General features: G+C 46.6%; 1 protein-coding gene across 1 annotated transcript; it reads left to right on the top strand.

Moving 5' to 3' along the window:
• Positions 1–84,542: 84,542 nt before the first annotated feature.
• Positions 84,543–283,560, top strand: SEZ6L (seizure related 6 homolog like; the record flags this gene model as incomplete). The annotated part of the gene is made up of 17 exons (XM_082853340.1): positions 84,543–84,636; positions 207,463–208,233; positions 209,057–209,190; positions 211,188–211,380; positions 213,287–213,472; positions 217,056–217,221; positions 220,959–221,125; positions 221,525–221,719; positions 223,483–223,621; positions 247,188–247,384; positions 253,529–253,723; positions 256,431–256,622; positions 274,356–274,550; positions 277,676–277,708; positions 279,485–279,599; positions 280,951–281,053; positions 283,531–283,560. The coding sequence occupies 17 exons, from the start codon at positions 84,543–84,545 to the stop codon at positions 283,558–283,560; spliced, it is 3,105 nt and encodes a 1,034-aa protein (XP_082709466.1).
• Between the last annotated feature and the right edge of the window lie 4,798 nt (positions 283,561–288,358).

The raw sequence follows: 288,358 nt of genomic DNA, 5'->3' as shown, positions 1-288,358 counted from the left end.
CCTTCAAAACCCAACTCAAATGTCCACTCCTTTGTGAAGCCTTTACTGATCATCACCCTCTTCTCCCAAGGATTAACTCCTTGCCCCAACTCTGCATCCCCACCACTCTGCTCTCCCTGTTCATCTCATGTATTAATGAGGCTCTCAGTTGAAAACACTCAAACTGGACAATATGAGGTGGCTTTAATAAAGGGATTATTTACAGTGGAATATACATTACAGTGGACATGGTTTCCAGAAACCAACTAGATATAGGGCATCACCTGGGCTAAAAACACCGGGGAACCGTTACCCAAGATCTGAAGCTGCAAAGGGAGGATCAGTTACAAAACTCACAGAGGATAGAACAGTAGGACTCCCTGACAGCCTCACCTCCTAGTGATGCATCAGGGAGGGAGCCAGGAGGATAAACCCCCAACCTCACTTTCCTCCTGCTGTCCCGTATCTTGTTGGTGCCTTTCATTGGCAGAACACAGCTGGCAGCAAAAGACAAGGGGGTCTGCTGAGGCAGTCCATATGGGCTGGCCTCTGGAGGCCAGAGCAGGGTGAAGTGTAGAGGGCAGACAAAAGATGCCCAGCACCCGCCATCCTCTGTACGGATGTCCATTATGGCACTGTGTTTAGCTCTGGTCCCCCAGAGGCTGGAAACTGCTAGAGGACAATCATAGCTGCAGCCCCCAACACTGGCACATTGTAGGTGATCAAAAATTGGCTCTAGAAATTACCATGTGCATCACATAGCACCTGGTGAAATACAGATAACGATTAAGGATTACCTTTAGAATCTGCATAGGTGTCAGGCAATTATGAACGTCTTCCTCTCAGCTAGATTTTGTTTGCACCTGCTGTGTAAGGTATTATCTCTGACCTCCAGGAGCTCTTAATCTTAAACTTAGAGCATGGAAATTAGACAGCATCCATTCCAAAATTTCCCTATGTGGGTGCCACAGGACACTAGTTTGCTATGATGCTCAGAGATACTATATCAGAAAAGTCCATTATCAAGTATAAGGGCCTATGGTTTAAGCAAACGTCCTTCCGGCAGGACTTGTCCGAGCCTTTAATGTACCAGTGTGTGATGTGAGTCTCCTGAAGAGGGTCATAACAGGCAGCTTTCCCCAGAATTATTTGGTCAGAGGATCTTTTTCCCAAGGAGCACCTCATATATCCATTTTGTTGGAATATACTTTGGAAAACATGGACCTTCTTTAACCAGTTCACTTTACAGATGGGGAAACTGAGGCTCCAAATCAGCTGTCACCCACCAGTCTAGCAGGGCGCACAGCTTGCATAAGGAAGCAAATGTTGAACTTGCGTCCATTGTTGCCTTCTGGTCTTTCTCCACAGTATCATCAGTTCTTTCTCGGTGGGAGTCTCCCCCAAACTGGGACTGGGAATTGGATGGCAAGTAGCAGGTGGTCCTTTGTGCTAAACACCAACGGGCCTCTGGCCGTGGCTGTCCTGGAACACTGGGCTCCTAACCGATGGGTCTGACCCGTTGGGAGATGTCACAGTGATGAAATAAAAGCTCGTGGGGTCACGGCATGGAGGAAAATGACAGTGCGTGAGGGCTGCAGAGGCTGGTTGAGCACCACTCTCCTGGGGGGGCGACAGCTCACTGTCTCTCGTGGCCAAGTCCCCTGGCCATCAGCACCAGCCAGGGAAGCCCCATTCTCAGCAGGACAGCCAGAATGGGTTTTCAAAATAGCAGGCCTGACAGTAGCTCTCTGATGCCAGACACTCTTTAGCGGCTTCTTTGTGCCTCAAGGCAGTCTATTTCTTTCTTTCTTTCTTTTTTTTTAAAGGAATTTTGCCATTTTTTTAAAAAGTTTTATTTATTTATTTATGGCTGTGTTGGGTCTTCGTTTCTGTGCGAGGGCTTTCTCTAGTTGCAGCAAGTGCGGGCCACGCCTCATTGCGGTGCGCGGGCCGCTCATTATTGCGGCCTCTCTTGTTGCGGAGCACAGGCTCCAGACGTGCAGGCTCAGTAGTTGTGGCGCACGGGCCTAGTTGCTCCACGGCATTTGGGATCCTCCCAGACCAGGGCTCGAACCTGTGTCCCCTGCACTGGCAGGCAGATTCTCAACCACTGCGCCACCAGGGAAACCCCGAGGCAGTCTATTGCTTATCATAAACTTTACCTTTCTCTTTGGCCTCGTCAGGTGCCACCAGGTTCCTCCTTGACCCTCCCCACCACATACACTGCATTCTGGCCAGTGTCCACAGATTTCACTTCCCCAGACTCACTGCTCTAGCACCCATGTACTTTTGCTCGTACTGTTTTGTTTTGTTGCGGTACGCGAGCCTCTCACCGCCGCGGCCTCTCCCGTTGCGGAGCACAGGCTCCAGACGCGGAGGCTCAGCGGCCATGGCTCACGGGCCCAGCCGCTCCGCGGCATGTGGGATCGTCCCGGACCGGGGCACGAACCCGTGTCCCCTGCATCGGCAGGCGGACTCCCAACCACTGCGCCACCAGGGAAGCGCCACCAGGGAAGCCCCACTCGTACTGTTTTACCTTGAGCTCTCTCTCACCATCTCATTGCTTGGCCAGCTTCAGCTTCGAGAGGTGGAGTAGTGGCTGGTGAATGCATGGGGACCAAACCCAGCTTTGTCACTTCTTAGCTGTGCAGCTGTGGGAGAGTGACTTAATCTCTCTGAGCCTCCGTTTCCTTGTCCCTAAGATGAGGATAATAATACTACCTGCCTCAAAAAATATTTTAAGAATTCAATGGAATAACTCTTTACCTGTCATATAGTAAGTACTCAAAAAGTCGTGGTTATGATTGTTCTCCCTTCAAATTTCGATTTAGATGCCCATTGTCTGGGAAAGCTTCTCTGACTCCCTCCCCCCCACACACAGTCCTTATATCTCCCCAAGGTACCTGTACTTTCTCCAGCTCTGCATTTATCTCGTGGTAAAGCAATTATCTACTTACTTTGCCATCCCTCTGCTTCCTTCAATCATCAGCTCCAGACAGGCGGGAACTAGACCTTGTTGCATTCCCCAGCACCTAGGACAGTGCTGGACTCAGAGTCAATACCTCTGACCCATCCTAGACAACTTCTATGACTTACTTTTGTGTTAGGGGAAAACGAGCCAGAGCAGGCACGGAGTACCAGCCTCAGGGAAGAGGGAGTATTTGCCTGAAGTCACCTAGCTTGTCAATGGCAAAGGCATGACTGACTCAACGCCTGAGTCTTGTCCGGGACATTTTCAGTTACTGTTGAGGCCGTCCAAAGGGATCCCAGCCCCCAGGACTGCTGAAAACTCAAGGTTGGCGCGCTCTCTCTGATTTTTGAAGGGGGCAGGGAAAAGTTTACTCTGAGTTTTGGTTTGGTTTTGTTTGTTTGCCCAATTCCCTGAGCAGGCACCCCATTTCCATAAAGACAATGGGTCCACGTCCTTTTCAGTAGAGCAGCAGTGGTCTCTTTGCTGAATCACAGTCACTGATGACTTCTTTTAAAAAGAGTGATCAGCTCAGGGAAATGTGTTGCCGAGTCAAGTGACTCCTTGGGGAAATGGGGGTGGGATCCAGGAGAGCCCTGAGGCTCAGATTTCCCCCAAATGAAATGTGGAGCCGCTGTCTCTGGTTTCTGCTGTGAATTGTGTCTTTCAGGCAGCCCAGCCCTGGGCTGGGTCATCAACACTGATGCCCAAGGGATCTCCTTGGCTCTGTCCAAAGCAAGAATCCCTTGTTCTATTATGTTCCACTCCTCCCTGGGAACAGCTGCAGGGGTTTCTGAAAGGATGACCTTTTTTTTAGCACAGAGATTATTCATGGCACTTAGAACAGCAGGGTGGGCTTAGAAACCAATCCTGGCCACTTCTTTACCTGTAGGAAAACTAAGGCCAGGAGATAGAGAGCAATTGGCATGGAGTCACTCAGCAGGTGAGTGGCAGATCTGAGATCTGTCCACCTTCCTATGGCACCTGCACACTCTTGCTATTTCTGGATATCCTCTGGCTGATGAAACAGTCAGATTGAAATGGATTTGGAATAGCCACACAAAAAATGGCAGAGTTCCCACTTGGCGATTGTAGGTTCCCTTGCGAAACCCTTTAATGGCCCACAATGCAAAAATTAGAACATGGAAGACAAATACGTTAGCTAAGGTTTGTTGCCTAGACACCAGAAACTTTCCCAAATGCTTTATATTCGTGGCCTCATTTACCATTCCCAACGACCCAGAGAGGAGTCATCACCCTTTTACAGATGTTCAGACTGAGGATGAGAGAGGTTAAGAGACTTGCCCAAGGTCACACTGCTGAGATGCAGCGGAGCCAGCACATGACCCTGACTTTCTGACAACACAGCTCAAGCATTTAACTATGAGGCTTTCCTGACTCTTGTTCTGCAAACATTTAGTGAGGACCACTCTGTGCAGGGCCCTGCGCTGGGTGCTAAGGAGGCAAGGGTGAATGAGACAGAGTTCCTGTTCTCAAGGAGCTTCCCTTCATGTAGGAAAGAAGGGCAGAAACAGATACTTACTAAGTTAGTTGTGATCAGTGCTAAACATGGGGGCTAACCTCCCTTATGTTGAGTTACTTTTTCAAAGTGCTTACGTCATTCTATCTATGCTTGTACTTGGACCCGTCAAAAAACACAACATAGATATCATCTGCCTGTGACGGATGTGGATGCTGAAGCCAAGAAAGGAGAAAGGACTGGTTCAGGTAACAGACCAGGTTGGTGTCATGCCCAAGTCTACAGCATCCAGCTCAGGTTCTTTCTCCACTAGACGACAGTGAACATCCAAACAGGCTCCTGGTGGCCAGAATTAGTCCAAATGCTGAGGATTAGTAAAAGCGGCAGTGGAGAGAAGTCACTCCATTTATCCTGTTCCTTCGTGAATCCTCCTTAGTTTCAGAGAAGGACATCTAAGATGAAATCTCTGGGTTCGGTAGAGGTGTGGTTAAGTCACCAGTAGACCTTACTATGGTCCTCTGACTTGTCACCCTTTAGGCTTGTTCTCAGTCCTCATTTCTTGGCCCAGACATAAAATTTTTGGAGTTGTAATCCTAATGGCCTAACCCGTGAGTTTACCAGCGTGCTCTGTAATTTTCACTTTTTCTCTCTGTCTCTTACCTTCTCCCCAGCCCCTCTCACACGCAGACCTGTTTCCTGAATAATGAAGGATATAGAACAGTCTGCAGCCTCAATCTCACTGCTGTTTCTTGTGGAAATGAGTTTTGACCTTAATTAACTGTTCAGGAACTGGGCACATGCTTCTCACTGTGATCAGAGCAAAGATAGCCCTGAAGATAAACAATAAGAGTGTAGGGTGGGGGGAGTGACTTATGGAATTATAAAGTGAGTAAGGAAGCATCCAGACTCCCCCTGAAGATGCTGCTTAATGCATTGCAAGACTGATGGTGGTCATGCTAGAATGAAGTTGGTGCAATGTCACTCTGCCACTGAAGTGCTCAGTTCTTTTAAGAATTTCTGGCACTGTCCACGGTACCGACCGAGCTATTGTAGAGTCCAAATAGTTGACCATTTCCAAGGACTTCCATGTTCTAGGTAGGGCATGGGGCAACGTCCTGATCTGAGAGTTAGTGTAAGAGGTCATGGCTATAAACCCATAAGAAGACATGAATTGAGATTGCAAGCCCCCCTTTTTTCTGTTTGCCGTACGCGGGCCTCTCACTGCTGTGGCCTCTCCCGCTGCGGAGCACAGGCTCTGGACGCGCAGGCTCAGCGGCCATGGCTCACAGGCCCAGCCGCTCCGCAGCATGTGGGAGCTTCCCGGACTGGGGCACGAACCCGTGTCCCCTGCATCGGCAGGCGGACTCTCAACCACTGCGCCACCAGGGAAGCCCTGCAAGCCCATTATTGATGCTGGTGACACTGGGCAATTCTCTCAGTCTCTCATCTATGGAGGAAAATGCTTGTGCTACCCACTCCACAGAGATATTCAAAAGATTTAGTATCATTCAGTGTATTTCAAAGTCTGGTTTTGTGCCCTGAAAATGTGATGATGATGATAGTGATAATTGTATTAAACTTGCAATAAAATTGAAAATTATGCACCTGACATTGTTCTAACTAATATACATGTATGAATTCCTTTAATTGTCATAAGATTACCTCATATTATTAGATTGTATTAGCTCATTTTATAGATGAGGAACCGACAACACAGAAGGTTTAAGTCATTCTCCCCAGCTCGTACAGCTAAATGGAGTAGGAGCTAAACACATGGAGAATACATTTATTACTGTGCAGGAAAGGACGAGCTATGAATCTGGATTGTCAGTTCCCTTCGAGATCCGCAGCATTTCCCAGCATGGAGTCTGGACTTCCATACTCTCAAAAGGGAAGCTTCATGGCTATCCCCCAAGACCGGCTTCCACACTGGCCCCAAGGAGATTGTTCTGAAACAGTGGTCCCATTGTGTCACTTTTGTGCCTTGAAACCTCATTGACACCATTTCTGTTGCCCATAGGACCATGTCCAGGCACCTTAGCTTGGCATCCAAGACCATTTACCATCAAGCTTTCCTGCCCCAGGGTTCCCTTTTCTCCCACAACTGACACTCAGACCACCCCAAACTTTGCCCTATTTTCTGAAAAAGTCTTGACCTGTGCTGTTCCCCCGTCAGGGGGCAGTGCCCTCCCTCATCTAACAGGATAACTTCTATTCAGTCTTCAAGACCCTACTTGAATATTTCCTCTTCAAGAAGCCTTCCCTGATTTCACTTTCTCCTTTGTGCTTCTAGATCACTTGTAACTTCCTTCTGCTATAAGTAGATCTAAGGTACATTTTAACTGTTGTTAGGAATGTGTGTCTCCTCTCCCTGCAGTTGGAGCGATTCCAAGGCCAGGTGTGCCTCATTCGTCTCTCTAGCCACAAAACTTAACTCAGGGCTTGCCATTTACATTGTGGGTATGAAAAGATGAATGTGGCTTCTCCCAGAAGGAAGAGAATGGAGACTTCAGAGCTAATTCCCTAGAGGGAAAAAAAGGCTAAAAATAGCACCACAGATTCAAAGTTAAAAGTCTGTGCTCAGCAGTTAAAGTCTAAGCATGGAACAGCAAGAAGAGATAAAGCTTGAAAGTCAGATGGTTTCAGGTTTGAGGGCTTTCTCTACATTTGCCTGCTCTGACCTGGAAAAGCCTCTTCTCTAGCCTCAGTTTCCTCATCCAGAAAACCAAAAGGATTATGTTCTACATGGTGGGATCTCTATAGAGACTAAATAAGCTGGAAACAACCCAAGTTTCCATCAACAGAATGAATGTAATGGAATGTTATGCAGTTGTGAAAATGAATAAACTGTAGCTACACTAATTAATGTCGATGAAACTCAGAAAGTTAATATTGAGCTAAAGAAATAAATCCCACGTAAAAAACCACAGCATGAGACCACGTATATAAAGTTCAATAACCAGCAAAACTAAATGCTCTGTTGAGAGACAGAATAGCATGCTCATTGTGGACTTTGGGGCCAACAACAGGTTCATGAGCAGGTGTCCCTTCTCCCAGCTGTGTGACCCTAGTGCGTTAACTCGCCTCTCTGTTCCTGTTTCTTCTTCTGCAGAATGTTAAAGATGGCAATGGTCCCTACCTCAAAGAGTTCTTGTGAAGATGAAAAGAATTAATATGTATAAAGCACTTAGAAGAGTGCCTGGCACAGAGCAAACACTCTGTAAATGTAGCTCCTATTATTTTTTTTAATTTCTGAATTTTATTTATTTTTTTATACAGCAGGTTCTTATTAGTCATCAATTTTATACACATCAGTGTATACATGTCAATCCCAATCGCCCAATTCATCACAACACCATCCCCACCCCCCCACGGCTTTCCCCCCTTGGTGTCCATACGTTTGTTCTCTACATCTTGTGTCTCAACTTCTGCCCTGCAAACCAGTTCATCTGTAACATTTTTCTAGGTTCCACATACATGCGTTAATATACGATATTTGTTTTTCTCTTTCTGACTTACTTCACTCTGTATGACAGTCCCTAGACCCATCCACGTCTCAACAAATGACTCAATTTCGTTCCTTTTTATGGCTGAGTAATATTCCATTGTATATATATACCACAACTTCTTTATCCATTCGTCTGTCGATGGGCATTTAGGTTGCTTCCATGACCTGGCTATTGTAAATAGTGCTGCAATGAACATTGGGGTGCATGCGTCCTTTTGAATTATGGTTTTCTCTGGGTATATGCCCAGTAGTGGGACTGCTGGATCACATGGTAATTCTATTTTTAGTTTTTTAAGGAACCTCCATACTGTTCTCCATAGTGGCTGTATCAATTTACATTCCCACCAACAGTGCAAGAGGGTTCCCTTTTCTCCACACCCTCTCCAGCATTTGTTGTTTGTAGATTTTCTGATGATGCCCATTCTAAGTGGTGTGAGGTGATACCTCATTGTAGTTTTTTTTTTGCTTTTTGTTTTTGCGGTATGCGGGCCTCTCACTGTTGTGGCCTCTCCCGTTGCGGAGGACAGGCTCCGGACGCGCAGGCTCAGCGGCCATGGCTCACGGGCCCAGCCGCTCCACGGCATGTGGGATCTTCCCGAACCGGGGCACGAACCTGTGTCCCCTGCATCGGCAGGCGGACTCTCAACCACTGCGCCACCAGGGAAGCCCCCTCGTTGTAGTTTTGATTTGCATTTCTCTAATAATTAGTGATGTTGAGCAGCTTTTCATGTGCTTCTTGGCCATCTGTATGTCTTCTTTGGAGAAATGTCTATTTTGGTCTTCTGCCCATTTTTGGATTGGGTTGTTTGTTTCTTTAATACTGAGCTGCATGAGCTGTTTATATATTTTGGAGATTAATCCTTTGTCCGTTGATTTGTTTGCAAATATTTTCTCCCATTCTGAGGGTTGGCTTTTCGTCTTGTTTATGGTTTCCTTTGCTGTGAAGCTTGTAAGTTTTATTACGTTCCATTTGTTTATTTTTGTTTTTATTTCCATTACTCTAGGAGGTGGATCAAAAAAGATCTTGCTGTGATTTATGTCAAAGAGTGTTCTTCCTATGTTTTCCTCTAAGAGTTTTATACTGTCCGGTCTTACATTTAGGTCTCTAATCCATTTTGAGTTTATTTTTGTGTATGGTGTTAGGGAGTGTTCTAATTTCATTCTTTTACATGTAGCTGTCCAGTATTGCCAGCACCACTTATTGAAGAGACTGTCTTTTCTCCTTTGTATATCCTTGCCTCCCTTGTCATAGATTAGTTGACCATAGGTGCGTGGGTTTATCTCTGGGCTTTCTATCTTGTTTCATTGATCTATGTTTCTGTTTTTGTGCCAGTACCATATTGTCTTGATTACTGTAGCTTTGTAGTATAGTCTGAAGTCAGGGAGTCTGATTCTTCCAGCTCCGTTTTTTTCCCTCAAGACTGCTTTGGCTATCTGGGGTCTTTTATGTCTCCATACAAATTTTAAGATTTTTTGTTCTAGTTCTGTAAAAACTGCCATTGGTAATTTTTTTTTTTTTTTTTTTTTTTTTTTTTGTGGTACACGGGCCTCTCACTGCTGTAGCCGCTCCCATTGCAGAACACAGGCTCCGGAGGTGCAGGCTCAGCGGCCATGGCTCACGGGCCCAGCTGCTCCGCGGCATGCGGGATCCTCCCGGACCGGGACACGAACCCGCGTCCCCTGCATCGGCAGGCAGACTCTCAACCACTGTGCCACCAGGGAAGCCCTGCCGTTGGTAATTTGATAGGGATTGCATTAAATCTGTAGATTGCTTTGGGTAGTATAGTCATTTTCACAGTATTGATTGTTCCAGTCCAAGAACATGGTATATCTCTCCATCTGTTGGTATCGTCTTTAATTTCTTTCATCAGTGTCTTATAGTTTTCTGCATGCAGGTCTTTTGTCTCCCTATGTAGGTTTATTCCTAGGTATTTTACTCTTTTTGTTGCAGTGGTAAATAGGAGTGTTTGCTTAATTTCTCTTTCAGATTTTTCATCATTAGTGTATAGGAATGCAAGAGATTTCTGTGCATTAATTTTGTATCCTGCAACTTTACCGAATTCATTGATTAGCTCTAGTAGTTTTCTGGTGGCATTTTTAGGATTCTCTGTGTATAGTATCATGTCATCTGCAAACAGTGACAGTTTTACTTCTTCTTTTCCAAATTGTATTCCTTTTATTTCTTTTTCTTCTCTGATTGCTGTGGCTAGGACTTCCAAAACTATGTTGAATAATAGTGGTGAGAGTGGACATCCTTGTCTTGTTCCTGATCTTAGAGGAAATGCTTTCAGTTTTTCACCATTGAGAATGATGTTTGCTGTGGGTTTGTCATATATGGCCTTTATTATGTTGAGGTAGGTTCCCTCTCTGCCCACTTTCTGCAGAGTTTTTGTATAAATCGGTGTTGAATTTTGTCAAAAGCTTTTTCTGCATCTATTGAGATGATCATGTGGTTATCATTCTTCAATTTGTTAATGTGGTGTATCACATTGATTTGCGTATATTGAAGAATCTTTGCATCCCTGGGATAAATCCCACTTGATCATGGTGCATGATCCTTTTAATGTGTTGTTGGATTCTGTTTGCTAGTATTTTGTTGAGGATTTTTGCATCTATATTCATCAGCGATATTGGTCTGTAATTTTCTTTTTTTGTAGTATCTTTGTCTGCTTTTGGTATCAGGGTGATGGTGGCCTCATAGAATGAGTTTGGGAGTGTTCCTCCCTCTGCAATTTTTTGGAAGAGTTTGAGAAGGATGGGTGTTAGCTCTTCTCTAAATGTTTGATAGAATTCGCCTGTGAAGCCATCTGGTCCTGGACTTTTGTTTGTTGGAACATTTTTAATCACAGTTTCAATTTCATTACTTGTGATTGGTCTGTTCATATTTTCTGTTTCTTCCTGGTTCAGTCTTGGAAGGTTATACCTTTCTAAGAATTTGTCCATTTCTTCCAGGTTGTCCATTTTGTTGGCATAGAGTTGTTTGTAGTAGTCTCTTAGGATGCTTTGCATTTCTGTGGTGTCTATTGTAACTTCTCCTTTTTCACTTCTAATTTTACTGATTTGAGTCCTCACCCTCTTTTTCTTGATGAGTCTGGCTGATGGTTTATCAATTTTGTTTATCTTCTCAAAGAACCAGCTTTTAGTTTTATTGATCTTTGCTATTGTTTTCTTTGTTTCTATTTCATTTATTTCTGCTCTGATCTTTATGATTTCTTTCCTTCTGCTAACTTTGGGTTTTGTTTATTCTTCTTTCTCTAGCTCCTTTAAGTGTAAGGTTAGATTGTTTATTTGAGATTTTTCTTGTTTCTTGAGGTAGACTTGTATTGCTATAAACTTCCCTCTTAGAACTGCTTTTGCTGCATCCCATAGGTTTTGGATCCTCGTGTTTTCATTGTCATTTGTCTCTAGGTATTTTTTGATTTCGTCTTTGATTTCTTCAGTGATCTCTTGGTTATTTAGTAACATATTGTTTACCCTCCATGTGTTTGTGTTTTTTACGTTTTTTTCCCTGTAATTCATTTCTAATCTCATAGCGTTGTGGTCAGAAAAGACACTTGATATAATTTCAGTTTTCTTAAATTTACTGAGGCTTGATTTGTGACCCAAGATGTGATCTGTCCTGGAGAATGTTCCATGTGCACTTGAGAAGAAAGTGTAATCTGCTGTTTTTGGATGGAATGTCCTGTAAATGTCAATTAAATCTATGTGGTCTATTGTGTCATTTAAAGCTTCTGTTTCCTTATTTATTTTCATTTTGGATGATCTGTCCATTGGTGTAAGTGAGGTGTTAAAGTCCCCCACTATTATTGTGTTACTGTCGATTTCCTCTTTTATAGCTGTTAACAGTTGTCTTACGTATTGAGGTGCTCCTATGTTGGGTGCATATATATTTATAATTGTTATATCTTCTTCTTGGATTGATCCCTTGATCATTATGTAGTGTCCTTCCTTGTCTCTTGTAACATTCTTTATTTTAAAGTCTATTTTATCTGATATGAGTATTGCTATTCCACCTTTCTTTTGATTTCCATTTGCATGGAATATCGTTTTCCATCCCCTCACTTTCAGTCTGTATGTGTCCCTAGGTCTGAAGTGGGTCTCTTGTAGACAGTGTATATATGGGTCTTGTTTTTGTATACATTCAGCAAGCCTGTGCCTTTTGGTTGGAGCATTTAATCCATTCACGTTTAAGGTAATTATCGATATGTATGTTCCTATGACCATTTTCTTAATTGTTTTGGGTTTGTTTTTGTAGGTCCTTTTATTCTCTTGTGTTTCCCACTTAGAGATGTTCCTTTAGCATTTGTTGTAGAGCTGGTTTGGTGCTGCTGAATTCTCTTAGCTTTTCCTTGTCTGTAAAGCTTTTGATTTCTCCATCGAATCTGAATGGGATCCTTGCTCGGTAGAGTAATCTTGGTTGTAGGTTCTTCCCTTTCATCACTTTAAGTATATCATGCCCCTCCCTTCTGGCTTGTAGAGTTTCTGCTGAGAAACAGGGGAGTTCCCTCGTATGTTATTTGTCATTTTCCCCTTGCTGCTTTCAACAATTATTCTTTGTCCTTAATTTTTGCCAATTTGATTACTGTGTGTTTCAGCATGTTTCTCCTTGGGTTTATCCTGTATGGGACTTGCTGCGCTTCCTGGACTTGGGTGGCTATTTCCTTTCCCATGTTAGGGAAGTTTTCGACTATAATCTCTTCAAATATTTTCTCTGGTCCTTTCTCTCTCTCTTGTCCTTCTGGGACCCCTATAATGCGAATGTTTTTGCGTTTAATGTTGTCCCAGAGGTCTCTTAGGCTGTCTTCATTTCTTTTCATTCTTTTTTCTTTATTCTGTTCCGCAGCAGTGAATTCTACCATTCTGTCTTCCAGGTCACTTATCCGTTCTTCTGCCTCAGTTATTGTGCTATTGATTCCTTCTAGTGTAGTTTTCATTTCACTTATTGTATTGTTCATCTCTGTTTGTTTGTTCTTTAATTCTTCTAGGTCTTTGTTAAACATTTCTTGCATCTTCTTGATCTTTGCCTCCATTGTTTTTCTGAGGTCCTGGATCATCTTCACTATCATTATTCTGAATTCTTTTTCTGGAAGGTTACTTATCTCTACTTCATTTAGTTGTTTTTCTGGGGTTTTATCTTGTTCCTTCATCTGGTACATAGCCCTCTGCCTTTTCATCTTGTCTATCTTTCTGTGAATGTGGTTTTTGTTCCACAGGCTGTAGGATTGTAGTTCTTCTTGCTTCTCCTATTATTATTTTTATCTTTGTTATTACCACTGCATTATTATCATTATTTAGGAATATGCACCTGATGGCAAAACTATAAAGCAAGGAAATGATTAAAACAAAATTCAGAGTAGTGGTGTCTTTTAGAAGCTGCTCAATTATTAATCGTGTTCTGTTTCAGGAGCCAAATGGTGAGGACACAGATATTCATGCGATTATTATTCTTTAACTGCATATATAGATTTTCACTGTTTTGTAGGTGCGATCTGTTTAACGGTATAAATTTTAAAGATTAAATGGAATTAATTATTGAAGAGGATCAGAACCTTTCTCTTCCCGCTCCCAGCTGAAGTCTGGCCTTCCCTGCAGGCCTCTTGGTGATGTATTTGCCTTCACAAAGGGAGCCTCAGCCTTCTGGAAAGGAACTGATCTGTTCAGCAGCTTTCCCCATTCATCATCCCCCAAGCAGTGTGTTTTACATTCATCTGCAGATGAAGATAAAAGAGTGGTGTGTTGCCCTCTTTAAGATTGCTGGTGGGATAAGCGTGAAAAGGAAGGCTTTCACATTTTACCCTAGGCTTCGCAGCACTTGCCTTCCTCAGAATTGAAGAATCTTAGCTTGCTTGTAAGTGCTATTTGAGAAGCAAAATGCCCAAGGAGGAACAGGAGATTCTAAGCCCCAGAAAAGCAACATCTCCAGGTTAAGATTTTCTCACCGATGCCATCACATCATGTGAGCAGTCTGATGTTCCAGGGATTTACCCAGCAGGCTTGGTGGCTGTTAGTCCTCCATCACTTTTGAGCTCAAAAGCTTTATAAAAATAATAATGGTAATAATTGATTAAGCACTTGCTATGCACCAGGCTCTGGGCCCAGCATTCTGTATGCATGATATCCTGTAACCCTCACAACAGCTTTATGAGGAGCTCACATCTATCCCCATTTTGTAATTATACAGAGAGCCAGAGAGGTGAAGACACTTGCCCAGGGTCACACAGAGCCAGGATTTGAATAAAAATTCGTCTCCTTTACACTCATAATCTCCTTTGATTGCTCCATAATTCTGAGAGAGGAGAGGCTTTCCCATGCCTCTTTGACAGGTGAGTAAGCTGAGTCTCAGAAAGGTGAAATACCAAGCCTAAGGTGATGCAGCTAGGAAGTAGCAGGACTCAGTCCGAGCCCCATCTGACTCCTGAATGGAAAGGCTTGGCCACTCTCCACCCTGCCTTCCATTCCCGTGAATAACAAAGGTGAATTTCCTGTGAGCACAAATGCCAGTCTACACTACACTCCAAGAGTCGATGGGGGAAAATAACTGCCTTCCATGTAGGGTTTGGGCAGAATTGCCTCGAAAACACTGGACCAGAAAAAGGATGGAATCAGAGCACAGGGGGCAGGAAAAACATTAGAGGCTGTGAAACTGAGTCTGAAAGGGCAGTGAGCAGGCAGTTTGCAGCTGCAGAAGTGAGGAAGGTCACAGGCATCTCTGAGGAAAATGTATGTGGTAAGGACATGACAAAGAGGTAGAGGTAACAGAATACATGAAGCGAGAACATGTCATGAGAGGCTGTATACAAGAAATCTCGTGACAGGTATGGTGCCTTAGCATCCAAATGTTGGGTGTTGTAAGGTTGTCATGGGTCCCAGTTGGTCCCCCATCTTTCCTCTCCATCCATCCACCCATCCACCCATCCATCCATCCATCCATCCATCCATCCATCCATCCATCCATCCATTCATCCATTCATCCACCCATCATTCCAGCTATCATTTCATCCATCCATCCATCCATCCACCCACCGCAACCCTAACTCCAGCCTCTAGAGTTAGAGTCTGTCTATTCATCTATCTTTTTATTCATCCATCCATCCATCTACCTATCCATCCACTGAGAAAGTGAGGTCCTTATGAGTAGGAACTTCACCCGTATTGCTCACCACCATATCCCCAGCATCTGGAAGAGTGCCTGGCACAGGGTAGGCATTTAATAACTGCTTGTCGGATGAATGAATAAACCCTTCCACTGGGCAAACATTTGCTGAGTGCCCATCAGCCACCCTGAGGAGAGCATTCTTTACTTCTTGGAGCGTATGTTCTAGTGGGATGAAATAGACAATAAAGAAAAGAAATAGATAAATATATATCATGTCACATAAATGCATCTGGCCAAATAGTGCATTTTAGTGTGGTTCCCCCTAAAAGAAGACTGAGTAGGGGATTCAAGTAGAGGTCATTTATTTAGGAGGTGGTCCTAGAAAGTACCATCAACAAATGGGAAATTGAAACAAGGAAGGGAAGAAAGCCAATAAATAACATGTTAATGAGTAGGTTTTGCTGTGGGCAACTGGGGTTCCATCCTGCGAAGAACACACTTCATATTTGCCCACCAAGAGGCAGGGTAGCTGAGATATTTTCCGCCGACTCCTGCCTCTCGCGGCAGGGTATGGATGCGTGTGCGTGGATGAGGGTGGTATTTTATATAATATAGTCAGGAAAGGTCCCTCTGATAAGACAAGGTTTGAGAAGCGACTAGAGGAAGTGAAAGAGTGAGCCGTGCCCGTGTCTGGGGGAAGAACACCCCAGGAAGTGGGAAGTCATGTGCAAAGGCCATGTGGTGGGTGGAGTGGGCAAGGAGGGGAGGGGCGGAGGAAGCCAGATCACAGAGGAGCTTTTTTAGTCACTGGTAAGAATTTCCACTTTGACTCCAAGTGAGATAGGAAATCACTGGAGAATTTTGAGTGCAGAAGTGTCATGATTAGATTTTGTTTTAAAAGGATGCTTCTGGCTGCTGTGTGAAGAGTGGACTGTAGTGGCCGGGACAGAAGCAAGGAGGACCACGGTGGGGGCTACTACAGTAATCCAGGGTGTATTCGAAAGTTGCCAAGATATTAAAGTTGTCATCACAAGGAAAGAATATTTAACTCTGTGAGGTGATGGATAGTAACTAATCTTATCAGAGTAATCATTTCACTATATATATGAAATCATTATGCTGTACACCTTAAACTTATACAATGTTATGTCAATTATATCTCAATAAAAATGAGGACAAAATAATCCAGGTTATATATCATGATGACTTGGGCCAAAATAATAAAAACAGTGGGGGTTTTTAAGAAGTCATCAGACTCTGGATTATTTGGAAGGTCGATATTTCCTGACAGATGATACATGGAGAGTGAGAAAAAGGAAGCGACGAAATTCAGTCTGAGCAGCTGGAAGGCCAGAGGTGCCACTGATGAGATGTGGGGGAAGGTGGACACCTTAGGTTGGATGCCTATTAGTCATCCAGGATGTCCTAAGCAGGACGGTCTGGGTTTGGAGAGACAGAGGCTGGGGATGTGTACTTGACGTGGGAGTTGTCAGAGCACAGCTTGTATGTGAAGCTCAGACGTTGGATGAGACTCAGTGGAAGTGAGTGTAGAGGGGAAGGGTCCTGAGTCCCAGGGTGTCCCAGTGTGTAGAGGGCAGGCAATGAGGAGGAGCTCAGAAAGAGATGGGAAGCAGAAGCCAGGGAGGGAGGTAGAAAACCAGGAGCACGTGTGTCCTGGAAGCCAAGTCAGGAACGCGTTTCAAGATGAAGGGAACAACCAGTTGTAGCAAATGCTGCTGACCTCCAAGAAGATGAATGTTGAGGGTGGCCCATTGGATATGGCAAAATGGAGTTCATCAGTGACCTTGCTACAGCTAGTTTCAGGGCAGCCCGACTGGACTGGACTCGAGGGAGAATGAGAGAAGAAGTAAAGGAATCCGGACAACTCTTTTGAGTCTTTTTTTTTTTTTTTTTTCTAAAGGGAACAGATGGTGGCTGGAGTGGCATGTGGAGTCAAGGGAAGTTTCTTTTTTGTTATTTTTGTTTGTTTTGTCTTAAGAAGGGAGCTGTTGGACCAACTTTGCTCACTGATGGGAATGACCCCATAGAAAGAGAAAAATAGGTGATGCCAGAGAGAAAGGGATCAGCTGCTGGGGTGAGGAGTTTACGTAGGTGCAAGTGGAGGAGCCCAGGGTCCCAGGGTGGGGTCTGCAGCTCAGATGGGCCTCGCTGGGCACGGGAAGGAGGCAGGAGCACAAGTTCACCCCGGGAAGCTTGACAGGTGTGGACGTGGCAGGAGCACAGCACGGGGGAATAGCTTCCTGTTTTCTCAGGGGAGAGCACTCGAGGTTATTAACTGAGACCAAGGAGGAAGAGTTGGAGGGTTGGAGAGAGAGTCAGGAAAGTCGTCCAGCAGCTGGGATCAAGGAAGTGCCACAGGGTTGTCAGGTCAGCGAGCAGGAATTTAAAGTGAAAAGCAGCAGCAGTGATGTGGATCTGTGGAGCCACAGGTGGGGAAAGGCCGGGACTCGGATTTAAGCTGGGTCGAGGCTTTGCCAGGTGAGTGGGAAGGAGGTAGAAGGTTGAGAATATGAAGGTTGAATGCGAAGGAGTGATTACACCAATGGGCCATCTCTCTCTGTCTCTGACACACACACACACACACACACACACACACACATTTACACACCTAGATACCTTGAGGGGATGTGGAGTAGGTGTTAGTAACTTTCAGAAACACAATAGAGCTGTCAGCTGTGTGTAACTGTGAAGTGAGCTACATACATTGTGATCATAAAGTGACTGCCGCATCTGTTCTGCAGCAGTGTATCATATTTTTTCCCCATCAAACCAGAGAAGAACAACTGTGAGCATCAGGGAAGGAGGAAGTGGGAACAACCATGACAAAACTAGAAGCAAGTGTCTGAGATTGTTTTCCACTCCTCCAACCCAGTGTGTCTTTAAAACAAAGCACCCAGGACTCAAATGGGTCCTGAATGATCCTCTCTCTCCGCCCGCCCTGGAAGGGCATAAATCTCAAGGGGACCCATTTGGGACAAGCAGGCTCTCACTGGCATCTAATTCAAGTCCAAGAAAATTGCTTGGGACTGGCAGCGGGCAGGGAGCTAAATTCAGTGGGGAGGTGGGAGGAGTATGGACAGTGGCGATCAGTACAGGTGGGAGCTTCAGTCTTATTGGGAAGGACTCCTAATTATGTGATTCAACACCTAGATAAAGGATTGTTTTGAAGCACAAATAGCTCTTTCTGTAATAGCTGTTTCTTTTCTCAGGCGTCCCTGGGCAGAGAGCCAGAGGACAAAGGAAGATGTCCTAGTGACCCAACCAGTGCTGAGCCCTGTGTAGTCAGTAAGGCATAGCAGCCCAGGTTCCTGGGCTCACGACTGCCCAGGGCAGGACACTGGGGCTGGTGGGGGAGGGTGGGATAAGAGCAAAGAGTTGCTGCTCCTGGACCCAACACCAATCTCTCATAAATGGCTGCCCATTTACAATAGCCCTGCACAAGGAAAGATGCTGAGGCTCAGTGGGGAAGACTGTGGGGATTGATTAGCAATGTCTGCCATGAGCTCAGAAATGGAGAGTGGTGGTCTATATGCCATGTATCAGCCACTTGTGACCCAGGGTACTTCTGTGGAAAGCCCATCAGTCCAGCTAGATGGGAGTGTGGCAGTAGGGCAGAGTGTCAGGTCAGTAGACCCTTGCCAGAAGATAAATCTATTGATAAAACCCGCTTCCACCATTCTGTTGGGTTGGCCAAAACGTTAGTTCAGGGTTTTCCAACATCTTACGGAAAAACCCGAACGAACCTTTTGGCCAACCCAATGTTACTCATGTGATCGGGGGCAAATGACTACATCTCTTAGAGTTTCTTTTTTTTTTTTTTTTTGTCTGCACAATGGGGGGAATAATCACTACCTCATTGGTGGTTATGAGGATAAAACGACTATTAAAACCCTTTGTGAATTTCTGTACAGGCACAAGGTATTGTTAAGATGGTTACATTGATTTCTATTGTTTCTACTATTCGTTTTTTGTGCATTGTCAACTATGGGACAAGGACCCTGCTTGGTGCTTTTCTGTATATTATTTCTCTCTCGTAATGGCTTTGCAAGTTAGGTACTCATCATGGTCTCCATTGTACAGAGGGGGAGGCTGAGTTTCATAAAGGGGAGATGACCCACTCATTGTCACACAGGCAGTGGAGATAGATCCAGGATATGAACCAGGCTGGAGAGATCCCTCAGCCATTGATTTTCATCTCCATCCTGTGAACCTCTTACCACCAACCAGCCTAGGAACCCAGCTTCCTGGGTCCCAGTCCCAGTTCCTTTGAAGACTCCCTGTGTGTCCTAAGGATGCTACATCCCCACCTGGAATTCAGTCTTTACCTCCTGGAAAGAGACAGTTAGACTAGACCCATGGCTTTCAGACTGTGTTCCTTAGAGTCCCAGAGGTCTGCAGAGTTTCCCCCAAGGGAAAGTGAAGGGAATCTAAGCCTGGCAATGAGGGAGATTGGCTTTATTTCTCATGTCAGGGTTCCAGGTATGATTTAATTTGAAAAGGAATACTGCTGCTTAAAAGAAGTTTGGGAACCATCCCCTTAAATGAGGGTGGCTGTCATTTACTCAGCACCCATTATATGCCAAGCCTTTCACATATACTATTCCCAACCGTCAGTAACAAAACTATAAGGTAGGCATTATTATCCCATTTTTAAGAAAAAGAAACCGAGGTTCAGAGAGGCTCAGTCTCTGGCTCAGTATCACCTAGGTAGTTGTGCCAAATCAGGGATTCCAACTGAGCTCTGTCATTTCGAAGCCGGTGGTTAAACCCTCAGGCTGCTGGACCATATCTCTCATTGCAGGCAGTTTGTAATTAGTCTTAGTGCGTCGTTATTGTCAGAAAAGACATTTCCAGGGAGTAACAGTCCAAATGATGGCCGTGAGGTCAGCTGAGGGAGTGTTGGGATTCCTCACCAGTAGAACTGGCTGACAAGGGCGGGAACCTGTTTTAACAAGCAATCTTCTCGTTCTTTGAGACCTTTCCAAACAGAGTGAGCGTTCGTAGCAATGCAGAACTGAGAACGAGATTTCACCAGCCGAGACTGCATCAGAAAACTTTTTTAGTCTTTTGGGAACATCGCTGGCAAACATAATTTGAAAATCTTTCTCCTTAACACGCTGCCTCCTGTCAAAGACTAGGATTCTCACGCATATTTCATTCCATTTCTTTTTTTTTTTTTTTTTTTTCGGTACACGGGCTTCTCACTGTTGTGGCCTCTCCCATTGCGGAGCACAGGCTCCGGATGCGCAGGCTCAGCGGCCATGGCTCATGGGCCCAGCCGCTCCGCAGCATGTGGGATCTTCCCGGACCAGGGCACGTACCTGTGTCCCCTGCATCGGCAGGCGGACTCTCAACCACTGTGCCACCAGGGAAGACCCATCCCATTTCTTTTTAATTAAAAGCTATTGTATATTTATTTTTCAGCTGCTGTAGAGGGAGGGAATGTAAGCATTCATTCAATAACCATTTATTATGTCCTTTTACGAGCCAGCCCCATGAAGTGCGCTGGAACATGCAAAGATGATTAAGCCACAGTCCCTCCCCTCAAGGGGGTTACAACCCAGCTGTGGGGAAAGAGAATAGATGTGTAAGTAAATAAGTATATGAAGGGGTGCCAAGTGCTGTGGTGGAAGCGTATTCATTGGAGGCTGGTTCTAACCAGTGCCCTCTGAGTCAAATTCAGCCCATCAGCATATGTGGAGGCCCCCATAAAAATTGAACTTGTGGGGCTTCCCTGGTGGCACAGTGGTTGAGAGTCCGCCTGCCGATGCAGGGGACACGGGTTCGTGCCCCGGTCTGGGAAGATCCCACATGCCACGGAGCAGCCGGGCCCGTGAGCCATGGCCGCTGAGCCTGCGCGTCCGGAGCCTGTGCTCCGCAACGGGAGAGGCCATAACAGTGAGAGGCCCGCGTACCGCAAAAAAAAAAAAAAAAAAAAAAAATTGAACTTGTGGCCAAGAATCATCTAGAGTTTTCACATAAAAATCTAGATTTAAAGCTCCCCAGGAAGTCAAGAAATCTGCCAATACCAGGCCTGGATTTCCACATAGTAACATCAGCTGGAGCTGAGTGGTGGCCACCCTCTCCTGGAAGGACTGCGTTCTCTACTTTGCCTCAGTCACCACCACTCCCTATTGCCCTACACTTGGCCTACTAGGCTCATTGATGCTGCCACTCCCCGGCCTCTGGAGGGTTTGAGTTTGTGACTCTTTATCGGGAGGTAAGATAGCAAGGCCTGTGGCCTTGACTGGCTGCTGCTTTGATTTTCCCCTGGGTTACACCTCCTGGTCTTTAACTCCAGCTCTTGATGACCTGGGGCAGATCACTTCTTCTCTGTAGACTTCAATTTCCTCATGTTTTGTAATTGTTGAATTCTTGTCCAGGGAGGCATTCCAAAAAATGTTGAGGGAAGGAAAGAAAGGAGGGAAGGAAGGGAGGGAGGCAGGGAGGGAGGGAGGAAGGAAAGAAAGAGGAAGAGAGGGAGGGAGAGGCCGTTGCATCACCTTCACAGACTTTTTGTGAGAATCAAGCAGGATGTTATGAACATGCTTGTAAAATTTAAAGTGATGTGCACATGTAAGCTACTTCTAATGACAGTTGTGTTTCTGCACTTTGCAAAAAGCCTCCTGTGGAATCCTACAATAGTGAGATTCTACTTTAAAAACAGGTATTTCAGAGAAGTTTTGGAAGTGGAGTTAGATTCAGTTATTATTGGGTTTTTTTACTGCAGAATTGTCAGAGCCTTCATTATACCTTAAAATGTAATATGTATTCTCAGTAGAGGAAGATCCCGTGTGGGTATCTCATACCTAGTTGGCCAGGAAACCCTTCTTTCACAGAAGTTCATGAAGGACAAGTGTTCTGTGGTACATCCTCTGAGAAATGCTGACTTGATTTCATGCAGGAGACCACCCAGGTCACTAGGGAAACCGACATGTTCATTATTATGGAAAAAAAAGTGGCAGAAAGTATAGATGTTGATCCTGAATTTCAGTCCAGTGTTTTTTGTGTGATAGTATCTTTCTCCAGGGATCCTTCCCTGACTACGATCATTTCTCCCCATGCTTTAGGCTGATTTGGGGTCTCCCCTTGGTTCCCCAGCTTCCCCCTCCTCCATGCTTGCTGCAACCCAGTATATAGCAGCTGGGTTATAATCCCCTAGATGATAAATTCCATGAGTTCTATGAGCTCTTATCATGTGTGTCTTGTACATCACTGAATCCCCAGAGCCTGGCACAGTGCCTGATACATAGATTCTCTCTCTCATTCTCTGATACATATTAGATTCCCTTATATTATATATACAGATGAGATTCTATACATAGATAATAGGTGGGCAGAAAGAAAAAAGATAGGATCACATGTTTAATATATGTACAGATAGGTACAGATAGATAGCTAGAAAGAAAAAGAAAGAAAGGATCTAATGTATATCTAATATACATTCAGATAGATATCTATATAGCAAGATGGATAGAGATAGAATAAACCTCTGTTTACAATTGTGTTTCTATATAAAATTTGAGGACGGAAGATTTTTCTTGAAGCACTCAAATAATTCAAGAGGTGAGGGAAAAGCAACATTTTTATGCTAATTATCCGACAGACAGATTGCTGCGTGCTCATCCGACTTCCCTTCTGGGTCTGCCTTTTCAGCCTGGAGACATGAACAGACGCAGCCTCGCTCTGCTCCAAGTAAATTACCTTCCATAGAGTGGATCACGCTGTTGGAAGCACGATGGAATGTTCTTTCGCTTCACAAAGTGTGTCCTCAAAGTTTGCCTTTGATTTGCCTTCCCAAGGCTTCACAGCCTCCCGGCTTCTCCAGAGTTGCTCCTTTGATAAAAGCGTTCAGTCTCTCTGGTTTCCATTTTGCTGGGAACATTGGGAGCCTGTGGGGAGGCAGGTCCTGCTGGGAAATGAGCAGAGCATTTCAGCCCATGTGACCTGAATTTCACAGCATCTCCGGCCTCCTGGCTCTGTAGCTGGCAGCTAAGGGGCTGTGCAGAAACCCAGGACCCCAGATGGGAAGGGACAGTGGAGGACATCTCCCCAGATGTACTCCGGATCAGGAAACTGAGGACCAGCGAGGGGAGAAGCCTTCCCCAGTGTTCTGAGACTGCTCCCCTGAGACAACATGAACTTTGTATCTTTTCAACATCTCTCTTTAGATGTTTTTATGGGCCATGATGTTTGTTTATTCAGTTGTTCTTTGTTGTTTTGTGTGTAGCCACAATTTCCTCAGCCAGAGCCTAGAAAGAGACAGTAGTAGATAGTATAATGATTAAAAGCATGGCCTCTGCAGTCAGACTACTGGAGTGCAAATCCTGGCTCCACCGATTTTCCTGCATTGTGACCTAGGGCAAGTTACTTGACCTCTCTGTGATTCAGTCTCTGTATCTGTAAAGTGAGGGTAATGATAGACTGTTGTGAGGATTAAATAGGTCAATTTGTGTAAAGTGCCTAGAATCTAGTAAGCACTGTAAATGTGCTTGCTACTTTCATTACCCACCAATGCCATTATTTTTCCTAATATATCCTTTTTTAAAAAAAAGCCTTCCCTTCATGAATATCTTTTATTTATTTATTTATTTAAAACTTTTTTTTAAATTTTGTTTTTGGCTGCGTTGGGTCTTCATTGCTGCACGTGGGCTTTCTCTAGTCGCGGAGAGCGGGGGCTACTCTTCATTGTGGTGCACGGGCTTCTCATTGCGGTGGCTTCTCTTTTTGCGGAGCATGGGCTCTAGGCGCGCGGGCTTTGGTAGTTGCCGTGTGTGGGCTCAGTAGTTGTGGCTCGTGTGCTCTAGAGCGCAGGCTCAGTAGTTGTGGTGCACGGGCTTAGTTGCTCCGTGGCATGTGGGATCTTCCCGGACCAGGGCTCGAACCCGTGTTCCCTGAATTGGCAGGTGGATTCTTAACCACTGTGCCACCAGGGAAGTCCCCAATACATCTTCTTTTAAGACTTATATTACATATACATATATAATTTTTTTTTTTTCTGGCCGCACCACGCAGCTTGCAGGATCTCAGTTCCTCGACCAGGGATTGAGTCCAGGTCACAGCAGTGAAAGCCTGGAATCCTAACCACTAGGCCACCAGGGAGCTCCCTGAGTCACACTATTGTCCTTCTTTATTGAGTTCTTACTATGTGGAAGACGCTGTGCTGGCCACCTGGGCTGTGTTTCCTGGTTTCATCTTTACATTCTCCCCATTTTTGTTTTTTGGCCATGCCTCATGGCTTGTGGGGTCTTAGTTCCCTGACAAGGGATCGAACCTGGGCCCTTTGCAGTGAAAGAGCTGACCCCAAACCACTAGAGTGGAATTCCCATATTCTCCCCATTTTTGAAAAGGGAAAACAGAGGCTCCTCAAAACCTGTGAATTGCACAAATCAACTCTCTGAAAACATCATGTGCCCTCTTTGTACCTACATCACCAAGCCAGAACCAAGGGAAACTTCGGAGGATCTCTCATTTTCCTCCTGCATCACGTGCATTTTCACATTTACCTCTGCAACAGAATGGAATAAGCAGGCATGCGTTTGCAAAGGTCGCAGAATTCAAATAACGGGCATCGTGCTTCCTTCTCCAAGAAAGCACAGGAAAATAGCAGGAGTTGGCATTGCTTTGCATTCGTTACTGGGTCGGTTCCTGGGGAGCGGTGGGTGGCAGGAAACTGATGAGCTGGTCCCCTAAGATGGAGCCATGCAGCCTGAGAAGCCTCTCTTGCCTGAAAACAAAAAGGAAGTGATGGGCATCGACACTTCCTGTGAGCAGTGAGGATGCTCCTTCCTCCTTGGAAATGCAGAGATGAACCCTTAGGACACCTGCCAAGGGGCGTCTCTACTCTCAAATGTTTCCTAACGCACTGTCACAGTGCATAGATTTCTAGCATGACTGTTACCTTTCTAAGAATAACACAAAGGCTCAGTCAGTCAGTAACACAATAGTGTGAATTAGTTAGATCTCAGAGTGAAGCAAGTACTGGACTGGGAGTAGAGAAACGTGGCTTTTTTTTTTTTTTTTTTTACATCTTTATTGGAGTAAAATTGCTTTGCAATGGTGTGTTAGTTTCTGCTTTATAACAAAGTGAATCAGTTATACATATACATATGTTCCCATATCTCTTCCCTCTTGCGTCTCCCTCCCTCCCACTCTCCCTATCCCACCCCTTTAGGTGGTCACAAAGCACCGAGCTGATCTCCCTGTGCTACGCGGCTGCTTCCCACTAGCTATCTATTTTACGTTTGGTAGTGTATATATGTCCATGCCACTCTCTGGCATTGTCACAGCTTACCCTTCCCCCTCCCCATATCCTCAAGTCCATTCTCTAGTAGGTCTGTGTCTTTATTCCTGTCTTGCCCCTAGGTTCTTCATGACATTTTTTTTTCTTAAATTCCGTATATATGTGTTAGCATATGGTATTTGAGAAACGTGGCTTTGAAACCACTGTGGCTTCAGCCACCTTGTCAGCAATGTGGCCTGGGCAAATTGCATTTCCTCTGCAGAGCATAGAAGCTGAATTAGAGAGAAAGTTACAAGTGGTCTGTGAGCCACATGGGGCCCCCTGGCCTATTTTTATCTCTGTTAAATATTTTTAAATGTTTAAGTGGGATAATTACTTTTAAATGACCAATTCATTTAATAATTTATTTCAATATATTTAATGCTTGATATTTCAATGTAATGATTTATTTAAATCATAAATTTTCAAATGATTTTTGATTTAGGATAATTAATTTTTTGGGTTTTTTTGTTTGTTTGTTTTGCGGTACACGGGCCTCTTACTGCTGCGGCCTCTCCCGTTGCGGAGCACAGGCTCCGGACGCGCAGGCTGAGCGGCCATGGCCCATGGGCCCAGCTGCTCCGCGGCATGTGGGATCCTCCCGGACTGGGGCACGAACCTGCGTCCCCTGCATCAGCAGGCGGACTCTCAACCACTGCGCCACCAGGGAAGCCCAATTTTTTTTATTTTGAATTGAGATAATTAATGTACACAATTAGGATTTGCCCCAGACCCCAGTGTTCCCCGATGCCTCACATATGACTGCCTCTCACATTCACTACATCTGCTCTGGCCTCTGTACTTATTTGATTTTGATTCTGGATTGGAAACATCTCTCTGGATTTTGATGTATGACAGTAGGCTGAAGGCTGAGCTCTAAAAGGATGGGTCCCCAGTCAAGTAAGTTTTAATGAAGGGGAAGACAGAACGTCTGTCTTTACAAACGAAGTGTTTTCTCGGGAAGGTGAGGTATAGTGAGAAGCCAGGAGGTACCAAGGACACAGGCAGTGTCACTTCTCCAAAAAAATGTTAGTGACCTTGCTGTGATGTAGGATACATACCTAGTTGAGGGACTTCCTTGGTAGCGCAGTGGTTAAGAATCTGTCTGCCAATGCAGGGGATACAGGTTCGAGCCCTGGTCCGGGAAGATCCTCACATGCCACGGAGCAACTAAGCCCGTGTGCCACAACTCCTGAGCCCGTGTGCCTAGAGCCCGTGCTCTGCAACAAAGAGAAGCCACTGCAATGAGAAGACTGCACACTGCAACAAAGACCCAGCACAGCCAAAAATAAATAAATTAAAAAAACAAAACAAAACATACCTAGTTGAAAGAAGAACCCTGGAGTCCAGTCTAAACACCAGGCTTCAAACCCAATTCCAACCCTCTTTCCCTTGGGCCAGTTACTAAACCTCTCCGAGGCCCTTAACACACAAGTCAATGGTAGTTACCTTTTCCATGTTTTTATTTTTTTCAACTTCCTGTCTATACAAGGCAGGACATTTCTATGTATACTTCCTCTCTTCTCCACAAAATAAGGAAGAAATTTCTTTCCCCACTTTATAAATGAAGTGTCTTCATAGACCCAGGAGTGTAGGAGGTCACACAGCGGGCCCCAGGCAGGTGTCATCCAGCCCCATCTCACATTACTGCCACCATGATGCTTCTGGGCTCCACCTGTCAAGCTGGGGTGTTGATGAAACACGCCTGCCAGGTCAGATGTAAGGATGGAGTGTGAGTGACCACCTGACTGCAACTCAACTATGTCATCCAGGAGATTCTCGTTCATGCAGCAAATGAGGAAGGAAACGGCCAGAGGAATCCACCTCCTGCCAGACCCCTTGATTTAGCGGGCAGTTGTGGAGCTGCTGCCCACGGGCTGCCCGCAGGCCTGAGAGGGAGAAGGACGGGTTCCTCCCTGAAGAATGGCTGGTGGTGGTGTTCCTTCCAAGGGACCAGTTCCTCACACTTGCTTCTGGACAGCCTGGAGAGGGATGCTTTACCCTGAAATCAAGATGAGGAGGGGCCTGATGAGCCGTTTCCTTTCAGAATGCATCTCAAGACGAAGAGGAAGGAGTAGCGCAGGGCATGATGGAAAGGGAAGGCCATATCCATAAACTGCTCCCAAAAGGAATTACCTAGCAGCCCATGGCCCATCCAGAAGCTGGTGATGGAGATGAAGCCAGGAAGTCTGCGGGGGAGAAAAAAATCACCCAGCACTTCCCTAATATGTTATCATAGTTGATTCGAGTCGCTGTGTTTTTCCTTTTCTTAAATTATTACCATTTCCACCTTCTCCCTGTTGAGTTTCATGGCCTGTTACAAGGGTTTTCCTCTGGAACAGAGCACGATGTAAATTCCCTGAACACTTTCCTCCTGAAGCCTGAAAAGGAAGCCTGAAAAGTGATCCCTTTTCTGCCCAGACCGGCTCCTCACAGTTAAGAGGAAAATTGGAGAGTTATCTAGGGAATGCAGCAAAGTGGGCCTTGCCCCCACCAAAAAGAAATTAAGGATTTCATATATATTTTTTTCTTTTTAGACGCCTACTCAGAACCATGATCATATCTAAAGTCTCACACCAGCCCTGCGAGGTAGGAAGGAGAGGAATGATCCTCAGGTGGGAAAACAGGCCCAGAGTGGGTAGGTAAGTTTGCACAAGATCACACAGCAAGCCCCAGCAGAGCCAGGTCTTGGGATCAGACCTTCTGACCAGACCTGTTCACCATACCCTCTCTAGAGCGGTCGAGGGGAATCTGTTCACTTCCCAGGCAGAAGTCCAGCCCATAGTTTACAGACTGGACACCCAGGGTGTCCCAAATCAGGAGGTGGGGGTTATGGGTCTCCACACTGATGGTGGTCACTGGGCTCTGAGTTTTTCCCCTCTTCCCCAAGTGATATATATCAAGGAGATAAAGGCAGCTCTTTCTCTCCAAATAGGTAGAAGCCCTTCATCTGGAAGGTGTTCAATTTTCCACTACCTTGTTCGTTTTCCAGGTAAGTTTCATGTCTCTCTTTCCTCCATTTGATACCATAATTGGGGCATTTTCCTGGTGCCTTAATTCAGCGGCTCCATTTTGAAAATGTTCATTCACTGTCTCTCCAGGTCTCCTTTTCCACACTCCTCCCTCCCTCCTTCCTTCCCCACCTGGTTTCTATAATAGCATCCCTTCATTCAGTGCAAATCAAAATAGTTTTTAAAAAAAAAAAAAAAAAAAAAAACCTTGTCCTTACAATTGATATCCTTCAGAAACAAAAATTTAATGACTTGAAATATTTCTGGATCATTTTAAAGCTCCAGCAGGACTGCTGCTCTAGTCAAAAAGATGTCTGCAAACCCCCTCCTCGTCTTTCAGGGACAGAGAAATAGACATGGAAACAAAATGATTACACAAATCCTGTGTTTCGTGTTGGGTTTCCTATCAAATATTAGCAACTCACCTCAAGGTGGAGGAAAGGGAAAATGAGATCTCAGTTGGAAACAGCAGGAATCACCAAGCAGACGATGCTCTTAGCTCCTGGCTTCAGCTCACCCCACCCCAGCCAGAGCCATGCACTGGACTCTCTGCTTAGGAACTGGCTTCCAATCCCAGCTCTGCCACTTAATGGCTGTGTGACCTTGGACACTAATTTCATCTCTCGGAGCCTTGGGTTCCTCTTCCTTTACTTGTGGAGTTGTTGGGAATGTTTATTAACATAGTAGTGATAGTCTGAATCAGTGATAGAGTCAGGCAGTCATTAGTGATGCTTACTCTTCACCCACAGCGGGGATTTTTACTCCATCCCTGCTGCAGTTTTACAAGGGTCAGTGTGATGATTATATCCATCGTACCGCTGCAGACACCGAGGACCAGAGAGGTGCTGCAACTTGCCCAAGGTCACACAGCTAATATGCAGCATGTCAGAACTGATTCTGACGCCTGTGTTCTTAACCATGCTTGAAAACACCAGGACACCGTGCCCTGCACGAAGTACATACTTGGAAAAATTTTGTTCCTGCTCTTCTTCCAAAAATGACCCTGTTAGGACAAGGGCTCACCCTGTCTGTCTACAGCATAATAATTCTATGTGCGCCCTCTCCAGAGACCTCTAGAATAAAGGCCCCTTTAATTAGTAGAATGGTGCTCTTTGGGGCCAAAGTAAACAGACAGTAAAGCAACTCCCGGAGTGGACAAGCACGTGCACCCAAGCCATGCACTTCGTCCTGACACAGAGGAGATTAATGGCCCATAAAGAGGTGTAGCAGGGCTTCCCTAGCGGCGCAGTGGTTAAGAATCCGCTTGCCAATGCAGGAGACTCGGGTTTGAGCCCTGGTCTGGGAAGATCCCACATGCTGCGGAGTGGCTGGGCCCGTGCGCCACAACTACTGAGCCTGTGCTCTAGAGCCTGCGAGCCACAACTACTGAGCCCACGTGCCACAGCTACTGAAGCCCACGTGCCTAGAGCCTGTGCTCCACAACAAGAGAAGCCACTGTAACGAGAAGCCTGCGCACTGCAATGAAGAGGAGCCCCCGCTCGCCACAACTAGAGAAAAGCCCACGCACAGCGGGCTTTATTTATTAATTATTTAATAAATAATTTAATAAAGTTTAGAAAAGGGGAACAACTGTGAAAATGATTTATATAAAAAAAAGAGGTGTAGCAACCGTGAAGTTCAAGCTGCGGCTTCTGGAGGGCAGTCAGCCCACAGTGGTTTTGGAGTCACTGATGGCCGGGGAGTGGTCAGACCTGCTTCCCCAACACCTGGCCCACTCAGCTGCGGTCATGGAAGCCTCATCTGGCCAGGGTTGGCAGCCCTCACTATGGAGTGGGTCCAGAAACCCCAGGGCAGTCTAATCCCAGGTACCCAAGAGGGATGCCAAATGCTTCCCTGCCTGTTAATTGTAACTGCCCAGTCTCTCTTGTTTCTCAAACTTGTTGGTCTTGAGACTGTGGACACTCTTAAAAATGCTGGAAGATCCCCAAAGAGCTTGTGTATATATGTGTTTCATATCAATAAAAATCATCATATTACAAATTAACACCGACACATTTTTAAAACATTTATTCATTTACAAATCACAATAATAAGCCATTACAAGTTAACATACCTAACATGTTCTACTGAGAAATAACGATATTTTCGCACAGTAGAAATCCGGAGAAGAGTGACACTGATGATGGTGATGACAACGATTTATAATACATCCCGGACGCTGACTACCATCATGGGGATCTTTACAAGAGCCCCATACGTTAATTCCAAGATTCTTTTCATTTTATCATTGAGGACACACAGAGATTAACTTGCCCAAGGGCAGAGCCGGGATTCAAACCCATGCAGACAGGCTCCGGGTACTGTATTCTTGGCCATGACAATGTGTATACAGTCTCCATTACAGATAACAGTCTCAGGCAGAGAATTGTGTCAGCCAAGGTGGTAAATCTCCGGCGTTGCACTTGGCAACTAAAAATACCAAGAGCATGCTAACTAGGCAAGGCTGGGTTTATCCAGTGTTATGTTTGTTAAATATTTGATCTGGGACAATTAAATGGCAGCTTCTCTCTAGAGAACCAAAGCTGATGGGCCCAGAAATAAAGTTGATGAAAACAGCCCTAATTGAAATCATACTGGAATGTGAACAGTTTACAAAACCGTCCCATATGTGTTAGTTTATTTAATCCTCTGTTTAAATGACGCTCACCCGTCTTCCCGCAAATCTGCACTCTGTGCTTCGTTCCCACAGCTGCATCCTTGAACCAGGCATTAACCTTGCTGCTCTGGACTTCTGCCGCAGCCCCTTTAATCCCCATCCTCTGTCTCCCGACGGGCTCATGCCACTTGAATGCTACCTCCAGTGGTTTCCTTCAATAATAATAATGGCAGTGAATATTAACTGATCACTTGCCGTGTGCCAGACACCCCGCTGAAAGCTAGGCATGGATTATATCCTCTGCGTCTCTCGGTAACTCTGAGTTATGTATTTTTAATCACCACCTTCCCCATTTCGCAGCCGAGGACAGCAAAGCTTAGACCCGGCACATGATTTACCCAAGGATACCAGCTAGGAGCCCCAGCCCTGGGGTTTGTGGCAGCGGTCGGACTCCCCAGCTGGTCCTGAGCCTCTGAGCAGCCGTACCTCCCATCAGCAACGCACCCTGATCCACCGCTGCCCTCCCTGGTCTCCTCTGGGTCCTCAGTGCCCGCGAATGCTTCATTGTGGCATCCAGGTCCTTTAAAGTTGGGTTCCTGACTCCTCTCCCGGACTCTCCCTCCCGCCTCACCTTATTGCCCTGCACCCCACCCTCCAGCCACACCGAGCTCCCCCGTTCACCTTGTCACAGGGCCGCCACACCTTCGCACATGCCGTTTTGTCCCCGAAAGCCACGCCCTCCTCACCAAACTCCTACGCAGCCTTGACGACCGAGCCCCGCAGTCCTGTCCGTTCTGGAGTCATGGGTGACTTTTCACTCCCTTCTGAAGGCACCGTCCGGGTCCTCCATCCCCACGCAGATTTAACCTTATCACCTTGTGTTGTTTAGGGCACTGGAGGAGGGCAGAGACGGTGGATTCAGAACCGTCGGGGATCCACTGGGTTGTTGCCAAACGGGTAAGCACTACTTTGCTGTTTCTCAGAAGAATCTGCTACTTCCCTGTCAGAGCTGCAGCACCCACACTATCAGAGCGGGCATGCAGGGTCTCCTCCCTCCCCCGGGGTTTAGGATTGCAGCCTGAAGCTCCTGAGTAGCTTACCTTGAAATGTCTTTGCTGGCTCTTGGTCTCAAAAAGGAGTGTAAATTTTATGTTCTATTCAATAGTATCTGCATTAGTTTTAATATAAAAATGTTTTGCATTACCTGCTTTTTCTGCCAAAAAAATCTTCAAGTAAAGATGATCTAGGAAAATGAAAAACAAACAAAAACAAAAAAACGTCGGGTCCATGTCCAGCCTCCACTACTTACTAAATGTGTGTAGCCCTGCTCAAGTGATTTTGCACCTTTGAGCCTCAGTGGCCCCATCTGTGAAATGGGTCTGATAACTGGGTGACATGCCCTCACAGGGGTATTATAAGGATGCAAGGGGGGACTTCCCTGGTGGTCCAGTGGTTAAGGCTCCGAGCTTTCACTGCAGGGGGTACGGGTTCAATCCCTGGTCAGGGAAGTTCTGCATGCCGTGCAGTGCAGCCAAAAAAAAAAAAAAAATGTAAGGGGACAAACTTTCTGGAACACTAAAGAGGAGGGTAGAGAGGTTTGCCCAGGGTCACCTGGCCACTGCCTTCTCCTCCCAGGTGTGGCCATGGATCTAAGGATGGGGCTGCATTTGCCTGAGAGCTAGAAGAGGCCCAGGTGTCTGAGATTTTCCTAAGACGGGCATAGACTGTGAAGGTTCAATTGAAAGGAGATAAAAACCTCAAGTAAACGGGCTTGTGGGGCCACGAGAAACAGGCGTTTCTGGGATCTGTCAGGACACAGGTCTAACCTCACGGAGCGTGTGTTGGAGTTGGGATGAGTGGGCAACATCTTCTCCAGTCAATCCCTGGCCATCTACCCGGGAGCCCGCAGAAGGCCAAGTCACTTCCACAGCACCCAGGACAAAGTGAATGCATTATAAATGTTACCTGTTTTTAATTACAAGAACAGTACAGACCTGTTCTCTATTTGCTGCTTGAGGCATCTCGCCCTGATCCGGTTGTGTTGAGAGCTGGGGTCATCCCCCTTGGTGTAAAAAGATCAGTTTGCTGAGCAAAGGGTCCTTCTGGGCATTTGAAATGACTGATGAGAATGTGTGTGTGTGTGTGTCTCTGTGTGTATGTCTCTGTGTGTATGTGTGTGCCTCTGTGTGTGTCTGTGTGTGTGTGTGTGTGTGTGTGTGTACACGCCGTCTAGTAACCGCTCCCCGGCTGCTCAGTCACCATGCACGGTGCTCACCCCACTCTGCCCTGACCAGCCTCCACTCAGCCAGTTTCCTCTTCAGCCTCCTTACAGCTGCATCTACTCCAGCCTTTCTGTTTCCCCTCTCTGTTCCATCTCTTGCCAACCATCTCAAGAGAATCTCGCGTCCTTTCCAAACCGACTGCCACATTGCTAGCTGACAGTTTCCTCCCCATCCTTTTCTGAGCCCCCTCCCACCACCAGCCCAGTGCTGGGGACTTTCCAAAGCTCTCAGCCCTCTATCATTGAAGGGAGATGCTGCAGCCCCCTGTAGGCAGGAGAGAGCTGCCACCTGTCAGCATCGCCACCTCCACCAGCCAGGATTCTCTCAGCAGGAGTGAGATCAAAACTTCACTGTGTCCCCTGCCGGGAGCTGAAGGCTGTGCCCTGGTGCACCGTCTCTCTCATCTGAGTTTCTGGACCTTGTACACGCAAGGTCCTCTACCTAGAATTCTCATTTCCCCACCTCGTCTTCAGTTATCTAACTCCTCCACTAACTTCAAAACTCTTCCTAGACATCACCACCTCCAGGAAGCCTTCTTTGATCCCCAGACTGAGTCAGAGGCCTCCTCTGGATGCCCACAGCTACCTCAGTTTCCCCCATTAGAGCGTTCAGGATACTGAATCATCATTGCCTGACTGTGAGGTCGTGAAGCCAGGCTTGTTCACCACACTATTTCCATGACCTGGCACGTAGGACACCCTCAGCCAATTGCCGACGTTGTTTAAATGAATGATAAAAATGCGATCTGCCCCCAGGGAAACAAACACGACTGTGTGTTTCTGGATGATTTTCCAGGAAGTTTCCCCAATATAGCCTCTGTTCCAGAGACAGCTAGAGTTTTCTGGCTCATGATGTATAAGTTCCCACAACAGTGGTGGAGGGTGTGGCTGAGAATCCAGAGATGCTCTTCTCTGTCCAGCCTGGTGCCAAGGCTGCGCTCCTAACCTCAGCCCCTGCAGGGTTAGCCGGAGCGCACATGGCTCAGAGCTGTCCACTGACTCCACGGGTGAAACCTCAGTGGGTTTAGGCAGGGACGGGTGAGGGGTCCAGTGGGGACCCAGACTATTCTCTCTGCTAGGGCCACCGGGAGGCTGTCATATTATCGTTTGTCTCTTATAACTCCTTTGGGGAACCTGCCATCATAGAGCATGGGGGTTTTTGTCCTAGGAGGGTATTATTCTCTTGTACAACTGTACGATGGTTTCTGTCCATTGCTATCCGAACGTTGCCTTTTCTAGGGACCTTTAATGATATATTTTTACCTAAGAGCCATGAAAGAGCTTGGCAAGTTGTATTTTCCAAGGATGGAGATAGATACATTCCCATAAACTCTTCCTATAATGGGACTGACACTCCTTCTGCTTAGAAGGGGGTCTGTGTCTCCTCCCTGGAATCTCTTCAGGGACTAGCGACTGTTTCAATCAATAGGGTGTAATGGAAATAAAGCTATGGGGTATCTAAGACAAGATCATAAGAAAGGATACGGTTCTTTCCTGGAGTTCCCCCTCCCCCTCCCCTCCCATCTTCAGACCGCAGCCATCTTGCTAGGAGGGAGCCCAAACCAGCCCATGCTGAGAGACCACCTAGTGGGGCCATGTTGGGAAGAACTGAGCCTACATCCAATAGTCGGCTTCAACCGCTTGTCACAGGAATAAATGAGACCCGAGATGGTTCCAGCCGCAGGCTTCAAGTCTTCCAGCTGAGACCCCAGGCATCATAGAACAGAGATGAACCATCCCTGCTGTGCCCTGGTCTGAATTCCCAGCCCCCAGAACCCATGAGCATATAAATGGTGGTTTTGCTGAGTTCGGGGGTAATTTTTTATGCAGCCATAGTAACTGGAATGAGACTGGAACACAAAAATAGAGGGCAACTCAAAGAAATTGTAGATGCAGAGAACTGAGTCACGGAGGCCACCAACCTCCCATTTCTGTATGAGCAAGGGCTTAAAATCAGAACCCACCAGCTAAAGGGGAATACCACAAGGGACCACCTCAAAGGATTAAGATGATTAATAAGCCCATCTTATAGATGAGGAAACTGAGGCTCGGAGAGAGTGGCCATGAAATGATCAAGCAGAGACCCACCCACATCCAGGCACATGATATATATAATGTAAGCGTCTCTCCTGGTGAGAATTGCAATAACAATGAGGATTTACTGAGTGCCCATCACACGTCAGGTGCTTCACCCAAGTTGCTATATGTAGTCTTCACCATACTTCTTCAATGTAGTCATTGTTCCCTTTCCACAGATGGTAAAATTAAGGCTCAAGGATGGGGAAGTGACTTGTCCCTGGTCAGATAGCCGGAGGGTGATGGCCCTGCGTTCTGAACCCAGATCTGCTCCACCCAGCCCAGGTGGCTTCCCACAATTTGTGCTACTTGTTCCCTTACTGACACTGCTGGCTTCCCCCCATTCCAAGAGCACAGATGATGTCTTCAGTGTTAAGTTAGTAGAGGGTGTGGCTACTGCCTTCCAAGTCAGAGGCTCATGGTTCAGATCTTTCATCTGCTGCTTACAGCCTGTGTAACCTTGGGGTAAGATGTCACTTAACCTCTCTGAGCCTCACCTTTTTTGTGAGTAAAATGGGATTAAAATGCCTTCTTGCTGTAACTATCAAAGGAAACATGATATATAAGGGACCGAGAATGGCTCCCAGTAAGCATTAAGGATCTGATCCAAGTTGGTTTTCCTCTCTTAATCCCCATTCAAAGCACCCCCTTCCAAAAGGGTTTCAATAATCAAACTGACAGCTTACAGCAATTGAGAGCTTTGTCGTGTAGTTTGGCATGGTTTAACATGCTTGACATAAATTGCATTTAATCCTCACAGCAACACCATGAGGTCTAGATACTATCGTTATCTTTACAGATGAGAAAACAGAGGCACAGAGATGTAAAGTTGTTGTATTAATGTCCTAGAGCTGCCATAACCAAGTACCACAGACTGGGTGGTACTAGTTTAAGAGCGTAACAGAAATCTTGTCTCATGGTTCTGGAGGCTAGGAGTCCAAGAGAAGGTGTCAGCAGGCTTGGTTCCTTCCGGGGGCTGTGAGGGAGAGTCTGGTCCCTGCCTGTCCCCTAGCTTTGGGTGGGCTGCTGGCAGTCTCTGGCCTTCCTTTGCTGCAGAAGCATCACTGCGATCTCCGCCTTCATCTTCACACAGCTTCTCCCTGTGGGTGTCTGTGTCCAAGCTTGCCCTTTTGATAAGGACACCAGTCACGGTGAATTAGGAGCCCACCCTACCCCAGCGTGAGCTCATCTTAATTATATCTGCAGTGACCCTGTTGCCAAGTAAAGTCATGTTCTGAGGCACTGAGGGTTAGGAATTCAGCATATAAATCGGCAGGGGTGGGGAGCACAGTTCAGCACATAACCGTTGACTTATCCAAGTTCACACGGTTAGTAAACAGTGGAGATCAACTTCAAGACCAGTTAGGCTGCCTCCAGCACCTGGTGCTCGTGACCACACCGCTGATAATGATCCGAATGCCCCATAGGTGGATGAGGCAGAGGGTTTCCTGGGAAGAAGACATCGCTTGCAATCCCAGTTGTGCTGCCTTAGAAGCTCCCTGGCTTCCCAAGACCAGCCCCCATTCTGGTGGTGACTCAGAGGCAGCCTGGGAACACTGGGGGTGGCTTCACCAACAATTTTACCAGAGCACAAGAACAGTTCGTTTGCTAAAGCAATTAAAAACATAATCTGTGCTATTAAATGCCTCCTCTATTTTTCTGCTGTATGCATCCCCCAGCATGCTGAGTTATATGCCTTCCCTAATCATAGCTGGCATGTCATCTCCCTTTTCAGCTGCCATCCTTAGAGATGATGGGGATTCAAGACAGTTTGTTTTAATGTCAGGATCTATGTCTCTGATAATTATATACACACACCCCATTTTCGGGGAGTTCACTGCTTGAATAAGAGGCTAGGTTGACAGCTCTGACACTCCAGCCCTCACGTCAGCTGCAGATAGGGTGCATGCCAAGGGCACAGGTACCAGTCTCATCACTGTGGGAGTTCACTCGGAGCTGGCTTTCAGTAGCGTCAGATGACAGTCGCTACAGAGTCTGAACCAGAGATGTCAGTCCTTGACAGCCCAGACCATGCAAGGAAAAATCACCCAACCCACCACACTGCCTTTTCCACAACACATACCATTTGGATATGTGAGAATGAAAAATGAGATGTACGCATAGAGAGGATACTCTGGTCCTCTTTTAATTGGAAGCATTTATTGTTGAGGCTATCATGGGGGTATGAATGGAAAATATCACTAATTAAGTACCTACTATGTGTCAGGCACTGCTAGACCATTAACGTTGTCTAAATTTTCACAATGACCCTAAGAAGGCATATTTTATTGCCATTTCTGGATGATTAAACTAAAGCACACAGAAGAGAAGGATCTAAGTAAGTTAGCTCAGCTGAATTGGATTTCAAAGCTATGATTTGACCTCTGTATGCCACTTTACACTTTTGATAATACCTTTTCATATAACTCCTTTTCCATGATCCTCTGAAGCAATTCTTGGCTTCATTCATACCTCGCTGGACCTTTCTTCATATTTCTCTTTCTGTCAAGGTTCTTCTCTGTTGTTCTATCGTTGAATAACAATGCTCTCTAGGGATTTTCTATGCTCATTATCCCCACTACCCAAAACCCTCCCTAGAAGATCCCACCGAAACCAAATGGCTTCAACCTTTAGCCACAAGAAATAATGATGTTATTTCTTGAATGAATACATTTTAAAAATTAATCAACAAACAAATGAATAAATGAATGGAGGGGTGGATGGATGGATGGATGGAGAAATGGGAAGATAGATGGGTGAGTTGGAATTGCTAGGCAATATTCTTAAGAAACTAATGACCTGGTATAGGAGCAGAAATGTACAGAACTAATGATACCCAGCTTAATATTATACTGAGTTCTGAGGTATAAGGATTTCATGCTGTAACAAACATGGAAAGTACACATCAGGTGAGCAGAGGAGAAAGGGAATTAGAATAGGCTTCCTGAATAAAGTGGAACCCAGGATGGATCCGGAAGATGGAAAGAAATTGACAGATGCACATGGAAGGAAAGAGTATTCCAGGAAGAGAAACCATTGAGATCCCTATACATCTATTCTCTCTATTTTACAGTGGAGGAAACTGGGACTCGGGCCAGATGAAGTGAGAGTCAGAATTCACTTTCCCAAAGCGACACAAAAAGTAACCAAAGTGACATGGGATTTAGACTCAAGTTTGGCAGTCCTGACAGCAGATGATTATGATTTGCAGCTGACTGGAGAATGAGGCAATAGCTAAGTATAAATCCCTCCTCAAGTTTGGATAAGAGGGTACTCATCTCTTACTGAGGGTCATGGTTTTTGGTTGAGTGTCCAGCCTCAAATGAGAGGCAAGCTGAGACTGGAACATTCAGGGGGAGGTGGGAGCAGGGGCTGAGGCAGAGGCTCGTGAGAGGGGGCATCCCATTAGCCCTGACACACTGTCCGACAGGGACAGGCAAATCTGGTCCCTACTGGGCAAGTCCATTAGGTAAGTCAGATTCGGGATCAGGGGCTCGTGTGGAATAGAGAGATGGCCCTAACTGCTCTTGATCACCTACTATGTTCCAGTTCTACATAAAACTCCCACTTATTGACCCTTCATTACATACCTGGTGCTTTATTAAGCGCTTTATGAGGAAGCATCTATTATAAACATCTCCATTGTACAGATGAGGAAACTGAGGGTCAAGGGAAATTACTGGCCCAAAGTCACATAGCTTATTAGTGGTGAGGTGTACAACTGGAATAGGTATGTCTGATTCCAGGGCCTAAAGACTGTTTGCCTACATCAGAATAGTTAATCTCCTTAACCGCCCAATGGCATTCATCTCACCACCCCACCCCACCTTTATAGAGGAGGAAACTGAGGTTCAGAGAGATACAGCAAGCTACAAACCGTTACACAGCAGTGGGAAGACAAATTTGAACTCAGGTCTCAACTTCAAACTTTCCCCTTTACATTAATGCAGCTTCTGTTTATATGCAATAAACCCAGTGGGTTGGAAGGAAGTGGTGAAGGTGTGGGACCAGGGTGACTCTTTCTATCCTGGATGGAAGCAGGTGATGTATCTAGATCAGTGGTTCTCAACCAGGGAGAGTTTTGCTCCCCTAGGGGACATTTGGCAGTATCTGGAAACAATTTTCATTGTCACAACTGGGATGGGGGAGGAAAGGCTACTAGCATCTGTGGGTAGAGGCCAAGGATGCTGCTAAACAGCCCACAATGCACGGGATGGTCCATCACAGCAAAGAATCATCCAGCCCAAGTGTCAGTAGTGCCAAGGTTGAGAAAACCCAATCTAGACCCTTGGTGAGTGATGTGGGGTTTAGCATTTAGCCATGTTCTTGGGGTTCCAACCATAGTGAGAAGGAGGTATGCGTTGGAGATAAAGGCAAAGGCAAGGCTTTGGGCCAGAAAGAGGAGAGAGATGCTCGACGTCTCACCGGCTGTGTGACCTTGGGCACGTGACCTCACCTCTCTGCATCTCAGTTTCCTTGCCTATGAAACGGAGAAGATAATACCTACTTCTTGGCTGGTTGTGAGGTGGAAATGAGTTCACAGTGGTTCTCAAACTTGAGCATGCTTCAACATCCCTGGAAGGCTGGTGACAGCACAGATTGCTAGGCCCCAGAGTTTCTGATTCAGTAGATCCGGTGTTGGGACTCAAGAATTTGCATCTCTGATACATTCCCAGGTGATGGTGCTGTTGGACCAGGGACTGCTTTCTGAGCCCCAATAAGTTAATTCCTATGAAGAAGTTAACAGGGCTTCCCTGGTGGCGCCGTGGTTGGGAATCCGCCTGCCAATGCAGGGGACACGGATTCGAGCCCTGGTCTGGGAAGATCCCACATGCCACGGAGCAACTGAGCCCGTGCACCACAACTACTGAGCCTGCACTCTAGGGCCCGCAAGCCACAACTACTGAGCCCGCGAGCCACAACTACCGAGCCTGCATGCCACAACTACTGAAGCCCGCACACCTAGAGCCCGTGCTCCACAACAAGAGAAGCCACCGCAATGTGAAGCCCGTGCACCATAACGAAGAGTAGCTCCCGCTCGCCACAACTAGAGAAAGCCTGCGCGCAGCAACAAAGACCCAGTGCAGCCAAAAAAAAAAAACGTTAACGCATCGCCCAGCATATAATAAGTACTCAATAAATTACTGGCTATCACTGCCAGCTTCATCAGCACTATCATCATCATCATCACCATTGCATGATCCTGCAGGCTCAGAACTTTCTGGAAAGGGATCTGGATCTTGCTAGCAGCAAAGGTGACAGGAATCAGGACAGGCATGGTGGGAGTGTGTGACTTTATGTCCCCTGCTATGTTCCCTGTAGGGAAGGGAAGAGGAAAGAGGGTATTAAAAATCCTGTTCATGGGGCTTCCCTGGTGGCGCAGTGGTTGAGAGTCCAACTGCCGATGCAGGGGACGCGGGTTCGTGCCCCAGTCCGGGAAGATCCTACATGCCGCGGAGCGGCTGGGCCCGTGAGCCATGGCCACTGAGCCTGTGCGTCCGGAGCCTGTGCTCCGCAACGGGAGAGGCCACAACAGTGAGAGGCCCATGTACCGCAAAAAAAAAAAAAAAAAAAAAATCCTGTTCAGAGTGACACCTCCTGAGCCAATGAGGGTGAGCATAGGGGGCTGGGAATGCAGAGGGTGCAGAGGGTGTGAGTCAGAGGATCCAGCTGTAGTAAAGCAGGGTCATAGCAGTCTACAGCACTGGGGCTCCCTGCAGGGCTCTGACATCTGGCAGAGCTGAATTTGAATTCTGGTCTTGCTTCTCCCCGGCTTTGTGACCCTGGATAAGCCACTTATCCTCTCTGTTCCTCAGTTTCCTTGGCAAAATGGGAATGATACTAATGGTTTCTACCTTCCAGAGTTACTTTTGCAAATTAAATAAGATATTTATGGAACGTGTTTAGCATGTAGCACTCAAGATCTGAACTCTGTTGTTCGTCTCCCACCCTCCCGGTGCCCTGAGAATAGAAAATGTTAAGATCCTTGACTTCCTGGCCTCAGAATCCGAGACTCATTCTGGAAGCCAGAGCTCTGTGTCTGCAGATCATTTTTAATTTCTTTGCATTTTCCTCAGGGCACCTGCCTCTTTGGATGAAGATTTGAATTGTTACCTCCTAGAGCCCATAATATACCTCACCTCTCTACAGACAAAAGTAAATATAATTAAAAAGTGATTATAATCTGGGACTACTTTCATAAGCTTTGCTAGACCTAATTATACAGTGAGCGCAAGTCTCTGGGCGTCAGATCCTTCCTAGGAGGAGCTTACTGACACTGTCAGCTGTGTGCTGGTTGAGCAGGGGTGAGATTTGTGCTGTTGGCATCAGGGTCTGAGCTGCAGGAGGGGCACTGACCCAGGGCGAGCCATGTCTGGGCTTCATTGATGCTCTTGGTCCTGTGTTTGTTCATCCAAGGAGCATTTATGAAGCATCATCCATGGGTCAGATCCTGCTCTCAAGTCTTATTAAGGGAGAGGAGCTTGTCAGTAAAAGCAGAGTGATAAATTCGTAAAAGGGCACTGATTCACTAACGAGGATATAGAGATGGCAAATAAGCACATGAAAAGATGCTCCACACCATTAGCCATTAGAGAAAAGCAAATTAAAACCACAGTGAGATATCACTGCACACCTATCAGAATGGCTGAAATTAAAAAAAAATAGTGACAACACCCAGTGCTGGCAAAGATGTGGAGAAATTGGATCACTCGTACATTGCTGGTGGGCGTGTAAAATGGGACAGACAGACACTCTGGAAAGCAATCTTGCAGCTCCTTACAAAATATGCACATAGCATAAGACCTGGCGATCACACTGGGCATTTGTCCCAGAGAAATGAAAATTTATGTCCACACAAAAACCTGCACATGAATGTTTATAGCAGTTTTATTCATAATAGCCAAAAACTAGAAACAACAAGATGTCCTTCAGTGAGTGAACGGTTAAACTAACTGTGGTACGTCCACACATGAAACACCACTCAGTAACAAAAAGGAAAGAACTGTTGATACCTGGAACAACCTGGATGCATCTATAGGGAACTATGCCTGGGGGTGGGGGGTAGCCAACTGCAAATGTTACTGTATAATTTCATTTATATAATGTTCTTGAACTCCAAAATTATAGAAATGGAGAACAGATGAGTGGTTACCAGGGGCTAAGGAGGAGGTGGGTGTGGGAGGGAAGTGGGTGTGACCATAAATGGGTGACAGGAGGGGCCCTTGTGGTGATGCAACAATTCTGTATCTTGATTGCATCGACGTTAACATCCAGGCTGTGACATTGTACTCTAGTTTTGCAAGATGTTACCGCTGGGGGAAACTGGGTGAAGGGTGAGTGGGATCTCTGTATTGTTTCTTACCACTGCACGTGAATCTACAGCTCTCTCAAAATTAAAATTTTAATTTTTTTCAAAGAGCATTGTCTCCCTAACTAAAACCATCCAAAGTGTCCTACTGACTTTGTAATAAAATCCAAACTCTCATCTTGACCTACAGACCCCACTGACCTCCCAAATCATCCCACAATGCCACATTCTCCAGAAGACTCTAGCCACCCCAGGAAGCTTTCATTTTTGTCTCTCATATGATTTCAAACCTCCCTCTATGGTGTTTCCTCTCTGTGGAATATTTTCCCCCCCTTCTTTTCTCTTCAGCTCCTTCACATCATTTGGATTTCAGCTTAAATGTCACCTCCTCATGAAAGCCCTCCTTGATTTCCTCCAAAGCAGACTCCTCCACAAGTTTTCTTTCCCTGTTCCTTTTGCTTTGCTTTTTTTCATAGCACTTCGAGTAATTTATAATTATTAGTGTGTTTCCCAGTTTACTTAATTTATTTAGTCTTTTCTGTTAGACTCTAACCTCCTTGAGGGCAGGGACCACATCAGCCGTGCTTATTAGTGCCTCCCCAGAGTCAACTGAGTAGCCGGTACATAGAGGAGACTCCATAAGTATTTGCAAGCAGGAGAGAACAGCAGGGAAGGAAGGAGGGAGGGAGGAAGGATGGAAAGAAATGAGAGAGGAAGAGAGGGAGAAAAAAGGGGGATTGGAAGGAGGGCAGGGTGGGTTTGGGAGATGGCAGGGAGACGGCATCAGTGGGACTTTGGCTGTGGGTGAAGGTAGGGAGGAAAAGTCTGTGATGACACCTGGTTTTGGCTTAAGTATCCTGGCAGATGTAGGGACCATTCATCCTTCCAGAGGAAGGCAAGTGTTTATGACGGGAGAAAGGGGAGAAGTTTGAGTTCATTTCCAATGTGTTGATTTCCTTCATGCCCCTGTCTCCTCATATCCTTCTTTACTTCTTTCTTTATTTTTTTAGTATTTGTTTAGCTACGCTGGGTCTTAGTGGCGGCATGCAGGATCTTTGTTGCTGCGTGCAGGTTATTCGTCGCAGCATGAGAACTCTTAGTTGTGGCATGTGGGATCTAGTTCCCTGACCAGGGATTGAACCCAGGCCGCCTGCATTGGGAACGCAGAGCCTTAGCCAGTGGACCACCAGGGAAGTCCCTCCCCATATCCTTCTGCAACTGGTTATCTTGTGTATACAGCGGAGCCATGTAGGGCCAGTAATTCAGTGAATTTGATTCAGTGAATCAAAAGGAACATGGTTAAAACTGAGAATGAAAATGATAAATTCCTTAACACTTGTTTTTTTTTTTAAATTCAAAGACATGGGCATAGATTCACTAACCTTATGACAGAAGGGAAGGCTTTTTTCCTGAGTATGTTTTTGCTATTAGGGCTTCCTATAATTTCTCTTGCAAAGCCACCACTGGGTGCTATGCATTGACTCTGAACTTTCAGTCACCTCCCACACCTAACTTGATAGCAGGATTTTTTTTTTTGCAGTACGCAGGCCTCTCACTGTTGTGGCCTCTCCCGTTGCGGAGCACAGGCTCCGGACGCGCAGGCTCAGCGGCCATGGCTCACGGGCCCAGCCGCTCTGCGGCGTGTGGGATCTTCCCGGACCGGGGCACGAACCCGTGTCCCCTGCATCGGCAGGCGGACTCTCAACCACTGCGCCATCAGGGAAGCCCGATAGCAGGATTTTTTTTTTCCCCCAGGAACTCTCCTTTTCACTGAGTTTTTGTAGAGCATTGAGTTTCCTATTCATAGCAACATTTTCTTTTCTTTTCACAGTACATTTAGTGTAATTGGTTTACTTAATTAAATTGTATAATTATAAAAACAGGTACAACTGGCATAAACAGGTTTGGGAATAGACACAACTGACTTGGAGGAAGCGTACAACTTGGCAGGGGGGTTGCCAAGTGTCCCATCGAATGAGAATCGTGTCTGTAGCCATCACAGGGTGGTGGGCATCCCTTGTCATGTTTAGTGGAGAGAATGAGTATCTGTAAACATGGCAAGTTGGTTAAGAGGAAGTTGGCTAAGATTCCATTAGGTATTTACTTAAACGCATAGTTAATATAAACCTGGCACCTGGTTTCTGCCCAAAGCTGGAGCTAGAGCAGATCTTTCCAGAACCTTCACGCTGTGAGGTCCGCATGTCGACAACTTTTTACAAAAGCAGCCAGGATCCCCTTTGCTACTATCCCTGATGTTTGTATATATAAAATAGAAGTCTGATTTCCGGTATCCCCAAAACTCAAAGGAGAGTCAAGTTCCTCCCTCCTGAGAAGCCCGAGGCAGCCCATTAAAGGGCAATGACTCAGACGCTGAGATCAGGCAGATGGGATTTGAATCCCGACTCAACTGTTTATTGGCTGTGTCTTCCTGATCAAGTGACTTAAACTTCCAGAGCCTCAGTTTCCTCGTGTGTAAAACAGGAGTTAACATGAATGTATGTGGAATGCCACATTTAAGTGCAGCGCATAGTAGGTGCCTCATAAATAGTAGTTGCTATTATGATTATCATTGAAATCTGGGAGAGGGGCTTCCCTGGTGGTGCAGTGGTTACGAATCCACCTGCCAATGCAGGGGACGCAGGTTCGAGCCCTGGTCCAGGAAGATCCCACATGCCGCGGAGCAAATGAGCCCGTGTGCCACAACTGCTGAGCCTGTGCTCTAGAGCCCGTGAGCCACAACTACTGAGCCCATGTGCCACAACTACTGAAGCACACGTGCCTAGAGCCTGTGCTCCACAACAACGGAAGCCACGGCAATGAGAAACCCGCACACTGCAACAAAGAGTAGCCCCTGCTCACCACAACTAGAGAAAGCCCACACGCAGCAGGAAAGACCCAATGCAGCCAAAAATAAACAATAAATGAATGAATGAATGAATGAATGAAATCTGGAGGAGGTAGGCAGCCCACCCAACAGCCTCTGGTCATGCAACAAATAAATGTTGCTTTTATGTCCTAGAGAGGGAAAAAGCAATTTCCATTTCCTCTCCCACTTGAGTTGATTGCCGTTTCCTTCTGATTAATATTTATGAGACTGGCTTTGTGCCTTTGCAGGGAAAGGGCCCTGTTTGTTGAGCAGAGGTCCATAAGTCTGTGTGGTAATTCTCCTCCCCCCTGCTCCACTGCCCCTAGAAGCAAAGATAGCTGAAACAAGGCACCCATGAGTTTAATGGGCAAGAGACACTGCCCATAGAGAAAGCTGGTATGAAAAACCTCTGCAGGAGATGTGCTGGGGGAAACCAGGGCCTCAGACTCCTGGGATATCAGGGTTAGAGGCTCCTCAGAGGTTGTCAGGTCTGATTTGCCAGCCCAGCATTGATTCTACCTGCTCTGGTCACACCACTCTGATTTTCACTGGGAAGCCATCATTCCCCACCTGCAGGGGGAGTCCAAGATCTAGGTCTGGTCAATCAGCATAGTCTAGCCTCCTTCTCCACAGTGATTGGCTTATAATGGGCCCATGACTCAAGCTGGCCCAATCAGAATGAATCTTGGGCCTCTCTTACAAAAGAGGTGCTGCTAAGCTGGGAGAATGTCAGTTTGGGAGTTCCAGAGGTGATTTCCTGGAGGGTGCCTTCCCAAGAAGATAACCAAAACAGAACCTTGGGAAGACAGAAACAGCCACTTCTTGATGATGTTGTTTGCATCCTGGATGCAGCTGTGCCTGAAGTCCTCCTCCCGAAACTTCACAGTTATGTGAACCAATAAATGATTATTATTGCATTAAGTCAATTGGATTTGGCTTCTGTCACTTACAATCAAGAGAATCCTGTGACTTTTTACCCCTTTGTTTGATAGATAAGAATATTGAAGCCCAGAGAAATGATGTGACCTGCCCAAGGTCACAGAGCAAGTCCAGTATGGGTTGATTTTTGTATTTTAAAAACACACTTTAGGCAAACCTTTTTTTTAAAAAAATGCTAATAGCCAATGTTGGCATGGTATGAGAAAACTGCACACCCATGCAATAATTAGAAAGCATGAATATTGGTAAATCTGGGGGGCATTTCGGAAGCAGAATAGTTAGAAATCATGTTGATATTTAATCTGCAAATAGATCATATTATACAGGAATCATGGCTGCCTAAAATATATCTGTCTTTTCTCCCAGCAATTCCCCTTGAAGAATTTGTCCTACAAATATTTCTAAAGAACCTACAAAGATTTAGCCACAAAGATGTTCATCACTGTACTGTTTACAATAGTATAATTTGGAGTGAGGAGAAACCTTAATGGGAAAATGGTTAAAGAAGTAGGGTATATCCATAAAATAGAATACCATGAAAGATTAAAAATCACGTTTATGAAGAATATTTTATTACACAGGAAAATAATCTATTAAGTGAAAAAGGCAGGTTACAATCTGATTTATACCATGTGATACCATATGACCCAACTTAAGGGAGGAAGCACCAGTATTTACATACGTATGCATATGTGAACGTGGCACAGAATACACAGAGCAGAAAAATAAGCCAAAGTGTTAGCAGTGTTTATCTCTGGGTGATATTTATTTGCTTCTTTGTGCTTTTCTGTGGTTTCCAAATATACTACAATGAACATGTGTTACTTATATAATCAGAGAAAATGGAAGTGTAATATAAAAAAAATTAAATGATGCAGGTTGGTAAGAAATAACTGGGCCAGCCAGCGATGGGGACGTGGTACAGCCTCTGTCAGCTACTTTGTGGGCTCCACAGAGGCTCCAAAATAATTGCCTCAACAATAGAACCGAATCCATAACCTGAATTATTATAGTAGCAAACCTGTATTAAACCTGCACTCAGTCAGGTTTAATACAATCTTAATTCTCACATCGACTTCTAAGAAAAGGCATTATCAGTCCCATTTTACAGGTGAAATAGCTGAGGCTCAAAGAGGGTGAGCATGTTGCTTGAGGTCACACAGCTGAGCGAGGGCCAAGGTTGGAATTCAGACCCCATTTATCTGAATCAAACTTTAGCTCGTGAGGACTACCATTCTCTTCTGTCCTGGAGGAGGCCTGGAGCAGTGGCCCATTTTACAGGGAAGGTAACTGAGGTTCCGTGGGGTGAAGCTGTTTGCCCAAGATCACGCAGCTGGGAGATGGCCCATAGGTCCTCAAAGTCTGTCTGGGTGCTATCTGCTGCGCTGACTGCCTCTGGACCAGCCCGACTCAGGCTGCGGTGGGAGGCACAGCCTCTCACGGGTCTGGGCTTGGGAGAACTGCCATGTTAATTGCCAGAATCAATTGGTGCTGGTCCCACACAACTCCGAGCCTGCTGAGACCTGTTTCTATGGCCTGAAAACCTCAAATTGACCACAAGTAATGGAAGTCATTTCTAAAGAGGTGTTTATTGTTACCAGACTCAGCTGTGTTCTGAGCTAGCATCTATTCCTCAAACAAGTGAAATTAAAAGAGCCTTTGAGAAGGAAAGTGGAGGAGGAAATTCACCAATTCCACCTGACCATTCTAGAAACGGTGCTCCTGGCCCACCTTTGGCAAGGAAGCTGCCCAGAGGCCTCTTTAAATTTAAGATCTGAGAGTGGAGCTGGGTTTATGCTGACTCATCCCCACTCTCTGGCCCAAAGCTGTCCTCCTTTGGGGCTCATGTATCCGTCATTCCTCCAACACGTACGGAGCAGGTGCTGTATACCTGGCATGGCGCTAGGCGCTGAGGTTACAGAGATGAAGGAAACACAGTTGCCCGCGTGGTGAGCTCACGGGCGGGAGGGGGAGGCGGAGAGGGAGACAGAGCAATCATTCACTCAGGGGATTCGCTCATCCATCTATTCTCTCAGGAAATATTTAGTGAGTAGCTACTCAGTGTCTCCAAACCACCCTGGGACTGAAGATGTGGCAGGACGGGTTCTTGGGGAAGGAGAGCCTGAGAAAGGGTTCACAGGCAGTAAAGAGAAGCCCTCGAGAGGATCACCTGTAGAAGGGTGGAGAAGAATGCAGGATGGGGCAGAGAGAGGAGAAACCACATACAGACCAACACCAGCCTTGACCAACCCCATGAGGGCCCTGGAGCTGGGATAGCCTCCCAGCATTGGTCCAGATTGGACCATACCACTCACTCACTGGGTGTGACCACCCCGAGAAGCCCGTGACCTTGGACGAGGCAGCTTTCTGCAGCTAAGTCTTCCCTGAATGGGACTGAGAGCAGGCAGCGCTGAGAGAGGTACCTGGGTGGTGCATCCCCAAGTCCATGATAGGAGAAAGACTAATGAACAAGACAAACACAATCTCAGCCCTGCCAGAGCTTTCCTTCTGTCCGAGAAAACCTATTCCATGGAATACCTAAAATTGAGCAACCGAGACTGATCTATTCATTATTTTTTTATTTTTATTTATTTATTTTGCAGTACGTGGGCCTCTCACTGTTGTGGCCTCTCCTGTTGCGGAGCCCAGGCTCTGGGCACGCAGGCTCAGCAGCCATGGCTCACGGGCTCAGCCGCTCCGCGTCATGTGGGATATTCCCGGACCGGGGCATGAACCCGTGTCCCCTGCATCGACAGGCGGACCCTCAACCACTGCGCCACCAGGGAAGCCCATGATCTATTCATTATTGATTAAACAACTACTGTGTTCCAGAGACTGCTAAGGATAACAGCCATGACAAGAGAGATGCAATCCCTGCCTTCACAGAGGCATTAGATAGACAGTTCCGTAATGAATTGTTTTAGTATAGTTATGACAAGAGCTACAACGGAGAAGCAAAGCATGGGTTATCGTAGAAGTACATTTATCTCGAACGGTGTACAAGGTACAGAGGCGTTATCTGTGATTCATTCTAGGTGATTCATTCTAGGGTAGTGCATTCAAGGAAGGCTTCCCAGAGGAGGTGACATTTGAGCCAAGTCTTGAAGGAAGAGTAGGAGTTCACAGTAGGTGGAAGCAGAGGGACGCACATTCAGAGAGAAGGAGACAGCTTGTGCGGAGCTACAGAAGTGCAAGATTGTGACCCCCAGATGGAGGAAAAGAGTTTTTCACAGTCAGGGAAATGCTAAGGTGACCTCAGTCAGGCGTTTCTCCACGACATGACAGTGACCATGAGTCCATCTGATGCAGACTCTTTCGTAGATGCCCTCGGCAGCTCCCAGGAAGGTGGGGGGCCCTTAGCCCGGTTGCTGCCTCAGCCATTACCTCCCTTCACAAAGTCCACGGAGTGTCGATGGCAACATTGCTTTCCTTTCAGAGCAAAAATGCCTACACAGCCTGCTTCTCTTGGACCAATGACATCTGGACTCTTTGGCTGTCAACTGTTTCTATAGACATCCCTTCAAGGCTGTCCCTTGGCAATAACAATATTAATAATAGCTGATGTTTTTGGAGGGCAGTCTATGTGCCAGGCGTATGGTTAAGTGGTTCCTCATATCATTTCACATAATCCTCACAAGCCCTATGGAGGGGGTACTGTTATCTCCATGTGGCAGATGAGAAAGAAATCTTCACAGAGGTGGAGTCATTTACACAAGGTCACATAGTCAGCAAGGTGCCTCACCAGACTCGAGCCCTGTCTACCACCAAGCCCAAGGCCAAGTTCATAAGCACCATGAAACATACCTCCCTGCACTGCTGTCACCTCCTCCATCACCTTGAACCCTGCGTCCATGCTTGAAGACCTGGCTTCTTAAAGAGCTCAGGTCGTTTCCCAGTAGGAAGCTAACTGGAAAAGGTTTTTCTTACAAAAAAATAACTTTCCCCATTACCACATACACACACACTGTAGAAATATTGTTGCATAAATGAAAGCAGAACAAAGAACAGTATCATCAATTCCAACCCTGCAACACAAGGGTGGTTAGTATTTTGATACATTTCCTTCAGGTTTTGTTTAGAACATTATTTTTGTTGTCGTGGATTTGTCTTTCTGTGGTTGAGATCAGTTACCCAGGCATTCCTGTGTATTATAAGCATTGCCCAGGTTAGCATACATACTTTGTAATCATCAATTTGAGTGGCTACATAATATTCCATTATGAGCAGAATGGGGCAGGATTTATTGGCCCTTATTTTGCACAGTTAGGCTGTTTTCAATTTTTTACTTGCTACAAGTACCACTGCAGCGACCATGCTTGTGTCTGTAAAGCTTGTATTTCGTATTGAGGATCATTTCACGAAGAAAGAATCTCAGAAGTACAGTTACTGCAACCAAAGTCATAAACAATTTAAAGAATCTTGATATGTGCCTGCCCCTGTTGCTTTTTGCATCAATACAAGTGGCCTCTGGCAATGAAGGAAACCAACAGTGTATTTCTCTCTTTATTTCCTTTTTTCACACAAGTAAAACGCGTTCGTTATAGAACAGCACTGCAAGTTTTTAATAACCCTAGATTGAGATTTCTTCCCCAAGGTCGGGGGAACCATCTTTCTCTCAGATACTGCCAATTTTGTCTCCTCCATTCTTAAAGTATCTCATTTCCAGCACCTGGAAGGGTTACCATAGCAGCACAGAAAACTTCAGGTGGTCATTAGCTCTCAGGAGCTCAACATTATAAGAATAGGACAATTACAGCAGCCATGTAAACAGAACCGGTCGTTAGAATTTTTCCACGATAGCCTCATTTGGGCTGATCCCACCAGGATGTTCTCCTGCCTTGCAGAATTGGCTGCTGCAGCTGCAGTAAACACACAGAGGTGTTCCAGCCCTCCTGGATATCAGGACTGCCTCGGTACCATGAAGTCCATGCAAGCAGACCTCCGGCATGGGGGGCAGGGGGCCGTGGATGTGCTGACTGGCCCCCTGGCCCCACCCCCTGTTCCCTTCCTTGCTTCCAGTTCTGACCTTGTGACTTGTTTCTGGTTGACCTTCTTCCCCACCTCAGATCACAGGGGCTCCATCAGAGACCTGGCTTCCAATTCCTTGTTCATGAGAGATGCCTATCACCAGCTACTGACCTCTCTCCCCTCAAACCTACCTCTTGAATCTGCCCCCTCCTCTCCACCTCCATGGCCACCCCTGCATGCCCCCACCCCCCCACCCCATCATCTCTGGTCTGGGCCAATTGGTCTCCCTCCCTCTGCTCTTGTCCCTACAGTCCGTTCTGCAGAAGCCTTTTTCTTCGTAAATTAAAGTGTAGTTGATTTACAATGTGTTAGTTTCCCGTGATTCAGTTACACATATATATACATCTTCTTTTTCATATTCTTTTCCATTATAATTTATTACAAGATATTGAATATAGTTCCCTGTGCTATATAGTAGGTCCTTGTTTATCTATTTTGTACATAGTAGTGTGTATCTATTAATACCAAACTCCTAATTTATCCCTCCCCCTACTTTCCCCTTTGGTAAGCATAAGTTTCTTTTCTATGTGTGTGAGTCTGTTTCTGTTTTGTAAATAAGGTCATTTATTTTTAGATTCCACGTATAAGTGACACCATCCGATATTCGTCTTTCTCTGTCTGACTTACTTCACTTACTATGATAATCTCTAGGTCCATCCATGTTGCTGCAAATAGCACTATTTCAATTCTTTTTTATGGCTGAGTAATATTCCATTGTACATATAGACCACATCTTCTTTATCCATTCATCTGTTGATGGACACTTAGATTGCTTCCATGTCTTGGCTGTGATAAATAGTACTGCAATGAACATTGGTGTGCATATATCTTTTCAAGTTAGAATTTTCATCTTTTCCAGATATTTGCCCAGGAGTGGGATTCCTGGATCACTTGATAAGGAGAGTTCTCTCTTTTTTTTTTTCTTCTGTGGTACGCAGGCCTTTCACTGTTGTGGCCTCTCCCGTTGCAGAGCACAGGCTCCGGACGCGCAGGCTCAGCGGCCATGGCTCACGGGCCCAGCCGCTCCACGGCATGTGGGATCCTCCTGGACCGGGGCATGAACCCGTTTCCCCTGCATTGGCAGGCAGACTCTCAACCACTGCGCCACCAGGGAAGCCCGAGAGATCTCTTTTTAATGAAGTTGGAGTCAGCACTTGAAAGCAGGAATCTAGTCATGATGAATCTGGTTATAACCTTCCAGTTATTTCCCATTAGACTTTGAAGTCACCTCGCCTCCTGCTGTAATATCTCATCTTTTTTTAACCTGCCTTTGCCATGCTGTTCCCTCTGCCAGCAGTGCCCTTCCTCCCTCTTTGATTTCTGGACTCCTCCTCACCATCCAGGTCTCAGCTTAAATGTCACCTCTTCAGGGATGCCTTCCCTGACCAGTCACAAAACAGGATCTGAACCCCCTCCCTGGCAGACCTTGTCAAAGCTCCCTGGGCTTTTCCTACATAGCACTTGTTATAGTTTAAAACCATGCCTTTGGGTAATTTTTGTGTCTGTGTGTGGTACGCGGGCCTCTCACTGCTGTGGCCTCTCCCGTTGCGGAGCACGGGCTCCGGACGCGCAGGCTCAGCGGCCATGGCTCACGGGCCCAGCCTCCCCGCAGCATGTGGGATCTTCCCGGACCGGGGCATGAACCCGTGTCCCCTGCATCGGCAGGCGGACTTTCAACCACTGCGCCACCAGGGAAGCCCTATGCAGTATTTTTTATGACTGGCTTATTTCACTTACTTTACATTCCCACCAGCAGTGCACAGGGCTCCAGTTTCTCACCAACCCAACACTTGTTTTCTGGTTTTTTGACAGTGGCCATACTAATGGATACGAGGTGGTGTCTCATTGTGGTTTTGATTTGCATTTCCCCAATGATTAGTGATGTTGAGCATCTTTTCGCTTTCTTATTGACCATCTGTGTATCATCTCTGGAGAAATATCTATGTAAGTCCTATTTTTGAATCAGGTTGTTTGTTGTTGTTGAGTTGTAGGAGTTGTTTATGTATTCTGGATATTAACCCCTATCAGATAGACAATTTTCAAAGACTCCTTCCATTCTGTACATTGCTGGGTAATTTTTTATAGTGTGTCTCTACCCCACGACTGTAAGATTCAAAGGGCAGGGAGCAAGTCTGTTCTCTTTATCAGTGTATTGCAAGCACCTAACACGGTGCCTGAATGTAAAAGATGCTCAATAAATATCGAATGAATGAATGAATCAATCAGTCAATCAGGTACTGTTTGGAGACCCCTTTACTGGGCCCTCCTGACAAGCCTCCTAACGGCTGGACCCCAAGTAGACTCCAGTAGGGAAGCGGGAGGCATGTTGCCACAAAAGTTCAAAGTTTTTTGTTTTTTCTTTTACTTCCATTCCTCACTACAGCTTTTTCCTGATGACTAAAAACCTATTTTATGTGAAGCTGCAGTCTTTGCTCGTTTTCTTTCCCCTTGCACTGAATCACATTTTGGTTCACGGCAAAGCCAGAGCATCTCCAGTAACTGAGCCAGGAACAAAACCTTGAGAGAATAAAAGAGGAAAAAAAAAATCAGCTTGCTCAGGCAAAAATAAATGCTGGAATCCCTGGGAAGTTGCCTGCCGCCAGAGTTCTTGCAGGAGAGCCAGAGCCGGAAGCTGCTGGCCTGCGGGGGGAGTTAGCGTGGGGTTTGATCTGCCTGCTCGGAATGGCGGCTCCGTGAGTCTCGACTGCAGTGTCAAGTGTTGTTATTAGATGTGTTGTCCCCGCGGCCAGGCTTGGAGGGCCGACTCCACGAGGCCAAGAGGAGAGGAATGAGCTGGATATTCGCTGTGACAGTGCTCTTGAAGCGGAAATATCCACGCGGTAGACTGAAGGCAGACCACTTGGAGGGAGCAAAGGGTTGCACCTGAGGCGGAGAGAGGGCGCAACAGGGAGTGGAAGGAGGGTGCAGCCCCGTCCCTGGTGCGCAGTGGTCTCCCTGGATACTCACATAGGAGGAATACAGTTGAGACAGGCTCTGGGTGGCTGGAAGATGCGGTCCCACCCTCGTCCCCACCATCAGCTCCTGAGGTGACCCCTGACCCCTGGAATGGTCTCTCTCCTTTGGACCCCTAATCCCCTAAAGCCCCAACAGGGATGACTCTGCAAGATGCTTTGAGGGCAGGGACCTTGTCTGTCTGTTCACCACTGAATCCCCGGCACTTGGTACTGGCCTGACAGGGAACAGACTTCCAGTAAATATTTGCTGAGTGAACGAATGAGTCATTCTGTTCCACACATAGTAGATGCTCAGTGAGCATTTGTCGATGAATGGGCATATCCCTGCACGATTCATTGTGGCAGCCTGGGTGTCTAGCCCAGAGCCAAGGGTAGGTGTCATAAATTTGATGAGTGAATACATGAATGTGTGAATGAATAGATGAGTTACTCTGGGGGCACACAGTTGAGTGGTCAATGCGTATTTGTTGAATGAATGGATGTGAATTCCTGTGGTAGCTCAGTGTCTAGTACAGAAGTGTTGTCATACCCAAGTTCGTGTGCCTGACGCACAGTGAGGCCAAATAAACCGAAACATCAGCGTTTGGAGCAGAGAAACGTTTATTGCAAGGGCCATGCAAGGAGAATGGGCGGCTTGTGCTCAAAAGACCTGAACTCCCTGATGGGTTTCAGGGAAGAAGTTTTTATGGGCAAAATTTGTGGGGAGGGCTGCAGGGCATGTAATCCTCCTCTGATTGGTTGGCGGTGAGGTAAGAGGGTGGTGCTCCAGGAATCTTGTGCTCAGCCTGAAGTTACCGTCCTCCATCTGGGTGGGGGCCTGAGTTCCTGTAGAAGAACTCAGAGGTCTGTATCAAATTGTTACACACATCCCCTGAGAAGGAACCAGGACCCTGTCCTATGGCTGCACTACTGTTTCTTTCTGTATTCCTCACTCTCCTAGTTAGCAACTGCTTGAGTCTATCCTTTGGAACTCAGGGAAGGTCTGGGAGGCTGAAAGTCTTTTTTCTACAAACAAGAAATGGGGGACACGGAAAGGCTTTTTTGCCTAGGAGGGCCTCACAGGGTCCTGCTCAGTTTCAGAACCACAGAAAGGCAGTCGGAAACTTGATGAGTAAATGATTGAATGAATGACTCTTTCATATTCACTACTGTATCTCCAGTACTTAACCCCAGGGCCTGACAATGAATAGGTGCTCAGTAAATGTTTGTCGGTGAGTAAATTATCCTAAGAGTACAGCAGCGTGTGCAAGGTGCCTGCCGGAAGTGCAGTCCTCGCCACCACCAGTGTTTGTTTCTTACTTTAACTGCCTAACTTGGGTATGAAAAGGCCATAATTACCAATGCTAAATATTGGAGTTAAGAGATTAAAAACTTTTAACAATTTTTTCACTCTACACTGGCCCTTGTATCCTTGAGATCAATCACATGCACCTCAGGAAGGGGTAACTAGGAGGCCTGAATCTCTCCCCACCTGCTCTCTGTCTGTTTCTGTCATTTGTATATACACACACATCTCTCCACAGCTGTGTATATGGGGATGTGTATGGGCTCTCATGCTCCTGGACATAAACATTCAACAGTGCGTGTGCACTAACCTTGTTCTTGGGTTTAACGGGCTTCTTGCTGAGGTTTGAGCTTGTGAAAAGAACGGCATTTTGGCCAGGGAGAGCAGGAGACTGCGGGGTCTGGAGTTCCTTCCCTCCCCTTTCTCCCTGAACATCTGACTGTCTCCATCCGTGGCCACGCCTGGAAGCCTTCTCCGAGGAAGTCACTGCTCCCTCTGCATGCACACATGCACGTGCACAGACACGCTTCCACACAGCCACTCATTCCCACACGCTCACCCACACACTCACACTCACACCCACATCCTTACACACGCTCACCACCTCTCACACACACTCATGAGCTGACACTTCCTTGCGCACGTGTACAGCCGTCTGCTCACTCACAAGCCCTTGATACTCCTGTGCACCATCTCACACTCACAGACTCACGCTGACTCAAATGCACACTCACACACGCTCTCACACTCACAGACTCTCATCTATTCACACTAGCTGCACCTTTGACCTTGAGCAAGTCCTTAACCTCACCGTATCCATTTTTCCTTCCATGAATTGGTGGATAATTCCCAGGCTAAAGACATATTGGTGGAGCACCTTCTAAAGGCATGTCCTCTGCTAGTTCCTGGGGATTCGCAAGTGTAAGGTACAGCCTGTCTCATGGACCTTGAGTCTTATCAACTGAAAAAAATGCACAACCTAAAAGTTGAGAATTATGTCTTATTTGGTAGACATACTGAGGACTTAAGCCCAGGAGACAGCCTCTCAGAAAGCTCTGATGGACTGTTCTGAAGAGGTAAGGGAGGAGCCAGGATATATAATAGTTTTTGCAGCAAAAACCAGGTAGTTAGAACATCAAAAGATTACTGTTAATTAAAGAAAAAAACAGACATCTCAAGTTATTGAATTTAGCTCTTTTCTATGTATGGGAAGATGCAAGAGTCTGGGCTCATTGAAATCATTCCTTTGACATGCACCTTAGCTGTCCAGGGCCAGTATCCTGTTTTTTTCCATCCTGAATCCCCTCAGGCTGCACAGTCAGGGGCAGCTGCAGTGGCTGAGGGCTTGATGGCCACAGCATCCTTTGTTTACTGATGCGGCAGGTGACTTTCTTCATCCACATTCTGAGATGAGAACCGTGAGCCCACGTATAACTGTTATGGGTTGAATTGTGTCCCCCGAAATTTATATGCTGAAGTCTTAACCCCCAACACCTCAGAATGTGACATTATTTGAAAATAGGATCGTTGCAGATGTTGTTACTTAAGATGAGATCATTAGGGGGGGCTCTAATCCGATATGACTAGTGTCCTTATAAAAACGGAGAATTTGGACACAGACACATAGACAGGGAGAATGCCACACGAAGATGGAGGCGGAGGTCGAGACTGTGCTTCTAGAAGCCAAGGAACAGCAAAGATCCCCAGAAAATCACCAGAAACGAGATCAGAGGCATGGAGCAGATTCTTCTTCACAGCCTCAGAGAGACAACCCTTGTTGACACCTTGATCTTGGACTTGTAGCTTCCAGAACTTGAGACACCAAATTTCTATTGTTTAAGCCACTAGTCTGTGCTCTTTTGTCATGGCAGCTCTAGTAAAATAACACAGTAACCAAGGGATATCCAAGAAGAATCTGCTCATTCACTCACCAAGCATTTCCCAAGGCTGCTTTGTGCTTACCTGTGAGCTCTGTGAGGGCAGAGGCTGTCTCTGGTGTGTCACGAGGTCCCTAACTCAGAGCGCAGGCACAAGAAATCCTGCAGATGAAAAGATGAATCAATGAGAGAATGAGTGAACAATTGGTACTGAGACTCTAGACATATAGTCCGGGGGAGTCTTTTCACAGTGTGGTGATGATGGATGGATGGATGGTACCTCTGGAAAGCAGGATCCTAGCCACAGATATGAGAGCCTCCCTGGAAGGAAGTCAGATGAGATACACAGCTTATGTTTACATGATCTTTTTTTGTATGGGAGGTAAAGTCCTCTCAGTTTGTGGACTTCATAACGTATTCTGAATGTATCCATAGCAGCGTAATATATTGATATTAAAAACTGTATTTATATTCAAGTCCTTGTGCCCCTTTTGCCTACCTTTCCAACAGCAGAGAGGAATCCTATCAGATTGCCCTCAGGGAACGGAGGCAAAAGAAATTGAGCATCAAAGTATTGGCTTAGAGTTCTTAGGCAGACTTTTGTGAATCTACAACAGACACCGTGGTGTTGAAAACCATGGATTTCACCTGAAAATGTCAAATGTTTGAGCAAAAAAAAAACCCGCCTTCAAAAAAAAAAAGTCTGGATGCTGGCTTCAAATATCAAGAACCTGGGACATAAATCAGAGTGCAGAAGACAGTGTGAAGGCATAATATCCGTTCTTCCATGTCAGTGGGCTGGAAAGAAGAATCTGCAGGGTCCTGAGAAGGACCCCAGGGTCCTGATCTTTAGGCAGAAGAAGAGACAGAGGGGCCACTAAAACTTCCCCAAGTTGAGATGCATCCCAGGGCTCCTGGCTTCCCAGATAAGCCTGAAATCAACATGGCTCCTGACCATAGAGTAGCAATAACCCAGGGAGTTGTCTAGACTTGAGGTGTTAGACCTGCGCGGTCTCCTAGGAGTTTCGACTCGCCCAGGAAACAACAAGAGTCGGAAGTCGATGCAAAACGCAAGAGGTTTATTGAAGGCGGGTGCACCGGGGTTCCTTGGTCCTCACGTGGGAGGTCGAAGAAGGAACCCTTCTGGGCGCGAATATGTCAGTTTTATAGGTTCCCACTTCCCCGTATGTAAATTATAGATTTGGTTGTGTTCTCCTGCTGATTGGTCCCGGCTTAGGCTCGGACCAGAGAGGGAACTTGTCCCCAGCTGCCTGATTGGTCTTTGACAGACACCTTTTTTACATTTTGTTATCTCCCTCCTTCTCCCCAGCTGCCTGATTGGTCTTTGACAGACACCTTTTTTACATTTTGTTATCTCCCTCCTTCTCGGAAGGGGGCCGGACATCCTGGAAATTCACCCATTGTCTAAGAAGCCCCTATTGTCTGGAGAGTTCTTAATCATTAGCTGGAACAATGTCCCTCGAGTCCCACAGAGGCAACCTCTCAGAGCTCCCGGGGGAAAGTAAAACCAGAGACCCCCAGCTGGAAACAAGAAGAATGGCATGTGGGCCTTACAGCTGCAGGCCTTGGTGCCCTTTGGGCATCAGCCCGGTGAAGGCTGACCCCTGAGACCTGGCACCAGGTCAGCAGAGGCCAGCCAGGACAGAAGCCTTCTCTGGACTCAGATGGCACCCAGGGATAAGCAAAGGGGATGAGGGAGAAGAAGCCTGAATTGTCCCAGTAACTGCCCAAAAAGAAACTGAGTTTAAATACTCGCCTCCGGAAGTATCTCTAACCCTAACCCTAACGACACCCACCCCAGAGTAACTCAGTTGCCTTGACTTAGCAAAGTTAATACAGTTGGCCCTCTGTATTTCTGGGTTCCATGTCCAAAGATTCAACCACATTCAGGGGACTTCCCTGGAGGTCCAGTGGTTAAGGCTCCGCACTTCTACAGCAGGGGGCACGGGTTCAATCCCTGGTCTCCTGTATGCCACGCATCCAGAAAAAAAAAAGGAAACAAAGATTCAACCATATTCAGAAATATTTGAAAAATAAATTGCTTTCAGAAAGCTCCAAAAAGCAAAACTTGAATTTGCTCTCCAGTGGCAACTGTTTATATAGCATTTACTTTGTATTTAGAACTCGTTATACAGCATTTACATTGTATTAGGTAGTATGAGTCATCTAGAGATGACTTAAAGTGTATGGGAGGATGTGCATACGTTATATGCAAATCCTATACCACTTTATATAAGGGACTTGAGCTTCCATGATTTTGGTATCCACAGGAGTAGGGGAGTAGGGTCCTGAAACCAACCCCCTGCAGATACTTAGGGACGGCTCTACCTCTGTTCACAAAGAGGGTCATGAGCTAAGCTGAGTGAATAATGAAGAGTAAAGTGCACAGAAGTCCGTGGCCAACTGTGACTGTATATCAACTGTGGTTAACTTTGAGATTAATCTGAGCTGCTGGAGAGAGACTTTTGGAGTCTCTTGAATTTGTAGCTCTTGTAGGATAGACAGATTTAGCAACTAAAAATTCAGGACTTCCAGATTTTATCTGGCAACCCTAAGGTCTTGGCCCCCCTTGCCTAGTGCTCAAGTGCAAACAACCAGCTCTTTGACACAGGAGGTTGGGGTTCTTTTTAGGGACCTTAGAGAGCCCCTGGTTTGGGATCTGCAAAAGCACAGTGTAGGAGCAGCCCCGGAACACACCAGCCTCCACCTCTGTAGCGACAGATATTACAAATAGATTGCTGAACCTCAAGATTCTTTTCAATACAACACTCTAGACAGCAGCTAGCAGTGGATAGGAGTTGGCATACAAGTCGGAATTAACTGCCCTCCTTGATTGAATTTGAGTTCAGACTCAAAGAGGAAAAGAGTAACCACTGAGTAACGGTGCCAAGAACAGAGCCAGGTGTCCTTGCTCCCCAGCTGGACACTTTCCACTGGAGGTGCAAAGTTCTGTTGTGCTGTATTTATAGCTCCTTTGTGAGCAGCATCACGCCCCATGTGTGGAGGAGAGAGGATACCAAAGATTCACTCCGGTCTGTGCAGCACACCCTCTGGGCCAGCCCCAGGAGGGACAGGTTGCTGCCATGTGTACTGACATTCAGGGAAATTTGTTCTGAAGCCACAGTCCTGAGTTCACATCTTCACCCTTGTACTTCCTGACCGTGCAATCCTGAGCTTTTCTTTTCTGAGCCTCAGTTTCTGCATCTGTGAATTGGGAACTGTTGGCCTTTTCCCTGCTAGGTTGTTGTGAGGATTAACATGAGATGATTTATGGAAAGCCCAACCCCTGGCTTTCCTAAGTGCTCACAAAATGGTAGTTGGTACCATTCAAGATCCTGCAAGACAATCCTGGTGCCTCTAAAATCCTCCCCTCCAGCTGCTGTGTTTCTTTCTTTGCACGAGGCTCTCCAAGGAGAGTGCTGTATTTTGAGCTTGGTTCATGAGTCATTTGCACCTAAGAGCAAACAAGAAAAAAAAAATGGCATAAAAGGAAGGACAGTCAGCATCGGAAGAAGTCTGGACTTAAGCCCCTCGAGGATGTTCTGCAGGCAACCTTGCCTATCCAAGCCTCCGTTTTCTCATTTGTGCAATGCGCATCGAGCTGTGTGTCCCTGGGGGCGCTTTGATGGCAGGGGAGAGCGTGGGTGTGTGCGTGCCTGCTCGCCTGGACACTGCAGGTGGTGAATTCACGCAGCATAAGCTCATTGGCCAGGAGCACACTGGCCTGGCATCTGGCCTGTGGCGGGCTAGGCTCCCTGGGCCAGAGGAAATGAAGTTTGACTCAAGCTCTCCTTAACGCTCCACTGCGGCTGGCCAGGCCTCCCTCCGCTGGGGTTAGCGCTGAAGACGGGGCTGAGCTTGGCTGGGGGCGTGAGGCTGGAGGGAAGCTGCTCTGCCAGGCGGAGGGTGGGCAGGAGACTCTAAGTCACACATCACTGCAGTCAGCGGTGGATCCCATCCAGGAGGAGAAAAACAGAGAAGCGGAATTCAGACACTCCTTCCCAGTCGCTCATTTCTGGACCTCTCCCCCAACAGAGGATGAATATTATACAAAGTGAAAACTGTCCTCGGCTGCCCTCCAGCCTTCAGCCACTGAGGTGCCCGGGTGTGAGCAAACTGCCCAGGGGCTTCCCGGCCAAGAAAGCGGGGAGCCTGGACTCACGTCCAGGTCTGTTAGACCCCCAAACCCAAGTCGTTAACTAATTAACATGCCCTTTATGAGAAATTTAGAGGGTTTGTCTGGAGGAAAAGGAGGGGGGAAGGAATTAACATTAATTTTGTGTGTGTGTGTGTGTGTGTGTGTGTATAAAACTAATTGGTAAGTGGTCAGGCAATATATTGGCTCCAGACAGGTGTGTTTTTTTCCCCTCCTGACACCAGCCGACTCTCTGATTCTCTGAAACCACCTGGGGGTTTTACAGTTCAGTTCAGTTCTGACATTGATGACCCAGAGTCAATGCAGACTCCCCAGGTTAAGGGCTCGGTCCCACAAGACCGCCTCACTTGGGGTACTGGTCACAAGTCGGGGGTCCCCAGGTTATGAATACTTCGACCCAACTTGGCTACACATTCCGGAGGTCCAGCACCCCCCACCTCCAAGGTTGAATAATTCACTAGAATGGTTCAGAGAACTCAGGAAAGTGTTTTACTTATTATTACTGATTTATTGTGAAAGATACATCTCAGGAACAGCCAGATGAAGAGATGCACAGGATGAGGTGGGGGGAGGGGTGCAGGGCTTCTGTGCCTTCTCTGGAGTGGGCGTGCCACCCTTCCAGCACCTTGACTTGTTCAGCAACCTGGAAACCCATCACTTCAGGGTTTTATGGCAGTTTCAGTAGTAGGTGTGATTGATTACATCATTAGCCACTGATGATTCTCCAGCCCCTCTCTGCTTCTGGGAGGGGTGGGGCTGAAAGTTACAAGTTTCTAATCAAGGTCTTTCTGTGGACCAGCCCCCATCCTGAAGCTATCTAGGTACTTGTTAAAACAGAAGATGCTTATCACTCAGGAAATTCCAAGGATTTTAGGAGCTCTGTTCCAGGAACCTGACCCAAAGGCAAATAGCTGTCTTGTCATGTTAATTGACTCACTACTATCCTGGTAGCTTTAACTCTGTTTACCTTACTTGGGTATCATAAAGACCAAATGAGTTTATGAACATAAGGTAGTTAAAAAGGTGCTTGGCACATAAAAAGACATCCAAGAATGTCTATTTCTGCCATTATTTTTGTTTCTGTTATTATTATTACCCAAGATCAAATTGCTACAGAGTGGTGAAGCCACATTGAAAGCCAGGTCTGTATAATTTTTCCCCCATCCCTGGGTCACCCAGGCAGTAGTTCCCAGACATTTGGACATCACTGATCAGTCAAAAAAGTAAGCAAATAAAAATTAAAATAAATACATGCGGAGTGACATAGTGTTTCCATTTTCTTATAAAAATGACTCCCATCTCTTACCACCATCGTCTCATAAAGCAAAGGCATTTTAGCACCTAAAAGGTCGGGAAAAAACATAATCGCAGGGTAGAGGAGAGCCCTTGAAATTACATGAATGTGGCTTTCTGAGTACTCTCAACATTCTTCGTCTCATTTCCCCACAGACCGGTGGAAACCTCATCAGCGGCCAGCCCAGGTTTCCGCCCAGGTTTCCAAGGCTTTGGTGGGGAGGTGGTGCCGCTGCGCAGAGGTCTGGGTGTCAGAGCATGTTTCTAAATTAATGTGTTTTCAGAAAAGTGTCAGCTGATAAGCAGCTGGAGAAAATATACATATATATACTTTTTATACTTGTATATTATATATAATTTGTTCTTCCCCAGGTAATAGCACAAATTTAACAAACCTGAAAGAAGATTTCTTATAACAGTAATGTAGAAACAGACTGGGATGAGCTTCTCTCCCAATTTATAGGGGATGCATTAAGCAGAAGCTGAGAAGCTCCTGGTATGAATACCAATCTGGGAATAAGCCCACGGGACTCAGACACACCTAAGCAAGCACTGATTTCCTTCTGCATCAGTCGTGCAGGGGCGGCAAGCGTGGAGCAGGTCTTTCTCTGTAGCCAAGTCGAGGCAGCAAACCTACAGGCCGAGTCAGCCTCCAGAGGGACTGAGAGAACAGATGAAAGGGGTTCTGAGATGGGAGCCTGGGCCCCTGGTGACTGGAAAGGAAAGCCAGGGCTGAGCTGCCGATGAGAAAGGGTGGCAGCCACAGGCAGCTCATAAAGCTTGGGTCTACATGATAGACGAATGTGAAGTGGAATCAGATTTCTGCCACTTCCTACCTCTGAATCTCAGCTTCCACATCTGTATAATGGGCTGGTAGTATTGATCTCAGGTGGCCTCGTCCTGCAGTGGCTTGAAGCAGGATGTTTGTTCCCCAGCCAGAGATTGAAGTCAGGCCGTGGCAGTGAGAGTGCTGAATCCCAGCCACTAGACCACCAGGGCCAGTGGCCAGTGACAAGGCCTTGGCCCATTGGCTTTGTAGAAATGAACTTCCATAAAGAGACAGAAAGTAGTGAAACAAGTAAAGTGTTTATTAGGAAGAAAAAGAGTATGTGTGAATAGATACACACGGGCGAGCTCAGAGAGAGAGTCGCGCCCTCGTGGTAGTTTGAAACACTTTTATGGGGCATTTCTTCCAAGTTCCTCTGGCCAGTTGTCTTGCTTTGGCTCCGAGTCCATATCTTTTATCTGGGCAGGGCTCAGCTCCTCCTCCCTCCTGCTATTATCTTTATCTTGGAGTATCTGTCCACAGGGGACAAACTCCAGCTGCTCAGCCTGGGACCCATCCATCTCCTACCTCACTAATAAGTTGAATCATGTGAAATGCCTTTTGTTTTGTTTTGTTTTTGAGGTACGTGGGCGGAGCACAGGCTCTGGACGCGTAGGCTCAGCGGCCATGGCTCACGGGCCCAGCCGCTCCGCGGCATGTGGGATCTTCCCGGACCGGGGCACGAACCCGTGTCCCCTGCATCAGCAGGTGGACTCTCAACCACTGCGCCACCAGGGAAGCCCCAAAATGCCATTTTTAATAGGTAAAAAAACAGTTCATAATAAAAAAAGACAGACTTTAGCAAGCACTGGTGAGTGTGTCAAGAAACTGGAACTACGTTGCTGGTGGGGATGGAACATGGGACAGCTACTTTGGAAAACAGTTGGCAGTTACTCACAAATTTAAACGTAGCCTTACCATACGACCTAACAATTCAACTCCTAGGAATTTATCCAGGAGAAGTGAATACACGAAGACTTGTACACGAATCTTCAGAGCAACATTATTTGTAATTGCCAAAAAGTGAAAACAATCCCAATGTCCATCAATGGCAAGTAGATAAACAAAATGTCATCTGTCCATACAATGGAATAAAGAGCAATAAAAAAAGTGCTCATCCATGCTGCAACGTGGATGAACCTGAAAAACATTATGCTAAGTGGAAGAATGCAAGAGGTCACATATCATATGATTCCTTTTTATGTAAAATGTCTAGGAAAGGCCAATCTAGAGAGAGACAGAAAGCAGATTAGGGCTGCCTAGAGCTAAAGGTAGGAATGGAGGATTGACTGCAAACAGGCAGGAGGGGTCTTTTGGGGGTGCTAGACATGTTCTAAAACTGGATTGTGGTGACGGTTGCGCAAGTTTATAAGTTTACTAAAAATCATTGAATTGTACGCTTTAACTGGATGATTTTTATGGTCTGTATATTATACCTCAACAAAGCTATTTCAAAAAGTCAAATGTTAGCTGCAAAATATATGAACGAAAAACTGATAGAAGTAAAAGAAAAAAAATGATAAATCCACAGTTATAGTTGGCAATTTCAACATCCCTATTTCAATAACTGATGAAACAGTAGACATAAAATCAAAAAGGGTGTAGATAACTGAAGAACGCGATCAACCAACTTGATCTAACTGGCGTTTATAGAACACTCTGCCTAACTACAGCAGGATACAAATTCTTTGTACATTAATATGGAGCACTTCTACCAATATAAACTGTATTGTAGACCATAAAACAAGTCAATACCTATAAAATGATTCAAATTATACAAAGCGTATTTTCTAAGCACAGTGGAATTAAATTAGAAATCCCTAACAGATATCTGGAACATTTCTAAATATTTGGAAACTAAAAACACACTTCTGGGGCTTCCCTGGTGGCGCAGTGGTTGAGGGTCCGCCTGCCAATGCAGGGGACACGGGTTCGTGCCCCGGTTCGAGAAGATCCCACATGCCGCGGAGCAGCTGGGTCGGTGAGCCTTGGCCGCTGAGCATGCGCGTCCAGAGCCTGTGCTCCGCAACGGGAGAGGCCACAGCAGTGAGAGGCCCGCGTACCGCAAAAAAACAAAAAAAAACACAAAAAACACACCACACTTCTAAATAACTAATGGAGCAAAGAATTTTAAAAAAAGGGAAATAAAAAGACATTTGAACTGAATTTTTAAAGAGGGCGACATATCAAAACTTGGATGCCACTGAAGCAGTACTGAGCGAGAAATTTAGATGTTAAACACTTATGTTAGAAAAGGAGAAATCAATGACCTCAGTTTATACCTTCAAAAACTAAAAAAAGAAAGTCAAGTTAAATCCAAAGTAAGCAGAAGAAAGGAAATAATAAAGATCAGAAATCAATAAAATAGAAAAAAAAAATAGAATTAATGAAAGTAAAGCTTGTTCTTTGTGAAAGTTTAACAAAAGTAGTAAACCTCTAGATAGAATAATCAGGAAAAAGAAGACACAAACTACTAATATAAGAAATAAGAAAGGCAGCATTGCTACAGATACTATAGATATTAAAAAAGCAAATTAGGGAATATTATGAATAATTCTATGCCAATAAATTCAACAACTTAGGTAAAATGGACAAATACCTCAGAAAGTGCCAACTACCAAAGCTCACTCAAGAAAAAAGAGATTGCCTGAATACGCTGCGTTTATTAAAGGACTTGTGTTTGTAGCTAGAAATCTTCCTACAAAGAATGCTCCAGGCCCAGAGGACTTCACTGGTGAATTCTGCCAAACGTGTGAGGACAAAAATAATACAATTAAATACAAATATTTTCAGAAAATAGGAGAAAAAAGAACTTCCCAATTCATTCAATGAGGGCAGCATTACTCTGATACCAAAATCAGACAAAGGCATTACAATCAGATCGATATCAGTCATAAACATAGACACACAAATGGTTAACAAAGTGCTAGCACATCACATCCAACAATGTATAAAAAAGAATAATACATCATGACTAAGTGCAGTGTATGCCAGAAACTCAGGATTGTTTCATGATTTGAAAGTCAATAGATGGAATTCATCATATTAGGGAATTTAAAAAAGGAAAATTAAATGAGCTTCTCAGTAGATGCAGAAAAGCATCTGACAAAATTCAGTATCCATTCCTGATAAAAATCCTCATCAAATCAGGAATAGAAAGAAATTTCTTTAACCTGATAAAGGGTATCTACAAAAAAAAAAAAAGAAAAGAAGAAAAAAACCCTACAGCTAACAGCATCCTTAATGGTGACAGACTGAATGCTTTCCCTCTTAGATCAGGAATGAAGCAAGGGTGTCCACACTCATCATGTCCATTCAACATTTTGCTTGAAGTTCTACTCAGGGCAATGAAGTGGGAAAAAAAAATATTAAATGCATATCGATTGGAAAAGAGGAAGTAAAGCTAACATTATTTGCAGAAGGCATGATTGTCTCTATAGAAAATCCTAGCAATTTTACAAAGGAATCCTTAGGAATCCACAAAGAAGCTACTAAAAGTAATAAATGAGTTTAGCAAGGTCATTATACAAAAAATGAATTGTATCTTTATAAACTAGTTAACAACCCTTTGGAAGTTGAAAGTTAAATAATACCACTGCTATAGCATGAAAAATGTGAAATAATGATAAATTTGACAAAAGGTATTTAAGAGCTCTACTCTGAGAACTATAAAATATTGTTGAGAGGAATTAAAGAAGGCATGAATAAATGGGAGGATAAACACATTTATGGGTCAGAACATTTAATAGTGTTAAAATGTCAGCACTGCCCACACTGATCTACAGATTCAGTGCAATCCCAATTAAAACCTCAGCAGGACTTTTTGCAGAAATTTACAAGAAGATTATATAATTCATATGGAAAAACAAAGAACCTAGAAGAGCAAAAATCATTCTGAAAAAGAACGAAGTTGAAGACCTACACTGCTTGATTTTAATATGTATTATAAGGTTACAGTAATCAAGACAGTATCGGTTTGGTATTGACATGAAGACAGACATATAGATCAATGGAATAGAATAGAGAGTTGAGAAATAGACCCACACATGTATGATCAATTGATTTGCAGTGGTGTTGCCAAGGCAGTTCAATGGGGAAGGGACAATCTTTTCATTAAATAGCGCTAAAACAGTTGGATGGCTATATGCAAAATAAATAAATGAAAGAACCTTGACTCTTACCTCAGATCGGATACAAACATTGCTCAAAATAGATAATAGATTTAAATGTAAGAGCTGAAATTATAAAACGTCCAGGAGAGAACATAAGAGAAAATCTCTGTGGACTTGGATTTGGCAAAAGTTTGAAAAATACGACACAAAAAAATCACAAACTGTAAAAGATCATTTAGTTGGATAAGATCGAAATTTAAATATTCTGTTCTTTAAGATACACTTACGAAAATGAAAAAGCAAATCACAGACTGAGAGAAAACATTTAGAGAACATGTATCCAACAAAGGTTTTGTCTCTAGGATATATGAAGAACTCTTACAACACAATCATTAAAAAATACAAAAATCATTTAAAAAAAAAAGTTTTCGGCCGTTCCGTGAGGACTGCAGGATCCTAGTTTCCTGACCAGGGATCAAACCCGTGCCCCCTGAAGTGGAAGCACAGAGTTCCAACCACTGGACAGCAGGGAACTCCCCTAAAACAAATTTTAAATGGGCAAAAGAATTGAACATAACACTTCACCAAAGAAGATATATGGATGGCAAATAAACAGATGAAAAGATGTTCATCATCATTAGTTATTAAGGAAATGAAACTTAAAACCACTACACACCCACTGTATGGCTTAAATTAGAAAATTGAGTTATACCAAGGGTTGGCATGGGTGTTCAGTGACTGGGACTCTTACAAGCTCCCAGCGGAAATGTAAAATGATGCAACCACTTTGGAAGGCCATCTTGTTGTTCCTTAATTAGTTAAACATACACCTACTGTATGATGTAGTCATTTCACTCCTAGGGGTTTACCTAAGAGAAACGAAAACGCATGCCTCACCAAGACTTGTAAACAAATTCTTGTAGCACCTTTATTTGTAATAGCTAAAAAGTAAACAGCCTGAATGCCCATCATACAGGTGAGTTGATGAAGACAAATTGCGATCTATCCATGCAGTGCAACACCACCGGTATCTTGATACTTCTGATTCATCTAGTATATTTCACCACTTTCCTTTACAGCATCAGATTACGGGGAAAGTCTGCCTGATATCAGAGAGCTTAAAATAAAACACTCCTAGGGTATATCCTAATTTCTTTACAGACCCACCCCAGACCTTTGTACCCTCCATGCCTAGAGCCCATATCTTTATCCTGATTGAGAGATCCAGTCCCATTTCCATATAGTCACATAGTTTTATTCATCTCAATATATCCTATTCCTTAAGAAGATTAAGTAAGCATGGTCACATCTTCAGACCTTTGTTAAATGGAAAGAAGAAGTTTTCTTTGTCTAACCACACACAGGAATTTTGCCTTGGGAAGTATGGTTATCAGACTCGGTTTGGATTCCTACTTTACCTTTTCTTGCTGTGTCTTTTCCCTCATTTTGGATTCCCAGAGTCATAATGTCATCTCTTCCTTTTGTCTCTACTGGGGAGAGGTAACATATTAATATAGTATAAGATAATGTGGGTTCAAAACCTGGCTCTTCCACTTAACTAGCTGGGTGACCTTGCGTGGATTACTTAACCTCTCTGTGCTTCAGTTTTCTCTTTTGGAAAATGGTGATAATCAGAGTAGTACCTCCTGGAACGTTGAAAGCTCTTAGCGTTGGGCACATAAGCAGTCGATAAATACTTGCTTTTCTTAGCACATGAACCTAGTATCAGGAAAAGTTCTAAAGGTCTGATTCACCTTATCACACTGCCTTATAAAGATCAATTTTAATAGCTGATCCCCCCAGAGGGAGATTACATTTCAACATAGACTTGTTATAGGAAATAGATTCTACCTGGGATTTCAGGCCTGATCAAATCATGCTGGGTGGAAGAGGGGCTAAGGGCAGGCTTTACTGCCTGGGACCAAATTGTGTCCTAATCACAATGTACATCAGAACTACATGAGAAACTCCTTAAAATCAACATCTCTGAGGGATGAGCCTGGGAATCTGCATTTTAACAAACCCTCCAGATAATTCTCATTTCCAAGAAAGTTGTAGAATCCCTGCCTATGGGATGCCTACCAGAAGAGAAACTCTCTTTTTCACTCTCTCTTGCTATTACATTCTTATGTTCTTTTCTCCCCAATTTCTTTTGTTGGGGGGAGGGGGATGGAGAGTGATGCTTAAAAAAAAACACCCCAAATTTAATTACCTGGAAATCTTTTTTCTTCTTATTTTGTTCTTTTCAGGACTTGTATAGTTTCATTTTTTAATTTTTATACCTATGCGGTAATGTACGTGTAGAATTTTGTATCCTGCATCCAATTAACATTATACCATCTGTATTATTTCATCCTGCTACATTTTTTTCTCACACCTTCTCTTCCTCACCCCTTGCTTCTCTGTCCAGGTGACCATCTAAGGTGGCTAGATGGGTATGTGCCCGTGTCCACATTCATCTTAATGCAAGTCTGTAGTTACGTACATTGAATTTGGGGAACTTGATAGAGCTTTGGTTTCTCATACTGTGTGTATTTTATAAGCATTCTGAAATATTTTTTTTCCTGCAAGCTAAATGAATAAATAAAGGATGCGGTTAGTCTGCCTGTGCTTAAAATTCATATAAGATCTCTATCGTGAAGCTTGCTTTACATTAATGAGGATTATATTTACTCTTTTCGCCTCATTTGCAATTACTGGGTGAACTCAGGTCGCCTTAGTTCGTTACCACCATTAGTGCCTGTCAATAACAGAGGATGTGCCTCAAATGCACAAGTACCTGGGAGCTCATGACGTCTTCCCTCTTCTAGCGGAGGGCAGCTCTGGCCCGCGAGGTGGAGGGCTGGGTTCTGATCATACACGTTACTGCAAATTAAATCTCTCCCTGAGCCTCAGTTGTCCCATCTGTAAAGGATGGTTATTAGGCCCAAGTGGTGCTTCTCTCAGAGAGCCCTGTGGACCACCTGCTTCAGAATCACCATCATACCACTTAAAATGCAGATCCCAAGGCCCCACCCTCGGCTCATTGAACCACAACCTGGGGTTGGCCCAGGAGCCTGCATGGTCAACAAGTCTCACAGTTGGATCCCATGGACTCTTAAAGGTTGGGAACTACAGATCCCTGTGGTTGAATATCCTGGCAGTTAATCTCCAAACGCTTCTTTGTTCTTTCTCAGGCAGGAAGGAGTTAATCCTGGCTAGTCAGTGTGGTCCTCACCTGCTCCTGCAAGAGCTGCAGCATCTAATGGAGTCAAGAGCTAGAAGTCTACAACCTGGTACATAGTCAGTGGTACTTTTCATATGGATGGGAGGGAAAGAAAGTAGAGAGGAAAGAAAAAAAAAAAATAGGTAGCCTCCTTTCAACTCGAGGTCTCTACAAATGCTGCTTTCTCAGCCAGGAATGATGTCCTATGAATGATCTCCTATCTACTTAACTCCTGAGACTCTTAATGTCTTAGCTAAGAACTTGCTTCCTCCGGGAAGCGTTTCAGACCTCTCCATCACGTTGCGTGTGTAGGTAATGCTAACCACTCTCCTATCACCTGGTATTTCCCCCAATGTAATTAATTGTTAAATGGCTAACTCACCCCAGTGGACAAGAAAATTTCACCCATGTTCCCAGAGTGCATCAAAAGACCTGGCACATAGTAAGTGCTCAATGAATAAATATTTGATAAATGACGTGGACATGGTACCTGGCTCAGCTTTAACATTAGAGCCAAGGCTTTCCTGGGCAGAGCTAGCGCTCCAAGAACTATCTCTTTCTCTCTCTCTCACGCACACACATACACCCACACATACACACACACACACACACACACACGCACGCACACGCTGTTCCCACCCCCATAGCACCCCAAACCAGCCAAATGGCAAATTGCACCCAAAATCTGGGAAAAGCCTTCGACAAGTTATCTTAGAATAGTAACAGCTTCTGTCCCAGCCAGTGCTGTCACAGGCAGCTTAATTATGGTAATTAGCCACATTAAAACACGATTATAACATAAAATTGGAATTAGTCATATAACACATTCAAATTTTTTGGTATGCTTATTGATTTTCTTTCTCTGTTAATCAGAGGGCTACAGTAAATTCAGATAGATCTGGTACAATTAAAACTGAGCCTGTAAATGCTAGTGAAAATTTTAATTAGCCTCTGTCTTTTGTTAAGGACAGTGAGGTGAGGATGTATCTTTTTACAGGGAACATAATCAAGGCATTTGTCTTTGTTTTCTGGATCCTAGGTGGGGCAGACCATACCGTTCTCATTCCTTTTTAAGAAGTGTTTTGAAAGAAGATGCAAGTTGTGAAGACATCTAAGAAATGCCTAAACAAGAAGTGGTCGGTTTAAAGAAAAACAGTCGCACTTGGTGATTGGAGGTATGTAGACAAAACAACCAATTGAATTGAATCATTCTCTTTTCTGTAGGATGCAGTGGCTTTGAAGTTGGGCAACCACGAGTTTACATCTTAACTCTGCTGTTTACTAGCTGTGTGATCTTGAACAGGCTTTGTTTTGCCTCTCTGAGCCTCAGTTTCCTCATCTGCGAAATGGGGATAATGGTAGACCCTATCTCACAGGATGATTGAGAGAATGAATGGGATTACACATTTTCAACGTGAAGTAACACCTTAATAATTAGGAGTTGTTATCATCGTCATTATCATCATCATCACCACCATCATCTTTATCACCACTAGTATCATCATTATCATTTTCATCCAATAAAGAGAAGACTCTTGTAACACCTGCCATGACTCTTGAGCTTCATGGTGTAGGGGAAAGGCCATGAGTTTGGATTCAGGTAGCTCTCTAATCTGTGCCACTTATAATGTATGCAACCTCAGGCAAGTCATTATATTTCTTTCCTTATTTGTAAGGAATTTTCAAGGGGATGTTGGGAATGTGACAAGGGATGCGGGTCATGCCTGGCATGGAGCTAGCCATGTGAGCCATGTTGATTCTCCATCTCGAATATCCAGTCCCATCCGCTCAACAGATTGCTTTGGTGGTGGTGTAGCTCAGGCATGTATAGAATATAAAAGCAAGAATCTCCAGGTTTCAAATCACAGCCTTCACTCAGAGGCTTTTCTGTGCTGCCTCCTGCGAGGCCCGTGTCCCACTGTCATGACCTTAGTTGCCGGGAAGTGTTTCTGCCATCTGTGTATACAGAAGAGATAGTAGAGCTCATCAAATATTCCATGTGGTCCCCTGAATTTCCCAGCCTCCCTCGCAGTTGGAGTGAGGCTGTGTGACTCCTTCTGACCAGTAGACTGTGAGCAGAAATATGTCACTTCCGTTTGGAGGCAATTAAAGAGCGGTGGCTGGGAAACCACATGCAGAGATAACAAAACTGCAAGATGGAAGTTACCAAATCATCAAGTCACTGCAGGGAGGACAGCTGTCCTGGAGAGCAGTGGAATCCCTGTTGGACTTGTGTGAGTGGAAAGTAAACCATTGTTGCATTAAGCTACTGGAAGTTTGAGGCTTCTTTGTTACAGCAACATAACCTAGCTTATGCTGATTAATACAGTGATTGGTCTCTTCCATGAAATCCACTTTTTTGTTTGTGCCTCTTGCTCTGAATGCACTAATGGCTTGTTGGCTATTGGCCATTCCCAGACTGACTGATGCGCCTTTTTTCCAGAACTGATTCTAGGTAGACTGGAGGGGAACTGGGGCTTCTAAGTTCAGAGATTTGCCATAACGCTCATGCCCATCGATGCAGCCTGCAGCTGGCCCCTCACTGTTCGGACAGCACAGGTGACTGGGAGAAACAAACATGGAAAACTCAAACTAACAGGGTCCTTGCATGGGTCATTCACAGCCGCATAGACTCCTGCCCACTGGGTGCCCAGTGGGATTGATATGTCAGATATCATGGGCATCTAGTGTTTCCCCTGACCAGAATTCACGCCCATCTTTATTTTGGTATCAACACTTAGTTTTTTTTTTGAGACCCACTCATCAGATTCAGGCTTGGTGGGCTTGTCAATCCAGAGGCTTTACCCTCTTCTGTCCAAGAAGTGGGCACATGACCCAACCTCGGTAGTGATTCGTACCAAGTGCAGCCTCTTTAAAGGACTCAGGAGGGTCCCAGCTTCCTAGGTCCTTAGAACTGCTGTGATGCTGTCCTCAGACCTGCTTTCCCAACTCTTCTTTGGTCTGTGACAAAGCTCTCCCACCTTTTTCTGGATGAATTTAGCCAGAATCAGCTCCTTTTCATCAAAGAGTGTTAAGTAATACATAATAATGAATTCCATCCAATATTGACAGAGCCCCTGTCATGTGCTGGGTACCATGCTGGACTCTGTTGCCCTATTACTCTAAGTTTGGAATGACGTTTATGATTGATGGCCTAAGATAACAAAACTCCGAGGTTAAGTAAAACACAGACTTTTAAAAACTAATTAATTAATTTATTTTTGGCTGCATTGGGTCTTTGTTGCTGCGTGTGGGCTTTCTCTAGTTGCAGAGAGCCGGGGCTAGTCTTCATTGCAGTGTGCAGGCTTCTCATTGCGGTGGCTTCTCTTGTTGCGGAGCACGGGCTATAAGCGTGTGGGCTTCAGTAGCTGTGGCACATGGGCTCAGTAGTTGTGGCTTGCGGGCTCTAGAGCACAGGCTCAGTAGTTGTGGCACATGGGCCTAGCTGTTCCATGGCATGTGGGATCTTCCCGGACCAGGGCTCGAACCCATGTACCCTGCACTGGCAGGTGGATTCTTAACCACTGCGCCACCAGGGAAGTCCCAGTAAAATGCAAACTTATTTATTCATTCAACAAACATACTGTGAGTGCCAATTATGGGCAAATGAACATCTAGGTGCTGGGGATACAGGACTGAAAAAAACAGATGAAAATTTTGTTTTGTTTTGAGAACCACTCATCAGATGCAGGCTTGGTGGGCTTGTCAATCAAAAGGCTTTACCCTCTTGGGGCTTCCCTGGAGGGGAAGCAGCAAGGAGGACTCAACGCAGGCAAAAAAAAAAAAAAAAAAAATAGGCTTTACCCTCTTCTGTCCAAGAGGTGGTCACATGACCCAACCCGGGTAGTGATTCATATCAAGTGCAGCCTCTTTAAAGGACTTGGGAGGGTCCCAGCTTCCTAGATCCCCAGAACTGCTGTGATGCTGTCCTCAGACCTGCTTTCCCAGCTCTCCTTTGTGAGACTGATATTCTGTTTGGAGGAGGCAGGTGTAAATAACACAGACAATAAAAATATAGAGTAATCAGACGCTCAGAAGTAGTATATGGAGAAATAAAGCAGTACAGGAGGATGGGTAGCATGTGGTGTCAGGGGTGGGATAAAGAGGGCTTTCAATTTAAAACTCTTTGGTCAGGGAAGACTTCACTGAGATTTGAGCAAAACCTGGAAAATGGAAACGTGCGTTCTCTTGTTCTTGTATTCCAAAGTCCATTTTGCAGGTGACTTGGTTTATAGGGCTGTTGTGGAGACAGGACTTGACACTTAAAATGCACACAATAAACATCAGCTGGAAAACAAGTACAAAGAAGCCATTTGGATGCCAAGTCAGCACTGTGTGTGGGGAGCACCAGCACTCATCCTCCAATCCTAAACCATCACCCTAGGGATGCTGCATCCCAGCCCTGAAAACTGCTGAGGCTGTGGCCTCACAGGGTGGTTTGTAATCACCAGTCCCCTTCCCCCATCCCAGTTCCCATGCTGCTCTAATTAGGGACCTCGGGCAGCCCCAGCTGCCGCTGTTTCTGCTGCTCCCAGCCACTGCTCCAGAAGAACTGGGGGTGGGGGAAGAAGGGAGAGAGACAGAGGCGGGGAGGCGGGGAAGGAGAGAGATACAGACAGAGACACACACAGAGAGAAAGAGAGAGAGGGAGGGAGGGAGGGCGGGACGGCGGGAGAAGAAGAAGAGAAAACAAGGAACAGAGAGGGAGGGAAATGCATTACCCAAGCCTGAGAGAGGCAGATGGAACTCCTCTGCAGTGAGCTTGTCCTGGGTGGCCAGGGTACTTCTAACATCTGCAGTTCCTCCCAGCTGCCCCACCCTGCCTACATTCAAGAAATACTCAAGGGCATAGGCTCTGGACACTGGGTTCAGATGGACCTGGGTTCAAGTCCTGTCTCTGCCATTGCGTGGACATGGGAACACAGGCAGTCTCACAAGTATCTGAGTCTCAGTTTCATAATGGCAACTTCATAGGTTAGAGAGAGGATTCTGATGTGAAGCGTGGAAAGCACCTAGCCACCTGCCATGCACACAGTGCAGGGATCTTGGCTCAGTCCTGGCTCTGGGTCCTTGGACTCCGCCCGCAGGAGACCCTGGTCCCACACATTCACACAGAACCGTGATTGGGACTCTGAGAACCCTGAGCCCAGTGGCTCTTCTCCCGGCTGCACACTGGGATCACCTGGGGAGCTTTAAAGAACACAGATGCCCGAGTTCTCTCCCAGAGAGAGTCTGATGTAACTCACTTGGGATGCAGCCTGGGCATCAGAATCTGTGAAAGCTCCCAGGTGGTCCCAAGGTGTAGCCAAGGTTGAAAGGCACTGCTTTGTCTCAGGGTGTTGATTTAAACCCCCCCCCCATTTATTCCCAAAGAATGAGAGACACTCAGACAACCTCTCAGACACTTTAGACAGTCTCTCAGACCAGCTGCTTTTTCCTTTTCTAATTTGGTTTGACAAGCATTTATTGAGCATCTATCTGTGCTCCTGGCACACTGTTAAAATCAAGCACTGTTCCTGTCCTCCAACAGCGTGGTGTCTGGGTGACCATATCCTGCTACGCTTGAGGGGACCATGGGAAAAATTGGGAGGAGAATATCTCACTCAGGTTGCGGGATGGGTGGGGAAGGAGGGAGGTTACAGGATCAGACCTAAACTGTGACTTGAAAAACTGAGTAGCAGCTGGCCCAGCAGAGATGTGGAAAGAAGAAGGGTAACCCAGGTGGCTGGAACAGTATGATGTGTGAACCAACAAGGGGAGAGGGACAAAATGAGGAGGGAATTACCTCCAGGCAGGTCTATGAGACAGGAGGACAAAGGGCAGGAGTGGAAGACAGTAGAAACTTTACAGCCATGCCAAGACCCCTGGCCTTCACATTATTGGCACTAGGGAGCCATGGCAGGCTCTAGGTTATGAGGCAGTTTTGATCCCGTGCACAAGTATTGAGAGTGCGGCTGCCTCTGAGTGCTGGGGGGTGGTGCCTCCAGAAGAGGAAATAGCCTTTGTTTGGCAATTTTTCCACAAGCAATTTTATTCCATTCCCTTCCGTCCTGTAGAAACATGAAGTTATCCAGAGAACATCACTGCCATGGTAACGGTAAGAGAAACAATGCACCCATTTGTGTAAAACTGTCCATAAAGCCTGTTTATTTTTCATACCATTATTTTAATAGATGGGGATGGCAGTGATGGGATGGGGAACAGCAGGCTTTAGTGGTGCCGCTAACGTCGCCTTTTCTTGAAACAACTTGAAATGCTCACAGGCATTCAGACATTGGCACTCAGATCATGTCTCCGGCTAGGAACTCCCGCTGCTTTAGAATCTTACGGCTAGGAAGCATCCCCTGTTCCCGGAACTGAAAGGCAGTGTGGTCAAGTGGTTATAGACTCCCTCCTGGGGTTTGAGTTCCCATTCTGTCACTGGTTGGTGACTGTTGGCAAATTTCATTACCCCTCTGAGCCTCTGTTTATTCATCTGCATCATTCATCCCCCTTAGAATCTAGGGGGAGAACACAGATAGTACACCTGGAAACACAAAAAGAAATAAGAAAGATGATTTTAGAGAGTGATACGTGCTTAAAAGGATTTAAAACTGAGGAAGTTCTCTCCAAGGAGGTGCCGTTCTGGCTGACCACAGGATGAGAATGAGCCACGTGTGTACCTATCGGGAGGAAAGACCTCCCAGGCAGGGGATCAGAAATCACAAAGAATAAGAGACAGACCTGAGTTTGGAATGTTTGCAGCTGGACCTTCGTAAAGGGAAGCACAAGAAGAGGTCAGAGAGGGCAAAGGGGCCAGATCTGGAGGACCCTGTAGGCTAGGGTAGGAGTTTGGGTTACAATGATACAAACTCCTAGGGTGGTTGCAAGGATTAAATGAGATATTGAACAGTAAACTCCAAAGCAGCTGCTTGAAAACGTCAGCTTATCTTCTCACCAGGGTATCTGCAGCCCATCATCTCTTGGGTGTGGAAGCTATTACCACAGAATGATCGAACTGCAGACCTGGGAGGGCTTTCAGAGATCACTTTTCCTAATTATTTTCCTTTTTCATATGGGTGAATTAAGGATCAGAGAGGGCAAGAGACTTACAGACATCGCACAGGAGTCAGTGGGACAGCCTCTGGGCTCTCCGACTTCTGCCCACTCTCCCTTGGGCTCCTGGACTCAAGTCCACCCATGATCTCTAAAGAGAAATCCCTTGGTCTCTGTTCCTGCTGGTGCCAGGTGGTTTTCCTCCTGGGGAACAGTGTGGGGTAATGGAAAAACACAGAGCCTCAGAGGGTCATCAGACATTAGTCCCCTTCTCCCGCCCTCCTGTCCTCCTGGGAACAAAGGCTGGGCTTTGGCTGGGGAGCTGGAAGAAAGGTCAGGTAATGGGTCAGCAGGGACCTGACAGAGCCTGGTATTTCCATATTCCATTATGAAGAGAATGGTGAGATAGGAGAGGAAGGCGAAGGGCTAGAGGATGTTTCTGCAACTGAACAGAGCAGTACCGCCTTGCTTAATTTCAAGTGAGGCGAGTCACATGGAAAATGAGTTAGATTGGCTAAGTCCCTGATGGGCTTGGGTGTTTTACTGATTCTAAACCCTTAACCCCAGCTGGACTTTCCTCTGGTTCTAGGCATACAGAAATACACTTAACAAATCCTGTTAGAGAAGAGCTTTTTATGGCATTTGGGCCATGTCTTTTCACTTACAATCTGTATAATACATGATAATTCCTCCCGCTTACTGAGCACCTACTACAGCGTGGGTACGTGGTTCAGCACTGAACATGCATCCTGTCTCTTACTATTACAAAAGCCTCGGAAGTAGTTACTAATATCCCTTGCTTCGTATAGACAAGGAAACTGAAGTTCAGAGGTGACACACACAGGACGGAGTTCTGACTCCCTCAAACTCAGACATGTCTGACTCCAGGTAAACCTGCTGATTCCAAAGGACTCAGGTGCTCATAGGGTCACCAAATATGAAAGTCTTAGAATAGCCCACAGGTGTGTACTTCTATGCAGCTATAGGCTGTTCTTCATGGTCTGAAAAATGTGTGTCACCGTTTATAGTGCCAGCAGAGTATATAAATATACACAGTACCTTTTATTGATTTTTTTTTTCTCACCTTTGAAACTCAAAAACCTAAACCCAGGAAAATCTCCCGGCTGGGTTTGCAGGAACTTGACCGTGGGGGTCCCATCAGATCCTATATGTTTGTCCCTCTCCTTCAGCCTCCTTCCTGTTTCTAACAGTGTCCTGGTTTTCCTTCTTGTCTGGCCAGACAGGCCTCTGGAGAATGCAGATCCATCTTGCAGGCTCACTTTGTATTCTGTAAACTTTCAGTTTGAAAATAAAGGCAAATCTCTGCTGTGCAATGGGCATTTCTCAAGAGCCAGGACAGGTGATAGAGACAGATCTAGCATTTTCAGGAAAATCAAACAGGCATAATTGCTTCTTTCCAGGTAATGTAGATGCACTGGATGGGGGCGGCTGTGTCACAGTTGATCATTCCCTTGTTAGCGTCTGACCAGAGTGATGTGATAGCCACGGGCTTCCTGCCTGGGGGCTGCACAGGCTCAGCTTATGAAGATCGGGTTGAAAACACATGATGAGAAGATGCTGGTTTGATGCTTTGCCTGCTTTTCAAAGACCCAGGGTGGATTTGTCTCCTGGACTTTACTCTTGCTGGGTTTTTTTTTTTTTTCCTTTTTACTAGCTCCCTCTCTTTCAGTATGTCTCCTTTATATTCCATTTTTACTCTAAGACAGAAGATTTTTTCTCTTTTTTATTTTCCCCCAGTGATAAAGACGTTTCCAATTCCGGATGTTCCTAGGGGGAGAAATTGATGCTGGGTTTGGGCGGGGCAGGACTGTGAATAAAAATTGACACTTCCTATATTGTATGTTGATGGGGAGAGTCATTACTGAGTATAGACTACCTGGCACACTCACAGTCAAGCCCCTGGTTAATTATGATCTGCGTAGACAGAAAAATGGCATCAGAGAAATACGACGACAATGGCTAGCATTTATCGCAACAGCCCTTTTTCAATCTCAGAGCCTTGCACTTGCTGTGTCCTCTACTTAGAACATACTCTTCCCCAGATCTTCATCGGGTTACCTTTTTTGCACCATTCACTCCTCTGCTTAGATGTCTCCTAGCCTGGGAGGCCATCCCTGATCACTCAAAAGGAATGTGCCTCGTTTACTCTCAACTCATCTTGTTTTATCTTCCTCATAGAGCTTTCTGAAATTCTTATCGAGGTTTTACTGTCTATCCCTCACCTGACATGGTAAGCTCCAGAGAGCAGGGACTTTGTTTTATTCATTTATGTATCCCCAGTGCCGAAAACGGTATCTGGCGCATAGAAGCTGCTCAAAAAATATTTGTTGAAAGGATGGATAGATGGATGGATAGAAGGATAGATGGATGGATGGGTGGACAGATGAATGGAGAGTTTACTACATGCTACGTGCATTATCCTAAGGGCTTTATAATGATTGTCTCATTTAATCTTAAATGACAACCTTTCATTGAAGCAGCTTCAGAGAGGTTAAGACAGTTGTTAAAGGTCACACAGCTGTGTGTAGGAGAGAAATAATTCAAATTCAGTTCTGTCAGGTTTCAAAGCCCACTTTTAACCACTCCGCTTCCCCTGGCATAGAACATTAATCTTGAAAAGGATCTGGGCACTCAGGTTACCAGACTTCACTAGACTATCAGCTCTAGAGAGCAAGAGATGGAGTCTGCTGTATCCACAGCACCTTGCATAGAGTTTGGCACCTAGTAGTCACTCAATAAATAGTAGATGCTCAAACAATATTTGCAGATAGATGGGATAGATAGATGGACTAGATGGATGAGTGGGTGGATGAGTGGGTGGGTGAGTGGGTGGCTGGCTGGCTGGCTGGCTGGATGGACAGATAGGTGGATGGGTGGATAAGGAGACAGAGTCCCAGAGAAGCTGGCGACTCACCTAAGATCACACAGCATATCAGCAGGAAAGAGATCGGAACTCAGGACTCCTATCCCAGTACTGTCTGGCTCACAACACCAAACATTTGAGGATGAAATTGAGTGTTTTCCTGGTTTGCACTGGGCTAAATGCTCTAGTTTATTGGTTCAAGGGATGCTCTCTGTAACCCTATAAACTAAGTGCTATTGTATCTCCTCATGTCACAGTGATATTATCCACTTGTGTCAGTCACCTCACATGGTAGGTGTTATTTTTATCCCTACTCCTCAGAAGAGGAATATAAGGCTCAGAGAGGTTAAATAACTTGCCCTTCTTACCCAGCAGGAAGAGGTGAGGCTAGAATCGAACTCTTTGTCTCCACTGGACCAATATTAGCTGCGTAAGAGCTGATTTATCAAGTGGCAACATATAAAGTAGACAGAGTTGTGAGCACACGTCATCTGCTCTGCAGGGAATCTGGGATTCTCTGCCTAGGCAGCAGTGGGTAGCAGGAAGTCCACCCTGACGCCAGAATCGAGGCCAGAAGTGCCCTATGGTAATAGAGCATAAGCCTGAACAAAAAGTAGACCAAGTACATGATATTGAGGGGGTCATTTTGCCTTCCTGAACCTCAGTTTCCTCATCTGTGATATGGGTATTGAAATTGTGCTCGGGGAAGATTTTCATCTGCAAGCTGCTCTGGTTCCTTGTAGAATTCTATCCCTATCATGGTATTTCTTCTTGGGAAGAAAAAAATATGTCAATATTGCTCTTAGAGAATCCCCTTATATTCTCACCATCCAATTTCAGATTACTGGGTCTGTGTCCCATTCTCTCAGGACTTTGTGCCATGTTTCAGCTGGCAAATGGAATGAATAAATCCCTGCCTATGTGTTCAATGAGTTAAGGGTTTGCAATGTCATTTCTGCCACATAAGACACCGGCATGCAAGCAACTGATCTTCTAGAGGCCCCGTGACTTTACCAAAAGGAGTGTCTCTGATGGTAGACTTTTATTCACTCTGGTCTCCTGGTAACAAGGAGGTGTGGAAGCACCAGGGAACATCCATGGAATCATAGCATAGAGGTAGCCATCAAATACCTGGGAAATAGCATATTGAGATGCAGTGGGTTCTAACTCTGGACTCAGGCCTAGCATTGAATCCTGTCCAAGTGACCTAAGCTGGGTTGTGCCGCTCTCTAGGGCTCAGGTACTCGTCTGTCAGATGGAGACAGTCGCACCTCACTAGCAGGATCATTGTGAAATTATATCATTATAGCACCTGGCAAACAGTAGCTGCTTATAAACATTAGTTTCCTTGCTTCCACGTGTGGAGCTGGCCTATCTCTGTTTTCCTCTCCCTTGCTTTCTCCCTTTTCCTTTTCCTCCGTCTTTCTTGCTTGTTTATGTTTCCATTCAGCAAGTATTATTGTGAGCCTGCTGGATGCTAGCACTGTGTCAGCACTGGCGGATGGTGATGAGCAAGACAGGCAAGGCCACACCTTACAGAGCCCCCCACCCAACCCAGCAAAGCAACAGGGATGCTTCATCTTCCCCAAAGGAGAAATCAGCTCTTGGGCACCGTGTGCCTCAGCCTCCCCCTTTTTTTCTTTTTCTTTTTTGAGGTACGCGGGCCTCACGCTGTTGTGGCCTCTCCCGTTGCGGAGCACAGGCTCCAGACGCGCAGGCCCAATGGCCATGGCTCACGGGCCCAGCCGCTCCGTGGCATGTGGGATCCTCCTGGACCGGGGCACGAACCCGCGTCCCCTGCGTTGGCAGGCGGACTCTCAACCACTGCGCCACCAGGGAAGCCCTCAGCCTCCCTCTTTATCAAAACTGATTGGCTTTACTGCCAGGAATGGAAACTTCTTGCAGCCACTGATGGGGTTTTATTGGGGGCTCTCTACCCCCCAGAACCTGCTGCAGATCTGGACCTGTAGTGAGGACCCTGTAAAAGAACACTGAATGCGTGAGTGAGTGGGGAGGCTTTGGGTGTGGAGGGTCTTTTGGAAACCTGGACCAGACTCCTCCCTCCCCCCTCCTTCCTCCTCCACCCAGTCAGCAACTCCCCCACCCATTCTTTATAGGGACTCCCAGCTCCTCCACTCTGCTGAAGGCATATTCCTCCCCGCTGCTGCCTGCAACCTTCTCTCCATCTGCTCCTCTGCCTGCTCAGGCTGCAACGTGGGGATAGTGTGGCAAGGTGGAGTGGAGGGAGGGAGAAGGAGGGCTTTCTAAATTGGGGTGACAGGCCTGGGAAGCTGGCTGGGTCTGCAAAAGTAGTCCACACAGTGAGTCTCCAGGAGTGGGTGCAAGCTTGTCCCCGTTCCAGCCACTGCCTGTGCCCAAGCATCTGCCTGTGCCCCCCCATCACCCCTATTTGTGGAGAAGAGACAAGTTGCTGAGGATCAGGGCTGGGCAAGAGCAAAGCGGATGAGAGTAGGCCTTGAACTCCAGCTCAGATGGGGGAAGGGAGTACAGCAGGGCTAAAGGACTGAGCTGAGAGGAAGCCTTGGTGAGCTCTGGTGCCCCGTTAACAATGGAAATGTGAGAAACGGTGCTCAGATTAGAACATGGATAAATTTTCAGGTTGGGCTTCAGGGGTGTACAAAGCCCCCGGGTATTGGATGCACAATTTTGTGGCCATTTGTATCCTTCTAGGGAGATTGACAGCTCCCATCAGATCCACAGAGTTTGAGACTTTCTAGGTTATGGGGACTCACTTTGGAAATGCGGAGGGCTGTCAGGGAAGAGGCTGGCTGGGGCCGAGAGAGCGGAAGTTGGGATCTCTCCGAAAGGCTGAGCAATGGAAAGCTCTAGGCTGCGCACAGGCTGAGGGCTGCGCTCGCTTTTGAGGCCTCCATCTCACCTTCCGGAAAATGGTCAGGACGCTCTCCAGCCTCGCCTCGCCGGCGCAGGGCTGCAGTGAGCATCCGCCAAGAGGAAACGCTCGGCCCACAGGACGCGAGGGGAATCGGCGTTAAACTTTGCAGGGCCGACGGGCCAGCGGCCAGAGGAGGAGGCTGGCACCCCGGGCGCGGCCGGCCCCTCGCGCTCGCTGCCCGCCCGCCCCCTCCCTTCCTCCCCGCACTGGCTCGGCACAGACTCGGCCCCAGCCCCCTCCCTCCTCCCGCTCGCGCCTCGCTCGTTCGCTCGCTCGCCGGCTCCTCCTCACTCGCCCGCCCGCGCCCGGCGCAGCTTGGCCAGAGCGTTCGCGGGGCTGAACGCGCGTCCGCCCGGGGGGCTCCGGCGGCTGACCCCGGCCCGCGGCCGCCTCCCCGGCTCCCGCCTTCCCTTCCTCGCTCGCTGCCTCTCTTCTTCCCCGGCTCCCGCGCCGTCCGCCCGCCCCGCAGCCCGCGGCTCCGCGCCCCCCGCAGCCAAGATGCCCGCGGCCCGGCCGCCCGCCGCGGGACTCGGCCGGATCACGCTGCTCCTCGCTCTGCTCCTGGGAAGCCCCGCGGCCGCCCCGGCAGAAGGTAAGCGCCCAGAGGGGCGGGGCGGGGGAGGGGGCAAAGTTGCCGCGAGTGCGGGGCGGCTGGGGGTCCTAGCCGACCCAGACGACTCGCTCCACGTCTGCCGGGATGTGGAGCGGGGGCGGCTGCCCAAATTCGGGACTAGGAACCGCGTCCCCTTGGCCCGGGCTGCTGGGAGTGTGGAGGTGGGGATGTGTCTGAAGGACTCGGGCGCTTTCCTGCCTCGGCCGCGGGCTCCCTTTCTGCCTTCCCGGCTGTGCGGCTGACTGCCCTGTGCAGCCCCAGAGAATCTCCTTGGAGCGGGGTCGCCTCCAGACCCCAGATTCCCGGAGCTCTCTGCAGCCGCACCCGGGGCCGGGTGCCAGGTAATTCTCACCCTTTCGGGGAGAGGACGAGAAGCGGGGGCAGCTGACCCGCCGTGCAAGTGAGGACTAGACTCGAACAGTGCGTCTGGGGGCCGTCGCAGTGCCGCGTCCTCCCACGCTAGGACCCCTTGCTTCCTTTTGGTTCAGGCTGCCCCGAGGGACCGGGTCCCTGGACCGATCCCAACCAAGTGTCTGGAAGCCGAACTTGGGTGTGGCTTTCGCCTGGAGGCCAGTGGAGGGGGCTCCGTGTTCTCAGAACTTAGCGGGGGAGGGAGAGGAGATCTTAGGTCACAGGCGGGAACCTGAGCGGACTCCCCCCTTTCTTCTCTCTTCAACAGCCGGGTGTCTCTTAACACTACTCTGAATTGGGGGCGGGGCGGGGTGTTGCTAGTTTCACCCGGCACGTGCTAGCCTGTTGGGAAGAAGGCGGGGTGGGGGGTGGGGTGTCCAAGTTTAGCGGAGGATGGCGGCTCCTTCTTCCCAGACCTGGAGCCGCACCCTCTCCTCCACCCCGCTGAGGTTCCCCAGGGAAAATTGTGGAGGGTGGTCAGATGTGTGGGGCTGTGAGATGGAAAGGGGAGTATGGCGCCGAACTCATCCAAAACTGACCCGGAGAGCTTCGAGGGTTTGATCAGGCCACAAGGAGACCCCAGAGTGGTGGGAAGCGTTCGTAGACCTCGCCTTTTGAAAGGTCCAACTCCTGTTCCCAGTAACTCGCCCCTCACGTGGGAAAAAGCAGGCAGTGCAGGGTCTCCCCAGGCTGAAGACAACCCGGAGGGCACACACTCTGTCCATCTGGAGCCCCGTGTTTGGCTTCGACCGTCTTGACCCCGAGCTAGGGGACCGGCGGTGTCCCTTCTCCCTGGGGAATTCTGGACCCCTGGCGCGCGCACCTGCTTTCAGCACCGAAGGCCGCGGACAGCTCTCTGCTCGCGGGCACTGGCCCTGGGTCTCCTTCTCTTCAACTCTTCCCCACGGCCTGGAGTGCCCTCCTCAGCATAAATCAGGCATTTTATCCCCCACCCCTTTCTCTTTAAATGTGGAGCCCAGAGTACAGAGCAAAGGAAATAACTCATCACCTTTTGTTTAACAAAGCATATCGTTAAAGAACCCCCCTTTTATGAGGCAGTAATATTCACAATTTACACCAGGTCTGGACAGTTTTTCTGGGAAAGATGGGAGAAGAGAATCGGCTTAAATAAGTCGTTTCCACCACAGCATGCCCTTTCTTAATTAGCTGTCTTTTCCAACAATGGCTTGGTGGCCTTGAACAGAGTCCAGATCTCCCTCCCTCACCCCCCTTTTGAATCTGAAAGCTACCCAGTGGCTTGCTGGCTTCTCTAAAGTGATTCTACCTCTGAGGACGGCACTCTCCGATATACCACCCTCCAGGAAAAATGTCTTAACGGCACATATTGAATTGTCATCCAAGACAAGGATTTCATATCCTGCTTCCTCCCCTGGCTTCAAACACAAAATGTGTGTGTGTGTGTTTTAATTTTTAAGACATTTTACATTATTTTTTCCAACTGCTCGACTCTGTAGCTAGCCAGCATATATTTTTAATTAACTTCAGGTCATTGCCAAATTAAAGTCAACCGGTGTACTACTTCAGAAGGTTCATTAATAACGGTGTGGTTCTCACTCCAAGACTGTGAGTCATAAGGAGGGAGTAAGGGTAGCCTATGAGCATTTGGAAACAATTGACCTTCCACAGTATATTCTGTTTTTAACGTGGAGCCCAACTTCCACTAATGTCAGATGGAGACCCATTCGTCTCATTCCGTGTTGCAAGCCGGTCCTTCTGTTTGTGGTGCAGTGAGGAGATTTGTAAATACAGTACTTGAAAGAGACTTGTTGCTAAATTCTTACGTAGGTCACGTGATTCTCTGGGCCATTTAGCCGTAAGGCATGAATAAGTATAAAGTATAACTTGTTTTTGAAGAGGCTTCTTATTGTCTAAGATATGCACATGGGGTATAGCTGTAACTACATGCCAAGACTGCAGAGCCTGAGTGTAATTTCTTTTCTTTTTCCTTGAATTAATAAAGTAAATTCAGTATTGCTTAATAAGACTCAAATTTGCGGCTTCCTCCAGTCTCTAATGTACCCCGTCGTTAGATTCACTTAAGGACTATTTTCATGGTGGATCGGCTTTTTTTTTTGGATCAGTGGAGTTTTAGCCGCCCCTGCTGGGGCCACCTTATCAAAGCCTGAGGGCTTCTTGGGTTCGCAGGTCTCAGCTGGACATTAGGAAAATAATGTTATATTCCTTTCCTTCCTCTTCCCAGGCAAAAGGATGTTTCCTGATCAGAACGGTTTGTTTTCTAGTTTTGCTTACAAGTTCATTCCTGCTATTCAAAAAGCGATTCGAAAGGGCTCAATTTACAGGTCCTCATATTCGGTCCACATTCTGCAACATGCCATTGGCACAGACCTCCACTAGGGGCGCTCAAAGCTACGGTTGGTGATTGAGGGCAGAAGAGGTGAATTCTGACCTTTGGAACCACCAGGTGTGTGCAATGCCAAAGGTCAGTGAAATGGAGCTCTCCTATTTCTAAGAGAAAAATTACTTGATGGTGCTTGATATACGCAGTGAAAAAGAGGAAGGAAAGGTGAAAAGAGGGAGGGGGGATGCCCCAAGGAAGGCATCACTAGAATACAGAGTCCAACTGCCCTTTTTTTTAATACCAGTTTGTGGTTTCTTTCATGGAGCCAAATTGCAAAACACCAAAGAGGCCATGGCAAGGCTGTTCTGAGGAGTTTGACTCAGCTGGCCACTGGGATTAGATTTATAGCGTTCCAGAAAAGAAGTATGTGGTTTTGGAATCGGAGCGACCTGGGTCAGGCCCAGCTGCGTTGTTTATGAATGTGTGACCTTTGTCAGGTCGATCTTCTCTGGGCCACCATTTCACTACCTGTGGGATGGGGATGGAGGTGGCGTGGGGATCAACGGTCCCAGCCTGGAAGGATGGTTGCAGTGATTACATAGCACTTATACCTGTAAAGCACCTGGCATGTAATAGATGCTCAAGTAACGTTTTCTCCCTTTTCTTCCCTACTTTCCAAAGAGCAAATTGCCCCTCCTAGGAGTCACCTGGAAAGCAGATCCTTGAAGTTGGTGTTGGAAATGTTGGAATAAATATCTGGATAATTTAGGCCCAAGTCGAAGGGTTGGAGGTAGGGTAACGAGTACCCCAGGCGAGAAATTTTCATGACCTGATGCAGACTCCCTTTCTTTTCAAACTCTCATACTGTATCTCTTTGAACCTCAATATTACCACCAGAAAGCAGAGTTCACTGTACCAGAGATATAGGATAGCAGGATAGTGGTTGGAAGGAAGACCTAAGAAGAGAGTCTTCTGGAAAAAACAGTTATCCATTCATTCATTTAACATTTACTAAGCACTTCCTATGCATGCAGCGGGCCCTGTATTGGGTGCTGGAGACACAGAATAATATGATGAGGTCCTTATCCCGGTAATGGCAGCCTAGCAAGAAAGACCTGCTGGTAAATCACCAGTGTCTACACCATGGGATACGTGTTGGGAGGGGGTGATTGTAATCAGAGTGCAGGGATCTCACAGGTGGGTGTGTTTAATTCTGGCCAGAGGTAGTCAGTGAAGGCTTCCCTGAGTTGATAGCATCTGAGCTGGCCCTAAAGGGATGTGACAGGTACCAGCAGCCACGGGAGATTTCTTCTCTGGGGCAGTGATGATCCTGAAGAAGGCTTCACTTTCGGAACACATCACACACCTGTGGAATTGGGGAAACAGGAGCGAGTGGGCAGGGAAGGGAGGCAGTCACGCACGCGCACACGTGAGAAGGATAGAAGGATCCTGGGATCTGCCCACCCTTTTGGCATTCCCCTGGATTGCATGGGCCGCTGAGGAGGTGAGAGCTGGAGCAAAGGCCTGTGAGCCGCGGTGTTCACTGTTATCCACTAGAGGTTGTGATGACACCGATGGAATCCTCTCCGAAGACAGCCGAGCCCAGATGCTGAGTATAGACAGCAGTGCACAGCCCTGGGTGAACATTGCTTTACAGGATTTGCATATTTGCATAATCCTCTGGTTACTGTAGTTCCTCTGAAACCCTTTGGTGGTGGCGGAGGGTGGGGATTGGGCAGAGAACAGGGCTGCTTTCAGGGGAGGTTAAAAGGGTGATGCATTGGGCTGAGGTCAGTGGACCCATGTGACGTAATTTACTAGACCATGGCTGGGACTGTGTCAGCGATGAAAACAGCATTTATTGAGTGTTGATTTCATTCCAAGCCTCGTGATGAGTGGTTTATATAGATTTGTTCAGAGCATCCTCACAACAGCCCCATGAGGTAGATGCTGTTATTTCCCTAATTTTATGGTCGGGGAAATCGAGGCACAGAGAGGTTAAGCAATGCGTTGAAAGTCACAAAGCCAAGAAGTGGTTTCAGTCTGGCATCAAACCCAGGCCTGAGCCAGAATCCTTTAGAACCATGCCCCACTACTGCCTCTTACTTGCAGCATTTCCCAAGCTCATGTGCAGATTCTGCAGACACTTGGGTGGGTGGGTGGGGGGCAATAAATACTTGTCAGGTGTGTGTTGGATGTGTCTCCTGTGCCTACACAGTTCCTGGCACATTGTAAGCACTCAAGTGAAACTGGTCAAATTGAAGTGAGTCATAACGTGAAGTAGGCTACAATTAAAGTGTAGGCAATTAACTCATAATCATTATATCTAACGAGTACTTAATACATATTCAGCCCTTACGTGGGATATTTTAATCTCCACCATTTCTCTGCATTGTGTGGATGAGGGGCTGTGGTCCGTTCAGGAAGCTCACAGTTGTTAGCCAGGAGGTTGCAGAGGTAGGATTTGAATCCAGGTAGCCTAGCTGCTGCGTTTGTGAACTTGACTGCTGGGCACAGCGCCTTCCAAGCTGGGTCCTGCTGTGTTTCCAAGTGAAATGTGTACAAAGCATGCTTTCACCGTTAGTGTGCAGCCCGGCGGGGTGGGTCCAAACCCCAGCTCACCCAACTCCAAAGACTGACAGGACAGAAACCAAAATCAACTAGGATTTTCCCAAGCTCTTAATAGCTCTCAAAAAAAAAAAGAAAAAGCATAGGGGTTATTCTTCCCAGGCAGGGAAAGGAGACTTCATGAAAGAAGGTGGGAGATACAGCTAGTTCATTGGTTGATTTTGAAGCTGTGGCTGTTTGTAATTTCTCATGTTCCCAGGCCACTCAGCCATTCATGGAGAACTCACAGTGTAGCTTGGTTTCTGTAAGCCCCTGAGTTCAGGACCTAAGCTCAGCCATCTCCTAGCCATGAGCCTCAATTTTCCCATCTGTAAAATGGATCACAGTAACCACTACCCCGTACACAAAGCTGTCCTCACAGGGCTGGGATGAGACACAGGAGTCAGGATGCTTTATGCACGCCAGGAGTTCAGGCTTCAGGGAGATGGGTGCTGGCACGGAAAGCTGAAGACCCCAGACACCCACCATGTGTTTCTTCCTGGGCTTGTTATGAGAGAATTACAAACTATAACATGCTATTTGCCATCGAGCGTGCGCTACTCTGTGCCACAGGACCGTCCACGTGCTTACTCTGTATTCACTCATCTGATCCTCACCCAGCCCTATCAGATGATGTCACTAACTACATGTTACTGATGAGGAAGCTGAGTCTTAGAAACATACAGGTGTCATGGCAATGAATGATGGAGTTGCTTAAGGTGTCACGGGCAAGCAATGATGGAGTCAGAATTCAAACCCGAGACTGGTTGACTCCAAAGCCCAGGTTTGTTCTAGATGCTAGAGTATGAGCATATAGGTGTCACATAGCAATGGCTAAATGAAGAGCTGATGCAAATCCAGAAATCAAGGCGGTTTGACTGGCCTCCAGGAGGGGAGATGTCTCACCCAGTGGCAGATGCCGGGTATCTCACGGCAGATCACAAAGAGGAGAAAGAGTTCGTACCCACCCTGATGGCTTCTGGGTGAAGCACCCTTCTTGTCTTCTCATGCTGTTCCTTCATCCTGGACTGTCATCCTAGGAGGCTGAAGGAGTTCAGAGAGGACCAGATTAAATTCCCAGATAGCTGATTTAGCATCATGATTTTGAGCTATTCGCCTTAGCATTCTGAACCTATTCTGGCCTGGTATATAAAATGGGAGGGTCGTGTGTCTCCCTTGAAAGACTGTCAAGAATGTATGTAGCTATGTGTAGCCCATAGCAAGCACTCAGTAAAAAGTTGCCTTTATTGCTAGTATTGTTCACTTGGTGAACTTCTATTCATCCTTCAAAACCTAGTCCCTAATTGTCTCTTTCTATAAGACCTTCCCTTGCCTCTCTCCTCCTTATACCAGTTATGAATGATCTTCTGTCTCCCCGCTCAACGTGTTCTATTCCCCTATTATGCGTAACTCACACACTGATGTGTTACCCGTTTACATGCCTCCCTCCCACTAGACAATGAACTTTCCAAAAACCTCAGCTGAATCATACTCATCCATAGCTCTCTTAGCCTGTATCTAACCCAGTGTAAGTGGTCACGTTTACTCTGTTAAATGGCCTTTCATCTTAATCTTAGCGGTAAGGTGGTAGAGTCCTGAGATCTGCATTTCATTCCCGACTCCTTCGCCTACATCTGTGTGGTCTTAGGCAGCGGGTATGAGCCTTGGTTCCTCATCTGAAAAATGAGACTAAAAATAGAGTCCTACCTCATAGGATTGCCATGAGGAGAATCAATGAGAAAATAGATGTGAACTCACTGAAGAATTCTACAAATAGGAAAAGGAGAAAGGAAAATTAGAAGATGAGGGAGGAGAGAAATTTTGTAAAGAGAAAAAAACCCACCTTTGTGCAGACACATGGCCACAAGGTGGACCATTCATTGAATGCTTGCTGAGGGCATCTTTCTTTCCAAGGGGAATATTGGTTGCCATTATTTACCCTGTGGCTTAGCTCATTTAATATTAGGAACTTTCTGGACACCACACTGGTTGTTGTAGACTCTGCTTTCTCTTGGCTCCCTGGCAGCTGCAGAAACAGCAAATGCCCAGCTGAAAACTGGGAAAGAATAGCAAAGTGAATGAAAACCCAGGCTCTAGAGTCAGAACAATCTGAGTGTAACTCTGTTGCTTTTCATTAGATGTGTGACCTTGGACAAGCTGCTTTGTCACTCTGAGCCAGCACTGGGCCTCATTTGGGGGTAATGGTCTATTCTCTGCCCACTTCCCAGGGATCATGGGATGGAGGGGGGCTTGGTATAGAGATGCTCTGCCAGAAAAATAAACAAGCCGCCCTTCCTGGGATCTGTAATATTCATCAGACAGTAGCAGTTCTTCAGGCTCCCCACCTGCCTCAACCCTCCCCCTGATACTTTCATTTTATTGAGGAAAGAGACCCAAAGATGAGAAGGGACTGACTTACTCAAAATCCCACCGCAAGTGAGTGGCAGAGCCAGGACTGGAACCTCTGACTTGTGTCTTCTCACTCCCATTCTTAAGTGACTGCCTCCTCTTTAAGAACCATAGAATCCCAGCTGTCCTCAAGCGTATGTTCTGAGACCCAAGGAGATGTGGCAATGAAAGCCTTAAGGGCATCTGTCTCCATTAAACCAGTGGCATCCCTTACCCACATTGGATATTTACATTATGTGGCCATGGCGGAGTGGCTGCATTAAAGGAGCTTCAGCAGAAGCTGAAATCAAGCTCTACCTCCCTCCTGTGCTGACTTGGCACCTGAATCTTCGAGGCATCAGTGGACCAGCTTGCACCTGGGAATGGAGCCATCCGAGCAGATGGCTCGAGTCAAGCAAGCAAGAGTAAAGCCAGGGAGGCTCAGAGAGGTGCAGGTCCCAGGCCAGGTGCACCTCCCGGGCTTCCTTGCCCTCACCGTGGGTTGTAGAGAGTGGCTGATTGAGAAACCCAGCGTGGGGCGTGGGGTGTAGAGAGCCAGGGAGGGGTCGCAGGAGGCATCGATGGTGTGGTCAGGACCAGCTTTGGGCAGAAAGGACACCAGGGATGATCCAGGGGCTGGAGGTGAGGGCAAGGTGAGTGGATACAGTCTAATACATGGGATCTGGAGCTTGGGATAAGTCGTAGAAGGAAGAAGGGTGGGTTTGATCCATTGGGTGACAGCTTCCTTGTCTCACCCGTTCCCAGCTTGGGGGTAGGCACGTGCCAAAGCTTAGCTCATAAATCAGTGAGTTCAGGATGCTGAAACGAAGCATTGCCCCAAGATCAGGAGTGCCCCTGGGCAAGGCAGTGTAGTATATTAAAGAGCACAGACTCCAGAATCAGAGATGTCCATTGCAGCCTGTGTGATCTTAGTCAAGTCACTTCACTCTGAGATGGTGGCGTAAATCAGTGAGTTCAGGATGCTGAAACGAAGCATTGCCCCAAGATCAGGAGTGCCCCTGGGCAAGGCAGTGTAGTATATTAAAGAGCACAGACTCCACAATCAGAGATGTCCATTGCAGCCTGTGTGATCTTAGTCAAGTCACTTCACTCTGAGATGGTGGCGTAAATCAGTGAGTTCAGGATGCTGAAACGAAGCATTGCCCCAAGATCAGGAGTGCCCCTGGGCAAGGCAGTGTAGTATATTAAAGAGCACAGACTCCACAATCAGAGATGTCCATTGCAGCCTGTGTGATCTTAGTCAAGTCACTTCACTCTGAGATGGTGGTGACGATTCGTCGCTGCTGCTGTGGTTGCTCCGAGCTGATTCTCAAATTGCCAAATCCGTGCTGGCTCCCAAGGGAGGCACCATGATTTCCTTGGGCTGTACCGAACAAAGGCTTGCTCAGGCTAGCTCGAGAATAAGAAGGCTCGCTCAAAGGATACCTCAAATATTGGACCAAGGCTGTTCCGGGGCCTGGCTCCTCTCTGCCTTTCTCTTTCATGGCGTCTGCTTCTCTCTGTGCATCTGTTGCCTCTGACTCCCTCTCCACTGCCTGTGCCCCCTTCTGCTCACTCACTGCATCTCCCTCATCACCTCCACTGACATGTGGGCCGTTGTGGCTTCACAGTGGAGCCATCCGAGCAGATGGCTCGAGTCAAGCAAGAGTAAAGCCAGGGAGGCTCAGAGAGGTGCAGGTCCCAGGCCAGGTGCACCTCCCGGGCTTCCTTGCCCTCACCGTGGGTTGTAGAGAGTGGCTGATTGAGAAACCCAGCGTGGGGCGTGGGGTGTAGAGAGCCAGGGAGGGGTCGCAGGAGGCATCGATGATGTGGTCAGGGCCAGCTTTGGGCAGAAAGGACACCAGGGATGATCCAGGGGCTGGAGGTGAGGGCAAGATGGGTGGATACAGGGGCTCGTACCCACCCTTCTTCCAGCTCAGACTCTACAGGTGTGCCACCTTCTGTGGAAAGCACTAGTCACGTGTGGCTATTTAATTGTAGATTTGAATCCATTAAATCAAATTAGAATTTGAGTGCCTCAGTCCCACTAGCCACATTTCAAGTACTCAGTAGCCCTGTGTGGCCAGCGGCTGCCATATTGGACAGCATGGAGAAAGAAGGTTTCCATCTGGACAGAAAGCTCTATTGGATGGTACTGCTCTGGACCACGGCAGTCCAGGCAGACCTCCCGATACTCAGCCTCTTCATGTTTCCTGGTTCAGGTTCCTAAGAGGAATATGGCTCGTCCTGCTCAGGCAGGAGGTTGGCCGTTTGTGTTTGATCCAATCATGTGCGCCTGGGGTGGTAAGCACGCATGGGGCATAACGTGGGGCCGTTCAGGTCTATACTTTGGGGTGAGTAATCGCCGCTAATGACATTTCACACACTTGCTCCGCTGCCCTCGACAGTTGCTTCCTCAACCCTTCTCACGGCGAGGATGTGGCTCTGGAACTCGTTTTCCAGTACATCCATATTCATCAAGCTGTGACCTCACTGATAAACACATCCGAGGGAGCTGGAAGGAATCACAGTGTGTTGTAAGTGTCTGTTGATTGGGTTGACTCTTAGTATCTCTCTGTGCTCAGCTGTTTTGTTGAGTGGATGAGTGAGAGGAGGGAAGGAAGGAAAGGAGGAAGGGAGGGAGAAAGGAAGGAAGAGAGAAAGGGAGAAAGAGAGAGAGGAGAGAAAGAAAGGCATTCTTTGGCCATGAATGGCTCAGATTTGGGGGGCATAGGAAAAAGCATATGTAGGAACTATACAATCTTTACATCATTTGGGTAAACTTAGGAAAAAACAATTTAGGGCGGGAGTTGATGAGAGGGGTCCTCTTAAACTGGTGTATTTAGGCATTTCAAGGTGATCCATCATCTCTGAAAATCAAGCTAGGGTAGAAGTGAAGAGAAACTTCAAGATAGGGTCCCAGGAGCCCTCCCCATCCTTGTGAAAGGTTCTTCCGGAATGACAACAATGTCTTTAGAAGCAGTGATGGAGGCCAGTGGGAAAGCAGGGTGGGCTTTTTCAAACATGTTGTTCTATGGGTGGTTTTAGTAACACGGCTATTATATAAGGTTGTGATTTCTCCAAAGCTTTAACATTATGGAAACGGGGAGGAGATGTTTAAAAGAACGTACTCAGAGTGAACTTTCTGAGTGGTGAACTCAGCCCTGGGTTAGGACTGAGACAGGCGTGAATGTGGATCCCAGCTCCGGCATTTATGTGCTGTGTGATGCTGGAGGAAGTCCTCTCATCAGCTCAGCTCCCTGGTTTCCACCTGCAAAACGAGAATAGAGTACTTCCTCAGCCTCCCTCCACAGGGTAGCTTGTGAGAATGCAATGCGTATGGTCACTTCCATGCACAGCTGCAGGAGGCGCTATTCATACTGTAGTGTCTGTGAAAGGCTCCCCTGAAGTTAAGCAGTGCACAGCGTATGCAACTGTACGTGGCAGCCCTGAATGTGGAAGGGCACCACTAAACTATAAAGCGATTTGCACAGGGAGAGGGCCAGTGCTTCTCCCACTTCTCATTCCCTAAAGCCTGCTGATCAGGCCTGCACCTCTGTGCCCCTCTTTAGAGCAGGTTTACTGAGTTGTAAAGCTAACTGGGGGCCAACTACCTTGGAAATGCATGCAAAATATGTGGAATCAGGCCTTATTTTCCAGGGCTTTGGAAGGGAAATTTGCCTAATTTATGACATAAATAAGAAATGATGTGCTGGGGCTAATTTGCATACTGTTACTTGCATTGGCATTAGAAACAACATTTTCTTGTGGTTGTTTTTAAAGAAAGCCTCAGACCTCTCTTGTTAATTCAACTGTGTAAGTTTAGGCAAGTTATTTAACCTCTCTAGGTTTCAGTTTCCTCAACTGTGAAGTGAGCATGACAGATGGACCCATATCATAGGATAGTAGCAAGGAGCCGTGAGTTAATCCTATAAAACTTGTAAAACAGTGGTTGGTACCCATAGTAGGAGCTCAATAAGCATAGGAACATATACAATATAACATATATCATCGTCACCCTCCTTATTAATTAAACGTGTATCTAGACCTACGGTTGATGTCACAGGAAAGTCAGAAGGATGCGCTATCAGTGTGTACCCACATGGAGTGATTTCGAGTTCAGGACCTAGACTTGCGCTAGGACGTAGCAGGTGTCTGGTTACGGGATGCACGATCAACGGATTATCATCACCATTAATCACTTCCCACAGATGCAGGCATTGGAAAGCCTTTCTCCCCTTCAGGACAATGGGGTCCTCCAAGGCAAGGAATAGATCGCATTTCTTTCTCAGTCCCCACCTCGCAACAGTCCATCTCCAGAAAACAGAAGCTCAATAAATGCACAGTTGTTGGTTGAATGACTGCTGAAGTGTCATCGTTCTTAATTAGTGCTCAGGAAATGCTTAATATCAGCATGCCTGCTAAGGCGTGATGTCTTCTTCCCAGACTAAGAACTCCTCAAGCCTGTGTCACCAACATCTGGCTCAGAGCATGGCACGTCGTGCAGTCAGCAGGTGCTCGTTGGGTGTAGGGCAGTGGCCGAGAGCTTGGAGTTTAGGGCCACAGAGACCAGAGTCTGAAAGCCAGCTTCATCACTTACTAGCTGCATAACCTTGGCAGGTTGTTTGTGCCTTGTGGAAAAAGCATGGGCAGGGAAAATAACTGTACCCTTTTCATCTATTTGAAATAAAGAATGAATTGTTCATCAAGAGCTAGCACGGTGCCTGACACAAATTAGGTACTCGATATAGATACAGCTATGAATAAATGAATGAATGACCTTTCCCAAGAGTCTCGACAGAGGAAGAGGGACTTGGTGTATAATTTACCTTACCAGTGGGGACAGAATTCACAATTGCATGAACCCCACAGATAAAACCGTCTGTCGGAATTCGCAGAGGTGTATTGACTTTACAGCACCCACTTCTAAACTATGCTTCCTGATTTAAGGTATTTTATTATCTTATTTAATAAAATTGAGGTTCTAAGCAGAATGCAGGGATCTGGGTGGATGAAGCCGTCACTCCCTGGCCAGTTTTTTATGAGCAAGGTTCATCTCACATCAGCCACAAAAGCCCAAACAAGGAACAGCTTGGGTGTGGCCTGGTCCTCTGTGAGGCCTCTTGCTGTCAGGAGCTTCCAGAGGGCAAAGTCTGGGTCTTACCTGTCTGTCTCTCTGCTGTGCCCCTGCCCTGTTTCCAAAGCAAGTAGACCTCTGGAAAGGCTGAGAAGGAAACAAGCTCCTATAATGCCCTAGAATCCCTGCTTTGGCTTCATTTGTAGGATTTTGCTTAATTATTAGCAGAACTTGAAAGGTGACTGTTACAGCCATTTAGTTATAGGTTAGGAAGCTGACTGAGGCTCAGATGGCTAAATGGTGGTGGATTAGGATTCATTCATTCATTCATTCAAGACCACTTTCTCATCCTTCAAGACCTTCTACTCTGTATCAGGTACTTGGCACGGGCTAGAGCTAGATGAATAAAACGTATCCTTGTCCTGAAAGAACTTAACAGCTAACCATTCTTTTCTGTTTTGTTTTGAATTAATTTATTTTATTTTATTGTTTATTTTTGACTGCACTGGGTCTTTGTTGCTGTGTGCAGGCTTTCTCTTGTTGCAGAGCATGGGCTCTAGGTGCCCGGGCTTCCGGAGTTGTGGCTCGCGGGCTCTGGAGCACAGGCTCAGTAGTTGTGGCGCACAGGCTTAGTTGCTCCGCGGCATGTGGGATCTTCCTGGACCAGGGCTCGAACCCGTGTCCCCTGCATTGGCAGGCGGATTCTTAACCACTGTGCCACCAGGGAAGTCCCAACAGCTAATCATTCTTCAAGCTCAAGTGTGAGTCAAAAATGCAAGTTTTTTCTTCTCTCCTCCATCCTCTCTCGTGTTACCCTGATGATTTCCAGGCAAGCGGGCAGCTCTGTCCAAGGGATCAGGGCTGGGAGCCGCCAATTCCCAGAGTACTACCTGCGGTCCTGGCTAATATCTACACAAAGCAAACTGGCTTGGTCTCACCCACCCTCATTTCTAGAAGAAGAAAAAAAATTAGTAGGTGCTCTTTCATGGGCCACATAAGTGTGCCACTTGAAGAAAACCTTCAAGAACCATTCCAGACTTCATAGACACAGACAAGAGAGCTCCGTCAGGGCCTGCTGAGAGCAATGTCACTGATTTCACTTATGGCAACTATGTTGGTGCTGCATTCTCTTAGGCATGTGGGAAAATACACCCTGAATTGCAGAGAATTATATAGATGTACCTGGGTGTGTGTATATATGTAAATTATGTACCCACTATGTCCATAAAGCATAAACTTGGACAATCAGTTGATGAGGTTTGGCCACAAGCAAATGACCTCTTTCAGGTCCTGGAGTAGTTTTATTCTAAGTAGTAATAAAAATAGTCATTTACTTGTGTGCATGTGGCAGAGGGTACCCGTTATTGTATTAGATGGTCACGAACAACTTTGAGAGGCTAGCGATACTGAAAATGAGTCCTGGGCTTCCCTGGTGGCACAGTGGTCAAGAAGTCCCAGCATATACACTTTGAATTCTTACAGCCTGGTACCATGCTCTCCATATTGGTCCGTAACTTGCTTTTCTATTTCTTGGGCCTCTTTTCTGTGACTGGAACAAGGCCCAGAATTAACCCAAGTCAGGCTGTCTTCACTGGTTCCCTCCCCAGTCTCCAATACCGTGTACCCACTTCCGGGGTCCCTTCCCTAATGCGTCCCCTCACCCTCCCTCTCCCTGTGCTGGCCCCAAGGCCCCAGGCTGGCACCCCTGCTGTAATAATAAGCCTGTACTAGTCTCAGTTTTTATTTAAGCATCTGTCTTTCCCAGGAGGGTGCTGGAAATTCACTGATTCCACCACAAACAGCAAATATTTAATGAGTGTCTACTGTGTAGGCTCTGCTCCAGGCCCTGGAACAAAAACCAGTGCCAGCCCTCAAGGAACTTACTCTCGGTGATTTTTCATTTATTCACTGATTCAGCACATTCATTCATTCATTCATTGATCCATCAAATATCCATCCATGTGCTGGATGGGCTGCATCCCCCGCAGCCATCGCTCGTTATTTGCATAGTGGGGTAAAAGCGATGGCCCAGCCCTGCAACAGGAGAGAAAGGGTTCAGCTTGTCAGTGTGTGATAATAAACAAGATAAAGGGTTTCCGAAGAACTTCAGATATTCTCCCGGGGCACTGTGTACATGAAGAGGTTAAAAAGGGAGCTGGGGACCCTGAGAGTATTTATAACCTCTGAAGAGTATGAGCTGAGTACGTGAGCGCAGCCCTCACACTACCCACGGGGGCTTAGCCAGAGCCAGGCACCTTGGTTTAGCCTAACTCCTTGGCATGGACTAGCAGAAAGACCACCCAACCAGGGGTCAGACATCTGCATTCTGGAGCTGTGTGTGTGTGGAGATGCGCTGTGTGACCTTGGGGCCATCGCTGCCCCTCTCTGGGCCTCAGTTTCTCCATCTCTAAATTTAGCGGCCTGGGCTGAATCAGTAGTTTTCAAAATGGACTTAAAAGGGAGTTAAAATTCCTTGGGGAGCCTTTAAAGACACAAATACTTGGGCTACACCCCTGCCTACTGCCTCGGAAGCTCTACCCACTGTACCTGGAGATTTCTGATGCATCGATAAAGTGTGCCTGGATTATTTGACCCCTAAACCATGACCTTTTATGATTCCTTTGTTCATGATAATTATGCTTACCGTTTATATGCCAGACACACGCTAGGCCCTTTACTCCCATTTAAGCCCCAATCATGTCCAGCGGGTTAGAGACTATTATGCTCATTTGACAGCAGTCACCACTGGGGCTTGGAGAGGGTCAGGGATTTGCTCAAGGTCGCACAGCTCTGGAAAGACTCTGAGCTGGGATTTCTATTTGAGTCTGAGGGACTTTAAAAGAATCCACTGCCTCTCTGTGGTATATGGGTGCGGTGGGAGTCTACTCTGTGTTCCCTCCCCAGGGGCAGTCCCTGTCTCCCAGCTCTTCTCTTCCTGGAAATCTAGTTAACTCCCTTAATGAGCCAAATAAATGTGCCCCGTGAAGCATGGGATCGATCACACCCAGCCTCCTGCCCACCAGCCCAGGTTTGCCGTGCACAGGGCCGGCCTCCCTGACTTGAATTATCCCTGCCATCAGCCCTCTCCCCCACTTTTGCTCTTGCAGGGGCCAGGCTGAGCCAGGGATGTGTTAGCCGCCAGGATCTAGCTCTGGCCTTGGCCAGGGTAAGTCGCCAGAGTTTGGGGCATTCAGAGAACTAACGGAAAGCCATTGTGGTCAGAGTGTTGAGAACTGAGAAGAAAGTGGGCATGATGACATTAAGAGGTGGTGGAGCCAGATCCCGTAGGGCAGGGAGGGCTGCCAGGAGACACTGGGAGTTTGTTCTCTTGTGCTTAGAAGCCATGTGAGCTGGAGAGTGGCCTGATCTGTTTTGGAAAGCTGTTGATGAAGTGGAGGAGGGTTATTTAGGAAGCCCTTGCTGGTAGGACTTGAAGGAATTTATCCCACCCCCTCACGCCCCTACCATGAGACAGGCCCACCTGTCTCCTGCCTCTCTGGAAGGTCTGGAACCATTTGAATTCCATTCAGCCCAGCCCACCCCTCCTGGCACAATCTCTCCAAGCACAATGGAAGTGAGGCTGATGCTCTGAGTCTGCTCAGAAGTCCATGGATTCCCAGCCCTTGACCCTTCAGCAGTGTTTCAAACCTCCAACCAATCCACACACTTGCCTCCTCAAACCTGGTCAGGTGCTTTGAAAGGCTTTCTTTGTCCTCCCTGCAGTGGCTAGAACACAGAAAAAGCAGAGAGCAGAGGAAAAGAATATAAATTTGGACAAATGATGATTAAATGCCCCCCCTCCCCTCCTCTCAGTCCCTGATCAAACTGTCCAATAAAGATCTTATATGTATTATCACTGGCTCTTGGTTTCATGGAGGCCTGACATTGCAGGGTAAATTAAATGACATAATATAGCTTAACTATAAAAAATGTGCTTGGGGCAGAAATTAGACATACCAGGACTTTTCCAGCAAAAGACATTTTTATAAATGCGTGAGCACCTGAACAAATTTGGAGGCTCTGTCATTTTAATTTAAAGCCGGGGAAGTGGGGCTGATCCCTAAAGAGGAGAAACAATTATTCAGGTGAGAAAAGATTTAAAAATCCTGGTTCTTGTCACTTATCCGCCTTGGACTCAAAAGCATCATGTAGAGAAGAGGGTTGACTCGTGTGAGAGCCAGGGCCCTTTCATGCCGGCATCACCCATAAATCCTGTATGCCTTCACATGCTGTCTCTTCTGGGAAGCCATCCCCACCCCTTGAAGCTGGGTTAGGAACATCTCACTGGAGCACTGACATCCACTTTGTTTCAGTTAGCTATTGCTGCATAACAAACCACCCCCCAATCTTAGTGGCTGAAAATAGCAACCATCTATTATCTCAAACGATTCAGTGGTTTAACAGGGCTCAGCTTGGAGATTCTTCTGGTCCATGTACTGTTGGACAGAGCCATGGTCATCAGGCAGCTTGACTGGTCTGGAAGGTCTAAGGGTCTCATCCGTATTTTGGGCAACTTGAGCTTCTTATCACCAGAGCACCTTAGTTTTTCCCTCACGTGGCCTCTCCATGTGGCTTGGGCTTCCCCCAGCATGGCAGCTGGATTCTAAGCAGGAGTGTTCCAAGAGCAAAGGCAAAAACTAAAGATCTTGCAAGGGCTGGCTTTAGCAGTCGCACATTGCTTTCTGTTGGTCAAAACAAGTCACAAGTCTAGCTCAGATTCAAGGGGAGGGGAAACAAACCTCATTCTTGATGGCAGAGTCTTGGCCGCCTTCTTTAATCTACCTCTCGTACTCATTCACGATATAGAATTTATTGTGCAATTGCCATGAGCTTGGGAACTGCTATGCTAGGTACTCACCTCTCTATACTCAGTTTATGTCTATATCTCCTCATGCCAGGCGACCCTTGTTAAATTCATGTCAGGTACAAAGGAGGTGTTATTGGTTCAGGTTCGATAGAGAGGCCACAATTCTGGGTGTTCATTTCAAGTGTGGTCACTCTTAAATTTTTTTTTTTTTTTTGCGGTACGTGGGCCTCTCACTGTTGTGGCCTCTCCCGTTGCGGAGTACAGGCTCCAGATGCGCAGGCTCAGCGGCCATGGGTCATGGGCCCAGCCACTCTGCGGCATGTGGGATCCTCCCGGACCGGGGCACGAACCTGTGTCCCCTGCATCGCCGGGCAGACCCTCAACCACTGCACCACCAGGGAAGCCCAAGTGTGGTCACTCTTAATCCAGGAGGTTATCGTGAAATATTGCAGGAACCTAAGGACTAATATTATATTCTTTTATATAGTAGCAGCAGCAATAATAATAACAGTAGTCATAATGATGATTAATTGTACCAAGTATTAACAATAGTATAATTCCTACTGCCCTAGAAGTAATAACTGTACCTTACACTTAAGTAGCATTTGGCCACTTAAAAGGCATTTTTATTTCTGTTATCTTACTACTCTATCCAGCAACCTTGAGAAATACCCCAGGAGGACTCCTGTTATAATCCATAGTTTATATGTGAGGAAACTGAGCCCGAGAAGGGATGGAAAACTTATCATTGGCCAATCATAATGGATATAATTTATCAACGACCTACTATATGCTGGACACTTTATACCAACCATTTAATTTCCTTCTCGTAGCAATGGTGTGCGGTAGATACTATTATTGCCATCATTTTACAGATGAGGAAACTGAGGCTCAGAGAGGCAGACTCCTTTACCTGTCAGTTTCATGGCTGGAATTTGCTTCTAGATCAGTCTAACTCATGAGTCAGTGACTCCACAATGCTACACTTGAGTGCCTCCCAGATTGCCATTTTCTAAATTACTTTAAGCTGAGAAGATAGATGACGTTCATGTAAAAATAGTGTGCAAAATCAGAGCGAGGGATTCTTCCATGGATAACTTCCGCCAGCTTTAGCGCCCACCCTTTGCCATGTCTTTTACTGTAAGCTTTCATTTTTCACTCGTTCTTAGTTCTTAGCAGCTTCCACTTAGCTGAGGCTACCAGGAAGTAAAGTTCCAGAAAAGTGAGTTGTCATATGTATGAAATGACTTGAGGTCATTCAGTCCAATTCACCGAGGATTAAGTCACTTTGAAGCTGTAAACTAAGCACTTAATGGGAGCAAACATATAGCTTTTTCAGCATCTATGATAAAACCCATCAACTGGTATTTTCGGAAGACAGAGTATACACCAAATATTAAAGGCAGGATATTGCAGGATTAGGCATGCTGTCTTGAAATCAGGCCACCTGCGTTCAAGTTGCATCTCTGACATTTATCAGCTCTACAATCTCAGGCAAGTTATTGAATCTCTCCATGCCTCAGTTTCCTCATCTTTACAAGAGATTTATAAGGGTACCTATTTCACAGGGTGGTAGAGAGGATTAAGTAGGCTAATATCTGTGTATACCATATAGTCAGACTTGGTTTATGTGCTCATCTTTGAACCAATGACTGGAGCTGGAGTGATGTAGGACTTGATTGGCCAGGGCTGAGCTCCCCCAACACATGGATTAAGAGGGAGGAATGGAGGCCTCCCAAAGGAAAATCAAAATGCTGTCACCAAGAGAAAAGTCACAGACAAGTCCAGTATGTTAGGAGACCAAGAGCTTCTTTTTTTTCCTACCATGTTTCAACTGATACCTGAAGGACTCGGGAAGGGACAGAGTATGTGCTAAGAATAAGATGGCACGAGCATGAATCAAGCAGAGGTGTTTCTCCTGAGCAGAGTCTACAAAGTAGTTTGGACCCAGACACAACACTGCCACTCACCATTCTGCCTTTTTCAGGAGACAGCAGGGAAAGTGTGCAGGAAGGATTGTGGGGCTTGGCAAGACAGAGACCTGTCAGTTTAGCAGCAAGTTGCCATCAGTTGTGAAACACTATCCTATAAATACGTAGGGTGCCTGAGAAATAGGCGTGTGCCAGGTCTCTCCAAGTGGCAAACATTTAAATAACAACCTCCTGCTTGATTAGAATAAAGGAAATGTGCCATCAGCTGAGTCTCTTCCTTTCTCTGACCCTCAGTTTCTTCATCTGTAGAATGAGCAGGTTGTACTAGGTGATCTCTCGGGACCCTTCCAGTCCTTGTGCTTGAGGAACTGTGACTAAATTTAAATGGCTTTAATAACAGCTTGAAAGTGAGGAATCAGGGCACATTCACTAATTCACTGAGAGATATTGGGCAGGTAACTTCATCCATCCATCTGTCCGTCCATCCACCTGTCCTACCAACCATCCACCCGTCCATCCACCTATCCATCCATCCTTGTCCACCCATTCATCAACCCGTCGATTTATCTGTCCATCTATCCACCTGTCTGTTCATCTGTCCTTATATACAGCTGTCCCTTCATCCAACCATCTTTTCATCCATTCACCTGTTGATGAATCCATCCATTCATCTGTCTTTCCATCCATGCATCCGTTCATTTGTCTCTTCATCTATCAACTTGTCCATTCATCAGCTCATCCTATGGAAGGCCATTTTAAGACCTTGGTTTGCCCGAAGAAGTCTTATTTTGGAGCCCCAAACTCACATCGCATTATACAAATTAAATGCATTTTTTATTATTTATTTTAATTAATTAATTAATTTTTGGCTGTGTTGGGTCTTCATTGCTGCGCATGGGCCCTCTCTAGCTGCGGCGAGTGGGGACCACTCCTCATTGCGGTGCGTGGGCCTCTCACTGTAGTGGCCTCTCTCATTGCAGAGCACAGACTCTAGGCACGTGGGCTTCAGCAGTTGTGGCTCACGGGCTCAGCAGTTGTGGCTCACGGGCTCTAGAGCGCAGGCTCAGCAGCTGTGGCGCACGGGCCTAGCTGCTCTGTGGCATATGGGATCTTCCCTGACCAGGGCTCGAACCTGTGTCCCTGTATTGGCAGGTGGATTCTTAACCACTGCGCTGCCAGGGAAGCCCTTAAATGCATTTTTATTATAACATTTTAAAGGAAATATTAAAGTTATACTTTTGGAATTATTTTGTTACCACAGTAACTCTCTCAATTTACGTTTGTCTGTAATTTCTTGAAAAAATCATCACACATACTCACATTTCTTATGAAACGAGACTTGAACCCATCAGCTCTTTTCAAATTTAATGAAACTTTGTGACACGAAATTTAAAAAATACTAAGATTGACATAATGGTATGGTTATGGAGCCGTTTCAGTTGAGCCTTTATTAATTTTGCTTGTGCAATTTTATTACTTTGGAGCCAATATATTGTTTTTAGCTCCCAGATGTTTTCATGGGCTCTTAAAAAGCTTGTAGGCCTCAGGCCTTAATGGGTAAAATAGGCCTATTTCCCAAGTCCTCTATTATGCCTCCTATATTTTTTAGTTCCCAGTTGAAAGAAAGGAAGGGGTGGTCATACAAATGAGCTATCTGGTCAACCCAAGATAATGTGATTCGTGAAAGAAACACAAAATGAAGCATAAACATCACACCAAAGAGATTTCTTCACGTTCACCCTCCACCCCTTTAGGCATTCCTGTCCTAAATAGAAATAATAATTCTGGACAGATGAAAGAGGACAATAAAAGCAGTTTAAAGCCCTCGCCATAAATTATAATCAGTACCTACTCTAGTAGGGAGCATTTTGATTACTTTCTGAAATGTGAAATAGCAGATTTATCTCCTGTGATCACATCAGGAACAGTTTTTTTCCATATAAAAAGTGGTTTCAAGAATTGCTGAAAACTTTAGGATAATGAAGGCAAATTGCTCTTACAACAGCAGGGAATTGTGAGCAGTTTTGTGTGTCTTTGAACACGGAAAAATGAGACAATTCCCCGGGGAAAAAAAAACCCTTTCATTTGTCACCAGAAAATGCATGTGAAAAAAACATGGCTCGATGCCTGAGGAATGTATGTGAATCGGAGCTCTTGGTGAATACCCTGGTCCGTCTCCCTTACTTAAAGATGAAGCATGTAGGACTCAGAGAGGGCAGATAACTTACGCAAGGTCACAAAGCGAGTTTGTGTCAAGGCCAAGAGCTCACCCTGGCTTGATGTTTTTCTTCAATCCTGTTGTTTTACATTGTCCTAAAATAGTGGGAAATGCATGAACAAAAAAGGTACTATTTTTACAGTTGTTTTTTTTCTTCATTTGACATTTTTGAACATTGAGGAGATGTGTAGAGAAAATTGGTTATCCCATTCCCACCCCACCATGGCATTAGACTGACTTGCCGTGGCATTCATTTTGCTCAGTTCCCTGTGGCTGTTTGGGTCAAATTCTCCCAGGAATAATAACCGTGCTGGAGGTTATGGTGCTGTGTGTACAGTGCACCCGTGCTGGGTGTTTCTTGAGTGTCAGGAACCGTGCTGGCTGTTGAAGGAAAGAAGTTGTCTAGGACAGAATCCTTGCCCTCAAGAGTCTCAGAGGCTGATGGGGAGGTTGGATGTATAAGCAGACAATTTTGACACATAGCAATGTGTCCCAGGATAGAAATAAGCCCCAGAGCTCCAGGGATGCACGTGACCCAGACTGGGGTTTTAAGGCAGGCAGGCCTCCCAGAGGAGGCAAGCCCTGAGCTGAGTCCTGGAGGATGAGTAAAACTTAGCAGAGATAGGAGAGGGAAGGGCATTGCAGACTCAGAGAAGAGCAAACTCAAAGGTTGGAGGTGAGAACTTTGGGACTAAAAGCAATCTTAGATGCAACTAGACCCTATTCCTGAAATTCCTATTTCACAGATGGGAAAAGCAAGGCATTTTTGAGGTTAGGGGGCTTTTATACAGGCTAGCTCATTCTGTTGACCTTCTTGGCCTTTAGAAGACAGTGGTATTGTCAAAGATGATTATCTTTGATATAACTGGATCTTTGTTATAACTAGTGCATCTTGAAGCAAAGGAGATGTGGATTAAATGTGTATGTGACTGTCTCTCCCCACCCCTGAATTCAGAGAGCCTTACCTTACACTCACTGGTTGACGAGCTTGGACTGCACATCCATTGTCTGTGATCCACAGTACCTGTTTCATCTTGGCCATTTCATGGTATTTGGGAATCTGCATATGAATCTACCATTGGGCAATGCAATAGGTCTTTAGAAAAGGGTTGGGGGCTCATGGGATGGGGGTATTCCTGATGGTATAGAAAAGAGAATTCTGGATCTTTACCTACCTCAGTGGGAACCCCAGATCCACCACTTACAGGCTGTGCAACTTGGAGCAGACCCCTGTCTCTCTCCATCTTCTCACCTGTAAAATGGGGATAGGAAGAGTTCCCACCTGAAAGGACTTTGGGTGGATACAAATCCATGTAAGGATCTTGACTGAGGGCTCAGAACATCCGAACAAAGAGCTGTTTGCATTATCTTATTTTAATCCAAACCAAGTTCCCTCCGCCTGCAGAACTGTTTAGGGCCAGCTACTTCCACCGACATATTCTTTTTCATCAAGGTTTGTGCTGGGCATAAAGCAACAGGGAGATGCTCCGTTCTGTAGAGCATCTCAAATGTCCTGCAAAGCCTCCCACGCACAATCGGGGGTGACTTGGTGAGGGGAGTTATTTTCGTTCGCCCTTTGTCTGCTCTGCTCTGCTCTGGTTGTTCAGATAACTGCACTTTGCCTGACTTCACAAGACTGGCCAGACTGAGCTCAGCTGAAACGCCATCTCAGACTCTCAAGCTACCTTTGCTAGGCCTGCTGCCTATGGGTGAAATATTCCTCACACAGCAAAGTAGGGAAGGGTGAAAAAAGCATCATAAAACTCCTCAAGGTATTAGGAATTCTATAGGGATTGAAAAGTCCAGCTTTGGGAGTCAGAGTAAGCTGAGTTCTACTTTCAGCCTAGCCACTGACTGCCTGGCTGTGTGACCTTGGTCCTATCAGCTCTTCTCTCTGAACCTCAGTTTACCATCTCTAAAATGGGGATAGTAACACCCATCTCATTGGGTTATCATTGAAGTTTAAATGAGATTCTATGTTAAGTGCTTGGCATCGTGCTTGGGAAGTTGTAAGCACTCAGCAAATTCTAGCTATTTTATTATGTTATATTCATCCATTTAGAAAATAGAAATATCTAAACACTGTCTATATATGCCATGCTTCAGGACAGATGCTGGTGACCTTGTTGGAACCAAATAGATGTGGTCTCCGCCCTCATGAAGCTCAGTCTATAAGAGGAGAAAAACAACAAGCAAGTTAAGTGTATATATTTACACACACACTGTTACCGAATCGGGTCCAGCTGCACGCTGCTCAAAAATCAGTACTCGAGAGAGAGACAGATGTTCGTAGAAAGGAAAGTTCCTTTTATTTATTTATTTATTTTTGCGGTACGCGGGCCTCTCACTGTTGGGGCCTCTCCCGTTGCGGAGCACAGGCTCTGGACGCGCAGGCTCAGCGGCCATGGCTCACGGGCCCAGCCGCTCCGCGGCATGTGGGATCTTCCCAGACCGGGGCACAAACCCGTGTCCCCTGCATCGGCAGGCGGACCCTCAACCACTGCGCCACCAGGGAAGCCCGGAAAGTTCCTTTTAATAAGAATGCCGGCAATCTGGGGAGATGGTGGACTCAGTGTCCCCCCCAAACCTGCTCCAAAGATTATGCTCAGGCATGAAAGTTTTTAAAGAGAAAACAGGACATAGTCTAAGTTAATCATTCAGATAGGGGGTCAGAATCATTGCTGTACCCCACTGTGTGCAGGCTTGTCGACTTCTTGTGATTCTTTTTTTTAAAATATATTTATTTATTTATTTTTGGCTGCGTTGGGTTTTCGTTGCCGCGCGCAGGCTTTCTCTAGTTGCAGCGAGCGGGGGCTACTCTTCGTTGCGGTGCACGGGCTTCTCATTGCAGTGGCTTCTCTTGTTGCGGAGCATGGGCTCTAGGTGCACGGGCTTCAGTAGTTGTGGCACACGGGCTCAGTAGTTGTGGCTGATGGGCTCAATAGTTGTGGCGCACAGGCTTAGTTGCTCTGCAGCATGTGGGATCTTCCTGGACCAGGGCTCAAACCCGTGTCCCCTGAATTGGCAGGCAGATTCTTAACCACTGCGCCACCAGGGAAGTCCCCTGTTTTTAAATCAAAGTCAATAGATTTGTTGGATAAATGTGGGAAAAGGGGAGAAAACAGAATCAAAGTGTCCCCCAGGTTACTGCTTGAGTGACTGGCTGGATCGGATGATACCATTTACAGGGATAGGAAAGATTTCTGAGATTGAACAAGAGCAGCTCTAGAGCTCTTGTCATGCTGTCACTGAATGGAAGATATCTGTCAGCCTCAACCCGGTGTGTCCAGAATGTGGACACATCTCATAGATGGATAAATTTAGGTGGGTGCATACAGATAGCTGTAGATATAGATACACCCCCTCCTACATGTACACTAGGCTCTTTCTATTACGTCCCCTTATTTTATTTCCTTCAAAGCACTTATGAGAAACAGAAGCAGCTTGTTTATTTCTTTCTTTCCATAGGTACCATCTCTCTCCCCAACTAGAATGTAGGTTCATCGGGGTGGGGCATTTGATGATTCTGTTTACTGCCGATCCCTGGTACCTAGCACTGGGTCTGGCACCCAGTAGGTGCTCTGTGAATTCCTGTTAAAAATGTAAGTGTGTACGCTGATGTGGCAATGTGCATTTAACTTCTTTCGCTTGCCAGGTGTTCAATTTCATGTAGCTAAAGTGACCAAATGGATTCTCAATAGATTCTGTCCATGGGCTGGGGAAAGCCTGAGGCTGGCCTTACTAGGTAAGCTGCACACTGTCACCTATGCAGTTCTGGTGGAAAGAGAGCCAGGAGGGGTCCTGGTGTAAGGACAGACGAATGTCATGAGCTTTCTGTTATGGAAAATAGGGTGGCTGATGGCCTTCCAGGAAGACTCAACAATGTCAATTGACTGCAGGAAGAGTTAATAAGTCCTCCTAGCCCAGCCAACTTGGCTCAGTTGCTAAGCAACCGCCTCCCTGGAGTTATATAATGTGTAAGAGAAACTTTTTTTTTGGCAAATGGAACGCAGGCTTTCTAGATGACAGGGGCTTTTCACCGTAATGTTTCTGATCTGCAGTTGGCTTGGGCAAGTTAGACAGGAGAGTGGCCTTGCAGTGGCTTTCAAGCTCCTCTGACTAAAGAGAATGCCTTCATCTGATAAGGGATAGATTTGGAGAGAAGGGTAAAAGGGCCATCTTTCCTCACATGGAATTCCTGGGGAATTCTGGCATGGTCCAGCCTCCCTCTGTGGATACTCCAGAGGGCTTTGGTGACTTCGGATTTCCCCCCGAAGCTTGCACCAAACTCACAGCTGGATTTGGGCAAATAGGGAGAAGCTCCTGGTCCACCCAGGGTTTCATTAGCTCATGGAATTATCCATCTCTTTGGTCTTTGAGACTACAAACGTGTATTGAATAAATGAAGAGATGACTCATCTCAGTAATCACAATGCAGTATTAGAGAAGCAGAGGGGTTCAGGAGTGAATCACAAGCTTTGAAATCAGACCAAACTTAGTTCAAATCTGGGCTCCCACTGGGGAAATGATTTAACCACTCTGAGCCTCAGTTTTCTCACCTGTAAAATGGAGGTGATGATGATGGTAAAACCAGTCCTAAGTGCTTTGCAGTGCTGTGGCCAAGATCTAGTGGGATGATATATATGAAAATGCTCCAGAAAGCCCATAAAACTAAGCCATAAGACGTTACGGAAAAAAAACCAAACGAACTTTTTGGCCAACCCAATATGTAGGTATTAGTTATCACTGGAATCAGGCTGAGACTGTAACTTAGACTCAGGGGTTCCTCCGGAAGCTCAAGCTGTGAACAGTGATAGCCGGAACAAGCATGCATACAGAGATGATGGGAGAAAAAACAAAAGAGAAACAGAAAGGGATTGCAAGGTAAGGACAACTCATCCTAAAGGTGTGGCTGTATTAGCACGATAGGCAAATCAGGAATTGATTTATAGAAAGCTCTCCCCCTAGATTCCTTTAATTCAGTGGTTCTCAACTACTCAAGGAACTGGGAAAGTTTTATTTTACTTTATTTTTTTGGCCATGCCACGCGACTTGCGGGATCCTAGTTCCCTGACCAGGGATCAACCCATGCACTACCCACCTCCCCATGTCCCCCCTCTCCCCCGCAGTGGAACGCAGAGTTCCAACCACTGGGCCACCAGGGAGTTCCCTTGGAAAGCTTTAAAATGCATAGATACCAAGACCCCACTCGAGACCAGTGGAGCCAGAATCTGTACTGGTGGATTCTGGGACATTTGTTTTTTCACTTCCCAGATAATTCCATGGAATATTTATGGAGTGCTTTACTACAGTGCTAGGTACCAAGCTAAGGACTTTGCATTCAGGTCTCAATTAATCTTCACAAGAATCTTGTGAGATGAATGCAAACACCTCCACTTTGTAAATGAAGAATATGGAGGTATAGAGATGCTAAGTAACTTGCCCAAGGCCACACAGATAGCAATAGAGCTGAACTTCACTTCTAACTCCCAAATCCTACTCTTGACTACCCCAACATACTGCTTCTCTGGGCACTTTGAAAATGTGATTGAAGGCACAATAATTCCATTTACTCACACATTTCCACAATCTTATTATTGGGTAAAGCAAGACTCACCTCTACAGGCTGTATAAGTTGTTAATAATATCGGGTCAACTGCTATGTCAGAGAGATCAAAATATACCTGTGGCTTAATTAAGACAGTACTCTCTTTCTCTATCAGTGTGGATGGTCCAGAGATAACAAGACAGATCTGGAATCTCCAGGGACCCCAGGCTCCTTCCAACTCAGAGGGTGCTCTGGCATCCTCAGCTTGGACCTTCCTTCACATCTTCAAAGACAGCTGTTCCAGCTCCTGTCCTTATACCACCTTCCAGCCAATGGGAAGGGGTAAAAATAGGGAGTGGTGGACACTTCTTTCTGAGGGCTTTCAGCGGGAGTCATACCTATCACTTCCCATTGGCCAGAACATAGCCCCATGGCCATGCCCAGCTGCAAGTGAGGCTGAGAATTGTAGTATTCAATATAGCCTAGATGGCCTGTCTGCAGCTAAAATGTGGAGATTTTATAATTAAAGAAGAAGGAGGAAAAAATCTACTGAGGGAAACGAGTTTCAGCTTCCCAAGTCCTAGGGGAGTTATGCTCAAGAACCTGGAAGGACACTGGAGTGATCAGAGAGTCATTGGAAATTTCATAGCAAGTCTAGACTATTGAAGACAAGTTAGAGATTATCAGCTCTGGACGGGTCCTTAAAATCAGAGTTGTCTGACCACTGGGAAATGAGAAAACGGATTCCCAGAGAATGGAAAACACTGGCCCAAAGCACTTGCAAATTAGTGATGGAGAAAACCAACCCATTGCCTATCTCCAGCCAACCTTTTGTACCAATCACTGTATTAGAGCCCGTGATTTAAAAAAAAAATGTAGATGGAGAACCACACCCAGGTCTCAAGTTGCTTGGGGTCTGATGCTGAGCAGGGGCTGTGGTAGCTACCACCATCCCGCTAGTGTTCACCCTCTGGGCTAAGCTCAAACCTGCTGTCTCCAGAATAGACAGCCTGGGAGGGAGGGGATGTCTGGGAACTGATTTAATTTGTGTCTATTCATCCGAGAGGAAACCCGCAGTGTGATGACATTGGGAGCTACTTTGCACAAAATGATAACTTAAAAGAGAGGCAAAACCATTCTCTTTAATTACCTTGGTTTGATTCGTCTACCTGATGCTTTTGGGGAAAGGTTAATTTAATTGATTCTCTTATGTGCAGTCCCATTACCTCTGAATATTTCCAAAACATATTTATGCGGCAAAACTTAAGCGAAGAGTGGTACATCCAGGGCCCGAGGCAAGGATTAATTTCAAACTGTCAGTGCGGCTTTTTAGCAGTTTGGTGAATCCTCTTCTGCTAATTTGTACTTAGCCATTGGGTAGAGTCCTCCTACAGCATGGCAAGAATGGAAGTTGTGTAGCTTCAGCCCCCATGGGTCTTTAGACTTAACTAAACACGTGAAGATAAGGAAGGAGAGCTGGCAGCTACAGGGAACCGCTCGCACACCTGTGAGCCTGACACTTCTTGTATGTTACCACTTTTATTTGTTTTGTTTTGTTATTTTTGCGGTATGTGGGCCTCTCACTGCCGTGGCCTCTCCCGTTGTGGAGCACAGGCTCCGGACGCGCAGGCTCAGCGGCCATAGCTCACGGACCTAGCCGTTCCGTGGCATGTGGGATCTTCCCGGACCGGGGCACGAACCCGTGTCCCCTGCATCGGCAGGCGGACTCCCAACCACTGCGCCACCAGGGAAGCCCTGTTACCACTTTTAATCTGTGCTTATCATGAGCTCGGTCCTGGGCCAAGCACCTCATCTGGATGGATTCCTTGAAATTTCACGACAGTCCTCTGAACGTGGTACTGTTATTGTTATTTCCGTTTCATGGATGAGGAACTAAGACCCAGTGGTTAAGTTCCTTAGCCAAGATCTCATTGATAGGAAGTGGTGGCGTGAGATGGAAATGTAGCTGGTTCCCAAGACTTCCTGAATCCTTCTCCTTCCTTCTCCCTTCTCCTTCTAACATATATTTTCTTTTAACTCCTTTCCTTTCTCTAATATTAGAACTTTGGATATATATGTGTTTGTTTGCATATATGTTTACATGTGTATGTGTGTATGTCTGTGCATGTGTATATGTCTCTGCATGTATATGTGTGTGAGGTTATGTGCATGGGATCCATCTTTTCAATAATTTTTGAGCTCTTTGCCAGGCTTGGTTGTTGATGCTGGACACACAGCCTCTGCCTTCATGGGACTCACAGGCTAATGGGGGAGGGAGGGGTCTTCCCTCTTTCTCTCATCCCATCACAGGTCAGTGGTCAGGGCTTGTGGAGTCCCCACTGGCCACTGCCTCCCCAGCGTTACCTTCCTTGGCCAGGATCTCACTGTGTCAGGAGCAATGCGGTATTCTTCTATTGAGAAGGGGTCGAAGGAGGTGAGGAAGGCGGTATGGTTCCACATATAAGCAATATCATACATTTATCATTCTCTGTGTAGCTTACTTCACTCAGTGCGACAATCTCTGGGTCTATCCGTGTTGCTGCAGATGGCATCATTTCACTCTTTTTTATGGCTAAGTAATGTTCCATGGTATATATGTACCACATCTTCTTTATCCATTCATCTGTCGATGGACATATAGGTTGCTTCCATGTCCTGGCTATTGTAAATAGTGCTGCTGTGAACATTGGGCTGCATGTTTCATTTTGAATTTTGCTTTTCTCCAGATATATGCCCAGGAGTGGGATTACAGGATCATACAGCTACCATATATGATAGCTACCATATATGATGTGATTTTTAGTTTTCTAAGAAACCTCCATACTGTTTTCCATAGTGGCTGCACCAATTTACATTCCCACCAACAGTGTAGGAGGGTTCCTTTGTCTCCACACCTGAGGGGTCCATTTTCTATCTTCCCTCATACCTGTGTTTGTATCCCCATGGATCCCTTTAAACAAATGGTTAAATTTCTGATTCATGTAAAAGCAGGATCTGTTGCTCGATGATCCCAGTAAGCAAATGGAAAGGTCCTTCCCCCAACCTCCCTAGCCACAGTATGGTACAGCTGAGCAGGCACAAATGTCCTCATGGTTTTCCGTAAATTCGCGCTGGCATGTTCTCTAATAGACACTGAAGGAGGCAGGGGCTGTCTCAGGAATGTTCCTAACCTTTGAGAGTGATGGATGAGAAGGCCACCCATCTCCTCCCCAGAATGCTCCCTTGAGGCCATTGTCAGACACAGAATCCTGAGCTAGAGGGACAGGGAGGTAACAGGGGTTAACTCTGATATTCTTCTCCCAGTAAACAATTCATCAGTTTTATGTCTTACTTTTTTCTGAGGAGGTTAGTGGCAGAGGAGAGGGAGAGTTTAATGATGATGTGGTTGGAAGGGAAGATCTGTTCTTCAATCACAATCACACAGAAATAGAGGGGACCTTCGGAAGAACCGTCAGTCCCTGGGTGATTTAGAATATTCTCCGCTCACCGTATTATAGAGTTTGCATGCAGGGAATCATTAATCATCATGAACTAATGTTTAATAGAAATAATTTAAAAATTAACACGGAGCTGCAATAATTTTCCTTAATTGTAATACTTATACAACAGTATTTAATTTTTAAATTTAAATTTTTAGGTTTCTTTATATACTACTTTTGTTTTTCTAGTCAAACAGCTAAGGACAGATTATGACCGCAGCTCCCCCTGGTGGAGCAATTCCTAGAGTTGCCCTGGTGAGAAGCAGCTTGGCTGTAAATCTGTGCCTGCAACTCAGAGCCTCTGCCCTTGTGATTGATTTATGAATCAAGGTGTCAGTGTCTAGATCATCTTTCTAGGACCTAGAACATTGTGGGTACAGGAATATGTCCCACAGACATTTGTTGAGGAATAAATCAAGCTGACACTCAACTTGCTTTCTCTCATCTCCATGCCATACACCTTTGCCTGGAATGCCCTTTCCCATCTCTCACCTTCACCTGGGTGGCCTGTCCTTACATCTCTGTGAAGCCTTTCCTGGAACCCTCCAGATTCACTTAGGTGAGACCTTTATGCTCCTTTAGTCCCAGGTATCTCCCTTCTTGATAGCAGCCATGATGCATGTTGTGACTATTAGCTTATATCTCTGTTTCTCCCACTAGTCTCTGAGCCCCTCAAGGTGAAGGCTGTATCTTGTTCATGTCTTTGACAAGCAGTAGGCAATAGAAGGGTTGGTACAAGCCTCTTGAATGGATGCATCAAATCACTCATTTTTGTCCTTTGTCACAACCCTTCCTTTCCTGGGATTAGTTTCTCTGTGTAAAATAAGGATGTAATAACCACAGGAACACTTACTAACCACATACTGCATGCCAGGCAGCATTTTATCATCTTAACTCGTCAACAACTCTGGGATATGGACACTTTATCACCTCCGTGCTATGATGTGGAAACAAAGGTCCAAAGAGGACTTGACCAGGGTCCCGCAGCTAGCCGGGATTGGAAGCCAGGTGTGTTTCACTAAAGACCTGAACCATCGCAGCCTCCTGCCTGCCCGGCCTCCAGGTGAGGGCCAGGCTGGGCTGTCTGCATGACGTAGATCCCAGGAGCTGAGGGGGAACAGAACTGGAGAGAGGGAGAGCATAAAATGATGTTGCAACCTCTCTTTCTGATTTTTGACAAGGAGGGCATTGTGATTATGAGGCAAGAAGGGTTTTACTGCCAGGATTTGAGTGGAGAATTTAAAAATTTCCAAAATGCCTCCCCAAAGGTTCCAAATTTTAAGGCACCTTAATTCTAGAACCCACTCTGCAATCCTAGTACCCACTCCCTCTGTGGCCTTGGGAAAGTACTTTCCATCCCTATATGTCATTGCTTTCTCATCTGCAGTATGAAGATTTGGTTAGATACACTCATCCAATACATATTTTTTAGTATCTAGTATGTGCAGGGATTGGAATCACAGCGGGACACAATGCAGACGTGGTCCCTCTTGGGGTCTTTAATCTACGTGGGGGTCAGCCATGGCACAGTTGCTCACACACATAATGATTACTACCATTGTGACAAGAACACAATGCTTGGGGAAAAAGTAGTCCAGAGGGCTCTAACATAGCTGTGTCACCAATGTAGCATTTGCTATGTGCTAGTCATTGTTCTAAGCACTTTACATGCCCTAACTCAACTAATAATCACATTAAATTATGAAGCATATGCTATTAATATTATCCCCATTGTATAGATGAGGAAACTGAGGCTCTGAGAGGTTAAGGCATTTTCCCAAGGTCACACAGCAGCTAAGTGGCATAACCTAAATCTAGGCAGTTTGGCTCCAGAGCCTATGTTCTTAACCACCTGGGTTTATTGCTTGGAGGGCATCTAAAATGGGCATCTAATCCAGGCTGGGAGTTGGGAAAGGCTTCCTTGAGGAAGTATCTTTCTACTGAGAGTAGAAGGATGTGAAGCAGTTTACTAGGTGGAGGGTGGAAGAGTGTTCTGCCAGAGGGAACAGTATATGAGAAGGCTTCAGGCAGGTTGGAGCTCATCAAGTTTGCCAGAGACTGAAGCAGAGATGCTCTAATGAGCTGTAGTTCCACGATCTTACCTTCTGGATCCATTTTCTGGACCTTCTAATAGCTTTCTTAAGAAGCTTCACAGAAATCCATGTGGTTCTGTGTCCTGCCCCTTCCCAGCTCTCTCTCTCTCTCTCTCTCTCTCTCTCTCTCTGGTAAAAGGTCCCACTTTAAACCAGCGTGACTCGTGAGCTTCCAAGCGAACAGACTCGTATCATGTAACCAAGAGATCTCTGAACCACCAGACCTGACTCCCTCTTGCCTTTGTTTGCCCCCCCATTATTCCTTTCCATCGGTGTAATTGGCAGAGCTAACTCAGTGTCAGATCTAAAGAGAGCTGGAACTCCATTTATTTGGTGGATTTCACAGCCTCTCCTTGTTCAAGAATATATGGCTGTCGTTGGCACCTCCTGTCCGCTACCACCACTGCTTGCCTAGCATTCAAGCTTCTTTCAAGTCTGGTTTCTTTTTGCCCTTCAAGGTTATCCTCAATGAGTTAACATCTGCCAGGATGGTCTTCTCGTTGCTGGTAAATTCCTCACCTGAATGTGTTCCCCACTCCTCCTCTCCCCCTTTAATAGTCAACTCACAAGTGACTTTCTTCCTGAAGTGTTCCCTGATTGCCTAACCCACAAAGCCCTTGCTTCAATTTAGTCTTGTATGGCTTTCTAACTGCACCCTGACTGTCACTCTGCTTTCCCTAAATCCGTTTTTCTCAAAGTGGGAGGTCTGGGTCCCCTCCCTCAGATTCACCTGGGGCACCTACTAAAAATGTGGTTAATGGTTTCCCATCGTAGCCTTCTGGCACCAGAATCTTTGAGGGAGGGGACCTGGAATTTGTATTTTAACAACTCCTCCAAACCAATCACACTGACCTTTAAGAACCATGGCTCGAACCAAATTGCTTTCTTCTTGAATTAATTTTAATTCTCCTGAGAGTCCTTTCAGAAATCAATTTAGCAGAATCTCTTCCTCTTCAGGAGAACGAAGCAAGCCTTCTTTCTCTTCAGGTATTTTTCGGCGACTAGTTAGTCGTCTCTGGAGTGATTTTAAAGTCCATCCTTTCTCCTTCCCCCTCCACGGCCACTATCCTGTTCAGGTCACCATCCTCGCTCTTGGGAACCATCATGCCAGACCTTTCAGACTTCTTTAGACCTCCTCGTCATACCTCTGGAATGCATCCTCCACCCTCTTGCCGGAGTGCTTTCCCCCAGAGAGCCTGCAGTGTGTCCCTGTCGGCCTTCGGCATCTTGGCAGCCTCTCCTGTAGAATGGGTGCTAAATCCTTCGCTGCACAACTAGGCCCGCTCACAGCCTCATCATAACATAAGTTTCCAGTTTTCTTCCCAGCATTCCAGACAGTGTTCTACCACAGAAGCCTTTGAAAATGTTCTTACTGCTCTGGAATCATCTTTCCACTCAACCCACTTAGAAAACTACCATTCACCCTTTAGAACTCAACCCAAGCTGTCCCTCCTCTGAGAAAATGTACAGGACCATCTCCTTTTCTCTCAATTCCTACCCCAGGCCAGAGATAGTAGCTCTTTCCTCTACCTATGGTGCAACAGTTCTGCATAGCGTACAATTGTTTTAAACTCTTAATGAAGTGTGTCCTATATGCCAGCCACTTTATGTCTTTTACATCCATTATCTCCCCTAAGCTTCCCAAAGTCCTATGCAGTCGGTGCTGTTATTGTTGTCTGCACTTTGAAAATGAGAAAACAAAAACCCAGAAAGGTAAAATGACTTGGCCAAAGTTACACAGCTAATGAGATGGAGAGTCAAGATTCACAACTACAGCCACCTGACTAGCACTAAGCAGCCACCAATAACATGCAGAAACTCAACAACCCAGAGAGAACAGGCTGAACACTGTCTGTGTCAAGACAGTGAGATGGTCCAGCATCCACACTGTATTGTCTTTATGGTAAATGAGGGTGATCGGAATATTCTAGGAAATAGGAAGCAGTACGCATTTGAGGTGCTGTCACATAACCTAGAGAAACTTGTTTTAAGCTAAACTACCAGAGAAAGGTAGAAGAACCCAGAGAAACTGAGCCATCTCTTTGTGAACAGAAAATTGAAAATGGCACTGAAGCATTGGATTTAGAGCTAATCTCCTATGCCTGATGAAGCCACAATAATTTATTTTGAAAACTCCAGGGACAATTTATTCCTAATAGGTATCTATGGAATGAATCCAGTGTTTTTTGAACCGTGACAACCCTTATTTCCTTCTTAATGCATCTAAAATTTTGTTTAAAGCAAAAAGCATAAACTTTAATATTAGCTCTACGAGGGGGTGTTATACGAGATCACTCACTGAAGGTAGATGTTGGGACAGGTATTTTCTCTTATGCTGCTCTTTTCCTGTTGTTTTTTCAAGTCACTTATACCCACTGTAATTGTCATGAGGTAGTAGGAAGGGAGAGGCAATGCAGCACTCCGTTTTTCTTGCTCTGACACCACAGTACTGATAACCACCCTAGAGGAAGAATGCTATAGAACTATCAGAAGCTTTGCAGTTAGACCTAACATCTTGGTTCTATTAACATCACACTTTGGGCAAGACATTTAATCTCCCTGACCCTTGATTCCTTCATCACCATGAAATTGACTGTTTCTCCCACAAAGTTGTTATTAGGACCAGATTAAATAATGCAGATAAGTCACCCGGCACATAGTAGGTCCACGGTAAATGGCACCTGTCGTCATATTAACATTTAAGGTATGTGTTGACGTGGGTGAATTTGAATCTTCTGTTTTAGTAGCTTTATTTGTTTGTTTGTTTTCTCTTTGTTTTTCCTTCCTCTGTTCCTCCTTAGATTATAAGTTTTTCTTGGAGTTTTGGCTTTCCCAAGTAGCACTGACTTCACCCTGCTCTAAAGCTAAAAGCCACAAAAGCAAACAATTGAACCCTTGTTTATTTTACTTCCTTCAAGTTTTGACTCTCTTACAAGTCTGTGTATTTTTGTTTACCTTCCAGTGGCTCTGGAGTTTATAGGTGTTACCTGAGGGAGGGTCAGTTATCCAACATCATCACCATATTATTACATTTTTTAAAGTTTTCTAGTCTTCGATCTTTGAAGGATCATTCTTGGGCTCTGACTTAAAGAAGGGTACTGTGTATGAGCCACAGTAGCGCGCGCACGCGTGTGTGTGTGTGTGTGTGTGTGTTTAACCCACAATCTTTGAAACTGGTATTTTTATCTCTATTTAAAGATGAGTAATGAAGCCACATGGGCTGGAAATCGGGGTGAATTGAGTTCCAGCCTGACGCCAGGACAGGACTGAGTGGATTTCTGAAAGAATGCCTGGGCATTCTTTGCTATAATCACTTTGTCAATGAAGGCTAGGTAAACATCTGCTTGTGCAGAAATGGCCCAGGTAACTCAAATTGTTATGAGTCATGCGTGTTGGGAAGATGGGAGTTGAGGTGTTTACTTCTTCAGCTGACCAAATCATTGCCTCAGTTTGAATTGCCTTGTCTCTGAACAGGTAATGCTCCACATAGAAAAGTCACACCTTATATCCATGGTCGAGGCTCTAAGGTCGGCTTATAAGGTTAAAAAACATTACATAGCATGGAGCCACACTGGAGAACCTCACATCTCCTCCCTATCCGTCCAGTATGGCTGGATTTTAATCCAGTTTTGCCACAGATGATCAGTTCTTCGTTTGGTGAAAGAGCTGATATACTAGTTAGGGTAAGTAATGCAAGATGCTATAACGAACCCCAAAATTGTGTACTTAGAGCCTTAAAAGTTTATCTTGCTTATAAAATGTCTATTGAAGACATTCCAAGTCAACAAGTAACCTTCCTCATGGACATTCAGGCATGTAAATTCCTTCTCTCTTGGGGCTCTACCGAGAACCTTGGGTCTTGAGTTCCTTGATGGGACCTCAGCATGGAAGATAAGTGAGTACTACGGAGGATGACACAGGGGCTCTTAATGCGTTGGGTCTGGAAGTGACGCAACCACAGGCAGGACTCACTCAGTACCTAACTGTAAGGGAGGCTGGGATGTGGAGTCTAGCTTTATGCCCAGGAGGAACAGGAAATGAGTTTTAGTGAAAACCCACAGCCCTCCACCACACTTTTCTAACACTGCGATCTAAAATCACTCCCTCTTTGCAAGAGGCTCACACTCGGAGAGGCGCAAGAGGATGGAGACTAAGAGAGTGGCAGATATTCGTGACCTATTGCTTAGTCAGTAGTCATCTTGTAGAACGTTAAGCCAAGTTGCCCAAATTATTTAACTTTCTTTCTGTATCTGAGCTCATGTAGATGGATTCATGTCACTTAACTGTGTAGCTGATGTGATTGAATTAGGTGTATCTTATCCCTTCTGCCCAGCACAGTGCCAGAGAGGGAGAGAATGCTCAGTAAATGTTTACTGAATGAAGGAGTGGATGGAGAAAGAGGAAGGGGAAGGAAAGGGAAGGGAAGGGAAGGAAAGGGAAGGGAAGGAAAGGAAAGAGGGAGGGAGGGAAGGAGGGAAGAAGGTCAGTCAGTGGAAAAATACATCCTGTGAAGCTGCAGATACCATGCACCTATTTAGCAAAAAATATCATTCATTTGTGAACCAAGGTGGGAGCGTAACACAGTCCCACCACCTGGAAAGCCTCTCAGTAAATATAAACCATTACCCTACCCCCACCCTCCGCCCCAATGCACACACCACATATTTCCATTGGTTCTCCTCTGAGATCTATCAGGTCAATTTCTGTTGGAGGAAAGACAAAGCAATAATAAAACAAACAAACAAACAAAACTTCTCCGATAACTAATCAATAGCCTTAGTCAATTCTCCCTGTTTCCTTCTGTCCCCCAGAGAGGAGGAGGGAGGGCTCCCATTCAGAGCACTCATTTTCCTCAGTGGATTCTGATCAAGGACAGAACATTAGGTTTCTTTCCTTTAAGAGAACATAGCACTCCTTTTAAATTCGTTGAGACATTTTGGAACACAAACAACAACCGTGGAAGGCACTCCAGTGGTGATAATTTAATGTCATTCCCATGTCAGTGACACACCGTGATGGCCTAGTCAGCTTCCCTGGAAGCAGTTTCTTTTGTGTCTTGCCTGGGAGAGTGGGTGTCCATACACTCATACGCCAGCCCAGCGCCCTCACCCACATTTCCTCTTTTCCCATCCCCTTTCTCAATTCAAAGGACTCCTGGGGAGGCAAAGGAAGTTGGACTTTTTTCCAAGCTTCTAATCAGAAGAGGGAGTCTACAAGCCAAAACTAACCCACATGCATTTTTAGCTTTGGCCAGGAAATATTTTACATTTTCAATGAATTATTCCAGCATTTAACATGGAAGACGTTTGCATGAAAAATCGCAAGTTCAGGCATCCCTAGAAAAATCAGAAGAGTTCACAACCCAGGACCCACATTCCTGTACTGTGAATAGGCGAGCATGCCCCTTAATTTGGCATGGGTTTATTCCCTGATATGCCATACTGTCCACTTCACTCATATGCATTTTCTCTCAGTTTTTATAGGCATCTAACCTTATGAACACTGCCCATAAGCTTCGTTATCCCCCAAGCTCTGGTCTCCCCTATAGATTTGCCCGGGTTTTTTCATTTCTTGGAGAAGAGAACCACAGAAGCTAACCGGAGCTGTACTGTTGTAATGGAAATTTCCACCCCATGAAAGGAAAGACTAGTTCAAGATTTTTTATTTTTTCATTCAAGAGGTTTTGCTACAGTCAACTTTCAGTCCTGCCAAGGCATTTAGTTGATGGAGTCGGTTGGAATGAGATTGGGCTGTTAGTGGTGTTGGCCCAAGTCTTTGCCATTTCACTGAAGAGCAGTGTCATCGGAAACAAGGCTATGGACAAGAATGTAACCCAACCCCCCTCCTGCCCTAGATCCTGAGCTGGGCCCAGAGATAAAGTCTAAAGGAAGGAAGACCCACTCTGCCTACCTGCCCATCCTATTTCATTGTATATGCACTAGGACTGCAAGCAGAGCTCTCGAAAGCTTCAGACTCAAAGAATACAAGTGATTCAGCCCAGGGGGTTTTCCATCAGGATCCAGTGGAAATTGGAGAAGTCAGTGGTCGGCCCAGGGGGCTTCTGAGCTTCCCATCACATTCAGGCATTCCTAAAAGACTCATCAAAGCCATGTTGTGACGGGTAGACAGTGGTGAGCAAAAGTAGACAGAACCCATGCCCTCAGAAAGACAGTCAGACATAAAAGAGGGGGTAAGAGCACTGGGGCCGTGCATTCGCACGTCACAGAATCCAGCCTGAGTTTGGTGGCTGGGCTTGGTGGCCTCCTGGTTAAGTGATAAAATCCAAAGGACAAATGGAAACTAACGAGGTGAAGGGGAGCAGGTAGGGAGCGCTTCAGAGAAAGAGGATGGCGGTTTCAAGAGCCTGGGGTGGAGGGAACCTGAGTCGTGTAAGGAATTAGAAGCAGGTCAGTGACTGAGATAAAACAGGGAAATGGGAAGGTTTCAGGCCATGCAGGGCTTTTCAGATCATGATATGGGCCCTGGGCTTTATCCTAAGAAAAATTTAAAGGTTTCATAGCCCCCGTGGAGTCAGCCAGAAAATCCCATTTTTATCATCTTTCTATGCTACGATTCATGATCTCACTGAAATAGTGGATTCTGTAGTTTAAAGCAGTTGGAAAAACCATTGCTCCAGCCACCGCTTTATTTTTTTTAATAAAAAAATAAATATATATTTTTTATTTTTAAAAAACATTCTTTCTTTATTATTTTTTGGCTGCATTGGGTTTTTGTTGCCGGGCGCAGGCTTTCTCTAGTTGCGGCGAGCGGGGGCTACTCTTCGTTGAGGTGCGCGGGCTTCTGATTGCGGTGGCTTCTCTTGTCGCGGAGCAAGGGCTCTAGGCGCGCGGGCTTCAGTAGTTGTGGCACGTGGGCTCAGTAGTTGTGGCTTGCAGGCTCTAGAGCGCAGGCTCAGTAGTTGTGGCGCACCGGCTTAGTTCATCCGCGGCATGTGGGATCTTCCCGGACCGGGGATTGAACCCGTGTCCCCTGCACTGGCAGGCGGATTCCTAACCACTGCACCACCAGGGAAGTCTCCAGCCACCGCTTTTAGAAGTGAGGAACCAGGCTCAGAATGGGACATAACCAGGCACAGCCCGAGAAGATAGGGGGCTTTGAAGCAGATGGTCCCCCTGGAGAGAGAGAGAGGTGGCAGGTGGGGTGCAGCTGGAGATGAGAGGAAAGGCAAAATACAATGCCTGGAGAGGAAGATTGCAGATGGTGGCCAGGTATCAGGGTGAGATTAGAGCAGGAAGCTGGACCCCAGCCGTGGGTTCAGCACTCTGGTCCTTGAGACAGGGATTGGCAAGACTAAGCAGAATTGATAAGACATGGGCTGAGCCTGGGTCAGAGGCAGAAGCCCTGTTGCCAGAACCAAAGCCCAATGCAGTATCAGTCATCTGAGAACCCAGGAGGACTGGGTCCTAAATCCCAGAGTGGGGGTGGGCTGAGGGGCCTTAAGCCCCTCCCAGCAGCGGTCAGAAGTACTTGCAATGAATTGTGTGACTGCGATGAGGCTTAATTTGTCCACATAACCCTCTCCTTGACCCCCAGTTTGTTTTTAAAGCAAAATAGCTGTTTCGTCATGGGGAAATTGTCTTTCACTTATCCCTGGCTGATTGCAATTCCAAAAGAGAACAGCAGAAACCTAATACGAGGAAGTAAGGAAATGGATTCAGTTCCTGGCGGTCGGCACAGGCTGGATGGCCCTGGACGTTTCTCTTTACCCTGCTGGGCATCAACTTTCCCGTCTGCAGGGTGGAAGCAATGGTGCATTCCACTTTATCTTGAACTTCATGGGAACTGTCATAACACATGTGATTTGTATCTGTTTAGAGGACCATAACCAACTGAAAGGGATGGACACCATCACCCCAAAATGCACACACCCTACACCACTGGGCATATAATTTAGTTGGTTCACAGACCACATCCCCCCAAAGCCTATCCCTGCAGCCCAGGTTAAGAACTCCTATTTACCTTTTCTTTGTTTTCTTCCGTGAGAGCAGAGCTTCAAGTTTCCTTTCTCTTCCCAGCACCCAGCACACAGCTGGACTCAGTCTAAGTTCCTGAATTAGGGGGGGATTGAATAACTCAGGCAATAGCATGGATTGGGCCCATGTGACGTGTCCAATGTTGTGCAAGGCCCAGAGGCAATGCAGGGGCTACACGATGCCATTTTCTGCCCACACTTTGCTTGGAATTTATTTAGTTGTACCCACAGCAATATTGTGAGGACCAAAAAAGAAACTACAAGAGAAATGGATGACTTTTGGGGGTCAGCGACCTCCTAAAGCATTGAAGGAGGGGGAAGTTGTAAAGTCTGGTGGTTAAGAAAGAGGCTTTGGAGTAAACTTTATTTGAAACCTAGCTGTGTGTCCTTGGGCAGGTCCCTTCACCTCTCTGAGGCCATCTGAAAAATGGAAACAGTGATAGAGCCTGCCGCACAGAGCCATTCTGAGGATGAAATGTGCTGATGTACATGAAGCACTTAAGATAGGGCCTGGCACATGGAAAGAGGCAATAAATGTTAGCTATTCACATCGAGACCTGTTTGCCCAGATATGCTGCAGGACCCAGGATTCAAGGTTATAGATTCTGTGATGAAAAAGAAGAGGGAGCTAAAACCTGGAACTATACAAAGCAGGAATATCATTTGGAGGATGACGTATGAGGATTTGCTGGCTGGAGCTCAGAGGGAATTTCAGGGAGGAAGCAGCTTGCCCAGAGGAAAGGTGTGAACAGACAGTAACACCTTGTTTTTAACAAACCTCAACAAAAGGAATTTGGAGCCAGTTGGCTCAGATTTGGAAGGGAGGGAAAGAAGAGTGGGCAGCTTACACTGAGAAAGAGAGAAAGGAGAGATAAAAGTAGAACATAGAATCGTGGTTTGGGGGACAGACAGGGGCCGGTTGGAAATTGAACTCTTAACATTGATGAACAAAATCATATGCCTGGAGGTCATGTGTCTGGATCCTGGTCCCACTTTTCTCTCAATATTTTGCTGCTAGCCCTTTGGCCGGTCATTTGGAAGAGGCAGGGTTTAAAGTAGGTGACCTACAAGGTTATTTTGCTAGATTTCCACAAATCTAACCATCCAGACAGGACGAGCTCTAACAATGTAGGCAAGATCTGTTGACCTCAGGGCCCCAGGGGTGGACACAGAGTTGGGGTGACTGAGGGCCTGGGGCTGTGCAGGAAGAGGATGTGAGCTTGAATCCTGGCTCTGTCACATGCTGGCTATGTGGCTTCACTGTCTGAGCCTCGGTTTCCTCCACTGTAAAATATTTCATCAACTCTAAGATGGCATTGGTTATAAGATACCTAATATTTTATGGGTCACTAAGGAATTTAAAAATGTAGCCAATGGGACAAAGACATACTGTGTGTCCAGATTTCAGAGATGTGTCTCATCTCAGATGTTAAATTGTCAATCAATGTGGACCTGAGAATCGGTGAAATACAGTAACACCTACTTCATGGGGTTGCATGGGTGATAAATGAGATGACGCGTTTAGAGTGCCTGGCATATAAGTGCTGAAAGTGAATGACTAGGTATAAATTAGGCAGGCCCTCAGTATGTGTTTATTGAACTAAAGAAGTGGTTTCCTCAAAGGAGGAGAGCAAAAATGGTTCAAGAGAAACATTTCCCAGAACCGAACTTCTATCAGTTTTTACATGGGTGGTATTTGGTTAGAACTGCATTATATATATGTAAATACCTATTGTAATTTTTTTTAATTTAAAAAATTAGAATGTTAAATGAGATCATTGTATGGTTCAATTTTGGCCTTAGATACAGTTTTGCATATCCAGGTAAGGCCCTGATTTTCTTTTCCTCTGCCCGGAGACCTTTCTTGATGGACTACTCCTGCCATCTTGGATTGGCAAACCAACACGGCAAAGGCAATTCCTCTTGTTCTCAAAAGAAAATTGGCCCCTAATGGAGACACAGGAAGAGATAAGAGAAAGGAAGAGAAGGAGACACTCCATTCAAAAGGGAATTGGAGAGCAAAGCTGTGAGAGGTAGGGAGAAACCCCATAAAGAAGTGAGTGAGCCTAAAGATGCTACCAGAAAACTACTAGAGCTAATGAATGAATTCGGTAAAGTAGCAGGATACAAAATTAATGCACAGAAACCTCTGGCATTCTTATACACTAATGATGAAAAATCTGAAATAGAAATTAAGAAAACACTCCCATTTACCACTGCAACAAAAAGAATAAAATATCTAGGAATAAACCTACCTGAGGAGACAAAAGACCTGTATGCAGAAAATTATAAGACACTGATGAAGGAAATTAAAGAGATACAAATAGATGGAGAGATATACCATGTTCTTGGATTGGAAGAATCAGCGCTGTGAAAATGACTCTACTACCCAAAGCAATCTACAGATTCAATGCAATCCCTATCAAACTACCACTGGCATTTTTCACAGAACTAGAACAAAAAATTTCACAATTTTTATGGAAACACAAAAGACCCCGAATAGACAAAGCAATCTTGAGAACGAAAAATGGAGCTGGAGGAATTAGGCTCCCTGACTTCAGACTCTACTACAAAGCTACAGTGATCAAGACAGTATGGTACTGGCACAAAAACAGAAATATAGATCAATGGAACAGGATAGAAAGCTCAGAGATAAACCCCCACACATATGGTCACCTTATCTTTGATAAAGGAGGCAGGAGTATGCAGTGGAGAAAAGACAGCCTCTTCAATAAGTGGTGCTGGGAAAACTGAACAGCTACATGTGAAAGAATGAAATTAGAACACTCCCTAACACCATACACAAAAATAAACTCAAAATGGATTAAAGACCTAAATGTAAGGCCAGACACTATGAAACTCTTAGAGGAAAACAGGCAGAACACTCTATGACATAAATCACAGCAAGATCCTTTTTGACCTACCTCCTAGAGAAATGGAAATAAAAACAAAAATAAACAAATGGGACCTAATGAAACTTAAAAGCTTTTGCACAGCGAGGGAAACCATAAACAAGACAAAAAGCCAACCCTCAGAATGGGAGAAAATATTTGCAAATGAAGCAACTGACAAAGGATTAATCTCCAAAATACACAAGCAGCTCATGCAGCTCAATAACAAACAACCCAATCCAAAAATGGGCAGAAAACCTAGATAGACATTTCTCCAAAGAAGACATACAGACTGCCAACAAACACATGAAAGAATGCTCAACATCATTAATCATTAGAGAAATGCAAATCAAAACTACAATGAGATATCATCTCACACCAGTCAGAATGGCCATCATCAAAAAATCTAGAAACAATAAATGCTGGGTAGGGTGTGGAGAAAAGGGAACCCTCTTGCACTGTTGGTGGGAATGTAAATTGATACAGCCACTATGGAGAACAGTATGGAGGTTCCTTAAAAAACTAAAAATAGAACTGCCATACGACCCAGCAATCCCACTACTGGGCATATACCCTGAGAAAACCGAAATTCAAAAAGATTCATGTACCACAGTGTTCATTGCAGCTCTATTTACGGTAGCCAGGACATGGAAGCAACCTAAGTGTCCATCAACAGGTGAATAGATAAAGAAGATGTGGCACATCTGTACAATGGAATATTACTCAGCCATAAAAAGAAACGAAATTGAGTTGTTTGTAGTGAGGTGGATGGACCTAGAGTCTGTCATACAGAGTGACATAAGTCAGAAAGAGAGAGTCGAATACTGTATGCTAACACATATATATGGAATCTAAAAAAAAAAAATGTCACGAAGAACCTAGGGGTAAGACAGGAATAAAGACACAGACCTACTAGAGAATGGACTTGAGGAAGTGGGGAGGGGGAAGGGTAAGCTGGGACAAAGTGAGAGAGTGGCATGGACTTATATACACTACCAAACGTAAAATAGCTAGCTAGTGGGAAGCAGCCGCATAGCGCAGGGAGATCAGCTCGGTGCTTTGTGACCACCTAGAGGGGTGGAATAGGGAGGGTGGGAGGGAGGGAGATGCAAGAGGGAAGAGATACGGAAACATATGTATAGCTGATTCACTTTGTTATACGGCAGAAACTAACACACCATTGTAAAGCAATTATACTCCAATAAAGACGTTAAAAAAAAAAAAAAGTAAATGGATAAAAGGAATTCCTTAGGCCTTCATTTCACAGCCTGAAGTTTAGGCCCCTGCAGCCTGTATTGGGCTTAGGATCAAGTTTTCATTTCCAGTGCCTTGTCAGGGATCATTTCAAATATGTTCACCTCTAAAGAAGGGCCATTCATTCGGCTGCTGGCGGTGAGCAAGGATCTGAGGAGAGATGGGGGGCAGCTTGTCTGATTAGCTGGGCCTTATCTGCAGAGCCAGATACCATGAGCGAGCTTTGCAAGGTGCTAAACCATCCCGACTTCTCTCTGACACCAGCAAAGCTGAGGTCCCAGCTTCTCCTTATCAAGTGACAGGAGCACTTGGTGAAGCCACAGAAAGCGGATTTGAGTGATTCCCATCCTCCTGTCTCCCTGCCCCCAACCTAGAGCATTCTGATCAGCCAGCTAGTTAAAGGGACAGTTCCTTTTGGGAGCAGTGCCCAGAGAGGAAGAAACAGAGAACCCTGGAAAGCCGGGGCCTTGCCAAGGCCACACGATCATTTGGTGGAGGGGCTGGGAAAGGAATCCAGTTCTTCTGGCTACATCAGTCTTTCCCTTGTCTTAGAATTTTTCCCAAGAAATCACTCAACACCTGACGGTACAGCATCCCCAAGGTTCTGGATGTTGCATTTATTGTTCTAAAAAATGATCTAGGAGGTAGAGGCATTGCCCTTAATGCAAATAGAACTTGACCACAATAATAATAATAATAATAATAGTGGCCATAACTTATCAGACATTAAGCTGCTAATTTTCATTAAATTCATACAGCTACCCCATGAAGTTCCCATTATTGTACCCAGTTTGCAAATGGGAAAACTGAGGCTTGGAGAGGAAAGGTCACTTGCTGAAGGCCATGCAACTAGGAGGTCAGTGGCAGGGTTTGGCCTGGATCCCAGGTTTCTGGTGTCAAAGCCAGAGCTCTTAATCAATGGGCTCTTCTGCCTGCCCAGAGGGGTACATGAGCAGAATCAGGATTTGAACCCAGGACTCCTGACTCTTAGCTCTTTTGACTAGTGATGACTCTAGTAACTTGTTAATTACTATCTCATTTACTCTACTCAGCGACCTCAAGAACCGGTGTGATGACCTGCAGTCACCCAGGGTCACACCACTAGTCAGCAGGGCTGGGACTCAAAAACTCCCCATACTCCCCTCCCCCAAGCACCACAGGGATATTTTGAAACCCCCAACCTGATTGTGTCAGCCTTCTGCTCACAACCCTCCTTGAAACCAAACCCAAACTCCTCCTCGGGACTTCAAAACATGCATGATCCAACCCCTGTTTCTGTCTCCAGCTGCATTGCTAACATCCTCTCTTCACTCTGTTTGCTTTGACCATGCTGACTCCTCCCACCGCAGGGCCTTTGCACCTGCTGTTCTCTGCTTCCTAAACGTTCCCTTCATATGCTCCTCCCTGCCTTTTGGCCTTGTTAACGTCTCCTTCAGATCTCAACCTGTCACTTCCACAGAGAGCTCTCTCTCTTACGCTGGGGTATCCATCCTTTTGTGATTCCACATTAATGATGGGATTATTTAATTGTGTAATTAGTTAAGTTCCCACCCAACCAGTTCCTATTTGTGCAGCCATGAGCCTGTCCTTTCCCCTTTCTGGCCCTCACTCTCTTAATCTGTAAAACAGATGACAGGCCTCCAAGGGCTGGTCCGAGATGGGCTCCTGGGGCCCTGAGTGGGCCTGGCAAACGTGCTTCCATGGGAAATCTCCTCCCCAAGGGATTTCCACTTAGACTTGCCATAGAACAGCTTCTAAAATCCCTTTGTCACCTGTTGCGATAGAAGGCGAGGAGCCTGGCTTTTTCTCTAAGAGGTGAATTGAATCCTGAACGTGGGAGGCATTCTGAGGCAAGTGCTGACAAGAAATGAACACAGACGTTCATTTCACTGCTCCTTCTGCAAACAGTTCCTGGAGATCAGTCAGTCTCCTGGATGCTGGGGCACAGAGGTAAATTAGACATGCTCCCTGCCTTTTATAAGCACGCAGTTGAGTAGGGAAACAGATGCACGGGTGCAAATAACCATCAAGTAGGGGAGGAAACTGAGGTCTCCCCTTTGTTGAGGGCATGTATGTTTCAGGCAGTGCTAAGTGCTTTGTAAATACCATTTCATTGTCCCTTTTCAACTCCAACCAAAGTCCTCTGAAGTACTAGTAATATCCCCATTTCACAGATGCAGCAACCGAGGCTCAAAGAGGTGAAGTAAGTATCCAGGCCCTGCGAAGAGCAGTGGGCTTTGTTCTGTTTCTTTGCCAAAGATGACCCCCTGGCCACAGCCAGGATTCTCACATGTTTTGATGGGGGCAGCATGCTATAATATTGGAAAAGTCCTGGATTCAAGTCCTGGTTCTGGCACCAACAAGCACATAACTTTTCTAAGCTGACAGAGTAGGGATCCCATCACCTTTCTCGCAGGGTGGGTTTTTTTGTTTTGTTCTGTTTTCTTTAAACTCTTTTTCTTTTAATTTATTTTTTAAATTCTGATAAAATATACACAACATAAAAGTTGCCATTTTAACCATTTTTTAAAGCATCTTTGTTGGAGTATAATTGCTTTACAATGTTGTGTTAATTTCTGCTGTATAACAAAGTGAATCAGCTATATGTATACATATATCCCCATATCTCCTCTCTCTCTTGCGTCTCCCTCCCACCCTCCCTATCCCACCCCTCTAGGTGGTCACAAAGCACGGGGCTGATCTCCCTGTGCGATGCGGCTGCTTCCCACTAGCTAGCTATTTTACATCTGGTAGTATATATAAGTCCATGCCACTCTCTCACTTTGTCCCAGCTTACCCTTCCCCCTCCCCGTGTCCCCAAGTCCATTCTCTACATCCGTGTGTTTATTCCTGTCCTGCCCCTAGGCTCTTCAGAACCTTTTTTTTTTTTTTTTTTTTTAGATTCCATATATATGTGTTAGCATACAGTATTTGTTTTCCTCTTTCTGACTTACTTCACTCTGTATTGACAGACTCTAGGTCCATCCGCCTCACTACAGATAGTTCAGTTTCGTTCCTTTTTATGGCTGAGTAATATTCCATTGTATATATGTGCCACATCTTCTTCATCCATTCATCTGTCAGTGGACACTTAGGTTCACAGGGTGGTTTTAATGTTTAAGTGAAGCAAATCTTGTGAACGTTTCCAGTTTCTCTTCATAGAAGATGTTGGGGAAAGAAATGTAAGTTTTCCTCACTCCTGGCAAACGTCAGTGGGAAAGCAGGTAGGATGTGGATAGCATCACAGTGGAAACATAAACAAGATAGAGTCCTGTGTGCCTTTTTTACAGAATCTGTTCTATATAAGGCCAATTTGAAAGAATTAAGCAATTAGAACTTGTCATTGAGCAAATGACTTGCTGCTTTGTTTTCCATATGAACTCTCGTCTCTGATGTCAACAACCTTTCCCTTGTGAATCTGTCTTCTGAGCCCAGGGAACCTACATAAGCCGGGAAATCCGCCACTTTCTAAAAGCATTTTTTCTTAATCCCATGCCATGAGAAAAACCAATAAGAAGAATTAGGCAGAAGCCCAAGGGGTACTCATTAAAGCTTCTGGCTGTGGGAACAGGGCAAATTTGTCCTTGGCAATGAAGAGGGACATGCAATGCCCAGTGACAGCAATGACAATGATTAGAACAATGTCCGTCCACCAGGGCACCATGTAGGTGCCGAGGAGGCTGGGCGAGTGATACCATTGAGTTTTGGTGGTAGAATTAAGCCTCACAGCAAGTGGAAAGCGCATGAATGCTGGCGTCTAATGGCTCTAGTGAGAACCCTGGGTCCACCACCTCCTTGCTGTGGGACTGTGGACGCGTGCCTCCATTCTTTCTGGCCACAGATGCCATATCTGCCAGATGGAAATCATCATACACTCATTCGTTCATTCAACAAATATTTACCGAGCCCTGCTATGTACCAGGCACTGTTCTAGGTACTAGGGCCGCAGTGCTGAACAAGACTGGCAAACCACCACCAGTGGAGCTGACATTTGCATAGAATCTTAAGTCAGAGATAGTAATAATAACGAACCTTCACTGACCCTGTCCTCTTCAATCCCCTCCACATCTCTCTGAGGCAGACAGAGCAGCTGTTGTGTCTCCACTGAACAGATGAGGAAACCCCCAGCGTTAGGGTGTGTCCTCCCAGCTCTTTCCACTCTACCAGTTGTCTTGGGGGGAACCAGATCTTATTGCCAGGTGAGATCACGGGACAGACACTATGCAGGCTTCTTCTTCAACCTGAAATTCACCCCTGGGATGTCACCCTATGTAGCATGTGCAGAATCTGTGATGGGAATTGGCATGTAGTCCCACAATCCCCTGCCTCTCTCTCCCCCATCAGATTGTGAGGTCTTCCAGGGCAGGGACCATTGTATCCCCAGGGCTTAGCATGAAATCTGGCACCCAGTAAATGCTCAGGGAATACATGTTGAAATAGAAGAAGGGATGAAGGAGGAAGAAAGGAAGAGAGGGAAGGGAAGAAGGAAAAGAAGAGGAATTTCTGGCTTATATCACACAATAAATATTAGACTGATGGATTGATGACTGGATGGATGGATAGATAGAAGGAAGGCAGGATGGATGGGTGGATACATGGATGGATAGAGGATGGATGGATGGATGGATAGAGGGTGGATGGATAGGTGGATGAATAGATAAATGGATGGAAGGAAGGAAGGAGGGAAGGGAGGCAGCATGGATGGATAGATGGATGGATGTATAGACAGGTGGAAGGATAGATGGATGGAAGGAAACGTGGGTGGGTGGGTGGGTGGATGGATGGATGGATGGATGGATGGATGGATGGATGGATGGATAGATAGGTGGATGGATAGATAGATAGATCCATGGGTGGAAGGAAGGGAGGGAGGCTGCCTGGCTAGCTGGATGATAGCAGAAAGAGAGGAAAGAAAAGAAGGGAGGGACTTCCCTGGTGGTCCAGCGGTTAAGACTCCACACTCCCAGTGCATGGGGCCCGGGTTTGATCCCTCGTCCGGGAACTAGATCCCACATGCTGCAGCTAAAAGATCCTGCGTGCCATAACTAAGACCTGGCACAGCCAAATAAATAAATAAATATTTTTAAAAAAAGAATTAGAAGGGGAAAATGAAAGGAGTAGGAATGGAGAGAGTGAGGAATAGGTGAGCTTCCTTTGGAAGAGTCCGTGAATGTTGAACAAATAAAGAATGAAATGCAACTCAAATTCCTTCTGTCACTCCCACAGCTGACCCCCTGCCCTTGCCCATCTGATTCTCCCCACAGCCTTCAAGGCCCCATTAAATCTTCCCTCTGCTGTCTGTTCCAGCCCACAGAGACTGGTCTTTTTTCTAACACGGTGTGTTCCCATTGTCTAACCGCCGGCGAGCATCTTGGTTACCCAGTGTCACTTGCCCTGATTGAAACCAGCCATAGTGCTTGTTAGCATTGGGCAGTGGTTAATCATGGGGCTGTAGGAAGAATTCTGGCTCTGCCACTTCCTAACAAAATGACAGAAAGTTATTCCAACTCCTGAAGCCTCCGCTGTCCTGTATGTGAAATAGAGACACTGTCACTGCCCCGTAGAGGTGTCAGGAAGACTGCCCATGAGAAAGTGTGCAGCGAGCTTCCTGAGAGACTCAGGGCATAGCGAGCCCTCGCTCAGGTTAATGGCCACCGGTATTATTGTTGTGATCTGTGAACATCTCTTCAACCCAACAACATTGTGAGGTTTTAAAAGACAACTACCATCTCTCCTCCGCAGGACACACACACACACACCCCTAGCACAGGGCTAAGAATCCACAATGCTCGTTGGTTGATGTCTGCTTGGACCCAAGTCCAGGAAGTTTCGTTTCTAAAGATCTATGTTAGGTGAGATGCGATTTGCCAAGAATTTTATCCAGGCCAACTTTTCAGAAACGAGTGTATTGCAGAAAAGAATGAAAAATCAGTGCACGTTCTCAACAAGCTTGTGGAGCCTCTGCTGCTCTTGGGTTATCAGTAGGTGATGGTAGGATTTCCCAGAGCCTGGGCCCAGAACCCCTTCCATCAGAACTCCCTAAATCAGAAACACTTAAGCTCTGGGCCTGGGAACCTGCATTTTAATCCGTTGCTTAGGTGATTCTAGTGCATGCTTACTTAGGGAACTACTGCCATGCACAGCTTTGTAGAAACCTACGGTTCAGAGCTTGGGGCCCTTTGAGAGTTTCTAGTCTAACTTCTTCACTTTACAGATTGGGGAAAGTGAGACCCAGAGAGGGTAAGGTCACACAGCAAGACTGTGACAGGGCCAGGACACACACCAAGAGCTCCAGTTTCACTGCCCCACTAGCTTTCCTTCATTGCACCACTTACCTCTTCCTCTGGAAGGAGTCCTTGCTGGCTCAAGGGGAAGAAGGAAATTAGCATTTATTGAACCTTTACTGTATACCAGGCACTTGACATAGGACTTTCTAGCAGTCCTTAGGGCTAGGTATTATGCCTGTCATTCTAGAGAAGGAAGCTGTGAACTGGAGAGAGAAACCATCATATTTGCTGAGAAACAAAACCTGCTGGTGTATAAGAACAATTCCAATATTACAGGGGAAATTGAGGGGAGCCTTCTCATCATACATGTGGTGAAAATGATTTTAAAATGGCTTAATAGGAAAAAAATATTTTTTCATTCATGGAAACAGAATATACTACATATTGAAACCCAGTAGGAATCCCTAATAACACTAGCACATGACATGCTGTTGCCATTATAATTTTCTTCGTAGCAGTGGTTCTCAGCTGGGGGCAATTTTGCCCCCCGGAAACATGCAGCAATGTCTAGAGACATTTTTGGTTGTCACAACTGGGCAGCGACCACTGGCATCTAGTGGGTAGAGGCCAGGGATGCTGCTAAACTTCCTGTGGTGCCTAGGATTGTCTCCCAAACCAAGAACTGCCAGTCCAAAATGCCAGTAGTGCCAAGGCTGAGAAACCCTGATCTGTAAGATGTGAAGCTCTTCCTTTGGTTGTGATGGCGTTTGTAGTTGTCTCTACCATTAGGAGGCAGTACAGCCTCTGGTCCTGGCGGCTCACCCCAGACGTGATAGGCTTTCAACTCCTCCCTTGGATGTTTCATCTTCTATCCACAAAATGAGTCTGTTAGGGTGGTGTGAGATGAGGTGTGTGGAAAAAGAGAGAAAATAGGTTATATGTGAATGAAGTCTCCTGGCAGAGATTATGCAACTGCTGAGAAGTTAGATGTCAACCCCAGGTCTGTCTAAATCCAAAGGTAATGATATTTCAAGTACTGTCTTTTGCCTTATAGATGAAATTCTCACAAAGCGAGATGTTGCCACATAAGCCACAGTAATTCCTTTGTATCAAACACAATCTATTTTTTTCATAATATATATATATTTTTTACATCTTTATTGGAGTATAATTGCTTTACAATGGTGTGTTAGTTTCTGCTTTATAACAAAGTGAATCGGTTATACATATGTTCCCATATCTCTTCCCTCTTGCATCTCCCTCCATCCCACCCTCCCTATCCGCCCCCCTAGGTGGTCACAAAGCACAGAGCTGATCTCCCTGTGCTATGCGGCTGCTTCCCACTAGCTATCTATTTTACGTTTGGTAGTGTATATATGTCCATGCTACTCTCTCACTTTGTCCCAGCTTACCCTTCCCCCTCCCCATATCCTCAAGTCCATTCTGTAGTAGGTCTGTGTCTTTATTCCTGTCTTACCCCTAGGTTCTTCATGACATTTTTTTTCTTAAATTCCGTATTTATGTGTTAGCATGTGGTATTTGTCTTTCTCTTTCTGACTTACTTCACTCTGTATTTTTAATTACATTGTAGAGTAACTTGAGTTTCTCAAGTTGAATTTCAAGCATAATTTATGACACAGAATATCTGCTTCCCAGCCTCTCCTTCAGTGGGAGGAAGTGTTGCTTAGGGACGGAGAATGCAGATTTTATGCTCAGCCCGAGTCTGAATCGTGGCCCTGATGATTCTTAGCTCTGTGACCTTGGGACAATCCCTTCATTTCTCTGGGGCTAATAATAGAATCCACATGAAAAGATTATTGTGAGTTTTAATTCAGATAATTCAGGTAAAGTGCTTAGTATAGTGTTTGGTACATGGAAAATAATCAATGTTGACAGTAATAATTATTATCGTTGTCCTCATTGTTGCCATAATTAAGTCCCCAGGATAGAGAGAAGGTGGGAAATTGGGAGTCTGGGGCATAGCCGGCATTTGTAAAGCAAAGCTGGTACTGTCTGGGTCTGATAATTCATAGCTCATTAAATCTGACCTGTCATCTCTGCTTTTAATGAAAATATATTCAATATCAGAATTAATTACTATTCAAGTAGCCTTGTTATTAAGCACTGAGGGATCAGTGGCAAACCCAGTGGGTTATCATCATTGAGAAAAACATCTCAAGGAAAAAGAAAAAAAAAAAAAGCTGACTTAATGCACCATCCTGAATCCAACTGGAAAATCCCTGACAACACAGGCTGCTGCTGGCAATTAATCTAAGGAGGCCGTAAATCGTGAGAGAGCTTTTGGAGGCAGAAACTGAGGTGGGAGGGAAATGAGGAAGAAGCCGACTTACCCTCACTGTCTTGGATGTCTCTAAATTGGCAATTCTGCAACCAAGGAGGAGTTAGGGAGGTTTGAGGGCACTTGTTACCCTGATGAGCAGTTACTCTCTGGAGCAGAAGGAGAACTGGACTGGGAGTCGGGATGGCGGGCCCTGCCCCATCTCTGTTCTCTGTCACTAGGGGTGACAGAGAAAGAGAAACAGGCAGTATTGGAGAGGCAGGCAGGGACAGATCACCTCGTGCCTTCAAAGCCATGGCAAAGAGATTGAGTTTTTTTCTAAGTGCAGTGGGAAGTCTCTGTTGGGTTTAGAGCAGCGGGTGATTTAATATGATTGTTTAAAACTCACTTTGGCCACTGGCTGGAGAATAGACTGAAGAAGGGTAAAGTGGGAGAAGTAGGAAGTTATCACTATCATCTGGATAAGAGTTTAGAGATGTTTGACATAGGATTAAGGTGGTGGCAGTGGTGATGGAGAAAGCACACAGATGCAAGGTATGTTTGCCTCCCCTAGATCAGGGATTAAGTAGCTAGATGGATATCAATTCATGTATCAGTCAGCTATTGCCTTGATAATGCTGCATAACAAATCACCCCCCCCCAACTCAGGTGGGTCTGCAGTCATTGAAAATCAGCTAGGCTCTAAGAAATCTGTTTTAGGGGACTTCCCTGGTGGCACAGTGGTTAAGAATCCACCTGCCAATGCAGGGGACACAGGTTCAAGCCCTGATCCAGGAAGATCCCACATGCTGTGGAGTAATTAAGCCCATGCACCACGACGACTGAGCCCACGTGCCACAACTACTGAAGCATGTGCACCTAGAGCCCGTGCTCTGCAACAAGAGAAGCCACCACAATGAGAAGCCCGTGCACCGCACCATAGAGTAGCCCCTGCTCACAACTAGAGAAAGCCCACGCTCAGCAACGAAGACCCAACACAGCCAAAAAATAAATAAATTAATAAATAAATTTCAAAAAAATCTGTTTTAGATATGCCATTAGCTATTACTGTAAAAGTTCTACAATGAACACGTTTCACTTTGAGATCTGAAAAGAACTTACTAAAACAAATACGCTACTGTAAACAAAGGGGACAAATCAATGCTTTGAAGAGTTTGTGGTGGAATGACTCTAAAGCTGCTTGAAAAGATTTGTCCCAGCCATCCTACAATTCAGGGCATCAGAGGATGCTCCGATTTATCCCAGACTCAAGCAATTTCAGTTTTCTGATTAGCAGGAACTTTGCATGGCTAGCAGTAACTTTGTGGGATAGATAGCTTTTCACGCCAGACACAGGACGAGCCTGTCACTGGTCAGGAAGCTGACTCAGTCAGAGAGATTAGCTTGCTTCCCCTAATCAATGCCATCCACATAACAATAAGAATCACAACCACTGCCAAGCCAGTGCGTGCTCCTACATTACTGGTTTCGAACAGTGGGATCACTCAGGCTGTCAGAAGCCATTAGACTCCGGGGTTGGCTGATTTTGAGAAGGAGGGTGAGGGGTCTTTTCAAGGACAAGCTGAACATATAAAAGGAGAAATAGACAGTGACCCTGGTCCAGCATCCACGGCTAAGGTATTAAGTGACTCCAGGAAGGAAGAGAACCAACAAAGTGATGCTTTTAGCCATGTTGGGGTAATGCATCAGGAGAAAGAGGGATTAGGGATGCCCTTGAGGAAAATTGTTGCCATCCTAAGTGGCAATTTGCAATCTGGACAGAAAGTAAGTAAATGGGACTCAACAAGAACCCTGAAGCAGCTGCCTTTAGGAACAAACGGGGCTAAGTGTGGCTGCCTGAAAGGTGAAAGATTTGCAAAGAAAGGATGGCTTCTAATTCTAACGCAGTACCAACCCTTCACTCGGCCCACACTCCTCAAGCCACCGTTCCCCCCCACCCCCCTCCATGCCACAGACCTGGTCCTCTCTCTCTAGTGTTTGCTGGCTTAGCGAATGGTGCTGCCATATGTGCGCTTGAGCGAGACAAAAACTTGGAAGTCATCTATTACTCCTTGCTCTCCCTCATTCCCCTTATCCAATCCATTTCCAAGTCCTGTCCTTTTTGCCTCCTAAATATTTCTCCAAGCTGCTCACTTTTTCTCCATCCCTGCTGCCATCCTCTGAGTTGTAGCCACCATCAGCTCTCACACAGCCAATGGCAACAGTCCCCTTGCTGGTCTTCTGGTTTCCAACTTTCAATCCATTCTCCACACTGCTGCCACAGCCATCTTTGCAAAACACAGATCTGCCAACGCCACCTGCCTGTTTTAAAACCCTTCTGTGGCTCCCCATTGCTTTCAGAATAAAGACTAAAATTATGAATATAATCTACTCTTCCCAGTAGGGTCTGGGTCCCTGCCCACCTCTCACTGCTGCAAAAGCTGTCCCGTCAGCCTGGAACATACTTCCCTCCTACCTTCACCAAGTTCACCCAGTCGTCCTTCAAATTCCAGCTCAAGCATCAATTCTGCAAAGCAACTGTGTGCCCTTTGCCTTTGAAATCAGAAACTTAAATATACTCAGAGCATCATATTTCATTCTTTCAGAGCCCTTATCTCAGCTAGTAAATGCGCCATCATTTTTTTCTGTGATTATTCCGTTAAAATCAGCCTGAACTCTGTGGCTGAAACTATCGACGGATTTACCCAACACCGAGCCCACTCCTGTCCTCTCTAGCCGTTCTCTGCTATGGTTGAATTCCCAGAATTCCTTGCAGGTAGAAATGGCCATGTGACACTGTCTGGCCAATGAGATGCAAGCAGAAGGTGCTGTTGAGACTTCCAGAAAAGATTCTCCAAAGAGGACAGATTCAACTTGGATGCCATTTGCCCTTTTGCCTCTTCCTGTTGTCCCTGGCTAGAGTACAAACCCAGTGAGGACTGCTGCAGCAGTCATCTTTCAGCCGTGAAGGGTGGAGTCACACAAAGACGGGAGAGCAGAAGGAGAAGGAGCTGGGGTTCCTTGTTGCCACTGTGAGGTGGCTGGATCAGCCCTGGTCCACTTACCACTGACCTCTTATTGCCATGGGCTGTGGCTTCGTGCGACTAGCGGTAGCTGAGTTAATTCCATAGGACTTGCACCTTATTCCCTAAGATTCTGACTGATACAAGCCCCATAAAGACATGACCTGTGAATATTTTTGCTCTGCACACATCCCTAGCATGGAGCCTGGCACATACACTCAGCAATGTGTACTGAATGTGGATGGAGAGAGCACTATCCTTGGAGTCCAGTAGATCCAGGCTCTGATTGCTGCTCCATTGTTGATGGCTGTGTGGCCACTTAACCTCTCTGAGCCCCAGTTTCCTCAAGTGGAAAACCAGGGAAATAACATCATCCTCATCTGTGGGTCTAATGAGGTGATGTGTAGAAAGTACCAGAAGTTCAATAAATGGGAGTTGATGGTATTATGATTATGAGTGATTGCCTCTGTCACATCCACCTGCCACTCTGAGTGCTGACTATATACAAGACTGTGATAGGCACTCGGGCCAAGGTCTGCAGGGTGGCTTCTGCCCTCCAGGATTTGACAGCTCGGTTGGTGAGAAAAGATTCAAACGAACATGTGGTGAAGTTGAAGTGCCAATGACCAGGGGAGGGGCAGAGACCTCAGACTTACTGGGAGCGGAGAACAGGGAACAATCAGATGCATTGGTAAAGTCGTTCCTGGGTACAGCATGGGGGCGGGGAGCCGGCTTCCTCTCTGCTCACTTGGTTAACAAGCTCGTATTGGTGCTCCCACCGTGGGGCTAAGAGCTAGGATAACACAGGCACGCTCCCGCAGAGGTGCAGACGTGATTACATGCAGATGCTTGCCTGCCTGAACAATGGACTAAGCGAGCAAAAGCACAAACAAATGAACTTCTGAAGAGAAACGAATGAGCTAGAAAATAGATGTAGGTGTTCCCGAGGAAGTAACCATGTTCCGAAAAAAATAAGTCTGGGGAGATGGAGGGCCAGGCTTGCAGGCTTGTGACCCAAACCAGAGATGGGGAATGTGGTCAGGAGAGAAGGTGAATGAAGGTGTGGGCGGAGTCAGGGAGGAAAGATAAAGCTTTACAGCACCCCACCCCCACCTCAGTGTCTCGTAAGTGCTGGGCAGCATGCCATTTGTCGCTTCACCCATTTTTATTGAAAGCCAAGTACACGCCAGCATGGTACCGGGCCCTGGGCACCCAATGGAGAAGACAAGACCACTCAGCCGTTTGCACCCCTCACCCTTCCCAAGTATCTCTCTCCTTTCCAGTTCTGCCCCCTCCTCTCAGCCCGCCATGAGAGTGGAGGTGATGGTGGGTCTAATATTAATGGCGGTGCTGATGGGGGGCTTACTTTCAGCAAGGTGCTCTCCAAACATCTCCTTCAATGCTCCCAATAACATTGTGCATTGGGGACCATCACAATGAAGAAATTGAGCCTCAGAGGGGAGGCAAGTGCCCTGGAGTCCCACAGCTGGTACATGGCAGCACCAGAACAGGAACCCAACTCTCTCAGAAGCCAAACTCTGCCCTCTTAATTACTGTGCTCACCTGCTTGAGTTTTTCTTCTGAACCAGTAAAATTCAAAGTTTAATGCGCATACGCAGAGACCTCTGGGGAAAACGTATAGGTCCACTATCTTGACTGCAGTGATGGTCTCACAGATGTAGGTGTATCAAAACATATCAAACTGTACTCTTTAAATATGTAGTTTATTGTATGTCAGTTACACCACAATAAAACTGTTTTAAAAAAGCAATCAAAACAATGAATGTGCATAACCATCACCCTGCTTATTAGAAGATGTAGACTCTTGGACCCCACCCGCTACCCACAGAGATTTGGATTCAGCAGGTCTGGGGTGATGCACAGTAATCTGTGATTTAACAAGCATCGTCCAGGTGATCCTGACTCAGCTGCCTCAGTGTAGGTACCCAGTGGTCCTAAACTGCACCTATGCCTCAGCATCACCTGGGGAGCTCTTACCAAACATTACGGTCTGGTTCCCACCCCAGATCAGTTGAGACAGACTCTCTGGCAATGGGGAATGAGGGATGGCGAGGTTCTGCAGGTCATTCAAATGTGCTGCCAGGACAGAGAAGGTAAGGAGCCCTTTCATCGCCACCAGACTGGGGCTGTACAAAGCCAGGTCCAGGTGCTTATCAATGCCCACTGCTCCACCAGGAGAGGCAAGTCAGGCCTGCAGATGCTCCAGAAGATGACAGAAGCCCCAACAAACCTCACTAAATTAAGCCCTCCTTCTCTGCCCTGGACTTGTTCTTCTTTATTTTTTTATAAATTTATTTCTTTTATTTATTTTTGGCTGCATTGGGCCTTCGTTGCTACGCGCGGGCTTTCTCTGGTTGCAGCAAGCGGGGGCTACTCTTCGTTGCGGTGATTGCGGTGGCTTCTCTTGTTGCGGAGCACGGGCTCTAGGCGCCTGGGCTTCATGGGTTGTGGCACACGGGCTCAATAGTTGTGACTCGCGGGCTCTAGAGCGCAGGCTCAGTAGTTGTGGCACACAGGCTTAGTTGCTCCACAGCATGTGGGATCTTCCTGGACTAGCGCTCAAACCCGAACCCGTGTCCCCTGCATTGGCAGGCAGATTCTTAACCGCCGCACCACCAGGGAAGCCCTGCACTTGTTCTTAATGCACACAGTATCGCTTTTGGCCATAAGCTGCCAGGCGCAGTCCCTGACAAGCCATGTACAAAGCCCTCGGCTGCCGTGAAGATGTGTGCCACATAGGAGCCAGGCTTAGCGGTGGCCCTGGCATTGGCATCCCCAGAGCAGGCAGTCCTCCACTTCAGCCCACAGGCTACAGCGCCAAGGATGACTAAGGCAAGAACCTGCTCTTTCAAAGATTCCAGAATCAGAGCTGGTGGCCCATGAGAATAGTGTCACCAAGCCCCTGCTTGCGACTGGGGAAACTGAGTGAGGAGGAAGGTAACCACTTGAGGGTTTTCCTTGATCATAAAGGTAGAAGAGACAGAAAAGGGTTTCTTCCCCATGCAGCTGGCCCTGATTATACCATCTCTCATGTGCTGTGGGAGCTTGGGTAGGTCATGCATTCATTCAACAGATATTTATCGAACACCACTCTGTGCCAGGCCTGGGGCTGGGGGCTGGGATGACAGGGGTGAGGAAGATGGGCAAGATATCGGTCTTTGTGGCCCTTCTGTTCTAATGGCATAAGTCAGATAAGAAACATGAAACATACAGCTAGAGGAACAGAAAATGCAACTGGAATGAGGACTTTGAAGAAAATCCTTCAGTAAAAGTGAAATGGAAACTGATCGGAGTGACCAGTGACCAGAGTGGCCAGGAGAGGCTCCAGAGAGACATTAAAGCAGAGGCCTGAGTAAAGAGAGGGAGGCAGCCCCGGGAAGAACTGGGGAGGATATTCTAGGGAAGGGAGCCGTGAAAACAAAGGTCTTAAGAAAGGGACAAGTTTGGGGTGTTCGAGGAACCTGGGGGGACCAGTCACCCCCAGGCCAGGCTAGGAGTTAGTATTGATTGATTGGAGTATAGCTGATTTACAATGTTATGTTAGTTTCAGGTGTACAGCAAAGTGATTCACTTATACATATACATATTATTTTTCAGATTCTTCTCCTTATAGGTTATTACAAAATATTGAGTATAGTTTCCTGTGCTATACAGTGGGTCCTCGCTTATTATGTTTTATATATCGGAGTATGTATATTTTAATCCCAAATTCCTAATTTATCCCTTTCCCCTTTGGTAACCATGTTTGTTTTCTATGTCTGTGGGTCTATTTCTGTTTTGTAAATAAGTTCATTTGTGTCTTTTTTTTTAGATTCCACAGGAGTTAGTTCTATCTCCAGTGCGCTGGGAAAGCTATGCAGGGTTTTCTGTTTTAAAGGGCCCTTCTGTCTGACCAGCAGTCATTGTCTAGCGTGAGTTTGCACTACGGGTGCAGTTTCTACTCCACTAAAGAATGGCCCTAGAGGTCGATTCGTTGCCCAAATTGGTTCTCTTCACCCCTCAGTGTTGCCTTAAAGCTAATGGCTTCAGAGCAGGTCATCCATCACCCCCACCCCCTGCCTCCCATCTCTGCATCTTGGTGGAGACAGAAACCATTCTAGGCTCCCCTGCTCTCATGGGGCAGAAGCTCCAGCCCCTGTGGCTAAGCAAGTGGCCGCCAGTCAAGGTCAATTCCAAGCCCAGCTTTGGCCCTTAGTCCTCACCTGAGCAGGTGTGGGGGAGATGGAAGACCCTGGGAGCCAGCTTGGTGTCCTGTGCCCTGGGGGGCACATGTATGGGGAGGAGGGCTGCCTGCCAGAAGGTCCCCAGACAGCACTCCACGAAGCACTCGGACAGACCTGGGGTTGCATCCCAGCTCTGCCACCTCCTTACTCTGTCACCTTAAGCAATGACTTAGCCTCTCTGAGCCTCAGTTTCCTCAGCTGTCAAATGGGCTCATGGTGCCTTCCTCCTAATGGCATGGATGAGGAGATCAATGGGAAGCCTTAGCAAGGTGCCTGGCACCTAGTAGGCACTCGTTCAATCAGAATTCCTGAAATCCTTCTAGCATCAATTGGGCAAGTTCCCAGGAAAATTCCTTCCCTCAGTCAAGCCTCAGTTTCCCCACCTATGAAAGGAAGTGGCCCTGTCAGCTGACCTCTGAGATCCCTCCTGCCCTAAAAGACATTAAGTCACATGCATGTGCCCACACACACACACACACACACACACACACACACATCTGTGCATATGCCAGGAGCTCAGACTCTAGAAAGAGAGAGACGTGAGTTCACATCTCAGCCTGCTCTGCCCTGAATGTATCACCTTGCCCAAACTACTGCATCCTGTGAGCTTTAGTCTCCCCATCTGTAAAATGGGGATGTGGCCATGTCAGGTAGTGGTCTGGCACTTCAGAGGGATACAGCAGGTTCGTTCTCAGCACAGGGGTTTTAGAAACGGTGTCTAAATACCAGCCATTAGGCTCTGTCCTCCCCCACGCACCCGCCTCATGGACTCACTGGCGCTCTGCCACGGGTTAATCTAAGATGGGAACAGAAACACAAATTTTCCATTCCAAACCCACAGACCATTTTTGTTCTGTAATAGATTTAAACAAGGTTTTCTCTCACAGCAATCTTCCCTAATCTCCGATTGTTCCCTTTTTAGAGATGCAGTGTCCTTTTCTGTCAAGTGGAGAATACAAATCAGAGATTGTCTGAAATCTCCCCTTGTCTCTCACGGGGTTTCTTCATCAGGGCCGTTTCGCTCACTCTCTTCAGATGCAGACTCTTCTGGGAGCTGCCTCATCTTGTCGTGTGGAACGATTCTCCCCAGAACATCCTTGCAGATGGAAGGTGGATGCTTGTCTAGGATTGGGAGCTCAGAGTGTCCTGTAGTAACTTCCCAGGTCCATCTACCAACCGCTCACAACCAAAGAAGAAATACTACTACTAATAAAGGGGGCTATCATGTATTAATAGCACTCCTTATGCTCAGCCCCATGCCTTCCAACACCATGGGGAAGGGAAGTTTATTATGCCCATTTTATAGATGAGCAACCTGAGGCTCAGAGAAGTTAAGTACTTGGACCAATGTCACACAGCTTTTCTCCAAGATTGGGGTGAATGTGCCAGATCAGACGCCCCTTCCTCATTGCACCTGTATTTCCTGAGTGCTTAGTACATACAAGTCTCTGATCTAAACACAGGATGCAGATGACAAACGAGTAAAGCCACAGATAAGTGGGGTGATTTCAGACTGTGACCACTACAAAACAAGTGGGTTGTAATCATGAGCGTCGGGGGCATGTATGTGTGATATCTAACAAAGGTGGTCTGGAGCCCCTCTTAGAAGGTGCTCTTTGAGCTGAGACCTGGGCAACGAGGGGCAGCCGGCTGCACAGGGATCTGGGAGAAGAGGGTTCCAGGAAGGAGGACCAGGCTTGGGAATGAGGATAGGAATGCAGGAGGCAGGGCTGAGAAGCTGGGAGGAGCCATCCACATGGGGCTCTGAGGCCAGTGAAGGAGTTTGATCTTATTCTCAGTGCAACCAGAGGCCACGAGGGGGGCACAGGGCCACCATTTGACATTTTAAGGACCCCCTCCAACCACCTTGGGGAGCCTGGGTGTCAGGACCCAGGAGCAGGGAAGCCTCCCCAGCCTGGGAGGCACCAAGCAAAGACAGGCTGGCTAGCGGGGGAGGGGAGGTGGAAAGAAAGGAGGCAGGACGGGAAGGGAGCCCAGTCATCCAGGGGCAAGCACCCCAGTACGCTCGGTGCCCTGGGAAGAAGCTCGGGGGTGGGGGGACGGGCTTCGACGCTCGTCAGTCCAGACTCTGGGGAGTACAGCCCCCAGTTACTAATCAGACAGGAGAGGGGTGGTGGTACCTCGCGCAGGAGGGAAGTGTGGGATGGGTGGGTGCCTTGTACAGTGTTATATAGGGTCGGGAGCTGTGTGGGAGAGTGGTGAGTTTAGGGAAACCGACTCCCCTGTTCTCCTCAAGTGTCTCTCTCTGTCTCTCCCTGTCCCTTCTTCCCTTTCCCTGCCTCCACCTCTGTCAACAATGTGGATGAATCTCAAAAACGATTATACTGAGTGAAAGAAGCCAGAGCAAAAAAATAGACTACACACTACATGATTCCGTTTATAGAAAATGGTAGAAAATGCAAACTAATGCATAGTAACAGGAAGCAGATCCATGATAGTCTGGGGAAGCTGGTGGGGTGGAGAGTGATGGGAGGAAGGAATTCCAAAAGACATGCTCTCTCTCTCTCTCTCTCTCTCTCTCTCTCTCTCTGTGTGTGTGTGTGTTTCTCCCTCTCTTGTTCTCGCTATCTTTGTCTCTCTCTCACCTTATGGACGATATGACAGATAACATGACCCACTGGGAGCTGAGGGCAGACTGGCCTGGTGATCGAGAAGTGGGACTTCTTAGTCACCACCTCCTGGCTTTGAGTCCCAGCTCCACCACTTACTAGCTGGGTGATCCTGTGCAAGTGACCTAACCTCTCTGAGTCTCGGTTTATCCTATAAAATAGGAGTAAAACACCATTGCTTTACTCCTCATAGGTTTTTTTTTTTTTTTTGCTAGATTTATTGAAGTATAACTGGCATTCAATAAACTGCACATGTTTAAAATGTATACTTTGATAAGTTTCAAGATACACATACACCCATAAAACCATCCCCACAATCAAGATAATGAGCACATCAATCCCCCTAAAAAGTTTTCATACCTTTTGTAAAAAATTCCTCCCTCTCATCCTTCCCCTCATCTTCTTCAGGCTGCCACTGTCACTATATATTAGTTTGCATTTTCTAGAGTTTTCTATAGATGGAATCATGTAATATGTACTCTGATTTTTTAATCTGTCTTCTTTCCTCGGTATCGTGTTTTTTGAGATTCATCCATGTTTTTGTGGGTATCAAGAGATCATCCCTTTTCCTTGCCAGGCAGCATTCCATCATATGAATGGCCCACAGTTTGTTTATCCATTCACACGTGGATGGATAGTTGGGTCATTTCTAGTTTGGGACTATTATGAATAGAGCTGCTGTGGACAAGTGTATAGGTCTTTATATGGACATAGGTTTTCATTTTTCTTAGATAAACACCTAAGGGTAGAACTTCTTAATCACATGGTAGGTATACATTTATCTTTTTTAAAAACTTTCTGTTTTCCAGAGTGGTACTATTTTACATCCCACCACATACATGTGAGAGTTCCAGGTGCTTCTTTTCCTTGTCAACACTTGCTACTATCTGTCTTTATTTTTAGCCATTCTGGTAGGTGTGTCAGGGTGTCCATTGTGATTTTAATTTGCATTTCCCGAATGACTAATGTGTTGAGCATCATTTCATGAGTTCATTTGCCATCCATGTATCTTTTGGGTGCCACAGTGCCTGTTCAAATAATTTTCCCCCTTTGGGGGTTACTTATTTTATTACTATTGAGTTTTGAGAATCATTTTTATATTCTGGTTATAATTCTTTATCAGATATGAGATCTGCAGATAGTTTCTCCCCATCTGTGGCTTGTCTTCATTTTCTTAATGGTGTCTATCAGAGAGCAGAAGTTCTTAATTTTAATGAGGTTCAGTTTATCCATTTTCCCTTTTATGGGTATTTTTTTCCTCACAAGGTGTTAAGATAATTCAGTGCCTGGCACATTAGCAAGCACTTAACAAATGTTAGATGCCATTGTTATAACTATGAAAGGGAAAATGCAGGATACTGAGTGAGGCCCAGGGGCCCAGCACCTCTCACCCCTCTTTGTGTGGCCCAGCTAAGCTCTCTTCCCCTCTCTGAGCCTCAGTTTCCTCTTGTGTACAGTGGGGGAGTTGCATGGCTCGGTGATGTTTGAGAGCCCTTTATCTTGGACAGATCAGAGTGTTAATATTCTCTAAAGGTTGGAAGGGAATATTGAGGGAGAAGGATTGGGGATTGGGAGCTAGGACGGGGAGGCTCCTTTCCAGAGATCAGAAGTCCTGCCTCCCTTTTGAGCTAAAAGCATCCCGTAGGTGGTTTCAGATCCTCTGTGGCTACTTGGGAGATGCTGGCGTGGAGGGCAATGGAGAACCTTTCACCACAAAGGCCTCAGTGCTTTCCGGAACTGCTAAGATATTAGGATTCTATAGGTGAGGAAAGGAAGGTGCAGAGAGACATGGTTAAGAAGTGGCAGAGCCAGAATTCAAACCCCAAAGCCCATGCTCCCTCGGCTCCCACCAGGCTGGACCCTGGTGAAATGGGAAATGATGGGGCAGGCAGAGAGACGGGAACTTCAGCCAAAGAAATGTTCCATCTGAAAGTCACAGTACATTCCCTCCCAAGCAGCTGCGAGTAAAAAATAGAGTGGGTCGGAATTAGAAGACCTTTTTTTTTTCTCCTTTTTAATTTATAGTTTGTTAGTTGACGGGCTCATTGGGAGAACGTCTTGGTCTCTGGCTTGGCAGCCAAGTCAATGACAAAGTAGTGACAGCCCAGAACAGCCTTCCTCTTCCGTGGCCTGTCATGACTGGGGGTGGATCTCACCTGTACCCTTGGACATCTCAGCGGTGGTCGTCCTTACACAGGCCTCTCCCAGGTTCCAGAAGGCAGGGAAACCCCACTGTTGGCTTGAAGGCTGCAATAGTTCTGTTCTGATATTCATTTCCCCAAACATTTAGTAAACCACTCGTTATTCTCCAGGAACCAAAAAATAAAGGCAATTAGGACACAGACCCTGTCCTCAGGCTGGAGGGGAGACAGTCATGTATACAAATAATTACAGGATGGTACAATTGAAACTGCAGCAGCAGAGAGAAGGGGCAGACTGAGCCTGGGTTGGGACATCAGGGAAGGCTACTTGGAGGTGGTGATATTTAAGCTGGATTTTGAAGGATAAGTAGGAGTTTGACAGGGTAGAGCTACCCACAGTGCCTGATGCTAGGGTGTGTTCAATAAATGTTTCTGTCCTATTCTTTTTTCTAGTGGTTGCTCAGATGTTGCTCTTATGTGATTTGCCAGATTATAAACTTACTAGGGGCAGGGATTGTGCTTTTGCCTTCTTTCCCATTTCCTACAGCAGTGGATGCAGGACCTGACACACAGCAGAATTTCTCAACCTCAGAGCTGTTGGCATTTTGGGTTGGATAATTCTTTATATGGGGCAAGAAGGGGGCTGGGGGCATGTCCTGTGCATTGTAAGATATTTAATAGCCTCCCTGGTCCCTCTCCCCCTGCTCCCCACAGTCATGACAGACAAAAAAAGAAGTCTCCAGACATTGCCAAATGTCCCCTGGAGGCAAACACACTGGAGAATCACTGTCATGGAAACTCCATGTAGTCATTCATTCATTTAATTTTTCATTCATGCATTCAACAGACCTTTACTGAATACTTACCACAGTAGGCATTAGGAACACAAGAACGTGTAAGACACAGCCATGGCCGCTGTCCTCGGGGAGTTGTCAGGCCAGAGAGGGAGAGCTACAAACCAATAGCTATGATGGGAGAGCACAGAGGCTATGGGAGCATGGCGGGGGGGGGGGGGTGTATTCAAGGAAGGCTCCCTGGAAGAGATGACACCTGTACTGAATTTTAAAGATAAATAGAAATTAGCCAGGTGAAAGGGAGAGAAGGCATTCTAAACCAAGAACATGGGTTAAGCAAAGCCCTCGAGGATGGGGAAACCTGGCCCCTTTGGGGGAGTACAGCAATTCTGCATATGTGGGGCATAGATCTTGCCCTGCCCTCCAGGTTCCCTTCGTAGAGGAGACGTTTGGGTCTCCCCCTACCTCTCAATGGCTCTGTCTCCATTGTCATCCTCGCCACGCTCTGCAAAGGCCACCTTCCGGTCCAGCAGTTTCTCCGTTATGACAGTCCCTCCGGGTTGACATAGGGAAAAGTTTTAAGCTACCTCTGCTTTTAGACCTGTCATCCAGCCCCTGACTGTGTTTGGAGTTTGAAGACAGACTGGGATATGGTACGAGGCTCATCTCCGGAGAGTCACAGCTGCCAGCCCCTTAGGTCTCTGGAGCTGAACAGAGAGGCTGACCCTCTAATTGCTTGAGAACTTTGGTGTCATTGAAACTTCCTCATGCCTGAATGATGTATGATCTTCCCAGTGTGGCCCCGGCGTTTCTAGCAGCTCTCCAAAAGAGACGACCTTTTTTTTTTTTGAAGTATAGTTGATTTACAATGCTTTGTACAGCAGAGTGACTCAATTATATACATAGAGACATTCTTTTTTTTCATATTCTTTTCCATTATGGTATATCACAGGATATTGAATATAGTTCCCTGTGCCATACAGTAGGACCTTGTTGTTTATCCATCCTATACATAACAGTTTGGATCTACTAATCCCAAACGCCCAATCCCTCCCTCCCCCACCCCCCTCCCCCTTGGCAACCACAAGTCTGTTCTCTGTGTCTGTGAGTCTGTTTCTGTTGTGTTTTTTTTTAACATCTTTATTGGAGTATAATTGCTTTACAGTGTTGTGTTAGTTTCTGCTGTATAAAAAAGTGAATCAGCTATATACATACATATATCCCCATATCCCCTCCCTCTTGCATCTCCCTCCTACCCTCCTTATCCCACCCCTCTAGGTGGTCGCAAAGCACCAAGCTCAGCTCCCTGTGCCATGCGGCTGCTTCCCACTAGCTAGCTATTTTACATTTGGTAGTGTATGTATGTCAATGCTACTCTCTCACTTCGTCCCAGCTTACCCTTCCCCCTCCCAAGTCCTCAAGTCCATTCTCTACATCTGTGTCTTTATTCCTGTCCAGCCCCTAGGTTCATCAGAACCTTTTTTTTTTTAAAGATTCCATATATATGTGTTAGCATACAGTATTTGTTTTATGCTTTCTGACTTACTTCACTCTGTATAACAGACTCTAGGTCCTTCCACCTCACTACAAATAACTCAATTTCATTTCTTTTTATGGCTGAGTAATATTCCATTGTGTAGATGTGCCACATCTTCTTTATCCATTCATCTGTTGATGGACACTTAGGTTGCTTCCATGTCCTGGCTATTGTAAATAGTGCTGCAATGAACATTGTGGCACATGACTCTTTTTGACTTATGGTTTTCTCAGGGTATATGCCCAGTAGTGGGATTGCTGGGTCGTATGGTAGTTCCATTTTTAGTTTTTTTAAGGAACCTCCATACTGTTCTCCATAGTGGCTGTATCAATTTACATTCCCACCAACAGTGCAAGAGGGTTCCCTTTTCTCCACACCCTCTCCAGCATTTATTGTTTCTACATTTTTTTGATGATGGCCATTCTGACAGGTGTGAGGTGATACCTCATTGTAGTTTTGATTTGCATTTCTCTAATGATTAGTGATGTTGAGCATTCTTTCATGTGCTTCTTGGCCATCTGTATATCTTCTTTGGAGAAATGTCTGTTTAGGTCTTCTGCCCATTTTTGGATTGGGTTGTTTGTTTTCTTTAATATTGAGCTGCATGAGCTGCTTGTGTATTTTGGAGATTAATTTGTCAGTTGCTTCATTTGCAAATATTTTCTCCCATTCTGAGGGTTGGCTTTTTGTCTTGTTTATGGTTTCCTTTGCTGTGCAAAAGCTTTTAAGTTTCATTAGGTCCCATTTATTTTTGTTTTTATTTCCGTTTCCCTAGGAGGTGGGTCAAAAAGGATCTTGCTGTGATTTATGTCATAGAGTGTTCTGCCTGTGTTTTCCTCTAAGAGTTTGATAGTGTCTGGCCTTACATTTAGGTCTTTAATCCATTTTGAGTTTATGTTTGCATACTGTTTTAGGGAGTGTTCTAATTTCATTCTTTTACATGTAGCTGTCCAGTTTTCCCAGCACCACTTATTGAAGACGCTATCTTTTCTCCATTGTATATTCTTGCCTCCTTTATCAAAGATAAGGTGACCATAGGTGCGTGGGTTTATCTCTGGGCTTTCTATCCTGTTCCATTGATCTATATTTCTGTTTTTGTGCCAGTACCATACTGTCTAGATTACTGTAGCTTTATAGTATAGTCTGATGTCCAGTAGCCTCATTCCTCCAGCTCCATTTTCCTTTCTCCAGATTGTTTTCGCAATTTGGGGTCTTTTGTGTTTCCATACAAATTGTGAAATTTTTTGTTCTATTTCTGTGAAAAATGCCATTGGGAGGCTTCCCTGGTGGCGCAGTGGTTGAGAGTCCGCCTGCCGATACAGGGGACACGGGTTCATGCCCTGGTTCGGGAAGATCCCACATGCCGCGGAGTGGCTGGGCCTGTGAGCCATGGCTGCTGAGCCTGCACGTCCGGAGCCTGTGCTCCGCAACAGAAGAGGCCACAATGGTGAGAGGCCTGTGTACAGCAAAATAAAAAAAAAAAAAAAAATGCCATCGGTAGTTTGATAGGGATTGCATTGAATCTGTAGATTGCTTTGGGTAGTATAGTCATTTTCACAGTGTTGAATCTTCCAATCCAAGAACATAGTATATCTTCCATCTGTTTGTATCATCTTTAATTTCTTTCATCAGTGTCTTTTAGTTTTCTGCATACAGGTCTTTTTACCCTTAGGTAGGTTTATTCCTAGGTATTTTGTTCTTTTTGTTGCAATGGTAAATGGGAGTGTTTCCTTAATTTCTCTTTCAGATTTTTCATCATTAGTGTATAGGAATGCAAGAGATTTCTGTGCATTAATTTTGTATCCTGCTACTCTACCATATTCACTGATTAGCTCTAGTAGTTTTCTGGTAGCATCTTTAGGATTCTCTATGTATAGTATCATGTCATCTGCAAACAGTGACAGTTTTACTTCTTCTTTTCCAATTTGGATGCCTTTTATTTCTTTTTCATCTCTGATTGCTGTGGCTAAAACTTCCAAAACTATGTTGAATAATAGTGGTGAGAGTAGGCAACCTTGTCTTCTTCCTGATCTTAGAGGAAATGGTTTCAGTTTTTCACCATTGAGAACGATGTTGCCTGTGGGTTTGTCATATATGCCCTTTATTATGTTGAGGTAGTTTCCCTCTATGCCTACTTTCTGGAGAGTCTTTATCATAAATGGGTGTTGAATTTTGTCAAAAGCTTTTTCTGCATGTATTGAGATTGTCATATGGCTTTTACCCGTCAGATTGTTAATGTGGTGTATCACATTGATTGATTTGCGTATATTGAAGAATCCTTGCATTCCTAGGATAAACCCCACTTGATCATGGTGCATGATCCTTTTAATGCGCTGCTGGATTCTGTTTGCTAGTATTTTGTTGAAGATTTTTGCATCTATGTTGATCAGTGAAATTGGCCTGTAGTTTTCTTTTTTTGTGACATCTATGTCTGGTTTTGGTATCAGGGTGATGGTGGCCTTGTAGAATGTGTTTGGGAGTGTTGCTTCCTCTGCCGTATTTTGGAAGAGTTTGAGAAGGATGGGTGTTAGCTCTTCTCTAAATGTTTGATAGAATTTGCCTGTGAAGCCATCTGGTCCTGGGCTTTTGTTTGTTGGAAGATTTTTAATCACAGTTTCAATTTCAGTGCTTGTGATTCGTCTGTTTATATTTTCTGTTTCTTCCTGGTTCAGTCTAGAAGGTTGTGCATTTCTAAGAATTTGTCCATTTCTTTCAGGTTATCCATTTATTGGCATATAGTTGCTTGTAGTAGTCTCTCATGATCCTTTGTATTTCTGCAGTGTCGTTGTTACTTCTGCTTTTTCATTTCTAATTCTGTTGACTTGAGTTTTCTCCCTTTTTTTCTTGATGAATCTGGCTAATGGTTTATCAATTTTGTTTATCTTTTTAAAGAACCAGCTTTTAGTTTAATTGATCTTTGCTATTGTTTCCTTCATTTCTTTTTCATTTATTTCTGATCAGATCTGTATGATTTCTTTCCTTCTGCTAACTTTGGTTTTTTTTAATTAATTAATTTTATTTTTGGCTGCGTTGGTCTTCGTTGCTGCATGCAGGCTTTCTCTAGTGCGGCAAGCAGGGGCTACACTTCATTGCGGTGCTCGGACCTCTCATTGCGTTGGCTTCTCTTGTTGAGGAGCATGGGCTCTAGGCACTCGAGTTTCAGTGGCATGTGGGCTCAGTAGTTGTGGCTCGCGGGCTCTAGAGCACAGGCTTAGTAGTTGTGGCGCTCGGGCTTAGTTGCTCTGCGGCATGTGGGATCTCCCCAGACCAGGGATGGAACCCGTATCCCCTGCATTGGCAGGCGGATTCTTAACCACTGTGCCACCAGGCAGTCCCACTTTGGTATTTTTTTGTTGTTTTCTCTAATTGCTTTAGGTGTAAGGTTAGGTTGTTTATTTGAGATTTTTCTTGTTTCTTGAGGTAGGATTGTATTGCTATAAAGTTCCCTCTTAGAATTGCTTTTGCTGCATCCCATAGGTTATGCGTCATTGTGTTTTCATTGTCATTTGTTTCTAGGTATTTTTTAATTTCCTCTTTGATTTCTTCAGTGATCACTGGTTATTTAGTAGCATATTGTTTAGCCTCCATGTGTTTGTATTTTTTACATTTTTTTCCCTATAATTGATATCTAGTCTCATAACGTTGTGGTTGGAAAAGATACTTGATACAATTTCAGTTTTCTTAAATTTACCAAGGCTTGATTTGTGACCCAAGGTATGATCTATCCTGGAGAATGTTCCATGAGCACGTGAGAAGAAAGTGTATTCTGTTGTTTTTGGATGGAATGTCCTATAAATATCAATTAAGTCCATCTTAATTGGAGGGGTGGGGGTGGGGTGGTGGTGTGATGAATTGGGAGATTGGCATTGACATATATACACTAATATGTATAAAATGGACTAACTAATAGGAACCTGCTGTATAAAAAAATAAATAAAATTAAATTAAAAAAAAGTTTTAGGGCTTCCCTGGTGGTGCAGTGGTTGAGAGTCCGCCTGCCGATGCAGGGGACATGGGTTCGTGCCCCGATCCGGGAAGATCCCACATGCCGCGGAGTGGTTAGGCCCGTGAGCCATGGCCGCTGAGCCTGTGCGTCCGGAGCCTGTGCTCCGCAACGGGAGAGGCCACAACAGTGAGATGCCCGTGTACTGCAAAAAAAAAAAAAAATTTTTAAAAAAGAGGAAAAAAGAAAAGAAAAAAAAAGCCTTGTCTGTGGGGGTGGAGTTTAGGGGGGGCGCGGGGGGGGGGAGGGTAGAACTTAGGCAGGGGCGGGGTTTAGGGTGGGGCGGGACCTAGGCAGGTTGGGGGTGATGTTTGAGCATGGGGCGGGGCCTAGGTGGGGCAACGTTCAAGCATGGGCGGGGCCTCTGCTTAGGACCTGCGCAGAAGGGGAGAGGCAGCACATGGAAAGGAGGGCGTCCGGAGTGTGGAGTTCCGGAGTTTGGAGGTAGGGCCCTGAGTGAGGGTGTGTGGGTGGGGTTTAGGCCCAGGGGTTGGAGGGGGTCTCTGATTGTAGAGGTGGGGCCCTGGGTGGGGCTGTAGGGGCGGGACTTGGGATATGCGCGGCAGGAGGGAGGCTCCGAGGGTAGAGGATTAGGCCTGGGAGCCCAACAGTCTCCCCGGTGCCTAAGCGGACAGGGAAAGCACTGGCCCCGTTCGCTTCTGTTCCTTCGCGCCCCTCCCCCAGGGTCTCCCCTGCCGCCACTGAACCCCCTAACCGTGGGTGGGTACCGCTGGGTGTAGGAACTCCTTCCCTCCCCCAGCCACGCCTCAGGGGCGCCAGTCCCGTCCCGCCTCCACTTATCCTCCCCCTTCACTCCCCCCACACCCCATGTCCTACCCGGTCACTGGGAGTTCCTCCCGTCCCCTTAAGTGTCAATGGTTCGCTACCAGTGCCTGGTAGGTGACCCAGTTGTGAGGAGACGTGAATTCCGTGTCCTCCTAGTACGCCATCTTGACTCCGCCCCTCTGTTTCTGTTTTGTATATAGGTTCATTTGTGCCCTATCTTAGATTCCACATATAGGTGATAGCATATGGTATTTTTTTTTTTTAGTTTAGTTTATTTTTGGCTGCGTTGGGTCTTCGTTGCTGCGCGCGGGCTTTCTCTAGTTGGCGGCGAGCAGCGGCTGCTCTTCGTTGCGGTGCACGGGCTTCTCATTGCGGTGGCTTCTCTTGTTGTGGAGCACGGGCTCTAGGCGCGCGGACTCAGTTGTTGTGGCTCAAGGGCTCTAGAGCGCAGGCTCAGTAGTTGTGGTGCACGGGCCTAGTTGCTCCGTGGCATGTGGGATCTTCCCAGACAAGGGCTTGAACCTGTGTCCCCTGCATTGGCAGGCAGATTCTTAATGACTGTGCCACCAGGGAAGTCCCTGTCTTTTCTTCCTGATTTACTTCATTTACTATGATAATCTCTAGTTGAGTCCATGTTGCTGCAAATGGCATTATTTTGTTCTTTTTTTATGGCTGAGAAGTATTCCCTTGTATATATGTATCACATCTTCTTTATTCATTCATCTGTCGGTGGACATTTAGGTTGTTTCCATGTTTTGTCTATTGTGAATACTGCTGCTATGAACACAGGGGTGCATTTATCTTTTTGAGTTATAGTTTTGTCTGGGTGTATGCCCAGGAGTGGGATTGCTGGATCATATGGTAGTTCGATTTTTAGTTTTCTGAGGAACCTCCACACTGTTCTCCATAGTGGCTGCACCAACTTACATTCCCACCAGCAGTGTAGGAGGGTTCCCTTTTCTCCACACCCTCTCCAGCATTTGTTATTTGTAGACTTTTTAATGACAGCCATTCTGACCCGTGTGAGGTGGTACCTCATTGTAGTTTGGATTTGCCTTTCTCTAATAATTATAGATGACTTTAAAAAAAAAACCATTTATTTATATATTTGATATATATACATATATATTATGATATGCCTAGGAAGGGAAACATTAAATATTAGGAATGGGATTGGGATGGGGGGGTCAAACCTTTTGAGCTTGTGGACTTGATTAATTCCAGTTGTGACATTTCAAACGGGCCGCTCAAAAAGGTATCAACTAAACCGCCAGTTTCCGGTCTGGGGTCCCCAGATCCTAATGGTCTTTGAAAAGAGTGATGGGGGAGGGTCTGAGAAAAAGGGTAAGGGTTTTGAAAACCCTGCTGGGGATTCCATGCTTAGCAAAACTAAGGCTGAATCAGGTTATTCGAGTTTAAAATTTGTCAGTACTGTCTGCAGGATGACACCCTAACTTTGACCTCTGAGGCTCAGCTTGGCATGGGCACTGCCAGGCTCTAGGACCTCACTGCCACCATGTCCCTTCCAGCCTCACTCTGCTCTCTTCTCATCGCTTCTTGGCCTTTTGGCTAAGATCAAGTGCTCTCTTCTCTGCCACACAGAAGCCCATACACACCGGATCCCCACACTCACCAGCCCCCCTCATAAACACCGCCTCCTACACGCCAGCCCCTCATACACACCAGCCTCTCTCACATCCAGATTCTGCTGGAGACCTTCCCTGCTCCCCGTTCATCATCTGCCTCACCCAGTTCTCAGCTCACCATCCTGCCTTCCAGAAGCTTCTACGGACCTTCTAGACCAGTGTCCCGGGGACCCTCTAGGGAGTGGGATCTTGAGTTACACAGACCTGGCTTCAAATCCCAGCTCAGCCACTTCCCTGAAGCATGAACGCAGCTCTCTGGGCCTCCATTTCCCCACATGTCAAGCAAGGATAATCATGTTTCTACCTCATAGGGTTGTCACGGGGACCTAATGGAATTGTGAAGGCTCTCAGCACGGACTTGCCTCTGAGACAGTACTCCTCATGTCAGCTGTGGCTTCCTGTCTTTGTTTACAAGTCTGCTTTCCCCACAGCATCCTCAAGGGGACAGGGACCAGGTCTTGGATCCCTTGTCCTCAGATTCTGGTGCAACACCTCACAAATAGGAGACTCCCAGTACATGTTTGCATGAAGATGTCCAAAGACATCAAGGAGGGAGCCGGAACCACTTGCCAGCTGGGTGAACCCAGGCAGGTTATTTTCTCTCTCTGTGCTTCAGTTTCCTCATCTGTAAAGTGGGTATCACGATAATAGTACCTACCTTGTAGGGTTGCTGGGAGGATGAAATGAGTTAATACATGTAAAGTGCTTGGCACAAAGCAAACACTATTTAAGTGTTACTCTTATTATTTGAGTAATAAAACCAGGGAACTGAATGACTTATTACTTCACCAAAGCACTGTGGAAGACAAAACATATTTCATAGTATACAGTGGAGTGAGGGGGCCATTAATGTTCAAATGTTTGTGGCTCTTAAGGTGGTCCCATCTCTCCCCCAACCTATCCCTCCCACTCCCCAGCCTCCAAGCCAAGCCAGTGACTGCGGGGAATAAGGATTTGGGATTTCTTTTTTAATCAGCAGAGTGAGGGTGTGCTATTTCACACACCGCCTGTTTAAGTGTATACCTAGTTACAGCTGGCTGCATTGGATGATTGGTTGAGGGGGCCGAGTTCCTGTTTGTCCCCAGTCAATCTGGAAACTGAAAAGCGGCCGGAATATTCATTTTCCACCATCAGGCCGGCAGCCTGGGATTATTCTGGATGGAGGAGCTGTTTGACCCAAGGTCTTGGGAGGAGGTTCAAGGGCTGTGGGGTCTTCCCGATAACACAGGACGGTAGGTAGATGGACAGAGGCGGGGGCTTGAGCAAACCATGTCCCCGTTATTAATTAAGGGGCAGGCACCAGTCAAAGGGGCAGGAGGGCTAACTAAGGTGGCTTAGGTGTGGCTTGGAGCCCTGTACTGTTGATGCCAAGGTTATATCCTTGACACAGTGTAGCCCAAGGTAAAGCCCAGGCGTGTAGGCTGGTATTTCATAGGCACCTACGGTGAGTTTCCACTGGGCAAAGCAACCAAGAGAGGAAACACAGACGCAAGCGTCAGAGCTAAAAATACGAGTTCCATCTGGAAGAATGGAGAAGTCGGGGAACTGTGTTTATAAAGATGGTCCCACGACAAGATGGCTTTCATTCAATCACTCCTTCGTTTACTTCGAAACTTGGCACCTTACGAAGAGGCGGGCACGGTTCTGATGAGTTGCAGATTGTAGAGGGGAGTAAAACTCAGGCCTTGCTTCCCCGGGAGGCAGCTGCGTAAGAAGCGAGATCGAGAAAGTGCACACAACAACAACGACGAATACAGTCAGAGCAAAAGTAGTGGCCGTTGATCGGGTGCTGACAGTAAGCCAGGCTCCGCGCACTCAGTTCATTTATTCTCACAATAGCTGCGTGAGATAGGTCCTGTTTTCACCCTCGGTGTGCGAATGGTGAGCCTGGAGCTCCGAGGGGGGTGTGTGCCTCAATGGAGGCCCAGGCAGCCGGGAAGGAATCACGAGTCAAACCAGCCCCATCTGACCCCAAACCACTAGGTTAGCCTGCCTCTCAAAATAACTAGAGCATGTCATTCTGTTCTTGTTTTTAGAACACATCGTTTTAACTGCTGAGTAGGAACTACAGAAAGTATGCACCCAGTTTGGGGGTGGGGTGGGGTGAGCCCTTGGCAGTGGCTTTAGCACCCCGTCCCCAGCACACACCCTAGTGTCTTGCACATTGACTGACACGTTCATTCAAAGCCTTTCTGAGCACCGTCAGGCAGGCGTCTGCCCCGTTTCTTTAATGTTCACAAAGCATCATTTTGTCCATCCAGTCCGCGAGGAGGGACCGTGCTAACCCTCACTTTGTAGAGGAGGAAACAGAGGCTTGTGGACCCAAGCCCCCGGGACTCCAGAGCCCAAGTTCTTTGACTTTGCATCCACTAGAGGGATGGATTCAAGACGAGACCAGCCCCCAGCCTCCAGATCCTTCCAGTTCCACGTGCTGCCTCTTCCTCAGACCCAAGGGGCAGTTGATCCCACTTGGGTGTCTTATCAACATGAAACCACCGTGGTGTCTGATGCCTGAGCCACGGAGGTCATAAAACATTCTCTCGTGTCACTTTGCACATTGGAGAAATGCACCTGAAACCTGCCGGCTTGACCTTGGGCTGCTGCATGCAGACCCAAGCAGGAAGCCATTCATTTCAATGTCATCCTCTTCCCTCTCCGACCTCCCACAGCACCCCCTCGGGCCCCCACCTGCAGCTCAGCCTCAGCTTAACTCAGGGAGGGCGGCTTAACTCAGGGAGGGCGGCTTCCCTCCACCAGCCAGGGGCTGGGGCTTCTTGAGCTACAAATATCATTGAATCATGGGATTTATTTTGTTCCTTCCTTATCATTCACTGGTGTCTCTCAGGCTCTGTTTCTCCCCCTGGCAGGGGTGGGTCTCCTTGGGGAGCCCTCACTGTACCTTCCGCAGGGCGGGGCCCAGAGTAGACGCATGAGAAATGCGTCTGGCTTGACGCCCATGCCTTTGCTCACGCTGTTCACTGTGTCTCATGTGCCCTCTCCCCTTCTCGCATGTTTGACTCCTCCTTGCAAAGGCTGCAACAACCCACCCCTCCTCCTTGGTGGAAGGGAAGTCCCATTCATCAGGGGCCTTCTCTGTTTGGGCAACTGGTAGACAGGGCTGGCCCTGAATAGGGGACTTGGAACTCAGGACAGAGTGATGTGGAATCAGCCCCTGCCTCTTGACAGTTGTGTGAATGTGGGCACGTTGTCTCTCTTCCCTGAGCTCCATCAAATGGGGTGATAACGGTACCTGCCTTACTTGGTTGTTGGGAGGAGTGGGAAGGTGATTCATGTAAGAGCATCTGGTCCTGTGCCTGGCAGGTGGCAGGCACTTAATGTAACACTTTGAGCAATTTAAATACTAACTTCCATGCTGCCATTTACAGAGCTACTGCTGTGTCATGGGCCCTAGGGTAGATATTCCAGAGGCATCATTTAGTCAAGAGGAATCAGGCACTTACTATGCGCCGGGCACTGTTTCAGGCACTTGGGATTCATCAGTGAAAGAAAAATACAGATGATAAAGCCTCGCCCTCACTGGGGGCTGGGAGGTGGTCAGGGAAGGTCTCATGAAGGTGTGATGTTTGCTGTCCATGTCCACCAGTTCCCCAGCACCAAGGACCTTGCCACGTGCAGACAGAGGAGGGTGACTGTTGCAGCAGACCGTTGAGGGAGTGAGTCACGTGGACACTTTAGAGATGGGCATCCCCGGCTGTTCATTCATTTCATCCCCACGAGCTACGTCGGGGTATTACGATCCCTGTTCGAGAGTTGATGAGGCTGACACTCAGAGAGGCTGAAGATCACAGAGCTAGCAGGGGGCATCCTGGTAGCTCCAAAGTCAAAGTATAAGACCTTGTTATGATCCAGAGGTCAGTGCCCCAGGGCACTCTTGCGCCCCTCCTGTGCTGCCCCAGCCGGTTCCCAGCTCCTATCAGCTCTTCAGCTCTGCTTCCGGGAATCAAGCACAGGTTGTGTCACACGCCCGTGGCTTTGTCTTATGCCCTCCAAGGGGCCCGGCACTGGATGGAGCAGAAAGAAAGGGAAACATCACCTTCTTGCTCTGGGCTTGCCTCCTCCATCTTCGAAAGCGAGTCTCAGAACATCTGCTCAACCAAGCCCCAGCATATTAAACAGCCGCCGAAAATGTATTGTTACCTCCTTCAATACATAGCAATTACATGGCGTGGTTTGCCCATTAGCGAGAAATTGACACAGATGCAATCCTGCTTTTGAAATTACCACTAATCTTACTGCACCTATTTGGGAAGAAGGCGGAGGAGAAGAAAAAAAAAAAGTTGGTAATAACCATTTCATGATATTTTAAAAACAAACACTTCCAGACTCCCTTAAAAATAGCTTTTGGGGCTTTCAGTCTCCTGTTTTATTTTAAGAGGAGGCCCTTTGCCTCATGCCACAGGCTGGCGTTACTCTCTGTCAACGTCATGGGCTCAAAAGTCATATGTACCCAGGCACAAGGAACAAGGGAGCCCCGGGGTCTGAGCCTGGCTTCCTCGAGGCTATTAAAAGTTAGATGCTGGGCTTCCCTGGTGGCGCAGTGGTTGAGAGTCCGCCTGCCAATGCAGGGGACACGGGTTCGTGCCCCGGTCCGGGAGGATCCCACATGCCGCGGAGCGGCTGGGCCCATGAGCCATGGCCACTGGGCCTGCGCATCTGGAGCCTGTGCTCCGCAACGGGAGTGGCCACGACAGTGAGAGGCCTGCGTACCGCAAAAAGAAAAAAAAAAAAAAGAGTGAGATGCTGTGATTAGTCAGGTGTTACGGGATTGGTGTACACATCAATGACAACCATCATACCTAAGAGGCTTGTGGAAAACTGACTTTTGGGGGGTTGATGCAGATGCCTTCACTGGTGTCCCCAGGGCTCAGAGAGGGGGAGTCAGTTGCCCAAATCACACAGCTCTCCCTGAAGCTGGCGTTCAGACTTGCTGCCCAGACTGGCTGCTAGGACCACAGTGCTACAGTTCCCACCTCTGGCTCAGTCCACAGGGCCACGTACCATGCCCAGCACAGAGTGGGCACTCAATACACATCCTAACACTGCCTCCCGAGGCTCTCCTTTGCCAATACCCTCCAGGCCTTGGGTCTGTCTCATTCTGTTTTTGTTTTTTTCGCTGCACCGCGTGGCACGCGGGATCTTAGTTCCCTGACCAGGGATCGAACCCATGACCTCTGCATTGGAAGCGTGGATTCTTAACCACTGGACCGCCAGGGAAGTCGCGGGTCCATCTCATTCTGTAGGAGGCAGGCTGCCTTGGGTTGAAGCCCCTCTTTGGCTGGGCGATCTTGGGCAAATCTCTCTACCTCTCTGAGTCTTTTCTTCCTTATTTGGAAAATCGAGATATTGATGATAAATACATCTTGAGTTTGTTGGCTGATTGGTGAGAGCCGTGTGCAGTGATGGGGCCGAAAGTGCTTGAGAACCTGGCAAAGTGGTTTAGGAGTCATGCTATTACTCTGGAGTTGATCACTCCTTGGAGAACATGCTGGGGCTCAGTCTTGGGTTAACGAGAAACTTCTTCAGAGCTTAGCACAGGACTTGGTTCTCAGTGAAGACTTGCCAAAGGAATTCATTCATTCATCTGAAGAAGTACAGATAGAGCACCTACTCTTGCCAGGCACTGGTCTAGGAGCTGGGGATGCAAGGAACAAACATATGGTCCTGTCCTCATGGAGTTGATATTCTAGTGAAGAAGTGTGTCTGTGCCCAGAGCTGCTGTCATAAAGTACCACAAACTGGGGGGCTTACAACAACAGAAGTGTCTTTTCTCATGGGTCTGGAGGCCAGATGTCTGAAATCAAGGTATCGGGAAGGTTGATTCCTTCTGGAGGCCCTGAGGGACAGTCTGTTCTGTGCCTCTCTCCAGGTTTCTGGTGGTCGCCAGCAACTCTTGGCATCCCTGGCTTGTAGATGCATCGTTCCAGTCTCTGCCTCTCTGCCATCCCACGGCATGCTCACCTCTCTGTCTGTGTGCAAATTCCTCTCATCTTGTAGGGGCACCAGTTATTGAATTAGGGTCTACCCCAATCCAGTATGACCTCGTATTAACTTGATGACATCCTCAAAGACCCCATTTCCAAATAAGGCCACATTCATGAGTACTGGGGGTTAGGGCTTGAGCATATCTTCTTGGTGTAGACAATTTGACCCACTGTGAGGAGACAGAAGGTAAACAAACATACAGAGAATGTGTCAGAGAGTGGGAGGTTCCACCTTACTTGAAGACAATTAAGAAGGGTAAAGAGGATTTCAAGTGATGAATGAGCAGAGAAAGCCTCTGGGAGGAGGTGACATTGAGCAGAGAGAGTGAATGAATGAGGGCATGAGCCATGCAGATACCTGAGGGAACAGCATTCAGATTGAGAGAAGAGCAAGTGCAAAGGCCCTGAGGCAGCATTGTGCTCAGGATGTGCAAGGAGGCCAGGGCGCTGGAGCTGAGAGTGAGGGGGCAGATAAGATCAGCCATGTGGGGCAAGCTATCATCTTAGAGACCAGCGGCTTCAGCTGTTATTCAGAACGAGAGGGAAACCATTGCAGGGTTTTGAGCCATGGAGTGACTTTGTTGTGGCTGAGGTTTTATAAGCATCACTCTAGCCGACGCATGGAAAACAGATCGCAAAGGGATCAGGGATGGTAGCAGGGCAACTAAATGAAGAGGAGAGAGAGCACTGAAGTTCATCAGAGGACTTGGTCTGGTGATTCTGTTTAACCCATTAAGGCCCCCAGAGAAGAAAAATCAGCAGAGTGGCCCATCGCCCAAGTGGCGTGTGGGTGGAAGCTGAGAAGCCCTGGAATGAGGGAAAGTCACAATGGCCTTTGATGCAAATAAATCCAAAATATATTTGCTTCCTGAGCACCAGTGACTAGAACTTACCACCACGAGGTGCTCAGGAGGTAAATGAAGAGTGCAGGCTCCCTAAACTCAAAGGACTTACAGAGAAGAGGCAAAGGTGCTTTGTACACACACAGCTCGCCCCAGTGAGCTTCCAGAATAGAGAGACATTGGTTCTAAAAGGGGAATCTAGGAAGTCTTACTGGAGGAGGTGGTGGCTTAGCTGAGCCTTTAAAGGATGAGTAGGATTTTGGCAGAAAGAGTTGGGATGGAGACCCGCCTGGTCTTGGAGGAGGAACTTTGAGGAAGGATGTTGAACTTGACTTTGTCTCATGGACGACTGAAGCAGAGTGTCTGCTAAGGGTAGAAGAAGTCGGCGTTTTTCACTTTTCATTCCCCTCTCTTCCTTTTTTGTCCTTGCTGAGTGTCTACAGTGAGCCTGGAGCTGTGCTAGGCACCAGGGAAGCAACAAGGAACAAGAGAGACCTGGTCCATCTTGGAGCCCATGGACTGATGGGGTTTTAATGCTTATGTGTTTCTATATTATGAAGAAGGGGGGCATTTTTAATACCAGAACAAAGAGTTTGTGCTTGCTTTGTCAGGCACTGGGGCTCCATGGTAGGTTTTAAGCAGGGGAATGACATGATTTGAACTGGAGAAGAGATAATCATTAGGGCAGCACGTATAGGATGGATTGGAAGGAGGCCAAAGGCCAGGAGACAAGTGTGCATCAAAGGCTGGCCTGCAGTTGTGCCCTGCCTTTATCTGGGCTTTCTGGTCAACCCAGCCCCTGTGTGGAAAGGAAGTGAGGGACAGAGCATCAGGGGAGGGACAATGGGCTGCAGGTCTGGGAAGGGATGAAGGGTTTCCATGGCAACTTTTGCTTGCCCGTAGCTAAGGTAGCTCTGCAATTCCCCAGGCATCATTCCTGTGGACCTTGAAGCCAGCATCCCTGGCAGCTGAAAGCTTGACTTTAGATAGACTGGAATGTAGTAGGATTGGAAGAGGAGAGGTAGAGAGAGTCGGGCAAAGCTGTTCTGCTGGAATTGGGGTACGGGCTCCCAGGCAGCCCTTGAAATGCCCCTGTACCACTTCTTCCTCCCTTCTCCAGGCAGGGATTCTCCCAAGCCTGCCCTTGCCCTTGGACTTACATCCTACCCCATGGGGGCTTAGGGCATTTGGAAAATGGGCTGACGGTGCCTCCTTTCAGGGTTCTTGTGATGACTTGCAATACTGTTTGCCAAGCTCCCTACACAATGCCTGGCCCAGGGGAATTAGCACCAAAGGCTGGCGGTTATTGCTTTCTTTGGCATTGTTATTAAAGAATGCTGGCCTGGGTATCAGGATACCAGGTCCTCCTCTCAGGCCGGCCACTGCCTGGAGTGTGACCTTGAGAGAGTCACTTCCCTTCTTTCCGCTGTCCTTCTGCCATATGGAGATGTTACACTTTCCTATGTGCTGCAGGCTTTTTAGGCTGATTATTATTGTTGTTGTTGTTACTATTATTATTGTATTATCGCTAGTATTAGTACTATTATTATAACCCCTATCCTGTTGGTCCCTTCTGCAAAGGGCAAAGATCATGAGTCCTACAAGCAGTCCCCTTAGTGGAGAATGTGAAATTATTATACCAAAGCAGACAATGCAGCACCCTTTCATCTTCCCTTTTTGAGGCATAATTAGAGGAAAGAGCTCATGGAAATTAAATACTATATCATATATACATCAAGACAGGATTGCTTGTGGGTATTGAGAGTAATTAGACAGGTTAATCCTTAAATGTTCATTTGTCTGAGTCTTAATAATTGACCCAAATCTTCTGTCCCTGAGTTCCCACACCCGCTCTGGGTTGTATATCCATTTCCAAACTAGATGATGCTAAATTCGATTGAGAATCCCGAATTCAGACACTTATGAGACATGCCCTCCACCTCCTGTAGAAGAAAAGCACATTCATAGAACAGGTTTAGTTCACTGCTATATTCTTAACCCTCACCCAGTGGCAATAGGTGACACATTGGTTGGAAGGGACAAAGAGAGGGAAGGGGGGGGGGGGCGTGTTGCTTTCTGAGCCATTAATCTGGAGAGGAAAGTAGAAGCAGACCCTCTCATATGTGTCTCAGTGGAAAAGCCAATTATTTTCCCCTGGCCCCAGTCTTTCTTTCCTTTTACTCAACGACGCCCAAAGGAAGAAAGTAAATATGTCTAAGATGCGAGAGCATCAGAGCTGCAGACCTTCTAGCACTCCTCCTCACAACAGAGTCAATTAACTGATGACATTTCTCCTGGGTTGTTGTCGTTAATTGAATTAAATGAGATAATATTGGTTGAGTACTTAGCACTACGCCTGGAAATGTTTATTGCACAGAATTGCATCAGTAACGGGCAGCAACTCTTAGCGTCGTTGTTGCTGTTCTTAATTAGTTATTAATAACCCCCTTCCTTAGCACAGCACTTTGGGACTTCCTCCATTTTCCAACGCATTTCCTGATGACACCATCTGGGTCTCAGTTTTCCCGTCAGACAAGTGGGGTTGACAGTGCAAACCATGTGAAGGTGTCAGGAGGCCATTCGCACAGGGCTGCGTGTGTGAGTGCATTGCAAACTCTGGAGGGATTTACAAGCATCGAGACTGTGTTGCTTTTTGCTGTCTGAGTGGAGAGGCAGCGGTAGCTCTGTCATAACTGTAGGAGGAGCCCAGAGTCTCATCCCATGGTGTGAATTGACTGCCTGGCTTTCCTCTTTTTGCCCAGACTTTTTTTGACTCAGGCGCACACGAGACCCAAGTAGACAAGGGGCATCGGTAGGGCGGAGAGGTCCCAACTCTGTCATTAGTGGAATAGCTGAAAGCACAGAGTTGGGCTTTACAGAATCTGGGTTTAAGCCTGAGCTCTGCCACTTCCTCAGACACATCACCCTCTCTCCTGGGTTAATCATGCCCCCTCCAAATTCATGTCGACCTGGAATCTCAGAATGTGACCTTACTTGGATATGACTTGGATAGTTGGGTCTTTGGAGATGTAATTGGTTGAGATGAGGTCATACTGGACTAGGGTGGGCCCTAAAGACATGTGTCCTCCTAAGAAGGCCATGTGCAGATGCAGAGGAGATAGGAACACTCAGGGAAGAAGGAAGCAGAGACTGGAGCGATGCAGCTACAAGCCAGGGAGTGATGAGGATGGCCGGGAGCTCCCAGAAGCTGGCGGGGCCAAGCAAGGAAATTCTTCTAGAGCCTCAGAGGGTGCTTGGCCCTGCAGACACCTCGATCTCAGACTTCTAGCCTCCAGACAAGGAATGCTAAGAATGACTGGGAGCTCCCAGAAGCTGGCGGAGGCCAGGAAGGAATCTCTTCTAGAGCCTTCCGAGGGTGACTGGCCCTGCAGACACCTTGATTTGGGTCTTCTGGCCTCCAGATCTGCAAGAGAACAAGTTTCTGTTATTTTAAAGCACCCAGTTGGTGGTAATTTGTTCCGGCAGCAACAGGAAATGAATACGCCCTCTCTAGGCCTCGGGTTCCTATAAAATGGGGACAAGATAATACAGGCTTGCATGTGGCTAGGTGGGTGCTGTGAGATGATCCATGTAAAGCTCTTAGAATGATGCTGGGCACATACATGGTCGCCCAGTGATCATGCCTGGACACCCGACTCTGAGCAAGACGACCAGAACTCCGCTGTGCTTCAGTCACATTCCGCCAGCGTGGACGCAGAAGACGCTGCGTGTCCACAGGATTGCAGGGGATGGGCGAAGTGACAGTGCAATAGCCGGACAGAGGCCCTGACGACCACCCAGCAACGGGACCTACTGTGCCCCAGGCACTTCGTACATATTGTCACACCGAATACCCAGAAAGCCCTTCGGTCGCAACGGCATTACACTACCTTCCTAATCTGTAAAATGGGAATAATGACATTACTACCTCATAGAGTCACGATTCGGGTTAACTAAGGAAACACAATGCCTTGCACATAAGTATTTAATAAGTGGAAATTACTGTTGGTATTTAGATTATTATAATTATCTCTTTTGCACAGTTGAGAAAGTAAGGTGCAGAGAGGCAGAGTAACTCACCCCAAGCTGCACAGCCATCAGGCACTGGACTTGGGACCTGGGCATAGGATTCTGACTCTGGCCTCTTGCATCTCAGGCCGTCTCTGGAGAAGCGCCTTTTCTCCTGCTTGTAGCAAGGAGATGGGATGTTTGGGGTTGAGGGTGGGGTTTTCAGTTGAAAACCAAAGGTTCAGCTGATGGTGCATGAAATGCCAACCCTGTTTTTTGGGGTGTTGATGGAAAGGAAATCTGGTGTTGAGGCCAAGAACCCCATGTGGTGCTTCCTACTACAAGCTTGGTGCAAACCGCTCAGTGGCAGAAGTTGCCCTGCAAGGCTGCCCGGCTAGTGGATATGAACCCCGCTGATACCCATGCATTTCTAATTCAGCACTGCGTCCCCAGAGGCTACCCCAGGGCCTGCAAAGACTGGGAGGGAGTCAGGCATTGTGCTGTGTGAATATTTGAGGTCAGGGGGTTGGAGCACATTCGGAGTCAGCTCTGCATTCAAATCCCATCTCTGCCCCTCCAACAGAGTTTGGGTCCGTATGCTTCACCTTCCTGAGCCTGTTGCCTCCTCTGCAAAATGGGAATATGGCCAGTGCTGGCCTATCTCAGGATAAATCCGTGGTAAGACAGAAAAGTGCCCTTAGTCGGTGGCCTCTGCAGAGGGGCTGTCATCATCGGGACGCAGTGGTGTTTGTGGAGTTGGAAAGCCTCACCCCAGGGCCAGGAAAACTCACACTCCCTGAGCCAGGGAGGGCCTCTGTCTCCAAACACATGTTCAGATCTTGTCTGTTGGAGCAAAGGGGTAGGTCTGTATGCAACCACTTGTGCACTGGCACAGTTGGGGTCTGCTCTCCACTCCCCCGCTTCATCCCCTGGAGGCTTGCAGAGTCCTGAGCTCACTCCCATCATCTGAAGCACCCCCATGTAAAGCGATGACCTGAGATCACCCACCCCCATGGAAACCCACGGGGGCAGCCTTACTCTAAGGGTGGTCTGCAGCACATCCCCTGGGAAGTAGTTAGAAATGCAGAATCTTGGACCTCATCCCAGACTTACTGAATCAGAATCTGCACTTTAACATGATCCCCGGTGACTCACGTATACACATTGAAGTTTAAGAAGCACTGGGCTAGAGAATAAGAAGAAAGGAAAGGGTTAGGGAGAAAAGAACTGTGGAATTGAGTTTTTTAGTGATTTATGTACTTACTTGGTACTTATTGTGGTTTCACATCTGAAGGTCACACTCTACCCGAGACCCTTGAAAAACCTTTTGGCAGAGCCGTTCCTCACCAAGTGTCTGACAGCCTGCAATGTTCTTGAAATTAACACAGTGATATTAATAATGGTAGCAAACAGTCTTCGAGCCCTAACTCTGGGCCAGGCACTGTGCTAAGAGTTTTGGGAGCATTATATCATTTAATCCTCGTACCCACCTGGAGGGGTGGGTCTTATTAGTCTCCCTCATTTTACAGACTTGGAATCCAAAGTGACGTGGCTGGTTCAGAGTCACACAGCATGTCAATTACAAGCTGGGCTTGGAACCAGGCCCTCCTGCCGCTAGGTCCCCCCCACCTGGCTGACCATCCTTATTTACTGGGAGGATGTCTCCAGTGTAATCCTTGGTCCAGCTTCTGCTCCTGCGTGAAATGCATCTGCTCACAAACGTTTCACCTGCTTTATTGTCATTGCTGCTGCTATTGTTGTTTGTTGTTTGTTTGTTTGTTTTGATTGTCCCCAGACCTTTCTTCAGCTGTCCATCCTACCTCCCACTTACAATGCCCTCATCCTCATCTGCATTAAAAATGGCAGATGAAAAGATATTAGAACCCTTGCTTTCTTCGTTTCTGAATCCACAGTGACTAAGTTGTTGCTGGTACATAATAGGCACCCAGGAAATGTGTGTTGAATTTAGTTCATGTCTTTAGCTGAATTATTATTTAGTTCGGGATCATTAGTTTATTATTACTTCACTAAACTATTTAGTTGAATTTAGTTTGTTGCATACATTCTTAATGAGGGCAATATTGAACCCAGTGGGACGAAGATTAGTTCTTGGGGTCCTGTGTATGTATAAAGCACAGACCTACATACAGTACATAAAGAGATATATAGTCTAGCTGCAGGATTAAATTTTCATGGAAAAAATGATCTTAAAACCCTGCTGGGATGGGTGATAATGAAAAAGAAAAGATTTGATAAACACAGGTTTATAATTTATTCAGAGTTATCCTTTTAAAGATCTAGAACACAAATAGAGTGCATAATTACGTAATTCACCAACATGAACCATGAGTAGAAAACTCATGGGAGACGTTCATCCTTCGTAGAGGTCAAGTAAATGCATCTGATAGTGTCCTTGAGGGACCACATTATGCTGAATAAATTAGCTTAAAATGTTTAAACCAATAAGGCTGGGTGCTGGCAAGGTTACTGTAACATTGGTAAGCAAGGATGTTTGTAATTTGAAAGACCCCTTAGGAAGGCAGTGTGGCAGTTTCGTTCAGCTAGAGCTGTAAAAATCTTCATGCCCTTTGACCAAAGAATTTCATTCTGGGTCTGTGCTTGGCAGTGGATTTGATGTATGCGTGAAGATGCTCATTAGCTAAAGCTAGCACTGGAAACGGAAGAGAGGGAAGGAGGGAGATATGTCCCCCCAAAATCAACACGTGATGAAGCATCTAGCAGAGTACTGAGCTGAGCACGTGGTAAATGCTCCAAAGGCAGTGGCTTCCCCTGGACCTCCCCTCCCAGCTAGCAGTCAGTTAGGAAGAATTGAGTATCTGTCCCATCTGCGGGGTTTTGGGAAAGAAGTACAATGTCAGGGGTCATAGGGAGGAAGGTCTGGAAGACAACCCCAGCAAAGCCAGAACCTTGGACAGCTGCCAAGGCAGGGGGACATCCTACATGGCTCTTTGTCAGTGGGTGGGTGTCTCCAGGCATGAATGTGAGGGCTGTTTCCTGACCTCAGAATTCTTTTTTTCAATTAAAGTATAGTTGAGGACTTCCCTGGTAGTGCAGTGGTTAAGAATCCGCCTGCAAATACGGGGGACACGGGTTCAATCCCTCATCTGGGAACATCCCACATGCTGCAGAGCAACTAAGCCCATGCGCCACAACTACTGAGCCTGCGCTCTAGAGCCTGCAAGCCACAACTACTGAGCCCACGTGCCACAACTACTGAAGCCCGTACGCTCTAGAGCCCGTGCTCCACAATGAGAAGCCACAGCAATGAGAAGCCTGCGCACCGCAACGAAGAGTAGCCCCTGCTCTCTGCAACTAGAGAAAGCCCGCGTGCGGCGACGAAGACCTAACGCAGCAAAAAAAAAAAGCATGCTTACAGAAGCATCAAAAGCAAAACATAACACACACACACACACACACACACACACAAAGTATAGTTGATTTACAATGTTGTGTTAATTTCTGCTGAACAGCAAGGTGATTCAGTTATACACACATATATATACACATTCTATTTTTATATTCTTTGCCATTATGGTTTATCATAGGATATCGAATATAGTTCTCTATGCCATACAGTAGGACCTTGGTGTTTATCCATTCTATATATAAAAGCATATATCTGCTTAACCCCAACCTCCCACTCCATCCCCCCCAACACCCTCCCCCTCAGCAGTCTGTTTCTGTTTCATAGGTAGGTTCATTTGTGTCATACTTTAGATTCCACCTATAAGTGATATCATATGGTATTTGTCTTTCTCTTTCTGACTTCACTTAGTATGATAATCTCTAGTTGCATCCATGTTGCTGCAAATGGCATTATTTCGTTCTTTTTTATGGCTGAGTAGTATTCCGTTGTATATGTATACCACATCTTCTTTATCCATTCGTCTGTCGAGTCCTGTCCTCAGAATTCTACTACCTGGTCCCCCGAGCTCGTTGCTAGTGAGAAAGTCGGAGCTTCCAGTTTCTACAGTTAACTTGCATTGGTTAACTTGGGTTAAGGAGCCAGCATGGGGTGTGCTGTGCAGACCAGTTCTGAAGAACACTTGAGAATTCTCTCCCACGGCCCATTTTCCTCTGGCCTAGGGATATGAAGGTATCATAAGGCATTGTCCATCTAAAGCCCAGGCATCTGCATTTTACAAACTTGCCCTTTGCTCCTCCTAAGAGTCTGGTTAATGCTTTAGGAAGTCTGTGCTAATCCCCTACAGCTTTCCCACGTGGGGAGGCCTGGAAGGCCTGGAGAGAGACCTGAAATCACTCTGATGGGTAAATGTCAGACAGCTTGACATTTCAACATCCTGGGTTGAAATACAGCAGTTGAGACCAGCTTGAGAAATCGCTCTTGACTACCAAGGATAACTTTTGCCAAGATAGTGGGGATTAGCCTTGTCTCTGTCTTTTCCAGGTAATTTCACAGTCAATCTAGGCCCACAGTTGCTGGGAAAGGAGTCCTGGGGCTGTCACTTCCATGTCTGCCAATCGACTGCACGAAGGCCCTTGCCAGATGCAGACGGGGGAGGGTGCCCTGTGTCAGGTGTCCAGGCACGCTCGCGGCGTTCATTCAGCACAAGGGCAGGCGCCGGGCTAGACACTGCAGTCCAGTGAGAGCAAAAACAGACAGGGCCCCTGCCCTCACGGCGTCACGTGACAAACAGTGATCACATAATTAAAAAATCATTGTAAAACGACATCTGTGGGAGCTGTAGGGGTATAAGTGCACATGAGAGGGGTTCAAGCTGGTCTGGGAGATTAAGGAAGGGATGATGACTCTGAAACCTCAAGGAGGATTAGGAGGGAGGGAAGGGAGGGAAAGGACCTTATGAGAAATGCAGAATCTCCAACCCCTCCCAGACCTGCCGCAGCAGAAACTCTGGGAGTGGGACCCGGTAGTCTGGCTCTTAACAGGTCCTCTCAGGGAATCCTGATACCTGCTCAAGTCTGAGGTCCACTGCCAAGGAGGGAGCTTGTCACCTGCTGAGAGTCCTTCAAGGGCAAACGTGCTCCTGGTGAAGGAAAGAGTCCAGACTCCTCAGCATGATTCTCAGGCCTCCACCGTCTACGCCAGGAGTTCTCCAGGGGGGTGGAGAGCAGCTTTGCTCCCCAAAGGACGTATGGCAGTGTCTGGTGAGATTTCTGGTTGTTGCAACTTGTTTGGGGGCTGCTGCTGGCATCTCATGGGTTGAGGCCAGGGATCTTGCTAATCGTCCTATAATGCACTGGACAGTCCCCTGCCCCCACCCCCACCCCCACAAGGAATTTTCCTGCCCAAATGTCAGGAGTGCTGAGGTTGAGAAATCCCAATCTAGGTGAATACGTCTAGCAAGGCTCTAGCTTTAGAAGAGAGACGTCCAGTGTGAGTTGCTCTCTTCCCCATCTCATTCCTGTAAGCTCATAGACAGTGGACTCAAAAGGAACCCCAGAAAATCCCATTCAACTCTCTCCCTTTACAGGGGAGCAAAGAAGTCAGAGAACCAAAACGATTCCCCAGGGTCTCCCAGCACTCCCAGTTCCTATCCATTAATCCATTCCATGAATATTTATTGAGGATTTACTATGTGCAAAGTACTGTGTTGGCACAAAGGATATAATGGAAGACCAGACGGAGATGATTCCCGCCCTTGTGGAACTCACAGTAAACGGGGCATCAGTAAAATTATAAAGACTTCTTAACTTAAGATGGCCGGAGAAGGCCCTTCTGAGGAGGTGATGTTTCTGCTGAGATTTGAAGACGGCGGAGGGGCAGCCATGGGAAACGGGAGCAGGGGGTGCCGAGGACCCACCATTTCCGTGACTCCAGCCCGCAAGGAGAGTCCGGTTTTTCCCCTGCAGTCTAGGTGTGTCTGCAGCTCGCTGATCTGGAGGGAGTGGAGGAAGTTGCTGGAACTCGGAGATCAGGCATTTAACTCCAGCCAGCATACAAAGACTTAGAGAAACCCTAGGACCCTGATAGCATCCGTATTAGAAACGAGAGTCTGACCAGACTGCTTATGAAAGCTTAGCTTTAGTTCTTTCAGAATAAGTCGCTTATACCAACTCTAGCCGGCTTTATCGGCGGGCTCCTGCGAACCGGCCGCCCCTCCCTCCATCAGGATGGCCGCAGCACAAGGACTCCTGGAATGAGTCTGTCGTTTCCAATTCAGTTGAGCTAAAAAGTCTTTTGTGAGCATCCACTCTGCCCAGGTCTGGGTGGAGAGCTGCGGGAGTGGGACTGGGAGAGAAGCAGCAGCCTCTACCTTCGAGATACACACAGCCTCGTAGGAGAGTTAGATTCTTACATGTCCATTCATCTGACAGAGCCTACCCAGGTGTAGGCCAGGCACTGAGGATGGAGAAGGGGAAGATGCAGCCTCTTAACTCACACGGCATGTGTCAGATGCACAGATGGTTACAGGACATTGTGAGAAGTGAATAGGGATGGGGGAGTCATTAAGCCAGCCCAAGAATCCAGAAAGGCTTCCTGGATTGAGAGTTCAAGAGGAGGAGTTAGCAGCTAACCGGGTGAAGAGAGGGCAGAAGCGCCAGAATGAAGCAAGGCACGTAACACAGCACGTGTGATGATACTTTTTAAAAAGGTGTGTGCTGTGTTATGACCTTTGCGTGAACTATCTCATTTATGCTACGACAGCCTTCTGATGTAGGTGCTACTACATTTTTTTTCTATTTTTTTAACATCTTTATTGGAGTATAATTGCTTTACAGTGGTGTGTTAGTTTCTGCTTTATATCTATTTTTAAATGAGGAAACGTGTACAAGGACATGACATACAGCTAGCAAATTGCAGAACTGGATCCAAGCCCAGGCAGTCTGACTGTTGGACCTATCTTCCTAACCACTATTCTTATACTACATGTATCTAGAAATGTATATTTAATTCTGTATCACTGAATAGTTGAATCATAAAGGATCTGGGGTAGGGACCCAGGGGGAGTTGAGGCTGTAAATGCAGGCTTCGACTGGAATTGAAGGACCTTATACACAGTGTTAGAAAGAGTCAAACCATATTTTGAGGGTAAAATCTGAAGGATTCTAGGCAGCGGAGCACTATGGTTGTGTTTGAATTTTAGAAAAATCACCATGAAAGGAGGATCTTTTGGAGGGAAAGACTGGGGTGAGGGCCACCAGTGAGGAGGCCATAATAATCACCCAGGCACAAGGTGATGGTAGCTTGAGCCAGTGGGCATGGCCGGATGGGGATAGAGGAAGTGGTAAAGTTGAAAGAATGAACCATCACGAGACTCTGTGGTTGACTGAATATGGAGGGACCAGAAATGGAAGACTTCCAGAATCCTGGCTTCTGTTAGGACTACCCCGATCGCGGAAGTGAGAAGAAAATTATATTTTCATCCCAAATGAGAGTAATAAAAGAGCATTGGGTTAGGATTAGCGTTGGAATATGAAGATGAAATTGGCTGGCACCGAGAGGCAGGATAACGATTACTGTTTCCCTCTATCCTTGACAAACTTGGAGAGTTGGGGAAGAACCTCCTATGTCTACAGTAATGAGGTTCAAAATAGAGTTTAGCCTTGAAAGGCAGCCTGAGGTGCAGGTAAAGGCGAGGAACCCGGGGAACCACAGCTGCAAGACTCCTCTGCTCTCTCTGGCTTTCCTTCTTAACTCAGCTGCCAAAGCCTACCAAGGAAGAGCAGAAGCACAGATCATTAGGGAAAAGGCAAAAACTGAGTTCTCAGAATGGGACAGCAGGAGAGAGCGTGGCAGGAAAAGGGGTCGGGAGGGTAAAGGGGAGAGTGGACTTGGAGAGACACCCTGAAGTGTCTTAACACAGGTAGGAGGTCTTAAGGGCACAACGCCTTCAAGTCACTATCTGCTGTAGGAGCTGCCCACTGTTTAGAGGAGGCGCCTGTTGTGGGGGGCGGGGGGTGGGTGGGTGGGTAGCTGCTGTCCTTTGTCCTGAAATATCAGTGTGCTCAGGGTACCAAAGTACCTTCTAATTCTAGAGTACAGATCATGTCTCTCATCTCTCTCCCAGAGCTCATAGTTTCTCTCAACTTCTTGAAAAAAAAAAAAAAAAAAGGTTTTTGATCTCTGTGCTATTGAAGGAAAAAAACTGAGCCATGGCTTATGCGTGACTATGCAGGTATTTAATTTTATGAAGGTTTGATTATGCTTTGAACAATTACAAGATGATTTCCCCCAACCCTGGGAACTTGGGTAGGGATCTCATCCCCCCGACCCCCGCCCATATGCTGATTTGTCATCCTTAGGGATCTAAGTAGGGAATAAAAGATACACAGTGCAAAGATAAACATCAGTGTGGGGCAAGTATTTGGTGTATTCATAATAAACACTTGTTGTTGATTCTGCAAGGGATCAGGAAGCAGGGGGTGTGAAGTTGAATCAGGTCTCTGCCCTCATGAAATTTACAGTCTAAGGGGGAAGACAGACATTGAACAAGTAGCTACAGGTGGAATGGGTGTTACGTACAGGAGGTTAGAACCATGTGCCCACTAAGCATACGGCACTACTTGCTGTAAGAATACAGAGTTGGCCAAGACGAGGCCTCCTCTTCTTTCAAAGAATATAGTTGAGGTGGTAGGGTAGACACAGACAAAACAACAAAAGCGATGGTTCCGACAGAATGGATACAGGTATTTCAGAGAAGTCAGTTTGGACTGGGGTGATTGGGGATGGCTTTGAGGAGGAGGTAGGGTTGATCAGGGAACAGCAGCAAAGGGGACCCCAAGATTTCAATCATGTGAGTGTGCCAGGGGTGGGGAAGTGGGAGCCTAAGTGGTCAGGAGTCAGAAGGAGATAATAGTGCAGAGGTTTGTTTGGTCCAGGACTGGAGGGTCTGAAAAGCCTAGGGAGAGTATTTGGATTCTTATCTCCAGGGAGAGGGAGCTGGGTTGTACTGGGATGAAAGAGGAATTCCAGGAATAGTCATCTGGTGGCCAGGGCTAGAATGATGGACATTTTTTGGAAAGGAATCCATGACCCTTGTGAATTAGAAGGTAACTGTGAGGCTCCTGGATCATTGTAGTAGATGTGAGCCTCAGCCACATGTCATCTCAGGCAATCTGTAGAAAGCCCTGGGGGGAAGGGAGGGAGAGATACGAATCCAGATGTGGCGGGGAGCCAGGATGAGGTATACAGATGCATCCATTCGTTTGTTTGTTCAAGTATTTATTTAGCCTCTTGTGTGTGCCCGCCTCAGAGCTGCTGCTAGTGCTAGTTTTGTAAAAATAGATATTGTTTCCACTCTCAGGCTTCTTTCCAAGGGGAGAGACAGATGTTGAGCAAGTAATTAGAAGCACGGGAGCTCAGGGAGCATGAAATGGGGACTGACCTAGTCTAAAAAGCTGCAGAGGTGATGTTTAAGCAAATAGCCTGAAATCTGAGTGAGAAAGGTAGCCCATGGAGACAGAACCAACGTGTTCAGAGTTTGAGGGGAGGTGGGGGTTGCCAAGACCCCAAAATGTGAAGCCCAAATTATTTATCATGACAATGCTCAGTCCCTAAAGAGAGACCAACTTGAGGTCACTAGAATTCCAAAGCAATCAGAAAGAAGAGGGGATGGTTTGAGCACAAGACAAAGAACTTTGGTTCCTTTTCAACCTACACAATGACTAATTTTGTATTGTAGAGCTTCCACAGGCATCTTCCCCTCTTCCCATAGACGTCCCCTGCTAGATTGACTAGATTCTGACTCAGATCTAACGCCACCTCCTCCAAGAAGCCTCCCAGGGCACCTACCCCTTGTTCCCCTAAACTCTTATGGGAAGGACTTGATACCACTCAGCACTTCCGTGCCCCCTGTGGTCTGTACTGGGTGCCAGACACCACATTAGCCCTTCCCTTGATCTCATTCTCACAACCACAAGGGGGTGGATATTATTACCTGGATACCATGATCACTGTAGAGCCCTCAGGCCTGGATTCAAAGTCCAGCTCCACTGCTTGTGGTGGAACCTGGGGCTGGTGCCTTCTCCTCTGAGCCTCGTGGGCTTCATCTATAACAAAAGGCTGGCAGTAGTAGGCTCTACCTGCCAGGGCAGGCGTGAGGGTCAGTGGAGACAGGCACGTGACTCACTTAGCACAGTGTCCACCTATCCATGTGTCCGTGTCATCAGAGGAGGAACCAAGACTCAGATAAATGAAATAAAGTATTCAAAGTCACTTGGTGAGTAAGTGGCAGCCTCTGGATTTGAACACCAGTGTCTCTGACTCCAGAAGACCCTTTCTCTCCATCCTGCCACGTGCCTTTGTTGAAATCCTTTCACTTTCATAAACTGCATGTAAGGAACACTGCATGCTCAGCTCCGCACAAACATTATCTCCCGTGTTCTTCCAACAGCCAACTGAGATAACTATTTCCCCTTTCTGCAGTGACCTACATAACAAACCCGATCTTCCTCCCAGCACTAGTCCTCCTTCAGCATCTCCCTTCTTGGTGATCCACCAGCCTGGGCATCATCCTTGTCACCTTTCCCTCTTTCAGTCCTTCCCCTCTCTACATCCAGTCCAGTCCCAAGACCTCTTGACTCTAAGAAGACCTATCTTAAATTTAATTCACCTTTCAGCCTCCACTGCTAGCCAGACCTCATCATCTTTCACCTGGATTGGTCTCTTTGCTTTTACCCCTGCCCCATCTCCAAGCTCCAGCCAGAAAGTAGAGTGGTCTTTGTAAATCTAGTTATGTCGCCTCTACGCCGCATGTTTAAAACCCCCCATTGCTCTTGAGGTAACACCAAACCCTTCAACATAGACAGCTGAGATGACCTTTGGCCATCTCTCAGATCAAGGATTCCCATCACAAAGTTTACTGCTAGTAGCACAAAGAATAAACTCAGGGTCATCTCATTTCTGGATTCTTGGCAGACTCTGAGGCTGCATTTGCTAGAACAGCACTGAGGGGGAGGATGTTAATATTCGGTGACTTCGAGGGCACAGAGGTTGACAACAGAGCATAGACTTTGTCAGGGCTCCCTGGGAGGAGCCACAGGGAGTGAGCGGGAAGGGTAGTTACCTTGGAGTTGGGCTCCTGAGTTTGTGTCCTAATCTTGTCACTTTCCAGCTGTGTGACCTTGGGTAAGTCATGTCACTTCTCTGAGCTTTCGTTCTGTTTACTACACAGATACAAATGAGGAAGATGAATGAGGCAAGCTCTGCAATCTGTGGAGTTTTAACAGTAAAACAGAGCATTAGACTGAACCACATGAAATTGCCAATATTTTACCTTTTTCTTCTTTTCACGACTAAAATGGTGATTTCACATATTCGTACTTCAAACCAGAGGCTGGCAAACTTTTCCTGTCAAGAGCCAGATAGTAAATATTTTAGGCTTTGCTGGCCGTTTAGTCTCTGAGACAATTATTCAACTCTGCCATAACAGCGTGAAAGCAACCATAGACTCTATGTGAAAGAGAAGACATTGCCGTGTTTCAATGAAGCTATTTACCATAACAGATGGTGAGCCACGTTTGGCTCATGGGCTGTGGCTTGCCTACCTCTGCATGGGTTTCCCTTTGCCAGTGATAGTTTCTAATGTGGAATTTGCACAGAGGAGCTGTGAGTGCCTAGCAGGGTGTTTGGTGAGCAGCTTATGTAGGTTCATTTCCTTCCTCGTACCATCTTGCCAAGAAAGGCAATTTAGAAAGAACTGCCATGTGCACTCGTATTGCACTAGATGTGTTTTTAGGGTTGGAGGAATCATATAGGACCATGCATCACTGACCCCCTCCTCCACTTAGCCCCTACTCTCAATGACGTCATAGGCAGTGCTGCAGGACCACAAGTCCCACTCTCCGGAAGATCCTTCCCGTGGAAACACACTAGAGGAGGTGAGGAAAGCGTAGTTGGGGCAAGTTTCCTTAAATTTGCATCGTGTGCACGTCTCTGGTTGACCTGAGCCTTAGGCTCCTTACCCTTCCAGTCCCCTGGAAAAGTCCTCTGAGCCGGACACAGATTCACACCTGCTTTGTGCGAGCAGAGCCTCGTGCATGCAAGTTCTGAGCTGGGAAGGAAATGAATGCTTCCACCAAATTAGGCCAAGTAATACCTGTTTTCTCTAGTGGGAAATTATTTAAATAGCATCGAAACCAATTTCCGTGCCATTAAGTATTCTGGTCTGTGTTTTAACTGAGACGATTACATATTCCCCAAAAAAGAGAAGAGCTATTTGAAGAACTGTGTCTTTTCTCTCTCCCTCTCCCTGGAACTGACGAGGATAGCACCTCGGAGAGTGGCAGACTGCGGGTTAGCCTGTTTCTGTTCCTATTCATCTCCGTTAGCACTAACCTGGTTTATTATTTTTCTTTTAGAAATAAAAACGGAGCTCTGAGAGGCACCCAGGGCTCTGGGAACTCTGTGTTCTTCAAATAGAATAAACCAGGTCATTCTCTCTCCTCCTTAAGGAATTGGGTTTATGATATTCTAAGTGGTAGATGTCCCAGTAGCTGGCAGGTATGTTTGGTCAAAGGGGACAGAGGGATGAGGGTCATTCCCAACCTCGGCTGCTCCCAGGCCCTCCCCCTATTCAGTAGACATTTCAGGTGCATCTTCTAGGTTCCAGGCTTTCAGTCAGGCTCCCTGAAGTAGCTCCCTGTCTGGTGGGGGAGATGTGCCTGAAAACAAGTCATTAAAATGCAGCATTCTAAGAGCAGGAATAGAAACCAGAGCCCTGGTAAGTGTTCCCATAGCTCTCATCCTGGCGGCAGTTAATTTTCTGTGTCATTCTTTGTTTCACATCTGTCTTTCCTTCTAGACTTTCAGCTCCAGGAGGTCAGAGACCAAATCAGTTCTGTTTCCACTGTGTCCCCAGTGCGGAGAATGGCAGGCACAGAGCAGGGACTCAGTTAAATTAAATGAATAAAGGAAGGAAGGAAGGCAAACAGGCGGGCCAGCTGATGCAGGAGAACAGGGCAAGGAGCACCTGTGTCTTCCAAACAGATGTAAAGAGGGCTCTACAGAGAGATGACATCAGAGCCAAGACATTTAAGTTGGAGTAGAGGTTTACCAGATGGCCAAGAAGTGGGAAGTTATTTCCAACAGAGGGGATAATGTGTAAGAAGTTATAACAGTATACAGATCTTTCTCGACTTAGGTTGGGGTCATATTCCAATATACCCATTGTAGGTTGAAAATATCATAAGTTTAAATGCATTTAATACCCCAACCTACCAAACATCATAGTTTAGCCTACCTTAAGTGTGCTCAGAACACTTAACATTTGCCTAGAGTTGGGCAAAATCATCTAACACAAAGCCTATTTTATAATTGTTGAATATTTCACGTAAGTTATTGAATACTCTACTGAAAGTGAAATCGAGATGGCTGTATGGGTACTAAGTGGTCGTAAGTGTATTGGTTGTTTATCCTTGTGATCGTGTGGCTGACTGGGAGCTGTGGCTTGCTGCCGCTGCCCAGCATCATGAGAGAGGATTGGACCACGTATTGCTAGCCTGGGAAAAGATCCACATTCAAAGTATAGTTCCTACTGAACATGTATCGCTTTTACACCATCGTAAAGTACAGAAATCTTAAGTCGAACCATTGTAAGTTGGGGACCATCTGTAATGAAATCAAGAGCTAACATTTATTGAGGGTCTACTATTTTCTAAGCTTTTTACATACATCTGCTCATTTAACTCTCACAACTACCCTGTGAGGTGGTGCTTTTATACCCATTTCATAGGTAAAGAGACTGATGTCATGGAGGTTAACTCTCTCAGCTCACACTGCTAGGAAATGTCAAAAATACGACTCAGTGATTCATTGACTCCAGGCTTAGTTGTAAACACTGTATTTTACTGCCTGCCCTTCCAAAACATGGGTTTGGGGAGATATCAAGGAGTTGGAAATGGCCGTAGGGTGAGTGCTTGGAGGATAGGACATGAGGCTGGCCAGGTAGCCAAGAACCTTTCCAGGAAAAGCCTTCTGTACTTCTCTATAGATTACTGTTTCCCAGCCTGGAATTCTGTGGAAGCCTATTTTACGAGACATAAATAGTGAGATGTGGATAAAGGCAAAGTGGGAGGGGGATTCATATGCAGATGGTTTGGGAAACGTGATTTAAGTCAAGCTGGACACATTTTCTGTTTGCCGCAGGATTTGCTAGAGCCTTTACCAGGAAAGTGGGCATTGTCCAAGAGGAGGAGAAGCATCTCCAAACATACTTTTGTGGCACACCTCTCTGTAGCCGCCAGAATCTGGGGATGGCTGACATAGATGCCAGAGATCCAGGGAGTGGGGGGTGTTTCAGGGAGGGGAAAGTGTGGTCAGATCAAAGAGGATCACCAGGACTGCAGGGAAGGTGCCTGGAGAACGGAAGGGGCAGGAATTAGATTTGGAGGCTCTGCTGAATTCAAGACCCTTCCAGCCAGGACGTGAGTGAAGACCACCAGGGCCGCTGGCTTGCATCTGGCCTACTGGCGTCAGAGAGAGGCTTTTACTCACAGTGGGTCCAGGGGGGAAGAAACTGAATTCACACCCACGGCATTATCCAAACAAAGCCATGTTGCTTCTGTGTAGAACAATGGGCTGGCTTTTCAGGGTAATTTAATGGCTGTGGCATATTGCCTGAGCCATCCATTAAATTCCAATCCAATTTCCTTCCAAAACATTCTCTGCCTTGGGAGTTCCTTTTTAATGTGGAGCAAATCTGGCTGATGAGGTGGGAAGAGGGATTGGCCGAAATGCACAACAGTTTTGCCTTTCATAAAGCCAGACTCAGATCTTGTCTCGCCTTCCAAAAGAGGTCACCCAGCATTAACAGAAAATTAGGCATAATTAGATCACAGGACACGTTTAAAGTGATACGAAGAGTCTCATCTAGCCTAATCGCTCTACGCCTGTCCTACCTAAGTGGAAACTGAGGCTCAGCAGGGAGGGGGCGGGCAGCGCGGCCAAGGTCATGCAACGATTAAATAAGCTGCCTAACCTGGTCTCCCAGAATTTACTTTTTCTTCATTACAGTCCATGCTCCCTGCGGCAACTAGAGGGATCCAGAGCCCAAACTCTCCAGAAGCATCTCAGTGAACTTCACATCTGGTTGGGACAAAGTAGGGGATGTAGGTCCAGGTTCTCCACGTCGCATTACTGACGTTTAGGCTGGATGTTTCTTGGAGGCGGGGCTGTCCTGTGCACTGCAGGGTGCTGAGCAGCGTCCCGGCCCTTACTCACTAGATGCCAGTGACTCTCCCCACCCCAGTTGTGACAATCAAAAATGTCTCCAGACGTTACTAACCGTCCCCTAGGGGGCATAATCACCCCCAGCTGAGAACCACCAGCCTCGGGCAAATCCCAGAGAGCATGGTGTGTTGGAAGGAAAGTAAGGGAATCAACACTGGCTGCTTTGCGTACTGGTAGTAAGGCCTTTGGCACAGCCCTTTACATATCTGAGCCTCAGTTTCCTCCTCTGTAAAATGGGAAGGACAATTTCTTTGTGCAAGATTGTTCTAGGGCCAAAGAGGACAATGGATATGAACTTGCAGTGTACATGATGAAGTGCTATAAGAGGATCACCTGATTAACTGTAACACAGTTAAATGCAGTTTTACTGGTGTGATGACATGGTTGTGGGGATATTATGGGATGTAAGTTTCTCCATGCCCAGAATTCCCAAAGGCAATGATTCTTTTTTTTTTAATTGGAGTATAGTTGATTAACGATGTTGTGTTAGTTTCTGCTGTACAGCAAAGTGAATCAGTCATACATATACATATATCCACTCTTTTTTAGATTCTTTCCTCATAGAGGCCATTACAGAGTATTGAGTAGAGTTCCCTGTGCTACACCGTAGGTCCTTATTAATTATCTATTTTATATATAGTAGTGTGTATGTTGTCGATCGCAATCTCCCAGTTTATCCCTCCTCCCGCCTTATCCGCGGTAACCATAAGTTTGTTTTCTACATCTGTAACTCTATTTCTGTTTTGTAAATAAATTCATTTGTACCATTTTTTTAGATTCCACATATAAGCGATATCATATGGTATTTGTCCTTCTCTGTCTGATTTACTTCATTCAGTATGAAAATCTCTAGGTCCATCCATGTTGCTGCAAATGGCATTATTATTTTTTATGGCTGAGTAATCTTCCATTGAATATATGTCCAAAGGCAATGATTCTTAAACATCAGTGAGCATGTGGCTCATCTGGGGACTTGGTAAAAGTGCAGCCTCCTTTTGGTCCCACCCCCCCAAAAAATTCTGATTTACTGGGTCTGAGATGAACCCAGGAATCTGCATTTTAAAAAATCAGCCCAGGAGATTCTGGTGCAAGTGATCTTTGGAGAAACACTGGTCACAGAGAAGGCAATGCCCAGGGCTGTCTGGCAGAGGATCGAGAACTTTAATGAAGGCATAAAAGTGTGGGGAGGTGCGGCCGACACTGTCCCAAGGTCAGCATTGGAACCCCAGCCTCCTAGTTTGGAGATGTAAGTATTCATTGTGTTTTCTGTGTCCCTTTGGAAAACAGAGTTTAACCTCCGTCTCCAACCTGCCAGCCCCTGCCACTGACTACATTTTTCATTTGCTACTTACACAGCGTGACCGCCTCCCAAACCTATTTTGATACTAACATCACCCAGTCTCTGATCAAAAATTACAGTAAAACATTGTCTTATCATGAGGCTAATAAAGCATGCTCTCCTGCTTGTCACAGAAGCTGCCTTACAGATGCTGTTTGCTATCCGCCAGGGTCCTGCATTAATCTCCCTTCCACTCGGCTACAAGGAATAGAGTCTACCATGGGAAGATCAGTATTGTATTATTTCACCCACCAGTGTCGTTCCATTGGTGGCCAATGAGTTGTCAGTCCTGTGTTACAAGCCTAGTACACAAAGGAAGAGAGGGGGGAGAGGCCTTCCAAGGAGGAGAAGGATGCCATCAGGAAGGACAGCCCTGGGAAGGTGTCAGAGAGCCAAGAACACAGGAAGCACTTAAAAATACTTGCCCTAGAGTTGGACGAACCCATGGACAGTGCTAAGCCTGTGTTCAGAAGCTTCAGGATAATAATTTCATTTTTCTGAACCTCGGTTTCCTTGTCTATAAAATGGACAAAACACAGGACCTGACACAGAAGGATTAAATAAGATAATGCATGGTGGCGTGTTGAGCCCAGTTCTTGGTACATAGTAAAGGTTCAATTATTATTAATGAGATGTTGTTATTATTGTCATTGTTGTCATCTTCATTACTTCCTGGGTAACACTGGATAAATCACTTTTCCTCCCCGGCCTCACTTTCTCCAAGGAAAAAATAAGGATTCCTTTGCCTCTATAAGAAAACAACACAGTAGCAGCAAAAGCAAGAGGCTTAAGTTGTAATCGCAGATGCGGCAGAGATTTTGGAAACACATGTTGGTGCTGTTGGTTGTGATGTGTGTGTGAGCTTCTCCGTGTCAGGGAGTTAAGAATTCCTGGTGGAAGAACGACACCAGCAAAGACAAGGTGGCAAAAAAAGTAAGAGGCAAGTGTGCCGAATAGAAACTGTGGATGTCTCCGGTGCCCTGAAGAGGGAAGATGTGCATTAAGACCTCTTGGAGATTTAAATTCAGACCATTGCAAATTGCCCAGTTTCATCTTTGTACCCATCTCTTCTTCATTCAAGAGGAGGTCGAGTTGGCACATAGTGGGTGCATTGCCTCCAGCATAAAGCCTGATTGCCTAAGGCTGGCTCACATGGAGAGGCCCTCCCTGGTGTCTCCCGGACGCTTGCAACTCCTTCCATGCCTGGACCCCTGCCCCCTGCCTTCCTGCCCCTCTCCATGGGCAGCTGTCTTGAAACCTCATTACAGGCGAGCCCCAGCCCCCTGGATTCATTTTATGCTTATTTAAAGAGGGAGCTGCAAGAAGCAATCCCCAATCAAGGGTATAATGAAATGCCCACTAATGGCCCAGCCCACCAAAATGAGGAGGAAGCATGGCCAGCCAGCCCTTGGAAAATGGAAATTGATATTGCGGTAATGTCCGGTTGGCCTCTCTGGATGTGCTATTGGGTCAGGTTTTTATCCAAACCATTCATTTGGTGCTTAGCATGTGTTTTTGTTCCCAAGTCATGGAAGGATAGGAACAACAGAACAGCAATAAAAATAGTCATTATTAGTAGTATTTCTATAAACAACATTAGGTTTCTGTTGGTCTGCTACTTACAGCGTCATAGGAAAGCAGCTGAATAATTTTTTCATCAAAGTTGAAAGACTTGGACTAAATCTTTGGCAGTATCTACTAAAGATGAACATGCCATACTGTGCAACTAGCATTCTGCTGGGAATATACCCAGCAGTAATGGGTATACATGTGCACCAAAAAAAACATGTAATACAATGTTCATGGTTGTACTGCTCATAATAGCCAAGGTCTGGAAGCAACTCAAATGTCCAATGGCAGTAGCATGGATAACGTATGGTATAGTCGCAAAATGGAATACTATGCAGCAATAAAAAAGGAATGAACTACCACTACAAGCAACGACGTGGATAAATATAATGAGTGGAAGAAGTTGGTTACAAAAGAGAACATGTTGCATAATTACCCAATGACTTCGTAAACAGGCAAAACTAATCTTCCACAATAGAAGGCAAAACTGGGCTTACCTTGAGGGGGGGTGTGACCAGAAGATACCATATGTACTGGCAGTTTTGCTCCCTGATCTGGTTGCTAGCTGTGCAGGTGTGTCCAGCTTGAGAAAGTTCATTGAGTAGACTTTTCTATGCATAGGTTACACTTCAAGTAAAGTTTATGAAAAGGATGAAAAAATAGGTTTGGGACCAAGAGACTCAAAATATGGTCTGCATGACCATCCTCACTGAGTGCTGGGCACAAGAGACTCGAGCTCTCACCCAATTCTCTTATCACTTGGTGAGTCTCCATCCGGGTATCTTATGCCAAGTGGGAGATTCAGACTGTCCAGGCAGAGGTCAGGGACAAACCTCAGGTCACCCTTTGCTCCTGATCCCATAGCCTCAGACAGATGTGGGTGCCTTGAAAGGAAAAGCAGGGGCTCTGGAGTTAGCTCTCCTCCCTTTCATTTCCACCCGCTCTGAGAAGAGAGACTGCTTCCAGCATACTGTATACCTCCTTCCACATCTCTGAGCACAGTGCCTGGCAGCCAGTGGGTTCTTGGGGAGTTTGATGAATGACTGTATGAGGGTATGGATGAATGAACAAATTGCTACTGTGAAAATTAAATAAGATACTGTACCTAGAATGCTTTAAACAGGACCTGAAATGGAAGAGAGCTAGAAGTTAAGGGGCTCATAGGTCACACAGTCCTGGTTTTGAATCCCTGCTCTACCACCCTCTCCCAGCGTGTTCTTGGGTGAGTGAATTTCCCTCTCTGAACCTCAGTTTTCCTCAGCAAAATGGGGAGACTAACAGCCCCCTTATTGCAGAGTAGTTCTAAGGATTAAATGATACAGTGCATATGAAACACAGCACATCATAAGGTTCCCAAAGTGGCGGCCCTTACTGTCATTAGGTGAAAATTAGGAGTGGTACTGTGAATGAAGCTGAGGTCATTGTTCATGAAAAGGAGAGACTGGCATCTTTCCTCCTTCATCTCTGCATCCATCTCTCTTTCCCTGTGTCACAAGCCCCACATGTGCTGAGCCAACCTTGGCAGAGTTGGCTGCTGAGTGAATAAAAGGCGTCTTCCCCCCGCCACCCCAGGGAGATGGCCCGGCGCCAGTGTGTGCAGGCACAGGGCCTGTGAAGGGGGCCAGGTGGGCGCCAGGGCACTGAGGCTCTCTGTGCAGTCTCCGCCAGGCTCGGGGGCTGACAGTGGCCACTCTGAGGACCATCAAATCCACCCACTCTGGCGCTTCCCCCAAGCCCCGAGCCCACCACCTGCCCAGCGGGTGGGCCTGGGAGTGAAGGGAGGCTCTGTGCACTGCCTCGGCCTCAGGCCCATGCACACCCGAGGCATTGTTCTTGTTGGCTGCAAGAGCTCATTAGGCTCTGGGCAGAGGCTGGCTGGACTCCAAGAGGCAGACATCAAGGCTTAGGAGTTAGAGAATGGAGGAGCCTAGAGCTTGGCATTGGATGGTGCCAACCCACTCCCCAGGATGCACTGAGCTCATCTGCCTGGAGAGAACCTTGACCTGTGTGAGGCTGAGGGTAGAGGTGATGTGTTGTGCATCCCTGTATCCCCCCAACACACAGTGTGTGCTCAATACCTGATGATGGGTTGGGATGGGATGGGATGGACTGAATTGGAGTGGGGTGGAATAGGATGGGTGAGATGAGATGAGATGGAATGGGATAGGATGAGAGGGATGGGATGGGTAAGCTGGGAGGGGATGGAATGATATAGGATGGGTAGGATAGGATAGGATAGAATAGAATGGAATGGCTTCTCCTATTCCCAGCCCAAGTCCCTGTTGAAATTGACCTGGAAGGTAGCAGGTGTGGACCTCGCATGGACAAAGCCACCTGAAAGAGAGCAGGGGAGAAGCGGGGGATAAGTAGAAACTATTTCTTCCTCCTGAAATGCCCAAGGTCACGAGGCCCCTCCACAAGACCACCAGAGTCGAGAGTCAAAGCCAAACGGCAAGGGTCATTTATTGCAGGTTCGAACCTGGACCTCCGCGCACTCCTTGACGGTGACGCTAAGAGGTTCTGGCGGTGTTTAGTACAGCTCTTTTATAGACCGGTACAAACATAGTCGCCGATTGGTTGACTTTTAAACAGAGACACTAGTCGCCGATTGGTTGACTTTTAAACAAAGAGTAGTCGCCGATTGGTTGACTTTTAAACAGAGACACTAGTCGCCGATTGGTTGACTTTTAAACAGAGACACTAGTCGCCGATTGGTTGACTTTTAAACAGAGACACTAGTCGCCGTCTGATTGGTTGGACGGTTGCGGGGGGGGGGGTCAGCAAGCGTAATTACAGAAGCGAGAGCGGCTGGTTAAGTTTCGGTTTCCTGAGGTTTTGTTTCTCAATTGGAAATACTTAAGGCGGGGCCATGGTCGCAAAAAGAAATAGTGCAAACAGGAGGACTGATGCAACCCTAGCAGTGCTGCGGCCTCCACCAGCCCAACGGCAGCGCGGCGGGAGGCTGTGCGCCCAACTTCAGGCGGCGCTCCCAAATGTGGCAAGCCCAGCGCCGCGCCCTGGAATGGTCCTTTTTCGGCCCTTCTCCTCCGGAAAGAACAGAAAAGAAACTCCAGGAAAAGCACAAATTGAATGCAGGGCGTCAACTCAGTCCTATTCCCACCAAAGTAGAACATAGCCCCCTCACTCCAAGCCACAGAATTCTCAACCATGGCCCCCAAAGATAAATTGTCCCTTAAAATCACCTATCTCTAAGACATCAGATCTGGAAGGGATATGAGAGACCATCCTTCCAAGTGCTTTACAAAGTATGTTCAAATCTCAGCCCCACCAGCTACTAGTTGTGTTGCTTTCAGCAAGTAAACCAAACCTCTTTGAGTCTCAGTTTTCTCATCTGTAAAAGGAGGGTGGGTGAGTAATGATGCCGAAACTTGGCCTCTATGCACTGGTGCCAAATTGAATCTTGGAGACGAAGTTTTGGGTGAAATAGAAAAGAATAGCTTTGTTGCTTTGCCAGGCAAAGGGGGACACAGCAGGCTCCTGCCCTCAAAACTGTGTGTCCCAACCCAGGGGAATTTGGTGGAGTTTTATATCAATTGTTCAAGGGTGAGTTGCTGGTAAGGATCAGGGTGTGTGCAGGGCCTATATTCCTTTAATCTGGCCTCAGGTGGTCTCCTGATGCACTTCTCTGGAATGAAGAATGCGTCAAGTAGTTAACATCTTCCATTTGTTGGGGGTTTTATTTCTGCAGAAGACCTCAAAGATATTGTTCTGTGTATCCCTTGAGGTGGAACCAGGACCTGCCCCAAGGCTGCACTATTGTTTCTTGACTGCTCTTCCCTTGTCTCCATGTCCCCTCCCTTCCCTGATTAGCAACTGCTTGAACCTGCCCTTTGGAACTCAGGGAAGGTCCTGGAGGCTGAAGCCCATTTCCTACAAACAGGAAACAGGGGACACAGAAAGGCTTCCATGCCCAGGAGCCCCACAGGGTCCTGCTAGGTTCCAGTAATAATATTACCTACGTCCCAAGGGTGCTGAGAAGAGTAGGTGAAATGATCCAGGTAACAGCGTGGATGTAAAGGACCTGGCATATACTACTAGGCACTTACCACCTTTAGCTTGCGTCATCTCCTCACCATCATCACCAAAGGGATAAGGAAGAAGTTTAGGGGGCAGCTCTCAGACTGCCACCTCCACTCCTAATTCAACCCATGAGGTCCCTTTTCTGGCTGATTATGGGGGTTCAGTCATCCCCAAGACAACCCTCAGGTTCAATAATTTGCTAGAAGGACTCATGGAACTCAGAAAAGCCATCATATCCAGAGTTCTGGTTAATTACAGTGAAAGGATACGGACTAAAATCAGCAAAGGAAAAAGGCGCAGAGGGTGGAGATCAAGAGAGCCCAGGCACAAGCTCCCAGATGTCCTCTACCAGTGGAGTCGCGCACACAGTGCTTACTTCCAGAAACACCGTTGTGCAACACCCAGAGTATTATCAACCACCAACGTTCACCTGAGCCTTGGTATCCAGGCATTTTATTGGGGGTTGATCACTTAGGCGTGACTGACCATCCTTGTGGCTGATCTTAGTATCCAGCCCCAAGGCCCCCACCATAAATCACATGGGTAGCATAGAGTACATGGTGAGGCCCAATGCCCCCAGCTAAACAAATATGCTCTTATCAGGCAGGATATTCCAAGGGCTTAAAGGTTACGTCCCAGGAACCAGGGGCAAGGGCCAAACCTTTCTTTGGAATGTGCAGAGTATGGACAACCTAGACTGGCTGAGTTAATCCTTTACTGCACAGTTATACATTGTCATTCTTCTTAAGGTTTTATTTGAAGAAATGATTCCATTAAACAGAGGATAAAATTGAGGCCCAGAGATGAGAGTAGGTTTACCGAAGGCCATAGGGTGAGTTAACAAGGCACCCTGACCTTCCTAATCCAGAGCTTTTTCCTTTGCAACACAGGCCTCAGTTTGCCCACCTGTGAAATGGGAATGCTGGGACATCTTCCCTGCCTCTTTAGGTTCTGCCTTTGTAGAAGCCATTCTCCCACTTTTCTCTGTAGTCCAGGCCTTAGGAAGAGCAACCAATGTTCTGCTATTCATGGGGCACAGTCAGCATCCTCCTCCATCTCTGGGGACCTCTTAGCTGGAGTAGATCCTATGCTAATTTGTTGGTAGTGGGTAGCCCTTGACATTTTCTCTGGAAAGCAGCCAGGCCAGGGTCAGGGGTCGGCTGGAGGAGAGACACAGAACAAATACAGGTATGGGTTTGAGGGCCAGACAGCCCTAGTTTAAATCCTAGCTCTTTGCCACTTACCCATGTTTCCTTATCATTAAAATGAAGACAACAGGGCTTCCCTGGTGGCGCAGTGGTTGAGAGTCCGCCTGCCGATGCAGGGGACACGGGTTCGTGCCCCGGTCCGGGAAGATCCCACATGCCGCGGAGCGGCTGGGCCCGTGAACCATGGCCACTGAGCCTGTGCGTCCGGAGCCTGTGCTCCGCAACGGGAGAGGCCACAACAGTGATAGGCAAAAAAAGAAAAAAAAACCAAAAAAACATGAAGATAACAATAGCTATGTTTCAGGAAAAGGGGGGGAAAAGCATTTTAATGCCTCAGGTAAAGCCATAAAAATGTTTTGTTTGTCCCCAGCAAATAAAGCCACTGCTGTCCATATTCTGTCTGAAGAGAGCCCTGCCCTCAGCTCTTTAATGAAACAAATTAAGCCTCACAGTTATGAAACTCAATCCTATGCATTACTGCACCACCACATCGCCCCAATTTTGTTTCCTTAAGGTTGACCAGGCAAAGATGACTGTCTTAACTTCACGGAGCAAGAAACTGAGGCTTTGAGAGATGGAATTTGCCTAAGGTAGATAGCAAAGTGTGGTACAACCAATGCCTGAACCTGGGTCTCCTGATTCCCTGGATCTTCTCCACTCTGAGCATGTCTTAGAAGCATCCCAGGATGCCAATCTATTCTTTTTTTTTTTTTTAATAAATTTATTTTATTTATTTATTTTTGGCTGTGTTGGGTCTTCGTTGTTGCACATGGGCTTTCTCTAGTTGCGGCGAGCGGGAGCTGCTCTTCGTTGCGGTGCGCTGCCTTCTTATTGCTTCTCCCGTTGCGGAGCACGGGCTCTAGTCGCCTGGGCTTCAGTAGTTGTGGCACGTGGGCTCAGCAGTTGTGGCTCGCGGGCTCTAGAGCACAGGCTCAGCAGTTGTGGTGCACAGGCTTAGTTTGCTCTGTGGCATGTGGGATCTTCCCGGACCAGGGCTCGAACCCGTGTCCTCTGCGTTGGCAGGCAGATTCTTAACCACTGCGCCACCAGGGAAGTCCCACCAATCTATTCTTTATTCTTGTCTGCAGACCTGAGCACACAGGTGAAGGGAAATTGTGAGCTTACTCATGATGTCTTTAAACTCACTCACGGACTGTCTGGATTCATTCCCAAGTATTATATTTACCTGTGCGAGCATATAGGTAATTGAATCTAGACAGATTTCCCACTATGAGTTTCCTCTCGGAGCTGTCTTGTGTGTCTGTCTCTCAGCCCTCTCTCAATGACTCACTGGATTTCATGTACACAAATAAATCACAGTGTGTTCCTCTACCCCTCGCTACTGGTAAGAAATCGCATGGCAGCACCATGAGATGTGAATAGAGTTGGGGTTGGAGGGAGGGGGATGGAGGTGGGAAGGGAGAAGAGCGTTTAAATGCTAATCAGTTGGCACTGATGTCAGCCACAGTTAATCAGATTGTTAAAGACAAAGGCAGGATTGCACCCCTGTGCCAACAGCTATCTGGGCTCATTCACGGGGAAGATGGATGCGCCGCCCAGCCTTCGCTCTGATGAGACGCAACTGGACATAAAAGAACGTTCAACGCTTTCTGAACCCAACATGAATTACAAAGGAGGCCCATTTGTGGGGGAGAAGCCAGCTCACAGAGGACAATTATCGGATAATTACTCTTGCAGCCGAAACACTGAAAGAGTCTTTTCTTGCCTGTACAAACTTGTCCTTCTAACACCTGCTCCAAGTCCCCTGCAGCCCCCTGGGCTTCTGCTCTAGACTCAGGGAGGTCGGGGTGTCCCTGGGCTTCTGCTGCAGACTCAGGGGGGTCGGGGTGTCCCTGGGCTTCTGCTGCAGACTGGGGAGTGGGTTCAGAGTGTCTGTTCACAGGTGCAGTTGATGTGCTCTTTGGGGTGATACGTACATCACACCAAAATCTCCCCTCCATCTGTATGATTATGGCATATTGGGCTGTGCCAGGGAAATGAAGAGACAGACAGACAACTTCACGAGGTGGGTTTCTATTTGCCCTCCCACTGCTAAAGCCAACTGTGTGATTGATGGGAATGGGCCGCCTTCCTGCTCTCTGTACCGTGATGAGATTATCTTCTGTAATTAGAACGAGTAGGTATGTATGTTCGAGAACAGCTCTCCAGCCTCGAAATCTTAGACCAAAGCATCTTTGTTGACTAAGGATTTCCCTTTATGGTAGCCAGCAGTGTTAGCTGCCTGCTGGTCTGTAATCCCTCACTTAAAGAGGTGGCCTTGATCTAAGACCCCCAGTCTTGTTCTCCACAGTGCTGCAGGCACAACCATGATTCATCAAATAGCTATTGACGAGGGGCCTCCTGTGTGTCAGGCTCATGGTCATGGAATAAGTTCTAGGGTGACAGTGACGAATAGGGCAGGAGTGATTGCTGTCCTTGGGAAGCCTACTTCTAGTACGGAAGAGGGAGAGATGCCAGACAAGTACGATGGTGCGACTTACGTTGTGGCTTATCTTTTCGGTAGGAGTTAAGTTGAGAAAATGCAGGAGTATCTTTTTGATAGTGTTAGGAGTTAAGGGAAGGACAGAAAATCCGGGAGAGACTACCGGCCACTAGAAGGGGGTGGTTTAGAAAGATCCCTCTGGCTGCTGTGGGTAGAATGGGCGGAAATTATGAAGCAAAGTCCGGAAGAGAAGCAGGGTTTTCATAACCATGTTGTGGGAATAATAGGATAGCTAAAAATATCTTTTTAAGGTACAACTTGCTCGCTTTGCATCTTTCATGGCGGCCCTCAGGTTCTCTGGTGCCTTGTGAAAATGAAAAGCCGAGCTCATCTGCCTCCCCACTGGACGGTGTGGAATGGAGCCCTGGTGCCTGCCCTGGACACTTCCCATGCTCTGTCTGCGACTACTCAGTACTCCTGGAAATAATCTCCTTAGCTGATTTTTTTTCAGAGTGATGAATGTCTGAGCCTGGTGGAGAGGATGGCTAGATGATCTGGGTTATGCCTATCCCATATTGAGGGATTTTCCTTCCTCTGCTCTGCTGGGGGTCCTGGGCCTTTCCTGTGCCCCCATGATGGAGGTGCTGAATCACGGATGGTCAGTCAATGATCCTAGCCTCCTCCCTTTTTCCTGGCACTCATTCCCCTGTCAGTTAACTCATCTCCAGGTGGAGGGAGGACATGGGATAGAAATCTGTCCATTTCAGTCCTGAAGAGAAAATTGGTTGAAAAGGAAGGAAATTACTAAAAAACCAACGGGTTAACGAGGAAATCAAAAGGGAAATTTAAAAATGCCTTGAGACAAATGACAATGAAAACACAACCATACAAATTCTATAGGATGTGGTAAAAGCAGTTATTAGAGGGAAGTTCATAGCGATACAGGCCTACCTCAAAAAGCAAGAAAAATCTCAAAGGAAACAATCTAACCCACCACCTAAAAGAACTGGAAAAAGAAGAACAAACAAAACCTAAAGTCAGCAGAAGGAAGGAAATAATAAAGATCAGAGAGGGAATAAATAAAATAGAGATTAAGAAAAGGAAGGAAGTTAGAACAATGGACCTATGAGAGGCTGAGAACTGGACCAGAGTAGCTTTCACCACAATGAGGCCAGGGCACTTGGCCTTCGTTAGTAATGTCTGCACCCTGCTACCCACCACCCAGGCACGGCCACATTCAGAATTCTAGAATTTCTGGATTTGAAGGGAACTTCATTATCTCCTAAGCTCTTGCTAAGTGTTCCAAAGCACCCTTTCTCTTCTTCACCCACTACATTCATTGGACATCTAGCATGTGCAGAGCTTTGCAAGAAATCCAAAGATGCGTTGCCTATCCCAGCTTCCCTTTTTTCTCCCCATCCTTCCCCATTCTCCTCACTCTTCCCTCTCTACCGCCTTCCTTCCTTGATGAATTCAATAAATTTTTTTACGATTTCTTCTCCATAGAAGACACTATGGTAGTTGGTATAATAGTGAGTAAAATAAATAAAGTTTATATACTTTTACTGTGCACTCAGCACTGGATTAACTTAGCTTTTCAAGAAAATACAGGGGATACCAAACCCAACACAGAGGACAACAGTGTAGGGGGGTCTTGTGGTTCCCAGACAGCTTCTGAATGTCACAGTTATTCTACACTTGGGACACACGTATTCATGAGAGGTGACATTGCATGAGTGTGGACCGTCTTGTGGGAGACAGTGAACATGAGAACAAGTCACCAAGACCAATTCAGGTTGTGAGAAGCACTCTGAAAGGAATGATGCAGAAAGTGAAAAAGGGGATTTTGGAGAAGGAGAGCTGAGACCTGGATGACCAGAGGAAGCCAGCCAAGCAAAGATATCAAAGAGAGTGCCAGACTGAGGGAACAGCATGTGCAAAGGCCCTGAGGTACAGAATGAATTCGGAAGTTTTAAGGAGAAAAAAAGTGCATGGGGTCATACTGTAGTTTGAGGGGAAGCATGGTAAGAGATGATATTGGCCAGGGGGGTGAGGGGGTGGTGGTCCAAGGCTAGGCCCAAAAGGCTTTGAAGCCCACTGAAAGGAGTTTTGATCTTATTCTCAGTATAATGGGCAGCCACTGATGGGTTCTAACCAAAGAGATCCTATGACCTGATTTACATCTTAGAAGTACTACCCATCCACTCCAGATGATTTGATCATTTCCAAGGACTCATCTGGTACAAATCTTGATTGGGGATCGATTTTTGAGGTGTGGTGGGAAATCTGCAGTGGCTGACAGTCTACCTGTGTATGAGGATTCCCATCTGTCTTGCCCAAAGTAGAGGACCACCATGGGTGGTCCAAAGTCAAGACTTGCTTGAAGAGCGTGAAGTGCTAGGTGAAGTTCAGGTGACTTGTGTTTAACCTAAATGTTATTAATAAGCAAGTCAGTGAGGCCCATGCAAAGTTTCTCCCGAGTCTCTGGGCTCTAATTAGTCAGCGCAGAGGGTGGGGATGGTCGTCACTCCCCTCAGTGGTCCTCTTCGCTGATTTTAACCAAGTGGGAAAAAGAGACCCAGGGAGCCAGATGGGACCAGCTTGATTACTGAGGAAGCTGGGCTGTAGACCATAGATGGACACCTACACTCTGTCCTCCCCAAGTGACTTTGATTCAGCCTACCCAGGCCCAAGGAGAGAAGTCTGGAAAAGAGGGGGGACAGAGGGGGAGCCCCACTGCTGGCTTTTTGGTCCAGTGCTGTTGCCCTGGAAACGGGATGCCATGGATATCAGATATCCCAAGTACCTCCCTCCCTAACACCTCCAATCAGATGATCCCTCCTCTCTCAGGAGAAGTGAGGGAGAGATGGAGAAGTGGACCACTCCCTGCTGGAGTGATGCACATTTTCCCCACCCCCTGTGGAAATGTGAGCGCCGTCTGAAACCCTGAGAAAGGTTGGGGTTTGTTCTCTGCCCTCCTCTGAAACAGGGGTGGCAAACCTTAGGGAGTTAAGTACTATTACTAATTAGTATTGCTATAAAAATAGCACACACATGGCAAATCAATGAAATTATTAAAAAATGATGCACAGTAAAAAGTGGTTCCCTCTCCCACTGCAAGCCTCAGTCCTGCTCTGCTAAGGCAATTCCCATTACTTTGCTCAAATGTAGTCCTTTCACTCCCATGAGAGCTGTTATACCCACTACTCTACCTTGATTTTTTTCACCTCACACTGAATTGTGTTGGCACATAGCTCTGCTATTCTTTATGTTGTTTTTAAATTAGTTACATAGTTGTTGAATAGGTAATATTTTATTGATACACACACAGCTATATATGTATATATACATATACATACACATAGATACATATGTATCGATGTAAAGGTATGTAGTGAAAATTCTCCTTCCCACCATTACTCGCCATCCTATTTCCAGTGTCCCACCTCCCCTATAACCATCATGATTAGTTTCTTGTGTCTCCTTTCAGAGTTTCTTTATGCACATATAAGCAAATGCCAACATATCTAGCTTTATTTTCTTTCCCCATTTCTACACAAAAAGCAACAAATTCTGTGTACTGTTCTGCACTTTGCGTTTTAACCTAACACAAACCATGGCCGTCTCTCCTCTTTGGTCCACAGATAGCTTTGCCATCCTTTTCTTGCAGCTGCACAGTCTTCTGTCTGGATGTTCTGTAATTGATTTAACCTTATTGATGGATACTTCGTTTGTCTCCAGGTCGTTTGCAGAGAGTGCTGCATTGCTTAACCTTGTATGTATGTCATTTTGCACGTGGGCAGACATCTCCCTGCAGGATAAATTCCCAAAGTGGACTTGAGTCAAAGGGGAGGTGTAATTCTGAACATTCTCGCCAGGTTACTCACCATGTAATTCACCAGGGACTTCATCTCATCCGTTTGAGCCCTGCGTGTATTCCATCTTGTGTTTCTACAATCATTTAACTAGCCCCCTATAGATGGGCAGGTAAATTGTTTCCAGATTTTTTCTAATAGAAATAATACTTGGTACTGTGAATACTCTGTACCATCCCACTGGGTGTCATGACCATAACTGTCCTTCTGTTTGGGGACCTGACCAAGCAGCCCATCTACCTAGAAATCTACAGCTGTTTAGATGGAACTTCTTTTGCTACCAAGCCACTGCATCCACACTCTCTTGCTAGCCCTCATGTGCCACAAATCCCCGGCCTGATCTGTGACACAAAGTCTGGCTGCGGTGGGGTGGGCTTCCTGGGTGCTCTGGAGTAAAAGTGTGGTGAGGCAGGCGAAAGGTCGACCAACCGTGGGCACACCTGCGGCAACAACTAGAGAAAGCGAGAGAGCACCTTGGAATCACCTGGGGCGGGGGTGGGGGGGGTTGCATTCTAGAAACCCACTATGCCTGGATCCAACTGCCCCAGATTCCAACTTAGATGGTCAAGTTAACAGTCACCAGAAGTTAAGCATAGACAGAGCTGGAGGGCCGCAGCACTCTTGTGTAGAGTAGGTGTCAGGGTAAATAAACAAGTTTAGGTTATTCTGGAAGGTGTTTTTTCAGCATCAGTCAAAATGTTAAATATGTAAGTCTTTTGGCTGAGCAATACAACTTCTGGTGCGTGTTCCTGAAGAATTACCTGGACATGTTCACGAAAGGTATGTCTTTATTGCAGTGTTATTTGAGAAGACAGGGTGGAGAATAACAACCTGAATATGAATCGATTGAGAGCCTGATTCAATAATGTATATGTTTATATTTTAATGTAGCCATTAAAAAAGCATGAAGTGGCCACATATGTGCTGACAAAAAGATGGATTTTAAGTGAAAAAATGGTGGTGGGGCACTAGTGTCATGGAATACTATACAGCAGTGAAAATGAATTGATCAGAGCTACACTTATCAACATGGATGAATCTCACAAAATGTTGAACGAAAGGAAAGGAAAGGAAGGAGCAGGTTGCAGGAGGATTCATATATAAAGTTTTAAAACAGGCTGCACAATATATTGTTCAGAGATACTGACACATAATAAACAAATGCACACAATAACTAATAATAATAGTAAAATATACATAATGCACATAATAAATGAGACTGCTCAAGACCAAATTCAGGACGGGAGTTACTCCCAGGAGGTGGAGAAGAAGAAGGAGAGGGTGGTAGGGAGGAACAAACAGAGATTGCCTGTGCTGGTTTGCCTGCTGTTTCTTAAGCTGAAGGTGTACACACATGGGTACTGTTGCCTCACTCTTCAGCTCTTTCTGAATGGCTGGAATATTTCAAAGCGCACTTCTTAGTAGGTGCCAGAGCAATATATGCGATGTCATAACTCTGTGAATGTTTAGATTGACAGTGACAACAGTGCTTTATGAGGGCTGACAGCTGCTCTGTGAGCCGTGCTGTACACTCATGGTCTCGTCTTACTCTCTGACAAGCCTAAGAGATAAGGCTGGTGTGATCCCACCTTACAGATGAGAACAGGGAGGCCCAGAGAAGGGAAGGGACTGTCCAGGGTCTCGTGGGCAGTTAGCAGCAGGCTGAGCCTGGAACCCAAGCAATTCTGACTTCAACCCCACACGCCTATGTGCTGTCACACCTTTTAAGGTGAAAATGCTTTATTATTTTTATATCAGTCCATTTTATTTGGAGATTAAACAAGATCCTATTAACAGGAGTTCCCTTTGGAAGGCAGGACTGGTGGATGGGTCGGGGTGGTACAGGGCGGATATTTCTGATTTTACACCTTTCAGGTATTCTTGCATTTTTCAAATAAACTATTTTATGTGGAAAAGAGGAAAGGACACAGGAAACAAGGTCAGAACGTGTCTAATCCTACCCCAATTTGCTCTATGATCTTGGACAGGTCACTTCCTCTTTCTGAGGCTTGATTTTTATTTTCATCTATAAAATGGGAAAAACAAAATGCCAAGTTCACAGCATTGTTTGGAGGTTGGAATGAGATCACAGCTGGGAATGCACTTGGAAGAGTGTCAGTCGCCATCTGAATGTCAGTATTGTTAGCCCGGGCACAGGTAGAGGGCTCAGACTGAGCACCCGAAGCCCACCCCCATCTCTGCCCTTTCTGTCCCAGAAAGTCTTCTCAAAGTCCAGCGGGTCCTTGTTCCCGCAGGGCTGAGTGAGCTGGGTCTGGCTGAAGGGAATGGGTCGTATTCATCAGCTCTGACTGTTTGCTGTCCAAGGTGGACCCCTGGATGCCAGCACCTGCTGCCTGTGTCTGGCACATAGTAGGTGCTCGCTGAATGAATGAATGGTCAAATGTGAGTGGGAGAAAGAAATACAGCCCTCACTTATGTCAGTGTCCTTATCTGTAAAATGGGGATTAGCCTAAGACCTTCTCCGCCCTAAAATTCAACGATTTAAGCAAAACAAAGCACATCAACCCCAGGAATGGGAGGGAAGGTCTGTTCAGTTCTGGGGGCAGTACCGATGGTCATCAATCAGAGGGGCTTTTGCTCCCCCCGCCCCCGCCCAAGGGACATTTGGCAACGTCTGGAGTCATTTCTGATTGTCACACGGGGTGGGGGGAGGTTGCTACTGGCCTCTAGCGAGTGGAGACCAGGGATGCTGCCCAACCTCCTGCAGTGCACAGGACAGGCCCTTGCCCCACAGCAGAGAATCATCCAGCCGAGACGTAGAGGGCACGGAATGAACTGACATTCTGTGTTTCTGGTTTTGTCTGATGTGCTTTGATGTGGTTTTTCAAGCCTCAAATAGCCTTGTGTTGTTATGGCTGCTCACATGCTGTGTGACCCTGGGCAGCCCACTTTCCCTCTCTGGACCTCAGGTCCTTCCTCTGGGCACTTTGTAACCAGGAACTCTGGGACACTTTCCATCTGTAAGAGGTGACATTTTGTTTTTGGTTTTGTCCCTGTGAGGGCCAAGCAAACCCACCAGCGTGGGCTGAGCAAGTCCTTATTGTGGAAGGTGAAGGTACAAGAAAGCACCACTGAGTTAGGTATGAATATTGTTGATGAGAACAGTGACTAACGTTTTTGTACTGCCATTTATCAAAAAGATATCCATTGATCCACCTGCCATTCCTACTTCCTAAAAGTAGCCACTTTGACTACTGATTCACGAGTCCAGCGAGAGAAGAGTTATCATCATCCCCACTGGGAGACTGCATCCCAGAGGGGTTCAATGACTAATGAATGAAGCAATTCTGTGATGACAAATGTTTGTCTCCTTTCCCTCCTCCTCTCCATCACAAGGCAGCATTTAAACCCTGCTCTTTTCATAAAATTTTTTTCACTTAAGAAAGTTTTGAGTACTTCTTATGCACATTTTAGAAAATGTCAAAAAGTAGAAGGAAGAAAACACACCACTGAAAGGCCCACCACCCAGAGGCAACCAGGATCACACTTGGGGGCCTTTCCTCCAAGTCAAAAAATGACTCTCTGATTGCGATTTGTTTGAGTTGGTTGCGTCTAGTCGTTTGCATCCACACCATAGAATTTTACGTCTTGCTGTTTTCACAGAACATTATAGCAGAAGCATCGTCCGGCTTCTGTTTGCTCCACTTCTCCTTCTATCCCTTTGTGCCTGTGTGATGTGCTATTGCTTAGAATCCAGGCTGTTCCTGGCCATTCTGCAGGCATTTAAGATACAGATCTTCAGCTTCAGAGCCTCAGAACTTGTGCTTTTTCGACTTCAGTGGGATGCTTCCCAGTCTAACCTCCCATCTCCCCATCAACGTCAGAGAAAAGACAGAGGGAGATGTGTTTCCCCCACAACTTGGGTAGCAGAACAAATGCTCAGTTGCCTTCAGCGTTGCTCCATTCTGTCTTGAGAGAGAAAAGCAGCATAAGGATGTAATTAAAGCTCTGTCTCTTCGGTTTGGTACCCGTATTGGGTTATCGCTGTGCGTCTGCCTTCCTAACTTCGTTGTTTTTTTAACCGAAGTATAGTTGATTAACAATGTCGTGTTAATTTCTGCTGTACAGCAAAGCGATTCAGTTATATATATTCTTTTTTTTTTTTTTTTTTTTTTTTTGCGGTACGCGGGCCTCTCACTGTTGTGGCCTCTCCCATTGCGGAGCACAGGCTCCGGACGTGCAGGCTCAGCGGCCATGGCTCACGGGCCCAGCTGCTCCGCGGCACGTGGGATCTTCCCGGACCGGGGCAGGAACCCGTGTCCCCTGCATCGGCAGGCGGACTCTCAACCACTGCGCCACCAGGGAAGCCTTATATATTCTTTTTCATATTCTTTTCCATTACGGTTTGTCACAGGATCTTGAATATAGTGCACTGTGTTATACAGTAGGACCTTGTTGTTATGCCTTCCTAACTTCTTGAATGCAGGGACCATGTCCTAGAGTGTTGACTCTCTCATGCTGAGGGTCAACCAGCCAAGAGAATCAGCACCCAGTGCTTTCACTCATCAGTTGATTGACAGCATTCCAGTGGGGCACTGAACACGCACGATAAAGGGAGAACCAGCCAGACGTGACCACGATGATTGAAAAAGTTAAGTGCTATGGGAAAGAGGAGTTAATTTAACCAGGTGGTCACTGGGGCCCCAGGAAAAGCTGGCCTGTTTGAGCAAGTGAAGTCTCTGGACCTCTGAGGCCATGGAATCCAATTCTGGCTAATTTCCACTGGGATGTGGTTTCACATGGCACTCATTTGGCCAGCGTCCCAGCTGAGAGCAAAGGCCGGGTCTCACGGGCTGCATGCCTTGCAGATCACAGAATACACTCATCTGTCTTGAACGTGGCCTTCAGTTTGGAGCCAGCTAGCAAGACCCCAGCGTGTGTGAGCTCTGAAGAGTAAGAAGAGGCATCGGGGGCAGGGAGATGAATGGTGCGTGTTGCGACGCTTCTTGGGAGTCAGGTGTTCAGTGAGAAAGGGCTGGCGCGGTCCAGTGGATCCGCTTCCTAAAATGCTTTCTGGCTGCTGAGCTTGGCACCAGTTTTTCCCTGGGGACCCCGGAGGTGGAGCAGTGATTGGGGGTGGGGAGGAAGTTGACTCCAGGGTCCTCTTTCTTGTATTTCCTTCTGCTTTTCTTGGCTCTGCTGGATCTCCGTGGGCTCGGAGGAGATCCAGATGTGATGGGTCTGCCACAGGAGACCAGACCCATCCGGTCTGGTTAAAATTCGTATTTTAACCAGGAACATGTTGGTGTTGCGGGGTGCTATCTGGGGGGTTGAAGGACGCTGTAGCCCACCCAGCAGAAACGCGAACAGACCAGGGGTTTAGGAGAGAGGGGTTTTGTGGGGAGAGCAATTCAAGCCGAGGAGAGGCTGCAGGTGATAATACTCCGTATTTCTTGAAGGCTGGCAGCGTGGTCTTTGCCATCAGGAAAACCAAGGTTTGAAACCCAGCTTTGTAGTATGACCTTGGAAAGTTACTTAATATCCTAGAGCCTCCATTTGCCCATCCGTAAAATAGGAATAATGATTTCTAATTAGTAAGGGTGAGAAAGATTTAGGTGAGGTAATGAATACAAAGCGTGTAGCACATGCCTTTGCACGTATTCGGCACTCGATAAAGTCATCAGAAACGAAATGGTATAAATACCACTCTTATTATAGCCAAGGCACGTTGATGTGCTTTATGTCATTTGTAATCTTTTATCACCTTTGACACAACTTGTTTTCCAAGTATTTCTATCTCTCACTCCCTCTTCCACTTCCTCGCTCTCCTCCAGCCCCTTGTGATCAAGGGGGCATTTTTGTGAAAAGACTGGCTGAAACTAATGTAGCCACAGGACCCAACAAAACTCACAAGCTAGTGTCGGGACTGAGGGGGTCGCTTGGCCCTTTTTAGCAAGATTACCAACAAGGTCTAAGAATAATTGCCAATTACCTGATTGTTTCAAAAGTCAACAGTCAGAGCTGGAATACCCCTTAGATTTTATCTAGTCTGGCTGCCCATTTGACACACAGAAGAGGAAACCCACCCAGTAATGATGGGGAGTAGTGGCCAAGACAGGACCACTATCCGGGTCCCCCAACTCCTGCTTGCATCCAAGCTCTGTGCATCAAACCACAGCTGGGTCTTGGGAGCCAGGTGTCCTGTACCCTCATCCTCGATTGTTCTTGTCTTATCACCTTCTCACTTGACAGTCTACAAAGATGGTCAATACCAATCATTTGATAAAAGTGACCGTGAGCATAAAAGTCACAGCTTTCAAGCAGGGCCACAACTGAGCTGATCCTATGAGGTAGATGGAGTGTCTCTACTACACAAAAGAGGCTTAATGGACTTGCCCAGGTTCACGCAGCTAGTAACTGTCAAAGGCAGGATTTGAACCCAGGTCTAACCCCAAAGCCTCAGCGCTTCCCACCTTGGACCAGGAAACCTGCCTGGCACCTGAATGACCTGGATCTGTCCTCAGGTCTGGCCCCAGGGCCATCGTCGGCCTGGAATGTACACGGGCTTGGTAATCAGTGTTACACGACAGGAATATTTGTTGATGCCAGTTGCACACTGTTGCAGTCTAGATAGATTAAACCACTGCCAGTGCTGACTCCGTGAAAGTAAAAGAGCCTTTCCAACGGCTATGGAAATAAATTTAAATGACAGTGCTGAAGGGACCCGAGACTGTGGCTGAGTGAGTGTCTTTTTCTGCGGAAAATTGACAAGGACAGCTATCAGTCCTTTGTCCCCAGGACATAATTCCTCTCTATCTCAAGATCATCCGATGATGATCATTCTGACTGCTCCAGCCCCCTGCTGAGGGCACGATTACAATGACAAGAGTATAAGAAACAATGACGGATACAGCAGCGGATACATACCAGGCACTCTGTGGGTGAGGGACCCACATGTGCATACATGTACGTGTGCTTTCCATAATCAACCTCTTGAACGATGAAAACCCTATGAAATAGGGACAATAGCCCCATTTTACAGCTGAGGAAACTGAGGCTCAGAGAGGTAGAGCCATTTGCCAGCTTGCAGTTGGCAGAACTGGGTCTCAAATAAGTAGATGCAGCTGTTTTCAGGCATGATTCTGCTAAACAGTAGCCTGGGCCAGCCCTTATTTAAAATTATTAGGTGGTTTTCCTTTCAAGGCAAAAATAAATCACAAGGAGTCAGCAGGACATACAAGGCCCACCAGAGACTGGCCCCCACCCCCCTACCTCACCAGCTCTCTCTTTAATCACCCTCCACCTCTGTCCCCTGTTCTCTTTCATTCCTCTTTTGTGCTCACCTCAGCCAGGCCTCGGGTCTTCCCACACCCCTCTGTTCTAAACCTGCCTCACGATTCTGGATCCTCAAATCTTTGTGAGTTTCCCACAAGGTCACTTGTACATTATTTAGTTAAAACAAAAAACAAATCAAACTCCCCCAATCCCAGGATAATATAGCTCTGAGTCAGGGCACACAGCTTAGAGAAGAGACTGTGGGTTGGTTACAGCCCCACTCATCCTCTTAGTGGGATAGCCTTGTGCAGTGAGCAACCCGCCCAGCTGTACATGGTGGTCCTGCCCCACAGACTGGGTGAGGGGCCTGTCCTCTTAGCACACAAAGCTTTTCTCTTTCTAAGCGTTTATCACATCAAATATCATTATTTCTACTTTCTTATTCCCCCTCCCAGGGCATATGTAACTGGACTGTGAAATTCTTGTGCCCTTGGTTTCTGTACCTCTAATGCTTAGCTCAGGCTGGCCATGATCAACCCCAGTCTCCCTGGTTGGGAAAAGGAAGTAAGAAAGGAAGGGAAGAAGGAAGGATTGAAAGGAGGCAGCCCCACATTGGTTGATTGGGCTGTACCAGCATCCTAGCAAGACTTGGGTACCACCTCAGGGGGGCCACCCTCAGAGTCTGCCAGTTGAGGACCTAAAGCCCCTGGCCCCAAGCTAACTGGTGTCCATTCTCTTTCCAAGATGCACCACTGGAGGGAGATGCTGGCCCTTCAGGTACTTACTTTCTGCCCTTGGAAGCCCTGGGGAGCAGCAGTCTGAGCCACGAGACCCCCAAAGAGAGAGTGACCACGGCCCCTCTGAATCCAGCGCAGTCAGGGGACGAGCTTCACAAGCCAGAGTTGGAAGGGATGGTCCCCTCCGCACCTCAAGACTCCGCGGCCGCGTCCATGCTGCTTCCGCTTCCGGAGGAACCTGGCACCGGGCATGCCTTCCCCCCGACGAAGAAGCCGCCTTCGCTCAAGCAGGTGAACTTGACCAGGAGGCAGCTGAGGCCGAAGGCCACCACCGCAGCAGCTGTGCAGAGGGCGGCGTCCCAGCCAGCATCCTCGGACCTGGTCCTCCTCTCCTCTGCCACGGAGAAGCTCCGCCCACCTGGGGACCAGGACCCCGTGGCCTCCGCAGGGGAGGAGACCCACCCACTGTTGCTGTCATCGGAGGAGCCCCTCTGGCTGGAGCAGAAGGAAGGTGCAGTCCCCACGACGCCCGCGCCCCTACAGATCGCCCCCTTCACCTCGCAGCCGCTGGTGGCCCACACGCTCCCCCAGAGCCCCGACCCCGGGGCGCCCGCTGTGCCTGAGGAGGCCCACGAGGCTCCCCCAGGGGATGCCAGCCCCATGACCCTGATGGACAAATGTGAGAACGAGCTGACCGGGTCGGCCTCGGAGGAAAGCCAGGAGACCACGACGTCCACCATCATTACCACCACGGTCATCACCACCGAGCAGGCCCCAGGTGTGTAGCCCCCAACCCCTCCAGCCCTCCCAGAACTGCGATGAGGCACCTGCTGTGTGCAGGGCATGGGAGAGGGGGGCCGGGGAGGTCCACGTCCCACCATTGGTTACCATCTATGGAGCCCTAGCTATGAGCTTGACCCTGTGACCCAGAATTAATATCCCTATTTTAGAGATGAGATCCCTGAGACCGTAAGACATCGAGTACCCTGCCCAATGCCACACAGCTAAACAGCGGGATTCAAAGCCTTTCATCTTGGAACAGAATCCTTTTGTCTGCCTAGAAGGCCCTGGCCTTTCAAGGTGCTTTTGCTTTTACCGTTACTTGAACTTGATAAAATGCACGTCTGTGTTCCAGTCTTTCTTCTACCTTTTTTTCCATCTTCAAACACAGAGGAGAGACATCAGCTGTCAATCATACATTGATTTTGGACAAATGCAATGTGGCCGCTCAGAAAAGAGTATGAGCTCTAGGTTTGACTCCTGCTTGCTGTGTGAGCTCGGCCCAGATGCGCACCCTCTCTGAGCTTTGCTTTACTTAATCTCTGAGATGAGAATGAAATATCAGTCCCTTCGAGGAGGAATGGGGTCACCCCTGTAGACCGATAAGGTGCCTAGCAGCATGTAGTAAGTTATCATTCTGTGTCAGATGCTGCTATTTGATTATCATGTTGATTCTGGAGCTGAAGGAGAATGAACAGCAGTGGGAGGAGTGGGTACAGGAGAACACAGGTGTCCCCAGAGGCCCTGTTCCAGCCCGCAGCCCATCTGAGAGATGACATCTGAGCTGTTCTCCGTGTCCTAATGACAGTGCTTTCCTCCAGCTCTCTGCAGTGTGAGTTTCTCCGATCCTGAAGGGTACATCGATTCCAGTGATTACCCACCACTGCCCCTCAACAACTTCCTGGAGTGCACGTACAACGTGACAGTCTACACTGGCTATGGGGTGGAGCTCCAGGTAACCCCAGAAAGGTGCCCTGCAGTGGCTGCCTTTTCCAGCAGGAGGTCTCTGAAGGATTGTCTGAGTCAGGCTTGTTTTTATCATCCTAACCAGTTTGGTTCTGGCTTTGCCCTAATGGGGCAATTTAACCTGGGCTTTGGTGGATGAATAGGAGTTCCTAACTCAGGGCACAGCTGAAGTAGCTTGGCACACATGGAGGGAAGGGGATGTGTTGATAAGTTGTGAATCATTACACCCAGAAGGAAAGTCCTCTGATATCCTGCTTATCAAACACACACATAGTCATGGAAGCCCCATGTGGCTCATTTGATTCATAAACTTTTGGCTGCAAACTAAGAATGGAAAAGCAGGGTAGCATAGTGCTCAAACATCTGGGTTTTAAGTCGCGGCTCTACCAGTTAATGCTATATGACTTTGGGTAAGGGACTCCAGCTCTCTGAGCCTCAGTTTCCCCATCAGTAAAACAGATGAAAATGTTGCTGCTTTACAGAGTTTCAGGGAGGAATAAATATGACAGTGCACAGAGGGGATTCATCCAGAGCCTAAGGGAGAGGCAGCGGGCACTCAATGCATGTTACCAATTATCCCCACCCTAGTTTCAGGCCATCCCCAACCAACCTCCCCATCTTTAGAAGCACTTTTTGGTATGAAGTAAGATGACATGCCAGGAAGTGGTGAACTGTCCAGTTCACTGTCCCACAGAAGAAAGGGTGGAAGTGAAGCCAGAAAGCCACCAGAAGATTTTAAGCAGAGTCAGCTGTATGACATAAGCAGAACTTTACTTTAGGAAGGTTTTCTGATTGTATAGGGAGGATGGAAGGTAAGCCTCTCGGCAGAACTCGTGTCCAGAGCTTAGCACAGCACGCGGCACGTGGTAGGTACTTCGTAAACGTTCATGGACTTAACCTGGAAAAAAGTTGCAGTCCAGCTGATGCTGGCACTTCATGAGCACTTCCTCCACTTGAACAGACCCACTCTGTCTAATACTGTACGGAGCTTTTCATCAGGCACCGTAGAATTCCTTCATTAGCACCTGCTCTGTACCAGTCACAGCAGTGGGGGGCAGGGTGATGTGTAAAACTGCTGCAGTGCCTGCCCTAAAGGAGTCTGCTGTTTTGTGATTGAGATAGACACACGTGGAAGACATTGGGATGCTTCTCCCAATGGTCTGTAGTAGATGTTCATAGTGGATGTTGTGGAATCACAGTGGAGAGACAGGCAAGCTCCTCGGCAGTTAGGGAAGGTTTCACGGAGAAGGGTAATTTTAGTGGGGCTTTGATGAATGAGTAGGCATTTATCAAAGAGAAAAGAGAGTAAGGTGTATGGCCTGAAAGAGGAAAGGCTTGTCAGTAATGCCTGCCTTGCTTACACAAGAGGCAAAGGTCTGGGGTCCCAGGCCCCACTAAGAGAAGCAGAAATATTCATATTGGGAACTGGGGACTGACTAAGGTCCCCACCCCACCCCCGCTCCATTTGTTCAGCATCCTTGTCTGTGAGTAAAGTATCTCCCTTCTTTCTCTCCCAAGCCTGGAAAGTGGACTAGGCAAACCAAGTACATGGAGCTTTGAGGAGCCTCTGCCATTGAAGCCACCATTGAGGAGGATAAGAAAGTGGACCTGAGAAAGCCCTAGAGATGAGGCCCCCACCCCCTCACCAGTTTATGCAGAAGGGCAAGAATGTATTCAGTCAGTCCATAAAGATTATTGAGCACGTACTACGTGCCAGGCACGATTTTAGGCCCTGGGGACCCTGAGCAGCACGGAAAGTTTCCCGCCTCCCTGGAGCTTACCTTCTGGTGAAATGCCTTCTGTCTCCCTGGAGATGGGACCTCAGGCACAAGCTGATCAAACCCCTGCCCCCACCTGCCAGCTCCAGAAGACTCTGTCTCAGCTGCCAGCATCCAGAAGCCCCTTTCATGGGACTCAGATAAGGGGGCTAACAGATGCCCCGTCCCAAACACGACTCAGATTCTGTCTACCCCTACCTGTCTCCAGGTGAAGAGTGTGAACCTGTCCGAGGGGGAGCTGCTTTCCATCCGTGGGGTGGACGGCCCCTCCCTGACCATTCTGGCCAACCACACCCTCCTGGTAGAGGGGCAGGTGATCCGAAGCCCCACCAACACCATCTCCGTCTACTTCCGGACCTTCCAGGACGATGGCCTTGGGACCTTCCAGCTGCACTACCAGGGTAAGATCAGGCTGAGGCTGCTGAGATGTAGCTTGTGTCTCCCTTTCTCTCTGGAGCCAAGGATTCTCACCCTTTTTGTGCCAGGGACCCCCTCTGGCAGTTTGGTAACACTGTGAACCCCTTCTTAGATTTGTGTTTTTAAGAGCATAAAATATATACAATTCAGAAGGAAGCCATTCGTATTTAATAGCAGTTGTCAAAATATTGTTTTCATCTATGACATCATAATCTATGTGCTTCTTTATTAACACATTAAATAATATTCCCCAGTGGCTCTGATAATTACTGTAATTTCAAAGGAGCATAAGAAATATGTCAAGATACTCATTTTGATATGAAAATATCTATGATTTCTCTTGGTGACAAAGTCACATGTTCTGTGACTGTGTTACAGATTGTTGCCTACCATTGTTTGAAGGAAATGTGATTGAAGGAAATACCATTGTTAAGTGAAAGGTTAATGAAGGATGAGCAAGCCGCCTTTTCCCATTCAAGTTCATGTCTCCTGAATCTGACACACAAATCCCATGAGAGTCCATGGGTTTCTGGGAAGCAGCCTTTGCTACTGGAGTCCTTCTCTCTTTTTTCTTCTTCTCCACTGTTTCTTTCTTTCCTTTTTTGTCTGTTTGTAGTCTCCTCTCTTTTGTTTTCTGTTCACCTTTCTCCTCTCTTCTCCTCCCTCTTTTCTTGCTTCCTTCATATCTTTCTTTCCTCCCCTCCCTCTCTTCATTCCCACCCCCATTCTCTCTTCCTTCTCTCTCTCATTTCAATGTCATCCCATTTTCCCCACCTCCTGGGCGTTTCCCAAGATCTCCGGTTACTTCCCTTACTAGGAGCTCCCCCTGGATACTTGCCAAGTATAAGATGGGGAAGGGGAGCCCTTAGCCACACCTTGGGAGGTCAAAAGCCATCCACATTTACGTCACATAGACTAAATGTCTGGAAAAACAATTCATTTAAAAATTTCCCCTTGGATGTTTCTGAAACAGATGGGTGACTGTATACAGGAGTGTCCGTTTCCTCACACCTTCTCAATATGCAGACTACCGTCTGTTGTCTTTGTTAATTAAAAAATGGAAAAAAATAGCTCATTGAGCCATGAGCTTGAATTTAGTCCTCCTCATGGGAACTGGGAATGCACATATCCTAGGCTGCAGGAGAGGTCAGACCATAGTCTAGTGGTGGAGCTAGGACGGATTCAGCACCCTCTTATGAAAATGAAACTCAGGGAGCTCAGCGTGGTCATGTACACCCATCTGCCACCCCATCCAGTGAGCTCTGTGCACCAGATATTGGGCTAAGGAGGCTCTTCTTTGGCATTTCACATGTAATCCTTACCGCCACCTGTGAAACAGGGACGATCACAGAGAGGAGAGTGAAGTCCAGGGCACTGTGTCAGTTTCTCAAGGTCACACAGTTTCTGAGTGATGGAGTAAGAGAATGTAAACTCACATCCATCGCCCTCAGAGCCCAAGCCCTTACCTCCCAGGACAGTTGTTTCCAAGCTTTCATATCTTGGGCATTTCCTAAAGAACTGGTTATTCTAACTCTGGTCCAAGAGCCTGCATTTTTATCAGACACCTAAGCTGTTCGTGCAGGTGAGACTAACCTACCTCAAGGAGAAGGCCGTTCTGTCTCCAGGGAGAGATGGGAACACATTTGTCGCCCCAAACCTGCTGTCTCTGCTTAGGCAGGGTGGGGAGCTTTGAGCCTAGAAAGAAGCGCTCATCTGGCAGTCTCAGCACCACGTGATCAACTCGAGTCACGAGAATACCCTCCTCCAGCACTCCAGGGGCCCCAGGGGCCTCATCTTTTCTCCTCAGCAAAAATTGACTCCCAGGATGTGGGTCATGTTCTTTGTCTCCGCCTCTGAGAGATGACTGTCTGCCCCTGCATTTCTTCCCAGCCTTCATGCTGAGCTGCAATTTTCCCCGCCGGCCTGACTACGGGGATGTCATGGTGATGGACCTGCACTCAGGTGGGGTGGCCCACTTCCACTGCCACCTGGGTTACGAGCTCCAGGGTGCCAAGACGCTGACGTGCATCAATGCCTCCAAGCCCCACTGGAGCAGCCAGGAACCCATCTGCTCAGGTACGTGCCAGCCTCAGCCAGACCAAACACGATGGTCCTCTTAAGAGGGGAGGGGCCAGCCCCCAGGGTATTAGCATTGACCTTAGGGAAGGGACTCCTCCAAATACAGACGGCTGCTGCCGTTTAAAGCTTTGTTATATGATAAAATTGACCATTAGTGACACTTAGTACATTCACAACATTGTGCAACCATCACCGCTATCTTTATCATCCCCAAAAGGACACCCTGGACCCAGTAGCAGTCACTCCCCATTTCTCCCTGTCCCCAGCCCCTGGCAACCACCAATGTGCTTTCTGTCTCTATAGATTTGCCTATTCTGGACATTTCACATACATGGGATCGTACAATATGTAACCTTTTGTATCCGGCTTCTTTCACTTAGCATAGTGTTTTCAGGGTCCATCCATGTTGTAACGTCTGTCAGAACTTCATTCCTTTTTATGACTGAATAATATGCCATGATGTGGATAGGCCACATTTCATCTGTTCATTCGTTGGTGGACATTTGAATTGTTTTCACTTTGGGGGTATTAGGAATAATGCTGCTATAAATGTCTGCATGCAGGTTTTTATGTTTTCATTTCTCTGGGGTATATATACCCCAAAGTGGAATTGCTGAGTTATATGCTAATACCACGTTTAACTTTTGAAGGAACCGTCAAACTGTTTTCCACAATGGCTGCACCGTTTTACTTTCCCACCAGCCATGTATGAAAGTACCAGTTTCTCCACATCCTCACCAGCACTTATTTTCGATGTCTTCTTTTTATTATTATAGCCATATAATAATGTGGGTGTGAAGGTATCTTACTGTGATTTTGATTTGCATTTTCCTAATGGCTAATGACATTAGTATCTTTTCATACGCTTGTTGGCCATTTGTATATCTTCTAGGAGAAATGTCTATCCAAGTCCTTTGCCCATTTTTAAAATTTGGTTGTTTGTCTTTTTCTTGAGTTGTAGGAGTTCTTTATATATTCTGGATACTAGACCCTTACCAGATATATGATTTGAAAATATTTTCTCCCACTCTGTGGGTTGTCTTTTCACTTCTTGATAGTGTCCTTAATTTTGACAAAGTCTAATTTGTGTAATTTTTGTTTGTTGCTTGTGCCTTGGATATGACAGCTGCCATATTTTGAGCCCAGTCCATATGCCAGGGCTCTGATAAATCCTCACAGCAATCCTACATGGTGGGAACAATATCCCCATTTTACAAATGAGGAAACTGAGGCCCATGGAGGTGAAGTTTCTCCCTCAAAGTCACCAGATAGAAATTGGACTGAGTCCAGAACCCTTCTCTCCTGAGCTCTTTTCCTTACACCTTCACTGTTCAAAGTGCAATCTGCAGACCAGTGAGTTTATTAGAAATACACAATCCCAAGCCCCATACAAAACCAAGCGAATCAAAATCTACATTTAAGATGCTCCTTTTGTGGTTCATGTGCACATTATAGATTGAGAAGCACTCTGTACCACACTCTGTCTGCCCCAGTGGCCATAACCTTGACCATCCTCAGTTATCAACAGAGCAAATCTCTTAGATTCTCAAAAGTCCTGACCATGGCCAGGAAAGTGTAGGCTGCCCACATTAACTGAGCACCTTCTCTGTGCCAGGCCATGAGTCATGTACAAGGAGGATACTGGGAATAAGAAAACATCACTCCTGCCCTCCAGGCATTCATATAGTCAGTAGAATTCAAAATGCAAATGAGAGCTGATGATAAATTCTCAGATTTAATTGTTGCAGTATCGTTCCCCCAAGGCCCTTCAGAATTTTTCTTTTTTTTTTTTTAACAAAGAAAAAAAATTCAAACCATAGGGAAGTTGGTCTCCATGCCTCCCTCACGTTAATTTTTATCTATGTATGAAATCAGAGAGGAATTAAGCCTCAATTTGTGCTAAGAAAGACGGATGGGGAGCCGCGGCTGGCAAATTGAAACCAGTCATCAGTCGGCTTAATAAGGCAAGGAATGGGAGCAGAGAGGCCGCAAATGAGTGGCAGCTCGGGGAGGACAGATGGCCGACGCCCCCCACCAGGGACAGTGTCCATCTCCGCGGCTCCTGAGCTATGGGACAGTAATGCTGGCTACATTTTGAGCACCTACTCTGTGCCAGGGACAGCGCCAAGCCCTCTACATGCAGTGTTGCATTGACTTAACCACCACAGTCCCATAAAGAGGGTGGAATTAGTATTAACATTTTACAGTGACCTAGAGGTTCAGAGATCTTCAGTGGCTCGTCCTAGATCCACAGCAGATAAGTGGCGCTGGCCAGATTTGAACCTTCACTTTTGGATGGGGATTCAGGAGAGGTAGCTGGAGAGCCTGCGTCCCAGTGCTCTGTCCGTGGTCCTGAAAGAACTACTGTACAAGACTTCTCGGTAGTGTCTTTGCTGTAGGTCACAGCAGAGTCCAGAGCAGAGAAGGGAGCTATCTGCCTTTCTCATCAGTGCACGTCCTTATTAGTCATGCAGTCATTCAGCAAACATTTAATGAAAACCAAATATCTCCTAAAAATAAGTCTGCCTCCCCACATTTGTATAACTCTTTCTAGTTCACAAATCACTTTTTAATATTTATTAAATTTTTATGATAAAAGTAATACGTGGCTCTGGTAAAAAAAAAAAAAAAATTCCAAGAAAGTGTTGGAAGACTGTAGCAAATCACTTTTACATTCCTGGTCTCAGCTGATCCTTGCATATAGCTCATTGAAATAGGTATAGCGGACCATTTTCTAGCTTCTTTTTTCCCACTTAAAATATAGTGAATATTGTCCTGTATTCTCAAGTTCTTTGAGAACATGGTTCTTCAAAACTATATGAATGACATGCATTTATTTCACCAAGCATCTGTACACGGACATTCATGTTCCTTCTGTTTTTTGCTCTTAGAGGCAATCTGGCAGTGAACATCCTCATTCATACATTTTTGTGAAACTCTCTAAATCTTTTCTTAAGGTAAATTCCCAGAACCTTAATTACTAGGTCAAAGTGTTTGAACATATTTTCCAGAGTTTTCATCAGATTGCCCTCCTGAAAGGCCACAGCAACTTGCATTCTAACCACTCCTGAATGAGAGTGACCATTTCCCATCACTGGAGATAGCTTTCCAGTTTATTGCTGCTTTTTATCTTGACCAATTAGGTGGATAAAGATAGAATATAGTTTAGATTTGCATTTCTTTTATTACCAGTGAGGCTGTATTTTTTTAGTGCTTACTAAGTAATAAAAGTATATTTCTTCTTTTCAGAACTGCCTATTTATGTCCTTCTTAATTACCATTTTGTAATTAGGAATCAGGGCACAGCCAGCACATGGAAGAATCCTTAAATCACAGCCATTCATTCCCCACCATGGAACGCACATGGCAATGGTTCTAATCATGGAATTAGACCTCCTGTCAAACAGGATGAACCTGTCTCAGGAGGATGGGACTTTTCCCATGGTTTCTCTCTTCCCCAGCCTATTTCCTCCCATGAAGGGGTGGGGAGTGGGGAAGGATGAAACCCTCACTTCCTCTCTCTCTCTGTCTCTCTCTGCAATCCTCTCACTGCCCACCCACCCCTACTCTCTGACCCCAGCCCCTTGTGGAGGGGCGGTGCACAACGCCACCATCGGCCGCGTCCTGTCCCCAAGTCACTCTGGAAATACCAATGGGAGCCAGTTCTGTGTGTGGACGATTGAAGCTCCAGAGGGCCAGAAGCTGCACCTGCACTTTGAGAAGCTGTCACTGCATGAGAAGGACAGGTAAAACTCTGAGGGTCCCCAGCCAGCCTCATTCCTTCCCAGAGTGTTAGAACGTGGCTTGGGATTTGGAGTCTTGAAAGGACTAAAATGCTGCCTCATGGACGTCAAGAAAGGAAGAGCTGGGGAGGGTGGCAAGGATATTAGAGACCATCATCTTCGATCTCTTCCTCTTACACATAAGGAAACTAGGACATACAGAGGGGAAGGGACTTAGCCTAGTCACACAACAGGGTAGGGGGAGAGACAAGAAGGGAATCCAGTTCCCCGACCTCGAACTGCCTCATCACTTCTCCTGCGCATCCCTTTTTGCAGTTGAACAAGGAGGGTGTGTTTACTGAGCATCAGCTCTGTGCCCAATCATGTATTAGCCTCCATGGAGAACAGGAGAGAAGTAGGAAACATTGGTTCCTGGCAGTTGAGATGGAAAAACCAGACTTATGTACAAGAAGGAACTAGAGAAGATACAAGACAACATCTAAACAAGAGTATGTCTGTAGATGCTAAGTTATATGCACAGAATCCAGAATCTGAAAACTCTGAGAACTTATTCTAGAATATTCTGGAATGTTCTAGAAAATTAGGGTCTTAGCTGCTTAGACTTGCTGTCTTAGGTTGAGTTTCCTTAGAAACAGACAGAGTGACAAAGATGTGAGAGAAAGTGGTTTGTTTGGGAGCTGATCTTAGCACCAGGAAAATGAGCAGAGAAGGAAAGGGAGTAGATACAGTATGTATTAGTAGGCAGGTGACCGCAGAGACAACTGGGTCTCTATCTACTGTGGGCCTCCAGGAAGCTGCGTTGAGCAGGGCTCAGAGCCTTCCTATCGGAGGGTGAGGGAGCTGGGTATTTATCCACCCCCACCATCCATGTTGGAGGAGGCGTGCTCCTGGACACACTGACTCCCCAACACTGCCTGCCACCCTTGGAGCTGGCTGAGTCTCAGAGACTCTGGAAGCCAGCCGAAAATGGGTAAGGAAAGAGTGCTATGGGGATGTGGGTAGGGCACCGACAGAGTGTCGGCACCTTAGAATTCTGGAATTGTCCGATGTTGATCTTAGAATTATATAGTGTCCTGGCTTCTTTGAAGCTTCAAATCTAGACCATTAACCTCTAGGAAAGGATTCTGAGAGAAAATACCAGAAAACTGAATAAGTTACCCAACTCTGGAGTCTACTTCCTTCCAAGTCATCCAGCTTTATCCTGAACAACTCCATATCAATAAATCACTGCTTTAAAGTACAAGGTGTGGGGCTTCCCTGGTGGCACAGTGGCTAAGAATCCGCCTGCCAGTGCAGGGGACATGGGGTCGAGCCCTGGTCCGGGAAGATCCCACATGCCGCAGAGCAACTAAGCACGTGCACCCCAGCTGCTGAGCCTGCGCTCTAGAGCCCGCGAGCCACAACTGCTGAGCCCACGCGCTGCAACTACTGAAGGCCGCACACCTAGAGACTGTGCTCTGCAACAAGGGAAGCCACCATAATGAGAAGCCCACTCACCACAACAAAGAGTAGCCCCTGCTCACCGCAACTAGAGAAAGCCTGCAAGCAGCAATGAAGACCCTTAATTAATTAATTAAAATAAAGAAGAAATGGGACCTGATCTAAACCTTGGAAAGAGATTCGATCAGGGAACCCAAAATACAGTGAGTGGGTAGAGTAGCCCAAGCAGAGAGAATAGGAGTGGGGGGTGGGCAAAGGTGTAGAGGTAAATGGGGATCATCTTCTGAAGGGCTTTGGGTACGGGGCTGCTTTTATAAGCTATAAATAGCCATGGAAGGATTTTGAGTAGAGGAGAGAAATGAAGAAAGATTTTAAAGATGGTTTACCCCCAAAATGAAGTCTTTCTAAACTCCAGTCCCATAGTATGCAGCACAGAAGGTGGGTTCTCTGGTCAAACATGTTTGGGAGACAGTATATACACAGTCTCTGTCTTGGAAGGTGCTAATGCACATTAGCTGGCAAAGGCACTGACAAGTCCTGCAAGGGAAAAAATGTTTAATTTTTATTTAACCTGGCATTTCCCAAACCCATTTGACCATAGACTATGTATAGATTTTTATTACTATTTTAGACATTCTAGAGAACATAAGTAGAAAATTGCTATTTTGGGAAGATTAATTGACTAGAGATTTTGAGATTCTGAGAGTTTGCTCTAGAGCAAAAGGCACTGGTTCTCTGAAAGAGGAGTCCTGGGGCATGGCCCCCAAGATACAACAAAATCAGCAGGGATCAGAAAATTGTGAAGCAGCCTCTCCCCACTCTCGGAATGGCCCTGGGCCTCTACCTCAGGCCCCTCCTCATCCCAGCCACAGTGGACACATGGCACAATGAACAGACTGTGACTCTAACATTTATGCATTTTGGTGACATTAGAAATTCATGTGATAAACCCTTTTTATGGGTCACAGTAAAAAAAAAAAACCCTCAAAGGATTAAAAATGCCTGTTTATGAGTCCAGAAAAATAAGTGATCCAATTTGTGTACTGGTTTCTTCCACATTTTTGAATAACTTTTTAAAAAATACCAAGCCTAGCAAAGAGCCAAGTGCCAAAGGTTGTATTTTTCTTTTTTAATAAATTTATTTATTTATTTATTTTGGGCTGTGTTGGGTCTTCATTGCTGCGTGCAGGCTTTCTCCAGTTGCAGTGAGCTTGGGCTTTCTCTACTCTTCCTTGCGGTGCACAGGCTTCTCATTGTGGTGGCTTCTCTTGTTGTGGAGCACAGGCGCTAGGCACACGAGCTTCAGTAGTTGTGGCACGTGGGCTCAGTAGTTGTGGCTCGCAGGCTCTAGAGCGCAGGCTCCGTAGTTGGGGCACATGGGCTTAGTTGCTCTGCGGCATGTGGGATCTTCCCGGACCAGGGCTCGAACCCGTGTCCTTTGCATTAGCAGGCGGATTCTTAGCCACTGTGCCACCAGGGAAGTCCCCAAAGGGTTTTAATAGCAGTAAAAATGAATAACAGCGTTTTATCTGATGCCTTTCATTTTTCAGGACACTTTATCCTGTTGTATTCTCACAGTCCCCCTGTAAGATACGTAGGAAAGACATCGTGATCCCTCTTTTCATGGTTGTGGATACTGAGGCACAAGATGTGTTGAGACTTCTGTAAGCTCAGTGGGTAGGGAACTGGGGACTAAAAATTGGGACTCCTGACTGCAGGCACGGTGGTCTTAGGAGATAAAAATCAGTGACAGAGTGTAGTAGGGGTCCAACGCTTGGTCATTTGACTTGCATACCGACTCTGTCCTGTGCATTTTATATCCATGGTCTCTAATCCCCACACTCTGGTGTAGGTGTGCTTGTACCCATTTTACAGATGAAACAGAGGCTCAGTGGGGTGTAGTGTTTTTGTCCAAAGTCACTCAGCTCAGAAGTTAAAGTCGGAACTCTGTCTGATTATATATATATCAGTGTTTCAGGAATGATATTAGCCCAATCATCGCAGCTTCTCAATTAGTAATAATAATCAGTATCTATTAATTCATCTGGTCATTACATCACACCCAGCACTTTCCTTAAGAGCTCAGAATCTATCCATGAGTCTGGGACAAGCATTGTACAGAAAGGGAGACAAATTCGAATAGATGAAGCAGAGTGTGCGGGCGAGTATGGGGTGAAATCGGGATGTGAGTCTGGGATTGAGGCCGCGGAGTGGGTGGTCACAGCACACACCTCCCACTGCTGTGTATCAGCGGCCCGAGAAGACCTCATATTGGCTCTTGTCTCCTTCCCCACTGCCAGGATGATGGTCTACAGTGGGCTGACCAACAAGTCCACTCTTCTCTACGACTCCCTCCAAACCGAGAATGTCCCCTTTGAGGGCCTGCTGAGTGATGGCCACACCATCTGCATCGAATTCACGTCTGACCAGGGGCGGGTGGCCTCAGCCTTCAACATCCGGTTCGAGGGTGAGGGCCCCGGAGGCTGCCCCATCTCCTAGGGTGGCAGCGTGGGAGCAGGGGAAGCATGGCGGGGCCGGGTCATGGGAGGTAGAAATCTGACCTGCAAAGGATTGGGGAGAAGCCGTAGCTAGAGTGACTCTTGGACTTCCAAAGGCCGCCTCTGCAGGGTTGGGAGAGCAGAGGTTCTTGTTCCCATTTTAGATATGAAAATAATGAGGCCCGAGAAGCCAAGTGAATGGCCTAAGGGCCCTCAGCAGGTCAGTGGGAACTGGAATGTGGGGTCTGGTACCCGTTTCCCTTGGGGCTTCCCTGAACAGCAGGAGGGGCCCCTGCTTCTGAGACACAGCCCTGTGAGCCACCCCTGACTCATTTGAGCGGCTGCCCTCTTTTGTGTCCTGGCCCCAGCCTTTGAGAAAGGCCACTGCTATGAGCCCTACATTCAGAATGGGAACTTCACCACGTCTGACCCGACCTATAACATCGGGACCATAGTGGAGTTTACCTGCGACCCCGGCCACTCCCTGGAGCAGGGCCCGGCCATCATTGAGTGTATCAACGTGCGGGACCCATACTGGAACGACACGGAGCCCCTGTGCAGAGGTGAGTGGGTCACAGCCCTCCTCCCAGGGCACCCCAGAGCCCTCCACCCCTTCAGATGAAAGGCCCAGCTTATATACCGATTTTAGGAGTAGAATCCTTTCTGGAGCTCACCCTCCTTTGGGTCAGGTTTGCTGCTGGTCCTTGAGAAAATCACAAAATGGGTAAAATTGAAAAGTTGCCTCTTCCTCCAGGCACAAGACCCCATCATGCACAGCTTGGTGAGAAGATCGCTGCATGGATTTCAGCTCCTACCTGTGCTATGCAGACATGTGCAGTGCACAGCCTGCCCAACAGCACATGGCAGCCCTGAGTCTAATTAATGATAACAGTTGTTAATAGGAGTGCAAAAAACTGTGTTTTTGTGCAGGCACTCTGTGCCTTATCTGATTTAATCCTCACTACAACCCTGCGAGGTGCATATTATTGATCCCGTGTACAGATGAGGAAACAAGCTGTGACGTGACATGCTTCAGAACACACTGAGGGTAATTGGCAGAGGTGGGAATGGAACTCAAGTCTCTCTGTTCTCAGAGACCTGTGCCCTGAGCCCCTATGGACAATGTCAGCTGTGTGGAATCCTCATCTACGGGGACTCCCAGTGCCCTGCCCTCCCCTATTTCTCCATGTTCAAGGCCACTGAGCCACCCCGAGCCTGGACCCATGTGGGGAATGTGGAGTAATGAACAGAGCCCTGGCTCCCGGCAGCTGCCACCTGGATGGTGGTTGGCGTGAAATCACAGCCTTGCCGTGGTGAGGGATTGATCCCTGTATTAAATGTGCTGGTTTAACAGAGTGGGATTTATTGGTGCTTTGGCCTCTGCCACACTGAGAATTTTCCAAAGCAGTAAACACAGAGTGAAATTTAAAGGGCCAGGTGCCAGGTGCGGCCACATCTCCGCTTCCAGTTCAGAGCCAGGGCATTCCACAGTAACGTTAAGAATTACTGAACGCTTACCTTGTGCCAGGCGTTGTGCTGTGTTTGACATCCATGAGCTCACTTAAGCCTCAGAATAACCCAGTGAAGTCAGCACTGGTGTTTCTCCCTGCTCTACAGAGGGAGGCATCTGAGGCTCCAGGAACTTATTACATGCCTTGTCACAGAGCCTTTGGTGGCAGAGGCAAGACTCGAACCCAGGTCCATCTGACTAGAATGTACCATCTCTAGTCACTATTCACCGTACTCAAGGGGAGGGCTATTAAGGATGCACTTGAAACTTTGAACTCTGTCATTCGTCCTGAAAGAACTACAGTCATCCTTCAGTATCCACAGGGCACGGGTTCCAAGGCACACCCCCCCATGCCCCCAATACCAAAATCCGTGGATGTTCAAGCCCGTTATATAAAAGGGCACATCCTCTCATATACTTTAAATCATCTCTAGATTACTTACAATTCCTAATACAGTGTAAATAGTTGTAAATACAATGTAAATGCTATGGGAATGTCGTAAATGCAATGTTAACGCTATGTGAATAGTTGCCGGTGAGTGGCAAATTCAAGTTTTGCTTTTTGAAACTTCCTGGAATTTCTTTTCAAATATTTATGATCCCCTGTCGGTTGAATCCATGGATGCAGAACCACAGTACGATGTCCTTGCCCCACCTTTGCCAAATTTCAGCTAAAGGAGGCAGGTGGCCAGTCCTAATTTAATCATTCCGCACACATGTATGGACTGTCTGACTTCATAGACCACACTCTTAACTGTTAACACCATATCTGCTTCCTTATGAGTAATGTGTGTGTGTGTGTCTGTGTCTTTACAGCCATGTGTGGTGGGGAGCTCTCTGCCGTGGCCGGGGTGGTGCTGTCCCCAAACTGGCCAGAGCCCTACGTGGAAGGTGAAGATTGTGTCTGGAAGATCCACGTAGGGGAGGAGAAACGGATCTTCTTAGATATCCAATTGTGAGTGTTTATGATGGGTGGACCCCCCAGGCCAGCCAGTTGGGGAAGAAATTGCTCCTGCTTTATTATTTCAACCAATATTAATTAAGCATCTACTGCGTGTCAGGGACTGTGCAAAGAACTGGGGTCCCTATGGTGAGGAAGTGACAACATCATACACACCCAGAAGGAGTTCCTGTCCTCAGGAAAGTCAGTTGTCTAAGGAAACAGGCACTAAGTGAGGAATTGCAGCGACGTAGCTTTGTTAAGCACTGTAAGGAAAGGTGCCTGATGCCATGAGATTCTATAACGGGGACTTGATATAAAGAGGAAGGTCAGAAAAGCTTTCCCTGAGGATCTGACAAAGCTCAGAACTAAAGCATGAATTGGAGTGAATTCATCCAAGAAGGAGCAGAGTATGCAGAGGCCCTGTGACAAGAGCAGGCACAGCATTTTCAGAGGACCGAATGGCTAGTATGGTCAGGAGGAGGAGGGAAATATAACATGTACACTCTGTACCACAGTAGTTTATTTTCCTATCTATCTCTCTCAACTAGACCAGAAGGTCCTTGCAGTCAGGACCTGGTCTGATTTATCTCTGTTTCAGGGTCTAACACAGAGCCTGACACATAGTAGATGCTCAGAAAATGATTGCTGAATGAAGAAAGGCTGTCATGAATGGACTTACCTGGCTGTGTGGCTGTTTCCAATATTCAGTGGGGGTACCTATTAGATGTTCCATCCAGAATTTTCCCTAACTCCCCAGGAATCAGGAGAAGGGGACAGAGACACACAGTGGTGGCTAGAAAAGCAGAAGAAAGGGCTGTCCAGCAGATCCAGACACGTGGCTGGGACAGTGGGGGGATGCCAAGTTTGGAAGAGCCTCTCTGGATGCAGCCTAGGGGTCAGCTCTCCCCTCAAGCCTGAAGTAGAAACCCACTTGTGTGGGAAGCATGACTTGGGTGCTGCTTGGCTTTGCAGAGGAGCCTGGCGAGAGGGAAATTATTTGCAAGATTTTGTGCCAGTACCCTACTGTTTTGATTACTGTAGCTTTGTAGTATAGTCTGAAGTCAGGAATTGTGATCCCTCTAGCTCCATTTTTCTTTCTTAAGATTGTTTTGGCTCTTTGGGGTCTTTTGTGTTTCCACACAAATTTAAAAATTTTTTGTTCCAGTTCTGTGAAAAATGCCATTGGTAATTTGACAGGGATTGCATTGAATATGTAATTGCCTTGGGTAGTATAGTCATTTTAACAATATTGATTCTTCCAATCCAAGAACACAGTATATCTCTCCATCTGTTTGTGTCATCTTCAATTTCTTTCATCAATGGCTTATAGTTTTCTGACTACAGGTATTTTGCCTCCTTAGGTAGGTTGATTTCTAGGTATTTTATTCTTTTTGATGCATTGGTAAATGGGAGTGTTTCTTTAATTTCTCTTCCTGATATTCTGTTGTTAGTGTATAGAAATGCAACAGATTTCTGCATACTAATTTCATATCCTGCAACTTTACTGAATTCATTGATGAGCTCTAGTAGTTTTCTGGTGGTAGGAAGCCCCATTCTAAAGCTCCTTCCTCCAGGAAGCCTTCCATGGCTCCCCACTGCCTTCATGACAAATATAAATTGATGGTCCCAGTTGATGAGCACCCCGCCACCAGAAGTTGCTGGGCAAACCACCTCAGTCTTCAGCCAGGAGAAGAGGAAATCAACTCCTGATATCCTGGCTTCTGCTGAAGGTCCTCCAGCTCCATACCCCAAGACATGGTCTGTGGTCCCCTCCCTTCTGCCCAGCTCAGCATCCTCTCCTCACAGCATGCATCCCTTACGGGTGGTTTTGCTTCACCAAGACTGACCCACGTCTCCCCTTGGTGTCAGAGGCTTGAAAGAGGAAACAGGAAAATGGGAACCCTGCTTTCATCCCCTCCAGGCATCAAATATTCAATTAACCTTCATCTCAACATGGGATGGGGTTTTATTTCCACTACAAAGCACACGATGCAGCAGCCCATCCAGGAAACTGGAGCATTTAAGCAGAAATACTTCCCCAAAGCCAGGCCACCAGCAGCGTTAGCGTCAGAAAAGGAAGCCTTGCAGGGGGCGCTTTCTTCTGATCATCTTGACAACTCTAGAAGTGAGTGCTGGCTAGGAGGGAGGACCCCTGGGCTCCCTCCTCTGTGCCCTGACAGTGGTCCCTGAGCAGCTCTGGACCCGTCACCCAGCCTCTCTGGGCTTCACACTCCTTCTCTGCAAAGGGACGGGTTGCCTTGAACAGAGAGGATGCAAACGCTGACTCCTGCAAGGTCAGGCAAGTATCATAAAATGGGAACTGGGGCTGTGTGAGATAATGTAGAGCTGGGGGAACTGTGGTGAAGTGGGAACTACATCCCCACCTAACATCATTTAAATTCAAATTTTTAAAAAGTTTATTTTATTAAAATATAGTTGATTTACAATGTTGTGTTAGTTTCTGGTATACAGCAAAGTGATTCTGTTATATATACATATATATACACATATATATGTATATGTATGTACACATATGTATACATGTATATGTGTATATATACACATATACACCTATATATGCACATATATGTTATATATACATATATATGTATATGCCACCATATAACATTCTTTTCCATATTCTTTTCTGTTATGGTTTATCACAGGATATTGAATATAGTTTCCTGTGCTGTACAGTAGGACCTTGTTGTTTATCTATTCTCTCTATATAATAGTTTGCATCTGTTAATCCCAAACTCTCAATCCTTCCCTTCCTCTATCCCCCTCCCCCTTGGCAACCACAAGTCTGTTCTCTATGTCTATGAGTCTGGTTTTGTTTCATAGATAAGTTCATTTGTGTCATATTTTAGATTCCACATATAAGTGATATATGGTATTTGTCATTCTCTTTCTGACTTACTTCACTCAGTATGAAAATCTCTAGGTCCATCCATGTTGCTGCAAATGGCATTATTTCATTCTTTTTTATGGCTGAGTAGTATACACTGTGTGTGTGTGTGTGTGTGTGTGTACGTGTGTGTGTGTGTGTGTATATATATATATGTGTGTGTATATATATATATACACACACACACACACACACACACACCACATCTTCTTTATCCATTCACCTGTTGATAGACATTTAGGTTGCTTCCATGTCTTAGCTATTGTGAATAGTGTGGCTATGAACATAGGGGTGCACATATCTTTTCGAATTATAGTTTTGTCTGGATATATGCCCAGGAGTAGGATTGCTGGATCATATGGCAACTCTATTTTTAGTTTTTTTGAGGAACCTCCATACTGTTCTCCATAGTGGCTGCACCAATTTACACTCCCACCAATAGTGTAGGAGGGTTCCCTTTTCTCCACATCCTCTCCAGCGTTTGTTATTTGTAGATTTTTTAATGATGGCCATTCTGACCGGTGTGAGGTGGTAACTCATGGTAGTTTTTTTTTAGTTTCTTTTTTGGCTGCATTTGGTCTTTGTTGCTGCGCGAGGGCTTTCTCTAGTTGCGGTGAGCGGGGGCTACTCTTTGTTGCTGCGTGCGGGCTTCTTGTTGTGGTGGCTTCTCTTGCTGTGGAGCACGGGCTCTAGGTGCGCGGGCTTCAGTAGTCATGGCACGTGGGCTCCGTAGCTGTGCTCACGGGCTCTAGAGCGTAGGCTCAGTAGTTGTGGCGCACAGGCTTAGTTGCTCCACGGCGTGTGGGATCTTCCCCGACCAGGGCTTGAACCCATGTCCCCTGCATTGGAAGGCAGATTGTTAACCACTGCGCCATCAGGGAAGTCCCTCATTGTAGTTTTGATTTGCGTTTCTCTAACATAGATTCAATTTGTTAAAATAATGCCCCCTCCCCTCCAAAAAGTATCTGCTGGTCAGATTCAGACTTGAGGGACCACAAGTCTAGATCCTTTCTCATGGAGGTGATAAAGAAAGCCATTTTCATCATTGAGCACTCACTGTTTGCAAGGTTCTTTCCAAATGTTAATTAATTTACTCCTCAAAGTTCTCCTAGAAGGAAGATGCAACTATTATATTCAACTTATTTCCACCTGCCTTCTTACCTCTTGGATGTCTAAGAGGCATCTCCAACGACGTGTCCCCAAACTTAAACCCTTGATTCTCTTTCTCCAAACCTATTTCGCCTCATCTTCCCATCTCAGAAAGGAGTCACCCATCCTGCCTGCTGCTCAGACCCAAAAGATGCGGAGTTATTCTAGAGCAGGAGGACACTGGTCAGCATTCCACAACGGCTTTTCTTGACAAGTGGGGTGGGGAGCAACTTCCTGATTTGCAACATTTGCCAATTTCCATGGTGTAAATACTCCCACTGTGGCCAATATTAAGCAACCAACACAAAGCCAACAGGGTCACCAAATGCCTGGACATTTAACAGTCAGCCCATATGGCCCAGTAGGAGCCACCGGCTCCAGCACACTCCCTGTGAACAGGATTCTTCCCGTTCTCCTACACCTGTACCCAGGGCCTCAGTACATCCCGTTGATTCTACTCAAGACTTAAATCTGCCTGGAGTTGAAGCATCTCTGACACCCCCACTGCCACCACCACTGTGGTCTAAGCCCCCGCTGTCTCGTCCTCAGTTGTCTCCCTGCTCCTGCTTTTGTCCCATTGGGGGCTGTTTTTAACCCAGCACCCTCCCTGGGTGATCACATCATGCTCTGCCTCAAACCCTGCAATAGCTCCTCATTCTATTCAGAGTAAAAGCTGAAGTTCTTACAAAAGCCCTACGTGATCTGACCCTGGTTACGGCTCCTGCTTCACTTTTTTCCACTCTCCTCCTTGGTCTCTCCTTTTGGCCGCACTGGCCTCCTTGCTGTTCTGTAAACATACCTCAGGGCCTTTGCACTGGCTGTCTCCTACCACCCCCACCCCCACCCCGCCCTGGAATGCTCTGCCCTGAATATCCATATAGCTCACTCCCTAGCTTCCTGCAGGTCTCTGCTCCCATATTGCCTCCTCTGAGATGTCCTTCAACACCTTATCTAAATTAGCAGGGGGCTTCCCTGGTGGCGCAGTGGTTAAGAATCCGCCTGCCAATGCAGGGGACACAGGTTCGAGCCCTGGGCCGGGAAGATCCCACATGCCGCGGCGCAACTAAGCCCATGTGCCACAATTACTGAGCCTGCGCTCTAGAGCCCGTGAGCCACAACTACTGAAGCCCGCACACCCAGAGCCCATGCTCTGTGACAAGAGAAGCCACTGCAATGAGAAGCCTGTGCACCGCAACGAAGAGTAGCCCCCACAAGCTGGCAAGTAGCAATGAAGACCCAATGCAGCCAAATAAATAAATTAGCAGGACCTGGAGAAAAAGCTTTCCTGAGAAAGCAACTTTTCTAAGTGGGCGGTTCTCAACCAGGGATGATTTTGCACCACCCCCCGCCCCGGGACACTTAGCAATGTCTGGAGGCATTTCTGGTTGTTATAATTGGTATGTGTTGGGAGGGGGGAGATGCTACTGGCATCTAGTGGGGAGAGTCCAGGGATGCTGCTAAACATCCTGCAATGCACAGGGCTGCCCCCACCGAGGAATTAGCGGACCCCAAATGTCAATAGTGCTAAAGCAGAAAAACCCTGATCTATGCTGAACTGAGACCAAAGGACAGATAGAAGATGAGCAAAGTTGGAGGGAACAGTGTTCCAGCCAAAAGGAACAGCATGTGCTAAGGTCCAGAAGCAGGAAAGCGTGACTCTCTTGTTATTTGTCTGTAATGTGGAATATATGCTGAGCGTTTAATGCATCCCAGGCATTCACATCCCAGGCACCTTCACAACAAGCACATGCAGTGGGTCCTCGTATTATCTCCATTTTACAGAGGAGTAAACTGACGCTTATAGAGTAGAACAGTGACTATGATCACATGGCTGGGATTCCAGCTCTGCTTGCCCTGTCTCCAGGGTCTGTGTTCTTCACCAGCTCATGAGAGGAGCTAGAGGAAGCCCTGTGTGTCTGGAGCTCAGAGATACAGGAGGCGTGGCATCAACAAGGAAGCAGTAGGATCAGGCAGGGCCTTGAAAGCCACATGAGGAAGTCTGGCCTTGCCCAGACTCGGCAGCAGGGGAAGGGGTTTAGGAGCTCGCAGGGTTGAGCCTTTGCAGAAGGGAGCTGAACGCGTGGGTCCCAGCCCGAGGCTCCCGGCAAACCCTGGCTCACGCTCGGCGGAGCGGCATCTGGGCCCGGCACCCCCTTCCTCCCACTGAGGGAGTGAAAATAGCGTCTCACCAGCGAAGAATGCACGAGGCCCAGGAGCTGCTGGGTTTAAATTATCTTGCTCGGTTTCCGCTGACAGTTTTAGTAAACCAATTTGGGTTTGATAGTAAAAATAATTCCATCCTCGGGGCCCCTCACGTGGCCTAAGTGTTTGCAGTTGTTATTTATCATGTCGGCGAAGGGGAAGGAGTTTGCACTGCTGACCGAGCTGGGTAGGTCGCCCATAGTAGGTGCTGGAATGTTTGCTGAGTCGTGAGGATATCAGCTGAGTGTGCCAGGTGAGAGGGGACTTTTCTCCCCCTCATCCACTGGGCAGGTCTGTGGTGCTGTGGGTGTTAGGATAACGGTTCTAATTAGCCATCATTTATGAAAGACCTACTGTGTCCTAGGCCCTGAGCTGCATCGTTTATACCCATGAGCAATAATGAACGTGAACATTATTACACAGAGATAATAATTACATAAATTAGCGCTAATGTGAGTAGAGATAATTACAGAGGGGTAATTACCCAAATTTAGAGATAATGTATGCAACGCACATCACGTGGGGTCTGGCACCTAGTTGGCACTTCGTAAATGAAGACTGCAATTGCCAGGAAGCCTCATGAGACAGCTGTTCTCATCACCGCTTTATGGTTTGGGAAATGACAGCACAGAAAGGTGAATCGGCTTCCTCAGGTCACACAGCTAATGAAGGACAAAGCCAGGGCTTGTGCACACACTGTAGCGTCTACTTTCATTGACTTGAACAGCCTTTGGGGGCACCAGCTGTATGTCTCAGTGATGAAGCAGGAAGGCTCCCAGGCCTCCAGCAACTCAAAGGTCAGGAAGGGAAGTAGGGCCATGAACAAGATGCAGGCAAAGTGCTGTGGCTGGAGGAGTGGGGCGGTGGTGGTGGGGGGGCAGTATGGGGCACTGGATTTATCTCTGCGCATTGTGGAAATGTCACAGAGCGGGTGACATCCAAGCAGGATTCTGAAGAGTGTCAGTTGGTCAAACTGTAATGGGGGAATGGCATTCCCCGAGGGTCCCTTATGAGCAAAGGACCCAAGCAGTGTTATAGTGACCAATAAGCACCCAGTGGATGCCCTGAATTGCAGCATTAATTAGAACCCTCTGCCTTGTATTGTCAGTATTGCAGATAAGAAGGGGTGGGTGCATAAGGTGAGTCAGGAGCCCCCAGGCTAAACCTTCTTCCCACCGCAAATGCCTAGTCCCTAACCCACCATGTACCTCCCAGCTCCATCAGGAGTCTGCTGCTTACCCTAAAATGCAACCGAGCATGAATCTTTCACATCCTTAAGCATTTCTTAAATCTCTCTTCTCTCTTGCTCTTGCTCTCTCAAAGTGTAAAACATAGAAAGGAGAATAAAAGAACTAAGGAATGGTTGGAGAAGACATTCCAGAATGGAAGAGCTGGGAGGTGCCCAGAGAGGGGAGGTAACTTGCCCAGCATCGCACAGCAAGTCAGAGTTAGGACCTGAAAGATAGCCTGAGTGTGGCCACAAGAGCCGAGCCCAGGGGCCAGCCTTGAAGATGCCACATGCCAGAGGAGACACGAAGGTTCTAGAGTCAAAAAAAGAATTGCCTTTAAAGCCTGACTGTACTTCTTACTGGCTCTGCGGCCTCAGGCAGATGACTGAAGGTGGTGATCCCTGCCTCACAATGGGATGTTTTGTTTACTTTATCCCCAGGGCCTGGCATACAGTAAGTGCTCAATAAATATTTGTTGAATGAAAGAGAGAGACAGATGGTGAGTGTGTATGTTAATTAAACAATACGTAAAGTTCTCAGTAAGGTTTCTGGCGTAAAATAGGCAAATAACCATCCCTACTATATGCCAGATTTTTGGTTAAACATTTGGCAGGAATTATTACATGAATGATAACGGCAGTTATTATCAGCATCAAAATCATTGTCTAAATTCATTGAGCGCTTACTGTTTGCCAGTCACTAAGTGCTTTCCCCATGTAAAGTCATTTAACTCTTCACCAAGAAACCTATGTGATAACATTATGATTACCCCCATTTCACAGATGGGAAAACTGAGGCTCAGAGAGGTGAAGTCACTTGCTCAAGGTCACACAGCTAGAAAGAGGCCAAGTCAGGATTTGAACACAGGTCTCTGAGGCCAAAGCCGGTGTTATAACCACCCAATAAATGGTAATGAGGTGCTCCACAAGGGAGAAATCCCTTGCCCCATCTTACAGAAAAAGAAATTGAGGCTCAGAGAGGTGCCCTTCTCCCATTTCCTGGACACCTACATATGTTTCTGGAAGAACAAAATTTCAGCCAAGCTCCAGCTTGCCTTTCTTAGCTCCACTGTGGGGCACAGCCCCAAATATCTCCCTGTTTATGGGCCCCAGCACAGTCCTCCAACCAGGAAATAAAAGAACCTAATGACAAACCCCAGTAACCATATGATTGATAGCTGTGGAATATTTCTCTTCAGCTGCTGCCAGCCTGTTCTGTGCTAAGTTAATTCCAAGCCCTAAAAATTAAGTGCCTGTCCGGAGGCACTTCCGTCCATCAAACAGAGATATAGCTGCTTTGGGTGGAAAGAACTCAGCTCAAGAGCCAGACAAGAAGGGGGAGTCAAGACTTGAGGGCAGCCCCCCAGCAGCACAGATAGCCAGACACCAACAGAAAACACGGGAGAAATGGCCACAATAGAAATGGAAGCTTTCCAGTCCATTAGTGGAGGGAGAAGGGATTTCCCCAGAGCCACACATTCTAGGGAATCTGAGAGTCATTCTAGGGAATCTGAGATGGAACAGCACAGTTCATAGAGCCCAGATTCCATCCTGTTGCAGATGAGGAAACTGTGACCCAGAGATGGGAAAAGACTGTCCCAAGACCATTCTATCAGTCAGCTATGGCCGTGTAACAAACTACCCCAAGCTCAGTTGTATTATTTCTCATGAGTCTACAGATGAGCAAGGTGGTTATTCTGGTCTGAGGTGGCTCACTCCTGTGTCTTTGGGCAGCTGCGGGTTAGGTAGGTGGCTCCGTGAATCGTGGCTGGCCTTTCTTACATGTTTCTTACTGGCTGTCATTCTAAGCAGCCCTAGCCTGGGATGGCTCACCTCTGCTCCACGTGTCTCTCACTCTCCAACAGTTAGCTCGGGCTCCTTCCTGTGGCGACTGGCCAGGGTTCCACAACCATGAGCAGAAGCATTCAAGGCCTCTTGAGTGAGCCTAGACTAGGAATTTTCTCAGCATCATCTGCCGTATCCTATGGCGAGTCACAACGCAAGGGCCAGACCAGATTCAAGGGGAGGAGAAACAGGCTCCACCTCTTGGTGGCGGATGCTTGGAAGCCTCCCTGCAAAGGGTATGGACAGAGGAGCAGAGCTTTGAAATCATTTTCACACTCAAGCTACCTCAGCCAAAGAGGAATAAGGGTTAGAACTCGGGTCTCCTGGTCCTAGTCCAAAGCTCCAAATGACATCCCTGTGCACAACTGACCCTAGGAGATGGCCATCATTATCCCCATTTTACTGATGAGGAAACCAAGGCTCAGAGAAGTGAAGTAACTTGCCTGCAATCCCACAGCTAGGAAGTGAAGGAGACAAGATTTCTACCCAGAGCTTCGTGCCTGGCATAAAGAAAGCTCAGAAAATGTTTCTTTCTCTACCTGATGCTTCCTACTTGTGGGAGGCACTCTGGAAAGATCCTGAGTTTTTTTCAGGAAGAGGAAAAGGCTTTTTTTGCCAGTGGTAGGAAGTCTGGAGTTCAGGTCCTAACTCTTCTACTTATTGGCTGTATGACCTTGGATAAGTCACTTTACTTCTCTGAGCTTCAGCTTCCTATCTTTAAAAGGAGAATAATACTGTGGTACCCACCTCTTAGAGTTCTTGAGAAGGTAGAACTCTTGGCAAGGGCCTGATACCGTGCACACACTCAATACTTTAATTGGCAGCTCTGATGATGAGGGTGATTAATTCCTTCCATGACGTGTGAACAAATTGAGCTCCATTATACAACTACACACACACACACACACACACACACACACACACACACACACACACACACACACACACACACACACACACACACGTTGCCCCTGACCATGGGGTTTTGGTTTGACACTGAGGGATGAAGTGGCTTCATCCTGAGGCGCTCTCCAGGCACCCTACCTGATTGAACACACTCCCCTTTCCCAATTTGCAAGGGATTGTTGTGGTCAGTGGTAACTTGGAAACACAAGCTCCAGGACAGGTCCCCTCCCAGCACATGCCCATTCTCTGCTCCTCAGCCATGCCAGGCTCTTCCCAGCCTTGGTGTTTGCAGCTCTGGGAGGGGACCACCCCCTGTCTCGAGCCAGGCCCCTGCTTTGCTGGTGCACACCTAGGAGCCCACGGCATTCGGATGCAATTAGATCCGACATCCTGGGAGCTGCGGCTGCTTGTCTGGTAACTACCTGACGTACAGTGGCCCCAGCACTTACTCTCCAGCAAGTGCTTAGTGAGGATCCACCACCACGCGCCTGGTGTTGCGTTAGGTTATCCGAGGCCTGGAGATAACAGTAACTCACTGCGTGCCAAACTCTTCTGAGTGCATCACCTCCATCAACTTACTTAATTCTGTAAACACCTGATGAGTTCACACGATGATGTTCCCCATGTCATAGCTGAGGACACAGATGCTCGGAGGGCTCAGTGGCTGCCAGGTTTGGACCTGGCCGTCTGACACTGAGCCCACGTCGTGCATCACCTCCCAGCCTCGCCTCGCCTCACGTAGTGGGACCACGTTGTCCTGATGGCAGCCAGCCTCCCTGGAGATTCTGAGCAGGCCAGTGACACGGTCAGACCTGTGGTTCAGACAGCACACGCTGGCAATAGGCAGAGGGTGGAGGGAGGGATCAGGCAGCCGGGTGGCGGCAGAGGCCCTGGGCGTGGTCCTATGATGTGTGGCCCAGCCTGGGGAACCCCTGCACGCCCATCTTGTGCCTCCGGGGTGAGCTCAGGTGAGCCCTCGAGGTTCCAAACGGTTCGTTTTTTTCCTGGAGGACAGTTCCTACCACTCCCTGAGACCGCCCTCTGTCGAACAGGGAGTGTTTTGGCAGCTCAGACGAGCCCCACCAGGCTGTACGAGGTGATGCCTTCAAGACTACGCATCATGATGGGGACGCGGAGTGACAGGAAACGCATATCCAGCAGCTGCCGCTCCTGCTTGGCGACAGCTTGGAACATCTTCCTGCAGTGATGCAGAGTCCCGGGCCCACCTCCCTCTGCACACGTGTGTGTGTGTGTGTGTGCGCGTACTCACATATCACACACACACACCATACACATCACACACGCCACAGACATCACACATACCACACACACACACCACTTACATCATACACACCACACACAAACACACAACACAGATATCACACACTGCGAACAGACCACACACACACCATGCACATGCACACCATACATAACACATACAAACCCCATACAAATACACACACAACACACATACAAACATAACAAATCCCAATCCACCCTTAATTAAGCTCTAATTTAATTATGCTTTAATTGTACTCTCTCAAGTTCAGCTCTTTCATCCTGACTTAGAGGTTCTGAAATGAAGAAGGCCTCTGGTCCCACCCACTAATTTTATAAATTTGGGGAAACTCATATCCAAAAAGAGGGAGAGATGTGGGCATCTCCACAGAGGAAAGTCAGGGAAGGGCCACCCTTGGGTCTGAGAAACCCAAGCTTCACCAGCCTGTGTCTGAATCCTTGAATTCCCAAATCCATCCCTTAACTACTATCGAAGGAGGGGATAGGGAGTCCAACCTTCTGAGTAGAAGGAAACTGTAGCCACTGTTAATATATAATTTTTTTTTTTTTACAACTCGTGGGTTCTGAGATTTTCATCTGGGGAAACTGAGGCCCAGGCTGGGCAAGCGACTTGTTCATAGTCACAGAGCAGAGAAGCGCTGGGGGGGTGGGGGAGGAGCCTCAGTGAGATCTCCTGATACCACACCTTCTCTCCCCTGAGCAGGCTGTATAGTTCATTGGAAATATATTTTTTCAAAGACAAACAATGCTATGTTAATTGAATTCCTGGCACTAATTATGTTAGTTGCAGCTTTCAAAAATATTATCCCCATTTTACAGGCGAGGACATTGAGGATCAGAGAAGTTGAGTCACTTTCTCAAGGTCGCCCAGCTAGAAACCAGCACACTTAGGATTTGAACCCAGAGTCCATTCTCTTAGCACTGCCTCTCAAGATGGAGCAAAAACACCAGGGTGGTTGAGGACTGATTTCTTTCTGCTTTCTCAGCAAAGCAGCTGAAAAGTGTTGTTGGGTTTGCCCCTGGTCTGCAGTGCTGGGTGGGAAATGCCTTGTTGACCTTGCTGAAGTTTTGCCCACCGCATTCTGAGGTCGCTCAGTCCAGGGATGTGGCAGCTCAGCCCGTGAGGTGGTCCCAGAGGAAAGGCACATCTGGTGAGGGGATCTCTTTCTTCTCTTTCTCTTTGGGGGAGTTGGTCGAGGAGGGGGGAAAAGGTGGAGGAAAAGGAGGAAAGAAAGGCAGAACAGAGGTGGGGTCTCATCCACACTGAAGCTTCCAGGGCAGTGGCTTTCAGTCCTGGCAGCCGGCACAACCTCCTCGGGAGTTTCAGCAACACTGATGCACAGGACCCACCCCCCGAGATGCTGAGGGTCCAGTTGGCCTGGGGTCCAGCCTGGACCTCACTGGGAGTTTTTAAATCTCCCCAGAGATTCTTATGTGCGGCGAGGGCTGGGTCTGAGCCCGACACAGACAAGCGCTTGGGGAGTATCTGGAGGGGAAAGAAGAGAGGAAGGAAGGAAAAGACATAGGGAAGGACAGAGAGGAACTGTTCGTTTTTTACGCTTTAATGGGTCCTTTTGGGGAGCCAAAGAGATTGGTTTTCTCTGTGCTCCTTGGAGGTGACATGGTTTCTTGTCCCACCTGCCATTTTATCAAATTAAATTGAAACCAAATTAGCACTGGGCCAAAGGGCCCCTCAGCAATTCCACGGTGCGGTGAAGCACCTGGTGCTGGCTGTGTGGCTTCGTGCAGGCGCAGAGGCCTTGGGACATGGGCCTTCCTGGCGTGAGTTTACTCATCTGTGAAATGGGATTAGTACATTTTCTTGGACCACCTCACCATGTGGCTGAGGGGTGTGATGAGAAAATGAATACAAAGGAATTCTAAACAGGTCTTTCTTTAAGGCCTTCAGAAAAAATATAAGTGTTTTATAAAAGTTTTGTTGCACTTACAACTGCACTTACGGCTTCTGCTTCTCTCCTTTCCCTTATTTAAATCCGGTGTATGTAATCACCCATCTCTGCCGTCCCGTGGAGGTCCTGCCTTGACTGCAAGATGGTGTTTTCTTGGGAAAGTCATTGAATCCCTCAGTTTGCTCACCTGGAAAAAACAGATAAATTCACCATAATTCATCCGTGTAAATGACATTTATATCACCTGTGCCAAGCCCTGCTGGGCTCCAGGGATACAGGGCATGTGCCTGCAGGGAGCTTGCAGCCCGACATGGGAGCTGACATGGGCGCTGACATGGGCAGGTAGAGTCCTGTGGTTCAGTGCTGGGGTCTTGCCTTCCAACTACATGGGTTTAGACTCTGGCTCTCCTGTATGACCAGCTGTTTGAGCTTCAGTGTGTTTCTCTACCTCTGGGTAGCTCAGTTTGCTTATCTGTGAAACAGGTGAGAACAGTAGTGCTTAGAGTGTTTGTCTAAGGATAAAGTGAAATGGTCATCTGAAGTGCTGGGAACAGCTCCTGGCACCAAGGAAGCCTTATGAAAGCCTTGGCTAGTTATTATATGGCCATAAATACAGGAGGGTGTAAGGAGCACAGAAGGACCTATAAAATGATGTCAAGCAGAGAGGAGAGGAGAGGAGAGGAGAGGCATTCAGATACAGGGGACCAGCCTGGCTAAGGCAGGTCTAGGGGCTACAAAGGATCTGGTATCCAGAGATGTTTGAGACAGCAGAGGTGGGCTGGGGCCCATCTGTGGAGCTCATGGAAGTCTTGGAAGGCTGAGAAACTGAGCTGTATTCTGTGGGCTAATTTTTGCCATTTCCACAGTCCAATTCTACTACCAGCTGCTTTTTATTTTCCCCTTTAAATTGGCTTGCATTTTTCTCTTGGCTTCCTCTAAACAAAATAATGTCCGTGAAATTAGAAGTTGGATGTGCAAACCATATATTTATATATTTTTCTAATTCACATTTAAATAAATGCATAACCATTAGACATTTCCAAATTTGTTTGTCTACCTACAATCGTCTTATGAATGCTACTCGGGAAAGACTTTGAAAGGCAAGATTTCTAAGCAAGGGTCAGATGTTTGTTAGGAGGGGAATAAAGAAAAGCAAGGTGCTCATCATTTCTTTCGACACCTTCTGTGGAATATTAACTGCAGCTCACCTACCACCTTCTCCCTGCTTCCAGGGTCCTGGTTGGCTGGGGTAAGGATGGGAAGGCAGGGGCGCCCTGCAGAGCAGCGGCAGCATATGCCTTGCTTAGGTGCACACTGCCTTCTGCTGGCCCAGAGAAGATACACTTGCTGATGTGTGTCAGATTCGAATTTGCCTTCCATCGTCACCTCTTTGGCTCTCTAGACCCTAGTGAAAGCCATACTGAGCGTCCCTCGGGCTGTTTTTATCCCTTTTGAAAAGGTAAAACAGTCACATGATTCAAAACCCAAAGGTACAAGAGGGTCTACTATGAAAGCCGTTTCCCACCCTTCCCAAGCAAACAGCCCCCACCCTCAAGGCAAACGCTATACCAGTTTCTTAAGCATCCTTCCCAGACTCTTTTAAAATATTTCCAAAACCATAACAGAAATCTCATTCCACTAAAATAAAGCCACCCAGACTAAGCTACCAGTTTAATGCTGATTTTATCACATTCTCTGTCCTGTGTGATTGGCAACAAAATGAAATAAATTGTTACCAAGAAATGTAAAATGTTTAGGAGACCAAAAAAAAATTTTTATTGGAGTAAAATTGCTTTACAATATTGTGTTATTTTCTGCTGTACAATGAAGCGAATCAGCTATATATATATATATATATATATGTAAAATACCTATATCCCCTCCCTCTTGGACCTCCCTCCCACACCACCCCCCATCCCACCCATCCAGGTCATCACAGAGCACTGAACTGAGCTCCCTGTGCTATGCAGCAGGTTCCCACTAGCTATTTATTTTACACATGGTAGTGTATTTATGTCAAACCTAATCTCCCAGTTCGTCCCACCCTCCCCTTCCCCCCCTGTATCCACATGTCTTTCTCTGTGTCTACCTCTCTATTCCTGACCTACAAATAGGTTCACCTGTACCATTTTTCTAGATTCCACATATATGTGTTAATATACAGGATTTGTTTTTCTCTTCCTGGCTTACTTCACTCTGTATGACAGACTCTAGGTCCGTCTACATCTCTGCAGATGACCCAGTTTCATTCCTTTTTATGGCTGAGTAATATTCCACTGTATATATGTACCACATCTTCTTTATTCATTCATCTATTATTGGACATTTAGGTTGTTTCTGTGTCCTGGCTATTGTAAATAGTGCTGCAGTGAACAGTGGGGTACATGTGTCCTTTTGAATTATGGTTTTCTCAGGGTATATGCCCAGAAGTGGGATTACTGGGTGATATGGTAGTTCCATTTTTAGTTTTTTAAGGAACCTCCATACTGTTCTCCATAGTGGAGATGATGGCCATTCTGACTGGTGTGAGGTGACCACCTCATTGTAGTTTTGATTTGCATTTCTCTAATAATTAGTGATGTTGAGCATCTTTTCATGTGCCTCTTGGCCATCTGTATGTCTTCTTTGGTGAAATGTCTATTTAGATCTTCCCCTCATTTTTTAATTGGGTTGTTTGTTGTTTTGATGTGGAGCTCCATGAGCTGCCTGTATATTTTGGAGATTAATCCTTTTTTCCATTGCTTCATTTGCAAATACTTTCTCCCATTCTGAGGGTTGTCTTTTTGTCTTATTTATGGTTTCCTTTGCTGTGCAAAAGCTTTTAAGTTTAATTAGGTTCCATTTGTTTATTTTTGTTTTTATTTTCGTTATTCAAATGAACTTTACGTATGACATTATGAGAACAAAAGGCATGTCAGGATACAGGGTGGCAGTGAAACAGGGCTTCCTCATCCTGCAGGCTTTATTTGTAATTTTAAATTTGCATTTTCTGAGGAAAGACTGAACCTGGGCACACTTTTTTTTTTATTGAAGTATAGTTGATTTACAATGTTGTATTCGTTTCAGGTGAACAGCGATTGATTCAGTTGTATTTTTTTTTCAGATTCTTTTCCCTTTTAGGTTATTACAAAATACTAAGTGTAGTTCCCTGTGCTATAAGTAGGTCCTTGTCTGGGTACACTCTTCGGACACACGTATATGTGGCTTTCATGGGACATCGTATGAAATAGTGGTTCCTATCTCAGGCTTTGGCTTGGCAGGCTTAGGTGTGAGTCCTGAATCTGATTCCTACGTGACCTTGGACAGGTGGCTTCTCCTGGCTGAGCCTCAGTTTCCTTATCTGTAACACGGGGATGGTTGTAAGTCTTAGCTTGCGGGGTTATTGTTGTTTGAGTGCTTAATACTCAGTAGGCAGTGTTGTTGTTCAAAAGCTACATGAGGTCTTGGTAGACCTTTTGTCCCCAGACACCCATGGGACCGGTGTTGTCACAGCTCTGATACAGGGCAGAGTTGAAAGAGGAATTCAGAAGCGGAAGCGGTGGATGGCGTGCCCACAAATGCTTGCCCAGGCACTGGACAGGTCTCGGGATGTGCCTGGAGCAGGGTCAAGGTGGGGGAGGGGAGGAAACTAGAACCCAGCTGGTCAAGGTCAAGGGTTGACATTGAAGTGGCTTATCAGGCATGTAGGGGCGTCGTGGTATCAGGCTTGATTCTGGTGACCTGCATATCTAAGAAGAATGGAGGGTGTGGGCAACAGGGGTCCAGGAGGCAGGTGGGGCAGAAATCATTGGGGGCAGCTCCCATCACTTAGGGCTTTCAAATTAACCTCTGGGAGCAAGTCCTAAAAGCAGCCAGGGCCAGAGAAGTCCCACTCCCAAGGCTGGTGCAGGTAAGAATCCATTTGGGGTCAGGGTCCCAGGCAGAGAAGGGATCAGAGCCGCAGTCCGCCTTGTGTGGGAGCTGAGGCTGAGACCCGGACAACCGCTCTGGGCTGCTGCCGATTCACCCAGCACACACTCAGTGCTGTGCCAAGAGCTGGGGACACAGCTGTACGCAGGCACACGTGCTCCCCAGCCTCAGGGAGCCTCTGGTCTCATGCAGACATGCCAGGCCACTGGGGCACGAGTGCTGAGCTCTGTTTGAGGGGTGAGCACGGAGGGGCTCCCAGTCCAGACTCAAGGGGGAAGGGGGGAGCTCTATGCGTGAGCGAATCTTGAAAGACTGAGAGTAAAAGATGGGAGGGGTTACCCAGGTTTAGAGAGGGAAGGCTAAGGAAGGATACAGGGTCCAGGGAACAGCATGTCGAAAGCCCCAGAGGTGGGCAAGGGCCACATTCTTTGGCGAGATTGACAAGTAATGCAGTCTGGCTGGAGGGTAAAATATTTGGGTTGGAATATTGGGCTGGAGAGATGAGGCTGTGAGGAGGGGAGGGGGTGAAAACATAGATACAGCCTTGACACTGGGATCAAAAACGTGTACTTTACCTAAGGTAAGGTAGCTTTTTTTTTTCCATTGAGATGAAATTCACATAACATGTTGTGAACCGTTTTATCATATACAATTCAGCGGTATTTAGTGTATTCACAATGCTGTGTAACTACCACATTTTCATCATCCCCGAAACAAACCCGTATCTATTCAGCAGTCCCACTCCATCCTCCTCGCCTGTCTCCCTAGCCCTTGGCGATCACCAAGTTGCTTTGCGTTTCTGTGGATTTACCTCTTCTGGATATTCCTTAGAAATGGAATCACACAACATGTAGCCTTCTTTAAACTTTCTCTTTTGTAAGGCTCATCCGTGTCGTAGCGTGGGTCAGTACTTCATTCCTTTTCACGGCCGAATAAGACTCCATGGTATGAATAGACCATGTTTGCTCATCTGTTGAACTGTCAAGTGAAGGGTCCAGCTTTGTGTTTCGGAAGGATTTCCCTGAGTGCTGATGGGAGAGGCATTGGGACCAGGGAAGGATGGAGGTAGTAAGCCGTGAGGTCCTGCCCCACAATCCAGCTGAAAGATGGAGAAAAGCCTATGGCAGAGACCAAGGGAAAAGGGGTGGCTTGTGGTGTAGGAGGAGACACAGAGGCTGAGGTCTTCTGGCAGGAGCTCAAGACCCTGTGCCCAAGGAAAGCCTTTCCCTCTGGCAGTTAAGAGGGCCTGGCACATGCAGCGGCTGGCCTTGGGGAGCTCTGTCTTCCCGTGGAATTCTCCCTGTGGGGGACCTGCTCCACCCAATGCCAGTCAGATCAAACCCACCTGCCTGCCGGAACCACTCCATTTCCCATTAGTTCTGGAGTAAAACTGACACCCTGATTTCTTGGCGCCTCCTCAGATTGTATCTGGCTGACATCTCTCTTCCGTCCTCGGCAAAAAACCCTGCTCTGCCCTTTGGCCAGTCTCTCTGCCTTAATAAGTCTCTGCATTTTCCTCTCAGCTGCTGAGGATGGCCCAGCGGCAGGGACCCTGGTTGTACTCAGTATATCAAACACAGCTGGATGGGCCAGCAAAAACGCAGGCTCGTCTTTGGATCAGGACAGAAAATGAAGTATCAGCATTTGTATATATCATGGGAACCAGCCTCTCAAAAAGATAGATCCCGAAGGATCCAGGAGAGAGTAACTTTATTCTTTCTCCCACTGCCCTTCCTGTACCTTCTCCATTTTTTTTTTTTTTTTTTTTTTTGCTTCTCAGGCTGAAAGTTTTGTTTTCATGGGTCTTTAAGAAGTGTAGTTCAGTCTGCTAATCATACAGCTCTAAACATTATTCGTTTTCAAAAGCTCGCCCCTCCCTCAGCAGGGCTTCTTGGGCTGGGAATTCTGCAATGAGAAAGGGCCTTGTGCGCTCCTTCTTTCTCACAGGACAGTCTAATGTCACTGCACTGTTATATTATGGAAGATGTAGAATGCTGATTTTTTTTTTCCTCTCTCTTACGGGGCATGCTTGATATGGGCAGAGCCTGGATGCACTTGACCTTCGCCCCTGCTGGATTCCATCGCCCTTTCAGAGTGGGACCATTTTTAAGGAGATGCACAGTGGCTGCCTTCATTAGGGTTCACATCTAGACCTAGGAAACATCCCCATTCTCATCAGTGATGGGTAGCTCACTCCCAGCACCCCCCTTTCTCCCTTTGCTCTGCCCCCAGGTAGGCGGGCAGCTCCAGGCTAATTTTTCTCATTCCTCTTTTCTTGGTGAACGTCAAATGCAGTCACTGTCAAGCCACCAAGAGTTTCTTCGAAGCCCTCTTCACCAGATGAGGGTGATACACCTTCTCCCGTCCCCTTGGTTCCCCTCCCACAGTGACCTGCCCCTTAAGGCAGCCTTTCCTGCAAGCCTCTTTGATCGCCCAGTGAATTCCTTGCCTTCATTAAGCTAGAAGTGGGTGAAGGGCTCAGATTGAAAGAGCTGCATAGATGGTGGTAGCAGATGCCATTGGTGCCTTATCCAGGCCCTGTAGCCCTTGCCACTGTGTACTCAGGATGGCTTCCTACTGCAACCCTCTTCACCTGAAGGCTTTCTCTGGTACCACGTGGGCAAGTCAGAAGTGCTGGAGATTTAGTACCCCTAGTAGCAGTCCTCAGCCAATGAGGGATGGAAGCTGGAAGATAAATACCCCAGCGCCCTCTCCCCCAGGGTATGTTCTGCACCATGTCTCACAGTTCCTGCAGGACTGAGCCCACTGCCCACAGTGGAACTTGCCCATCTATGCACCGTGCACTGGCTCATTCCCTTCCTTCTGTGTCACTTCCCCACCAGTGCTGCTTGGGGTGGCCTCCCAGATAAGCCAGACTCCAAGAGACACTCACATCTTTGCTCAGGCTCAGCTTCTGGAGAACCCAGTCTTTTTTTTTTTTTTTTAATAAATTTATTTATTTTTGGCTACATTGGGCCTTCGTTCCTGTGCACGGGCTTTCTCTAGTTGAGGCGAGCGGGGGCTACTCTTCTTACGGTGCACGGGCTTCTCATTGCGGTGGCTTCTCTTGTTGTGGAGCATGGGCTTTAGGCGCACGGGCTTCAGTAGTTGTGGCACGTGGGCTCTAGAGCGCAGGCTCTGTAGTTGTGGCGCACGGGCTTAGTTGCTCCGCGGCATGTGGGATCTTCCCGGACCAGGGTTCAAACCCGTGTCCCTTGCATTGGCAAGTGGATTCTTAACCACTGTGCCACCAGGGAAGTCCCGAGAACCCAGTCTTAAACAACGGCCACGTCTATCCCTTTAGAAAGTAGGAATGCTTAGTCCCTGTTGGCTTGATCTTAGCTTAGGGGACTTTGAAATTCCAGGATGACAGGAGAAGTTGCATTTAATAGTTTGTTGCACACAGTTTACAAAATGCATTCCCATAAATAAGGGTTTCTCAGCCTTAGCACTGTTGACATTTTGGACCAGATAATTGTGGTCCAAATTCTTTATTTGGGAGAAGGCTATCTTGTGCATTGTAGGATGTTTTAACAGTCTCCCTGACATGGACTCACCAGTGGCATACCTCCCCCACCCCCCCGGGACAACCATGTCTCTAGACATTGCCAACTGTCTCCAAGGGGCAAAACCACCTCTAGCTAAGAATCACAGACATAAGCCATCTGATGTCATTTGGTATAAATGGCAGTCCAAAAAGAGAATGATGGTGATGGCGGTGGTGATGGTGGTGGTGACAGTGATAGTGATGATGATGTTGGTGGTGGTGATGATGGTATGATGCACATAGTAACATTACAACATGACATAACCTTCAAATGACTTGACCACACTTGTTCAGGTGCTACCAGTGAGCCTAGAGTCTCATCCCAGATCTTCTGCCTGCCTTACCTCGCTCTGAAAGCCCATGACATAGACTGGAAATATTAAGCCCTATTCACAGACAAGGAACTTCAGAGAAAACACATGCCCTCCATGAAAGTGTCGAACCAAGAATGAAACCAGAGCTTTCTGATTTCCAAGGCTGTGTGCTCCTTCCTGTTTTAGAGAGAACAGAGAGTTGTGCTAGGGTTTTCACATGAAAGCTGTTTGCACCCTTGAAGATGCTTCTACTGCATTGAGATCATTGCAATGAATGATAGAATAAAGCCAAGTTGTGCACTGTCTGCAACCCACTGTTACCAGCAGATCGGCTGTGAAGTTGGCTTATGGAATATATCTGCCATCTACCACGTTTCGCACTAGCCTAATCCAGCACTTTCATGAGCTATTGATGTTTTCATGGTACTGGAGTTAAGAGGCTCTTCCATAGTTCAAAAGCTGACATCAGCCCTACTATTTCTGTTGTCAAATAGGGTCTCCAGCAGACTCTTTCATAGCATAGCATTTATTGAGCACCTACTGTGTGCAAGAGAAGGTGGCGACTCCAGAATGTCAATGTAATAGGGGTTTAGAGGCTGTCGCCTGGTTGTAAACTGGCGGGGAGTAGGTGGAGTCTCGGAGCTTGTCTGGAAGCCCTGTGTGCAAAGCAAGCGCACAGCTTTTTGTTAGGAGAGGATGTTGGGGGTGGTGCCGGGGAAGCTGATGGAGGTTATGGGGACAGTTAGAATCTCCCTAAGCCACCTGTTGGGACAACTTGACATGAGGAATTATGGTAGATAAAATATGTCCCCTGCCCTCTGGAAAGAGACCTTCAGCAGTGTGCCTTGTGTTTCTATTGCTTTGTTCTTACTACTTGAAGCACCAACAACATGGGTGGTTTCCATATCTCCTCCCTGCTCCTGGAGTGGCAGCAAACACCGCCCTTGGGCAGTGGATGAAGCGGGGGCATGGGGAGGTGGGGACGCCTCTCCTCTGGCAGTGAATTGCTCAGTCAGGATGCTCCTGTTTAAAATCCTTTACTGTCTCCCATCCCCAGCAAGATGACATCCAAGTGACCTAAACTTGTCTCTCTAAACCCTTCATGGTCTGACTCCTGCTTCCATGTCTATACCCAGAGCCGGGCACACTGACCACCAGGCAAGTTCCTTCAGGAGTTATGACCCCTCTTCCTTCTTCCCTCTGCCTCAGGCACTGCCCTCTCCCCCCCACCTCCTGTTTATCTGCCTAGTGGTCCCCTTCTCTTTCTTGAGGATCACTTCCTCCAGGGAGGCCTCTCTGATGCCCCCCATCTGAGTTAGACACACTTCTCTGCACCTACCTTGACTGTAACTCCTACCACAATCCCTGGCTTTCTCGTCTAAACAGACCTCTGCTCTGTGACTCCTCGTGTCCTCTGAGCACAGCACGGTGCCTGGCACATAGTAGGTGCTTGGAAATATTAGGGAGGGGATACAAGTAAAGGAGAAAGACATAAGAGAAAAAGGGAAGAAAGAGAGAAGCGGAGAAGGAGAAAGGAAGGAAAGAGGCGTAAGTTAATATCTGTCCATGATTGATGCAGCCGAAGCTGAACTGCCTGGCGTTCCTACAATCACAGATCAATGTTATCCAGCATACCTAACATAGCACAGGTTTCTTTGCCGTACTGAAGTGCTTTCTGGATTATTAACTGTCCATCGCTGTCCAAATATTTAGTGTCAAGGTACTCTGTTGTGTTTGGGTCTTTAAAAATGTGTCCTCCTGTGATGCTATGAATAGTGGTGGCAGGTTGGAGCATATTTCATGAGTAAGTGCTCCATCCCATTCTCTGTTCCGTCCCCTAAACATAATAGATTAGCTGGTTGATTTTGAGGAATTTGCCAACGTAAGTGGAAGGATCATTTCACCTTGTATAAGAATGCAACTTATCATTAGCAAGCAGTCAGCTTGCTCTGCATCACAGAAAAATGGAAGACCCATGTCACACCCCCAGCAGGTGGCTCAATGCCCAGCACTTAGTTTCACCCAGGAAAAAAAGTTGTTAATGACGGGTATTGAAGGCAATTCTACAGACAATGCAGCACTTGACTCTGCAGTGAGCTCCATGCTGGGAAGGTCGTTTCATGAATGAGTCTTCAAAGGCCCAATCCATCCACAGATCTGTGTGCGATGCTTTTAGAAGGATCAGCACATCCTGTTCACAGGTTCAGTCAATGCCTTCCTCACCCCCAGTTCCTAGCTTGGGATCTGACGCATAGTATATCTCAAGAAAATGAGTGTTGCTCGAAAAAAGAAATCAAAGGCTTGTTGAATGCCTGTTAACTTGGCTTCACAAGACCCCTCCTCTTCTCTCTGCCCCCCAAGCCTGAACCTAAGCAACAGCGACATCCTGACCATCTACGACGGTGATGAGGTCATGCCCCACATCTTGGGGCAGTACCTTGGAAACAGCGGACCCCAGAAGCTGTACTCGTCCACACCGGACCTAACCATCCAGTTCCACTCAGACCCTGCCGGGCTCATCTTTGGAAAGGGCCAGGGATTCATCATGAACTACATAGGTAAGTATTCTAGCCAGTCACTTTTTCTCCTTGGGTTTAGGTGCAAGTTAAGACAATTTCTTCTAGATATGTCTTTTGGGGAGGGTTGTGCTACATGAGTTTTTAAATATATTGACACGGTAAATATACGTCGTTTTTTTTTAAGAGGTTGGTCTCTCTAGTCGGAAGGACAAGGGTTCAAATCTTAGGATTATCATTGATGACTGTGTGACCTTGGGCAAGTCACTTAACCTCTCCGAGCCTCTTTTTTGTCATCTGTAAAATGGAAATAGTGATACCTCCTCCACAGGGTTGATATCAGGACTTAGTAGATAACGTCTCATAACTTTAAGATTCATCATTTTTCATTTGCAGTCAGCTGTGACTTTATATCATCAACACACTCTTCCATATTTGCAACTTATCAAAGCATTACCTATGCCATCTTGCCTGAACTGAAGCTTGGCTCTCCTGTAAGGACTCTTCTTCTCCTGCAGCCCCATCCAACCAAGACAGCCCTTTCTCTCCTACCTCCCATACTTTATTTTTTTAAATTTTTATTGGAGTATAGTTGATTTACAATGTTATATTAGTTTCAGGTGTATAGCAAAGTGAATTAGTTACACATATACATATATCCACTCTTTTTTAGATTCCTTTCCCGTATAGGCCATTACAGAGTACTGAGTAAAATTCCCTGTGATATATAGTAGGTCCTTATTAGTTATTAATTTTATATATAGTAGTATGTATATGTCAATCCCAATCTCCAATTTATCCCTTCCCCACTCTCCCCCGCTGGTAACCATAAGTTTGTTTTCTACATCTGTAACTCTATTTCTGTTTTGTAGATAAGTTCATTTGTACCCTTTTTTTAGATTCCACATATAAGCAACGTCATGTGGTATATGTCTTTCTGTGTCTGACTTACTTCATTCCATACGACAGTCTCTAGGTCCATCCATGTTGCTGCAAATGGCATTATTTCATTCTTTTTTATGGCTGAGTAATATTCCATTGTATATAGGTACCACATCTTCTTTATCCATTCCTCTCTTGATGGACATTTAGGTTGCTTCCACATCTTGGCTGTTGTAAATAGTGCTGCTATTGGCGTTGGGGTGCGTGTATCTTTTCGAATTATGGTTTTCTCCAGATATATGCCCAGGAGTGGTATTACTGGATCATATGATAGCTCTATTTTTCGTTTTTTAAGGAACCTCCATACTCTTCTCCCGTACTTTAGATTCTTTCTTGCTGCTCAATGTGTCTTCCAAACCTTTTCTCTTCCCATCATCTTTAAAAAAAATCCTGCTATAAAGTTCAAACTGAGTTCACACGTGAGCATCCAGTACCCGCTTCTTAATTGTTTCATCCACCCACACCCTTCCCTCCTCACTCCTCACCCTGAAACTCCCCCTTATTCATTCCTGGCTCCATCCCCCTCCTCTGCTCAAGCTCTAAACCTTGGAGGGTCCCATCCTGGACCCTGTCCTGCCTTCTATCTGTGTGCTGTCATCCAGGCCCATGGTTTTATCTGTATTCCGTTGACCCCTAGTTTGTACCTACAGCCTTGACCTCTCCCATGAACTCCAGATCTCTCCAGCTCCCTGCTCGCTGCGCTCTTGCATGTCCCACTGGCAGCTCAAGTTTAGCACGGACAGAACAGAGCGACCTCTTTGCCTCCCTGCCCTCACCACCTCTCACTGCTCCTGCTGTCTGCCCAGCCCAGGAGGCGGGACCACAACTCTCCTGGTTTCTCAGGCTGCTTCCCCTGTATCCAGTCCATCCTCTCAACTCTACTGCCACAATATATCTCAGATCCAAGTACTCTTCTCCATCTATCCACGTCCACCACCCTAGTCCAAGCTGCTATCCTCGCCAGCAGCACTGTGAAGTCCCACTGATCCCAGCCCTGGAAGGGACTTGAACTTACAGTGTGTCTGGTCCAGGCCTGTCTCGTCACAGCACAAGAAGCCCTGGACCACCAAGGATGAGGGACTTGATCATCAGGGGCAGACCTGAGGCTCACACCCAGGCTTCCTGGCTCCCAGCTCTTAGGGTTCTCTACCCCCAATATTTTTGGCAATAGCAGAGAACCTGGGAGACGCAAAGAGGTAGAGAAGACCTGACTTCTTTTGGCATCCAGGATGGTGGGTGCTTGCCTCCTGGGGATTTCAATGGGCAGGATTCAGCCAGCAGTTAGGGGACCTGCTTGCACCCCCCAGGGAAGAGGTTGACGTCTTGATTTCCAAGAGGGAACCGGGGAAAGGAGGACTGATCCTGCCAAGCCTCTCTGCCACCACCAGAGACCCTCTGGCTTGAGCACGGTTCCGTGTCTTTGGTTCTTCCCCTTGGCTTGAAGATTTGCCCATCTCTAGCTAATACAAAGTGTTCTCTTTGTAACTCCTACTGCCTCCAGAATACAAGCTAGTTCCCTGACCATTGGCTGTCTCAAGGAGCCTCATGCATATGAAAATAAGTCCCTTGCTTTTTTTATTTCCAGCTGGTGGACACTTCCCATCCCCACTCTGCTCTGCAGGTACCTCTCAGAGAAGCAATCACAAGTATTGATCTTTTTTTTTTTAATGTTACTCAGGGGCCTTTTTACCCTTGATGGCGACACTGGGTATTTTCAGGGTGTTACTGCTGCCACTTTCCATGCATTCTTTACTGGGTGATGCCGTGGGCAGAGGCTGTCCAGGCGACGTGCCCTCCAGAGTCAGCTGCCTTTGGAGGGAAAGTTTCTGGTGACTTGGCTTCAGTCTGTCTCCTTAGACCTTTCCTCCCCGCCTCCCTCCCTACTGGAAGATGAGGTCATAGTTTTGCTCATTTGTCTCCTCTGGTGCCCGAGTCAGTCTTGCAAGACTGCATTCAGCTTGATGGAAGAAATATGACTCTATCCAAGGCTGCCCGAGGTTGACCAGAAAGCCTGGCCATTGTTCAGTTTGGCAATATTTTGAAGAGGAGGTGCTCTTGTTAATTGAAGCTGAAACTTAGATTCGTGTGACAATTTGCGGTTGGCAAGCACTCTTACATATATTATTTTATTTCATCTTCAAACACATTATCTCCATTTTCCAGAGAGTTTGGTTCACAAACTTTCATGCTAGGCCCTGTTCTAGGCATCAGGATACAGGAATGAATAGAATTCTCTCCCTGCCCTTGAGCCAGTTAGTGAAAATGGAAGAGTCCCATTAACAGACAATATCAGGATCATATGCTGATGAGCACAGGATTTCAGAGAGTGCTTCCCAGGGGTACACAGCCTGGCTAATACGGGTAACACAAAAAGAGAGAACAGCTCAACTTTTTTCTTATTTCTCTTAAAGAAACACAGGTTAATTTCACAGAAAAGGAAGTGGGCCTTTGTATGTCAATGTTGATGTCAAATCAATTGCCCATGACTACCTGGGTTGAAGACCATGTTGTTTTCAGAGGAGGCCATGCCTGAAGTCAGTGGAAAAGAATGCCGTGATTGATTAGTGATGTCTGTCATGGGCATGGGAGAGGTATTTGCTACCCTGGGTCTAGATTTAAGAAGACACAGATGCAACTCCCATCCAGTAGAGGGATCAGATGGAAGGGTTAGGGGTTTCTGTTGTCATCTAGAGAATTCATTTTTTCTTTTTTGGCTGCGTTGGGTCTTCGTTGCTGCGTACGGGCTTTCTCTAGTTGCGGCAAGCGGGGGCTACTCTTTGTTGCAGTGTGCGGGCTTCTCACTGTGGTGGCTTCTCTTGTGCTGGAGCACGGGCTCTAGGCACACGGGCTTCAGTAGTTGTGGCTTGTGGGCTCTAGAGCGCAAGCTCAGTAGCTATGGCACACAGGCTTAATTGCTTTGCGGCACGTGGGATCTTCCTGGACCAGGGCTCAAACCCGTGTCCCCTGCATTGGCAGGTGGATTCTTAACCACTGCGCCACCAGGGAAGCCCCTCATCTAGAGAATACTAAAGCTCCTACACTGATCTCAAGGCCTGACCCCAGCTCTGGAAAGTGGCCGAGGCTTATCTGCTCTGGCTGCTGTCAGAACCTTCCATAGGAACACTGGGCTTACATGGTTCTGACTTCCCATAATTCTCCTTTGCACAGACAGAAGCAAAGACCCATTCTTCTCACTGCTTCTTATGTTTTGCTGTTGTCTGTGGTCAAGTGCATGGGAGGGAAGGGAATTAAAAAGCAGAGATAAGTAAGCAGTGTTTTTCAAAGAGATATTGGTCACTTGTATGTTTATTCCTCTAATCCCAGGATAATAAAAAGTTCCATACTGTAGGTCAACTCCAGTCAAATGACAGTGGCTCCCTGGAATGTTGTGTTGAGAAGGATTGGGAGGTTTCAGCTTGATTCAAAGAAAGAGATTGCTATGGTTGATTAGTGATGTCTGCCATGAGCATAAGACTGGGAAGTGGTGGTATGTATTCAGTACATTTAGGTATTTCTTTTGCCCAGAAGTTGGACCATGGTGCTGATCTTTACTGTGAGCATGGAACCATGACTTCAGATCTCTATATTCCTGGTGCCTGGCACATAGTAGGCACTCACATCTTAGTCAAACAAATCAATGAATCCATATAACTTGTCTTAGTGTTATTTTTATATCCTGCACATTAATTAGTTTTCATCTTGCCTCTAGGGATAGACAGGGCCATGATTCTTGTCTCCATTCTCTGATTGAGGACAGTGAGGCTCAGAGACGTTTATTGACATGACTGGAGTCACACAGCTTCTAAAATAAAGAAAGAAGATTAGAAGGGAAGTTCTCTGACTCCTGGGCCAGTTTTCTCATTCTAAGCAAAGTTAACAAAGGTTCATAGGAACAGATAATTCCAGAAGCTCTGCCTAGGGTGTTTGGTGAACATGCAGACTCCTGAATCAGGGTCTCTGGGGGTAGAGTCTGGGAACTGAAGAACAGAAGGTTAAGTGACTTAGCCAAAACCGCCCAGTTAGTAGACAGTGGGGCCAAGGTTTGAATCAAGGCTCTGCTGCACGGTGGCAGCCGCTGAGAATGACAAATGTGATGAATGCTGCGGAGGAGATGGGAGGGCCCATGGAAATGTATAGCCATGCCGGCTCATCTTGAAAAGTCAGACAAGCAAACCTTTCTCAGTCCCAAAGCATCTGGTACAAGGCAGACCACATATCAAGTATTTGCCCCCATTTCTCCTCTTTCATCCAGAGTTTGAACATTTGCAGCTGTGTCCCAAATCCAGGGCTTGGCTGATTTTTCAAAGGCCTAAAAATAGAGGCTCCTGTCCCCCACCAAGCAATTCTAGAAGCCATTTCCCGCTCCCCTTCTTCTTGCAGACACCCAGGAGATCTCCTTCCCCCAAATAAAATCATGATGAAATCCCTGGAAAAGCCATTGCTTGTTTCTCAGAATGACTTTCCTGCAGACAATGGAGGTACTTTGCTTTCCCCAGAAGCACATTAGAACCGCAAATTAATTATATGGCATAATTAGCCCTCTTCTCAGACTCTGCGCAGTGGGCACTTGGAAGCGAGAGTGATAATAGTGGGCTTTGGATTGCTACCTTAGGGACAAAGGTTTGCAGGAGGAAAACAGAATTATTCCAGAGGAAGATTCTGTGACGATAAGCTGTGTGTAGATTTTCCGGAGTGTGGTTCATGTTCACTGATGGTAGGCAATGTGATTTGAAGAATGCAGCCAATAATTATTTCTGTCTTAATAGTTACATGTTTATCTTAGTCTGCATTACAAAAATGTATATGCCTAATCTATCAAACCCATAGATTTATGGACATTCTTAGGATAAGGCTGAGTATAGTAGCAACCTATTGCTACATAACAGATGACGCCCCGCAAAATTAGCAATAAACGTGTACTATCTCACAGTTTCTGTGAGTCAGGAATTCAGGAGTTAATACTGGGCGGTCCTGATTTGGGGCCTGTCATGAGGTTATAGTCAAGATATCAGCTGGGGCTGCAGTCCTCTGATGGCTTGGCTGGAGGTTCCACATCCAAAATGAAAAGAAATCATTGTAAAGTCCCCCTAGGGAAGAGTTCTTGCAGGTTAAGGGATTTCAGAAGTTGTGTTGCTTACTTCTGGGGGCTTTCTCTTCTATTTTCTCTTTCCTCTGACATTCATAAAAGGAACCCCCAACAACAAGGCCACCTCCCCATCTAAGGATGATGTTTTTGTTTTAAAGAGGTGTCAAGGAACGACTCCTGCTCAGATTTGCCCGAGATCCAGAATGGTTGGAAAACCACTTCTCATACGGAGCTCGTGAGGGGAGCCAGAATCACCTACCAGTGTGACCCCGGCTATGACATCGTGGGGAGCGACACCCTCACCTGCCAGTGGGACCTCAGCTGGAGCAGCGATCCCCCATTTTGTGAGAAAAGTAAGAGTAGTCTTGTTGTTTTCCTCTAGGTCATTGGATGGAAAATCCCTCCCATGGAGTATTTTTTGCGTGGATGCAGAGGAGCTATTCAGTGTAGAATGTGGCCTCTCTTCTGCTCCACCAACACACTGGTGCTGTTCACCAATGTCATTTTGTAGCCCAAGGGCAAGGATCTCAGACTCAGGTGGTTTCAAAAGCCTGGCAGATAATGGAAATAAGTAAAGCAGGCTGGGTGTGAGACATTAGGGAATGGTGTGGACTGTGGTCAGCAGGAATATATGTAGCCTGTGTAAAAACGTCATTCAAATTCAAGTCGTTAAAATACCTGCAGAAGCCAAGCAAAACAAATCTAAGTTGGCCCTAGGAGCCCCAGTTCAAAACCCCTATGGTAGGTAGCCAACTTTTTTTTTTTTTTTAAGGCACGTTTTATTTTCTCAACAGTTCCAAAATGGAAATAGTTTGATCGATGATAATTTTTTAAAAGAAGTAGCTTGAATTTTCTGGCAATGCCTTAGTGAAGGTATCTAGAGAAACAAGAAAACTTCTCCTTGTTTCTAAACCTTCAGTGGTCTTTCTCTTGCATTGACATTGAAGTAGACACTGGTAGGTAGCTGCCTTTATCCAGACAGCATCCAGCCCAGTCTCCTGGTTCCTTCTGCCTGCTCCCCGAAGTGCTGGCCTGAGTGCAGGCCAAGTGTGTCTAGTGATAGCTGGGTTCAGCGTCTTGAGGAGGGGTAGCGACAGGAAGTGCCTCTAATGGTTTCTACCCTGATGTCTTAGTATCAGGGTGGGGGGAGCTAAATTCGGCCTCTCCCCTCATCCATTTGCTTCCCACCTCCTACATAAAGCTCTAGTCTGCAACCTTCTTCCTGGGAATCCTTGGATCCTTGGTGATACTTTGGTGGATCTGTTCAGCATGACTTAAATCACCAATTGCCCAAGAAGAAATATTAAGTGCAGCAGAGAAAGAGGCTGTCAGGGAAGGAGAGCATGGGGGGGCTACATACAATTCCTGTCATAAACATTCCAACATCAAGGAAAATTATAACAGTGGGAAACGTGAAAGAACTCGCTGAAGATCCATAAAACCAGCTACACAGACACATCGATTTGTTCTGCAACAGAATGTGGGGTGTGTGCATGTGTGTGGATTGTGATAGAAAATAAAAATGGACCGTGAGATGTGCAATTAGGAGAGATCCGTCACGAGTCCACCAGTGCGAGCTACATCATCATTGTTATTCTTTAAACATTTTCAAAGGCTTGGAGGGGACATAACTAGCTCTCTATGGGGGGATCCCCTCCCATGCCTCAGTTTTTGCCAAGAAAAGGCCCAAAGTAGAGCAAATAAATGTGCATTGGGCCTGTTGTGTGCCTGCGTGTTTATGTTCCCAGGCTGGGTGCCACGCTCACTCTGCGTTCAAGACACAGACCCACCGAAGCGCTTCTCTTCTAGTGAAATGAGAGCAGAAGAACCTCCTAGACCAATGGGGTCCCACCTAGAAGTCCCTGAATGTTATAGCCACCTTTCATTGGTTAAGCTCCACTCTTGACAGTAAAAGATGTAAATATATAACTATATCCTAAAATTGTGCCAGTAACAAACACGGTAATCAAGTGGTGGTAAACTAATGAGGTAGAAAGTGAAAATCCCTTATGATCTGCTCTCAGAAGTTTATTCTGTTTTATTCCAATTGCATATGTTTGTATGTGTCTGTTACACACGTACGTAAATGTGTGTGTGTGTGTGTATTGTGTATGTTGAGATATATATGGCTACACATACAGACATAGCTGCAGAGACAGATACTTTACCATAATAGGCATCAATTGCTAGAAACTGCCTTGCAACAGCTTTTTTCTTCAACTCAGAAATAGACATCTTTTCATATCACACATGTGATCTACTTCATTCCTTTTTATTTTTATTTTTGCAGCACAATGAGAAATAGGTTTTATTTAGTCTTAAGATGTTTCCTTTCTGCATAAATATTAACAATAGTGTATCATGAGTCACAGTGTAAAATTCACATTACCGTTGTCAATTTAAAACCCAGTTTCTCTCTTTTCCATACTTCATTCCTTTTTAAGTGGTTTATTATTTTCCTTTTATCTATATTGACTTTTTAACTTAAAAGTAATGGACACTTAGGACTTCCCTGGCCGTCCGGTGGTTAGTACTCCGCGCTTTCACTGCCCTGGGCCCGGGATTCGATCCCTGGTCGGGGAACTAAGATCCCACAAGCGACACGGTGAGACCAAATAAATGAATGAGTGAACGAATGAAAGAATGTAATGGGCGCTTATTTTCCTGTAGTTAAGTACTGCAAAGAAAGCAGTAAGAAAGAGCTCTTTGTTCTCATTAGTGGTTGGTCAGGATTTCATGGAATGGTTGCCGCATGATATTTAACTCCTCTTATGTTAAAGGATTGCTTTTTAACCATTACAAATATAATATTATTATGTGCAGTGTGCAGTCTTGTATATGGGTCTTTGGGCCCTGATGCAAACATTTCTTTGGGCAAATTCCTAAAAGTGAAATTAAATTCAAGTCTCTTTTGTCCTGGCCTGTTTTCCAGCCACATGCAGTGTCTTTCAGACAGGGAAAGAACTAAGTGAGGAAATGTTCTAGATCATTATGTAGTTCTCGGCAAACCAGTGGTCATCAGGCCCTAACACCCACCTGGTTTGGTTTCATCTCGTGTAGTTATGTACTGCACCGATCCCGGGGAAGTAGACCACTCGACCCGCTTGATTTCGGACCCCGTGCTGCTGGTGGGCACCACCATCCAGTACACCTGCAACACGGGCTTCGTGCTGGAAGGGAGCTCCCTCCTGACCTGCTACAGCCGTGAAACCGGCACGCCCATCTGGACCTCTCGCCTGCCCCACTGTGTTTGTGAGTCCTCGTTATTGGCTTGAGCCTCCGGGATGCGTCTGGGGGTTGGCTTCTTCTTATTCCCGGTGGAGGGCTGGGCTGCTAGGAGGCGGTACCCACTCTTGGGAGCGTTTATTATCACTGTCCCCCAACAATAGCTACCAGGGATTGGTAGAGGGCATGGCTACTCTAACACTTATGGTAAGTTTATCAGGCACTGTGCTGAGTCCTTTACCAGATTTCCCTCTCTTCTTCCCTGGGTAGCTTCGTGAGCATGGCAGTACTGTCTCCATCTTCCGAAGAGGATACTAAGGTTCAAAGAGGCAAAATCATTGCCCCAGGTCACACAGCTAGTTAGTTAAGAAGAAGGCCAGAGGCACACCCAGGCCTGCGTGACTCTAAGTGATTAAAATGGAGCCGTCCGAAGGGCAGTAAATAGAGTGATTCAGACTCTCTTTGACCTCCTCTGTGGGGCCATCAAAGCAAACGTTTGGTTAAAAAAACACTTTGGGGGGTTCTCTACCATAAAAACTCAAAAAAAGCCTTCCAAGGTCACTCTGAGAATGGAAGAGTAACTGCATATTCTCACCAGGCAGAGGAGGTGGAGAGCAGGGGTCGTGGTGGGGGGGGGGGGGGTCTCGGCCTCGATGGCACATGGGAATCATCTAGGATGTTTTAAAACGCCCTGGAGGTTCGGATGCAATTGGTCTGGGGTGTAGCGTGAGTTTCAAAAGCTCCCCGAGGTTTCTGACGTGCTGACAGGGATCGGACCCATTGCTTAAGAAAAGCTTGAGGCTCTGCAGAAGGAACAAAGCCTCACACGATACCTGGGGTTTAGAGATGTCAGCTGCACTGCTGTTTTATGAGTGTGTTTTGAAGAGATCCATTAAGGGCACAGGCAGCCCAAGCTCCCAGAGCTACACTGAGGTCTCGATAGTGCTGGGGAATCAGACTTTAAACAACAACAAAAGAATAGATGTTTATTGTATGTTTATGTTTATTGTAAACTACATCTTATGTGATGAACAGAGTGTAACTTAAGGACGTGGCTCTCTCTTGAAGTAGCTGTGTTTTGTCACTTCTCACAAGTATCAAAACAGGCTTTCTGGAGTTTTTTCATGGCCTCAAACAAGCAGCCCTGCCATTTAAATGGATAAAAGCATTCACGGTTTGGAAGACAATTGGAAAGCAAGAAAATCCTTGTCCTTTTCCATTGGATAAACAGATACAGGCAGACCTCAGAGATACTGTGGGTTCAGTTCCAGACCAACACAATAAAAGAAAATATTGCAATAAAGCAAAATTTTGGGTTTCCCAGTGTATATAAAAGTTACGTTTAGCCTATACTGTAATCTATTAAGTGTGCTATAGCATTACGCCTAAAAAAAAAAAAAGTATGTACCTTAATTTTAAAAGACTTTATTGCAAAAAAAAATGCTAACCCTCATCTGACCACGCAGGGTTGCCACAAACCTTCAGTTTGTAAAAAAAAAAACCACACACAGTATCTGAAGCGCAGTAAAGCAACGTGCAATAGAACAAGGTGTGCCTGTACTTACTGAGCACTTATTGTATGCCAGGCACCGTTCTGAGCAGTCACATGCATTAATTCACATTCACATAATTAATTAATAACAGAGATGTTTGTTGCTTCTGATAAAGAACAGAGCATGGTCAAATTCAAACTCTGGGGAGACCTTCCTCTCTTTCTATTCATGAGGCAGCCAAGGCCAGGGTCCCCTGTGGTAGTCCATGAATTCAGCTTTCTCAGCCCACAAAAGGGATTTATCACACAGACCCAAATAAATGAAAAATTTAAGTGCACATCATCTACTTCATAGATTTTCCTTAATTGACATCTGATTCCTTTATTAGAGGAAGATTTATGTTTCTGGGTTCCCATTTTCTCTTCTCAAAAAGGGGGAAGGCGTGGTAAGAACACAACATGAAATGGACCCTTTTAGCAAATCCTTAAGTGTATAATAGAGCATCATTAACTCAAAGGCATGGTGTTGTACAGCAGATCTTTAGAAGTTACTGACCTTGCATAATGGGAACTTTATGCCTGTTGATAAGCAATTTCCCCATTTCCCCTTCCTCCAGCCCCAGGCAGCCACCATTTCACTCTCTGGTTCTATGAATTTGACCTTTTTTTAAAAGATATTTTTATTGAAGCATAGTTGATTTCCAATGTTGAGTTAATTACTGCTGTACAGCAAAGTGATTCAGTTATACATATATATACAGTCTTTTTTTTTATACTCTTTTCCATTATGGTTTTTCATAGGCTATTGAACATGGTTCTCTGTGCCATCCAGTAGGACCTTGCTGCTTATCCACTCCATATATAAAAGCCTACATCTGCTGACCCCAGCCTCCCACCCCATCCCTCCCGCAGCCCCCTTGACAACCACCAATCTGTTCTCTATGTCCATGAGTCTGTTTCTGTTTCCCAGAGAGGTTCATTTGTGTCATATTTTAGATTCCACGTATACATGATATCATATGGTATTTGTCTTTCTCTTTCTGACTTACTTCACTTTGCATGATAATGTCTAGTTGCATCTATGTTGGCCCAAATGGCATTATTTTATTCTGTTTTATGGCTGAGTAGTATTCCATTGTATATATGTACCACATCTTCTTTATCCATTTATCTGTCGATGGACATTTAGGTTGTTTCCATGTCTTTGTTGTTGTGAATAGTGCTGCTATGAACATAAGGGCGCATATATCTTTTTGTATTATAGTTTTGTCCAGATATATGCCCAGGAGTGGCATTGCTGGATCATATAGTAAGAATTTGACTATTTTTTAAAATAAATTTCCAGTTTTTAAAAAATATTTATTTATTTATTTAGGCTGCGCTGGTTCTTAGTTGTGGCACACAGGATCTTTGTTGCAGCATGTGGGCTCTTAGTTGTTTCATGTGGGCTCTTAGTTGCGGCATACAGACTTCTTAGCTGTGGCACGTGAACTCTTAGTTGTGGCATGCAGACTCTTAGTTGCGGCCTGTGGACTTCTTAACTGCGGCATGTGGATTCTTAGTTGAGGCATGCGGACTCTTAGTTGCGGCATGCATGTGGGATTTAGTTCCCTGACCAGGGATTGAACCCAGGCCCCTGCATTGGGAGCATGGAGTCTTACCCACTGGACCACCAGGGAAGTCCCTGAATTTGACTGTTTTAGGTGCATCCTATAAGTAGAACCAGACAGTATTTGTCCTTTTGTGACTGGCTTATTTCACTCAGCATAATGTCCTCAAGGTCCATCCATGTTGTCACGTATGGCAGAATTTCCTTCTTTTTCAAAGCTGAATGATATTCCATTGTATGTATATACCACGTTTACTGTATCCATTCATCCATCAGTGATGTTTGTTTCCACATCTTGGCTAGTGGAAGTAGTGCTGCAATGAACACAGCGGTGCTAAAATCTCTTTAAGATCCTGATTTCACTTATTTTGGGTAAATACCCAGAAGAGGGATTGCTGGATCATAATGCTTGTTCTATCTTTAATTGTTTGAGGAACCTTCACACAGTTTTCCATAGCAGCTGCACCATTTTGCATTCCCACCAAGGGTTCCCTCTTCTTCATGCCCTCACTAACTCTTGCTGTCTTTTGTTTCTTTGATAATAGCCATCCTACCATGTGTGAGGTGATATCTTATTGTAGTTTTGATTAGCATTTCCCCGATGACCATAACGTTGAGCATCTTTCGTGTACATGTTGGCCATTTGTATATCTGCTTTGGAGAAATGTCTATTCATGTTCTTTGCCCTTTATTTTTTTTTTGCTGTACGCGTGCCTCTCACTGTTGTGGCCTCTCCCGTTGCGGAGTACAGGCTCCAGACGTGCAGGCTCAGCAACCATGGCTCACAGGCCCAGCCGCTCCACGGCACGTGGTATCTTCCTGGACCAGGGCACGAACCCATGTCCCCTGCATCGGCAGGCGGACTCTCAACCACTGTGCCACCAGGGAAGCCCCCTTTGCCCATTTTTTAATTGGGTTATTTGTTTGTCAGCTATTGAGTTTTAGGAGTTCCTTATGTATTTTGGAAATTAACCCCTTATCAGATACATGGTTTGTAAATATGTTCTCTCATTCAGTACACTGAAGATTTTTCTGATTGTTTTCTTTGAAATTGGACCCTTATCTGACACCATACACAAAAATCAACTCAAAATGGTTAAAGACTTAAATGTAAGACCTGAAACTGTAAAAATTCCAGAAGAAAACATAGGGGAAAAGCTCCCTGACATTGGTCTTGGCAATGATTTCACGGATATGACACCAAAGGCACAGGCAACGAAAGCAAATATAGACAAGTGGGAATTCATCACAATAAAAAGCTCCGCACAGGGCTTCCCTGGTGGCGCAGTGGTTGAGAGTCCGCCTGCTGATGCAGGGGACACGGGTTCGTGCCCTGGTCCGGGAAGATCCCACATGCCGCGGGGCAGCCGGGCCCGTGAGCCATGGCCGCTGAGCCTGTGCGTCCGGAGCCTGTGCTCCACAATGGGAGAGGCCACAACAGTGAGAGGCCCGCGTACCTCACACACACACACAAAAAAGCTCTGCACAGAAAAGGAGAGACTTTATTATTCTGTTTGCACAAGTAACAGGGAATCTTGGACCACACAACCCTGTGTTCCCATCTGCCTTATTCCTAGAATTTCAGAGCTGAAGGGAATCTGGGAGATAAAATGCAATTGAGGATAACCTTGAGATAAAACACAGCTGCCCTCATTTTACAGATAATAAAAATAGTTGTTATCTATCGACTGTGTAAGACATTTTGCTAAGCATGTTATATGTATTTGTGAACATATATGTATATATGTGTACAGTATGTGTGTATATACACGCACGTATACATTAAGGAAACTAAAGCTCAGAAGAAAATACAGATAACAGTAGTTATCATGTGTAAAATACATTGCTAACTAAATTATATATATATGTATTTTTGTGAATGTATATATGTGCACACACACATATATAAATGCGTGTGTGGAGGGGGGTATGTAAAGGAAATTGATTCTCAAAGGGAAGTATGACTAAGGTCACAAAACTTCTTTGTGGGCAGAGCTAGGATTCAGATTTAGGGCTCTGATCTCCAAGGCCAGCATCCCTTCCACCAGCCTGGCACCGCCATCATTTCACCATGGGTGGCAGGGCGCAAACTCATACAGGGCTGTCCCAGTGGAATTGTAGTCTATGGTCCTAACCCCTTAGCCACCACCACATCCCTTCCCAGTCCCCAGACCTATGGGCTAAGTTCTGACACTGACTGGTTGGTTCCTGTTTGGGGCTTAATTGTGTCCCCCCAAAAGTCCTAACCCCCAGTGCCTGTAACCATGAGGTTTGGGGAAATAGGGTCTTTGCAGATATAATCAAGTTAAGATGAGGTCATACCAGATTACGGTGGGCGTTAATCCAGTGACTGGTGTCCTTACAAGAAGAGGGAAATTTGGACTCACATGGAGACACAGACATAGGGAGAGCATCGTGTGATGACAGAGGCAGTGACGGGAGTGTTGTACCTGCAAGTCAAGGATGCCAAGAATTGCCAGAGACCACCAGAAGCTAGGGAGAGGCAGGGAAGTATCCTCCTTCCGGAGGTTTCAGAGGGAGCAGGGCCCTGCTGCCTCCTTGAATTCAGGCTTCTAGCCTCCAGAGCTATGAGACAAGGAATGACTGTTGTCCTGCGACCCCTGTTTGTGGCACTTTGTTACAGCAGCCCAGGAAGCAAATACAACTCCCATTTCCCCTTTAAAATACTGAAAGGTGGAAATATTTTTTAAAAGAAAGAAAAGGCACCTCACTAATGAGGCACAGCCTCCAAAGACCCTCTGGGCTGCAGCACCTGCTGGGTTTCCGAGAAGCAGCCCCAGTCCCTCCGGGGCCGCCGCCTTTCCCCAAGATCTGCAGAGCTCTGGTGAGAAGGTGTCCCTGACACCCATGCTAATGAGTTCACGAGTCAAGCTGGGTGTCAGGAGACACGCCATCCTCCTCCCACATGCCAGGAGAACCCAGCATGGGGTTCCAGCATTGATCCAGGCAGATGAGGCCGACGGGAGATGACACACGAGGCAGGAGGACAGTCAGATTCTAGCAGCGAGGTGCCCAGACTGAGGGGGCGGGTGTATCTGGGTTCCGAGAGTATTTTTTGTTTGTTTGTTTGTTTTTGGTTTTTTTGTGTTTTGTTTTGTGGTACGCGGGGCTCTCACTGTTGTGGCCTCTCCCGTTGCGGAGCACAGGCTCCGGACGCGCAGGCTCAGTGGCCATGGCTCACGGGCCCAGCCGCTCCGCGGCATGTGGGATCTTCCCGGACCGGGGCACGAACCCGTGTCCCCTGCATTGGCAGGCGGACTCTCAACCACTGCGCCAGCAGGGAAGCCCCTGAGAGTATTTTTAACAAGGTTATTGGACATAAAACAGCTTTATTTATTTATTTTTTTAAATTTAGTTAGTTAGTTAGTTTTGGCTGCGTTGGGTCTTTGTTGCTGCATGCAGGCTTTCTCTAGTTGTGGCAAGCAGGGGCTACTCTTCGTTGCGGTGCGTGGGCTTCTCATTGCAGTGGCTTCTCTTGTTGCGGAGCACGGGCTCTAGCCAAGTGGGCTTCAGTAGTTGTGACACGCGGTCTCAGTAGTTGTGGCTAGTGGGCTCTAGAGCGCAGGCTCAGTAGTTGTGGCACATGGCTTAGTTGCTCCGTGGCATGTGGGATCTTCCCGGACCAGGGCTCGAACCCGTGTCCCCTGCATTGGCAGGCAGATTCTTAACCACGGTGCCACCAGGGAAGTCCAATAAAACAGCTTTAAAATGTTTCTTCTGCTGAACCAAGGAAACAGCACTGATTTGATGAGCACCTTGGCTGTGCCCAGCCCTTCCCCAACATTCACACATTTAACCCTCACAAAACTGCATGAATGGTTTGCGTGTCCACTTAAAAGCAGGCAGAGAAGGCCCAGAGAGGGTTAGAAGCTTTCCTGAGGTCACACAGCAGGGAAGGGGAAAACCCAGGATTCCAGCTAAAGCCTGCCTAACCCCCAAAGTGTCTTCTTCCTACCTCGTACTCTGCAGCCCTGGTTCCCGGGTGAAGCTCTGGGGCTCTACTGTTGACCAAGACTTTCCACCAACAAGCAAATCGTATAAGCTCTGGACATCTGCAGCCTCTGTTCACAGTCACTTGCCAGCGCCATCGTTCAGTCCAGCTGGGACTCAAAGCCATGTCTTTGCACTCCTGGTCCGTTTACCCCAGGCCACTTCAAGAACAGACAGGTCAGGCGTAGGTAGAGGGAAGAGTCTGAAATTTGCTGTCAGACTCACCTCCAGCTCTGCTGTGTGACCTTGGACCAGTAGCTTGCCCTCTCTGGACCTAGGGCCCCCATCTATGAAAACGGATTACTACTTCCTACCACGCAGGTTTGTTGGATGTAATTCGGTTATTTAACAAGTCCTCTTATCTGCAGGTGCGTGCTAGGACAGAGGTTCCCAAACTTTCTCAACTCACAGTATCTTTGGAGTGTCAGGATTGTTTCGTAGATTTCCTAGGCCAGAATACCTAACAATTCTATTTATTAAGCAGTTGGGTCCAAACCACTTAATAGGCAGCTGTATCCTGACAACTTAGGAGCTGCTTGAAAAAGTAATGCACATAAATTGAGAGAAAAGATTGTAAAATTTTTATTTCGTTCTTAAGTAATACTTATTTACAATTACAATTTACAGTAATAATCCAACTACTGCTGCGGGAGTGTGTGTGCCTCCTGGGCTCTGCCACACTTCTCAAACTCTTAGCATCAGACTGGACTCTGCCACCTGCATCTCCTGTTCCACACTGATTTTGTCACAGTTCCTGCTTTTTAGCACAGCAACCACAGAAAACCTAGCTTTGCAAAGATGGGGCATCATCAAAAAGAATGCAGCTCCATTGTGAAGCAGTTATACTCCAATAAAGATGGTAAAAAAAAGTAAATAAACTACAATCTATATGCACCCAAAAAAAAAAAAAGAATGTAGCTCTATCTGATGTTAAAACTGAACTTTCTCAAGCTAGGAGTTCACATGAGGCTGGAAGATGTCACTGTGTCTCCTCAACATTTTTTAAAAATCTCACAACACCCCTGTGAGTTCATGGTGGCACCCGGGGGCATCATGGTGTATAGTTTGGGAACAATGGTGTTAGGTCCTGAAAATATGGCAAAAATGCAGCAATATGTAAACAGACACAGTCTGCATTGTCAGGGATCCTGGGGTATATTGAAGATGGGGGAGGAGAAACAAGTCTATGAAAGAAATAACAATGGATCCACAGTATCACCTCCTCCAGAAGGGCCTCCCTGACTGCCTAGGCTAGGTCATGTTTCTCTCATCTGCACTCCCATGGCTCCTATAGCTACACAGCACTTGCTGCAGCTTATCGAAATGATCTGTTTATATGTTCAGAGACTCAAACACATACCTTGCTTGCTAGGAATGTATCCAATTGGTTCTTGTATCCCTGGGGCCCAGCAGGCTCAAAAAATGACAGTATTTGCTACTATTACTGTCATCACCCTTGTTAGCAGTACTAATGCAGGCTTTATTGAGTTTCGTGGCTTTGTTGCAGCTTCCCTTCTTTGGTGGCGGCATGGTAGATGGCCGCTGGGGGTCCCATCCTGAAGACATAAACCACAGCATGAAAAGTAATGAGACTCTGACAAAGACAGCGAGGGTTTTATGGGTGGCTCTCCAGAGAGACATGTACAGATTCCCCAGGAGGCCCTGGCCCTTCACAGCCCTGCCCCCAGAACACCACAAATACGAGATGTGGAGATTTCCTGACCTGGATAGAACCCACATGGCCAGACGGTGGCCACAGTAAAAGTTTCCATTGATGAGTCATCCCCAGCAGCCTCACCTCGGCCAGCATGCCAGGCTCTAGCTGGGTGCCCTTCTTCATTTAAAAATTCCTGTCTCTGAGGAAGCAATAGCTCAGAGCAATTCACGATAGCCCAGGGAATTTGGGCAGGAGAAGGGCCCTTCATTATAGCAGAACCGTTAAGTGCACAGGACTTCAAATCCAGCAGGTCAGGTTTGCATCTCAGCCCTGCCACTTGCCAGCTGCGTGACTTTGAACAAGCCAAAGCCGGTGTCCTCATCAGAAAGAATGATCATGCCAACCATCAATATAGATGCTCATAACAGTGTGTCTGGTATATAATAAGTGCTCAGTTAACATTGGTTGCTAATTACCACTCAGTTTCACTGCTCCACTACTGTAGAGTATATTACAAATCATTCACAGCAATAACCAAGAAACCTGATTTTGAGCGTTTCGCACAGATGTGCTCTAAAAATGTACATTTTTTCCTATACTTAAAGAGAGGGGGGGAAATGGGAGGAAGATAAAAATGAGGGTAGGTTTGTGATTATGTCTATAAGACCATCAGTCCAAGTCACTTGAATTCCTGGGAGAGAACAGGTTGAAATCACACGGATTGCCATCAGAATTGTTTAAACCTTAGACACGTGATTCTCAACCAGGGGTGAATCTGCTCCCCAGGGGACAATTGTCAAAAGCAATTTCTAGAGACATCTTTGGTTGTCACAACAGGGGAAGAGGAGTGCTACTGGCATCTAGTGGGCAGAGGCCAGGGATGCTGCCCAACATCCTACAGGGCACAGGACAGCCCCACCACAAAGAATTACCCAGCCCACAATGCCAACAGCATCTAAGTTGAGAAAACAGTCTTATTTCGAAGTGTGGGTACCTCCTCGGTGTAGGAATGTCATTGACCAGCCACCAGCCACATCTCAGCTTAAGAGTGGGGTCTTGGTCCAGTCCGTATACATAGCAGGCAGGAAAAAGTGAAGTCCAGAGACATGAATTGATTCACCCAAGGTAACACAGTGGATCCCGGCCTCCAGTTTCAAATTCAAGTCACCTCCTCATCACTTTCCTGCCATCTTCTGGGAGCTGAAGATAAATACAGATCCTTCAAAGACAGCTGGTTTCTGCCAGAGGTGGAATTCCATGTGGAATTCTTTTCAGACTCTTACTGATGGTTGGGTCAAAATTGAATTGGATTGACTTTGGAGGCAAAGACTCAAATCATGACTCAGCCACTTCCTTCTTGTGGGACCTTTCACAAGAGACCTTCCCCTGAGCCTCAGTTTCATCATCTGTAAAATGGCTGTATGGTGCGGTGATTAACAGTGGACTCGGACCACTTGGACTTGAATCCTATCTCTCCCACTAACTAGCTTGACAGGTTACCCAGCGAGACACCCAACAGTTCTGTGCTTCACTTGCACCGATATGAAATGGGGAGAGTCATAACAATGTCTGTGCCTTGGGGTTGTTGTAATAATTAACTGAGTTTATAGGTACAAAAACTCCAAATAGTGCCTGGCTCATAGGATGCTCTCAGTAAACTTTGGCTATTCTGGTCAGTACTGTTACCATCTTTAAAGATTTAGGGGAGGATTAGAAGTAATATTTGCAAATCATCTGGTACAGAATGGATATTTGAATATTTTGGAAATCAGTGGATTAAATTATTAATTTCGTAACCATGTCAAGACACCAGAGCTGCAGTTCTGAGCCCTAAACCCTTCAGCCCTAAAGTTCTGGCTGGACTTTAAGAGTCTATTTCTGTTTTGTAAATCAGTTCATTTGTACCATTTTTTTAGATTCCACATATAAGTGATATCATATAGTATTTTTCTTTCTCTGTCTGACTGACTTCACTTTGTATGGTCATTTCTGGGTCCATCCATGTTGCTGCAAATAGTATTATCTCATTCTTTTTTATGGCTGAGTAATATTCCGTGTGTGTGTGTGTGTGTGTGTGTATTCCACATGTTTATCCATTCATCTGTTGATAGACATTTAGGTTGCTTCCATGTCTTGGCTATTGTAAATGGTTCTGCATGTATCTTTTTGAATTAGAATTTTCTCCGGGTATATATGCTCAGGGAGTGGGATTGCTGGATCATATGGTAACTCTATTCTTAGTTTTTTAAGGAACCTCCGTACTGTTTTCCATAGTGGCTGCACTAATTTACATTCCCACCAACAGTGTAGGAGGGTTCCCTTTTCTCCACACTCTCCAGCATTTGTTATTTGTAGACTTATTTTTTTATTATTATTATTTTTTGCGGTACTCGGGCCTCTCACTGCCGTGGCCTCCCCCGCTGCGGAGCACAGGCTCCGGACGCACAGGCTCAGCGGCCATGGCTCATGGGCCCAGCCGCTCCGCGGCATGTGGGATCTTCCCGGACTGGGGCACGCACCCGTGTCCCCTGCATCGGCAGGTGGACTCTCAACCACCGCGCCACCAGGGAAGCCCATTTGTAGACTTGTTGATGATGGCCATTCTGACCGCTGCGAGGTGGTACCCCATTATAGTTTGTTTTTTTTTTTTGTTTTTTTTTTTTTTGCAGTACACGGGCCTCTCACTGTTGTGGCCTCTCCCGTTGCGGAGCACAGGCTCCGGACGCGCAGACTCAGCGGCCATGGCTCACGGGCCCAGCGACTCTGCGCATGTGGGATCTTCCCGGACTGGGGCACGAACCCATGTCCCCTGCATCGCGGCAGGCGGACTCTCAACCACTGCGCCACCAGGGAAGCCCCCCATTATAGTTTTGATTTGCGTTTCTCTAATTAGCGACGTGGAGCATCTTTTCATGTGCCTCTTGGCAATCAGTATGTCTTCTTTGCTGGCTGGACTTTAGAATCACCTGGGGAGCTTTAATAAGAATATTTGGGGGGACTGATTAAAATTCCTTAGGGGGCAGAGCCGGCTCACTGAATAACCTGGGGTGATTCTACTATGAAGCCAGGTGAGAACAGCTGAGGACACCTCCCCTTCATCTTCCGACCTGCTGTCAGTCTCTTCCTTTACCTCCAGATCTAAGAATTTGTCCTTTGTCACTTTCTATCTCCGCAGGGCCAGGACAGTGCCTGGTACAGGAAATATTGTGGAATACATGAACATTAAGTTACATGAAGGCAGGGGCCATGTCTGTCTTGCTCATTGCTGTATGTCCAGGGCCTGGCACATAGAAGGTGCTCAAGAAATATTTGTTATACTCATTAATCTGTTCATTTATGAAAGAAAATTCCAGGGAAAGTTTGTAGGGAAATCCTTCTGCATTGCCACTGCCACCTGCTGGCCACTCTGCTACACTGCAGGTAATACACTTTTTTTTTTTTTTTTTGTCTTAAGGATTTATCTTCTCTTAAGGATCACTTACTAGGAAGCTGGACTCCCAGGAGGATGGAAAGCCAGGGAATCAGATCAGCACTTACCTGGGGTCTGAGTCTTCACTCTCTCCCAGTAGAGCACTGGATTTCCAGGTTTCCTCTGAAAACCTTCCCTGACCTTCCCACCTCTGACTGACTCAGTGAGGTTTCTGCTCTGTGTTTCTCCCATCACAGCTGCTACCAAGCACTGGGTTGCAATTACCTGATAACTGTTCCTCTCCCCCACTAGACTGAGTCCTGGGAAAATCGGAACCATGCTTCTTTAGTTCCCTACTCTATACCAGCTCCTAGCACAAGCCTGGAACATAGGGACAGAGCAAATGTCTGCTGGACTGAAATTTTTTTTTTTTTTTTAAACCCAAAGAGTGAATTCTAGACTCTGGAAGTTCATAAACTGTAAAGTGTAGTGCATGGGGCTGCATTTCCCAAGGAGTATTATATACTCCATTGGTGATACCCATGTGGCTTTAGACAGTACCCAGATTAACTTTTCAATGTTAAGAAAATCTTTAAAAATAAAACTGACATTTGAAACCTGTGATTATAAGAATGTTATTATTTGGGGTGAGGCTAAATTATGTGGCACTGTTTAAATGGAAAAATAAGTTAATAGAAATTTTTAAAAAGATTAAGTAAACAATAGTAAAGTTGGGTTGGTGACCAAAATTGTAAAACCCAGAAAAATAACCAGCGTTTACTGGGTGCTACTGTATGTTGCTCACCCTCACGTGCATGAGCTCACTTCATCATCATAGCAACCCTACGAGCTATCCCATTTCACAGATGAGGAAGTTGAGGCTCACAGAGGACAAATATCTTACCCACAGGTGCATAACTAGGATCTGAATCCCGGGCCATTAGGCACTTGAGCCCAAGAACTTCTATTCTGTAATCTTCTTTCAGTTGAATTGATGTAAGGTCTTTTAAGAAACATTTATTGGGCACCTACTGTGTGCCAGACTGCTGAAGATACAGCGGTGAGTAAAAGCCAACTCCAGCTCCACAGAGCCCAACCAGGTTGAAGAGCAAACTTTCAGAGGAATCATTAGGACTTGGGTGCAGGGTTTGGGTCGTGATGTTATTGCCTGTGTATATTATAAAAGTAAGGCGTGCCCAACCTGTTTTTAAAACGATACATCAATATGCTATATAGGACTATAAAATGTCAAAGGAAGATTTTCCCTTCCTACAGCTCATACCCCAGGCACACTCCGCAAGGTTAATGGTACCTTACCAGTCCTTCTAGGTGTCTTCCGTGGACGCATAATACCATGCTGTCTTTAAGGGTTCCCGTGATTGATTGAAGGAAGACATTGTGGTTTGACCGGGGGCCCAGACATGGTAACATTGGCTGTTCTCAAGTGCCCGTGGGTGAACTTCAACCACAGAGATGACCTGGGTTTAGTGGCAGGATTAGCTTTGGTCAGGCATTGGCTGAACCACCTGGTGCCTCATTTCTGGGAGTCTGAACTGAAGGGAATGCTAGTCCATATCTCTGCCTCTCTCTCTCAGCTGCTCTAACAGCCCCGCCCCCGCTGACTTAGGGGGTCTCCTCCAGGTGCCCCTTACTCTTTTGAGCTTCTCTCTCTGACAGCAGCTGCCATCTCTTTTTGTTTAATTGTCCATTTACTTTGTTTGCCCGCTTAAAGCACTGAGACCACAGTCTCAGGAGGGCAGGAATGGCGTCTGATTCGCCTTCTGGCCCCACTGCTGGGTGCGTTGTCTGGCATGCAGTAAACACTTGCTAAATGTTTTCTGAATAAAAGCTCGAGCGCCTGCCAAGGTGTGTCTGCATTGTTGTAGCCACCCAGCGACCCAGCAAGTCCCTTTCTACAGGCTGGCTTCCTGGATTGCAGGTATGGGAGGAAAACAGTTCTTCACCCCTGACGAAGGCTGTTATTGAATTACAAAGAAAAAAATCTTTCAACCTCAAGAGGTTGGAACCCTAGGAACCTTCGGAACCTTCTAAGCCAGGTCCCTGTCGACCCACCCATTCAAAGAGATCAGAGCCCCAATTCCTCATTAGAGGTGATTACTATCTCTAAGGCATAGTCATTCATTCATTTGTTCCTTGGAAAGGTGATACATTAAAATGCCTTCCTGAATGTCAGGCAGGTACCATGTGTAGAACAGTAGGGAGTGGTAAGGATTGTGGCTAACTGGGGAACATACTTCTTATCTAAGGGGGATGGCTTCTACTCAACGCCATGTGAGTTAAGTGCTTGGGCTCCAGGTCACAATCATTGCCATGTATTTATGTGAGCCCAGTATTATCTTATCTTCCAATGTTTCAGAAGAAGCCAGAAATTCAGATTATTACATGAAATACCCTGATTTGCACAAGCTAAGCAGAGCCCATGTGTAGGTCAAATTCACAGAGAAATAGGGTCTAGTTGGGACTTCTGTTATACTATGTGCCATCCACAATTTCCATGGGGCGAGGGGTTATATCTGTTTTATTCACCTCTGTGTCCTCAGTGCTACTTATGTGTTGGCACATAATAGGTGTTCGATAAACATTCATTGACCCAATGAATGAATGAATGCTTCCTGTGATGCAGGCAAGGTGCTAGGCACTGGAATTCCTGGCATGAACGTAAGATGAGTTTCCAGCCTGGGAGTGAGTGGGCAAGGTGAGAATCAAACAGTGCCAGAAAAGATTCTGAGGCTGTGTTGGAGGTCTGTGAAGGTTATAGAACAGGGTTCCAAGAACAGGGGAATTCATGCTGCTGGGGACAGATCTGGCTCCTTGGGGGAATTCTTGAGATCTGCCTTGTAAAATAAGGTGCTTGAAACAACCCATATTTATTATCTTACAGTTTCTATGGGTCTGGAGTCTGGGAACAGCTTAACTGGGTCCTTTGGTTCAGGATCTCTCATAAGAGAGACCTGGGGCTGGAGTCTCATCTGAAGGCTCAATCGGGGGAAGGATCCACTTCCAAGCTTTGGAGCTCCTACTCCAAAGACAGTGGAGAGTCTGCTAGCAAGACAGAACTACAGTCTTATATAACATCCTCATGGAAGTGACAGCCCTTTGTCTTTGCTGTATTGATACTTTATTGGTTGGAAGTGAGTCACAGGTCCTGCTACAAAGAGCTGCAAAGAGTGTTAATACCAGCAGGTGAAGATTATTAAGGGCTGTTTTAGCCTTTCCACTGCACTCTCCTTTATTTTTTTTATTGGAGTACAATTGCTTTATAACGTTGTGCCAGTTTCTGCTGTACAATGAAGCGAATCAGCTACATGTATACGCATATCCCCTCCCGCTTGGACCTCCCTCCCACCCCTCCCAATCCCACCCCTCTAGGTCATCACTGAGCACCAAGCTGAGCTCCCTGGGCTGTACAGCAGGTTCCCACTAGCTAGCTATTTTACACATGGTAGTGTATTTATGTCACTCTCCTTTAGATAGGAAGGGGAAGGGCATCTCAGACAGAGGGAACAGCATAGGCAAAGCACAAAAGGGTGAAACAGAGTAACCCGTCTGGCAGAATGTGACTAGTTTGATGTAAACTAAGGAACCATTTGAGAGGGAGGCAGGAAGCAGATGGACAAAGCCCTAATAGCCCAATCTGGAGACCCTGCCTCTTCTCCAAGTGCAGTGGAATCACCAGGTGTGAAATAATAAAAGACCCACCTGCTCCACGTTCTAAACCGAGGGCCTGCAGAGTCAGGATGATGGCAAGCTGGGGGATTACACTAGTAAATTGTAAAAATCACTCAGATATTATAGGAATCCTTCAGGTAAAAGAGGCAGCATGTCATCTCTTCCGTGTTTCACTAATCAACTGAGTATTGGAAGCTGTGGACAGAAGCTTGTTTCTCTGAAACATGTATGGCAGGTGCAGCTGTGATATGTAAAGACTTGGGTACTTGTACAGCAAAGCAAGATCCAGAAGGAGCAAAATGTTTTAGGATTTGGCATAGAAAACCCCTTGTTCTCTGTTTGTGGGAATGTAAAATGGTGCTGCCACTGTAGAAGACGGGATGGTGGTTCCTCAGAAAGTTACATGTAGGATTACTGTATGGTCCAGAAATCCCACTTCTGGGTATCTACCCACAGAATTGAAGGCAGGGTCTCAAAGAGGTATTTGCACACCCATGTTCATAGCAGCTTTATTCACTATAGCCGAAAGGGGAAGCCATTCAAGTGTCCATTGACAGATGGATGAATAAACAAAATGTTTGTCCAGCCATACAGTGGAATATGATTCAGCCTTAAAAAGGAAGGAAATTCGAACACAAGCTACAACATGGATGACCCTTGAGGATATTATGCTCAGTGTAATAAGCCAGTCGCAAAAAGACAAATACTGGATGATTCCACTTATATGTGGTCCCTAGAGTAGTCAAAGTCATAGAGACAGAAAGTGGAATGGTGGTTGCCAAGGGTTGGTTGGGAGGGGAGATGGGAAGTTAGTGTTTAATGGGGACAGAGTTTCCATTTGGGAAGATAAAGAGTTCTGGAGGCTGATTGTACAGCAATGGGAATGTATTTGACACTACTGAACTGTATACTTAAAATGGTTAAGATGGTAAATTTTATATTATGTAGATTTTACCCAATTTAAGTTTTTTAATAGTAAGACTTTTTAATGTTTCGGGATGTGTAGTCTTGTGTGCACAGCAGTTTTTGCTGGCTTTCCAGTCCATCCAGGTGCTGAAAAGGAACTAGATCACACGCTGGACCTGGAATGGGTCAAACTGTCAGGTTCAACTCTCCAATAAGTCTTAAGCTAGCAGGTGTCATTTATGATGCTCCTACTGTATATGTTAGGGTCATTTGTGTTCATGCTGTATACCAGGCCCTGAGCTTCCAGCATGCCTGAACAGGCTCATCTCCAGTGAGGGAGACTGATAGTAAATAATTAAACACAATACAGTGTATGCAATGCTGTGGTGGAGGAAGAGCCGGAGAGATTAGTGACTCAATTAGGGGTAGGGGGCATCAGGGAAGGCTTCCTGAAGGAGGAGATATGAGGACTGAGTATTGAAAAACAAGACTTATCCCGGCTGTGTGGGCAGGTGAGGTATAAGGTGAGAAGCAGGAGGAATATTTCATAATTTAGCGACACCACCGTCCATTATTTACTGAGTACTTACATTTCAAGGGCGTGCTAAAGCATTTGCACGTTATCTTGTTTAATCTTCCAAGTCCCTGTGAGATAGGTACTGCTATTATTGCCATTTTACTGATGAGGAAACTGAAGCTCAGAGAGGTTGTGGCCCTTGCTGGAGGTCACACAGCTAGTAAGTAGCAGAACCCAGATTTTTAACCCAGATTCCACAGCTCAGTATATCCTACTGTGCCCATGTGTAACCCATGCCCAGAGGTGGGAGAGGGAAAGGGGAGTTTGAGGAGTGGGCAACAGTTCAGTTCAAGGTGGGGATGCAGAGAAATGATGCTGGAGAGACTGGCCTCAGATCACACAGGCTTTGAGTAGGAGTCCCCAGAGATTTACATCGTCTCATCAGAGCTCCTTTTGGCTTGCATTTCAGCGGAGGAGTCCCTGGCATGTGACAACCCAGGGTTACCTGAAAATGGGTACCAAATCCTGTACAAACGACTCTACCTGCCAGGAGAGTCCCTCACCTTCATGTGCTATGAGGGCTTCGAGCTCATGGGCGAAGTGACCATTCGATGCATCCTGGGACAGCCATCCCACTGGAATGGGCCACTGCCCGTCTGTAAAGGTAAAGAAACCACCGCCTCCCCACCCCCGGAGTCCCGGGGAATGAGGGACCCAGAGATGTAAAGACTGACTTGCAGCGATTCTAAACTTGCTCTAAAAAGCCAGGCTACTGTGTTTCACTAAATCTAAGACACCACCGTTATTTTCTGCACTGCTGAGGAAGGACATGGCTTCCAATTAAACTATGACACGGTGCCTTCTCCTTGCTTATTAGCATTTTTGTTTTTACTTACTAAGAGAGCTTAGGTTTTTATCATAAAGGAGAGGCAGCCTGCTTTTGACTCGTGCTTGGACAGCGTGGCTGAAACGTTTCCCGCCTCCTGCACCCCCTTCTCACAACCACTTGGTTCCCAAGGGTGATGGGTGTTCCCCTGTCGCCTCTAGGCGTTCTCCCAAGATGCTCACACCTATCCTCCGGGTACTGATGGTCCTGGGCTGATGATTGCACAAGCACGGGCATCTTGAGCGCCACCTGGTGGCAGCGATTGTAATACCCCAGTGATTGTAAGACACCCCCCCCCCCCATCTCAGAGATGGTGAAAAGGCGGGGAAGTGTATTTTAGAATCAGTGAACCACTCATCGTTGAAATTAAGTTAGGGCACACCTAGTGAGATTTGGATCCATTTATCCGTGTCTTTGAGGTGTGAAATTCATAATCATATCCTAAGTATGTTCAACGCTTTAGGCAAGTGGATTTAACCTTTTATGGTGTTAGTACCCTTTTGAGAATCAGGCAGAAAGCTCTGAATTCTCTCCCCCGGGGGAACTGAAACATGCAGTTTTACATTTCTACTTGGGAACCCGTAACTTCAGCGGATCCCCAAATGCTCGTTCATGAAGTCCAGCGTTAAGGCTTAAATATACTTTCCTGGCCAGAATTTCTACTCCTGGGTATAGGCACAAAGTAATTGAAAACAGGTATTCAAACCAACACTTGTACAAATGATCGTAGCAGCATTATTCACAAAAGTTGGAAACAACCCAAATGTCCATCAGCTGGTGAGTGGATAAGCAGAATGTGGCATGTTCATATAAGGGAATATTGTTCAGCCGTAAAAAGGAATGCTATAACATGGATGGACCTTGAAAAGGTTATGCTCGGTGAAAAGAAAGCAGACACAAAAGGTCACGTATTGTATGATTCAATTCGAATGAAGTGTCCAGAGTAGGTAAATCCGTAGGGATGGAACTCAGATTAGCGCTCCCCAGGGGCTGGTGGGGAGGGAAGAGTAACTGCTTAATTGGTACCGAATCTCCTTTTGAGATGATGAAAACGTTTTAGAACTAGATAGAGGGGATGCTTGCACAACATTGTGAACGTACTAAATGCCCCTGAATTGGACACTGAATTAAAATGGTTAATTTTATGTCATGTGAATTGTACCTATAAAAAAAGATTTTCCCTGCATCACCCCATTGAAGCCTCGTGACCATACTCTGAGATAGGTGAGCCGTCATACCCATTTCACAAATGTGGACAGAGAAGCTCACAGAGGTTAAGTGACTTACCCCAAACCACACAACTGGTATAAGACAAATTTAGGATTTGAACCCACTTCTGCTAATTATAAATTCCCTGCCCTTGAAACCCCACCGGGTGAGGCAATGCTGGCCCCTCAGGTACGACAGACCGTCTAGCAGGAAAGACATTGTCTTGGGAGACCATTGCCCTTTTCTCTCCTCTCCACTTCCACTCCTGTGACGCACCCTGCCAACTCTGTCGTGAAATAATAAATCACTTCCTCTTCCCCAAAAAAGTGGGGTCCATCGTTTGTGGTCTGGAGTTGGAGAAATGACAGAGCACCAGTGTGGGACCACCCCCTGGGACTCAGGGGCCCTGGGTTCCCAAGGACGCTGCCCTGGCAGGTCCAGGAAAGGGCCCAGGAAGCTGCCTCTTAGCACGTGCCCCCGGGGCCCACTGATCACACTCAGAGGTTCAACATTTCCTTCCATTTCTAAGATTTCATGGAAGCTCATGCCCTCCCAGACACGCAGTCAAGGTCCCATTCATGTCTTGGGTAGGAAGCATCTGCCTTAATCTTTCCATTTTCCTGATGCCCTGGCTCCAGAGATGTCTGCAGTCAGTTAGTTAGCTTTTTTGTCGGCTGGTTTTGTTATCATCACATGATAACGATGAAAGTCAGAGAGTCACTTTGACCAAAGCTCTAACTAGGAAATCTCCGTATTATGTAGGACACCGCTATTGCTGGGCCTTTGGGGGCCAGCTCCTCCCACGACCTTATCATGCAATCTTTCCATCGAAGCCCTTCACTCTGGGGGTTTTGCATCCCTGAACCCCGTCCCTGTGGGTATATTTTTGTGCTCAGCTATCATGATGACTTGGATGCCAAAGCGTGAAGACACCAGCCCCCATCATCCTGAACTTCCAGAGGAGTTGTACAGGGAATCCAGGGGAATAAACCAACTGCAGAGAGTTCCAGTCTATGGCAATGAAGGAATGAAAATATGGAATACAAATCCTATATTCCAAATCAATATGGAATAAAAGTGAAATTAGAAAGGTTCATATAAATGTATATTTCAAAGCAGGAAAACGATTTCACCTCTGGCTGGGCTCAGGATTTCGGATTTGGAATTGTCTTGCCCCTCACCATTCATCAGCCTTGGTCCGACACAAAAACACTGAAGAGACCAGGACTATGTAGTTCAGAGCAAAGGCCCAAGAAAGCCAAGCAAGTTTAAATCCTGCCTCCATCACTTAGGAGCTGTGTGGTGTCAGAGAAATCACTTCGCTTCTCTGAACCTCTGTTTGCTTATCTGTTAAATGGGGATGAGAATAGTATCTACCTAATGAGATTGTTGTGAGTGTTAAGTGAGCAAATATATATAAAGCTCTTGATGCGCAGTATCTGACATATGGTGAGTATTCAGTAATTATTGTCCTTTTCCTTTCATATCTGTCTCATCTTCTCTCAGGAACTTAGGAAGGGAATGAGGCATTTCCACTAATTCCGGTAGCCTAAGATTTAAAAAAATAAACAAAACCACAGCACTACAGCAAAGCATGGAATGGACTTTTGCACCTAATTGGGGGGGGGGGGGCTGCTTCATGCAAACAGAGTGAATTCACTTGACATTGACCAATGCTCCAATTTCTCTTTCAGTTAATCAAGACAGCTTTGAACACGCTTTAGAAGGTGAGTCCCATGAAGAAAAGAGTCCCATAAACCGAGCTAATAGCAGAAAGCAAGGGAAGGTCCTTGGAGATCCTTATCGAGGCGCTAACAGAAAGTTAAGCAAAAATGCTGCCTTCACACTGCTGAGGATAATTTCAAAACAAATGACATTGTAAAGAAAAAAAAAATCATTGAATTTGCAACTTATAGTCCTAACTATGACCTAAAAGAGATTTGACGCCCGTTCTGTTCATGATGACGAGGTAAAAACATCTGGGAGTTCACGTGCCTGAGAAACACATACCCTCTTGTAAAACTTTTCAGCCATGTGGTGCTATTTGGGGGAGCTAAATCCAGAGATGCCTCACCTTTCATGCTGAGCAAGCTCCTGGTTTGGGAGGGAAAGGTCTTCCCCAGGGGATGCTCTGTGGTCTGTTTTCCCCTCCGTCTTTTTCTTCCCCAAAATAGCTGTCCCTGGATCCCCCTTGTTTTCTGTTCTTGTTAGAAATTACCAAGTGAGATTTATTAATGTGGAACAGATGCTAAAAGTGATCCAGGATTTTGTTTTATCTTCCCTTTTCAATGCATCCCACACGTAAAATATTCTGCATTCTGTATAACCTTCGTTCACTTTGGTACAAAACCACTCACTGGGCTGTCGTGTCAGGAAAAAAATAACATATTTTGTTTAAAAAAAAGTTTTAACCAATTGCACAGTTTTTTAAATTATTTTTGGAGCCACTTATCTTTCTGACAATAAATTGTTCACTCAGAATCTGGGGCAGTGGAAATTACATGTCATTAGTTGCTCTCTTCTGCAACAGATGACATTTTAATCCAAGCAGACAGAGCTGGAGCTCAAATACATGTGTAGGCTGTGGGGAGCATGTATCGGTCACTCCGCTAGAAGAAGAAGGGCATTTGTGGTGTTAGGCTCTATGCAGGCCCTTCCTTCGCTGTCTTGCACCGGCCAATGGACCATGAGAACATCTCAAAGGCCTGGGTTGCTCAGCGGGTGTGATGCCATCGTAATGTTCTGGGCTCGCACATTTATCATGGGTATTAAGACTGATTTTTCAGACCCAAGGAGTGGTGGCTAACGGATTGCAGATTTGCATAACGCCGAGCTCCGTTAGACGTGGCTGTGGAGAACGGCAGAGTGTGTCCAGAAGGGATGTGGAGTCTGCCTTCAAGCCTTTCTCGGAAAACGCCCCCTTCCCCGCCTCCACCTCCACAATAATCCTCATAGTTCTTGTGATTTCCTCTAACCACTGGGAGGTAGCGGGAGGCCCCAGGTGAGGCCGAGAGGGTTGCCTGAGAGTGTGCAGCCAGGGCCTCTGAGGATGTGTCTTCATGGTTAGGGTGTCATGGGGTGTGCGGTTGGGGTGTCATGAGGTGTGCAGGTACCGAGCACTGACCCAGCTGCTCAGCACCCTCTGCTGGAGGGTCTGATTGAGCAGGTCTGGGAGGGACCTGCCAGTCTAGACACAACTCTGTCTTCTCCATGGACTGTCAAGCAGATCTGCCTTTCCAGTTAGCACGTTGGGGATTTTCTCCAGGTCTTCCCTGGAATTGGATTTTAACCAGATTTCAACTGATGACCACCCCATCCAAGAATAGGTCTGGGGCTCTGTTGCCAAGAACCAGCACCATTTCCTTTACTCTTTGCCTCTTCTCCCTTCTGGGGATGGTTCTCCAGTGGCTGGCTCTGTGACATTAGGTCTTGGAGTGGGTGCAGGGCTGGGAGGGCGGATACTCCCCTGGGAGCCAGGGGCCTTCACCGGCTTGTGCATTTAGTAGCAGAAGCGGCAGCCGAGACGTCTCTGGAAGGGGGAAACGTGGCACTGGCTATCTTCATCCCGGCCCTCCTCATCTCCTTGCTGCTGGGAGGAGCCTACATTTACATCACCAGGTACGGGGCTTCGGGTGGGAGTGGGGCTCTCGCCCATTCAGCGACCAGCGTGCTGAGGGGCTGGGCTCGTCATGGACCCTGAGCCTCAAGGTCTCCACTCTCGGGGACAGTGGCATTTGTGTAATTGAAGGGATGGTGTGATTCAATTCAACTCTGAGAAATATTTAGATCGTGCGCCTGCCAACCCTTCATGGTAAGAGGGCTGAGCATGCAGCAGCAAATCAGAAGACACTCTCCTGACCCCACAGAGCTAATGCTTAATGGGAGAGAGACATTTCCTGTTGCCAGGCACACTGATTCATTCTCTCCTTCATTCACTCATTCATTCCCTCACTTATTCAGCATGTATGTATTGACAGTCTAATGTCATTGTCCCAGGTGTTGGGGAGCATAGAACGTGCCTTTAACAAGGAAGGAAGATACTCATCTATGGCTAGCATATTCACTAATTCGTTCAATTTCACAATTATTGAGCACCGACTCTGTACCAGGCCATTTTCTGGGCTCTAAGACCATTGTCGTGAACAAAACAAAAAGAAATCGTTGACATGTGGGGCACAGGTTCTAATGGGGGAAGAGAGACAATAAGTAAAGTATAATATAAAAGTAAGTAGTACATTAGAAGGTGAAAAATGCAGGGAGAAAAAGAAAACTTAGAAGAGAGAAAAAGGGAGCTGGGGTGAGGCAGTGGTTGCATTTTAAGTGGGGGAGGGGTAGAGGAGGCCCCAGTGAGAAATCACATTTGAGTAAGAGCTTGAAAGCAACAATGAGTAAACTATGCAGATATCTGGGAGAGGAGGATTCCAGGCAGAGAAGCAGCCATGTGCAAAGGCCCTGAGGCAGGCATTTGCCTACTTTAAATGGTCCCTGTGGAGCTCACAGTCTGGAAGGGGGAGAGGAGAAATACACACATTATCACACACTATAATAAACACAATAAAGGAAAGAGACAGGGTGTGGGAACAGAGACCAGATCTAAATAGGTGGTCAGGGAAGGCTGCTCTGAGGCAACACAGTATATGCTTAATAAATGCTCATTATTATTGCGCTTGCCCTTTGCATTAAAGAGGGACTTGTATCATCTTACAGGAGAAAACACATTAAGCTCCAGTAAGGGGAGGTCCGGGGTTTTAAGGATCACCGACTGGGTTAGCAATTGAGAGCGATTATGATTTCAGCTTTCACCCCACTCGGATTCTCACCTACAAGAGGCCGTCTCCACACATCCTCCTTGTTATCCATTGAGGTGCCGATGCTCAGGAAGTGGCACCCACCATTCCCCTGTGGGACTGTAAGGTGTCTCCTCGTCCAGGAAAAGTAACTTCTCTTCCCTTCACCGTCTCTTCTCCAGATGCCGCTATTACTCCAACCTCCGCCTGCCCCTGATGTACTCCCACCCCTACAGCCAGATCACCGTGGAAACCGAGTTTGACAACCCCATTTATGAGACAGGGGTGAGTGGGTCTCTCTTCTCTCCCTGGTGCCTCCCTCTTTGCTCTGAATCCATCGACATCAAAACGGGAGGTTTAATTTCCTTTTGCTCATGATGCTGCTGGCAGAAAGGCATGGCCAGTGGTCCTCCTGTCTCATCCCCGCCAAGACCCCTATTGAGGTAACTGCTGGAGAACTCAGCTCGTTCTAGGAATTGATGACAAGCCTGTAACTCTTTGTTCTTAGCAGAATGGCCACAGAAAGAAGGGGCTGCACCAGAGACCCATGGAGAGACAGCTAAAATGGGTCCGAGCCCAGCGGTGGCCTGGTGGCAGTGGGCAGCATTCCCAACATCTTATTAAACTACATTCCTTATTGAATGGCAGTGTGCACCGTCCCCACACATTTGAGCAGCAGCCTTGTGTTGGTACTAGGGACACAGTTGAACCAAATAGACACAGTCCTTCCATTAATGAGCTTATAAGCTCACAAAGGAGACAGATATCGATAATAGTAGTAGTAGTAATGGTAATAGTAATATTATGGGCCAGGTGCCTTAAATGCATAATCCCCTTGAATCCTTGTAACTCTTTGTGATGGATTCTCTAGTTATTTCTGATTGGCTGATGAGGACATTGAGGTTCAGGGAGAGGAAAAACGATTTGGTCAAGATTGCACACAGCCAGAACACACAACCTGCAGCCAGGATGCAAACTCTGTTAGCCTCTCTTGCCTCTCCTTGAACCTCAAACAATCAAATATGCCAGTGAATATCTTGATTGCAACAAACCGTAATTTTTAAGGGCCAACCATAATTTTTAAGGGCCATGAAAGAAATTGGACAGGGTGCTATGAGTGTGTGATGGGGTGGGAGAAGGCCATCTCATCTCATCTTTGAGAAAGCTGAGTCGTATAAGGTGGCTGAAAAAGATGCCAGGAAGACAGGAGAGCACGTGCAAAGGCCCAGAGGCCTGTGTGAAGAACAAGAAGGCTGGTCATGAGGTTGCAAAACCACAACCTTCAAATTCACTGTGTGACGATGTACAATCATCTCCCAATATTGGGGGCATAAACTTGTTCCGTGTCCGTGCTAACCTTGCAGCACTCCCGCTTCCTCTGACCTCCTGTTATCAATTGATGTGTAATAATATTTTTGCAAATTTAGGAGCCTAAAGGACACACATTTATTACCCCATAGATTCTGTAGGTCAGGAGTCCAGGCTAATGTAGGTCCTCTGCTCCAGGACTCACAGGCTACAATCAAGGTGTCAGTCAAGGCTGCAGTCTCATCTGCGGCTTGACTGGGGAAGGATCCACTTCCAAGCTCACATGACTGTTGACAGCATCCAGTTTCTTGCAGGTCGTTGGACTAAGGGGCTCAGTTTCTTGCATGCTGTCAACCTCAGTTCCTTTGTATGTGTCCCTCTCCATAGAACAACTCACAACATGGCAGCTTGCTTTTTCAGAGTCAGCGAGAGAGAGAGAGATAGGTCGCAATCCTACAAAATACAAACACGGAAGTGACATCCTAGCACCTTTGCTGTATTCTGTTGCTTAGAAGCAAATCATAGGTTCTGCATACAGTTAAGGGGAAGGGATCATACAAGGAATGTGAATACCAGGAGGTTGGGGACCATGAAGACCACCTTGGAGCCTGCCCCCCAAACTTGCATCTACCATGAAGCACAGACAGAATTGCATATCTGTGTTGACCCAGTGGGAACTGTAGACCTCCATTAAAGCATGTGACAGTGACATGGGGCCGAGCCTATGACTTCTTATATCTCCCTACTCCTCTGCCCTGGGGGCCTGGAGTATATTACACACACTCCACGAGTATTGGAGAAATTGAACTGGTTGCTGCCTACGTGTTGTGGTCATTTTAGATATGGCACTGGTAAGACAAGGTCATATGTTATTTTACATTGTGTATAGCTTGTTTCTGAATCCTCAGAGAAGGTCAAGCTGATGAAAAATAGCCCTTTAGAAACTAGACCTTATTAAGACTTATTCGTGTATGTATCAGTCACCTAGCACTATGATAATGCTGAGTAACAATCCCAAAACTCAGTCGCTCAAAGTAACAAGCGTTAATTTGCTCATCAGTCCATGGGACAGTGTTTTCAGCTAGTTTCAGCTGGGTGGTAGTCCTGGTTTGGCAGTGCTCACTCACACATATGTGGTTGGCTGATGACTCAGCTCTGCTGTCCATGACTCTCATCTTCTTGCCGGCACTAAAGGCCATCAAGGCATGCTCTACTCGTGGTGAAGGCAGAAGGGCAGGACGCCAGCAGCAGAAACACACAGGCACTTTTCAGGCCCCTCTTATGACCCACTTTCCCATAACCCATTGGTAAAAGCAAGTCAAGTTTAGAGTAAAGAGCACTGCAAAGTCCTATGTCCAATATCTTGGATACAGAGAAGGGTGAAGATCCAGAACGATTCATGAGTCCCTCTGCCACACAAGGGGTCAACAGATCTGTGCTTCTCTCTCACACAGGAAACCAGAGAGTATGAAGTTTCCATCTAGAGAGAGCTCCACGTGACAAGGGAACTTACAGATACAAACTCAACTACAGCCTCCTCGAGAAATTCATCCAGAGACCATGTGGCATTTGATGGAAAGCCCAGAGTGTCGGCTGTCTTTTCTTTAGACTCTTTACTGAAGACTTTCTGTTTTCTTCACTGTATTTATTATATTTAAAATCGAAATAGGTGTGGTTGGATGTATTGCAGCTGCAGCCAAATTTGTGGTACAGCCTCAATCCTGAAGGCAGGTGGAGGACCTGTAAAATAGCAAACACAGCAGTAGAGGGAAAAGGAAAAAAAAAAAACAGCAACAGGCTGTTTCTCCTATCAGCAATGCCGTGCTACGGCTGCATCGACTTGCATGCATCTTCAGGATCCATGCCCATGGTGTTTTTCGTACAAATCTAAGTCCCAAGATTAGGTTGGAAAAGGGTATTTCTTGTTGGATTAACTTGGGTTGAAATTTAGCACAGAGACTTAAACAGCACTACTCCAAAACCAGTCTGTTTTCTCCCTTCCATTTTCCTCAGCTGCTAAAAGAACCTGCCCCGTCCCCTCCCTCCCATGGCCCCTCTGAAGGCAGCAAAGGTGTTACACAAACATTCTCTTTCACCACCCTGGCCTCGCTGGATGCTGGCAAACTAAGAAAATGTTTTCTTTCTATAAAGGTGACAGGTGACAAAGGAAAGTTTTCAGAGAAGATGAGAGATCTGAGAGTTCCAGTGAAGAAGTGGATGAGGGGCAAAGCTGGCTAAGGGAATCGAGAGAATAAAATGATACTCTTTCAACGATGAAAGAGCAGGTAATTTATGCTCCAAGGGCCAGAATCGATCACCTTGTTCAACAAGGCCACCCTCAAGCTGTGATGATAGATCCGTAGACTTTGCAGGCGTGAGCAGTACCGCCCATAGTGTTAAGAGGCTTTGGGTTGCAGGGGAGAAATCCAGGGGTGAGCTCTGTTTCCCTCCCAGGGTGCTGCACTGCCAGAGCCCTCAAAATAGGGGAGACTCAAGTGCACTGTCACTCTAAAAGGTGACACCTTCAGAATACACTTGCAGTCAAGTATTTGGGAGGGAGGGAGGGTCCTATGAGAAGAAACTACTTTTCTATTCTCTGAAGCTCTGCCCGGACGTTGGATGGTGGCGTGAATGCTTGACCATAGAGGTGCCGAGGAACAGGAACGGGGGGCTTAAAGCCACAACGGCATCCACATCACACGATTTGAACTCCAGTGAGGAGAGAAGGAGGAATTTTAGGCCAGAAAGGAACTCTTAGCATCTCATTAATCCCGCATCCTGGTATTTGATCAGAGTCCTTTCACCTCAACCCAGTAGGACTGGTGAGTGTGTGATTATCTGGAAGATTCTTTTCTAAATATAGGTGTAAAGAGAAGGCAAGGGGTGAGGAAGGGGTGGAAGGAAAAGTGCCTTTGAGGCCAATTCATCTCCCTAGTGTCAACCAGTGGCTCAGAGAGGCACGCCGGCCCAGCGGCTTTCGGGGTGCTCTCTGGAGCCTTCCCATGCTCTCTAGAATTGTTTTAAATCAGCTGGTTTTCAAACAAGACCTTTCTGGCTGCCATGCCTTTGGGAGAATGGCTGGGAGTCCATGTTTTGGTAGCTTGCTTAGGAAGCATCCGAAACAGAATATGGCAGTTGGCTTTGCGCATGCGCGCGCGCGCGCGCACACACACACACACACACACACACAGACACACACACACACACACACACACACACACACACACACTCCTCCTCCTCCTAGCCGGGACCGTGGACCTCAGTCCTGGGGGGGGCCTCCTTCTGCCAGAAAAGAATCCTGTTCATCTGTTCCTTCAAGCATGCATTCATGATGCACAGCAAGAGATCATAAAAGGCTGCTGTCCAGCTGCCCAAAGCCCACCCGTTATATGAAAGAACCAGAGGAGAAATGTTCCAGACCATTAGTGAGCAATGTCATGTCTGGAGAAAGACCAGCAATGCAAATACTGCAAACTTTTTTTTTGAAGGCAGAATCAAATCTTTGCTTTTATATCTATTTGATGCTGATTCTAATCCTAACCCTGGGTCATCCAGAATGAAGAACTCTATTAATGGTATTTAATTTTAGAACATACTGTGGTTACATGAACACTAAATATTTGCCTTTCATAAAGACTGACAAAATATAAAATCTTTATTCTAACCCTGTTCCCTGAAACTGGCCAGGCCATGGCCCAGGAGTTCTTATTGGCTGTTGGATGGGGTAGAGGGGTGTTGATTTTTCTTTTTCTTCCAGGATTCCAATGTCTTAGTTCTGTCCTAGTCATATAGCACCTGTGACCATGTTTTATTTTTTTAATTTTTTTTGTGACCACGTTTTAAAAGTTTGTTTTAGTCAAAAGATGGATCATGCAAGCTTGACAATGTACAGTGTGATTGAAAAGACAGGTTGGTGTCTATTTTTCTTTTTAAAATACCTGAATGTGTCTTTGTAATATGTAAAGGTAAAACAAATCATAATAATCGTGCCAAAAATTTACCAGGCATCTCATTTCAGCTCATGTCATGTCTGTTTTTAATAAGCTCAATGTTAAAACCCACTGGGATTAAATATTTTTGAACAGGATACAATCTTAAACTTGAGAACAGACTGAACCTTCCTACAAGCTACTCTTCGTAAAACATCGGGGAAATACGTTTACAGAGATTTCGAGCTTCAAAGAATGCATGTGATGGTGCGTATTACATGCTAATTCGTATAAGCTGTATCTGCCAGCTACCACCCTGTGCTTTAAAAATGCACACACTCAACCCTCTTCAGCTTGGGACTCATCTTTCTGCTTCTTTTGGTGGTAGAGGGTAGAAATATTTAGCCAGCTTAAGCATTCTGGTTGCTACTTGATGGCCATCCTTATTTAGTTCCACGGACATGCTTTAAAATGACCTTTTGAAGCCAGCTCCTTGGAGAGCCTGCAGAACCTCAGGCTGATAGCTTTGGAGACTGCCGAACAGCCCAGCAGGAAACGAAGTGGCTACGTGATCCAAATGGTTGTACGAGCAGACGGACGGGACTGGGCAAATACGTGGGTACGTGTAGGCTGAGCGTGAGCCTTGGGCAAAAATGACCTTTCTTTTGGTCAATCCAAAGGGTATGACTTTCCTATGTTTTTGAGGTCGCTGGGTCATTTGAGGTCCCGTTTTATTGAGTTGTTCGGAACCCCCAAAGGTAGGCTTTCTCCTGGGAAGTTTTCATTTCCATTTTATGCCCAAATAGAATTAAACGCAAAACAAACTTTCTAAGCTAGAATAATGAAATGAAGTCATTTTCCACTTTGTATATATTGATGCTAATAAAAGAAATGAAAAAAGAGTCAAAGCTATGGGGTTTTTGTTACAAACGCTCCAGGCTGGCACTGAGTGGAATGTTTCCATTTTCTGGGGATTCGGCTGAGATGACACCTACTGAGACTTTGAATGCCAAGACAGGACTGCTGACTCGGAATGGTTCCAGGAGCATTTGGGGAATGTTTGGAACAAGACATGTCCACTGCCATCATCACATACCACCACGCAGGACATACCAGGAGCATCAGTGTCCGAGGACAGGAGAGCAGAGATGCTGCAGCTCAAGCAGACAGCAAATTCTCCATCCTCCGCCTTTTGTTCTCTTCAGGCCCTCCGTGGGTTGCAAAGATGCCCATCTGCCTTGGTGAGGGTGATGATCTTTACTCAGTTTCCCAATTCAAATGCTAATCTCTTTGGGAAACACCCTCACAGACACACCTGAAAATAATGTCTGGCCAGCTATCTGGTCATCCCTTAGCCCGGTCAAGTTGACGCATACAATTAGCCATCACTGGCCTGTCTCCATTTGACAAAGAAAGCAATCCTCCAGGTGGGACCCAGAAGAAAGTAGAAAAATCCTGATAGATGACGACAAGCAAGGGTACGAGCCAGGAATGACCAGTGCAGGCATGAGCCAGGTGCGGCTGTGGTTAGGGGTGGGCGGTCAAGGAGGTGATTTTAAACTGGGACTGAAAGAGTAAAGCCATACGGGGATGTTTGGGGAAGCTTCGGGGCAGAAGGAGGCCAGTGGGAGCTTGTCCCCTTTGAGGGACAGCCAGTGTGGCTGGAGGGTGGAGAGAGGGGGTTGCATGGTGGGAGCGGTCAGAGCAGCCGAAGGGGGCAGACCACACGTAGGTAGGGAGGGGAGGGATAGGACTGGACTTTGTGATTAATGCTCCCTCTGGTGGCCACGTGGGGAATCCAATCCAAAATTTAGGTAATTTTCAAGGATGGGGGAAGGGGGCTCCAAGTTCGCCTTATCACCTCAGGGACAACTCACAGTAAATGGAGAACGGGGTGGGGGAGGTACGTAGGGCAGCATCCTGGGTGGACGTCGGGCGTGCTCCTTCCCTGCAGCTATCCAATCATCTTCCGTTATAAAATGAAGGGGTGGGGCTTCTGATAGGTTTCCTGGAGAGAAGTTTCACCAGTGGGGCGGGGCCACTGGCAGGACCAGGGTGGGGCTGAATCATCCATGGGCCTGTCACTCAAAATCAGGTACGGAACCGAGGAGATTCCGAGGAAGGACAGACAAGGTGAAGAAAGAAGACGGAAAGGCAGAGGGTGCCCGGGATGCTTTCGGAAACCAAGATTCTGTTTCCCAGGCCTGGCTGCCTACAAGTTTAGAACAATAGTGGAGAGACAGAGCTTCCCCTGAGACCATGAACCCACCTGCACTAGTAAATGTGCTTCAGACAAACTGAGCAGAATGGGCAGCCCTGGGCCAGGAGAGGGAGAACAATAAAGCAGTGACCA

Source organism: Leucopleurus acutus (assembly GCF_964270905.1).
Source record: "Leucopleurus acutus genome assembly, chromosome: 13".
Classification (NCBI taxonomy): Eukaryota; Metazoa; Chordata; class Mammalia; order Artiodactyla; family Delphinidae; genus Leucopleurus; species Leucopleurus acutus.
This window is presented reverse-complemented; position numbering and strand designations above follow the sequence as displayed.